Raw genomic sequence first — 261,924 nt, forward strand, 5'->3', positions numbered from 1 at the left:
TTGTAGTGTAAGGAGCCTGAGACTATAGGGTAATAGATTTAAGTGCCATTTGTGTACCTAGTGGAAATGGAAAAACTGTGAAAAATTAAATTGGGATGGGCCTATTTTGCAACAGCACAGGCCAAGATTAAATATATTTGTTCTCAACAACTTGCTGACAGTAAATAATAACAATCCCATCCCTGCTGCCCCCCCCCCCCCGACACTTTCTAAATATTTATTTTTAAACCGCACAACAGGTAACAAGTGTGGAAAACATCTTATTTCTCTGTCGGGAACTGAATCCCAGCCTTGCCCTGACTGGCAAAGGGGGTTGGACGAGCCCGGTGGTATCCAGGTACGGGCCGGGTGCTGCAGGCAGGGGGCGCTTAACATTTTAGGATAATTTGAAGGAGCTAAATTGATAATTCCCTCTCCCCACTGGTCCTCCTTGACCTGGTAAGGAAATTGAGTATCTTATCTTACATACAGAAGGGCGAGTAGCCACTTGGGCAGAGCAGCTTTCTGAGCACCACAGGCTGGATCAGGGCAGTGCCAGGAAGAACGCGAAGGACATTATGGCCATTAAGGCCCTTTCGTTCATACTGTTAAACACACCCTTGAACACACAGATCCAGGAGACTCCCTGATTTCCAGTGCACTGGGACTGTTCAGCACTGCAGTAGTGATGCCCCATGGATGCTGCACTGGAAAGATGCTTGACAGCCCTGAGGAACATGAGGAACATGAGATTTGTCAGCATCATTAGGAAGGATCTGGAGTAGAAGACAGGTTTTTACCAGTCTTCCTTTAACTACACGATCAGCTTTCTTCTTCTTGTAGGACACTGCTTTGTAACTCCTTTGAATTACATTGCTGAATGAGCAAATCTTCCTATGGTAAACAGCCTCCTTCCCTACAGAATGCTGAGACATGTTCTCAGCCCACCCCACACTTCCATAGTGGGTGAGGTAATTGCTTGTGGAAAACAAGCAATAGTAATTAGAGGCCAGCTCATGATGCATTATGTCTACACAGATGATCTGCCTGGTTATACTTTCTGACCTCCAAGTGCATGACTTGATGAGTCAAATACTAATCTTTCTGTGCTCAGGGAAACATACACTGAAAACAGGCCAAAATACACCAATGTTTGGTAATCAAAGTAACCCTGGGGAGCAAATGTGCCTGTCTTTTCCTGAGGAATGGGGAAAGGTCAATTGTCAACAAAAGTATACTCTGCTTTCCTCTTCCCTCTGCACATTCCTTAAAAATAAACTGTGATTTGGATACATGGACAGCAAGACTTGGACTCCTGTCGACTGTGAATACAACTCTACTGAACCATGATAAAGGTGATTAAGAGCTGTGAAAGTAGGTCACTACCTGTGTTTTCATTTATCTGGTAGTCATCTTCAATAGCTTGCTAATTATCTCCTCCTTTAGCCTTTTCATGCAACCTGTCTTTGCCAATAGCAGATGCTCCCTTTTCTAGAGCTGGCACTGGCACCCAGCAGCCTGGGCAGCTGCACTAATGGCTCCAATACTCTAGGCATCAACATGGCTTTGGTGTAAGAAGAGGCCAGCTGTAGGCTGGCCGTGCATGGATTTGACAGGCTCAGCTCCTTGTGCCTAACATCAGTTTTCTTAAATCTTCAAGAGTTGCATCAGCAACTTCAGCCTTGAATCACAGAGAACAGATCCAGAGTGTGCATGTCTGAATGGAAGTCAGCAGGTTAAGAGTAAATGTGTTCCTGAGTCAAGCTTGTTCTCATCTTCAGGGAGTTGTAATTTGGGAGAATATAAAAAGCCAATGAATAGAAGTGGTTTGCAATTTCATCCTGGTAAAAAATTTGATTAGGAAAGATTTGCTGGACAACAGTGTTTGGTTGAGAAAGTTTTGGTTTCTTCTCTAGTTCTAGAGGATTTTTTTCCCTGATGTCATAAGTCACGGAAAGAAATGCGTCCTGTAAGTACCAAAAGCACTGCTCCTTGTTTACAGAGTTAAGGCACAAATGTAAGAATGCTGCAGTCCTCAGATTACCTAGGCCTGATACACCCCGTGTGTGCGACAGTGGTAGAGTGCTACCTGGTCGTTTTTTCTGCAGGTAAGTCTCTGGGACATGAAGGTTTTGCTCAAAATTTGTAATATGTGGTTGAATGATCAGCTGAAATTAACCCTCTTATAAATATCTACTTCTATGTTTGTTTTGGTCTGCTGCGTATTTGGTAAATGATGAATGTCCATGAAAATGTCCAGGAGATTCCATTGGCTCCACATTCTGGATGTGGAGGTAGCTTTCACTGACACACAGACAAGATTTGGTGCTAGGTCAGGGGCAGTAGTGGTGCCTACTTAGTGAGTATCCTGATGTGATACACACATAGGATGTAGGGATAGCAGATCTAGAATATGCTTGAAAAATTAAAAAAGTAGAGCAGTTCTACAGCAAATACTTTTAGCATAACTCCATTGTTACTGTAAGTGGAACAGTGTGAACATCAATGGAGTATTGTAATTATCTCAGAACCAACTGTTGCAAGGGGTAAGTAGCTCAGGGTGAGAACTACCCTTAAAAAAATCCAATCCTATTAGGATAAGAAAGGCAGAAATAAGGCACAGTTTTAACTTTGCCCTGTAGGGAAACCGAGAAGAGAAACGTGGAACAGCACAACCTTTATGTGACTTTTAAAATCAGTTTAATCAAGTACCATAAGCCCTAGAATGCCTTAATTACACTTATTTGGTTATTGCACAGACTATCTTGCTTCCTTGTTCAGCAACAGAAGTCTTATAAATGTTACAGTGAGCATTAAGTGGTGTCTGATCTGTGGCATTCTCCTGGCTAGTAAACGCTAGTGAAGCTATATTTGCAGAGCTGCCTGTGCACTGCAGGGCCTTTGCATCCTCATAAAAAAGAATTTAAAGATTTTTTGAGAAATCTGTGCAAAGCAATCTGTAATTCCCACTGGAAAATTTTCCCTGTGATTCTCACCATGTGCTACTGTTACCAAGTCCTTTTTATACAGTATTCTCAAAATTTATTACAAGAGGATATTGGTAAGAAGATCATGTCATTCATGATTGCCTATGCCTGTCACAAGGGAAGTTACTTGAGAGCCATATAAGCTAAAATAATTTGCAGGAATATGCTCCCTTCTGCATGAAAATGCAACCTATTGTGCTTTTCTCTCATCTTTCAGGAGGGACATCCCAAGGAAGTTGAAAAAGAAGCCCAGGAAAGCTCTGGATCTGATCTCAGCTCTCTTGTCTCCTACTTGGTACTAAGCATCTCCAAGCCAGGTAGCTGAAGTGATTTATTTCCTTATGGTCACACATATCACTCTGGGATCAGTTGTTGCATTGCTGGTGTCACTGTTCAGACATGTGCATGGCAGTTACTGTCATTGAAGTCATCCAGGCTGATGGGGGAGTGTGGGAGAGTACAGGGCTGGTGGAGGACTGCCAACCCTCCCTATACTTTTTGCCTTATAGACATGTTGTCATCAGAGCTCTTCCCCAGTGTCAGGATGCTCATGCAAATTCACCACTTGAAGTTTTTGGAGGGGCTTACTGTCATTGCCTGCACTAGAGTTGAGTGTCTTATGGTTAAATGTCTTAAATGTCTGGTAACCAGAACCAGGCAGCCTTCAGCAGTACGTCAGAATATTAGTGACCATGAATAATACTTGCTGTAATGAATACTGAGTAAATGTAGTCCTCCTGATGGGGACAGCAGTGCCTCTGTTCAGTGATCACTCAATGTGTTTCATAATCAAGTGTTGTAGCCCCATGCATGTGGAGGCTGTTGGTGCAGGGCAGTCACTGGGGGAGCAGTGGTGAGTGTGCTGGCTGAGTGGCTGGAGCTGAGGATGTCAGGTGAGTCCAGTGGTGGAAAGAACATTGTGAGATCTTACTGATGGGGGAGAAGTTGTCCCTGGGGATGACTGCAACAACAGCATAGGAACTTGCCCTATTGTCTCCTTGTTCAGTTTGGACAGGAGGCTCTCAGGACTTTGCTTCTCCCTTGTACATCTGTTCCCTGGCCAGGAGGGACAACAAAAACTCATGCTCCCATATCTAATCCAGTTTTGGTGGGATGCTCACTCTTCTATGGAGAGTATGTGGATTAAGCCACAGGAATGAACGCTGAGAATGCTCTTTGGCCACTCCTGTGTTCAGTCCATTCCCTACCATCTCCTGGCTGTGCCAGTCTCCAGTGGAGAAGTGGTAGCAAGTTACATCTCCTCTGCCAGTGTCTGTGTCTTTATACTCCTTATTTTACTGTCTCTGCTGGACTAACCAAAATAAAATGCAGTTAAGGTGCAGTCATTTAAGTTCCCACCTTTGACTGTCACAGTTGCAGATAACAGATCTGGTAAGCAAGCAAAAAGGCATATATTTATGTGACAGTGGGACCATGAATGTTGTAAATAAGGGATTCCAGTAGTGTTATTGAAATAAGTAGAGTTCCTGACAGACTATGAGATTACTTGTTTGGGAAGGTGAAATCCTGATTTCCTTCAAAGCCTTCGTCTGCCTGGCAGGCTGGCTTCTGCCTACAGCTTGGCATTTGTTGATTTTAGTTGTGTAAGGACTCATTTGCCACCTTGCTGGGTGTAGCAGCCTGTGGCGTTCTGCCTGTGGGCAGCTCTTGGCTCTTCAGAGCCTGATTATGAGCTGAATATATACTCCATATCTGGGCTGTATATTTACAGGCCCTTCCCTGTGGCAGTGCTGGGCCTGTGATAAGTGGGAGGAGGCCCACTGGAAATCTACTGAAGCAGATCTAATTGTACCAAATAGAGCAGCTCAGTAGAGTAGAAAATAGTCCTTATATATTTACCCGAAGAAGATAATGACCTTTTAAATAACAGAAGCAATTTTATTTCAATGCCCCAATTATTCTGAACTCTCAAATGTCAAAGTGCCAAGCACTTTCAAAATAACTTAATTTAGACATTTATAGCACTTAGACACTGCTAGTTTCTTATCTAAACTAATTATGGGTTGTACCGGAAATTGCAAAGCATCCCAATTAATGTTATTTTTTATAGTGATACATAGGAGTGGCCTTTGCCATTTGCCATCATCATGTGCACAGTGATTTACTAATTTTGGCTTTTGAATTAGTTCCCTGATAGAGCTCTTCTATCCTCTGGCTGCTCTTTGAGAGCAAGCAAGGAGGAAGTAGAGGTAGAAGTGAGAATAGCCATGTTTGCCTGAGGGAGCTGAAGGGCATATTTTCCTGTGAGAGCAGAGTTCAGTTGCAAAGCAGGACCATTTAAGATGAAGAGGTGCCATGTAGAATAATAGTGGCTGGCTGGGAAAATTGTTGATCTTCCTCTGATCTGGATACCTAGACCAGGATTCTTGTTGTGTTTCCCATGGGACTAGTTCAGGGGAAAGAGATGTGTAAAGCTGCTTAATTGGATGCCTGAAAAATCATAAACAGTGCTGAACAGTTTCCCTTCTAATTCCTATGCACAGCAGTCAGAATCAGAGGTGGAGGAAATGTTGCAGCACCACTGAGGAATATCCAGTGACTTCTTGTTTGCTTTCATGGTAAAGGGAGGACATGCGTCCAGTTACTGTGTTTGAAAGTGATAGCTGTTGCCCATCCCCGTGTGCTTTTTGCTCTGTATATTTTATGTGAAGTCTTTGTTCTGTGCTGTTCTCCCCCACCCTCCCCAGTGTCAGGAGAGACACTCTTAGCAGTCAGAGAAGTTCCTGTAGTCCTTTTCTGAGGATGACGTGGGGTTGTGGGTAGCTGTGTACTGAAGCTGCTGTCAACTGTGCCCAAGACAATGCCAGCCTGGAACAGGAAGGCAAAAGTCCCCGAAGGTGGTCTTGTCTTGTGCTGCTCTATGTACAGAGCCCTAATGCACTGTTGTGTTCTCATTCACTTCCTTATGGTAAAATATTGCTGCAGAAAAATAGGTAGGATTTTAACATGGCTTAACTCAAATGAAATCCATGAGGGAAAGTTTGTATTCGACTCAACAGCTTACATTGGAGAGGGGCACAGGGAACAGGCGTGTAGGGAGGTGAGAATGTTTTTCCCTCATGTTCCCCAATGTTTTTCCCTAGCCAGGACCACAACCCAAGTGAGATTGCATGGATACTGTGCATGTGACCTCCTGCTTCCTTGGTGTGAGATACAGGAGAGTCTCGGATCCTCACAACAAGAAGAAATGCAATTGCAGTGACTAGCTCTGTTATGTACTAAAATGAAAACCTGAGCGGGTCTCAGCTGGGGCCTCAAAAAGGGTTGGCAAAACATTTCTGACCAGAGTGGTTGAAGACTGAAAAGCCTCTTGTGGGGTTTGCAAACAGCCCAGCAACTCTGGTAAGGAACAAGAGAGACAAAATATGGTGCCAAGACAAGCAGGATTCCTGCCCTACCTAGTGCTATGCAGTCAGTGTAAGTTGCTTCACCACGTAGCTTCTGAGAGGAAATGCTGGAATATGAAACTGCTACAAAGTTTGCTGTAAGAGCTGGGGCAGCCAGGGAAAGGAGTTGTTTGAGATTGACATGTTGGAACAATGGTGGTTTTTGTGCAGGTGTTTCAGCCTGGGCTGTGCTCAGAATGGTATCTGGGAAGCCAGCTCAGAACCCAACCTAATGATTCCCTAAATTTTCAGGGCTGTTTTCTCTGGAATAACTTGTTAGTCTTTTCCAGAGAAGAATGCTGGGAATAATTTGTTCTTTACAGAACTGAGGTAGTTAATTCCTTTTTCAACCTTCCCTTCAATACTCTTAAACTATGGATAAGGCTGTTAAGACAAAAGGGAGATGTTCTGTATGTCTACTGGGTAAAAGACAAAAAGATAAAGTCTACGTACTAGGAAACATTTTGAATGATTAGGGCTGTGGAAATGGATGGTGATGAGAATATGAAATCTTATCACTGTTAATTTCTAAGAAGAGGTTAGAGCAGCTTCTACCAAGGTAAGCTGGGCTGAGTTGGTCCAAGATCAAGTAATAGGTTAGCTGACATCTCAAAATCTGTCCTATCTTCACTTTCTCTTTTTGTTCTGAGAGGAATAACACAAGCTCAAGTATCTTCTATTGACATCCAGTCTTTCAATCTACCTTGCCTCCCAGCCGAGGTAGTAAAGTGGAATCAAACCAGCTCATGGAAGAAAGCACATGGAATGAGTATATTGCAGATTAGTGCAGAAAACCCAGAAGAGAAATTGTTATGCAGCAGAATTTAGGAATCTTCTGTTTTACCCTGCCAGGTTAGACTGAAGCCCAAAAGGATCTTTGCACCTTGATGTCACTCACCAGAAGTGTTTTGGAGAAGCCCCCAAAAAGCAGAATTTAGCCTACAAATTAAACATCAAATGCAACCTTATCTGGATTGAGTCCTGCTATGCCAGCAGAACCTGACCAAACCCTGGCTAAGGACACAAGTTTACTGAACTTCTTAATGAAGAGAACCCCCAATTATGTTACAGTTATACTAAAACAAATAATTTGCTTGTAATTACAGAGATAATGGCATGCTGACCACACCTACCAATTAGAAAGTTGTAATAAAGGGTAATAAAATACCTTTTCCTTGGGCTGCAGAATCAACCCCCACACAGCCTGTGACACTAATATGATTTACTCCTATTTGCTGATGGAGGATTCTAGTAATAAAATTTAATGTGGAGGAACAAGGTGCATTTAACCAAAGTTGTAAACATACCTAATTCTATTTAAAGCTATAGGGTGCAGTACATTAGCATTTAACAATCTAATACTAAATTGATGTGAAGCTAATAGAGCTGTATTTGTTAAAATTACAGCACTAGACCATGTTTTACCAATGACAACAGAAGGAGTAACCAAAATAGTATGACTCAGCAGACTCCAGCTGCTGCTTAATAAGGTATTAAGAGTCTTCATGGGAGCTCCTGTCATAAAAGGACAGTGGACTGCATTCAGCTCCACTGCTGTTCTCCTGAAGCCAGAGGAAGTTAGGCCAGGGATTAATTTGCCCTTGCAGTTCCTTTTAGAAGGAGCTAAATCCATTCATTCTACAATTCTCACACTAAAGCATATTATACTCAGTGAAATTTTCTTCTCTGTAGTCTTTCAAGTAAACTGCTTTGATACTTAAAGATGGGCAATTAATTGCAAGGTAAATGATGATTTTTTCTTTCTCCAATGATATGATCTGACATTATTAAATCTAGGTGAACATTGAATAAGAAAGGCATAGGAAATGTCTGCTCAGGAAGATAAATGTTCTCCCAAGTAATATTTCTGGCCTTGTTTCACTCAGCTGGTCTTTTGCCTTTCAGGATCTTGCTGTCATCAAGTTGTTTACAAATGGAAAACATTTGAAAAACCTGGAGTTTTCTGAAGAATGAAGAATTTAATTCCAAATACTGGGATTTTCTAAATGCTGAGTAAGAGATAAACACATATCCTTGAATCATTCTCTAGGAAACAACAAATCCTACACAGACTAAAAGAACATATCTTACAAAAAAGGGTAATTTATTCAGCTCAATTAACTATTACTTTTGGGAATTAGATATCAAACATAAACAAGAATATATAGGATATTAATACATAACGAATGGTATTCATTAACATACTGGGCATCAATATACAGTAGAGAATTCTTCTGAACAATGGGCACAATGGCCAGTTGTATGTAAAAGGAATGTTTATAGCCAAACTTGAAAGTTTTCACAACTAAATGGTTAAATCACTTATGTGTTAGCATTTTATTTTTAATTCCAAAGGAACAACTAATAAATTCTATACCTTTTAAAGGCCTTTTGAACAGCTGTATGCATAAGAGATGTCCTCTCTGAATAGTTAGTCAAACTCTGGCTGTTCCAAAACTGATCCCTGATTGTTGGATCACTCTTTAGCACCAGTTTGGTTTTGGTCAATGAGTTGATTGCTGTTGTCACTGAAAGTCCAGCACCCAATCAGAGAACAAGGAAAGATGCCATGCCCTTTTGGTGGATGATTAACTCCTGGGATAATGAAAAGGTGAAACAATAATTTTCTTGACAGCTCACAAATGGAAACATTAAAAATGCAAATAAGTATTAGCAAACCTATTGATAAAAGCTGGCCTTAGTTTGGAAAGAACTGTTTCGATGAAGGACTAGAACTGGAGTTAGTACTGTACATAATGATCAGCCTAAAAGCTTTTCTTAATTCTTTTTCATAGAAGAGATTTTTATCTAATGCAGAAGCAGGGGACTGCATTTTATGTTTACAGATCCTGGCTAGGCAGTAACAGATTACGTGTGCTGCCTAATCTCTTCCTCTGTTCGTAACAGTTAAAAAGCAGTTTACATAAACTCACTTATTTTGGTGAAACCCTACAAAAGGCAGTGATGTGCTTTCTCCCTTGGTTGCATGTCCCCATCCTTGCATTGTTGCCCCTGCCCTCCTCTCCTGCACTCCCATGCAGTAACAGGGACAAGGGAATGAGTGTTCCTGTGATGATTCCCAGCTGTGTTCTGAGCCCTGGTGCGAAGTTGTGCTATCACTAAAAATGCATGACCTATAAGGGAGGAAGCAGCCTGGACAGCCTTAGTTAGGATTCCAAAACCCAAGGCCTGAAAGTGCTACTCCAAATTCCACATAAAATACTGCTGAATGAGTGGCCTGTCACAGGGCTCCACCCCAGACCTGGAGAAGACCTGGTACATACCAAGTATCAGATCTCCGTGACCTGATGGTGAGCTAAAGAATCCATGCTTTAACCTCTCCATGAACTCCACAGTTACTTGAGGGCTAAAGCTTCCCAAGGGCTGAAAGGTGTTGGGTATCAGACTTTCCCTGAGCTTTGGTGAAATTTGGACACTGGAGATACATGAACTTGAAAACATCAGACCAACTATGCTTCGTGACTGAAATGCCCAAGAAGCTCATTTTTCCATGAATGTGTATGAAAGGAAAAGGAAGAATGCCTCCTCAGTTATCAAGAGGTAAAGAAAGAGAAAGGTAACTTTGTGTCCTCACATTGGGCTCATTTCCCTATCTCATGAGCTCTGGTCTTTCCAAAGAAATAGCTCCAAAGTCAGCAGGGTGTTATAGAATCTGCTCCATACTAAAGGAAAAACTGTGTGATTTTTCCTCGAAATCAGCAGCTCAGTAATGCAGGCCACAGGAGGAACCTTTTGCAGGTTTGGTAGCACCAAACTAAACCAAGACCAAAAGCAATGTCCTGGTTCTGCCAGTCTTTTACTCACTATCATGTTTTTCCTATTCCCAATCAGAATTAAAAAAGATCAACTCCTGGAAAATGTTCCCAAGCTATAAATATTCTTCCTTAAATCACTGCAGTTTAAGTAATTCCTTTGGATTATTTTTGAATATTTTATTTCAAGCACCTTACCAAAAGTAACATAAGTTTTTTAAAGACAATGTCATTTAGGAATGGAATTTGAAAACATAGAAGACAAACCTTTTTAACTATTTCTGGAGGGGGGGGGAAAGCTGAAAAAGTAATTTAAGCTTTTCCTTTGCTGTAGAAAAAAGTCTCAGCTTTACTGAGTTAATACTTTCTGATGGGATAAAATGCATTAAAGTGGCCATTTTCCTAGCCAGTGGTCTTTGCCTTCAGCAGCAGGCTGATGGGCATGGATCCTGCCACTAGTCCTTCTGAGGCTTGTTAAGATGTTGATGTTTGCAGCTGGACTCTTCCCATTAACATTAAAGAAGGAATAATGTTTAGTGTGAAAAATGCCCCAAGTGGAACTTAGTTCATTTACAACAGGGATATAGAACTCTACAAAGGGTATCACTTGTAGACCAGCTGCTTTTTCTATGATTACTTTCAACTACATGGTGTTTAGAAGTCTCACAGAAAAATAGAAGTGCATGAATGGAAATAAAAAAATAAGGACATCTGTATGATTTTTATAAATAAACAGTACAGCAAGAATTAAATAGAACACAGACATAAGACATTTATACAGGCATGAACTATTACAGCTTGTTCTCCTCAAAGAGTATCTGTGCGTAGACTGTCGTACTGGGAATGCCTTTGGCTTCCTGAATCGGCTTCATAAGTTCAAGTTCAGCATATGTTAAATTCTCCTCTGCAATTTTTGGCTAGAAAACAGAACCAACAAATTAATTATAATGTCATTACCACTGAATGTAGATATTCTCTACAATGGGCTATATTTCTTCTTGCACCCATGCTAATTCTACTATGCTGTTAAATTCTATCTATGCTGTTAATCAGTTTACTCTGCATTGCAGTTAGTTCATAGAAGATGAAATAAAAGCAAATAACATTAAAAAGAAGAAACAAGAATAAGTAGGCTTTTCAGGTTCGTTTCTAATTTCTCCTTGTTTCAAAAACACTGAACATTTTGACAATTCAAATATTGCATATTTGAAAGATGTATGTTAGCAAAATGTTCAGCCTCCTTAATACTAAATTTCCTGATTTTATTTATGGCAGATTTCACAGTTTGAAAGATATATGCCAGATTTACTTCCCAGCTGTAAACCTTGAACCAGTTACATCTCTAATCACAGTCACTCACAGTGCCTCTCAGTATGTTTCTTAAGAGAACAAAAGACGTTAAAAATACACAGAAGGCAGAAAAAAAATTGACAGAATTACTGCCATTCCAATGGAATTTCACCCCTTTTGCCAAGCTATAGATGAGTTCAGAGTTTAGCATAAAGGCCATACCACCGAAGCTGTCTGCTGTGTTACAGTGGTTGAATTTTAGACTTGGAACTATAAAATTTAGCTAAGAGAGATGTCTATAAAAATGTACCAAACAAATTTCACATGCATGGCAGAAGCTGCCTATTGCTATTGCGGACTTCATCCAGACTCAGGTGGCTTAGAGGAGGAAAATCTTTTCTTGTGCTCCTCTGCTTGACAGCTGCTCACACTCAGCGTTTCAGGTTGTTTCCCAGAGCTTGGAAAAGTTTATGCTTTTCCAGCATTAATTTGACCTTATTCCTTCTCTGCAGGTCAGATCCTCAAATACTTTATCTGGTTTGCAGGGCTGACCTTCTGCAGGACTGGCATCTCTGCACTTCATTATTCTCATGGTCTTCCCTCCCTCCCCCACTTGCATAGGTAGTGCTATTTGATCTCAGCTTCTGGTCCTCATTCACGATGAAATGCTTCACTGTTGACAACACAGAAAATTTCCTGCTTTCATTGAATTCTCTGATGTAACGACATAAAAGGAATTCCTGTGGATTGCAGATAGATCTTGACTGTAACAGAAATAAAATCACACATATCTTTTCGTTGTTAGTGTATTAGGGCTGAACTGAACTGCAGTGTTTAGAAAGACATCTGCCCTACCCTGGCCTTGGCTTAAAGAGTTAGAAAAAAACTCTTGGTCAGCTGCTGTGATGCTTAATTAATTTTTATATTCCCTCTTCTTTCTATCCTGAAAGTATTAGCCTGTGTTTCCAGGCACTTAAGTTGTTTTTTGCTTTTTTATATATTAAAGATTCCTTTTGAGATTTCAAAACTATATATGCTCATCTATTCAGTAGGTAGTACAGAGGCTAAATGCAGGAGTTGATTTTATTCTCAGTGTATGATAGCATATCTAGTTTCTGTTTGAAGGTATTGGGAGTTTTGCTGCCAGCTTCGCTGGGTGTCACATCAGACCCTCAATACATAATGATACACTGCATGTGAAAAGCCACCTAAAAATGAATGTGATAAAACTTTACAAACAAACTTTTGGTCACTGCCAGAGTAAAACTCTACATTTCTAAGACTGACAAAGAGCATCTGTTGAGGTAGAAATGTTTTCATTGTTCTGTAGGAATCAGTTGCTCAGGGCAAGCCAAATCTGTATATGCTTTCCCCTTTGCTGTTTAATCATATTTCTTACATTTCCATTTAGAAAATGCTGCTTGTCCTAAAATAGCCACCCCAACACCCAGCTCATGTAAATTTTAGAAGTAAGATTTATGAAATCATATTGTCCAGGTGTTTTATTATATTATCTCAAAATTGCATTGTTTTCCAGTGTAGATTATCTTTTTATTCTTACTTTATTCTATTATGTTTGGATATGAAAAATAACACTAGGTTCCCCAAAACAAGTCATTGGGCAGTAGTGGCTGATGTGTTGCTTTCATACATTTTTATGATGTTCCTATAGTAAACATAATTTAATAAAGCCAAAACACACTAAATAAATAATTGCATCTAGAAAAGCAATAAAACCAAATAAAATTAGTACTTTCATAAGTGGAAAAGGTACTTCAATTACTGCTACAAGCAACAGCACACCATAAAATGTGTAGAATAATTTCCCTTATGCATATTTCTAGTATGTAATAATTTGATTGAAAATATGAGGAAACACACAGGAGGTTCAAAATTGTGAAAGGTATACAGTTTTCAGCAAAGGATGTGTAATAACAGTGCATGGAAGCCAACACTACTCTAAGTACCTATGGTAGCCAGGGTTTTATTCCATACACTCTTCTGCACTTCATTTATCAACCACGTGTTTAATTTAATTTCGCTGGTTTGTTTGTCCAAAACCAATTTTTTTTTGAGTAGAGAGGGAAAGAAAACTAATTCTACCATTTCATCTCTCATTTGGACTGGATCATGTTTTGGCAGTGTAAACCTGGAACCATGCCACCAGCTCCTTTTTGGAACAATCGTGTGACTTCAATAACTGATGTTACAGGTGGGACGGATGGTAGGGCAGAAGAGGAAGAGGCAGTGAATGTCTGGCCATACAGTGTTTATCTTGTATGTCTGTTTTCTCATCTTGGGATCACACACTTTGCCACAATTAGGAAGAGTCATGATTTTCCAGTGTATCTTCTGGCAAATGCAAAATGATTCCTCTTCCAGATTTCTTCCATTTTAATTTTAGTTTATTCCAGTCACAGGGCTTCTCATGGGCAACTACTCAAAAGAGTTCACTTATAGGAACACTTTTCTTATTGAACTATCTGCAAGGTTTATCATGTGAATATTTAAAAGAAACTAAAGCATGTGTATATCTAGTTTTGGGTTTTATTGAGTTTGTCTATTTTGTATTAGAAATTAATTAGAAGAGTTGGGGTTTGAATCAAAATTATTCTGATTTTTATGTCATAATTACCAGGAATGTCAATTTTGCTCTTCCTAGGCTTAGCTAGTTTGTTTCTTGGTAGCCTCAAGGATGTTTACTGATTTAACTAAGAGTACTTTTATCCAGATTTGTAATCAGGTATGAAGAAAACAAGCAAATAAAAACCTCATATATTTAACTTGTCTGGAAAAACAACTGATGCCAACTTGCACTTACAGATTACTCTAACCTCACTGTTCCATGACTACCCTAGTTACATGAAGATGACAAAAAAAATGTGAATTTCTAATTATAAAAGAAAAAATCCTTGATTCTATTTTACTATTAAAAACAAGCAGAAAAGACCTGACTTCCCAGTTCCTTTCAATCTTAAATATTTTAGAGACTAGTGCTGCAGACATTTGCCTTCAAATTCAGTGTCTGTATGCAACGCAGTTTTTATTTGGGATATGATACAGAATGACTTTTACAAAGGACCAGGGGAAAAAAACCAAAAACAAACTATTGATGATACTGAATTTTCAGCTCTTAGTTTTCTGGATTTGACAAGCATCTGTCCCAAACTGTGTCCCTGCCCATGGAAGGGAGGTTGGAACTAAAGATGATCTATAAGGTCCCTTCCAACCCAAGCCATTCTGTGATTCTATGAAATTCCAGTTAGAGTTTCACAGTATTTTTAGTAACTCCGATTTCCTGCAGGAACACTTGAAAATGAAACTTCACCCTCACTGGCGTGCCCTGCACTCATGGGTGAACGGGTTAGGTCAGCAAGGACAAACCTTGACAATTCTGCATATGTTTGCTGGTGTGATTGCCAGTACATGGCAAATTGCCACCTCTGGCCTGGCCATGCTGTCCTGTTGGGTGCACACTGCGGTGCTGGGGGATGCTGTAGGAAGTGCAGATGGGAAAGGCACAGAGTCAAGAGGTGGTGCTAAGGCTTGTTTGATAAATTTTTCTAGAAACTGCACTTCTCTCTAGGTTACTCCACAGCACAAAGAAAGCAGCCTTGCACCAGTACCATTAACTAGCTCTTTCTTAGCAAGCACATCCTGGAACTATGATTTTTCTCTCTCCCTTTCTATTGCAAAATCCAAACTTGAATCTTTGGCCTTCTTCCTTTCATGTTTGAGAAACATCCTGTTTTGTAGTCAGTCAGTAAAGAGCTTCACAGAAAAAATGCAGATACTGTCCAGATGGCACAGCTCAGGAGCATCCTGTGTCACAGCCTGAGCACACTGCATCAGAAAGTGTCTAGACAGGACTCTCCAGGCCAACTGCATGGGCTTTGACCACAGGAACAGATTGTTGGTTCTCTCTGCCTGAGAACCAACCAGTAAAGAGCTTCAACTCTTTACTGATGTCAGTGACTTAATTGCAGCCAGAAAGCCAGAGATTCCCTAGAAACAGAGGAGCTTCAAAAATTACTTCTGCAGAAGTTCTGAAGCTAGATCTGCAAAATGAGTTATTCTCTAGAAATGCAACTACTGGCCAGTAAAAGTGCTGAAATATCAAGAGAGGCATTCAGTGCCAAAATTAAGAAATACGACATTGGAAAATATGGAGATTAGGAAGTATGACTTCTAGTGGCACTATCAAGTTAAAAAGGACATTTTTTTTCCATTGAGATGCCTACTTTTTACTCCCTAAAGTATAAAATATTTCCCATACTACCTGGGAACAATATCTACAACAGTTTGTGAAGGCTCTTTCAGCATTGCTTCTAAATTTTGCTATTGAATCCCACAGAAGTTACGATAACAAAGTCGGGGACAAAGATGATTTAATAAGTCCCATTGAATGAGTTTTGAGGGAAGAGCATCCTCACCTTTGCTAAAACTCTATTCCTTTTACAGTTACAGTTATTCCTAGATTCTAAGCCAACACAGCTGGAAATCAGGCTGATTTCTTCCTATCTTTCAAAAAAAAGCCAAGGAAGTAATTAAAAGTTTTCACTTCACTGGTGACACTTTTATCACACAAACAACTTCTGAAGTAGGATTTTGTAAATACACAAGTCTCTGCCCAATTCCAAGAAAAAATTTTATGTATTTATACAAATTATTCCTACTTGGATGTGAAGATAGCAACCTCTGATCAGAATGGGAAAGCAGGCATAACTCAGTAGTTTTGAATATGTGGTGTTCTGAGTGTCAACCTGAATGTGCAAATGATATTCATGTCCTGTGGACATCTCACATCCTAAGGAGAGCCTGTAAAAAAAAAAGGATTATTCATCTTGCAGAGAGAGGAATTATGAGGACTGGATGGAAATTTTAAAGGATCCCAGGGAGTCAGGGGGAAAACTGTTCATCACTCCTTTGTATATCATATGTACGGTGTCTTTGGAGATCAGTGCCTTAAGAAACTGGGAGCTTAAATCATCACCTATTGTTACATGTGGAGGAAAGAGGGTGGCACAGCTTTTAATTTAAAATCATCCAGAAGAAAGGAAGACCTGATTAATCTGAGATCCAGAATCACAAATTACTGAGCAGATGTATTTCACTTCCTTTTTCTTTCTCAAACAAAGGGCCAATTAAGTTAAGACTACTGCGGAATCCTACTAGTTGTGCAAAATACTGACAAGCCTACCTTTCCTAACTAGCTTGATGCGTATAGTATGACTGGCTAGAATGATGTAGTGCTTAAATGTAAGATGAAAAAGAAGACAAGGAAAAAATCAACTCCTTCATCAAGTACAACCTTGCAATGTGTAAATTTGCTCCCAGGTTGCTATGAGGGTGAAGCTGCAGGACAGCAAGCTGGAGCACTGCTTAGGCACAAATTTCCCAGCAATGAGAAACTTAAAGCAGTTCTTTACATTTCACAGCTCTGACGTGGTAATCAGACTGCAGATTATTCACTTTCACATCTAAACCCCTTTCACAAAAGAACTCTAGGCTCACTGGTTCTAATATACAGTGGATCTGGTTGGTTTGTTTTTCAATGGGAAGTGCACTCCTGAAACCTCATAGTCAAAGGTTTTTCTTCAGGTGAAGGAAACCTAAGCTTCTGGGCAGCTTTAGGGGCACCTGTCTTCATTGCTTGATCCAGGAGTACACACTGATGTAGAGCTTGATTTTGCTGAGTACAAACAGATGAGACCGAGTCACAGCCTTCTCAGTTCCACAGGTATCAAACCTGTGTCAAGTTCCTGCTCAAAACAACACCCTTCTGCTTTGTGGACATGGCAGGAGCAGGACATGGCATTTCCTTTGAATGAATACTTATAAATTCCAGACTTTCAAACATATTGCTCACTACAGAGTAAGCACTTTCAGTGCAGGGACTGTCCTGACTTGGACTGGCTGGCACTCAGCACATTCTCAGCACTTAGCCTGTAATGATAAATAAAGATGGGGTTTTCAAAGCTGCAGAAAGAAATGTAAGCTTACCATTCCTGTTACATCTGTAAAAACATGAGAATTCAGATCTCTGAGCTGGCTTTGCAAATGTCACCATAAAATTTATAAGTGGTGCCTGAAAAAGGCAAGTGGGTAGAATGGGTGCCAAAGATTACGCTTTCACTCTAAGTTAACAAAATTACTTCTAGAAATTTCCCTCAGTCTTAGATAACCATAATCCCTTCCTATTTCTCAAGTAGCTTTAACATCATCAAAGGAGATCTCAGTAATGGTGTAGCACTGAGCCATTGGTGATCCAATCCATGCTGAAATAAACCATGCTGTCTATGCTGTATGAGCTGAAGGCAGCAGGATGCTTCTCTTAAATATCTCAGCTATGGTGAAAGCACTCTGCTTCAGAAGTCACATAGGAACAATATGTATTCCGTGGCAGGGAATAAGAGAAGCCAGATACACTCCAATAAAGAGGTTATTCAAGAACTTAGTCAGTGTAGGAACAGCAGAAACCAACTCTTTTGTACGTTTGAAGAACTAAGACCAAGGGGATCATTTGTAATGCAGGATATATTTACCTGATTTCAAAGTCTTATGATTATATGATTTAGGAGAGTGCACTTAAGTCAGCAGCAGAATCAGGAAGATTCCCTACAACCTGTCTTATCTATGCAGGTATTCCTACCCTTAAAATTTAGTGTGAAAATGAAGTCAACAGTAATTTTGCATAAGTAAAGATTTCAGGGTTTGGTCACATCCTTTGCATTGGTTGTAGTGAATCACATAGGAGCTCCTCAGCTTGGTGGTTCAAACCTTCATGTAAAGACACTAAAGCCTTTTCATTTAGATGGTATTCTATAACTGACACTCTTGGGCTATGACAGCTAATCTCTAGGAGGCAATAAAGGCTTACCAGAAAATTTGGTTGAGGAAGTATAAGATTTATCTCTACCAACTCAAAGGGCTAAGTACTTAAGGCTATAGCAGAACAGCCCTTAGAGAGGAGTTTGTGGGTCCCTAGAATTTTCTTCTTTTTAATGACTCTCTGTGCTTCTTGCATGCTATAAAAAACATCCCTTTTTGCATTGCAGCATCTCTATTTCCTTTGATCTGTAGACATTTCTCATTGATGCTAATAGAGAATGACACTGATGGGGAATATTTTTGCAACAGAGGGAGCATAGAATTGTTATTCTGGCTCAAGCAAAAGCAATATGACTTAAGCAGAGTATTTAAAAGGCTTTACTCAAGGCTGTGCAATTGAACATGATATTAGGCTTTCTCTCTCTTTTTTTTTAATTTTCATTGAGATTATGTCCATATTTTATCCAGATTATTGTGTTCTTGTAAAATTATACTGCAACCCACTCTAGCACGTTAACAACAAAAGAAATTCTCTAGCTTATTATAAACATCTTTCAAGAAACCAGAAGCACATGTCCTCTGGAAATAATTTTGCTGGTATTTAGGTTATTACAAAAAAATTTCCCAAAACACTGGAATTATTTCGTAATGTTCCTTTATACTCTAGCTTGTTATCTTAGGTTTTCTAGAGTATTCTCCTGGTGCCCCAGTACGGTACCTTCCTTGGGTTGCACAAGGAAGCTGCAGAAGTAGTCCAGAAACTCAGCAATTTGTGTCTGCCTCTGCAGTGATGATTACCTAGTAACTATGTGCCATCAGTGAAAAAAAGACCTAGCGTAGACATCAGCTGTGCAATAATTATAGTTTGAGAAAAAAGTTATTTTATCCTGCTGAGATTTGGCAGAATGATGATAATACTTTTTTGCCTCAAAGCAGACAAAAAATTTAAAATCTGAGAGATTTTTGACAATTAAAAAAATGGAGTGACAAGTTTGCTGAAAATAAATAAAATGTTTCATTTAGATAAATTTGATATGTCTTTTTCTCTGTATTTAATAACATTTTTTATCTTTCTTGAAACTTCTTTTACTTCAATTAATTTTCTCACTGAAAAGATACTTTAAAAGCCGAAAAAATGGATGTTTTTCTTTTGTTGTTTTTTTTTTTTTGTCCTGAGAATACTAAAACATAGAGAACTGTGTAGTAAAGGGAGGCAAGAAGAACAGAAATGGGAAACTGCTCTGAGGAGTATCCTGCTCAACTTCTGAATGTGCCTTATAGACTGACTTGTGTTTACTTTACTTTGTTCTTTATTGCACTTTATTGCTAGGTTACTTTTTGACTTTAACTCATATCCATAGATTGTGTGTTTTCTGAGGGCTGCTATGTCTCTCCAGGTGCACTGTGAGGTGAAATATGAAAGGGAAAAGAGCAACATATGGAAACAACTGCCAGAGTAAAGTCCAACAGCAAGGCATTGAAACAGAGTCTGCTGTGTGCATGCGACAGGGAAGACAAAGCTGATTTCATTGTTTGGAAAGGCCTTATTCCTGCTCACCTTCAAAGTGTTTGAACCTTGACTGGGGTTGCACAGCAAGACGGGAAGAGCCAACAGCTATTTGAGGCCTATCCTTGGAATTATTCCAGAAAGAAAAAGCATCTGGAAACAGATTTACTTCAAGTTCAGCATGTGTTGATGTGCTTTATTGACCTGCAGAAAGAGTCTGAGTGCTTTAACTGGTGAGAGCTTTTCCTAAGAGGGCTGAAGACTAACTGATGTGCCTGGGCACAGGGATTAATGCAGCATGCACAGCAAAGGGTGGCTGTCACCCCCGGTGCCAAGTGCTCTCATCTGTGTCTTTGTCCTCTTAGCACAGTTTTGGCCTGCCACTATTACCTACCTGGACATAAGGCTTTTGTCATGGACTTTTAAAACTCTACCTTTTCCTCTGCTGAAACCTGACCTGTATTAGCAGAGTCTGGCCAAGGGGCAATCCCTGCAGGACCAGCAGAGGAGAGATGAGCTCCATACCCAAGCAGAAGAATTGCCTAGGATAGCTGAGCTATTCTGAAGCCACCTGGCATTACAACCAGGTATCCAGGGTTGTACCCTGACCATACTTTGGAGGTTATTTACTGACAATTGGTGGGAAGGTTCCCAATTCTAACCCTTACCAGAAAGGCATTTGGGTTATTCCAGTGGCTTAATTTTAGGCACCCACCTTCACCTAAGTTAGAGAGTTAGTCTCTCTGGGCTCTCTATTAAGGGAGAAAGGAATCCCAAAAGGCAATTCAGAGCAGTAGTCTGAATTACTGAGAGCATCAGACTCCTACTCTAACTCGTGTCTCTTTCTATTGACTATACAGGGAGCCGAAGTTAGTTGGAGTAAAACTGTCTCTCTCTGCTACTGCTGGATGTCTTGTCCAGGTACTGCTTTGTTATAAAAGCAGAGAAACATCTCACCATCTATCTGGTTTGTCTGGCATGTATCTGCAGGGGTATTTTTCAAACAGAAACTCATATCCAAGAGAAACTGTCATATAAGGGTTTTTTTCCTTAGTATGAGCTATACAAATACATCATATTCCTGCAATTCAAGTTATTCCTGACTTACACCAGTGTAGTGCAGAATCAGGCTTGCTGTTTCTGACTTGAAAAGTCTCAAAAGCAGTTTGTATAATCATAACCAGTAGAGTTATGATTCTGTCATTAACTAGTACTTTTTCCAAAGCACCAGCTGCCAGGAGCATGTGAGACTCAATAGCAGGTTTCATTTAAGAACAGGCTAAATATGTAGACACGACAACTGCTAGAAAGCTGGAAAACATAATTCAGTGTAACGTAATGCTCAAAATGAAAAGAGCCAAGATAATTCCTAACTTGAAAAAATATTACTTAAAAAAAATAGAACCTATATGATTTTTAAGCCAATTTATAGTTTCTGCATCTAGAGTTCTGGCAACATTACAGCATTTGTGTTGAGAGAGAAGAATATGCAGAAAATGATGTCATAGAAAATTACTTACCAGGATCAGTTTTCTTTGAGGTTTCAAGAGCTTGGGCTTAGGGAAATTATTGGCAATTGGAGCTATAAAAATAAATGTTAAGGGATCATTTCATATTATTATCATTCCCTGTAATTTTTAGTATATATATTAGCAATCTGTAAATTACAGATTAATAGCAAATAAGAAGCAAATACATGTATTTATACCAGAGATAAACTGTATTTCAGGTAACATATTTTACAATGAAGCATAATGCTCATGAATTAGAAAAATTATAAGATTAAAGAATCTGATAAGCTAGACATGCTGTTTGCGTGCAAATGATACAGCAAATATACCCACTGAGAACTGATCACTTCTGATCTAACCCACAGTAAACCTTCAGGTCCTTTCCCTCCTGTCTCCCACTGGCTTAGCATTGGCAGTGGTGCTCTGAAAGTACACCCAAGAGTTTGCAAGACTGGCCCCAGAGTCACAAATCCTCTTTGAAAGCAAGGTCCCCAAAGGGGCTGGTCTTTATCTGCCCAGCTTGCTTGACTTTCCAAGTGCACCTGCAATTTTAAGTGTGCAATTTGCTGCCTTCCCTCAGAATACCCCCAACACGTAATTTCAATTTGCCTAATTTTAATCTTCTCTTTGAGCAGGGTGAATATTGCTACAGAGGTTTCTCTCTCTCCTCTGGTTAGTGGGAGCTGAGATCTCTTGCTTGGACTCAGTGAGTAGCTTCTCATGATGGCTAAAGCTGAAGGGAGATGAGAGCCTGGTCCCTGCAGCAGGCACAGGCCATTTTTTTCCCACTGATGGGAGCAAGCACATTTCACCTCACAGGCAAAGTCAGTGGCAGAGTACAGGAGTCCTGACATCCCATACTTTCCTGTTCCTCCATGGTTGTGCCCAGGACTTGAAATACCTTTGTGTCTCTGTTTTCATACCTTTTGCTGGAATGGCTGGTGGCTGCTCCAGTTTCTCTTTCTCTTTCTTTTTCTTTACCTTCTTAGGCTGTAGAGGAGACAGGCTTGTCACACTGGTAACTGTTTCCCCGGAACTGCAAAGCACAGGCTCATAAGTGGGGGGAAAATGAAGGCAATGGAGGCAAAGATGGTTTGTCCTAGTGAGTTCATGCAAACACACCACCTTCCACTTGTGAGAATCCCTGCCCAATAACCTGGATTGTGATCTGGGGATATAATGAAAAACCTCTTAGGAGGGTTTGAAATGCCCTGGGTCTTACATTTTTTCAGCTATACAGTGTGGCTGAGAAACTCATCGAGTTTGATTCATCCTGGCACAGAAAATGCAAACTGTGAGGTTCAAGCAACATTCATTTCATAGCACCTATTCCTTAAAAAGATGTATGACCCCACTGCTGCACTCAGGATGAACTTTTGCCTTCCTGCCCTTGAGGACCAGAGGCACAGACAGGTTAGGTGACTTGCATAAGCTCTCATGGAGAGTGTACAGCAAAGCAAAATCTTCAGTGCAGATTCTGGGCTAAGACTGGCTGACGGGCCAGCAGGCCAGGAGAGCATGCAGCATGTCTTCAGGCAGCTCACAAACCCACATTTGCAAACAGTAGCTTCTTCAAAGGGGCCAGCATCTCAGGAAACACAAAATGGGGAAACTGTGCCCCAGTCTATAACTCGGGCATTCTCCAATACATCTATGCTGAAAAAGTGCTAGTTGCTATGAGGGAAGAGTACAAGTTATATTTCAACAGATTCCTATCCAAGAGAGCTTCTGTGTTTGGACTATTACAGTCTAAAACCCTCTAGGTCTGGATTTTTTACCCTTATCATCTCCCAAAGCCTGAGGTCGTAAATCCTGCTTTGAATATTTAGGGCTTGGATATGCAGTCGGGTTGCAGCGATTGTGTCACCGCGTGTCAGCTGAGCTCTGGTAACTGACTGTGCAGGGGCTGCCAGCTTGCAGCTAAAGGGAGATAAAATTGTATTGGCTTAATTGGTAATGAAAGAAATTCTAACTTACAGCTGGGGTGGGAAGAGAATGTAAACCAGTTAGTTATGATGACTACAGTGATGGAGGTGACTTGGTAAGCAGTTGTTGCTCAGCTGCATCTGACCCGGGGCTCACTCTGGGAAAGATTAATGCAGTAGGGTTGTGGGGACCTTTCTATTCTGTGCTGGTGAGTTCCACCACACAATGACGTCCAACCAAAGTCTCCATAGTCATAACACTGACAACACTGATTTCACTGAATTTTAAATAATTTGTCCCAAGTTGCTGTTCCTCTCCAGGTTCTTTTGCATAATGAAACATTCTCTCTATATTAATAGAATACAATATTCAAATTGGGCCAAAGACTTAATGAAAATTTAGATGTCTCAACTATTGCCCACACAAGAACACCAAAATAACAGATATTACCATTTTACACAGTTGTAAATCCAAATGAATGTCACTTCCATTGGTAAAATCACTCTGATTACATTTGTGTAGATTACAAAAAGACTCTGGTTTGCTGATTTTCCTGAGTTTTGTCTCATCCATTCAGTGAAAAACATAGGTTTGCTGCCAAACTTTCTAAAGTGTGTTTAAAAAGTAAAATATGTTCACAATTTATAAACAAATCACACCAGTTATGTAAACTAAGGACTGCACTGAACCAATTTCAAAGTCTGTCTGCACTATTATGAACTTACCCCACAACAACTGTTTTCTGTATTAAAATCAAGATATAAAATGGTTTAAAACCAGCAGGAAATTAAACTGTCCTGCCTGGCTCCTTTGCCCAAACAGCAAGCTGCAAAAAAAGAACACCAAAAAGGGGTGAGAATGATTTTTTTTAAATGTTTTGGGGTTTAATAATCCAAGGTAATTCAGGCAGATGCGTAGCTTAAAGATACTATTGTTCTGATACAGCTACTTTAAGCACAATAGATGAAAAGGTGTAGTGTCAATTCATTGCATTAGTTATTATTTGTGTGTTGCCAATAAAAAAGTGAAGCTACAGAGAAATTTATTTGTGACTTGCGTGTTTCTTTTAAATGCCAGGGCCATACAGGGTTAACTAATTCTGGGAGATACAATAACTATACTTGCCATCTTAGAACTGAGCTCCTCAAACCAAACAAGGAGGCTCAGAAAAGACTCCTTGGCTCTGAAACACTGCCTCTTTGTGAGCTTGTCTTGTTCTGTGTCTAAAAGGAAATTTAGTTTTTTATCTTCAGCTCCTCCTCCAGCCTCCTGGTTTCCATTTCAACAGTGTCACGTTGTGCATTTCTTGAAGGATCTAATGAGTATTTAGAGAGCAAGAAAAATACAAGAGTTTGTGAGAATAACCTATGAAAGGTATCTAATAATCATGGAACCAGGACAGCATTTTCCCTGGAGGTCATGGCTGTTCCAAGAGCTGGGAAACTACTAGAATTTTGGCTATACTATCCTTATTAGAGTATAGGATTTGGAACTTTTCTTGTTGTCATCAATATTGGCTATTTTCCTGTGTCAGAAGTCTGCAGGGGGATGACAAAAAACTCACTTGAGTGAACTAGAAGCTGCATAGATATTTTCCAGATAGGGGAGGTGTGTGAAAAGGTGCCAGGGATGGATTGGGTACTTGGTTCTAGTTTGTTCTGGCAAATTTGTTCTCAAGATGTCAGACTGGCACTGTGGAACCAAGGTGTCAAGGTGGACAGCTTTCTGAGGTGAGCACTTTATTCACTTCAACTTATAAATTATTTGTCTCCAGAAGAGCAGTCACTGAAGGACTAGAGAGTTCAGGCCAAAACAAATATAAAGGAAAGAAAAAAAAAATACTGTTTTCAAAGCTACACCTCCTGGTGGTTTCTGGAGTTGAAAACTGACAAAATGATCCAATAGCAAGAAAAATAATAATAAGGAGGATATTTAAAGAAAAGAAAACACCAGAAAATGGAATTAGGTGGTTTGGAAAACCAAAAATAACTTTACTTTTTTATTTAGATAGTTATTTTTAAAATGTGGTAAAGAAATGGGTTTTGGTTAACTCATTTTTTCCCCTTAATTTGTTATTGGTCAAGTAGCAAACCGAAACCTAACATTTGCTTTGTTCTACTCAGGAAATCTGGATTTAATTTTCTTTTCTGCCACTGCCATTTTGTGAGACCTGGCACAAATCGCTTAGCCTGTTGTGCTTCAGATTCCAATTAAAAGTAAAAATACCATTCTGATGTCAAGACATGAAATATTTTAAGATGCTTAGGTATTACTACAGTGGGATTACAGACATTTCTTAGACACCAGACTATTAATGTAATTTTGAAACTGGATTCTGCTCTGTGTTTGAAATATCACTAAGGGAGTTTGAGCTGAGCCTCTCTAATCAAGGCTGAATTTTGCACAGTGAAGTAATTTTAAACTGCAAGAATCTCATGCAAATTAGTTAATCAGTTTGGCCTAGTGGGTATTTAGACACTGTGTTTTGGGTCTAAATATGTTGGAGTAAGTTCCAAGACAAGGAACGTACCGGTGAAGAGCAATGAGTTCAAAGGAATTAATGGTTTGCGTTTTGAGCAAAGGGTAGAAAATAAATGGTACCATGTGTGAAACATAATAAAAAATATGATATTGGTATAACTTTCATAGCTATTTAATTTTAATAAGTCAATGCATTTTATCCATGCATTTGTGTGATCAAGGATTTCATTAGCGTATCTTGTCACACTGAAATACATGAAACTGTATTTTTATCCATACAGAGTTGTGCATTTCTTTCACTTCTGGAGATTCTGTTTTACAGTGAAGAAATCACATTGGCTTGTTTTCTCCCTGCTATTCAGTCTCCTAATTGTAGTGTTTGCAGTAGTATCACTGCTGCATCTTCTATTCCCAGATAGGCAGATTTTGTAGTACGAGTCTTTTTATCTGACTGCCATGCTCCATTTTTTTCAACCAGGTCTTATTTTTCTTCTCTTTTTGTGTTCTCTATCAATTTACTTTGATTTCCTCCCCCTCGCCATTCTTTTTTTGTTTGTTTGTTTTTATAACTCCAACTTTGTCCCAGAAGCTAATAAAGAAGGGGGAAAGAGAAAACATCCAGGGGAAAACGAAAACTGCTGAGCTGTCTCTGTAAATTTTTGGTGTGTTGCAATGGCTGGTCAGGGTCACAGAACAAAGATCTTTCCATGAATAACATGAAAGTTTCAGTTTGTACTGGCCTCTCCTGAACTCTGTGTAGCTTTTTTGTGACTTCACTTCCATCTGAGTGTCAGTTAGATTGAATTCAGTGATAATCTCATGAGAATGCACTAAAAATCACACTCTTGGAGGATCTACTGTGTGTTATACTTGGCATCGAATCCTGTAGTATCTAGAGATACTATGAGAAACAGTACGTGATACCAAGATGTATTGGATTTAAACTACAAGGCTAGAAACACATGGTTTATGTCACTGAAAACTGGGAAACAGCTGTGCTTCTGTGTTGTTATGAGGCACCCCTCTTCCATCTTTTTTGTTTGTAAAATACTTGTCATATTTTTTTACTGCAGTTCCAGCACAATGTATATCTCAGGAAAATCATGCAATAGAAACCAGTTTTATAGCACCACACCATCAAAAACTTTTGGCAGCTGGTGGTATTTAAAGGGACAGTGATTAATGACTGCAGCAGAAGTAGAATTTTTCCTCTCACTTGGAGTCTTCATCTGGGAATAAGACTATGAGCCTTGAAAATCAGCTTTAGCCCCACTCCGTGTTCCTGGGTGTGGGAATCACTGGGTGACATTGAGGTTTGTTCTATTTATGTGGATGGTGTAAGTCATTACCATCCGGTGAGGTGTTGGGAAACCCTAGAAAGCCACACAAGATGAAAGTTGGCTTCTTCAATAAGCAAATCAGAGTGTCAAGGAGAGGCTTGTCACTAAAGCACCTTCAGGACCTACAGCTAGCCCAGTAGATCTCTCTTTTCATACATAGCAGGCACATTCATGAGTCATGGACCTGGGACTCTATCTTTCTGTAAACATTTTGGAAAACACTTGTTCAGCATACTTAGTAAAACAAAACCAGAACTGGTGCCTTTGGTTACAGTAAAGAGATGTACAATCTCCTACCTGTTCTGGGGGCATTTCACGAGGTAATGCTTCACTGTTAAAGAAAAGAAAAACAGAGAGAAGATGTGGCTTCATATCAACACAGTTTATGAGTTACAAATGGGCACTGAAGATAGACCTGTGTTGCTGAGACTGTGAAGTTGCCAGATGGTTACACTGGGAGAGCTACTGATCGTCACCATACATTACATTGTGCATTAAAATGTAATCTGACTCAAAGACAATAGCTAGGCTTGGGAGAGGGGAATGTATCAAACAACAACAAAAATCTGCTGTGGAAGTCCTGGGCAACACACATTCCAGTGGTCAGTCCAGCTAAAAGACAGCTTGCTAAGGAAAAGCACAGCAGACCAGTAATTTTACTTTGAAGACTTTGATTTCCCTTGTGGTGCCTGTATTTATTTCCAGAAGCCTGAAATAAACCATTCACCCACAGGAGCCACTGCTATTCCTAATGCAAGTTAGATTGTGGCCACAAGCATAAAGGGATTGCCTCCTGGGATCAGATCAGAGGTCCAGTCCAGTCCAGCCACTATCCTGTCTCTGACAGCTGTGTGTGTGAGCAGTGTAAATCCTCCTACTTCATATTCCTTTGAGTCAGTAGTCCTGAGCAAGGGCAGCTGCCCCCACTGCAGCCTTTTAGGAGCCAGGGTTATTAAAATGCTCTTTTGTGGCTTTGTGACTTCTATGCTTCTCCCAGAGGACAGACTCTGGCTCTTCTGGTCGACCTACTGCCAACTTATTTCTCAGAAGGATGAGAGGGTGCACCCCTGGGCCATGATGTGAAGTTGAATACAACATAGACAGGCCCCTCCCTTCTTGTTCTCTGTCCTTTCAAGGACCATGAAAACCAGACAGCAGTACACTTACATGACTATCCTCCTCTCTACGGGAAAGTTTTCATATTTGGTCTTACCTAAATGCTCCCATTCTAAGGGAGCTATACAGCTCCTAGGAGGTGCATTTTGGTCCTAAGGAAAGGGGAGCTGAGAACACTAGGAACTGGGGCTAACACAGGAGCCATGCCTAAGCCAAGCAAGGCAATGCTTCCATCTACTTGTCAGGCCTTTTTTAAATGTACAGGAGAACAGTAGGCCTGATCCTTTGGGAGTAAGGGAAAGCTCACGTACAGTGTTGACACGCTTTTGAGCATCACTAGGTATATGTTATTTTTTTTGCCCTGCAGTAAATACTCTGGTCCTTTGAACCAGGAATTAAGAAGAACAATCACTCCTGTAACAAATGGGCAAAGGCTTCTACCAGAACCACAGAGGGACTGCCAGCTGCAACCGTTGCTGCTTCCCACAGCATCCCATAGCTCCCTGTGCTACGGGCCAGCCTCAGATGCAGTGCCAACCTAGTCAAACTGAGAGCTCCCTTGGTGAGGAACTGGGTTCAGTGTCACCCCTCTCCTGTCAGAACCCTGATATGAGCCAGGATCTTCTCAGGTTTCATTCCAGAGGGATCACATAATCATTTAGGTTTAAATGATATTATGTTAGAGGTAAAAGACCTCTAAGATCATTGAGTTCAGCCCTTAACCCTGACTATGTTCCAGATCAGGCCAGGTTGTTCTTGTAGAGGGTTGGGCAGTTTTCCCTCTTCTCCCTGTGCTTGGGTATCTGCCTCCACTCCGTCTGTGTGGGGCTGGGGTGGGGCAGGGCACGTTATCCTCCTTGTTCTGTTTGGGCTGAGGAACTGGGGAGGGGAAGCTGGAATGGTGGGAGAGGGAAGGGAAGCTGTTGGTGTCTCTGTGGCAGGAATGGGGGAACTATAGAGGTTCAGGGAGAAGCTCTGATGGAAATTTGCCCCGTGAGGTGAAGAAAGGAGACAGTTTTGATTGTCCTGACTTGGTCTCAAATGGAAGAGCAAAGTGAGGCTTGTCTTTTAGGGCTACTGAGGAAGTTGATGTGGCAACGCCTCATTACAGGTGGAAGAAGGCTGTGCCTGGAGCCTGCTGAGAGGCTTAGGTTATGCAGAGGGAGGACTGCTTTGCTGACCCTGTCTTTTCTCCTTTTCTCAGAGAAGGATAGACTTCATGATTTCACTGCAGACTCTTTTCACATGAATACTTGCACCTCTCTAGCCCTGCCTAGATTGGAGGTACAGAGTACTGACAGTGGAGAGGAGGTAAGTAATGGTTTTTAAGGAATAATGCCTTATGCTAACAGACAATGAGAGCACTGTTATTGTCTGTTGTGGTCAAACTGTAACCCCTGGAAGGTGCTTCTGGAGGTGGTAGAGCACTTGTGAAGGAAGAGGGGGCTCCCTGTGCCCCATGCCCATGTGCTGAGTGAAAACAGCACCTCTCAGGGAAGTGCTGCTCTGCGGGTCAGAGGCTCAGGGCTGAGCTTGCTGCCATGTCCCAGAAGCTGTGGGGAGAAAAAGCAGTGTGGGCTGGTGGAAACTATGTCCATCACTGGCATTCTTTTAATGCTGCTTCAGAAATTTTAATACCTTGACTAGGTGCTGAGCCAATTATTGTGGCTCTAGAAAATACTCTGATCAGGTGGTCCCAGCTGAACAACTTGCCTGAAAATCTTCTAATTGTGTATGACTGGCTAAGCTTTCTTCTGCAATATTTTCATTGAATCAGTAAATTTAATGCTGTCAGTGTTTACCGAATAATATTCAACACCTAAATAAAAATTTGGTGAAGCCTGCAATTATTCAGATATTAGTGTAATGAAGAAAAGTTTTAGTAGTTCAGAATAAATTACTTTTTATCTGTTGTACACGCTTATTCTACAATCTATATTATTTCTATATTTAACTGGTGTTGGTTCAATGTAAAGAGGCATTTTCTCCAAGCTGCTTGTATGCTTACACCGATGTCAGCCGACAGAAACAGAAGCAAGAATTCTAACCCAAGAATTGGGTCTGCTAAAGAAAAATTAGGATACATCAGTCTAGTGCTTGTGGCTTCAGAGTGACTCACCATGACCAACATACTTAAGTGTGGGTACTCCCCTGGCACAAAACCTTTGTCATCACTTAACAGGGTAGGAAGAATAACATCGATCTTGCTCCTTCCTCTTGGCAAGCAGAGTTGTTGGGTTCAGTTAGAATCAGAGTTACTCTACTAAGCGCATTACCAGGAAGATGTAGCCACAGGCTGAAATGTGTTTGTGGTCAGGCAAAGGCTTCTCTATATATCTATTTTTGGTTTACATGTCTTCTCATTTGTTTATCTGAGTCACTCATTCCTTTGTGGTATGTGTGTAGTGCTGCAGAGGCACCAAAGTCATGATTCTCTCCTGTCATTAACAAGACAAATCACTAACCAAGCTCCTTCTGAAACCTGTTCAGAGGTGGTCCTTATGCTCTCCTCTAACATGGTGGCTGCTAAGCATGCTGGTGTCTCATCCTTGAAGCTTGTGTGAGGTCTCCAAACAAACCACTTTTGAACCAAAATGAAGGTAAAGCCTGCACAGACTACTCCACAGATCAGAAACAGCACTTTTGTTTACAACAGGACTGCTTGGATGTAGATGCAGCCTCTTTGAGAAACCCTCTCTGAGGAAGAGAAGAATGAGACAATAATCCTTGACCTTGAAAGATTATTATGAAAAGGCAGACTTGAATATTGAAATGATACCTTAGTTTCAAAAAAGGCTACAAATGAGGGTGTACTGATAAAAACCCTCATATTCCCAAGAATATTGACAGCTACTCAGGAAGAGAGAATAAAACAGAATAGAGCAAGACTGCTTTGAAGCCCCTCTACACATGTGCAGAAATGTGACTCATGGAAAATGTTAGATTCTGGTCAGAATGCAACTTAATGATACAGCACTTGGTCTGCTTTGAAGGAAGTTCCAACAACCTTCAATTTACATTTGTGCAAAGGTGAAAGATTTTTGAAAAAAATTAAAGTGAAATAGCTATTCAAAGGGAGGAAAATTACTTTGTTCTAGTTTGGTTGGCAGAATTTTTTCCTACCATTGTGTTTTTTTAAATTACAATCAAGCCAAGGAAATATTTATTTTTCCTGCTTTTTCTGCATTCTCTTCTCCCCCACCCCCTGCCCCACTTTTTGATAAGGGCTTTGCAGTCATCAAGAATGACATCTCACTCACCTGTGGATCTCCTCTTGTTCAGAAGTGACTGACAGAGAATGACAAGTGTAAAAAGGAGGACGCTGATGATTCCTATGGAACACACAAACACTGCATACACATATAGGTCTGAAAACCAAGCACAGATGACAGTCAGTGTTACAGCTGTATTCTTCATGATGACAGGATAGAAAAAATTTACATTTACAAGATCTAAATAGGCTCTGGCCCTAAAGATGTGGGATTAGAGTTCAGAAATAGTTTAACTGACTTGAAACTTTCCTACAATATCCTGCTTAGTTTAAAATTTGTTTGAAATCTCCATAAATGCAAATAGGTGTAACTACACCTATAAGATCTGACTTTCAGGAGCAAGCAATGAACTGGTTTGGGTTGTTCCTTTTCTTTTTTTTTTTTTTTTTTTTGAATGGCAACACAAAAACCAAAAGGACTTCAGTTGGATTATTTCCCAGTTCAAACAGCTGTACCTTTTTTTTTTTAAACAAAAAAAGAAAAAAACCAAACACCCAAACAATAAAACATGAAAAGTGGCAGTGGGGGAATGCTGAGTGGCTGGGGAAGAAGCAAGAAGGTCTGCAGTTGCTTTTTTCTGCTGGCAACACTGGCTTGAATTTTTGTATTTTTTTTTTCCCTTTTTAAAACTACAGCCTCAGTCTCCCTTTATGGCTTTCATTCAGGTGCTGTATCACATTCCCAGTGGAGCTGACAGGAGTTGTACTATGGCAGATCAAGATGAAGTATTTTGTTCAGAAGGAGAAGAAATCTTTAATTACTTATTTCTGCTTTTACTAGAACTCTTTTTAGAGTACTTTAAGGATGCTCTACCCATTAATGTCTTGAAACGTCCTTAGGGGGGAATACTGGCTTCTTTCCTGCTTCACAGAGAGGAAACTAAGCCTCAGAGGTCAAGTGTTCTTGCAGAAAATAGCATTGCTGGAACTGTACCCCTGACCTGGAGTTCTGTGTTTCATTCCCCTTATGCAGTGCAACACTATAGTTTATAAATTATGGTTTAAAAAGCAAGGCTCTCCACAGAATCAGGGCCATCCTGCAAGTGAGCACTCCTGCCTGGCAGGAAGCACAGCAGTTGTAAGAGCTGTGCTGGCACTTCACTAGTGCTCTGGATTGTGGGGGGGAGGAGGAGGAAATCCTAACTGCATGCAAATTCTGGATTACAGACTCTTGGAACAGTTGTCCACTAGTCTAAACAGAAAATATATTGCTTGCCTGGAAACTCAAGGGAACTTCAAGCTGCTCTTGCAGTGTAAAGTATGCTTACTCAGCAGTTTCTAAGGCTAGTAGAAGTGTAGAGTACATGGTACCTCTGCAGACATGCTGAACACCTTCCTGAATAAGGGTCTGCATTTGCATTGTGTGATTAGCCAGGCATAGGCTGCTGACCCTGAGATGAGCTCAGCTGGTTAGAGCGTGGTGCTGATAACACCAAGGTTAGGTTGTAGGTTTGATCCCTGTATAGGCCATTCATTTAAGTTGGACTCAATGATCCTTGTGGCTTCCTTCCAGCTTGGAATATTCTGTGAAATTCCCATTGACCATAACAGATACATGAGAAACTGAAGCTGGACTCTTCCATTCTCTTTTGTCCAGCACACCTGTACTCTGGGGGATGGATTCTCAGGCAAGGCTCGGGTTTGCACAGAAACTAGCAAAATTGGTCCTGATTTGGAGCACTTCAGTTGTCCTGTAGCATTGGACAAAACTAGCACTGGTATAGAAGCAGTAGCAGTTAGATGCATCTTTACCTTCAAAAAATTTCCAAGCTTCATGATTTGTCTTGAAAATGGGATGATCAGAAGATTTTGATGAAATCACTGAAAATAAAAAGCAACAAGAGTTGAAAAATTGTGTGGCATAAAAAGTTTGGACTTCTTGAAGTAAATGTATTCAGCTTTAGACTTCAGCACCAAGATCTCAAGATTGCTTTATCTCACAGGATAATTACCTTTCAACGAAACAATTTACACAACAGCATTATAGACGTGTTCCAGCAAATCTTATATGGCTTGACACACTCCACAAGAGCCATATGGCTTGAGACTGCCTCCCTGTTGTCCTCTTATTCTGGGAAAGATGCAGTGTGTGACTCTTCAATCAAAAGTTAATTGCAGTGAAGAATAGAAGAGAATTGAAATATGCATTAGAAGAGCCTAGGCCTTGGAATAGAGTGGTAATGTGCTTGTAAGGTCTGTAATGGCTTTGCAGGGTTGATCTGAGTACTCCAGGGGAAAAGCTGCCATTAATGCCGTATGTAGCTGGTTTTATTCTGCCTCTATGTTTCTGCTACTCAGAACTCATACCTCTAGGGTTGCAGTTCGTGTTTCTGGACCGAACCACACTAATTCTGAGAGAGGAGATGAACAACTTAAGAGAATAAGAATTTATTTCCCCTTACAATTACAAAAAAGAAGTTTTAACACTGTAGTGTATTTCTAAGTCTTAGAAGTTAAGTTAAAAAAATAATGGGAAGAACAGCAACTTTACTGAAGGACATAGATCTGAAGACTTCCTGAGAACTGACTGGGAGTCAGCCACATCAGGCACAGCTCTTTCGGAAAAACATGGAAGTTGTTCTAGGAATGTTTGGCACTGAAGTAAACTCTACCAACATGCTGATGACACAAAGCTGAGAGAAGTGGCTGATACCCCCGAGTGCTGCACAGGACCTTGACAGGTCTCCAACCGTCTTAAATTCAAGAAAGGCAAATTCAGGGTCCTGCACCCAGGGAAGAAAAACACCGTGTGGCAATGCAGTGCTGTGTTCAGTTCTGGGCTCCTCAGTGCATAAGACATGGAGCTCATGGAGCGGGTTTGTTGCCCCAGCAGAGGGCAACAAAGATGGTTGAAGGACTGGAGCATCTCTCTCACAAGGAAAGGCTGAGGGACCTGGGCCTGTTCAGCCTCAAGAAGAGATCTGAGAGGGGACCTTGTCAATGTCTGTAAGTATCTGAAGGGAGGGTGCCAAAAGGATAGAGCCAGGCTCTAATCAGTGGCACCAGGCAACAGGCAGAAACTGATGCACAGGATGTTCCACCTGAATATGAGGAAGAACTTCACTGTGCAGGTGACTGAGCACTGGAACAGATTGCAGAGAGAGGTTGTGGAGTCTCCCTCACAGGAGATATTAAAGAACTGGCTGGACAAAATCCTGTGCGATGTGTTCTAGGATGACGCTGCTTGAGCAGTGAAGTCGGACCACGTGGCCCATTGTGATACCTTCCAACTAAACCCTATGATTCTGTGATTCTGCGATAGCATTTCCCCAGCTTCAGGACTGACTCTGTAGGCTCTGATCTTGCCCAACTTGCCTTCCCTCCAAAGCTCTTGTGGATGTCCCTTAGCAGGTCGAACTGCTCTGCAATTCCTACAACAGCACCCAAATAACACAGTGAGAGACCCAAAGTAAGAGCACTGCTCAAAAGTTCTTTTTCTTTTTACTTTCCTCAAAAGTCAGCGTCCATGCTGTGCCTTTTAAAGATACATGGCTATGATACCTGCCTATCTGAAAAAATGCACCCATGCATGCATGGGCTTTTTGAAACTGTCCAAATGCTTCAGAAATTGCATACCTGAGCTGTAAAGTAGAACACATCTACTTACACTCAGTGTTGTTGGCTCAGATGTAGGAACAGAGTAGGCTGAACATCTTTAATATAAAATGCTCTGTCATAGCTGTATCAATGGCCATTCACCATTGAGTGCAGAACAGCTCAAGTTCTCAGCCAGCATAATTCCTCTGCCTATATGTGGCAGTTTTTTCCTGAGAATAAAGATTGCATGCCCACAAGTTGTACCAGCTCACCTTTATAGCCTAGAAAAAGGGCTGACTGAATGACAATGTTCTAGCTCAATTAAGAAGGAAAATAGCTGTCAAGTTTGCACAGAATTGTCCTCTTTCTTTCAGGAAGATGGATGACTATCAATATCAAAACAGTTGTACAGCCTAGCACTAGAATACAAATGTTCTGAATGCTGGATCAGTGTTCAAAACCCTCTCTGCTCTCCTCAGCCAGATTGTTTATGCATGCTGATATTTTTTATGACATCAGATTAGATGATGTCACTTATGTTAATCCATGGTTTTTCTTCTGCTAGCAATCGCTGTAATACAATAGGAGTCTGGTGATGTCCTCCAGCTTGCCAGTGAGGTCTGAACTTCTCAAAAGAGTTTCATGTGGCGAGTCATTAAAGATCAAGTATCTTACTGGAAAAGGAATTCATTAAGGAGCGCCCTGCAGGGATGTGAGGTGTAGGGCTAACTCAGTGGATATAAAACTTTTAGGACTAATGAAATCTGCTCAGTTGTGATGGGAAGCTCATCCTGAATATTTTAACAAATCTATTAATTTGTTTCATGGAAGCATCACATGTGTAGATTTTTGGCAAGTATTTCAGAATAACTTCCCTGGGAAAAAAGGGGGTTTGTTCATTTTGAGGAAAAAAATTTTGCATTCCTACATTTTACCACATTTTTACTGTTAGAAAATGTCACATGAAACTAATATTTAACAGAACTCAGACTTTCTTCTGTGGCAAATTCTGACACATAAACTTCCCAACAAGACAGATTGTTGTGATCATCTCTACTTGTTTCTGTTGTCCATGACAATAAGATTATAGTTGGACTGTCTAATTTTCTATGTTTTTCTCCCCAACAGGAGTAGTCTCTTCTCTTGGATTGTAAACCATTTGGAATATGTATTGCTCTTCCTACGAGATGTGCAGTACCTTGAGGAATTACCTGATTATAAATGATGGTTTGGAGGTGCTGTATATTGTTCTGAGAAGGCTACTGACTATTTTGAATTTTCCGATAGGAAGGGAGTGAGAGAACATTTTTCTGATGCCTCCTTTTTCATTATTATTTTTCGTCTCAGATAAACTGTTTTCTGGTGCATTCTGTACTATAATGAAGACCACTAACTTGTTGTTAGGCTAACATTGACCACACAAGCCCAGGAAAGGAAACGACGCCTTTGATAAGAGGATGAGGGGAGGGGGAAAGGTTTGCCTCAGCTTAGATAGATGTTGCTGAGGCTGAAGAGATTGAAGTAGGAAACACTTCTTGGCAACATCAGCACATGGATTTCTCCTGGGTTTACTAACAAGATTTAACAATAGCCTTTTTATAAATCCTATTCGATGTCTTGTATTCCCCACATCTAAAGGGGCAAACTGCAACAGTTCAAATTTCAGCTGGACCTACTGAAAACACAGCAAAGTCACTGTAGTTGACTGCATCTCCATCAGTGAGGCTTCTTTTCTGAAGAAATGTATTCTTCCCCTAAAGTAGAAGTCAGATACGTAGCTAAACTTTTAACTGCTATCATTAGACATTAAGGAACTATAGCCTGTAACTCAGTTATTTTTCCACAACTCCAGTATGTGTATTTGTATAAATTTATGTGTTTCAACAAAATACTTTTGCAACTTCTTAATGGCCTACACAAATTTATGCCTGCAAACTTGCTAGCAAATAACAAAACCTCAATATAAATTAATAGCAGTAGATACAACAGATCCAGCTATCAGCTTGCTTCCAGAGCAAGTTATATTTTGAAGAAGTAGAATGACTCTTTTCTTTTCTCTCTGGAAATTTCTGTCTTGCACAGTGACCTCCTCTTCCTGTGTGAACTAAAAAGAAAAGGGATTATGCTATTTCTACATCCACTTGATGTGCAAAGTCTCGAGAAATTTGCCTGGTGCTTTAGCATAAAGATACTATTTTGAATTTGGGGGTAACTGCAGACATATTAACTGGAACACAATGTTAGGCAGCACAGTAACTGTGATGTGTTGGAACACTGTTACCTTATTTGATAAAGCACAAGCAGTACAATTTAAGTATCCAAATGCTTCAGGCAATTTGTATTGCTCCTTTTGTTGCATCCTGGATCTAACTGTAATATAAGTAAATCCCTTTGCAATAAAAAGTATAACTGATCATAATATAAAATACAAAATGTGTTTGGAATAAAATTTCCTTGAAAAGCCTTTTCCCTGTTGGGAAAATTGGAAACTTTATCACTACTCGGAAAAGAGTTGCCTTCCCTCCCAAGTGTAGCAAGTTCTGTACACTGAGAGTGCATTAGCACAGTGCTAGTAAAGACAGTCCTTTGTTTCCAGTAAAGTGGCTTTAAGCAGTGAAACAGTTGCTATGGCATTTAAAGATATGTCATTTTTCCAATAGCATTTGGTATCTTTAATTTGTATTTAGAATTAGAATTAGAATAAATGCCTCACAGGGCATACTGTCAGTGTAGTTTACAGGTTGGCCAGCCTTCTCCCTTGACTCAGGCTTCCTGCTCTGCTTTGGGTCACATTTGAAGCAGAGAGAAGTACTACAGCTGAGAAGACAATGTGAAAATGATGAAGTCATGAGTCTCAAATCCCTACCCTGATTATGTATTCATAACTCATACTAGAAATTGGAGGCAAAATAATATTTAAGGACTGGACTGAAAAGTTACAAATTCCCTTCTTTGCAATGACTAAATCGATCCAAACCCCACACTTTAGCTATGAAGGGCAATGAGATGTTTCTACATTAGCAATGGCCTGAGAAGCTATGAAAGATGCAGAGTAGCTTTTTGTGATAAGAGGTATGACAGGGGGTGTAACAACATTTTATATTGTTTTTTCTTCTGCTGCCACTTAATTGGAACATGCCATTCCCTTTCCAAGCACTCCTGACAAATCCATATGTTTCACTATAGGCACTTAAGAACTTATTCAGCGAATGAGAAAACACTCTTAACTGCTTTCTGGCATTATCTCTAGAGCTGATCCTTTGGGAAATCAACTTTTCTGTTTATAAAGCCACAAGTGAGGGGTAGTTTGCCAGCTAACACTAATGGCCTGGAGTCTGTTCTCTAAATCCAGTTTCACCCATCTCTAAAAGTGTGGGTGTGGTGACATAAGATTTGAGCTGACCCATCCCAAAGAGATGGATCATTTTCAACTTGGTTCACATCCATCACTCATTGCTGGTCATTTTATCCAAAGTTCAATATCAGTAGGCTGGTCAACGCTTTTCTAGCTCTGCTTTCTGGCTACAAGTGGTACAAACAATAGTACAGAAGTGATACTAGAAGTGCTACTTACCAACTGCTGCTAGACTAGAACTAAGAGCAAGGGAAACAGCAAGAGAGGGAGGCAAAACATATATCTAAAATATAATGCTTCTATTTCTGATAGACCCACTGCATATTCTTCAGAAAACAAGTTAATTTCTCTCCTAATTCTGTCTCTTTGTATTTAAATAACAATGGCCAGGACAGCTGACCCAAACTGATCAAAGGGATATTCCCTACCATGTGATGTCTGCTCAGCAATAAAAGCTAAGAAGGGGTGGGGAGGAGGGCAGTCATTATTGTGGCATTTGTCTTCTGGAGCAACCACTATGTATGCTGAAGCCCTGCTTCCCGGGAAGTTGCTGGACATCACCTGCTGATGGGAAATTCTTTTGTTTTCCTGTGCTTCTGTGCATGGCCTTTGCTTTTGCTTTATTAAACTGCTTTTCTCTCGACCTGTGAACGGTTTTTTTCCATCTTATTTTCTCCCCTTCCTGTCCTGCTGAGGAGGGGAGTGATAGAGCGGCTTGGTGGGCACCTGGTGTCCAGCCAAGGTCAACCCACCAGAGACCTGTAGCTGAATGGAAAGGAGCTTTAATTACTGCTATTCTGATAAAAGGCAATGGAAATAGACTATCTTCTACCAACCTTCTCACTTCTTTACATTTTATTATGGGCTGAATAATGTTTAAATTGTAATGAGTAAGTAAAGAGGTTGAGTATTAGGTTTTCTTCTCATACCCACAGATTACACTTAAAAATAACATAAGTTCAAATGTCTTATGGATGAACTTGCAAGAAAAAAAAGGGATCACAGGACAAGAAAAAATGATAGACTTGAAATCCATAGTCTCTCACCTCTTATTTCAGTAGCTGCTGTGCCATTTGACCATGCTGTCCACTTATTCCTGTGTTTGCCGATTTCCTGGACTTTACATATATAACGTCCTTGATCTGTTTGCTGGAGACTTAAAATAAGAAATTTGTACATAGTTCCATGTTTCTCCTTAAGAAGATGAAGTCTTTGCTTGTGGAAATGATGAGTATAATTTCCATAATACTGGACAGATCCAAACTTGGTCATTTTGATCATCAGATGCTCCTGGGTAGGTGATGCAGCGAAGACCCACCGCACAGCCAACAAATTGTCTGTCTTTCTCTTTTGAGAAATGTGGCAGTAAAGAGTAGCATTATCTCCCTCGAAGTATCGCACTGTTGGTCCAGGAGAGACTGTCACATTTAAAGCCTCACAAACATCTGTAAAGAAAAGAAAAGATGATGAGAATCCTCCATACTGGCACAACAGCACCATAATCTGCCCCAGTGTGCAAGCCCACAGCAGACAAACTGATCAAATCTGTTTAGTGTGCAGCAATTTAATGAGTTTGTATAACTTGAAATCATCTGCTCCTCTGTGAATATTAAAGGTGGTATGAGGCCCTCCTTCAGAGAGTCTGCTCTAGTATTCTTGCTGTTGCTAGTCAGTAATGCAGGGCTCATGTGGAGACCTTGCTGCCGTCATAGGATCAACTCCATGCAATCTTTCATCAGCCTGAACAAATGTTGATCTAAAACTCGCTTGGAGAAAGAGCCAAGAATGGCTTTTGGAAAGCTGTTCCATGACCAGCTCTTCTGACAACTTGCATCCTTCTTAGGGCTTCCAGGCTAAATCACAGAATCACAAAATATGCTGAGTTGGAAGGGACCCACAAGAATGGCTTCAATAGCCAGTTTGTGCCCATTTGTTCCTGTGCCAACTTTAAGTTGAAACAGTGTTTTCTTCTCTCAGCTTGCTTCCTGACTCTATATAGAAAGCAATTATCTGGTGTCTCAGCCTTCCTTCACTTTGTTGAGCTGAAGAAGCCAAGCTCTGTTAGTCTCTTCTAGTAAGCAGTGTCTTCATTTCCCTATTCACCTTAGCAGCCCTTCTCTGCATTGGTTACAGTTTAAATTTTGGGGTTGATTGTAATAATTTTAAATTTTTTAATGTAATTGACTGCAATTATAGTCAGTGTCTGGGAAGAAGTTTTCCAATGTCCTGTGGAATACTCACAGTATTTCTCAGATTTGACTGGGATATACCTTGCCTGCTACATCCTAGAATTATGTTGTACTTTTTCATGACACTTCTGCATGTGATTATATATCAGTTCATAAATAAATAGCATACTTGCATGTTTTCTCTTCTTTGTCATTTGCGGTTCAGTCTCTAATGTATCAAAGAAATTCTTACTAATCCTCAAGTACGTGACTTTGCTTTACTAACTTCTGCTCCATTCCTGTGTACTCCGTCCTCAGTTTTTCCTACGTGCTATCTTTGTCTTTTGCTGATTTGACAAGGTCACAGTTTCAACGTGCATGCTTCCATCTACTTCTTTTAGACATCATTTGTGCAAAACTTACATCATACTGTTCCACAGATGGTCACTGAAAGACCACTGAACCCCCTATATGCTACAGTTCCCCACGTCCTCTGTTTTAAGTAATATTCTCCTTGTCATAATTAAATGGTCATTTGAAACCTGGGCTAAATCTGTCAGATTAGTCCTTCTGACTACAGTTCAAGTTAATCTGACATTATTTGCATGATAAAATATGACATGAGATCATATTTGGACAAATGATTATTTCATTGTTCCATTAATTTCTGATTCTTGTCTTTAATGTTCTCCATCATGAACCTCACTTAGACCAATTGTTTGCTCTTGTTTTACTTCTAGCAACAGGTGAAGGTTGAAAGAAGTGTCCATAGCTGTTCATTAGAGGAAGATTTTCCTTTCCTGACCTAACCGATTTATACTGGACTGCTTTTCTGAGCCATGGGAATCAACACTCATTTTATTTCCTTCCTAATGTACAGCAAGAATGTCCTTATTAGTCATATCAGAGACTGATCTATTTTTGACCAATGGTGTATTGTGGCAATGTGTTCCCTACATGATTTGTAATGTGTAATCTACCAGTCTGAGCGCATCCACTAGAGAGAGAACCACATTTCAGCAGTGAGCAAGCACTCCCTGCAATGCACTCTGCAAAGCATGAAATGTCCTCCAAACTGTGAACATTAAGCTTCCTGTTATGTGAATACTGTACTGTACTCAAATACTGATGAGAATTTCAACTCTGAGAGAATGATATTTTCATTTTTGGACACTTTTCTAGCACATCAGCAAGCAACATTTTAACAAAGGGGATGTGCGTTTTGGCAGAAACTCTTGTCTGACATCAGCTCCTGAAACACAAACACATATTTATCTTCAAAATAAGCAAGTAAAGTATTTCCATTCTATTTCTGAAGGAGTGCTGGAGGCAGAGATACTGGTTTTATGGCCCCAGTGAAGCTGTGAAATGAAGCAGTGAATTGTATCACCTTACTTAAAGTAAATCCACTAAATTAAAGAAGTTATATTGCAACCGTTTGAGAACTCTCTGAAAATGAATAGTATAATAATTATTTTTGTGTCATTTCAATAGAAAGCTCTACTGAAGAGTGTGCATTTTCTAAGCAGACATTATTTTTTTATTTATGAAGGAGAAAACAAGTTGTATAAAGAATGGTTTAGGTTTTTTTTTAAAAATCTCTTTAGGAAACTACAGCTAAGCATGGCTGAGATTATTGACAAAATTATCTCTCCTTGATGTTTCTGTCTGCAGTTCATGCAAATGTCAAAGAAAGAGGTAATTTTGGATTGTAGAAAGCACACAAGTAGAACACAATGCTGAAATTTAAAATTAAGGTTGAATCCCACCAAAAACTTTCTAGGCATGAAACTTCCATTACTTCTCGCTGGAGTTACCTGACCTTAGTTCTTCACTGGTAGATGTGAAGCCCATAAATGGCTGCCTTTGCCATAAAAATAAGATTAAATTTTGAAGGTTGTACTGCTTAGTAAATAAGGAGTAAGTTTAGAATTTCAACACTTTTTGGAGTCCTTAGGCAATAAATGTTTAATAAATCATTTATAAAATTATGGTTTGGGGAAATGAAAAACACAGACTTTTTTCCACTGAAATTATGAACATGTCATGAAAACTGTAAAGAAAAACAATTATGTCATTTTCCTGACATGTGAACTTCTGGTTTGAAAAAGCTGGCTAGGAGTAATTGTGAAGTAGAGTCCCAAAATAAAAGGCAAAAGAATCACTGTTTAATTTGAAACTAGGTGGAACATAGTGCCAAAAAGTACCCAAGAGAAAATACAGAGGAAGTCAGATATAGTGATGATGGAAGCCTCTGCAAGAAGATAAAGCAGCATTGTATGTGGAGTCTCTGACCCCCTTCTAGCTGTTTACACTCATACAAACATCGGTATTTTATATCTAAGGCTTCTACTTTTCCTCTGGGGACATGCCTTTTTATAAGCACATATCAAATTTTGCATCCTTCATGTTGTCTGATCAGTGGGACCCCGTCTCCTTATCTTCCTTCTGTGGCTGCTATTGGTGCAGTTGCACAAGTGCAGCAATGGGGAGAGTTTTGGAAATCCCCTGATGCTTTTACCATGATATCAGCTCATGTTGAACAGGGTCAGGTGATGCTTTATATAAAACAGAAAAACAGTATCCATTTGACTTAATCCTCCCACTGCCACTGAAGCAGGAACAGTGGTGGATTTAGGAGGAAAGAGTTCATATACCTCTTATGTGGAAAGGAAAACCCTCTTCAGGACTCCCAGACACTAGTGGATATATTTCTCCTGTCTTTAGCAGGCACTAGATCAGTTTCAACATGAGGATTACCCTTGTAATGGGCTCCTTGCCAAAAACAGGAGACTTCTCCACAACTTGAGAGCAGGCTTGTGTGCCAACAGAGCACTGAATTTCTAGATTTCGGATTGCTGTTTCAAATGAGGAATTGCTGTTTTCCTTCTCCTGCCTTCCCAATATAGCATGATGTAGCTGCTCAGGTGGAGCTCACCACAAGAGTTTTAGTTTTGTTTCTGCTTGGAAAGGGAAACTATTTATAGAAAGGGGGAGGAGAGTGAGTCAAAGATTTGAGGATTCCTTTGCAGTGTGCTTAATCATCAAACATGTCTCTGCTTTTCTCAAGCAACTCACTTAGCTGCCCCCATCCCAACCTTTTAGCTGTTTGCTTCTTTGATACCCTCCACCTGCATGTCTCACTAGCCTGTGGGGAGTCAGGAAAGGTGACTGCTGACTAAGCTCTGTTTTAAAAAATCCTACTTCTGCTTAGACCGGTTCAATTCCAAGAATCAGCTAGGTCTGGACTTTGCTGTCTGCCATATCACATAGCAAAACATTTTCACAGCACTGTCAGGAGTACCAAACTATACTTCTAGCAGCCAGAAACTTGTTTATTCCAGGGCTATCCCCTCTGTCTGTGCTAGAACAGTGGCAAAGGCCTTACAGTCACTGCTCGGTCCTTACATGTGGTGAGGAGTTTCAGCACGGCTGTGTTTCTGTGGGACAACCCCAGTTACTTCAAGTAGAGATACGGGTGGAGTTGCTCCTGTGCACAGCTGTTCACAGTCCGGGTTTAGTGTTGTATATAGGCCACTCTTCCTTCCTCCATGGAGACCAACAGGCAGAATCTACAACCAACCCTTCAGGACTGGGAGGACTGATAGGTAGCTGGGGGACTAGAGAAGCATGCCACTGGGATGGTTACCTTCTGATCTCAAACTTGCATGACCACAAGCATATGGGATGGGTTTTATCTGTGTTGTAGTTTGTTCTAGGAAACTATGCTACTGTCAAAGCCTGCTTTATTTTGATTTCTCTACAATTAAAAAGAGCAGATGAGCCAGGAAGAAGTAAAGCTCTTTGTTTAAATAAAAATAATTAGGAGCTGGCTAGCAACAGCATCAAAAAGCAACCAGCTGTTTTCAGTTAACAGATCTGTCTTCAAGTTTCACAAGTCAGAGACTCCCCCTCTCAGAAAGCTTCTGCATTGACTAAAGATGGACTTGAACCAAACATCTGCCTCTACCATCTCCTGCCCTTTTGTGGTGAAGATTTACATTCAACTCTTTCATTAACCTTGAAGGACTAGGGCTTCCCCACCCCTCTAACCTCACTGCATCTAGAAGTTCAGATACAGACTGTGTCTGTTTTGCAGCTTCAGGACACACAAGCTGTCCAACGCACGTTTGGTTTTGGAGGCATAAAGGTCTTAAATGGAGGAGGCTTTTTACAAGTGGCCTACGGGTTGCATTTCCACCTGATGCCTATGGGATCAAGGCACCTGTGGAAAAAAACAACCTCAAACCTCCCTTTGTCTCGGCTTTGCCTGACACAGAAGACCGATGGCCGAGAACCCATCTCCATGAACGTCTGCATGGAAAAGGTTTTCTTTTCTAAAAAGGATCGGGTCGCTGTGCAGAAGCGCTGCTGCCGGGAGCCCGGGAAAGCAGCGACGGAGCGGGGTCGGGACCGGCGGAGGGCCACCCCTCCCGGCCGTGCTGCCGGGCTCCCCCGGTCCCGCTAAGCCCTTGTCCCGCCGCCCGAGCCCCAGCGCTGCCCCAGCGCCTCCCCGGTGCGGGCGGCGGGGGGATCTGGACCCGGACCCCGACCCGGAGCCGGACCGCGCTCCGCGGCGCGCAGGGGCGGCGGCGGCCCGAGGGGAGCCCCGGGGGCTCTCCGGGGGCCCAGGGGAGGCTGCCCCGTCCCGGGCCGGGGTTGCCGGGGCTGAGCGCCCGCCGATGAGCACCCGCGGTGCCGCTTACCTGGGGCCGGGGCCGTGGCCAGCAGGGCGGCCAGCGCCGTGGCCAGGAGGCGCATGGCCCGCGGGGCGCTGGGTCCGGTCCCGTCCCGTCCTGTCCCGTCCCGTCCCGTCCTGTCCCGTCCCGTCCCTCTCTGACAAGCTGCCTCCCTCTTCTCCTCCCGGGCCTCTCGCCTCTCCCCCGCCCGGTCCTCCCTTCTCCCCTTGCTTTTCATCTCCTCCCCTTTCTCCTCCTTTTTTTTTTTTTTTCCGCTTTCTTCCTTCTCTCTGTACTCCTTTATGCTTCCCACTGTCCTGCCCCCCATTCAACTCCCCCTCTTTTTCTCGCCTCCTTTCCCTGTCGTTTCTCTCCACCCCATGCCTGTGGGGTGGCACTAGGGCTAGACAGGGATGCTCCATCTCTAGCCTCCACGATCCCCCCCATGCAAAAGCACATTTTGCCCAAAAGACACGGATCTGCGTCGATGGGAAGCAGCAACTCCCTCCCTCCCGGAGCACAGAAAGCTTCTCTACGAGCAGGTGAGGCAGCCCAGTAGCTGGAGGCTGTGGGATACAGTGCTGGGACGGGAAGGCTGTTTTGGGCATCCTCTCAGCTTTCCTCGAGGTGTTGAAAATTTTGCAAGCCCTCATGTCGGTTCCACTCATCCCAGTCCTTAACTGGAATAGGACCACCATTCCCTCACTGTTTTAATTAATGCTGTCTCCCTGTCCGTAAGCTCTGTTGGTGGGAGCATGACCAGCAGGCATGAAGAAGAGTGCTGTAGAGCATTTAAGACACCTATGCCTGGACGTTGTGCTCAGGGCTCTGGTGTTTGCCCTGTGCTGTGACATCACATCTACTGACCACTGGTCTTTACTCTCTCTCTAAAGAAGTCTAAACAATTTGATATAGCACCTTAAGGTGCATCACCTCAAGGTTATTGTCCTTGTCTTGCCAAATGGTCCCACACTGCTAGGCCAGAAAGGACAAGGGAAGTTGTCACCTTGCAGCATTTCCCCTGTGATGCTTTTGAAGCGTTTATCACTTGACAGCCTACATGCCCAGAGACATGGATTTAATACTTTTACCAGCATGTATGATGGGTTAAGACTGATTATATATTAGGGTTGCATCAAGTGTGGATGATACAAACACTTTGGCATTCCTGCTTCCCTGGATAGGGCAATTAGTACGGATTTAGCTACTCCACCCCTCTTCTAGTAATCACTTAGGCAGGATAATACATGTCTGCTTTTAAGCATCACAGATAATTTAGCATGTGCTAAATCTGATCCTCATGAGACTGAACACTGCCTTTAAAATGTTACAATTTGTTTCCTCCAGGGACAGACTTTTGTGTCCACGCAGCAAAGACTCCTCACAAGAGAATGACAGGTCTGGATTATGCACAGAGCAACCAGTAGCTTTGAGGAAGCAGAAGGAGTTGTTAAAAGTTATACTGCCTGAGGAGCTAATTAAAAGTTATCGGTTTGAATCTACTCCTTTAATACAGCAAAGGGAAATCCTATCAAAGAAATCCTATTCGAAAACAGACATATTCACCAAAAAAAGTCTACCAGCAATTATTTAGTTTGATAGTCCTGATGGAAACTCCCTTTCAGGAAGTCTTGGACTGCTGATTGAGAGGAAACAGGGGATGACATTTTGCATACTCTTTTCCAAAGTATCTGCTACTTGCCATTGTTTGAGAAAAGATATTAGGCTGGATGGATGTTTTATTCCTTCTCATGTAATTCTGCTAGGCTCAGTCATGCCTCGCTCCATGTCTCTCATAAATGCCTTCAGTCTGCTAACCTCTTAATGGGGTGTACAAAATTCTGGTGTAAAGGTATCAGTAAGGGCTGCCTAAGCTCTCATGTGAGTGCCTAGACCCTACAGAGCTGAAAGATGCACTATGAGAATCAGTGTCAATGTTTGTTGTTTGTCAGTTACTGTTTGCACTAACAGTTCCTTTAATTGCATCAAGAACCCTAATGAGCTTCGGGACAGAGCTAGATCAATTAAATGGTGAGAAGGTTTCATATAATCTATTTGTCTATGATAGAAGATAAGAGTCAGAGGCATACCTGGACTTCTGAAATCTCTTATGCCTGACAGTTTACTGAAAACATATTCTTTCTGTTTTGCAGCTTGTGATCTCTGTACTTTTGACAGTTCCCTGTGTGTTCAGGGGTTTTGTGTAGAATTATTTTGTTTATTTCTCCCATTCTGAAAGTTCTTCAATAACATAAGAACATAAAAAGTCATTCTTATTCTCAAAGGGATATTTATTCTAAAGTTTCAAATGTACCTTTAAAAGTGGCTTGGGCTGAAAATCTTTTTGACTTTTCATTTCATAAATAAGCTCAGGTGAAGCTGCCCTTTTAGATTTTTCACCAAGGGAGAGATTTTCTTCGCACAGCTTGGAACAGGACTGTAAGCTGCTGTGCATAGGTCTTTGTTTTGTCACTAAAATGAACTGCTAGCAGCATTCATTAGGCAACCCAGTACCTAACATACCTAATAAATCTACATTTTGCCAATCTCTTGGAATATACTCATGAGCCAAACAGCACTAGGCGAGTGAGTTGTGGAGAAACATAGACTTTTGACCTCTCATCTTCCCAGATTCAATGCCGACTTGTTGGATGATTTTATGCAACAAGTGATTTTATGCAGAGGTTGTAACCTCTGTGCTGCAGATGGGTGATCTGTAACCTTCCTTTGTGCCTGGATTGGAAGGGTTTGCTAACGGAACTGGGGCAGCCAGCATCAAGGGTTGCAACTGCATGATTTGCATTACTTCACTATTAAAATCTTCCATCCCTTCCACCCACTTGTTGCAGCTGAGATATTTCTGCTTTTGTAAAATGTTTATTCAAGATTTTTCGTGCCTCTTACCTGACATCCTGACAGTTTTACCCATGTACCAAAAATCCCAAAGGCCAAATGAACATGCCTTTTTCTCCCACAGGCTGGGCGCACAGCTCTCTCTGTACACCAGTGCACCTCCCTTAGCTGCTCTGGAAGTACGCTGACGCACGCGAGCGGAGCCTCTGACCCGCAGGATATGGCTTTCTCAGCTCTGGTAGCACGTATGTGGCCTCATTTCCTGCTGAATGGGTCTGCTCTGACGAGGAAAGTGCCTAATCAGCACTCTGGTGCAGCTGACACAGCTCAGACTGACTGTTCGCTAGAGCCTGGAGCCCCTCGCTCCCCGGGGCAGTGTTATTGAAACCATCAGCCTCAGTCGCTCTGGGTGAGACCTGCTGTGCAAATCCCCTTTGCCTCTCTGCAAAGTCACATCTGTCAGGAGAGGTAACCACAGCCTCTTGGCTTTTGCTTCCTGTCCTCCCTCCCTGGCTATTCTTAACCTGCCTTCTTTCTTTGAAAGGCCTTACTTGCACCCTCAAATCTGCCTCCAGAATCTGCTGCAGGATTCCTGTGAGTGGAATTGTGTCTTTCCCTTACAGCAGCATTGCAGTGTGGCAGAGAGACACAGTGGCATCCACTGCAACTCACACAGGGCTGCTTTGGCTGCGCTCTAGCACTGGGAAAAAGGTCTTTGCAAGGCTGCAACTCTCGCCATGTGTTGATGGGCTGGGGTGGACCTGCTTTCATACCTGGGATGCTGTTAAGAAGAGTTATGCTTGTTCTGAGTGATGTATGGGAGTTTGCTACCCACCTGCAGCAGTAGACTGTGTCTCTGAACTTTTCATCTTTACTTGGACGGATCAGGGCAACTACAGCTTATCACCTTCCCACACCTCATCCAGGCAGCATGCAAAGATGCTACCTTGCCTGCCTGAAACTTGTAATTGGAGACATGAGTTATGACTGGGTCTTCTTCAGAATCCAGCAGCTGGTAGCTACCATGGCCCAAGGAATCCTAACTAAAAATTAATGTTTGCGATTAGAGATGAATAAGATCCAAACTGATTCATGTTGCCAAGCATGGAGGGTGTTTGGATCTGTATCCAAACTTTCCCATTCATTTAATGGGCCAAGTTACCTTTCAACTGTAACAGTCCAGAGCTTCTGAACAATATGGTTTAGGATTAAAAATTCTGTCCCTGTATTTTTCCATGGCTATTTTGTGGACTGACATGTCAGAAATACTGTTTTGTGGATCCAGCTCCATGTCAACAGGAAAAACACATGAGATCTGTCAAAATGTAAGCATCATGCTTTTTAGGTCTCTGAATGTCATGCAATGTTCACACCGTGTTTGGGGCTATGGTGCTATTGCCATTTGTTTCTGACTCACTGGCAAATTGCTGGATAGGGTGATGTTGTTAACTGCAGATTTCCTTTCCCCCAGTGTAAGGTGTCCTTCTTCCATTCTCTTTTTCTTTAAGGGTTATGAATGAATGATATATCTGTGTAGGACCTGAGGTTTTGTGGCTGTGGTGCAGCCATACTTTCATGAATAAGTGAAATCCTTATTATTGATGCTATATTCTATTTTTTGTTTTCTCTTTCTTCAAATGAGAGCACTTTTTTTTGTTCAGAAAACTTGCTTTTGTTACTACTTTTATGATTATGTTTGGGACTGCACAAAAGCATAGGGGATTTAGTGTGTTTTTCTTAGCTTTTGCTTCAAGTTTGGTTGTTCCAATTTTCAGGGTGCTGCTAATCCTGAAAAAATTGAGATTTGTAGATGTTTTGCAAGAGTATTTGGAGACTAACTTGCATAATTAGGTGTGTGTAAGAGTTGAAACCTTATTAAGTCTTGCTGCACATTATCATGTACAAAGACATAGCTTCAGCTTCATCTAGGGGTATATAGCAGTGTCATTTGAGGACCACTAAAAAGTCCATTGCTGTTCCAGTTCTCCAAAAATATTAAAATGTCACTTTTAGCTGGCCTTATTTCTGGCAGTAGGTGAGCAAATGTTATGCTAAGATGGATTTCTAAGGCCTTTCAGTGCATTAGTATGTTCTGGCTATGCATTCTCATTAGGCACCTGTCCCAGTTAAAACATTAATGACAGTATTTTGCTCAGCTACCCACTGTGAGCCTGCTGATCCCACTGTGCCCAGCTCAGAGAGGGCATGGACTGCAGAACCTCATGGTCAGTGAGAGTTGCCCTGACAATGCACGGTGCCATCACCTGTTTTGGCTTGCCTCCCTCCCCAGATAAGTATTGCAGCCAGGTTTGGGGAAGAACAAGTCTCTCCTGAAGACCACAGGGTTGTGGTTTGTCTGTGAAGTCTCCTGTTTCATGGAATTTGGTCTGTGCTTTCCACACAGCCTGTGCCAGCATCATATTTAAAACTTTGTATCCATAATTTGTCTCTGGATCTTCAGTCTAAGAGACTGACTAAGAATTACTCTGCTGAGACAAGGCAATGATCCCTCTAGCTCAGTGTCCTCTTTCTGACTGTGGTAGTTGGCAAATACTTAAGGACAGGGCAAACACTGTGTTCCCAGGAGACTTTTCCAGCTTCATATGGTTTGCAGCCTGCGCTGCCTCAGCAAGATGTATTTCAGAGCCTCACTGATCAGACCCACGTTATGTGCTCCTTTGTCACCTTGTTCTGGGCTAAAGAGACAGATGTTTGCCTGTGCATTCCTCCTTCGTGGACAGGGTGACTGCATGGCTCCCATGGTACTGGATGTGGCCCTTATAGGAATGAAGCTTGGTGGTTACAGAAGGAGAACCTTTTAAGGTGAAGCTTCTCATGAAACAGTCACTGCACCCACAGAGGGACACTCAGCTGCTGCTGTCAGCTGGTGGTACATGGCTCTTGGAAAGTCACACTACAAAAAGCAGTGAACTAAAATCAGAAGGTATAGTGTACTTGTCTCACATTTGTCGGGTTATGTTTGGATTTATTGTCTTAAGTTTTCAAACATCTCTTCAACAAATTTTCCAAATTAGCAAATTTAGTGTTGCTGTATCTTAAGAATAAAGGCTTCCACATAAATTCCTTTGACCTATGTGCTTCTGTTCAAACCAGAGATATTACAAGAAATGCACCCCTTGCCTGCACCTTGTATTCCTGATCTGCTCTTACCCAGTCACCTGGACTGAGAAAGACAGAGATAGTTTCTAAGCAGAGAAATTAATGATTCTGGAATGCAGGATTTCCATGAAGGTGAATTAAGGGGAGGATGTGGATGAGATATGAACCAAAACTTCTCAGGTATTGCTCCTAACTGATATTACATGCTTTATTCCCATGCATTAGTTATCCCTACATGTACAACTTGCCTTCTCCAAGAAGTCTGTTTGAAAAATTTACTGTGAAGCTTGTACTAACTCTGTTACTTAACAAGCAGAACCAAATTACTCTCTGCACTTTAAAAACTAAATTGCTAGCTCACCTTTGGAAAGAGCTGAAGTACACATCTGGAACACAACTACAAACTTGTAAAAACATATGCACCAACAGTGGGGATACATTGAAAAACTGGGCTTACTCAGTAAGGCCTGGGAAGTGTAATAAATCTCCAGATATTGTACGACTCTTGCAAAGAAAGGGAATAAACCATCTATGTCCACTGACATTAGAATGGGAAACTGCAGATCTGTACTGCAGGAAGCAAGATTAGATATTAAAAAGTGCTTTCTAATCATGAGGTTCGTTAAGAGCTGGAATAGGGAGGTGAGGGGCCCTCCTTATGAGGAGTTTAAAAATATAGATTAGACAAATATTTGTCAGAAATGGTCTAAGTGTACCAGGTCAGATTTTCAGCGGATGTTAGGCTAAATGAGATCTGAAGAGCTCTTCTAGCCTTGTTTTCTTTGAGACTGTTTTATGCTCTCTGTATATTGTCTCCCTTAGTAGAAATACTAAATCCTTGAACATGACACAGAAAAGACATTTAAGCTCTTCATATCCCAAGGAATAAGACATTTTATATCTGACCTATTTTGTCCTTCTCAGACATAGATAGCATCTTGCCCTCTTATCTCCATTTTCTACCATGTCTCCCAGGACTTTTTTCTGTTTCTGCTTTTCTTAAGCTTGGATAATAAATCCTATGACTCTGTACTTTGCATTTTTTAAAAAGTTCCATGCTGAAAACAAAGTACCCACACACATACAGCACAGAGTTTGTTGTCAGAAAAGCAGGGAATCCTTCCCTAACCTCAGGAATGTCCCTGGAAGATGTGCTTGCCTTTTGCTCTGTTGTCAGGAATGGTGTTGTTATACTTTGGCAGCTGCTAACTTTTAAATGGATTCTTTAAACTTAAAAATAGAAGTAAAAACCTACTGTTTCTTAAGGAATTCTTTCAGTAAAGATCTTTACCAGAGACAGTTTAATCAGGAAACTTTGGTTAACTTTTGTATGCTGTATGCGTTTGAGTAGTGGCTGAACTTTGACCTCTGAGCTTCAGGAGGAGTTATGGATAAGACAAGTTCTTATGTTTCCTGCAGAGCGGTGAAATAATGAACAAATATATATCCAGCAGGTCTGTGAACTGCTTAAAAAGTTACCTCACTTGTGTTTCTAAGATGATCTCTCTGACGAATTTTTGTCCCAACTTTGAATAACAAACTATATGACTTTCATGTTCTTCAAATATTGAGTATTTTAGAAAAGATTATCTTTCATGTTGTAGATGACGACATGTGTGCCTCAGTAATGCACTTAAGTGAAAAATAGGCTGATACTATAGCAACTTAAAGGCACCTCTTTCATGCAGCTGTCAGGTACTGCATATTGTGTTCTTCATCTTCTTTCCTTTAAAGGTAAAAATAAGGAGTGAAAGAAGTGCTTTATCTGTTCTTTTTTGAAGTACAGAAGTTCAGGTACCATTTATTAAATGATTATTTGCAAAGAATATGAAAGAAGCCACATCTCACATGCTGTACATACCATATGCTTGGGTGGATCCCTTAACCAAACACAGACATTTTTCTTAGCAGTGTTGTGGCCATGTGGATAAGATGTAGGGTTGCCGTATCACCAAATCAGCTGGAATTTCTTCTGTCTGAAAATTTGCCTTGTATAAACTCTCAAATATGCACTACTTGTTAAAAAGAAAAAAAAAAGGATCTAATCTTTTTTTTCCCCTTCATTCTTCTCCTTAAATGAGAAGGTAATAGACAAAATTCCTTGTTTATCTCCTAAAGCAGGGAGAAGACAACTGCTTCAACAGCAGGCCTTAGAGAGGCACCAAATTATTTGCATTGTTTGATGAAAGAGGAGAGGTCCTGACCCATTAAAAATTAGTGATTTTGATGTGGTGAAGTAGCAGCCAGATCCCTTTTGACTGTGTCCTGTCTGATTTATTGGCTCCATGGCTACGTGGAACAATAGTCTGTGCAGGGCAGCAGGGACGTGGGCAGAATTACAAGTGAGCATCCATCAAATTCCTCTGTGCAACACTAAAAGGGTTTTTTCCTCTGCACTTTCTAAATGACAGAAAACCTGTGTAAATTATTCTCTATGGCTTGGGCTAGGCAGCTTTGAACTTACGATTGTACCCTGGAAACATGAAAAAATATTTTTCTCAGCAATGAAGGTATTAAAAGTTTACTGCGTTGATATTGTCAGATGTTGGCAAAGCTACATGGCCTAGTTTGTTTGTTTGTTTGTTTGTTTTAAACTCTTTGTGAAGAGCCCATGCATAGAATATTTCTACTCTGATGGTTAAAGTCTGTCAAAAGTTATTAACAGTAGGAGGGGGGTTTCTGATGGGGATTGCTGATGAACACTGCCAATAAGCAGTGGCTGAGTGCAATGGCAGATGGGCTACAGCAACATGAACATTATAATGGAACATTTTAAAAAAGGTCAGATATTAAAAACTGAGGAAATTGCCAGCAAAGGTTACAGGAGCAATGCTGGGAGCAGCATCAGAGGTGACACAAGACAGCTTATACCAACAGGCCAAGTATCCTTCATGTCTCTGCTGAATCTCAGTAGCTGCAGCAGGTTGAGGGCTTTTCCTGTGACTTAGGGATGTGTTGCAAGCAGATAGGAAAGATGGGTGTCATATACTTATTTTCCACCATGGTGATATACATCCTTGAGAAGGTGGTCCATGACTGCTTCATCCACTTCTTATTTTTGGGATCTGGTAGGAGAAAATGGAAAAGGGGGATGGGGTTGTCAGAAGCTGAAACACACAAGACTAAGATGTATCACTTTTAGGTGAAGCACTTCAGGTTCTCAAAAAAATCATTTCTTGGTCAGGGCTAGGATCACTCCAGAGGCATAGTCAGTAGCTCTGTGTTGCATTTTATGGTTCTGCAGGATAATATATAGAAAAACAACACAATTTTATAAAATGTGTGTTGTCCAGAGCAGACACTGCCAAAAGCCTTCCAGTTGGGAGTTACTGTTGAAGGGTGTCCCATGCTTGAGGTTGACTTCACCAGGCTAATGATGGGCTCAAAGGTTTGTGTGTGCTTGAGTGGCTGTGGAGAGACAGAAATGGAAAGGAGGAGGATTCAGCTCCTTCTCTAGGACTCACAATAGATACTGTGCTGATCTTTTAGGGAAATCTGTATCTGAACCTAAGTAACCTCCAAAGTTTAATAAGATGGGTGAGTGAAGCATCAAAATTCTGCTTGAATTGCACATAAGGTGTATTAGTATATTGTTAGATGCCTGCTGCTGATTCTGTTCTTGAAGTCTGATTTTTTTTTGTTATACAGACTTCTCAATGCAAAGGCAGTCAACGATTTGAGTGAAAAGAAAAGCTAGCCATAAAGTAAATTACCACAGTGTTAAATAACCATAATATGAACCATAATATGCATGGCATATGCAAGTAATTTTTTAAAAAAGGAGTACTAGAACATTACTCCAAAGAAAAAAAGATTGTAAAGAAAAAAAGGAAGCAGGATACTATCTTTTAAAAGTAATAGCACACAATGCAGGCTCCAAAATGTTCCATAATTGTTTGTGGTATAGCCTCAGGGTACGGAAATATTATCATTAAAAAGAAGTAATTTGAGTGAAGCTGAAGATCATAACATTCCACTTACCCATTGGAAATTCATACCATCAAAACACAGGTTTCCGATAATACCCAGAGACTTTCTCTGCTTCTTTTGATCTGTTTGCATGTAACAAATATACTTTCCTTCTCTGACACTGAACTTAGGAAACTAAATAAAATCCAAACTATACTTAAAGCACTGACTCACAGAAAACATTATGATTACATGAATGTCAAAGACATATGTTATATTAGTCATTATAATTAAAATAATACACACATCTGTTTTACAATGAAATGTGAGTAATGTGTCACTAATTACTACCATCTGTAGTTCTTTCTAGCTATGATATTTCCATTTTTAAATGCTGTACATTCTGTGGATTAATAAAATGTGCAAAAGCAGATTTATAGTTTAAATTTAAGAATTATAGTACTCTGAGCCATACTTTGATTTTACTTATATCAGTATTTGTCATCAGGGACTTCCTGGCTTTCCATGAATTGTCTTTTTTTGTACTCTACAGCAATCAGAGTAGATGCTAAACAACTAGACTGATATTTCTTCCCTGCCTTCCCAGAGAAATGTGTCTAAGTTTGCCCCCTCTTTACAAGGGTAGCTTTCCTGGGGGCCTGTGTTTTGGAGTAATCATGTCCTTTCAGTGCCATTCAGCACTCTTTGAGAACTTCCCAATTTCCCAAAAGTGTCCCTAAAGCCTTCTTTAGTTGTTTTGGTCACTCCTTCTCTGATGAGTTTACTGTCTTGATCAGACTTACAATGTTAAGATCAGCTATAAGATTTTTCTTCTTCGCTAAGTCTTAGAAAATTGTCTCGTTTCCAGTTTGTTAACTGTCCATACATCTAATTCTTATAGTTCTTTAATGAGCTTTGCCTTTGACCTATTTTATCCACAGTGTAGTTCCAATATGACTGTTCCAGGCATTGCATTGACTTGCGCATCAGAAGCAAAATTATTAAGCAGCCCACAGCAGCCAAATCATGTTTTTCAGCCGTGCTGTCCAGACATCTCCAGAAGCAGCAGTGTTGGTATTATCATCATTGAACTTGCCAGGCCTTCTTTGCCATCTTGCCAAGAATCGTGGCTCCAGCATAGTCTTAAACTCTGGGCATGGTTTTGGCTTGTCTGCCGAGTCATGTTGGTTTAGACTCTGAACACCATGGGCGGGTCCTGTCTGTATTTCTTTACTTATGGTGGTTTTTCATGCTATCATGGCCACAGTATCAGAGCAGCCTGCATACTCTAAGCTTCAGTTAAGTCTGGGTGACTTCCTTTGCTTGTCAGATTCCAGATGTTTTGCCAGAGTTTATTTCTAGGTCTTTCACGAGCCTGTCTCTGACTTCTCTGTGTGTGTGTGTCTTCATGCCAATGAAGAACTATCAAGGGTAGTCAACCACCATCCTCCCCAACCCCTTTTCTCTCCAGAAAAAAGTGTTCATCTCTCAAGTCCTAGATCTGTTACAAACTCTTTTAAGACTTTCCATTGCCCCTGCATTAAAAAATCTTGTTCCATTTTTGCACAGAATGCAGTCCTCCTTAAGTTTCTGCAATCCATTTTCATAGTGAGCCTCTTGGCTGTCTTAATTAAAAACTAATAAAAACTTCAAGCAATTGTGAACTTTTATCAGAAATAAATTGACTTTCTGCCCAATATCCTTCTAATAGCATTCATTGTTTGTAACTGCAGAAACTGTGCAGGTCTTCTCTAAAATTTTTTTTCACTAGTAGGGAGTTTACCCCCTCCTTTATTCATTCCTTCAGAATAGTTTGATTTTCCCTGATACTGTACTTTGTCCTGAGATAACGCCAAGTCTGTGAGCCTGACAGACTGTAAATGTGATATCTGAATGTGTCAGCATTGTTCTGCGTGGAACTCCATCAAACTGAACATTTCCTTCTACATGTCTTATACCAGTAGTTTTTAAAGGCACAGCTCCACACATGCTGTGAACACTCTTTTTTCCCCAGCACATTTACCTTTCCACCCCTCATTTTTATGCCCTGCAATGGCATTGTGGAGGAGGAAAATTAAAAGAGCTTAATGTACCCTACAGCCCAGGACTATGAATTCATCCCAATTGCTTGCAGAGTGTTAATGGACACTGTGCAGACCAAAAAGGGACAGGGGGAATCTGTCCCAATAGTTTTTAAAGCTTCACCTCTGTTGCTAATATCACCTCTGAGAGCTAATGAAATAGTTTTCAGACGTGGGTCTGGTCTCTGCTAATGCTCATGCTTGCGGGCATACAAGTAGTATTGCATGCTCCGATGGGAAGTTTACTTGGGCAAAATTCCCACTGAGGTCAGTTGGGCTTTGTCCAGAGCAATCCTTGCCTAATAAATCCCTTAATGGTAGTAATCACTGAGTTTGGGGATGTAGTTAAACATAGGAATATTTTAAATTAAAAAATACACGGGCTGAACTCTTCTCCTGTCTGCACTGCTCTTTCCTGCAGTAATTCTATCAAGTTACTCCCAGTCTTTGTTGATGCACAGCTGAGTGCAGAATCAAGCCTCCTGTTACCACTTGAAATAACTTATGAAAAAACCTCAATTATATACAATTTCTTTCAAATATGAATTTATGGCTTTAAACTAGTGAACGGCATGGCAACTAATGAGACCTGAAGTGTCTGAACCATAAAATAAAATTAAAGAAAGTTCTTATTTTTCCCTAAAAATGATGGCAGAGTGGTTACAACATCTGGCTTTTTGACAGAGGTATAAGCTCCCTTGTCATGCTAGCTATGACTCTTTTCAAGACAGGTAGAGAATCAGATTGTGCTGGTTTGAGGCTTTTCTTGTTCAACTCACCTCTAAGTGGGCACCAGTCATTCCAGCTGATAGTCAAAAGGGCTGAGATAAAAGGCTGGTGACAACAACCTTTATGTTTTTTAAATATGATTTACCACAGAGTTGGCATATATTGGCTGTGCCAGTCTGATGGGCTGAGCTGCCTTGTAAGTTGTGACCATTTTCCTACTACTTCTGCTGAGAGATGTGTATTTCAAGTGTAAGCAGATATGTCTTGTGAGAAGCAGAACTAATGAAGTCAGCTTCCCAACAGAGTTGGTTATATGCTTGTTTGATATTAGCTAAATAAGGCTATGGCTATTATAAGGTGTCAGGTAATCTCTAAAGAGAGATCTAGAAAAGTTCTCAGTCTTGGGAAAAGCTTCAAATGTCAGGTAATCTCTAAAGAGAGATCTAGAAAAGTTCTCAGTCTTGGGAAAAGCTTCAAATGGGGTATGGTGTCCTCTTAAGCACAGGGATCCACACTTTAGAAAGCACTAGTAAGGTCTTTTTCTAGCTGCTTGCCTTCATGAAGCAAACTGGAATGTAAATGTCTTGAAGACTCTTGCCATTCTGTCAAGTTCTGGTACAAACTGGCAAATCTATCGAAATGGTGGGAGGAGGCTGCCCTGGCCTGAGCTCCAAAATTCTCTGAAAGAAAAGATTTTCCAAATCATAGCACTTTTTGGTGGATGCATGCTCTCAGACATGAACTCCAAAAGGATTTGCCATGAGCAGGTTACTACTTGGTATACGAGCACATACCCTGAGTTCAGTTGTTCCAGCAACCAGTTGTGATGCTCTGAGTCCATGCTACAGCCAGGCTGCAGCCAGCAGTGTGCAGGGATTAGTCTGCTTTAACTGACTCTTCACTTTCAGCTTAGGCAAAGTCTGTATAACCCTGCTATGGTAAAGCAATTAACTTTGCTTTAAAATTGGGTCTGCTTCTTTTCTTATGCCTTTTGGCATCCATACAATTCATTTGCTTTGATTTTCTCTTAATTTTTCCCCAGCACAAAAGAGGTTGATTTTTACCCTTGATATGAAGTTGCATTGACTTCTTTAATGCCACTACATTAGTATCATTTGGCAATGTCCAAAAGGACTAAAAGGCCTGTTTCCAGAATGAAATAAAGAAGAAATTCTCATCAGAGAGATCACAGTCAGGTACTACTGTTAGATACTGTGATTTTCACAGAAAGTTGCAGTATAGAAAACAGGAACTTTGAGAACAGTGAGGAGACTTAAATCCATATATTTCTGTAGTGTGTAGAAATTCTGCACATAAATATGTAAATATTTATCTTTCTCACTGCATTCTTGGAGTTCTTACCCAAGTCAGAGAAAGCCTCCTATTCTTCAGAGTCCTTAAGCATGTGCTTAATTCATAGAAGAAGGAATTTTAAGGAGAATTTCTGTGGAGCTCTGTGTACTTCCTATCAGCTGCTTCCATGTGGGAATCAACCATTTATGTATACAGTTCTTGACTCTGGGGCAATTAAAATCTCAGCCATAATGTTATATTAACACAGAATTTGGTGTGCCTAATGACATATTAAATCTTCCTAAATTATAGCTAAATTACAAAAAGGACTAATTTACCAAAACCAGTTAATAAATGTTTAGAAAAGGAAGATAATTGAATTATCCCTTGTTTGTCAGAGACAGATAATCTCCTTGTGAGAAATCTCATTTTTTCTGAAGCATGATTAATTGGCCTGACGAGTCAGAGATTATGACAAATTATGCAGGAGAAGATAATACATAAGTCAGAAGGAAGACTTGGGAGCAGAGAACTAGCAGCTGTTATTTGGTTTGGGGCTTGGTACCACTTCTGGATTCCACCTGACCCTTGTGTGGTTTCTTTGCTGCTGCTGCTGCTGGAGATGAGCCATGCTGCTGTCACAGACACCCTTTGCTTCTTTCCCCAGCATGCTCAAAGCCTCAGCCCGACTCAGGTCAATAATATCACCTCCCCAAGGAAGATGCCTGAAAAACCACGTGCTTCTAGGTCAATGACTGGTTTCTACTGAATAATCAAGGGCATGAGATGAATTTTTTATTTTTCCTTAGTCATGATAGAAAGGCATTTATGACTCACACAGAAGGTCCAGTCACAGCTTCATCTTGTTACCATTAAACTCAATGGAGAAACTAAACTCTGTTGTGCTTGTGCTTGACTCCGAATGCAGTTTGTCTAAGCCCCTCAACGTGGTGCACATAAAGGGCTACATTGCACAGATCTGCGCTCCTTGCCCTAAAGGGAAGTGCATGTTTCTGGGCCATAGTGCTGTTGGTGCTCCAGCTTCAAGCTCCAACAATAAGCAGAGACGAGCCAAGGGTGGGATGCATGGTGGTGCACCCAGTGCAGACTACGTCAGGGCACAGACTGGGGATGAGGCTGGTACTGAGGTGCCAAATAAGGTCTTTTTCTCTTTGAAAAATTTGATCCTAATGATTGAATTCTTTGTACAATGTTGACTGCTTTCATCATCTATTTTGAAAAGCCTGTCAGGTGTTAGAACTGAATCAAAAGTTTATTGGTCATATTAATGTTACATCATGTGGGTTTGAGAAAAAATTTCCATTTGCACCCTCTTGTATGTGTGTATCATGCTGTAATAGGAACTAGATTTGACTTATTGTCTCAAGAACATTATTTGGAAAATCTTATTAATTATATCTGAATTATTTATTAATGTGCTGCATTGGTATATGGGTGATAGTGTTCAGGGATTGTAGGAATGATTGTGGGAATCATTTCTATGCAGAGGATACGGGACTGAGGCAGCGATCATATTGGGTCAGTGTAAGAGAGGTCTCAATATCGTGGGGGGAAGGGAACAGAGATGGGTAAACTCGTTGGTATTGACACTGCCTAGTAGTGGGATATACACAATCTTTACATTTATATGCCAATGCATGCTTTTCATTTACACCTATAACTCACCTCTGCCAGTCTCTAGTGGAATTCATTTGCACACATGAGTTCCCAGCAATATTTAGGGGGCTTTTCCTGCATTTCATTTTGGGGTAATTTTGAGAGGAAATGCAGGGCTAGGCTTTTGTCCTTTGTAAGCCAGGAAAGGAACTTCTTGGATTTGGTGTGTGTCACAGGGAAGGAACTGCCACTCCAGTAACAAGTAGGTATGGGCCTGTTGTTTTACTGAGCTTGTATTTGTAACTCAGAGAATTCAAAAATCCATAAGCATATATTCTTGACAGTTAAGAGAGTTTGGGGGGGGTTATTAGTACTATTGATTTCCCACTTTCTGAGCCTTTATGATGTTGCAGAGATCAGAACTTCTAACTGTTCTCTACAGCCTCAAAAGCAAGGTATATTTTAAATTAAAGTGGGAGTTGCCACAGCTGCATGACTTGAAGACTTTAGGTCTCAAGTAGAGTATCATAGTGCAAAACTCCAAGTTAAGCAATAATCTGCTTTTTCTGTTGTTACTGACTGCTAAAATAGTGATTTGAGGCAAGTGTAAGTTCACATATCCCGCCTTTTCCTCTGCAATCACTTTTTACCCCTTCCCAACATCAGTTAGTTCTCTCTTATATTTAGTTCTCTATATCACCTGTTCGCTTATCAGAAAAAACAATTTCCCAGGCATTCCTCTCCAGGTCACTGTGAACCTACCACTGTCCCCAGTCCCATACCAAACATATCCAGTCAGCTTCTCACACCAGGACCCCCGGATGTACAGCAGAGCCATTCTAGCTCTACTTTGGGCACTGCATCCCTTTGGCAGGAAGTAGGAGAAGCCTCCAGTATGGAGAGGCATAAAGGAAACAGTCGGGTGCCTACAGCCTTTGAGATGTGAGGTCAGGGACCTTCCCTCAGGACAGAAAGGTGTTGGAAGCCCCTAAAAGAGGAACCTGGGTTGGAATAGCAAGGTCCAGACCTGTCAGAGATACCCAGTGTATGAGGGGCAGATTCACCTACCAGCCTGCCCAGACTTCACAGTTGCTTTGCCAGTTGTTGTTAGAACATTCTGTGAACACACAGCAGTCTTTTCTTCTAAGTAGCTGGTTTGTGTTTTGCATGCATTTCAAGGTGGCAGCTCCTATGAATGGGTCTCTGTAGGAGCTCTTGGGCACTCAGCACATGTTTCTGTTGCTTCCCTAGGGCCCCTCTAATGAGTTTAAATATCAATCAGCTTAAAACGTACAGAGGTCATTCCCAAAAGGGGTGAATAGTCAGTGTTTTATATTCACTGGAGCATTTCAGTCAGTTTTAATCACAACAGAATATGTTTGCATCTGGTCCCAGCCCTCCAAGTCCTCCTTCAGTACTGTGGAGTAATTGAAGAATATGATTAAAGTTAATTATTTTAATTGCCCATTGACTCAGAAAGATTTCTGATAGCACTGAGTAGGATCTGATCTGCAAAGGAAAGGCCTTGTGGATTGTCTGCATTAGCACAGATCACCACCAGAAGTGGTGTGAGGGATGCAAATGAAACACCATTAGCATCCTGCAAGCACTGTGTGGGCAACAGCAGAGGGGAGGGTGAAGCAGGGTGGGAAACATGAGACATATTTTTATCTGAATGCAGAAGAAAGAATGTGTGCATTGTGCCACTTTGTGATGCATTTGGCCTTGTTATCAGTCCACACGGTGTTCAGCCCCAGTGTAATGTCACTGACTTTGGTGAGGCTCCCATTAGATGCTATGAGCTATGAGCGAAAGCACAGGGTTTTTCTAGGGCTTGAAGCCTGAAATATGAGAATTGAAACCAAATATATATGCAATAAGGTGAAATACTTAACAACTAACCATTCCAAAAGTAGCATTTTTGTTGGAGGCAGCAGTAAAGAATGATGGTCTACTAGTTAGCTCACTCACATTGAACTTGGAAAACTTTGTCTATATTCTCTGCCCTGCTGATCCTGCACCGGCCTTTGGCACAGCATTTGGTCTGCTCCATGTCTCATTTCCCCTCTCTGTAAAGAGCGAACATGACTTCTTAGGACTATGTGAATTGCTTTCATGATGTGTGAGCATGAAAATTCATAAAAATCCAGTCATGTAGTGACAAAAAGGGCAAAGGCCTTTGTGTTTGTTTTTTTTTTTATGTATAACAGTATGGAATCAATCTATGGAATCAACCACTTCTGACAACGGAAGAAAAATAAACTAGAAAACAGTAAATTCAACAGGACCACTTTTAGCTTAGTGACACTAAGCAGAAGTTTCCTGTAGGGTGGTAGGGTCTTCTAGAAGAGCATTGGGACATGCTTGCAATGCTCTTAGGCTTCATCTAGATGTTTGTTACTAGCCCCTGAGGCAGAGAGGCTATTGGAGAAGATGGACTTCTGTCAGATCTAGGCTGGCTATATTGTAATATTCCTTGTGTGTAATGAGAGAAATTTTCAGAAGTTTGAAGCCTCTGTAAGTCCTATTTGTATAGTATAATCATCCTTTTTCTATTAGGTCTCATAGGTAAGCACTTTCTTGTGTTTTCCCATATTTGGTTCGTGAGTGAAAGTGTTTTGATTAAGTGCAGATATAAGAAACAGAAAAAATACTCCTGACTAAAATAATCTGATTTTTCATTTACAAGCATGAGAGAAGCCAAGAAAGATTCAGGTTGCAACTATTTTGGCTATTGACATTTGCCATCCTTTCTGTTTGAGAGGAGCTGAATCTGACTCCTCTTCCTCATGCTGCTCAGAGCAGATTTATATCAGTGGGGTCTGATTTACAGTACTCCTCCCACAGGCACTTCTTCTCTACCCATGCAGCTGTACTGAGTCCAGTGGATTTTTGCCTGATTTATTACCATGTGAACAAGGGCTGCACCAAGCTGTGTGACTCCTGCAGTTAGTTTCAATTTGCACTGATGCAGCTGACAGCAGGATTTGACTTGAATGATCTCACTGTTGCTGTGGCACTTGCATTGTAATTAAAGCCAATGCTGCATCGTTATCTCTTTAGAAATGCATGCTGTGCGTGCACCTCTTAGCTCACTTCTTGTGTCTACAACTGTCTCCTCTTCTGAATAACTCTATTCACAAGCATCATTATGTCACTGAGCATCTGCTGTGAGGAGACTGAGGTCCAGGCATGGCATGCTGGGGCATGTGTCCAAATCCTGACTCCAAAGTCCTTCCCACTGTTATCCATTCAGGAGAATGGCAGTGAGCTCAGGGAGAGTGTCGGGTGCTTAGCATGGGAAGGCATAACCTGTGCTAGACATGCAAACAAGCGAGTGCAGATGCCTGTTGTGGGGGTTGTGGACTGCCTGAGCCATATCCTTGACCAAGAATTCGTGGAGCTAACAGTGTATTTTGTCTTCTGACTGAGTGCCTCCAAAATGCTCCCCTTGCATCTAGTTTTCCTTCACTGACTATTTCCAAGCACTGCTGTGCAGCTTGGCCCAAATTCAGGAGCTGTTGATGCTGCAAGTGGTGTTAGTAAAGCTGGTTGTAGGAATGGACAAAACCAGCAACTCTCTGAGGGAGCAAAAGACTGTCAGGGCAGCCCCATGTAACAGTGACTAAGTGTGCCCAAACCTCCCAGTGACAGCAGAAGCAGCAGCTCTGGAGGTGCCTTGTCCCCAGCTGTCTGTCTCAGCACTGCCTATCCTTTTCCCATATCCAGGGAACCAAGACACACACCTAAAGATTTTGAGAAATCATCTAATCACCACCCCTGCACATTTGCCTGATAAAGATTACTAATCTTAATTCTCCAGGCCTTTCTCCTCTACTGCTTGTTATTTACCATTTTTTATTTTCACCTTTATTTCCCGTACTGTACCAAAATGATGTATACTGAAACATTTGTTCACACAAATAAGGGAAGGTAATCACTTTCCTCCCTGACCACATGCTCTCTTCTGTTCCAAGTCTTAATTAAACTGATACTAAAGGAAGCAAATCAATTAACAGATACCTTACAAGATGCTTTATTCACTTACACATGTACACACAATTACTTACAAGTATCACATTACTGCTTTAGTTTATCTCTTAGTAAATGGTGCTAATGAACTACAGTGTTACTGAAATGAGTAACACACATGTAGGAATCTAGAGAAAGTGCACCAATATACCATTTTCCTCTAAAAATAAACCTTACATTTTGTTATTCAAAATGTGTGGAAAAATTACTATCCAATTTCCTTTGCACATTTGAAAAATTATCTGCTTTGTGAAGGTCAGAAAAAAACCATATTCAAATCTCTTCAGTTACAGTTCAAGTAGTAAAGTAGCTTATTATTTATAAAACCAAAATTCTGATATATCTGTTTGTATGCTCTAACAGTATGTTGACTCTAAGTCCCTGATACAGCACATCAGCTCTGCCTTTAATGTGTAAGGTTAATTGCAGCTCTTTATGATCTGAAAGTTGATTACTGGATAGGAGGCTCTGGTTTCCATGATTTTTTTGAGTGATATTTCTTAGTAACACACAGAACTTCTAGGTTAGACTTCAGTCTTACAATTGCTTTTTTTTTTTTTTTAAGTTGGATTACATCTCTTGTATTAGTGAAGAACTGGAAAGAACTTTATTGTTAGGATCTGGCTCATGGCATAACTGAGAGCAGATGGAGGTATAAAAGCTTATTTTAAGAATATATGTTAGATGAGAGATTAAAAAAATCCATGTCTATAGACATTAGCCTGAGCTAAAAGTTTATGAAGATCCAATTTATTTACAGTTTGTGGTCTTTGGACCTGGATAATGGTTATTTGTAAGTTGCAATAAAATAGTGTAACATCCTGTTTGGAGTCATCCTGTAATGCTACAATATAATGCTGTAATGCTCTGCCTGTGAAATATTGGGACATTACTTAATGTTGTGCATGCCATCTACCTGAGGCTCCCAGGCCTTTAAGTCCTGCTGGGTTTCCTGAGAGGAGCTGTAGGAATAGCAGAGGATGCCCAGCGTGGCACTGCTGCTGGCCAAGTGCTCCCCAAGCTCCCACAGCTGGGATTTGCTGCCCTGTCTTCAGAAGCGGAAAGGAAAGCCTGGCTTGGAATACAAAAATCTTCCTGCTTTTCTCGCACCTTGTAATGACAATATGTTACATACAGCATTCTTCAAAGAAGAGGATTAAATAGAATGGAATCTACAGCATTGTTTTCCAAAGCCACAGGCTCACAAATATAGTAGAAGTTTGGAAATGTTTACAAAGTAACTTGGGTTTGCACTATTTAAAATTATTTAAACTATTCTAAATGTTCTGAGACAAAGCTCTAAATTTTCTTTTCGTCACTCCCGCTGTAAGAAGCTTGTAACTGGCAAGCAATTTTGATGCAATCAAGTACACTGGAATATACAAAGCTAGAACAAGAATGAAGGTTCTGTGAGAGTGAAATTATTCACAAATTCTAATTGAACTTAGTGTATTTTGTTATACTAAAAAAATAGGGATGGGTTAATTCTGGAAATGTCAGATTAGCTTGTTTGCACAGTGTTGACATGAAATGTCAACAAAACATGAAAAACATTATTTCAAAAGGAATTTTTCACTTTAAATGGCCATAATTCATTCAAAATGGCTGAAATCAGCACTACCACCTACAGACAAAAGACATCATTACTAAATCTAAAAAAATAAAACTTTAAAATGGCTGAATGTTTTTCTATTAACACAAAACATATATTTCCTGAAAAATTTGAGAAGCCTTGTGTTGCTTCAAATTCAAATGAATGATTTTCCAACTTGGTGCAGTCATTATTAACCTATCTTGAAATATGGGCATGATCATGAATTCTGCTCCTGAATTATATTGCTACCTTTTTTATTACCTTGTATTTAACTGATTTTAGAAATCAATCATATACTTATCACAGACTAAATAGGATCTATTAATGAACAGAACTCATCTATTTTATTTTCTTCATACATTTTTTTCATATACATGCTGCTGGGCATTGCAGGCTTTTTGGGTGCAAGTGACTGAAGTTAGCATGCACTATAAGCTCTTCCTGTAATCAATCAATCAACCTTTCAACTAAAGAACAAAGAAAGGAATTGGTATTGGTAAGATTCCTGCCTGTGCACAAGAGACTTCTATTGAACCTCAGACCAGGTAACTGTTGATTGCAAAAGGGTTATTGATCTTTTGTACTTAGGTTTTCCAGTACATGGATGTCATCTCTGAAAAGAAAGAAAAATCACAGGTTAACGGTTACTCTCTGGCTTTGGTTTTACATAACATCATTGTAAAAACTCAGCTGGGAGATGCTCAGATAAAAATCACAGGAATTTTAGAAAATTATTAATGGAGCTGCTGGAATTACATTCATGAAATTCCTTTCACTTAGCTTTTTTTTGCTAGGTGTTTCTTTGTACCTTTCGAAGTATCTGTTTTTTCCTGAGTGAATTAACAGAACAAATGCATGATTGTGGCTGTTGTGGTGACTTCCAGATGCCCTCATCACTGCCAGTTAGGAATCCACTAGCAGCAAGCAATGCATTTTAGGGTAGCATCCTACTGTAAGAACTGCTCCCTGTACTGCAGGCACTGGACTATTGTCATTTGGGTACTTCCCAGTATTGCCTTGACACAGGAGTGGGGAGCAGATGAGCAGCTCCTGGATCGTGGCTGCATCTTTCTGGGAACTTACTACTTCAAGTACCTCCTAATGTGGGGGCAGCTGCATTGCAGCTGCATAGGGCAGGCAGCTTTGCAACATGTCTGGGCCTTATGTCAGAGTATTCCAGGTATGCAGCTGGGAAGCTGGAGGATGGGGCAGTTAAATTACCTGCCTAAAGCCACACAGAGTGTCTGGCAGATCCAGGCTGCCAGTAGGAGCTCAGGGTAACCCCACAGCCTTTACTGCTGTGCAACCTTTACCTATGTGAATGTGACTCTACAGCTTCTGTGTGTCTGCCTAGTCACTCCACCCCCCTGTGCCACCAGCATTCCCCTTCCCCCAGAATATACCTGTTTTGGCTTGATCCCATGTTTGACCTGCAAAGTATAGAGAGTGAGATATTAATTGTGACCTTCAGAGCAGTAATCAAAGCTGAGAATTCAAATGAGCAATGCATTAGGAGTTGGGGAAATGTAGGAACTTTTTTCTCTTTTCTTCACTGCTCTTAATCTTTTATTCAGTTTTACTCCATCTAGTGTCAGCGCTTGGGAATAAGATCTTGTCTTACAGCCCTTGACTTGTTTATATTAGACCTCACTACTCTAAGCCCATAAACTTCTGTGAACTGCTGAGAAATACCCCATGGATCCCCAAGCACTTCCAGCCTACAAGGCAGAAGTCAGCATCACTTTGTGATACTCATTTCTTTCAGCATGCTATTTGTTCTCTGACACCAGGTTGTAAAATGCACATGGAATATGGAGACTAGATGATTATAAGCAACCATCAGAAGAAAAACAAACAGCTGTGATCATACTTAGTACAGATTGTTCAAGGCAGAACTCTTGGAAAGTTGAAGATAAATGAAGATAAAATGATCTGACAGACTGTACACATGATCTTAAAAAAAGAATTTATAAATAATCTTATTTTATGAGATGTCACTGAAAAAGGCTCCTAGGAGTCCACCTGAAATCAGTGATTCCTTTTTCATAAGTTTAGAGTGAATTTGTGTGCAGAAATTGCATATGATACAGGCAAATCTGTGAGCTGGAATACACAGGAGCTCTGATTTGATCCTGTTCTTTTCTAAGACCCGTGGCACTCCGAGTCTCTTGCATCAAGAGGCCTTGTTTTGATTTGGTTTTAAGCTGTTGTTTAGTTATCATAGCAGCTTTCATTCCTAGCTAATCCCATGTTGTCACCTCTCTGACAAGCTCTAGTCAATACAAAGCTACTCAGTCTGGTTGGCAGACAGGTGCTGCCAGGGAGCAGGAGGCTCTGTGCTTGGTGGCATCTAGTATTTGAGTTATCCTGGGTGCCTGTTGACAGGAGTGAAGAGGGTACTCTTCCAGAAATATTTCTGAATTTTTTTTATCCAGACTTGCAGAGCTCCAGAGAGAGGTAGAATTACTCGCTTATTGCTGGAATCAGTTGCACCAGCAAGTTTGCCAGCAGAGGCCATGATGGCTGTGGAAGGAATTGCCTCTGACAGGTGTCCGAATATTACCAGGAAAGCATTCTCCTGACTCAGCAGGTTGGGCACCAACTCTTACAATCAAATTATTTAGAGCTATTCAAGACTGGCCTCAAACAGTTGTGCAGAAGAGTAGGAAGGAGTAAGGATTCCTCCCTGTTTGGCAGCTGTGAAAAGGTCAACCACAAAGGCAGCCCCTAGATCCGAAGGGAGCGCAGGCATCCTGGGCCAGATACCCTCCCCGGGAATGTGGAGGGTGGCCAAGGAGTAGCAAAAAATAGCCAGAAGTGTGGCTCTGCCCATCAGGCTGGTAGCTGGCATCAGTGAAGTATGCTGTATCCTGGAAACGGGTTTAATGAATTAATCTCACCCTAACAGTTTGGGCCATACTTATGTATATATATATAACTGTCTCTCAGTGTGTGTCTGTATACAAAGTATTCCCTCAATTCAGGAATGGTGCTAGGAGGAGCTGAGAACGTGAAAGCGCCTACAGAGTGTCTTAGTGCTGCCTCTTGAAGCCTGCTGTCCCCAGCATAGTGCAAAGCTTAGTGTCCTTGATTTTGAAATGTGTGATATAAAGATTAATTTTATTTTATGGAAAAGGTAACCTGAGCCAGTGACTTGTCCAAGGTTACTGAGAAGAACAAGTTCAGCTAAACAGGACAGTGGCAGAACTAGGTAGAAAAACCAGTTTATTGGTCTAGTCACTGGTGACTATTGCCTCAACACAGAATGGGTATTTACATTTTATTTATGCAAACGTATATGTGCAAGGAGTTGAGACAGCCATTTCTGCTGAGATCATTTGCCCATTTTTTAACATTTACACACACATGGAGTTGTTTAGGCCATCTCTGCTCATAGTTAAGTTATTTGCAATAGCATGCATTATTTGTGCAGCTTTTATATATTTTCCATTAAACTCAGTTCCCAGGATGCACGCTGAGAAAACTTAAGGCAGTGAAAACAGCCTTCAGTCTATCACCCATCCAATAATCCCTACTGGATCTGTTGAGAAAGGAGTTGGGCCTGCTCCAGTGTATCACCAGGGCCAGACTCATCTTGTGCAGGTGGGATCTACTCAGTGAAGTGCAAATGCACTTTTGCTTAAGGGGACTGTAGCTCTCCAAGTTGTCTTTCACTCCCATTCTCCTCATAGGTGTTCACTGCTGGTATTTGGCCATGGTGGCAATGTGAAGGGAGGCTCTGCAGTCAAAATAGACTACACAGGAATAATTTTTGATTGATTTTGCAAGGCTTATTTCGATCATGAAAGAGGCTAAGTGTCTTTGTTCGCTCTGTTATTTGTAAACCACTAACAACTTATGAAAACTTTGTTGACCTGATGATTGACTTGTTTGTAGAATATATTACTTGGCAGAATGAAAGACCTTCTGAAGGTCTACTTGGAAAAACAAGACTGGCAAGTGAAAGTATAGAGTATAGCTGAGGGAAGTTAAGAGAATCCATTCAAGTCTTTGACCTCAGAGGTGTCAAAGATTCTGCTGAATCTACATGGCTCATCTGTTACAGAACCAAGAAGATGAAACTGACTTCATAATTTTAAAGGAATATTCCTGGAAGAGGAAAAGAAAAAAAGAGACTTGTTTTAGGAGAGTAAAGATGAAGGATAGATGCAGGCAACTCAGTGGCTCTAAGGAATTTGACGATTACTTAGAAATCCAGGAAGCTATCTGGCTTACTGGGAATTTAGAGAGAACAGGGGTGCACGTAAGGTACAGCTAATTTTTTTCTCTTTGATGCTTCACATCTGTTGTTGCAAGATGCTTTATGTCCATGCATGAGAAAGTTAGTTCAAACTGGTCACAGCTCCTGTAAGGAGGAACTGAGCACTGAAACTTAGTTTTGCTTCCTCCACAAGTCCAGAAGACATTTGAGGCACACATGAATGGAACTTTGAAAGATGAAGACTCAGGGCCAAAGGGTGCACTCAGACACCCCTAAACAAGAACAGTGACACAGTCAGTCTGTCCAAGAGCAGTGGCTGCAAGGTATGGAGGAAGGTGTGACATACTTTGTATTGTGTAAGCACCACCATTCCTAGTCCTCCACGTGGGAAGAAGCAGACACCTTCAGGCTAGAAGATGAGGGGTGAATAAAACCCAAGGGGCAGTGGGAAGGAGAGTCAGGATGGAGATGGGACAAAAGATGGACCAGGATGCAACAGAGCTCAGTCATTTCTATTAGCTGCAGTGATCGGTAGGCAGGAGAAATCTGGATAGAGTTTGGAGCTCTTTGGTATGTTACCTGGTGCTTTTTCTTCTCTGCTTTCCCATATCCCTCTGCTGAACCTTACTCTTTTTAGACATGACAATGTTTTCTTTCTATGGTAGAAATGCCGTGGCTGCTACAGCAAGGGGAAAACTAAGCTGAGTGGGGAAAGGGAGGTAACTGGTGGCGTGAGGAAGATCCACTGGAGTCTGGTTTTGTGGAACTATATAAAGCAATTCTTGTGTCAGGGAGGTCCATCTGCACTGCAGTGTGAGCCACCTTCTGTCAGGTGTTTTTCTGGCAGGTCTGGTTCCTGACAGCTGAAGCTCTTGTTTATGTTTGCTGTTGAAAAACATCTTGGAGGATCTGATCATTTCCAGACACTGTTCTGCTAATGCAGAAATATGAGACACCTCGGAAAGAAAAAAGTGTGCTGTTCATCTTCAGTTGATAATGTTTGTTAGTGCTTTGTAGTGATAGACAATTCAGTGGTCACATGTTTTGCATAATGAGTTATTGATTTTGTCTCCCTCTGCAAAGATGTCCAAACAAATTCTATGTCAACTTTTTAATGGGGGTCTTAGCAGGAAGACCACAGCTTGGATGAAGTTTAGAGAATGAACTAGTATAATTCCAGGTGTCTCCAGGCTAAAAAGTGAGATACTTTACTGCTGGGAAAAATGTCCTCCTAAAGTCAGATAAGTGCAAAGAAAACATCTGTCTCCAAGTCTGACATATTTCCACAGAAGGGAATTACTTCATTGAAAAGTAATCAAAAATCACAAAAGTTGCCATAGTAGGGCTTAAACCACAAATACTACTCCCTGTTTTCTGCTTTCTTTGTATAAAAATCTTCTTTGGAGATGATATCTTAGTTCCTTGGATTAGGAACTGGATAAAGATAATTCCTTTCCAGATTTATTTTTTGCATTGTGCTGTTTCAAGTACTTTTGCCATTGAATTTGTCTACAGTAGAGCAGCAGTATGTGCTTCTATCTTAAGCAGATATGATTTCAATGGATAGTAGAGCAGCTGAGACAGTATTACTGCCTGGCTGCAGGATGAATGTATAGTGTTTCGTGTGAATAGCTGACACAGTATGTGAGTCCCAGCAATGCATTTCAATACCCAGCATCCTGTGCAACCTGTGTTCTCCATCTTGACCCTTTTTCCTTGTGCACCACTCTTCCAGTGACACCTTCAGACAAGGACAAGGTCTTTTTTTTTTTTTTTCAATTTGTATTTATTTATGGACTTTGATTTGTAAATTTTGGGACCATTTTCCAAAGGGGTCCCACTTGTAGCTTTCTCAAGTACCCACCTTAGCATCGAAACTAGATCTCCAGGTAAATTTGTTTGTGAGCTCAGATTCTGGTGACTAGACAGGTTGTGTCTCTCATTTGCAGGTGACAGTATCAGTGCTATGACTCATGCCTATGTTTTTTGCTTCCTGCTTGTTAAACGATTGTCATGGTTTGAGATAGCCCCAACATCCAATTCCCTAGCTCCATTCCCCCTCCCACATCTCAACCTAATGTGAGATGGGTTTTTCCAGACAAAACACACCAGACTCAAAGTGGGGAAAAGGGAATATATTACAATGACTGTACAAATAAATACCATATCACATTATACACATGATCACAAACTATCTCTACCATGACATACAGTATTTACAATGGATCAGATCTCTTCTCCCCTCCAAATAAAAGTCCAGGAGGGAAAGAAGGACAGATCCCTTCCAGTCTCTGAACAGCAGCATCTTCTGAGGCAGCAGGTTTCTTCTCATCTCATGCAGCAGCTGATAGCTGGCTTTCTGCCAGCATCCACGAGGGAGGTATTCAAGCTCCCCCGGCCCCATCGCCTCACAACCGAGGGGTCTTCCGTGGTCTTCGTAACCCCAGACAAGGTCGTTTCACCACGTCATATCATGAAGACACCGGGGGGGTCTTCGTGACGGTCTGGTATCTCCAGGAGATTCAAGCTCCTTGCAGGGCCTCTGTGCCCTGTCTCTCAGGCTGCCACTGTGGCAGCAGTGCAAGGGGGGGAAGCCAAGGTCAACTCCCCCTGCATTCCATCTGGCCGTCCCGATCCAGCTGCGGGACGCTCCGAGCTTCTCAGCTCCTCTCTCTCCGGTGCTGCATGTCTAAAACTGCTCTCCAAAATAGGAGTCCATGTCCCTCTTCTCCAAGAGGGATCTCAAGGGAGTTTTGGGGGAGTGTGGTACAGTCTTACCCCCAAGACCTCTGTAGCTCTCAGTTGCTGGCTCTCCTTTCCTCGGCTCTCCTTCCAGGAGTCTTTTCTCTGGTGCTGCATGTTGCTTCTCTGCTCCTCCAGTTCAGGTCTTATCTCTGGCTCTCTGCCACCGTTTCTCTGGTCAGCGTCGGCTGCTGCTCTGTGCCCATGGAGAAAACATCTCCCGGCATACTACAGGTGCCTAGCCCAGCTTTATGCTGTTCCAGGTCCCTGCAGCCCCCAGCCAGGGGCTGGGAGGGGGCCAGAGGCCCCAAGGGGCTCAGAGCCCCTACCTCGTGGCTCACAACATGGCCACCTCTCCTACAACCACCAAACTACAACTCTTCTTTTCCGGTCTGGTTGTGATATGTTTACATTTCTGCAGGAGCGTCCATTGGGCAGAATTTCAAAACTTCCAGGGGTTTCCACCCCTTGGGGTCTACCACTTCTCTTAGCTTCTGGGGAGAACAAGGTTCAAAACACTACAACGATGCATTCTGCAATTCACAGTGTTCCACACCAAGCTGGACTATTTGGATCGGAAAGAACTGCTCTCAACTGCTTTAAAACAAGACATTTGTCTTTCTATCTGACTTCAAATCAGTTTGAAATATATGAAATTTTAAGATCAGATCTTGTTCACTATCTCTGTCTGTCAGGCTACTGACCTGAACATGACAAATATTAGGAAAGAGACTCTGTGACAGTTCTGCTACTTGGAAGAAACTGCTGCTCAATATTCAAGTCTGTTTATGATTGCCCAAACCTAATCTTTGCCCTGCCATCCATCTGAGATGTTAATATTTTCAAAGTAGAGGATTTCGCCTCCAATGCAATTCATGGCACTGTTTTAGAGTTTTTCAGAGCAGACTGGAGGCTTTCAAGGTGTGTTAACATTCCGAGACCTTCTCCATTCACCTAAAGTACGCTACAATTCTCAAAAATATCTTGTGTTTCTCAAGCACGGCCTAGAAAAGGACAGGGAAGTCTGTCTCTTAGAAGTCAAGACGGAAAACACAAGAGAATATCTAGATGAAGCTTTGGGTAGGGAAAGAAAATCACCAAAACACTTGGCAAGCAGCTCCCAAGTTCCTCCTCTCTTCCATCAAACATCAGAATAATTTGTGTATTGCATTTAAAACCTCATCTCCTGCTGGGTCCTGTAGAATCCAGTAAGTAGCAGGGGAAATTTTGTTGTGCGCTGTTGCCCAGGATGTGTTGACAACAAATTCATTTGTAGCAGATTTAAAATATGTACCTTTTCCCTTTTAGTAAACATTCTCTATCTCACCACCCTTCTTGTCTCTGTATGTCTCTTTCTTTGTCTCCTGTCAAAATAAATCTGGCTGCCATGCACTGTAGTTAACTCAAAATATTGCTAGCATTAAATGTGCTCAGACATTTTTATGAATACATTAAACTTGCATGAAATTTTTAGGCATTATAATTTACCAAGCTTACACCAAGATGGCATTTGATACTGACATGAGCTATTAATTAAAAAAGAGGACGTTAAATAATTGTCAGTTGACATCTAAATTACTGTTCTGTTGGCTGACAGAAGCTTGCCTCAAGCCTTTCTCTTCTCAAGTGTTAGTAAATATCCCATTGAGTTTAAGGGTATCCCATCGTGCATTGATTGTTTAAATCTTAATGTTATATACCTGACTAAATAAAGCAGTAAATGCTGTTAATTGTTTCACAATGAGCTGTCAGTATCATGTGGGTGTAAAAACAGTTGTGTTTGAAGTATTTGGGAAACTATCAAGGGAGACACATTGGAATGCTTCCTGACTTTACTGGAAATCTGTTCTTGCAATGTGTTGGTTAGGGTCAGTACCAGCTAAACGGGGTTCTAACACAGACGATGATTATCTGTGTCGAGGCCTTCAACTGGTGGGAGGCTGAGCAACTCCATCGACTATGAAAGTACTGTGCTGGATAATACCCACTCAGAGTATTTCCCAGCAGGGAAATTATCGAGTGGCTTAAGGCACTTGTGGGAAAAATGATGTGAAATTTTGAACAAAATTTGGCTGAAGGTGAATTTGGTGAGTGTTCTAACAGCTGGGTTAAGGGCTTTTTCCCTGAACGAACATTAATAATCATAACTAGTCAAGCAGAAAATGAAGCTGTCTGCAAAAGATATGCCAGTTCTCCTCTCCTATCCTAAAAGGGTGGTGTTTTGATTAACACTGAGGGTTTCAGGTTGCCTGTAACCCTGAGGGATTCAGGATTGCTATATGGTTGGTTGGAGTAAATCTAGAACCAAGTGATTTCAGATAATGGACTTTACTTTATCAAAGGGTTTTCTAGGACTAGCCACTGGTCTAAAAATTCCATGAATTAGAATTCCCTTCAGAACTGAAGGAGGTAGCTAAAATCAACTTAGACCTAATTACCACATGTGTCTCTGGTGACCTGACTAAATGGGTAACTATGACATATGGGGAAAAATAACCATGATAAAAATGAGCAGCTTGAATTTTCTTGAGGAATCTCCTCCTGTAGCACTTACACTGCAGGTACTCAGCACAAGTAATATTTCAATGCTCTTTTCAGGAAATAAACTGAGAGGAATTGTGGTGGTTTTGTGTCTGTGATGGTTTGGGGATTTTCTTTTCTCCATGGCCATACTGGTTCTGGGTAAGGGTGAGGAAAGTGAAGGGCAAAGATGTATCCCTTCCAGCAGGAATGATCATTGCATGACCTTGACCTGTAAGAGCTTGGAGTGAAGGGAATTCTCCGAAGTGAGATCCAGAAACAGTAATAACCTTTGATGAAGCCATTTACCCAGAGTTTGCTATTATTATATATAGTATAAATTTTAAAAAAAGAAGCTCAATCACAAGTGTTTGAAGGATTTTCTTTATAAAAAGGATCTCAGTCTCATGGGATTTCTTGTGTGGTTCTGAAATGTTAAAAACCCCATTACAAGGAATTTCCTTTTTTCCACATAGATCCACAAGATATCCCAATCCTCTAGAGGCTTACATGTGTGTCATGTGCAATCATTCAAATGGCAGTCATGGGAAAGCATCATGCATAAAGAGAGAGAGGAGTTAAACATGGTTTGTGTATCACACTGCCCCAGAAAACACAATGACTCTTACCTTCTATCCATTTTGCCATCTGACTCTAAAGAGAGAACAAGACAATGTGGTTAATTACGAAACCAGGAACGGGGTGGTGATAGGCCTGTGCAGAAGTTGTAAGGAGGGAACCAGGAGAATATAGTTACAGCTGGTAAAGATACAGCCATCCTTTCTGAGGCAAAACTCTTTTGATATTTGTGTCATGCAACTCTCCTAAAGCCCACCCTGATTCTTCCAGCTGGAATATCTCATGTTCATTTCCTCAGAGCTGTATCTTTGCTAATATTCTGGCTGGTTTGGGTTTGGCTGTAGCACATACCCAGAATATCATGAGAAACAACTTTGAGGTTAAAGAGTTGATGATACTGAAATGTGAATCTACAGTTCTAGGCAGCCCATCACTTCAGACATGTTTAAAATAGTCCTTCATAGGAAAACCAGGGCTCTTGTACATACACAATTGCTAACACTGAAGCTCAGATCTGCTGTATCAGAAGATAAGGAGAACTAGATCTCTAGATAAGGGATCAGGAGTGTTTTTTCTTACCTCCAGAGACATGGTCCAACATCTGGGTTTTGATCATGCAGATTATTACTGCTACAAAACCAATTGACAGAAGTGCTCCCAGAGTAGTTCCTATAATAACATATGTGTAATCTGCAAATATGGAAAACAAGTCAGCGAGTATACACCATTAAGTAATAAATGCAGTCTTTTGTTTCATATCTGACACAAAGTTTCCAAAGTTTAAATGCATCCTTAAAAAATGATAACACTGAACCAGACTAGGTAGCTGAGAAGAGTCTGAGTCTACTCTTTCAAACCCCTGCATATCATGAATCCATGTGAACTCATTGCTAAGGGGCTCAAGGGTGTTTTATGGTAATGAACAACTTCAGCCTTTGGTGCGTGCAGGTCTCAGATGAGTTTTAGAGCTAGGGTTACACTTTCCCCCTGAAGCAAAATACCCCATCCCCACTCCTTTGCCGCTCTGCATCCTGCCAAACTCTTACTGCACATATCCACCTCCTAGTCCCTAGCCTCCTGTTCTGCCTCTAAGTTTTTACTGGGGGGAAGCAGGGGAATTTTTGAGTGTAAACTATGCACCATGTTGTGATTTTGCATCACTGTGTGTACGTGAGGGTCCGCCTCCATATGTCAAGCAGGAAGGTGCATGTGCTCAGGATCTGTGTTCCAGGCTCTGTACTCCCTATGCTCATTATGATTACCTAAAAGTAATTTAAAGCATCAGTCACATGACAGGACTCTGCTGTGCTAGGCAAATAAAAACATGCAATCAGATGCTTATCTTTTACACATAATAAGTACATAAAGTCTTCTAAAGACATTCAGTTTTGTTACTTTGCCTCTAACTTCCTGTCTGGAAGCAAAAATCTCACCATGAACTCACCTATTTCCTCTTCTGGATTTCCAGAAGCATATGTCTTTGCTCTCCAAAAATCTAGAATGGAAACATTTTAGCCTGTTAGGACATTGAGCAGAATGCCATATCTGGCTATTTCCAAGGGTATCGTTTATTCTAATAAAGCTTAAGATAGTATCTGAGGCTTCCCGAAGTAGTCAGGTTAATGGGGGCATCCTAGAAATGTGGCCATTATGTTCCACTTTTTGAACAGAATAGAAAATACAGTTTCAAAATTTTATGTTTATTCCACAGTTTCCTCACTGCAGGCCTGAGAGGTCTATGCAAGATAAGCTGCTATAAATCAAGAAAAAGATTACAGATGCACTAAAGCTAACAAGACATGCTAACAAGTAAGGATATGGTACACCACAGCACCCTTTCCAGAAAATATGAATCCCAATCCTGCTTGTAGTTCCAGTCTTCTAAATATGTTTTATTGCTGTCAGAGAAGAGAGTCTTTTCCCCTTGCAAGAAAACTTCATGAGCTGGGAGAAAACCTTTACAGAGACTCCTTTGCCAAGTTCCCTGTTCATGAGAAGGACACCTCCTGGCCCTTCCCTTCTCCATAAAGCCACGGAGTTGTGTTGCCTGATGGTCAGTGTGTGCAGGCCCTCAGAGTGGAGTGGCCTTGAAGAAAATAATTCATTCCCACATACTTAATGAAGAAAACATATTCAATATTTAAAAAAAAGAGAAAAAGGAGAAGTCTTATTTCATTTTAAGATTGCTTGGTTATTATAGAAAATGGATAAAAATGTACAGTCAAATGTTTTTTCAGTAATAGGCATGCAAGGATATTTCCAGCAGTCTTTTCAAGTAGCTCCAAATGATATGACTGACATGCCTGAGGTGCCTGGACCATGAGAAGGTTTTAAAGACAGATATGACTCCTGCCTTTCAAAACAGCATGCTGCTAAATTTCTGCACATGCCTCAGGCAGAACATGAAGTCCTCACCTACAGCTATTGCTCTTTGGCAATCCACTGCTGGGGTGACAGTACATATGGCAGCTGCTGGGAATACAGCTGCTTTGCACACAACATCATCTTTTCACTGGCATTCCACCATAGTAGGGAATTGTGAGGGAGTATCATTTCACTGAAACTCAAGTAGAATTTTAATGTCTTATATGCATCCAGTTTTCCTACCGCTAAGGTGTCCAGCATTGTAAGTCCCAGCTCCTCTCCTCCACTTCTTGTGGAGAATATTTATTGTGGAGAAGTATTTCTTATTTTACATAAGCAGAAATGTTTTCTCTCCAAAAGCCCCATGACACTTAGAGAGGGAGTTAGAAGGGGTGGAGAATCTATGGTTATACTGGCTATATTAAATGACCAAAATCAAAGTTATAAAGATAAGGCAATTTAAAGAGAAAAAAAAGGTCTAAGACTACACAATGGGTGTAAAAAGCATAGCTTCTGTTTTTCCAGATTAAAAACCAGTCTCTTTGCTCTCGCCTGTGATTTTATTTCATTATAAATTTTAAAAAACCCACCTTTCTCCCATCCCCTTAATTATTCTTTGTGCTCATATGAAGAATGTTTTAAATTCAAACATAATAAAAGTGATATTGTATTACTTTTATTATCCTAATGATCATAATACATGGACCTTAATGTATGCTTTCTAATGGAATTAAACCAGTGACAGATTATGTGTTTTATGACAGAAATAATATTTTACATGGAATATTTTACGTAGGTCAGTTTAATATATTGAGATTAAATTACTAGTTTCTTTTTTTTAAAGGGAGGGAAATCTCTGAAAACCCACAAGACTAAAGAGAATATTTTCAATTCATACTTCCAATATGGTTTTAATTAAGGTTTAATATCATTTACTGGGTGCTGCTTAAGTACCATTTGCTTTTGAAGACTGTGTTAGTTGTCTTCCGTTTGTTTCATTTTCTTTTTGGGTGGATAGAGATGGATTAACTAATTCAAATACATGTTTTTCTGTTTGACCTCTATCTCATCTTCAGTTTAGGTTTTCTGGGGACGCACACAACCCTCCTGGTTCAGAGCAGTTAGAAACGATGCCTTAAACTCTGCCGTGTTCTAGTCCTAGTGCTAGCTTTCTAACTCCCTATCTCTGTGTATGAGGTTTAGACTAACTCCCACATCATGAATATACCCTCTGGACTTGGAGAATATAGGCTTCTGGGTGGAAGAGCCTTGCAGATGAATTTGAGATCTGTACTTGAGTGACTTGTGGATCATTTCTCAAAGACTCTCGAAGCAACTGATGGTTGACGCTCTTTCCCCTCTCCTGAGTGCCTGGCTCAGACACAGCGTGGAATTGGCACCGGAGCAGAGATGTGCCCCGCGGGGCTCTGGCAGCACCAGGACGCTGGTGAGAGGTGCGGGCTGCATTTCCAGCTGATGGGGGGACATCTTCATGAGCGTCTTGTCGGCAGAGAGTCTGGAGATGAGACTGCAGACTGGGTGGGTTCTGCACTGGAGGTGGGGGGAACAGAGAAAGAGTAACCGTGAATGCACTGTGGGAGCCTGTGGGAGGAGCCAGGATTGGTGAGGTGTGCTGGAGCCAGGCGTGCCGCTGGGGAGGCTCTTACTGCTGTCAGCAAAGGCAGTCCTCTGCCAGAGTGGTTACGCCCTCCAAGGTAGAGCTGCTGAGCAAGTGATGGACCTGCAAATAAATCCGCTGGGCTGGGAGCCCCTTGTCTGTGGTGTAACCCTGGGCAGACTTAGCCCTCCTCAGACCTGCTGCACACAGAGCTGAGCTAAGCAGAAGACAGCTTTTGAGCCGCACTGAGGGACATCCTGTTCTCCCCATTCTCCTTTCGACATAAGTCTGCTCACGCGGTGCTTTGCCCAGAGGGCAGTGCGGTGAAGAAAATGATGCAGAATGCAATTTGGGCATAAGATCAGGGAGCAAGAATAGCTCCGTTTCCCCACATGATTAGATATTGTAAACAACTCCCAGCCATAACCTGCAGTGGTAAACAGCAATGTGTGCCTCTTCTTTCTCGGTACACAGCAGTTGCCTTAATTCCTTTGCTTGTAGCCTCGTGTTTCCATGTGACTTTCTTCTCCCTTCCTCCCCCGACTCAAGATTTCTTATTGTAGCAGATAATGGCTGGTCTTGTGGCACTGCAGCAGCCGGGGGCTTAGTGCCATTTATCTTTGGGGCAGCAAATGGAAAAGGAAGCAAATATCTAGGGAAACTCAGAGCAGAAAAAAGGGATGGCTCACAGGGAGTGTCTGAGCAACTCCAGAGTCAAGTAAGAAATGACCATGACAACAAAGGAATGACAGGCAATTATCCTGCTGGAAACCATTACTGAAAATCAAAATATAAAAAATAAAAGTATTTTGGCTGGTATTTAGTTTAGCAAAATTTCCAGCTATATGTAAATTTAGTAATAGAGGCACTGTTGGCATCCAAGCAAACGAGTTCTTTCATTAGAACTCAAATTAGAGGCAAAATCCTTCACTTTAGTAATAGATGAGGGCATGAGTCACTCTTACATGGAGACAGAAATTTGTTGAGTTGCAGTCTGTGCTAGGCACTCCTCCTTCCAAGGCATATAGCCTGCCTATACTTTTCCATGTGAGCACTTGGAGGCATTTTCCTTATATCTATTACCTTTACTCTAAGTAAATGCTACTGTATTAATGGGACTTGTGCCATTTGATTGCTGAGCCAGAACTAGTCAGTCACTATGGAGCAGGCATGGCTGATTTCACATCTCTAAGAACAGTTGGTTACCCATATTCTGTGTGGTGGACAGTGTTCATTCCTCTGGAGTCTTCGAAGTGTCAGTGGAAGGGTGCAGAGGGCTTGAAGGGCCAACAAAACCAGACAGAGCAACAAATTCCTGTGTGTATCCTGAGGATGGGTAGAGCACTGCTGTAGATCTATGGATAGGTTTGCTTGCAGAAGGTGAGGCAGGAGTGGATATCCAGTGGACAAAAGCTGGAATAGCTGGTCTACATGCCTCGGGGGCGGAAACTGCCCTTGTGGGATTCCCCAAACGTAGGTGGTGATTTACTGTGAATGCCTGCATGAAGCAGGGTAGTGTGGGAGGTGCGCATTATGTAAAAATGAGGCTTTTGCCACCAGAGGGTGCCTGCCCCCTTACCAAAGGTCGGCAATAGCCCATGTAACTGCTGCCAGCTCTCTCCTCCCCATTAGTTCACGTTGTCCCAGTGTTAATAGCACCCCTGCTGAGCCCTACTTCTTCCCCGCACGAAGTGGAGATGAGTAACCATGAAGTCAGAGACAGGTCGTGAGAAAACCCTGCTTTGGGCTGGCAGGGAGCATTAGAAGCAGCGTGAGTCAGGAGCATCAAAGTCCTGTAAGGGAGAGTTGCAGAGTCCAGAAGTGGCTTGAAGTTAACATGCACACAAATCAATTTTTTCCCTCGTACTCTATTAAAAGTAATGTTTTCTATACAGTGCCAAACAGCAGCTCTGTCATCTCATCTACAAAGCTGCAGGTATTTAACTTCATGGTGTCTTCTGACCCCTTAGCACTCAGAATACAAAATGTTAGCTAGAAAATTCAGCAAAATATCCATCTGTCTCAATGAATGTTCTTTCTCCAAGGAACAAAGTTTTAAACAACATACATACAATTAGACTGCGGAATAAATAAGCCCACCAAGCTCAGGAAAAAAAGCTCTCAAAAGGAATGGAAAAGAAATACATTAGATCACTTACGTAAAAGAAGAAGAAATGCTGTTAGGACTGATATCCAACTTGTCAGTAAGGTCATGATGAAGTTTGGACAATAGAGTGGTTTCACCAAGTTTTCTGAATTATGTTCTTCAGCAGTGTCTTAAAAAAAAAAAAAGGCAAACCAAAAAAACCTAAAGCGGGTCATATGACTCTTGAGAAACTGTGGTCACATCCTGAGTAGTTACATTTGCAAAAGGAAGTTTCCTTTTTTGGTTTTAAGTGCAACATATAAACAAACTCCCCACTTTAAAATATTTTGTGGAGAAGGTGGACAGCCAACAGTCACAGCCTGGTTCAGCTCTTTCGCTCTCTGAGGAGCCTTTAAACACTAATAGTTATTTTTACAGAATTGAAACTGTTAACTCCTACTACAGTGAATTTGTCTGTGCTGAAGTCTTCTAAATCCATGGACCAGTGAGTGGATTTTCTGTCTTAGAAGAATTTTCTGAGGCATTCTCTCTCAGTATTGCTAGCTTTTTCTTGAACTCAACATGAATGCTATCATAGTGTTCTGAGAAAAGGACTTGTTTGAATATTTCCCTTTGATAATCATCTTTTGCAGGAACAGAGGAGAAGCAGCTCACCATGGTTGCTAAACCACTGCAAGCCAGTTCCTGGAAAATACCTTCTACCTAAGAAAAATGTCTCAATATAGTAGGAACTAAAAAGCAGGGGCTTACTATCAGATGATGTTTCTGATACAAGTCAAGCTTATTCTTTGAATCAGAGTAAAAAACACTGCTCTTCGTGAAAATTTATCTCCTTAAATGAATTAATCTGTTCCACAACTGAATGACAGCAAAACAAACAAATAAATATTAATGCATTTTGCTAAGTGAACACATTCCTTCAAACTCATTTCAGGCCTGTCCTTCAGAGGGGAAAAGCACAAGAACACAGGCCTTATTTCTTTGCAGCACAGATCTCTGGAAGGTCTCCATATTGCTTTTATCTCTTGCTTATTGATGTGCCTTTCTGCTTTAGAATTGTCCTTTACTGTCTGTCTTCAGCTCATGTGGATGTTTATATGCTCCAGTCAAAATAATCTGAAACACATCTTGTGTGAGAAGTTTTAAGAGAGAAAACTCCTGAATATTTCTTTTTCCTACTGTTGGTGAAGGAATGTCTGAGCAATCTGGTCTCAGTAGAATCTCACTTCTTAAGGCTGGATGAAATATCTGTCTTGCTGAGTAAATTACAGTTCTGAGGCCTTCCTTCCAGACATGTGTTTTTTATGGGACCATTGTAGTCCGTAAGGAATGATGGTGACTGGCACATGTGTATGGCCAATGACTGCTTGATGTTGACAAATGTTAAGTTGCTTTGACAGACTCAGTGAAAAATTGTATTCATGACTTCCAAGTTGTTTGTGAAGGGATAAGCAAAATACAGTGTTAGCCAGCAAATAAGACTCTTGAGACACTAAAAATATAAAATATAAAGATGATCCATGTACTCTCTGAGGTGGCCTTAGTTCCTGGCCTGTTTTGCCATGTGAAGTGTAAGTACAACTGACTGTGATAGGTACCATAGAAAGTATTTGTTAATGTTTTGACAAGTAGTGAGTGTTGGTGTGTACATATGCATGGGTGTGTAGTTCATTTTTGCTTTTCACTACTCCTGGTTCTCTATGGAATCAGAGTTGAAAACACCAAAACCAAGCAGACAAAAATCTCTGTACCAGCTGGGTGGAAGAGATCAGGATCCTTGTAAGAAACCTCCAGTGTTTTTGTACCTCACGTGTTTCATCTGCAAATGATCCCATGCTCCAAGGTTCCTGAAAACCTCTTACAGAAGGACTAACATGAATGTCAACTCTCTTGTTTTGTTTTGGGGTTTGGTTTTTTTGTTTGTTTCTCCTGGCCCAAGTCAGTTGTCTCAAGTGGGTTTTGTATTTCAGAGAAGGAACAAAACATCTGAGTATTTGGCTGAACTCTGTCAAACTGTTCAGTTTATTCCATTGCTACTTCTCCACAAATGCTTCAGAGAGCTTGGCTAGCTGACTGCCCACTGCTGACTGTGTACACTTCACTATTCTCATTCACAGCATATTTCCAGTGAGGAAAAGCACTGATCAGAATAAGCCAGGCTTAATATAATCCTGCTTTGTAGTAGCTTTATTCTGATTCTTGACCGGACTGGGAACTGGGGTTTCAAGCACAGTCATCATTATCAGCCCTCCCTCTATTCTTCACCATCCAGCCACTGGGCAGGATATATATGTTTAATTAATTCTGCTTTTACCTTCGACCTGTAAATAGTGGCAGTAATGTCAGATTTATACGTTATATGAGTAACAAGGATTTCTCAGGAGACCCTATCCTGGTGAAAGAGGCTAACTGTAATTTTCAGCTGTGAGTAATTGTATATAATATAATCCTAAATGATTTTTCTTCTGTAATTTCATTAGAGTTTAGAAATTTAATTAGATTTTGAATCACTCTGAAATAAAGTAGCAAAACACCCAGAGACTAAGTGCAGTGGTTATTTTGTCCTCCGAGGCCAGAATTCTTGGTCTCAAATTGGCATGTGTTCATTAGGAGGAAGTTTGCAGAAGTTCTTGATATATTATTGTCTTTCAGAATGGACTCTGAATAGGTCTTTGGAGAGCATTAGAAGAGCACACGATTATTATACAGACTCTTTTTGAGGTTTAAGATCATCTGCCTTTCATATACTTAATAAAAATATGCCTCTAAAGTTGTTTAAGAAACTGTGGAGATAGGAAAGATGCTCCTCCAGTGCCTCAGTGCTCTTCCTGGTTTATTAGCAACTCCAGTACCTGTGCATGATGATACAGAGAGGAGTTGTTTGCTTTACTTTAATGATTAGGTAGGTTTATGGTTATTTTTATCGCTACACATATGAACTGTCATGGTGGCTGTAATTAGAGACACACTAAAATGCTGTTCCTTCTCTTCCATCTGAGGTTCAAAAGAAATCTGTCCTGGCCAACTTTGATTCTCTGTGGAATTCATCCTATGAGCAAAAAATGGACTCAGATGGCACTAAATAGCTCAAAGCAAAGATTAATGCAGCAGCTTTTCATAGCACAGGGTACCAGGATAGTTGTGGGTTCATAAAGGACATCCTCTTAAAAGATTCTGAGGGATCTAGGTATGCAAGTGCTTGTTCCCTTTTTGTTTTGACTCATGTAACACAGTTTGTTTTTGTGGATGTGCCCAGAATTATGCTGTTTAACTAGAAAAGGGATCTGGGCATTTAGGAGCAAATTCTCCAAAGCCTTTACCCACAGTAGGGCCTCTTTTCTCATTGGAGTTAGCTGATGGATCAGGACTGCCTGCATGATTTTGTGGGAGTAGGTCCTTAAAAGGCAAAGGATGCAGCACATTGGGGGATTAAGTAGCGAGGAGGAAATTCAGATTACTTTCAGCGTGGCCACAATATAAGGAATCATAACAGAGCTATAGACAGCATGAATTAAAGAATCCAACAAAAATTAGCATGGGGAGAGACAGCAAATGTTGTAAAATGAAGAATTCCAGCAGGACAAATGAGACAGACAAACGTCAAAAATGTCTTTAAATAACAGCAGTCCAACTTATTTGAAAAGAAAGAGGTAACTCCAGTGCAATGGGATGTATGTCAGTCCCAAAGTGAGGAGTCAAAAAGAAACGTGTCAGATGAGCAGAATGTTCCGTTATGGACTGACCCATGCAAACATTGCATCCTCTGTGTTGGCCACTGCAGGCAGACATGAAGTGAAACAGTTCCTTGATCAAAGGTGTCATATCCTTTGTTCCATTAGCAGCTCTTGATGAGAGCTCATCACCACAAAAATGAAGCCCTTGGGCTCAAATATATGCCTTCAGAATGTGGCTAAGAACACCTTGATTCCAATTGAAAAAGATTCTTGGAAAAAGATTGGAAGTTTTTGTGCACTTTGCTTGGTGGATATCAATGGAAATTAGACAACCTCTGGCAGTCTGGTGCGTGTGGTTGTTCTGCCTTCCATTAACATGTCATGTCACATCGTAGAACAAATTGAAGAAAACGTGTTTGGGCTGGTTACTGATAAAAAAATCAAGGTGCTTTTGCTATGGGCATCCGGAACAAATTGCAACTATGTTTGAAAACTCACAGCTGCTCTTCCTTTGCTATTTTCTCCATCTCCTCCTCTGTCAGGACTCTGAGCTGCTGGGACAACTGGAAGGGATTGCACATCTCGGCAAGCAGGAGGATCACAGATGTCGGGTGTGTTAACAAAGGGAAACACGCCTGCACCAGTTATTTAATGCTTTCCTCCCTTGACATTAAATAATACTGTGGGAAAACATTCAGCATTTCAGTCTTTCTCCTTTTTTATTCCCCTCTATCTCCCTTTCCTTTTCAGTGTGAAAGAATGTGTTATGTTACAGAAGTGTTGCTACATTTTAAAAACACCTTTCCTGGATTTTACTTGGAGGACGCTATAACTTGGTCCTGTTACCAACTCAGAGAGGTGCAAGGAGACAAAGTAAAAAGCCTTGGGACATGTGTACTTGAGTCTCTTGTGTACATTGGGAAAGAAACTGCTGAAGTAGTCCATGTCTCAGCTAGCAATCTATTCATTTGCAGATGTCCTGCCCCAGATCTTGCTCTGTTCTTAGGTTTATAAAACTGTGTGGTGTCCCTCATGGAACTTACGACTTTTACTGAGCCGCATTTCTTCCATACCAGATGTATTTGGATTATTCATTCAGGTGTTCTGCATCTGTGTGTCATTATTGCTTGCTTCCCAGTAAAGCACATTGGTTTTTGTACTTCTGTTGACTCTGTGTTATGCTGCAGCAGGAAAAAAGGATATTACAACAGAAGGCAATGTCTTCCATGGTGAAGGATGCCCAGAATTTTGAGAAGCTGTATATCTTTTGGCTTAACACATAACAGTGAGCATATTATGTGCTGGGATGAAACATGGGTAGGCAGACATAAATTTGAGTTGAAAAGTAAACCTTTTTTGGGGAAACATGGCTAATTTGTGTTTGAAATTTGTGTGTATCTAATATTTGCATGAAAACTGTCAAATTCATTCTAGGCTGAGCATTGGGCTCCTGCCACTCTGCCACAGGCATGGTCTGGCATCCTGGGGAACCTACTGATGCTGCTTCATGATGGAAAAATCTGTAGCTCAGACTGGAGTACAGACAACAGGAGTGTTTGTGGTTCCTTGTCTCCAGTGTGCTTTCCCGTACTGACACCCCTCAGATGGAGAGCTTTGGCACTTACATACAGTGTAGCAGGGCTTTCAGGGAAGTGATCTTGTGGTCAAGGTGATATGTTTTTTCACCATGCTATGTGTTTGGTGACAGAACAGACATCTGCTTAGAGCTAGCCAGGTTGCAAGCTATTTCCTGTCTGAGTCTTGGGCTGCTGCATGGCCATTGCAGCAGGTGTGTCTCTAGCATTTTCCTTCAGTCTCCTAATTTCCCACAGGCTAGGATTCAAGATAGCATATAGAGAGCATCAGCAATGCAGTATTTTTTTCTCATCTCATCTCATCTCACTCTGCTTAAGATGTGTGGATTTAAATTCCTTTCTAGTTTCAGCTAAAAAGTTTCAAGGAGAGGTATCAATCTCCAGCTAGTTCATGTAGGACTATAAGTATGTTCTTAGGATAATCTTTGCTGACTCTTAAACATTGTAAACAGCCTCATATGTATTTGTGAACCACAGCTCACAGGAATGGTTTCACAGGAACTTTCCTGTTACAGTATGGAAAATTCAATAGCCTAGCTCTGCTGCTGATGCCCGAACTGATGCTCTTACAAAATCAGAGAACCACATCTGCCTTTTTCTTTATTTATTGAAAACACAAACACGTATGTAGGTAACACTACCAAAAAAAAAAAAAATCAATAGAACAACTGTATTGCATTGAGGCAAGCATTTTGGAAATGCTACTTTGTTCTACCATGTAAAATTTCAGATATAGAGTATGTTAATTCAACCTGTTGCATATTTCCATGATAGTCTGGACTTGAATAGCATGGTCCCATGGTAAGCAGTCCTGCCTGTCCCATCTCCACCTGACTTCAAGGACAGATTCTCACCTCATCTGAAATGGATAATGAATGAGGCAGAGTGAAGAAGACAGTTATTCAAGATATCTCTTTATGTCCATCATTCACTGGGACTAACAGGTCTTATTTATTACTTACCACCTGTTCAAACACAGAACAAACTTGTATTAATCCCAGAAAGCTGCTCCCATGCATCAGCAGGTGCCTTTCACCACTTGTCCAACTCCGTCAGAAAGCCAGGTTTGGCTGGGGAGGAAAGTGTCTGCTTGTTTTCCTTGGCTCGCTTTGGCTAACAGCTCCTCTTTGTACAAGTCAGCTCCAGGCTGGAGTTAAGAGTCTGCTAAAGGAGAGAAGTGACAGAGTGTGTGGGTTTTAGTACATTCAGCCTCCTGTGGGAAAATCTCTCTGCATTTTGTTTGTCTCATTGCTCAAATCTATCTGAGTGAGCTACTGGAGGAGGAGATTCTTCCACATATTGTATATTCTCTGAAGCACTAAGTCACAGTGGAGATACTGTAGCATTTGTAAAAGTGCCAGAGGAGCTGGGATGCTATGGGAGGAAGAAACAATCCCACAAAACTGATCAAAGTCCTTGGGGGAGACTTTGGCTCTCTGAGCAGTGAGTTTAGGGCTGTGTGACCCTAAATTATGGCTCCAGTACTCACTGGATGATGTTGTCTGCTCCTTTGGTTATCAAGCATCTCAGTCACTGGAGGACTTTGTGTTGATAAAATTCCTTTACTGAGGCAGCACTGCTGGAATTTTTCCTATGTCGGTTTTCATACGGCATGAACAAAACATGCCAGGCAGCCCAGCTTTGTCATTGTTGCACATTCTGATACACTCAGCTGTATCTTAAAATACCTTTGACGTGTGTGATGATAACTTAGAAAGCAGCCTCTGAAAATGGCTGGCTGTTTACTCTTTGAAGGTGGCATGTGTGGTGGCAGAGCAAAATGCAGTGGCCAGGAAATTTCAGAGCAAGAAAAAGAAATGGTAAAGTATGTCCAGTTTCCATCCAATATTCTTGCATCTCCTGTCCATCTCTATTCTGTATAAGCATGTTGGACTTTGTTAAAGTGAAACCACTGTAATTTATATCAGTAAAATACGGTAAACATTTCCAAGGGCATTGTGGTCATTGAAAAAAAACCCAAACCTAAACAGCAGAGAAAATCTCTAGCTACAGTTATACTTTAGAGGTATTTAAGCCATCAGAAATTTTGAAGTAACTACAAAGGCACAGTATTTTGTTTAGCCCTCTTCAGATAGTATGTCATTCTAAGAAAACTTGAGTTTGCCTTTTGCAGATGATGTTGACAGTTCTGCAGTTCAGGGTTCAGGACTGAGAGGCAGATCCTTGCCACTCTCAGATTGTATCCTGTTCACTTTAAATTCCTGCTGCTGCTGCTGCATCATTTTCTGCTCTTCATCTCTGAAAATAAACCTGTTTCACCTGATGCTAACTCAGGAGATGGAGCATAATCTTTTGCCAGTGTTTGCAAGAATATGAATGCAAAAAGCTGCAACAGTAAACCTAAGGATTCCCAGGAAGTCAAATGATATGAAAGTAATGGCACCATAACCAAAACACAGCCTTTCTATAGTCGTTTTCCTAAAACACTTCAGGTTTTATGTATTAGCACTTACCTAATTGAAAGTAGGACATGAATTGAGCAAGACAGAACACCTAGTGTAATCACAGTTCCTGTCTTTTAGCTTTGACTTTTCTTGTGTTTGCCTTGTAATTGTACCATGTCTTCAGTTATTTGGGATATTAACAGTTTTTGGGAGTACTAAGTAACCTTTTGTTTTAAGGGTGACCAATAAGAACATGGCAAAAATAAATTGCTCACATATAATAATACTTATTTTTAATGTATCAATTAGGCTTTGAAGGGAAGAGTCAAGGAGGGAGGGTGGGAGAAGAAGATGGCAGAGTTGACCTTTTTTTTTTCCTTGCTTTCAGTTGCTGTGGAGGTGATCTTGTGCTGTACTCTTGTCTATGTGTGTGTGTTGTCTTGTTTTAATTATGCTTGTGTCAGGAAAGTGAAATAGGTCCTTTGAGTCATGCATAGGACAGGATGCAGTTTTGAAAGTAGTAGGAGAACCGGGAAACTTACTTTAACCATTTTTGCTAATACAGTCACAGAGACCATTTCTTTCCATGCAACAACTTCAGTGTAGGGAGGTGCTTGAATGAACAGCCTCACTGTTTCACAGAGGAAGGGCAGGACACCAGGATTACCTCTCTGGCTTCTCCCTTCATTGGTCTAGGAGAATCTACACTTGCTGGCCTCTGTGAGTAGCAAAAAGGTCACTTACTGTGCTGAGTGCTGAATGTGCAGGAAGCTTTTCACTATGCGGTGGTTTAAGTGGTTTATTAGAATTTCAAGAATAGTGGTGTCAAAGGCATGGTATCTGGCTCTGAGGATAGAGCATTTAAGGAGAGAATTTATCTTTCTATGATTCTGTTGTTGATTTCTCTTGTAGAAGTTTTTCTGACTGCAGTTCCCCTTAGTCCCTAGGTACCTCCAAAGTGCACAAATGTCCTTACGTCTTTCTGATATAGTAGAAAGAAATTTGTCCATTGTTTGTCTGCTTATCTCAAATCCCCAACTTTATAAAGGTGAGAATAAGTTTAAGTGGGCACGACCACTTGGCAGATTAAAACCAGTGATGTAGCAAATTCTGGGCCATATCTAAAGATAAAAGTAACATATGCATTCAGTAATAACATATTTTCAGGAAATAATGGGTATCATAACACACTGCTCATAGCAGCTGCTAGAGGTACAGAGGACTATAAATATATGATGCTCTTCTGAAGTCACTTTGCAGCTTTAGTGGCTAGGCAATTTATGGAAGGCTTAGGGTCCATTGCTGCTTTCACCCTGAGCAGGATAAATTAGTTTCCTCATGGCAGAAAAAAAGAAACTTGTTTGCAAGTTGTTTCCTCCAAATGACCCACTAAAGAACATGGGTGTTAGAGTGGAAGAAACTTTTTTGTCTCTTCTGTTCCCAGGTGTGAAATAGGATTTTAGAAATATTAACTCTTTGAAGAAACTCTGCCATAAATGTGAAAAGGTTGGACTTCTCTACCAGGAATGAAACCCTGAGAAACATCAGTTGTTCCTTTTTGAGAATATAGATGCAGTGCCCTATAAGGACGGTAATTCAGGTGGTTCATGTCCCTGTTATCCTCTCTTGGCTGGGTCACCTGATGAATTGCATTCCTACGATGTGCTGTAGCCAGAAGACAGAATGATCCATTGCACTAGCATAGCCAAAATTTGGTGCATTCAAGGATTATTTTTTTTTTACTAGTCAATTCAACCATCAAAAGAGGGGACATGAAATGCCAGATATGTAACTTCCACAAGAAAGTCTGTTAAGTTTCTGGATAGAAATGTTCGGCTTGTATGTTTGGGGATGTGTTTGTTTGTTTTAGTGAATAGGAAGCATTTGATGCCAGACAGCTGGTCAAGAACAGCTGTGACTAGTCAACAGTGGACAAAGAGGCTCCTACAGTGTATTTGTATTATTCCTTGCGTATACAAACATGTTGTACTTTACTCTTGAAATCTGTTGCTGGAAGCAAATTTTGAATGCACAGAAAGCAGAGCTACTTGAACAAACTATGCAGTTCCGATTAAAAGTAATTGCCACTTATTTTCTTTATAATATGAGCAATGCTGGTGACATGACATTAGACCTAACTGCATTCCATTTTGATGCTGACTAATATTTATGCTTACACAAGGCATGAAAGAAGCTGGGACTTCTCTTGAGATAAAGCAGATGTTGCATCTTTAATGGAATATAATAGGCATAAACCAACCAATCCTCTATTTTGGGGTAGAATGGTGTAGTTTTTCTCTTTTTTCATCTAACAAACACTAAAAAGCATTAGAAGCCATCTTCATAAACACCAAGTTAAAATAAAACAACCATTCAGCATTAATTTCCATGCAGATTCCCCCAGATACATTACCTGCCTATGAGGACAGCCCTTTTGCTCTTGTGCATGGTGCTGTGGAAAGCTGAAAGCTTTTGGCTTCTAACACAGGCTTTTCAAAAATCTCAGTCTCTGCACAGTGGGACTATGCCTGCCTAGCTCTGGCATGCCAAGCAGAGAGAGTGGAGAGATGTTTATGAACAAACAAGGAAGAAGGGCACCAAAATTCAAATTTAGATGCCTGAAACTGGAGAATTAAATATGTTTCTAGTTACCTCGCTGCTTTCTTTAAGCTCTTATATATAGATTTAGGGAGGTAAACATCTGTTATAACTCCTTCAACAGGAATTTAAGCACCTACCTTATGGTTTAAGATACTTACATTAGGTTATAGAATTTACCTGATGTTGTCTTTCTGACGGATGAGTCCTGAAGTCTTTCCTATGGAAGCAGTGTTAATGATAGGCAATTAGCAGAAACATCATCTCAGTGCATAGGCACTTTGCTAGTAAAATCATCACTATGTGGGATCAAATGACAGCCAAGGCATTCAACTTTTACTACATTAGTAACATCTGCCTACATCACGACCCAGATTAATCTTATGGGAGGGATCTGAAACAAGACTCCCTTTTCCACTAAATCCTTGAAGTTCAGGTAGGTGCCTCACAAGTTCAGGTAGATGCCATTCCCCTGCATTGTCCATCTACTGAGCTTGTGGTCTCCTGCACTCCTGATTCCTCTCTCACAGAGAACTTTGTGAATGAGATTCATTTGAAGATGTCCTTAAAAGCCTTATGTGGTGGACAATAAATGTGAGGTGGCCACTGATGGCAGCTTATGTGAAGGTAATGTATTCTTTGGTCTTCACCACTCTGTAGAAATCAAGCACTTGGCCATAACATGTTTCTTGATTTTCTTCCCCATTGTCACTCTCCTTGTTTGTCAATCAAAAATATATCAGATGGAAGGGTTGCTTAAAGGTGTTGATGCTGTGGGGAAAAGGAGCAGAACCAGCATTTGAAGTATTCGAGGGCTGTCTTTGAGCTATGTGAATTTGTGATATGCAAGCTGCACCAGGAAAGGGAATGTGAGGTTACTGCAGTCACTCAAGCCTAAGCAGATATTTGTCATTCCAAAACTATGCCGTTGAGGACTTTGGTTGAGGAGGAACATCAGGGAGGGGAAAACAGAAAGTGGAATGTAGGTTCTCAGGATTGCTATTAAGAGGCACAAGTACCATCATGACAAAGTCATCTGTTTCTCCCTGAGGGAAAAGGTGGAAACAGTACACATAACATTACCTCAGGACTCTTGGTGTGAATTTTGCAGGGTTTGTATAAGTCTGTTCAGTGTACATATATGCATCTAAACTTAGGACTTCTGTGTTCCAGGGCAATCTGAAGTACACTTTTGCCTCACTTCAGCTCTTGTTCTCTCTCTGGGCTTGTTGTAACCCGAGCCTGCTCATGTACACCAAATCTCTTCATGGGTTCAGCAAAGAAAGGGTTTGCAGGATGAGGAGTGAGGAAGAGATCACATATACATATCCATGTTTTGGCCACAGAAAATCAAAATCATCCCCTTTTGGTGATGAGTATCCTTAAATGCCACCATCAACTACTGGGATGTCAGGGAGAGTGGTCTTTGCAGAGGTGCCACTCCTCCAGCCTGCGAGGCTGTTTCTTCCTCTAGCACACAGCTTTAGGTTCTGACTGGCAGCCTTTCTGTAAAGCATTTCAGTTGGTTTTATTACACAGTGCTGAACAGACAGGAGCCATCTGTCATCTCTTCAGTGTCTGCACAGAAGTCCCTGTGCCCCGTGGCTGCTGGGTTTGACTCTGCAGGGTGTTCAGTGTTCTTCATTTTCCAACAGCCTCTCTGTGCTCTGTGCCTCCCACTATGAAATACCAGAGCAGAGGTATTTCTGAGGGTCTTCACTCTCCTGAGGCATAGATTGAGTAGATTCATACCTAGATGTCATATTCAAGAATAATTTTTCATCTCCAGTAACTTACTTTTACAGCACTTTTCCATGCTTTTCTTCTTGATTACCTAAGGAAGTCCATTCCTTGATAACACCTGCCTGGAAATGCAGGCTGGGCTGGAACTGCTGTATTGTTGTCTTACTTGGATCCATTCTCATCTCTTGGGATCTTCAGTATTAATTGTCCATTTTCTCCTTTTCTGAGCTTCTGTCTTCTCCTTTCAACTCCTTTGGCTGTACTATCACCTAGCAGTGAATGCAGCAGAGAGTTTTGTTCAAGATTTATTTCCCTGATGCCCAAAATGAATAAAACCCTGAATCAGTACCTCCTAGTGGTGGGAAATTTCTGACTTGAGAATGGGAGATTTCTCAGTCATCCACATGTTCAGGTGATCTGACACTGTAATTAAGGGAGGCAAGGGTTCATTTCACAGAATCATAGAATCATGGAACGGTTAGGGCTGAAAAGAATCTTACAGATCATTCTAGTCTGTTACATGTGTACAGTTCTGTTTTCTCCATGACTAAAGGATTTTTACATTTCCCAGGTCATTGGTAGGATCCCAATCCAGCAACATTTAGGCAACATTAGTAAAATTACAAGATATCTTTTGTCTGTAAGGACTCTCCCCCACAGAATCCTTTTTGATCAGCATTAAGAGGTCATTCCATCACCCTGTCAGCCTTTCTTGGGATGAAATGTAAGCACTGTTACCATCACTTATTGATAATTAACAGCTTAATTGGGGCTGTGGTATTTACTTGAGTTTGCAAGGATGCAAGACTTAGGGAAGCCCAATCTGATCATTATTCACTTCTGAGACAAATGTCTATGGAAGAGGTTAATATAGTCCCTGGCTTCTCTGTGAAGCTGCGAGCAGGGTTTGGTGGAGGTTGGGATGTGGGGAGGCCATGGGGGAGGGAATGACAGTATCAGAAGTGAGAAGAGTTAAATAGCTGTTAGAAAAATGCTGATGGTCATGGAACAGGGGCAGGGACACCTTCTTTGGCTACAGCAAAAGTGTCATGGCATGGTAAAGAAAAAAGGAAGTGCAAAACTGAGGGTCACACTTAAACTACAGACTATGAAGTGCCATGACTGGAGTTGGGCATATAGGGACTAATGCTATACAAGTAGATAGATATATTTTGTAAAGCTTATTTGGGGGTTCTCGAGCTAAGGAAATTTTAGGCAAAGTTTCAAATGTCAGGTCAGACAAGGGAAAGATTTGTAATGTAGCAGTGATGTTAGTCTGAGCAGAGATCCAGTAAAAGGGCTTGGCTCATTCTACAGAGCTCATGAAGGGTTTTCCAAAGAAGCTCTGTATCAGTCAGGTACCTCTTGCAGTTGCATCCCCTGGACTGGGCATCCGTATCCACTTGTCTCTTCAGACTACCCTCTGTTTGTTCAGTGAACTCTTGCTATCCCACTTGGTGTGATAAAAGAAACTGCTAAAACTGGAGGCTGCTGAGTATTATGCTGCCTCTATTCAAATCTCTAATGAGCTCCTCCTTGTAGCTCTAGGTTTAATTAGTTTTCATTGCAATATTAATGATCCAAACAAACCATTTTAACTTTCCTGTTGCACAGCTGGAATCTTCTTATTTAGTATTGTGCTCTATAAGGGAATCGCACCAACTTCCTTTCCCCTCCCCCATTTATCCCATTAATATGCATTAAAATCACAGTCTCACCGGTGTAGAGTTTCAGACCTGCTATAAAACTCTAATAATCTCTAAAAATGGCAAGGCTGAACTAATAACAGAATCTTATCCTAATAATACAAAGATGTATTTCTCCCAGAGTTTGATGGCAGTGATGATTAATACTTCATTTATTTATTTACAGTCTATCAGCATTTACAAAGATTTGCTCATTCCTTTGAGTGTACATAAAACCTCTCTTGAACTCTATTGTACTACAGCAGAAATGTCTAATCTGTTAGTCTTCACAAAACTGCCTTATTTCTCTCCATTTTTTTATCTCAGGAGAAGGGCAAGACCTGCCCTTTCCAATGTAGATATGAAGACTGCACATCTCAAAGTCTTCTCCTATCACAATGAACTAGGTGCATCTCACATCTCCCTCTGAAATCCCTGATAGGGAAGATTTAGGGGAGAGTCTTTTTGTCACCCTGTGGTGTGTTTCAGTGCCTGAGTGGAGACTGAAATAAATTGGGTTGTAGATAATCTGGGTATCTTCCTGTTGAAAGATACTAGAAAAGACTAGACCCTACCATGCTGTAAGACTGACGTGGAATCTTGCCAGCACCTTCTCCTTCCTAAGGCATAAAAATCGTGGAAGCATTGGTAGCAAGAAAGCTCCAGAGTTTCTTGCCCAAACTCTTCCTCAGAGCTTGTCTATTGCTGACACTGGATCCAGTCAGTTTGGTCTTTGTCTTGTTTAGAAATGGACGTTTTCTAGTAGCCTGAAGAGCTGTGCTCTGCAGATAGGCTGTCAGCAGCTGGATGAAAGGAATTGCCAGCCATACTGCACAAGAGAGGTCAAGATACAACTGTGAAAGTTCAAAAGAGATTTAATGCCACTTACAAAAAGGAATTTTCATTGAGACTTACTCTCATAAGTTCTCACATTGTTTTTGAAAAAAAAGGAGTTTGGAGTGTGACCGTGAAGATAAAGGGATGATGTGGGATTGCTTGCTTCATCATTGCCTGCAGGGTCTAAGTTCAAGAGAACAATGAGTGACTTGATTGCAGAGCACCAGCCCCGTGGCCCAGGCAGTGGAGAGTTGGAAATGCCTTACGTGGAGCCCCTGCTCTGGGGACCTGATATAGGCAGTATTTCCTCATGCACAACCCACAACTCACCTCTTCTCCAAGAGACAGGTCCTCACAGAGCTTTTTCCTTTATGAAGTCATCAAGCCAGATGGGAGCTAAACTCATACTGCTATACCTAAATCAAGCAGTTTTGGTAATGTAGACCTACTTGAAAACCAAAGCAATTCAGTAAATGCTAGAAGGAAGTTGCATCATCAAAGTCTCTTCTCGCTGCAGTTGGTGCTGGGAGAATCATCCAGGAGACAGATTGGGTACTGAGGGTCAGGACTTCACTCAGTGGTCCCAGGACTCTCTCCAGCTGTGTAGTATTGTAAAAATAAAACTCTCCACCTCCACTATGTTTAAATATCTCTATTTTTTCCTGCCTACCTAGCTGCGTGAATAGAGACCTTTAGTGGATGGGTGTCTTGACTGATGGGAATTATGACCATTTTCTTAACTTTTGTGATCTCACACAATGTGTAGAATTTTTTGTGAGAACATTTCTCTGCAGCAGAATTTTCTTGAAGATTAATATCATTGAGCTGATTTCAGTAATGCTCTTGTGCTGGTTTCCTTCATGTTTGTGATTCATTTGTTGCATGGGAGTGTAATTGTGAATGGTAACCTCCAAAACACATGGCCAACAGCTGAAATGTATTTGTCCAAAGTGCTCCTGCTGGGAAGTTGTAGCTAACTAACTTGTTTTCTCCCAAGTGGAAAAAAAACAAGAAGAGTTTTATTCTTTCATGAATGTAGATGGGGTGGAGGACAAGAGAGGGAAATGAGGGATGCTATCTCCTTGCTTGTCTGCAAAAAGTGGAGATAAGCCTCACATGAACTGAAAGCAATATCAGACTCATATCCTGACAGTGTGCCAGGGTTATACAGCCTCTACCCACAGGCATGTGTGGCATGATGGAGGACCCTTTCTTTGATCTGGAAGCACAGCTCCTGGCTGGGCTGTGCCCCTGTTGGGAAGGGCACCATCAAGAAACAAACATAACAGCAACAGGGACATAATTACCTTGAGGCTTCATGTCACCAGAGTTCCCTGTAGTGTCTTGCTGCAGTTGACAATACCACAGCATGAAAATGAGCAGTTTAGATGCATTTCTTACTCCACATGCAACTGTTATTTAAGATTAAAATCAGTAAGCTCTCTTATCGCTTTCAGCTAGTCACACCTTCCCACACAAATCTCTCTCTCTTACTTGGTTTCCTTTCCCTATGAGTACGTATCTTTCTTCACCTCTGGGAACATACTGGTGCCTCCCAAAAGCTCAAATTAAATGGTTTGCTGAAACCAACATATTGGGTGGATGTGTCTGTTAGATAAAATTGAATGCAGAGCATTCTGCCTTCCACTGGTATTTACAGTTAAACATGCCAGCAAAGTTTCAAACAGTAAAACTGTGTCCATACAGGCTGGCATGGCTTAACTTAAGTGGGTCTAACATCACTTGTTTCGCTGGAATTTAAGCTAACACATTTTACATGTTATTTGCTGTACGCTGCAGCAGTGAATCTGTGGCTAGTTAGCATGGTTCAGTTGATATGGGGTGGTTGTGATAGACTTGTAACCTGGTTTGCCACAGGAACACATCTGACTGCAGGTTTAGTGTATTACACAAAAGTTTGTCATTAACTGTTGAACCAAGTCAAACAAGATGCCAAGTTCTGTATAAGCAGTATAACTTAGTGCTCAGACCAAGGTCTGTGTTCCTGTAGCATATGGGTTACCACATATCACTACTTACCATGGGTCTTATCCTCCTCCCTTGGCTGCCAACATAATTATGTGTGATTTCTTCATAGGCCAGTTCCACCAGAAAGATAAAGTTTAGTTTAAGTTCTTACTGGGAGGACTTTCAGTCCGTGCTGCTTCTGCAGAGTCAGACTTGGGGCATCTGAAGAGGGAAGCAAGATCCAGAGAGGGAAGATGGGCCAGTAACGTTGAGCCAGAAAACTGCTGGGCACTAATGCCCTCAATGGCCTGGCAGCAGTCGGCACAGCACATGTAATTGCAGCTTCAGTGACCTGCTGTGCTCTTTCTTCAGTCAGTAGTCTCTTAGTCAAAATACTGCTGTAAAGCTAGAATCAAAGAGATTATACCAAGGGACGGATCTGTTTTAACAGAATCATTTTCTAAATTGAATTAAATTGCTGTTCAAAGTGTGCTTCCTTCAGTGACAGAAATATGATTTTACCTCTTTCTATTCCTGGTAGCTCCACAGAATTGAACCACCTGAGAGGACACAAGCTTCATGTACCTCTACAGCTTGGCATTTCCACTAAAACTGAGCCAACTTTTGATAACGAAACTGTAATTGTCAGTGATGTTTAAATTAAGAGCCTTGGTTGACTTTCTGCTCCCAGACTAAATCACATAGCTCTTAGAGAAACATCATTTTATCTCATACCAGTGCATATCTTTCATTGCTGGTAGGGCTGACAGCATCTCTTAAAGACACAAGACTTCAGGAGAGCAGATGCTTCGTATTACTTCTGCTTGCTTGGCACTTTGAACCTTTGCAACACTAACCAGCTTCAGATCTTTCTTCTGAGCTGTGAGTGTGAACTCGTGGTTTTGGGGGGACTGAGGTTTGATAGCCTTGTGTAGAAACCGTTTAATGACACTTTCCTCCCTTTAAATGAAAGAATCATTTCTTGTGCTAAAAGAAATGTAAAAATTTATATATTTGGCAGATAAGTTGGTGTCTCTGAACTAAATGCTGAATCTTTTGTCTCTCAGTAGAAGCATGAGGGGCAGCAAACCTTGTCTTAGGTACAGGTGCACTGAAAGAGAAAAACCCAGACACTTACCTGCAATTTCAGCAAGGCATTCTGGAAGACAAATGGTACTGCATGAACTAGGTGCATTTATGGTTGTTTATGAATAACTAATAATTACATTAAAGGTGTAAGGTTGACTGGGCAGGCTTCCTATTCTGGAATTGAAATCTCATCTTAAAATCTTTAGCCATTTGGCTTGTGACTGAAAGCTGTCTGACTTTTCCACATTTCACAGATTTCACAGAATTTCCTAACTTGGAAGGGACTCACAAGGATCATCGAGTCCAACTCTCAAGTGAATGGTCCATAGAGGGCCAACCCACAACCTTGATGTTATTAGCACCATGCTCCAACCAACTGAGATTGGAGCTCAGTGCAGGGAAAAACTTGAAGCTGTCAGTTGTTCCAAGAGCTAATGGAGACATTAAAAATATAGCAGCCTACTGGGGAGAAAACAGGGTGTGTGGGGAACACGTGTTACTAGCATATGCTGCAACTGGACTGTAAGTGGTCTCCACATATTCATGAATGATGGCTGACCTCCACTCTCCTAGGGCACATGTGTGCATGTCCATCATGACAACGCACTCTGAACTTACTCCATCAGAGGCTCTTAGGAATTTAACCCCGGTATCTGTTTCCAAATATAACTCTGCTGGTCTGCAATATAAGGCAGTGGGGAGAGCTGCTGCATCAAGGAGCCATTTGGAAACTGCTGCAGTGATATCCACCGAGATTTCCATGCCTAGTTGATGACCTTCTTTGCTAAGAGGCAAATGTCTGCAGCTTGTAAAAGAAAAAGATGCCTCTGAATACCTTTCCAGTTTTAAAAGCTCCTCAGTGCCGGCTCAGCAGAGCAAGTGAAACCCACAAGTGTCAGTGCTTACTGTACTTATACTGTATGGATTCGTGAAGGCATACCTCTGGACAAGGAGGCATGTACCAAGCAGGGGTCTGGGAATAACTCCTGGAGCTACCTCTGACTTAGAGCTAGAGCTTTGACCTGAGCCAAACCACTAACTAGGAACTGTTTCAAAGTCAGTTCCTGTGTAAACAACCCCTCTCTGCCTCAGTGTCCTCATTTTTAATCTGTTTGTAAAACAAGACTGCAGAACAGTTCACAAGGGATTAGGGAAGACTCATTCGTTTGTATTTAAAGTACATCAGGATCCTTGGAGAAAAGTTCCTTATTAGAGCAATAATGAATACAAAAAATAATAACAACTCTATTATCACTGGGAAATTGCAGGGATTTGGTCAGCATCACTTGACTACAACTTTGTTTGTCCTGTAGATTACAACAAAAGAACAAATCATCCTCTCTAAGTGTTTTTGAATATGGAGGATGAAAATGATATATTGTGATCTTTTAAAAGAAAATTAAAACTTTAACTCTGAGGTGTGTGTAATAAAATGGCACTTTAATTCTCTAGTGTGCCATGCCGCCTTCTTCTGTTAATTTATTCACTTCTTTTCTTTTTGTGCTTCATGTAATATTCTGAAGTTATTAATGTGGTAATATATTTGACCACAAAAACCTGCCTTCTAGTGTTGTTAAGATTGTGAATTAACTCCACAATGGAAGGCATTTCTGACTTCAAGGCAAAGAGCTCATGCTTGGGATAAAATGATTAGCAACATGACAGATATGCAAGAACTTCTAGGAGAAGGTTTTCCCAGGTGTCTTGCCACGATACGTGTGCGTGCTTAGGTGTCATGACCCCGAGGGACCCCAGCTCTCAGTGTTGTGTGTCTCTGGTGCAGAGTGTGGTGCAGACACCTAGGAGCACCACCACCTGAGCTGCTGCAACCCCTGGGACACACGTGATTCCCCCTGAATGGCTCTGCCAGCACTGGTGTGCTGGTATACCTTCCAATGCCAGAGTGAGCGTGATAAGTGCCAGGCTGAGGTCCCTCCTTCACACCACCCAGTGCAGCACACACTGGTAAAAATCACTTGGTAAGGAGGCACTCAAAACCCATAGCAGCCAACAGAAAGGCATCTGGTGGCATTGAATTCAGTTCAGTGCAATCTAAACCAGATCCTTTTAACTCTACAAACATTCCCAGAACTAAGATGTGGACCTAGAAATGCCCAATCATTTTCATTTGTACCATTGACAGAATGCACCTTGTACTGATTATTGCATAAAACCCTGAAATTACCAGTGCCAGCCGAGATTATAGGTACTTGCAAATGTCTTTTATCTGACTCCTTCCTTTATCCCTGTGTGTAGGCACTTGTAGGACTCATCTGCGTTAATGGTACAATTTACACAGACTGCACAGTGTAAGTAATGGGCACAAGTTCAGCACTCCCTATCTGTGGGGCTTTGGCAATGAATGGCAAAAATTGGGGTAAAACAGGTTTTTGTTAGGGGTGGTTGCTAGGATTAATATAAAGCAGTGGTATATTCTACACGCAGCATCCGGAGTTACTGAAGCCTCAGCTCTGCTGTGGATGTAGCAGGCACTCGTGGGGCAGCCTGGAGAGGCTGTCTTGGCAGAGAGCTAAAAGGAGCAGGGTTTTCCAAAATGCTTTTCTCAAGCGTATTGCTGTGTTGGCTTTGGTATGTGTGTCTCCGTGCTGGTAGGCTACACTCATGCCTCCAAAATCTCTGCTTCATGCTCAGTGGTTAGAAAGGCAAATAGAAGACTGGGAAAGGGACCAAGGATAGTATTGTGTCCCCACATAAATCCATTCTGAATAATGTCTATGGTAATTACCGTCACCTCAAAACAGTCATAAGAGTAGATTAAAGAAGATACAGAGAATAGAAGTGTGGAGAAACACAGAATATTTTCTTCCATGAGAAGAGATTAAATAAAAAGGATTTTTCAGACTAGGAGACTGTGATAGGGTTTGGTTTGGGTTTTTTTTTTTACCTTTTCCACAATCTAGGAACTACAGGCCATAAAGTGAAAGCCAGCAGAAAGATAATCCTGGCCACAGTCTCTGACTCTTTTATTTTTTTTATGCTCTTGCAAGACACTGAAAAATAGGGTTTGTGTGGGAGAGGATTAGAGTTTACACTGATTACCTGGAGCAAAGACAAGTGAAATTGGTGCGCAAAGGACCTCCTTAAATCTTTTTCTTTGTCTGACCTGCTGAGGCACATCCTAACAAATGCCAGACAGCGTTTGAGGAAGGCTGGGCTGAATCATGGTACCTGCATCAGCTTGGATTTGGTGGTCTGTCCCATTGTGTGGACAGTGCAGTCCCTACATTGATAGAGGCTGCATAAATAGTTTCCATCCTGGCATTTTTACTAGGCAACAGATATCTGGCTCTGGGTGGGCAGGGATTTATGTCTTTAGTAGTATTAATCAAAGATCTTCTAACTAGCAGCATTTCTCAGAAGACAAATGGCTAATGTCCACTTCTCATGGCTACTGCTTTTCCATCCTCTTTTTGGGCCTTGCTGGTCAGACCATCAGCTCCAGTGCTGTTGTGTGACCTTTCACTCCATACCTGAGCTCCCTGACCCAAGCAAGAGAGAGTTTGTTTGGTGTTGTCTTTGGCCAGCAGGTTACATCACCTTAGCCCTTTGTTGGACTTCTGGAGAAGAATGAGGTAGAGGTGAATTTTTCACTTGGTGAAAGAGAGTTGAACTGTAACTACTCATTCCCCTTGCTGCTTCCAGGCAGAGAGCTGCTGTAGTGGGGCCAAGCCATGGCCACCCTCTCCTCCATCCCCCAATCCTTGTGCTCAGCACACCAAGAGCTGAGGACATGCACTTTTTCCCGGGCTGTCAAATGACCAGGGAAAGGAAACAGACTTCAATGCTCATTTAGTTGGAAAACAGCACCTGTCTTTTTAGGTGAAGGCGGTGTTTGCTTGTCACTCCTGTCAGCAGCATGGGCTCTGCCTGAAAAGCCCTTTAGGCACCTGATGGTGTTAGGGGGAGCTGTGAGGACGTGCTGCAGCACCCGCAGCTCTGGCAGGCCCTGGGGCAAGCAGAGGGGGGTTCGGTGTCAGCCCTGGGGCATCGTTGCCAGCACCACTCAGCACCCTCTGCTCCCTCCAGACACTCTGGCCTGGCCGTCTCACAGTCTCCTGCCCACGGCAGGGGAAGGAGGGCATCGGTTCGGGCAGATTTTCCCTATGGAGACAACTGGGTATGTATCTCTTTAGTTCAGCTTTCTGGGTGAAACGCTGTTTCCTCACTGATTTTGAAATGAAATATAACACCTTTTGCTTATATGAGCTTGTTGCTGGTGAGGTATGGCACCCTGTCTTGCTCGAATTTGCCAGAGGTTTAAGAGTCCACCGTCTCTCTCTCTCTTTCCAACCTAGCTCTGAAATTCTACTGTGTTGCAGCAGTCAGGAATGACACTGAGGTCTGAAATCTTAGGTCAAAGGCATGTCAGGTTGTAGTGTGTACCCAGCACTGGACAACGCTCTGCACAGGGTTTCTGCAGCTGGGTGACAGCTCAGCGTGGCTTGCTTTGGAAGGTTGGAATGAAGTGACTTAGAGGAGATTGCTTGATAGGTTTAACTGCCTTTGATCTGATCCTATGAAATCCTAATCTGTTCATATTTCCTGCTGGAAAATTAACAAGGAGAATACAGGAACAGACCTGCAAATTTTAAAAGAAAAATTATTACTTTGGTTGTTGTACTGCTCCTAGTTTTCCCTTTATTCTTTTCTTGACTTTTTAGTACTTTCTCAGTATCTCTACTCCCTTTAAATTTCCTGTTTTGTGCATTGTATTTGTATTTCCTTGCTCTTGCGATCTCTGCCATTGCTGGGTTTCTGTCCCCTTTCTGAGACCAGAGTCCTGCCACCTCTCTTCAGCTGTCTCAGCTCTCTGTGCCCAGGCTAAGCTGCTCAGGAAGACTTCCTCTCTTGTCTGCCAGAAGGACTGTGTCCTGAGACTGTGACTCTTCCTTGCAGGAAGAAGGGCATTTCAGACCTCCCAGAGTTGTCTGCTAACCTCCATGGATGAGAAAGGGAGCTGAGATGGCCAGTTTAAACTTGTAAAAGGCCAGCACTGGGTGTGATGGATTTTGTCCACTGGATCTCACTTTCTTGCTCATACAGAATATTTTGTACTAGAGCATTTCTCTCTCTCACATCACTGATTATGAACTATTCATGCATCCAATACTGAAGCAAGCATTCTTAAGTGTCTCTGTCCCTTGATGGTGAATTGTTGCGTTCCTGTGCCCCCCCAATAGTAATAAATATCTTCTATTTATAGAGCATCAAAGTTTCCCAAAGAGCCACCTTTGGGATGGAACATACCAACAGTTAGTGCATAGAAACCCTAGACAACAACTTAAGACATATGAATGTATCCACTTGAAGCTGAAAATGAGATTTCATTTGGCAGGAGATAATTGCAAAAGTTATTAATTATTATTGTTTTGTTTATGCAGCTCTAGACTAAAGAGCAATAGGCACTTTTAAAATACTACCAACAGTTAGACGAAAGCACAAAAGCATTATGATCATACCACAGTAATTTGCAGAAGGCAGAATGTGCTACTAAAAATCCTACCTTGGAGGTTTTCCCATCTAGGACTCAGCATAAGCTGATGAATAGTCCGTAATGCCAGAAGAGGAGAAAGCTAGCTTTTCTGTAGGTTCCCAGTGTAACTTGAGCATACAGTTCAGTTGCTCTAAAGCTAACAACGTGTCTACAAAGCGTGTTGTAGGTGTTTAAAGGTGACATCTGGAAAGAATTCCGATAGAAGTATTTGATATTAATCTCTATGTGTTTTACAGGGTGATTTTATTCAAATGGGCAGTGGTTGGGTTTTTTTGTCTTAAGCAAAAGGACCATGTGTACATGGGCCTGGATTTACAAATCATCATCTCTAACTGCAAGAGTAGGTATTTGCTCATTTTAGTACTGGACACAGTGGAAACCCCTAATATACTGAATGACTTTTAGTAATATCTCATGGACTTCACGAACTAATGTAGCTCAAATAGTAAATATAAGGACTGTGTGATTATATCTGAAGTATTTTGTGGAAGCTATGAGTCTGCAAATGATTTTTTAAGGAACTATGAAATTTGCTGACTATAATTTTTTACATTAATGCTAAAATAAATGGTAAAGCTGGGAAAGGTACAAAGGAAAATGTGAATAGGATACTGGAATCAACCATTCATTAACATATCTAATGTTGAACAGTGCAAAAATATTCTTGTTTAAATGTTTGAATTTTATGCATTTCTATTTACACCACCTGTTCCAAGGTCTCATTAGCATCCCTCCTGTGAGGACATCACAGATTCTGTCTTTGAAACAATAAGCAAGCAGAGAATGTTCCAGCTCCCAGTCGTGTCTGTGGAAGGGCTCCTGTTGACTGGAGCTAGCACAGCTGCATCAGCCAGGCTGCTTCTACACAAAACATCGATTTCCAAAATATCCAGCTCTCATGTGCCACTTTGAAATATCTGAGAGGCTACTGTCCTTCAACAGAGTTGAAATACTTAAATCAGTGGGACTTGTGATCCCAAATGACATGGATGCTGTTGAAAGTGTTGCCAGTCTATACATCAAACCTTGCCTCTTAGTTTGAGCCTGCCTGCATACACAGTCATTTTCTTAATGGATTTCAGATACACTTTGGAAGTGGGAATTACTGCTGTGTTTGGAAACAGCAATACTTTCTGACACTGACTAAAAGATTGCAATGAAATGCACTTTGAGCTTACAGTGCTTAAATGCTTCACCCTGTGCTCTGTATTGTGTGTAAACACTTCTGAAATCAAGCAGGATATCTGTATGACTGCCATTATGGATCTGCTTAAATTCTTGATTTTGCAAATTTGTTTAGTTTTATTCCTAAGAGAAGAGTCCCTAATCTCTGCAGGAAGATAATTAATCTCGTACATGTTTGGAACATTAGAATTTTCATCAGTAATAATTTTATTATTGGTTTGTGTTTGGGGTTTTTTCCCTAAAATGCCTTTGTAAAGTTTAAAGGAAGTCGGTTGTGGCTTTTTTGAAAAGACAATAGTTATCTCTTTATTCCCATTATATTTTTCTTCAAATATTTGACAGCATGAATTTTCTAATGAGTTTAGCAGACTACAAACCTTCAAAAAGTGCCTGAAGGCAGTGGTTTAAATGATCATAATTCAAACCACATGCCTTTTCCTTAAAGGAATGAGATTAAATAATTCCTTTGTTTGCATTTGTCAGTTTATTGATACCAGCCACTTTAGTACATTTGGTACCATGACCTTCAGTCCCAGGAATCACTTTACTGCTAAGAGTAATCTCTGATTACTTGGGACTCATCTGGTTAATCCTCATTAAGGGGATGTGACATAGTTTTTAGGCCTACGGGATTCCTAGGGGGCTCTCTGATGCTGTCTTCCTATCTACCTCACATACCTCACTGACCCTACTTTCTAAGTGCAGCTACAGGGAAAGTATGAAAATCCATCCCTAGTTGCCCAGTCCACCAATTCCCTAGCCAGATTTTGCCAAGGACGTTTTGCCCAGGTCTGTGTGTGTCAGCCAGCCTGGGTGTACTGCACGTGGGGGAGCTGGGACTAATTCCTGCAGCGAAGCAGCACAAACGAGTTCTGTTTCTGATTGCCCTATTTCTGTTTCCTCACTTTTCTGCAGCAGTTGCTTTCTGTTCCTCATTTGGCTCCTTTCTTCACAGTCATTATTTAGCACTGTTCTGCAGAGAAGCACATTTGCTATCTTTCAGACCAGGTTTTTAGCTGCTCTTGGCCTTCCTGTGTTTGCGCGAATTCCTCCCGCTAACATTGATAATCTCACTGCTTGTTAATCTTCCATTCCTGACATTCAGCAAAACCTTGAACAATTACACATTGGCTTTTTCTGAAAGGCTGGGTATAAACTCTAGTTCCCTCTCTAGTGCTTTCTGGTTTACTGAATGCCAGTTTTAGATTGCTTACTTTTCTTAAATATGACAAAGTCATATCTCTTTAGAAAGACGGTATTATAATTACTTGGATTACTGGAATGCGAAAAAGGCAAATAGCTATGTTGCTTCTTGCAGCTAATGGGTGTGCTCTGATCTGCTGGTGGACTGGAAGCAGGTTAGGCAATTGTGTTTGCTGTGGCTTGAATACTCATGGTAGCTGTTTTTCTGCCAAGACACGCAAAACTGAAATATTTTTCAAAACCTTCATGGTTTCCAGCAATCCTTTCCTGAGAAGGCTTCTGAGCTAGAAATAAAGTTGGTTTGAGAAGGAGGAAATGCAAATTTAAATTTCTTCCCTGTCTGATTCACATCTGGGCTGAAATCTTCCTCTGAAACCAAACTGGCCTCCCCTCACTGCCCACTGGTGCTCCAGTACAAAACCATGCAGGAAAACATTTTGCACCCCAGTATCTTCTGAACACATTTGCAGGACTCTGAGTTTTTGAGATAATGCAGGTATGTTTTGAAACTTCATCGACTGCCGAGGAATAAAATTATCATATTTTCTTCTGCTGTGCTTCACTCTTTCCTCTTCTTGGCCCACAGCAAGTGTATTCTACAAACCACAAAATGAAAACTCATGTAATTCAGGTAAACCCATTGGCTTATAACAAGTTTTAATGTTTTATTTCTCTCTTTACCTCTCCTCACCCAGAGATAAGCACACGTTTGAACCGCAGCTACCTCTGCAGTACCAGCTGTACTGCAGCATAACACAACTTCCTCTTGTAATGCAGCATACCACAACTTCCTCTTGTAAAACACTGGCATTTTCCAGCATCTGGAGGGAGTCAGTCCTGCACAGACTGCTCAAACCCCATCTCTCAGTTGTGAAGGAACCTGGCACATGATAAGGACAGTGGTTCTGTGGAAACTTCCATGGAAAATCATCCAGTGTGTTGTGTGAAATGTAAAATACTGTATGAAATCTGAATGGGGATGTGGGGGGCAGGAACAAAAATCATACTGTCTGGTTCATCTTGTCTGTAGTGGGGTGATAGAGTGCAAAGGACTCTGAGAACAGCCATGTGACACCTCTGGATTGACTAGACTTCTGGCTGCCTGTGCTCTCATACGATCCCCCTAAAAATAGCACCTTATGCTTCCCATCGTGGTTTTCCAGCTATTTTAATTAGCCTGTGGTCTCCAGTTTTCGCTTTGTGATTCGTAAATTGGAAATATTTACGCTAGGCTAGTAACTCCACATTCTTCCAACCTCTCCTTAAACTAGATGGATTACAGCTATGTTTATAAATTACCTAATGCATCTGTCCTAATCTCTCTAAATGCTGCTGGCTTCAACATAATAATGCGAACTAATTTTTAGATCACTCAGACTACTTACAGGTTTTTTTGCCTCATCTGATATGTCACAAATGGGCCCATTTCTTAACCTTTAGTTGAAAGAGTTGTTCTTGAGTGTCCTGGGACAGGCTGAACCTTTTCTGCAAATGGCAAAGTGCTGTCAGTTTCTGCTGACAATTCCTGATGAGAAGGGAAAGATTTCCAAGGTAAATCAGGTCTCAGATGGTAGAGGTACCTAACATGTTTTTGTCTATCTTAGTGCAATCTCTTTGAAAAATGGGCTCAGGTAGGACATTGCTTTGCAGGATTAATCTCTTACTTGTAGAATAATTTAGTCCTCTTCTGGCGTTTTGCATCTCCTGTAGTAAGTTTCTTTTCTGCCGCATCTGTCTTCCACTCTTTGTAGAGTGTTTAATAGTGAAGCAGTTATACAAAAGCATATTTTTGGGGTTCTGCAGATGTGATCACAGTATGTGGGATAGCTGTGTTACTGGCAAAAGCATAACTGCTCCTGACTGAAGAGTCAGTTTAATTATGGTGGAAATAAGTAGGATGAGTTTGTGACTGACATCCTTGCCAAAACTGTCACTGAGGCTGTGTTTTTAGGGTCCTTCTAATCTATATTCTGTTCTGGTGCAATGGCCAGGCACCTCCCACAGTTTCAGGATGAGTGTTCAGAGCTGGAATCCAGACAAGTCATTTCTGAGTCAGCTGAGTCTGGGTGCTATTGATGGCACAGCAGCAGGGAGAGGAGATCAGGAGATTAGAAATTCTTTTAAAATTGATTTTAATGTCTTATTCACAAATGGACAAAAAGTTGGTGGAACCAATGTCTGCCAGTGATCATAATGCAAACAAAGCTGAAATGTAGCAAAGTTGGTTGGTTTCATAAGAAATCTGATTTCAGAGAAGAAACATAGCAATTCTTTTTAAGAAATAATATCTTTTACTCTTTCTGAGGGCAGGATGAAAATAATTTTGTTATTGTATTATATTAAACACCATATTATAAAATTATTATGAAAGATTAAATTAAGGAAATATTTCTTTTTCTTGAACTATTCTGAAATTTATTCCAGAGCTTCCTTTTACAGAGACTTTTTACTTTGCTAGGCTTCATTCAAAGCTTCAGTAAGGACAAATAGAAAAAACTCTAAGGGCTTAAAAAATTTCTCTCCTTGTCAGAGCTTTAGGAGTCCCTGGAGCTGGGACTGACAAACTCCGGCTACTGATGAAGTTTGAACCCTAAGGAGTAGCCCTGGAGAGAGGCTGTGGATGAGTCCTGCCCTGGTCTCATTGCACATATTCTGCACAAGGGGTGGATAAGTAGCCCTTCCAGTAAGGTGGAGAAATGGCCCCAAGGGAAGAGGTTGTAGGACTGCTAATTGTTCTCAGGTACTGGGGACCTTTCTTTCTTCACCTACATCTCGGCTGGGTTTGTCAGGACAGAAGTTGGTTCAAACCAGGATGTGTAAGGGGCTGGGCCCAGAAGAGGACACAGAGAGAGAGGAGAAATATGGCAGAGATCTACCTGACATTTCCTCTAATATCAGGTGCAAAACAGCCTGTGTTGGCTAACAGGAGGTGCTGAGCAGAAAATGCAGCCTTGATCTTGTTCCCCTTTGTGAGAGAAAATACCTATAAGCAATACTTCCTTGCTTCACTGCCTTTGTTTGGTTAATATGACCCTGACGCTGCTCTGTCCAGCCAATGTTCTACACTCATCTGTCCAGTGCCCAGAGATCAAGTTATTCCACTCACTGTGATAATAATCAACAAAACATTCAATCTGTAGCTGCCAGGTAAGAATTGAACCTGCATTCCTCGGCTGGACAAAAAGTGCTGTAAGCAAACAACTGAGAACTCAATATAGTCCTATTGCTCTCATGGGTTTCTAAATAGACCCCTTGCTTGTTAGTACCATGAGAATTATAAACATTTACTTTCTACAACCAAAACAGTTTGATGTTTGCATTTTCCTAATCCAGGGTGATGTTTTCATTTCTGTTTATAATCAGTTCCACTTTTTGCTTTCCATATACCAGCAACTTTTCACATGTGACTCGTGCATTGACCCCTCGGGGTCTGCATACTGCTACTCTGGGATTTGCAGCTAAGGTAACAAAGGAAAAAAAACTGTCTCTTTCAGTAGGGCAGAGCTCCATTTATTTCCCTGGAGAAAGTGTTCAGGGATGGGAGACAAGTCAGAAAAAGCTGAAAGCTACTCCTCTTGCATAAGGCTTACATGTCTGTATTCTCAGCATTGCCAAGCATACAAAGTTTCAAGTGTGTGTGTATGTGTGAAAGATACATTCATTATACATACATACATTTTCCATTGACGTGTTTGTGGAATTTGCATACTCTTTTCATATAGATTTAAAATTTCAGTCTAAGTTACTCTCTACGAAAGTTCAGTGTGATCTCTTGTTGCTCTACACTCACTGAATGGAAGCAGCAGGAATTTTTGCTTTGTAAATTTTCTGGGAGCAGGATAACAACATCTAAGTTCCGCTGGATCATGTTTGCTGTGCATTATTCAGTAATTTTCCCCAGAAGTGGTTTTATTTTAATGACAGGCCATCTGATCCCAGAGTCTCATCTGAGCACTGAATTTGCAAGTATATATCTTTATTATCACCATATTTGAGTAAGGTTATCCCAAGGTTTGAGTCCTTTCAAAGCTGCAGTCTGTGAAGCACATTCATCATGATGAATTGTGTTAACCCCAACTGCTTTCATGTGAGAGGCCTGTTTTAGATTTACCAAACAATCAACCACCCTTCCTGCACTAGCAGTTACAATTTCCATAGGGGTCTTTCTAGTTGTGATTCAGCCTCTAATCAGTTCACAAGTTCACGAGCTTATAGAAAGCAGGGCTATACCTGCCTCACTTCATAGACAGCAAGGATGGGTTTATTTTTAGCACAAGTATTCCAGAAATACATTCCACTCCTCTTTAGAAATGTGTGGGAGAGACAGGCACATATACAGACAGTTTTGCCTACATCAGTGGCAGTGGGGGCCTGAAAACTACTTTTCCACTGTCTGTTTTAATCCCAAACTTGTTTTTTTTCAGTATGCACCTGTTCTCTCCAACGTCAGAGTTCATAGGTACCATGATTCATGATACACCAGACCTTTGTGCATAAGTACTCTTACAGGTGGAGGACATGGGAAACTGTTGGAACTGTGTAGTTCCAGGCCAGAACTTAGTAGAAGTTCCCTGATGTTTGGTAAGACCAGCATTCAGCTTGGACAGTGTCAGAAGAAACACTTGAACACCAAAAGCCCAGACCAGGAGTTTAGGAGAACGGTCTTCGTAAAATCTTCCTGCTGGTAGCTAAAGTGAACAATACACTTCTCTCAGGTGGGGAATTCAAAGCTGAAGATTGCTTTGGAGAAGGCAGGTCGTTGTCCCTCCAAGGAGGGATAGGCCTGGGCTGCTCTTGGATCTCAGGGACAATTAGTTCATCACAAGCGTCCTGGTGCTTGGAGATTCTCAGGCAGCAGCTACTGTGTGGTTGTTACCTTGTTCATGCTGTAGCAATGTAATTAGCAGCCCTTTTTAAAATGCAAATGACACTGGGCTCATGTGGAGTCCTGCTCTGTCATGGAAGCAGGAGTTGAGCTGTAATCACAGGAGGTCCTGCTTCTTATTTTGCTGCAGGCTGTGGTTCAAGTCCAATGTGATGCTGAGCCTCAGTAGAGTCCCATGACTTCAGTAAGGAGCTGTATGCACCAGTGTGGCCCAGGGTGCAATCCATTGTTTAGATGTGCAGTACAAAAACTTAGCTTGTTGACTTCATGGCATATTTCCCCTATTATTCAACATCCTATTGCAGTGTGCCAAATGAAACCCAATGCCAGCATGTATCTCCCAGGAGGATGGCTGATCTTGTTTGCTTTGGAAGGACTGTGGAATGGGGTCCTTACTCCAAGAACACTGGCTACATTTGTCCAGCCTTGATGATGAAATGAGCTATTTATGAAAAAGCACCCATAAGACAGTAATGTGTTGCTTGTGTGCAGACTTACACAGTATTTTTAGTGGTGACCTTAATAAACACTTTGACTCACACCTGTAGGCACAAAAATGCAGTGCTCTGAGGTTTGATTCATTGGCAGTAGTGAGCCAATTGCACAGCACTGTTTTCTGTATTAGTTATCTCTGAAGCACTACCAGTGGCGAATCTGAGTGTAAAAATAGCTGATGACTGTTTGTTTCATCTGTCTGTTACTTGACACCGCATGGTTATTCCAATACGTATGTTTGCCTCTTCCCCACCATGATCTCCGTTTGGTTTCCCCTTGCCTGATAACTATTTAAATACATTTTACTAACTTCGGATTCCTTGCTCATTTCACTTCACCTGGCTGGGCAGGTCTGCGAGGGCTCAAGGGTTAGCTCCTCCACTTTTGCTGTTTTATTTATTTTTCAGTCATCATTTTTATTAAGATAACCATGTTCAGAAGAAGAGTCTGCCACACATAAATAATGGGAAGTGCTAGTAGTAAGCAGGTTGCTGTAAAACTTGCTGGGGCTTTGACTTAAGGGAAGAAAGTGCAGCCTTGTGCTATCCCTATCAGGAAGCTGGAGCACAGAAGGTAAGAGAGAAGCATATGGATGTTTTTAAAACAAGGAAATTGTTAAGGAATGGTGGTTTCTGAGCATGTGAATGCGTGTGCACTCAAGGATCAGTTGTGTGATTGATCAGGTAAGAGAAATCAAACAGCATTTAAATATTTTCTTTAGTGATTAGAGTTGGAAAGTCCTTTTGTTTTGTCTGGCTTTTTTCTGCTCTGAGAAATGCAAAATTGTCTCTGAAAGTTTGTGTGTGGAAAGATTTGTATGCAGTGATTACTGTTTATGATATATAATTATTTTATAAAGGGGCATGATCTTCTTAAAAGACCACTATTGCTATGAAGCTCCATTTAATTGTCTGGTGCACTGTTCTGTAAGTAACTTTAAGCAAATACATTGATTGTATTTTCCAGATGATTACTGCCTACAGATAAACTACTTTTAAAAACTTTTGTGATTTGTATAGGGGTCTGAGGCATTTTTGTTTTCTTTTTTGGAATAAATAGGAATAAAATAATTTAAATATTTTATAGAAAGCAGTTAGTATACTACAGAATCTGAAAAAGTAAAATAATTCAAATACTTAGTCAGTGCTAAGAGGCCACTATAAATGACTGTGACTATGACTTGTATCCAATTTTAATCGCTGGAAAATTTCTTAAATGGCATAAGCTTTTCTGCCTCCAGTTGTTGCAGAACTTAATCTGCTATCCCAAGGAACTGGATTTTATTAGCCTAGCTGCAGAACTGAGAAGCAAAATAAAACCAGAAATAATTAAAATTGAGCTCGAGAAGACAAACTGGTTATGCTTTTTTAAATGGCCTGTGAACAGGCAATGTGATTAAATCTGAGTAAGGAAAAGTTTTGCAGCAAAAGACCAAAGTGATTGGTTCACACTGACTTCGTACAGTATCAGCTATAGGGCTCCTCAGTGGTCCTCTGACATTGCTGGGACAGAGGCTGGGGAGAAGGAAAAGTGAGAAGAGATAAGGACAAATAAGCTTTCTGGACAGGATCAAAGGCTATGGCTCTCTACCTTCACTTCTTCGAGGAACTGTCTGTGTGAAAACAAATGCCCTCAGTTAAATGCTTGAAGGATGAGGTCTGTGACAAATCCTAACAAGTAAAAGATTCCCAGTACATTGGAGCCCCAAACCAACTACGTTTCTCCATCCTTCCACGCTTGTCACTAGAAAGGTATTTATATACATATTATCAACTTAGTTACCAAAACAGTTGTAACAGGGCCTCTCTGGTGAACTCGAAACCGCAGTTGGGTGGAGGTATGCAGGTGTAATTGCACCCCAGCACTGCAAACCAAAAGCACACAGAAATTTTGCTCTGTAGCCCCTTATTCCTACCTGCTTCTCTGAAATGCTTGTCTTGCTTGTACTTGCATTACTAGACCTGTGCAAAATGTCCATATCCCTCCAAGACCAGGGAAAAAGCCAACTAACCCTGTGAACCATGTTGGGAGAAAATACCACTCATCCATATCAGTCTTTCTGTTCTTTAGTCCAGCTGAGTTTACAGACAGGGAAAGTTGCTGGCAGAGGCAAAATCTGCAAATGGTTTTTAGCTGCAGGCTTCACTGTGCTGACTTGCCTGCAGCCAGGGTGCCAGGTCACACAGAGCTTTGTCTACTATAAGCAAGTGGGTGAGTTCATTGCTTTTAGAGGTAGTGTGCATTGCTTGAGGTAGTGTCACATTTTGGGATCATGTGTCTGTGAGCCAGCTGACAGGTGTGTGGGGAAAACGACCAAAGTGGGAGCTGCATGTATGCACTGGTAGGGAAACTTTACCCTTGAGAAAAGGTTGATCCTCTTCAATCAAACCTGCATATGTTTTTGGACGGGTCAGTGATTGCTTACACATATATATCTAAAGTTGTGTGTGTGTATATATATATATGTATATATGTATGTATGTATGTATATTTGTGTGTGCATGTCAAGCTTGCTGTTTTGTGACTGTCTTGGTGCTTGCCAGGTTTTTATGGCTCTCAAGTGTGTGTGGTGGAAGAGACTGCCACCAAGACCCCTGTCCTTTACCAGCCTCAGAGAAACTGAGGAGCATTGAAGCCGTAAGAGGACAACCCTTACACAGAAGTAAGGTTTTCTCTTCCTTGGGTTTCCCTGCCAAATGATCCTCTTTGGACAGGAATAAAAATCAGATATTTAATTACAGTCCTAGGTTTCTTTATCATCCATCTCCTGTGCTTGCAAATAACAATATACAAGAAGGCAGTAGCTAGTAATGATTAATCTAAATCATCTGGTAACAGTCAGACCAATCTTTTTATGAGCCAAGCAGGTCAAATAGGGATGCATCTTTATTTTCAGCCTCTCACATAGCTACATCCCATTAATTTCAAGGATGCTTTCCCTGTTACTTATACGCTTATATGCCACTTATATACTTGTATGCCAAAGGGTGTTTTGGGGACTATCATAGGACTATGACAGTCAGGTACACAAAGGCTACCTAATTCATACTTTCCACTTGGAAAAGATAGATATGAAAATCTCTGCAATTTTTTGAAGAATCTCTAAAATACATGTATGTGGTAAATATTTGGCTACATCTTAACATGCAAAGTCAGCAAAGAGTAGTGTCCAGCAGTTTGCAGCTTCTACAGGTCCACAGTCTCAGATGGACCTATATCATCTTTACTTGGATCAGACATAAGCTCTCATACCTTAAGGCCAGCTTGGCCTACCTGTCAGCTTCATTATAGACCCATGTACAATTTTGCATGCTTCTGATGGCTTTTGTTCTGTGTTCTGTTGATACTTAGTTCATATGTGTCCCTCTCCCCATCCTTTGCATGTTTTCAAAGCACAGGGCTCTGTTGTGCAGAAACTGGATGCTGGCACAGAAGAAAAAACATACTCAGAGGGAACTGACCCCTGCAAGCTGCATCCAGGGTTTGTGCTGAGGCAGTGGGGCAGCATTACTTATCATGATGTTGTTGTTCACTGAGACTCTTTGTTTTGACTGATCTACTTTGAAGTAATGACATTAGGACTCGGTCTGTTTCTCCAAAACTGAGAAATTATTCTTTGCCCATGCTTGTGAACTGAATGAAACCATAGACAAGTAGCTAGAATTGCCACTTTGGTTATGTGGGAGAACTGAGGAGAAGGGCTGGGGAAGAAGTAGCTGGTGATAGCCTGATGGTGATGCTATTGTCTGCCTGCAAACTTCTTCAGAGGGTCTGGGTGGTCTGGAGAAGCACTGTGATGACAGCATCATTGAAGTTGCTGAGGGAATGACTCAGCCAAAGTCATCAGCGTATCTCTTTGGGAAAAAGTGTGGATTCTGATTAAAACTCCTGATGTTTTCCTTTCAGTCTTTTGCATATATCCTTTACAGAATCATTGCAAGAAACACCATAGCATGCTCATTAACTGTGAAAGAATGAGGAATTGCCTTGGGGACACACTATTTAATCATAACAATTAATCAATCTCTGAATAGGAAGAGGGAGTCTGCATTACCCAGGGCAAAATCAAAACAACTCCTGTGCACAGTGAAGAGGGAACTGGAAGGAGCTTCCATCTTGCTCAGGGTGAGATTTTTCTCCTGGCTTTGCTCCACAAAAAGAGGGAAGTAGTATGGCCTCCAGAGATACCTGGGGGCAAGGGTGAGTGGGCTCTCCCCTGCTGTCCCTCTCAGAGTCCTCCCATAGGTGTGTAGCTGTCTCATGGCCATCTTCCACACAGCAAGCAAAAGGCAAGCCACAGCTTTTGTCCTTCAACCTGAATGGCTCTGCTATAATCACAAATGGGAAACGCTTTGTCATCAGAAGAGAAATGTTATGTGAAAGGATGGTTATGTGCTTGAGTCATATGCTCTGGCACGTATGTGTGTATTACCCTCCTACCCACACTCCCAAGAACAAAGTTCTTTGGACTGCATTTGAAAGCTGTAGCAAGATGTAAGCAAGAAATAGCTCCATTCCTGCAGCCTGAGCCAGAAAATTTTGAAAACCAAAGCCTCCACCTTCTCCCTTACTTCTGGTACACATACCTATTTGTCTTTGGTAACATAATACAGGTATTTCAGGATATTGCCTGTCCCTAAATTCTGTGGAATTCAGTGGGTGAGAAGACTACTTAGAACTTGGAACAATTATGAACCTAGCATGTAAAAGTGGCTTGAATTTTTTTCTTTATAGAAAACAGATCTACAAAATCTTTGTCCAAACCTTGAAGGTATCCAGAAGTTATAAAGGAAAGGAGTGAGATTACCGGTAAAAGAGTAATACTTGTTTTCTGCAAGCCTGTTATTTCCTGAGACTCTATCCTGTATGAGTGGGTGTGGGTCAGACTCTCCTTGTCAAGAAGCTTAAATGTAAGCTTGAGTGTAAACTTGACAGTGCAGATGGTATTGGTGTGCTGGGGCGGACGAGGAGAGGGCAGTGTAAGTGGGGGATGGTTTCAGATTCCCAAGTCTGGAAAGAAAAGTGAGGCATGGCTGGTTGCTAGCTGCAAATTTCCTTGGGTAGGTCACAGAGGAGAATACACCTGCTTCCCTCTTGTGTCTTACATACTTGCTGGTATCATTACAATTTTCCCGTGACAGGGGCTGGGACTGTGTGGCGTGCTCCTGATTACAAGGCACCCAAACCATTACATTTGTTTTCTTGTCCATGTATTTTATTTCCCTTCCCCCTCTGTCATCTCCCATCTCAAGGCATTACAATCCCGTGGTACTCTACAACTTTCCCTCTCCTGTGGGAAAGTCTCTCTCCCATTCAGGAAGTGAAAACTCAGATTTCATCATCTAAGCTTTTCTTGAGACTGAATGGAAGGAGATGAATACTTGTCTCATCAGCCAAAATCCTGCCAGTGCTCAGCGAGGGGGCTGTACCACTGCAAAGTCAGTTGTCACCATGAACTAGTGAGGAAGGTTTGAGTTTTAATGATCTCAACAAGATATAGCACCTGAGGCAAAGCAGATATCTTTGCAGTTAGTCACCTGCAAATCTGGACAGATTTCACTTTACAATATAATGTCGAGCTACAGCACTATACTCAGTTGAAGGTGGGGGTTTTTTTGCAGAGACTAAAGTACTATCACTTATGAAAGGTAGTGGGAAGGAATATTTTTACCTTAACTGACAAAAGTTAAGCTCTTCTTGTGCGATTCAGAAAACTTAGATTTGGTTCCATGCCCTGCCACAGATGTCCTGTTTGGTCTTGAGCAAATCAGTCAGTTGAAGCTGGGCCTTAGCTGCTGATCTGTAAATGAGACAGAAATCCTCCTTGCAGTAGGAGAGTTTATAAAGATAAATAGCCACGAGGTGTTCATGTACCATATTGCTGGGGAGCTGTATAAATATCTTGGTGTATAGTGACTGACCTAGTTACAGACAGTGGCCTTTTCCAGGCAGACATTTAATGCCAAGAAGTGCACTGTTTGGGTTCAGTTGCTTAAATGTCACTTGTCTGTGCTGACTTTGGGTCGTGGGAGGAGCACTGTCCCTTTGACTTGTGTTTCTCATGGACTTGTGCTGTTTGTCAAGTGCTGCACCTGCCCTTTGCCTGTGTTAGTCATGTGCTCTGTGCCTTTGGCTTCCCCTGTCACGTCTGCATGTTACTGGCTCTTCAAAGGCAGTGAACAGGGCTCATGTGATGGAAGGGGTGAACAGGAGTTACAAGAAAGCCTCAGTCCAGGTACAACTCTTTCTGAGAGACATCTCCTTCTTCCAGACTTAACAGGCCTGTTTGCAGGATGGGGCATTTGGAGGACATTGGGAAAGGCAGTCCGGAGACCGGCTGGAAATAACTGTTGGGTCCTTGCCATTGAACCAGAAAGGGAAAGGTAGAGACACTTGCCATGATTCTCCATAGCTGTCGCAAGCAATCTCTGTTCCTCCCATTTTTCTTCACGTGAGGTCTTCATCTCCCAGTGCTTGAAGCTTTGTGGTCTGAGCTGAAGAGGTAAGCGTTTCAGCTGGGGCTGGAAGACATTCACATCCTTTGGGGAAAGGACACAGAGCAGGACACATAACACATGGTCGTTAGCTAGGTACACTCCCTCCTTGCATTCATACTTCCACCAGGTTGCACTGACCTTCCTTGAACTGATGAGTCCCTGGTTCCAACTCCCATGGCAACAGATACTGTAGCTTCAGTAGAGCTCACTGGAAGAAAAAGACTTCAGCTCTTTTCTTCGGGAAAAAAAAGTGGTTTGATTAAACAAATAAAATCACAATCATATTCATTTTAATGACATTTCCCCTAGAGAGATAATTGGAAATTTATGGGGTTTATAATTTGAAATATTTACTTAGGGAAATTTCAAAACAAGATCACACTGTTGCATTATCATCAGAGTATTGTTTGACATAGAAAATAAAATGAAAAGTTTCAGTTAAAGTTAATTAGCATACACCCTTTCTGATTTAAGGACAGTAATAACATAGTATTTTAACTATTATAGTATATTTACATGTTATTTCTCATGGTCCATAGTGTAAAAATAATCTAAATAATCTAAAATTAAAAGATTTTTTTAGTTTTAAATGAAATTTTGAAATTTATAATTTAATTTCTCTTCAGAATCTTTATTCCATGTAAAATTTCAGAAACTATCTAAATGAGAACAACATCCCCTAACACATACACAAACACATTTCCAAAGGATGATATTGTCCACAGGATGGCAATACAGATTGGCAGCCAGCTCTGTTCGTCCAGTCTGGGACTATTGCATGTCTGGGACCATACCATGTTTGGGACCACACCACTCTTAGGTCTAGGTATTCCAGTAAATATTGCAGAAAAGAGGAAAATTACTTTATCTCAAATGCACTGCTATTGTCAGCAATGAGCGACACAGGTTAGAAAAGCAGAATTATCTAGAGGACACGATTTGGTGGCCCAGCAACGTGGTATTAGTTCCACATACCTTTCCTTTGTATGTTGGTCTGAATTCCTCATGGGGGTGAGGTTTGGCTCTTCACAGCTGTTGAATTTCACTTTCCTGTGGTTACAGTTGCATATGCAGCTTCTGGATAGTGCATCAGTGTTGGCTTAGGAAGTAGATGTATTCAGAGTCACCAATTCTGTTCTGTTATTCTGCTGACGTCAGTAAAATGACTCTAGATTTATACCAGTGTAACTGAGAACAGAAGCTGGCCCAAAGTCAAGAACAGTCTCTCCTCTTCTCTGGCCCAGAACAAGCTGTTCGAGACACAATTGCCAGACCAAATCCTCAAGAGGAATGGACCCAGTCTACCATACTGGTTTGATAAAGACAAATGGTTCCTTCATCTTGCTTTCCAGTGCAATGATCAAAAATCTGATGCTGGAATAGCTGAGGTCAATAGCAGGAGAATTCACTTTGGCTTCCCCTTATGACTGCAAAGCATAGGTGCAAGTGATCTTGGATGAGGGAAATGGAGGCTTGTGCTAATAGCTTTAATTTTATGGCCATGGCAATCCAGATGTTGCCTTTCTTGATAGTTCAGGGAAATGTGGCTTGAACACCACTGACTCTCTTGGCAGGCAGCTCCCCTCCTCATTGAGGGTGTTGTGATCCTCCCTCAGGTCCATATGCCCCAAGGGCTGCTCAGAGAAGTCGTGTACCTGGAGCAGCCCAGGCATCAGGACAGATCAGAGAGCATTTTTCTCTGATACAGCCCAATATGACCAGCCCACACACCCTGGCAGTCCAAGCAGCCTCACACGAGGGATGTTCAAGTATTCTACACCAGACCACAAGGGTTTTTCGTTAGTTCTCCTGGACATCCTTCTGGCTCCTTGTCTCTGGTAGGGACTCACATCCTGACACCTGACACTTAATTCCCTGACACCTTCTTATCTGTTTTCCTTCTTATCTGCGCAATGAAGACATCAGTGCTGTGATCATTGACCAACAGCAGCATCCTCCATAGCCATTCATGTGCTGATCACTGCAGCCATGCAGGATTTTTTGGCAATATCCAAGAGAGCTCACTGAGCCAGCCCCACTCAGGCTAAGGAGGAGCTGCCATCGACTGGGAGCCTTGTCTCAGCCTGCTGACCAGGCCTGTTTCCATCCAGCCCTCTCATCTGATTAGGAACTCCTGTGTGTGCCATGAACAAATGTGCACCTATGCAAAAAAGTCACCAATTCATTAGGGATTCTCCTATTTCCCATGGTAAGAAGCACTAACTATTCATTGTCATGATGAGCCCCTGGAAACCCAAAGCAGCAGCATGTGTGGAAGTAGAGCACACTGCTGAATAAACCTCAGCCAGCAGTCACCATAGGGCTCTAAGTTTTGGGCTGGAAGTGTGGATGGATGCTATATAGAGAGCACCACATAAAAAAAAATCAGCTCACAAAGATTAAAAGACATCTTTCCTCCCTTTCCCTTCTCTTCCCATTCTCATGGGTAGTGCAGTGCTACTGACTTTAAACTGCTATGCAACTCCCAAGGGTGCTGCCAAAATACCACTGTAGTGTCTCATGGCACAACACTTAAGCCAAATACCACCCCAAGGGGGTGGGGGAACCAACTGGCCCTTTATATATTGCAGCAGCAGTGATGTCATACACTCCAGCCAAGTTTGCTGGTTTGCCCAGCTCCTGTCTAGTGAAAAAAAAGGTTGACATTCAGTCTGTGCCAGGCCAGGAATAGTCTGTAATTTAACCTCCTCATCACAACTTGCTATGTACTTAAGAGAGACACTGAAAAAAGCCTCCTATTTAAAAGAGAGGGGAGGTTGGTTTCTGATTAGGCTGCTTGAAATGTGTGTGTTCCTGTGAGCTTTTTCAGTCGCTCATATCAGATGATGCCTATTGTTAACCCCTCACACATTCCTCAGCATTTCCAAGCAGTTCCAAATGCCCAGTATTGCTTTCCTCTGTCTTTAAAATAGACTAAATTCAGACATCCTTAAATATTTGAACTAGCTGAATCCTGACCTGACCTGAGCTCAAACACTGCACCTTGCTTGCTGGCTGCCATGTTTGTCCAGAAAGGTAAAGAAATGGGGCTTTACCAGGTTATTAAACCTGGCATGAACAGCTTCTTTGCCTAGTTCAGAAGTTGCTGTCATACCTATACAAGGGATAGCTAGATCAGTACAGTGCTGCTTTTTCCATCCAGTCCCAGTAATGATCTACACCTTGAACACTTGGTGCAGATACAGATTTTCTAGCTTGAAACATTACGCTGCCCAAGTACAAGTATTGTGTCCAGGCAAGACAAGGATCATCACAAGGGTTTCAGAGTCAGTGACAGTCACTATTCTTTTCTTGATCAGTGGCGCCTAGTTGTTTTTGTAACAGTGACTCCATCTAGGAAAACAATTTCCATCTAGGAAAATGTTCATAGTTACTCTACTCACTTTTCAGCAAAAGTTCTCAGTTTACAAGGGACAGTATGTTTCTCCAGACCTCTATCCAGGAGATCTGAAAGGCAAGCTTCCTCCTAGTTCAGGCACCACCTAAATACCAATAAACATTGTGCTGCTGTAATTTAGTCAGCGGCTTGTTGATGAGTGAGCAGAACATAATCACCATCTCCCGCAGCTGTGTTGGTTTTGCACAGTTAAGAGTACCACAGAAGCAGTAAAATTGAAATTTAACCTCTGAGCAAAGAACTGAGCACACATCTCTGAAGAGACGATGCCCTTTTACGTCTGTCTGCAGTCAGATGTAGCATTGTTTTTTGAGGTTTTTTCCTTTAGTTTTACATTTTTTTACCCAGACTTCTTAAGCAGACCACAGAAAGCTCTGATTGGTACAAGCTTATCCCTTAACACACTGATAACTGTCATTCCTCAGGTAAGGTCCAGCAGACCATCACAGTGGGTGGGCCCTTGTTGCCACTTTTGCCAGTAGGTTTTTAATATCGTGAGCTGACTCAAAAGTTTCCTTAGAGAAGACTGTGCTATTTGCATTACCTCAGGACCAGGCAGGAAATCAATATATTCTTGCAAAGATTAAGCAAACTAGCCTGAACCTTGGGAGTTTCCACAGCAAAAGAACGGCAGCAATGTATGTTCACCATAGCTGAGCTTTCCTTTAGCATCTCCTGACTCTGATTCACTCATGGAAGCAAAAAGATGTTTTGTTTACTGCCCCTTACCATCCCAGCTGTCCACCTTTCCTCTTCTTTACCACAGTGACTGTGAAAACCATGGACTTTCAAACATCAGCTACATTAGTTCCCAGTCCACCAGATTGACGTCTGTATTTATTGACAGTAGAAAGTCATATACAGGTGGAGTGGAGGCACATATTTTCTTCTGAGTCCCTCTGAAAGGGTAGCACATCAGGGATGTAGAGAGCAGCAGGGAAAAAAATCTTCTGGCACAACCCTTCTTTTTAGCCAGGAGTTGTCACACAGCCTTTGCAATGGGCAGCATGCCAGGAAACCACTGCTCACTCAACTGTTAGTCTCTGCTGGGGCTACCAGAGTGTACTGGAGGTTGTGACAGTTGTTTGCTAGTAACCTGACTGCACTCCACAAGCTATCAAACCCTCCAGGTATTTGACTATTGTGGCTCTGGGATGGATAGCTGCCTGTCTTTTTGTAAGAAATCCTGTAAATCACTCCTTAAATGGTTGCAAAATGTGAACGAACAAATTAATGAACAAATAGGAGACAATCTTCAGATCATTCAAACAAATGTCTTTGTTTTCAAATTGTAGAGTTCACTTAAGACCAAAAAAATGCTGAAGCTCAGAAACATCCCGGGACACTACTTCTATCAAATTTACATCACTGGACTATTTCTACCTTCTCAGTAAAGATGGTTAGAAAAGAAGCCAAATACAAATATGAGAGTGAGTTCTAAAGAGAAGAAGCAAATTACGTGGCAAGTATGTACCTGTATTTTCCATTTTTATAATAGTTAAGGATCAAAACCAGGAGCAGGATGGTCTTTAATTTGTCTTGTCTTTTATCTTACTGCATTATACACAAAAATTGGGGGGGGGGAGGTAAAACTCACTTTTGAAAAATCTTTGTACAAAGTAAGATGGAGAAGCTCTGTTAAGCTTATTTTATTTCTGGTATAAATCTATTGTAGTTATGCATAAGTCATTGGAATTGCATGGCTGGAAAAACAGGATATAGATTCACTATGACACTTGGAGTCTAAAAATAGGTTGGCTGAGATTTTTTGAAATAGAAAAGGAAGGTGAGGAGTGTGTTCTTTTGAAAAAACAACTGAGCCCAAGTAATTCAGCTGATAAGCTGATTAAGCTCAGCTCTGACTTTTCATATTTTGACCAGCACCAATAGGGAAAAACAGACCCTTTCCAAGAGTCTCACTGAGATGGGCAAAGGTAGAATCATAGATTTGGACAGCTGGAGAGGCTGAAATCCAGATCCAAATTTCATTGCTCAATTCTACAGAGGATCCAAACTTGAGATGGAGATATCTTCCGCTTGCATAGAAGCTGCTACAGATGTGAACTGTGTTGTTTCAGCCCATCACAGGTTTGTAATGCCATTGTTTGAGAAAACGGAGATACAGATCAGACTCTCCTTAAAGAAAGAGTTTTAGACAGCTCTTGAGTATGCTTTTACACTGAGTCTCCTAGTAGTTTACTCAATACCCTGCTCAAGTCCTTAAACATGAGAATAAGCATCTGAAGAGTTTACAGAGAAAAATTGTAAGGAGTTTTAATGTATAGATTTCAAGTACAGCTGAAGAGTCTATTTTGCTTTTCTTGTTCCATCCAAAGATTCCCCCATCCTGTACTCAGACTGACATGGAGATAGACAAAAACCCCAGGCTGTGGGCCCTGACTATGCCTCATAATCAGGGATTAATGGAAGACTGTGATATTTTATAGTTGTGTTGAATGGATTGCCTTTAGCTCTCAGCCATTCTGGATCTGAAAACAAATGTTCCCTCTGCTACTTCAGTGGGTCTGCTAGAGTCCCCTAGACACTCCTGCCTTCTGCTGGCTAAGCTGATGTTAGCAGCCACTTCATCTTCAACACACCAACCCAACCCAACCCTATTCTGCTGTGGGTGGCTAAAGGATTGTACATGAGCAATATTTGCCTGGAACATGCACAGTAAACCCTCTTTACCTGTGGGGCCATTTGGCTTTCTCAAACAAGGGTTGTGTTCACAGCAGTTGTCACGACAAAGCTGTGACAATTGAGTTTTGTCAGCTTTTCTTTCATTTTGGACATAGTCTGCAATGATGTACGCAGTGACATCTTTTTTTAAGTGATTTTCATTACTAATTCTTCCTGGCCAAAAATGGCTAACCTTCTTTGCTGAATGCATGTGCAGCACTTGAAATCGTTTATGGTTGGAGATATGGAAAGAGAAATATTTGAAATTTGTGTCTCATGTCCTTGTTTAAGAGCAGAAGTAAAAAATATGAGTTAAACCTTTTTTTTTTTAATGGCTCTTTCCAGAAATTAAATTATCTACCATGAGCTATTTGAATTGACCAAAGTAACAATGATTTTTAATGTTGTTTATTGTGTTGCTAGCATTTTGTTTAGAATACATGTAGGAGCAAATTAGTCAATGACTGATATATCTGGAAAATGTTCTCTATCTGGTAGTGTTAATATAGAAAAATGATAATTTATTATTTTTGGCTTTGCAGAGAAGAAAATTTCCTTCAGCTATTCTGTAAGATGAGTCAATGTGCAGCCCCACTGTCCAGAGGAATGGTTTTGTGCTTGTGAATTGCAAACAGCTGGAACTGCCTCACACAGCCACCTGCCTGTTCAACATCTGAAGTTAATCCTCTGGATAATTCATTAATGACTCTCATGAACAATGCAGGGAAATAAGAAACACACAGAAGGACATAGTGATTCCTCAAGTATTGGGAGTCTCCTGGATGACGCAGACAGAGAGGTGAGCAGCCTCACAGACCGGGCCTTCAAAAGTTTGTGTGTAGCAGAACTCGAAGACTCTTACAATGAACCAGAACTTGCCATTTCACCAGACTTTGCCCTCCAGTTGTCTGCTAAAATTCACTCAGGGACATTAAACCATGACATCAGGAAAAGCAACGTCTGTGACAAGCTAACAGCAAGAAACAATGAACATACAATATGGGCTTCAACATTCCAACAGTTACCAAAGTGTACGCCGGAGGAGAAGAGGATTGCTAAAAATAACACCTCTGCCATGGAAAGGAAAACACTGAATTTGCCAGTCCCTGGTCCAACAAACAATAAGCATGTTTCAAAAGTGTCCTCATTGATTAAGACATTTGATAAGACTGCAGACCAAGGGTCAGGAAGTTCTCTGACAGCAAATAAGCAGCCCATTAAGAATAGCTTTCAAAAACATAAAATAAATCATGGAAATGATATTGCTTGCTGGGATGATACAGACATTTTAAGCATCCATCAGGAACTTTCTGAATTTTCTGAAGCTAGTCCAGGTAGTCACTGTCTCAGTGGCAAACATGAGCCACAGGAAAGACCTAATAAAGTGGACATGGGTTATGGTGGCTCTGATGGTTATTATCCTGTGCTGATTGAGATGTCAAAAGTAGCCAAGTCAAATTTTTCCCGTTCTTCTAAAAAGGCCTTAAAAAACAGAAACGTAAAAGTTAATGAACCAGCAAAAAAAGGTAATTTTCTTCACAGTGAGAATAGTGCCTTTGAATCATGGAATGTTCATCATAAAAAATTGACTGAAAAGGAGAAATTTGTTGATATAAAAATGAAAAAGGAAGGTCTTTCATACCTGGAAGAAGCACCATTTATTAAAGGATCCCACACAGGTGAACATAAATTGTCACCTGTCACAACCACTGTTGCTAAGAAGCAAGAGAAAGATTTTCAGATGAAGCCAATTCCACCAGAAACTGCTTTTCCTCTCCCAGCTATATATGTACCTCAGGGTCCCCTCCCTTCAGAAAACAAATTTCCTGCTGCTTTTCCTCCCACACCTCCCCCTAGGAACCATGCACACCAAGGTCCCCCTCGGCCACCCCCGGCCACACAGGCACTTCCTCTTCCACCCCCAACCCAGGAGGGCCATCCTCCAACACCCCCTACCTCTGACGCCCCTCCCGTGCCACCACCCCCAGTGCCAGCTCGACTTTCCCCCACTGCCATGTCCCAAGCCTCTGTCTCACCCCAGTCTATGTCCTATAGGATGGTTTCACCCTCACTAACGTTCCAGGCACCCAGCCCACCTCCACCAAGACCCCAACCCATCTTAACTGAAGAGGAATCCCCCACCCCCCAACTGGGCAATACCTGTCCACCCTGGAGAAGACAGAGGGTTGCAGAAGGGGCAGCAGAGAGGAGACAGGCTGCAAAGGAGAAGTTCACAGACAGACACAAGGCATGCTCTTTGTCTGAAAAGCCGACTGGTGCCAAAACTGGTCTGGATGTGACTCCTCTGGCTAAACAGGTAAACTCCCCTAGATCAATCAGTCCCTCTTTCAACATCACCGAACTCCTAACACCTGTCATACCACCAAAACAGGAGGTGGACACTGTTGAAAGTGAACTGATCCCACTGACACCTCCTCCCACTGAGAGCACATCATCGAGAGACCATGAGGAGAGCAGCTTGGACGATTATAGGTCTTGGGATAATTACAAATTGACAGCATCAAGTCTGTTATTCAACTTGAAGGATGTGCGTAAACGTGTTAAAAGCATCTATACCCCTTCTCCCCTGTTAAGGGCCTTGGAGGAGAAAAATAAAACTAGGGAAAATATACAGGAGAGTACAAAAATGAATGCCTCACTCTCGACTTTGCATGAAAAAAGTGAGAAAAATATTACAGAGAAAGATGAATTGAGTGATATAGCTTCTGTACTGCCTAGCACTGTTCAGGAAAAGGATGATAAAACTGACCCAACCGGACACTTTGCAGACAATTACCTGACTTTGACATCACCCCAGACAACAGCAGACCTTTCCTTTCACCAAACTGGAGACAGCTTGCAGCAAGATGATTCAAAACATGAAGAACTGGTTAAAAGCACAAGGGATAATGAAAACTTCTCCTCGTTCAGACATGAATCACATGAACCTGATTTAGGAAAACATCTGCAGTATCCAGCACAGAGACCGTTCAGTAGAAACAATGTGGACAAAACACCTGGGCAGCCCATGCAAAATCACAGTACCCAGAGTGAGGAAAATGAGAGACAAGCTGCTATTCAGAATGAAAATTTTGCCTTCAAAACACTCCTAAGCCAACTCTCACCAGTAGAAGATGTACCTTACAGTGACACCCAAACCAACATTGTGGTATCTGGCCATGAAGCACAACGCAAAAGAAGCACTAGTTCTTCGGAGCAATCTTATGTCTCCACAGTAGAGCAGCCACTTCAGGGGGAGCCATTTCTACAAGTGCCCGGAATGCAGACAGCATGCCTTCAAGAAAGCCAGAGGACTGAGAGTGAAATGGATGCAGATAGTAAGAAAAGAGACACGGAGAGAGGGAAAGAGGTTGGTGAAGATGAACTGCAATATTGTGCTTGTATCAGTCCTGATATTAATGAAGCAGAGAAGAGGGAGGGAAAGGTTACTGGGAATGAACAGAGGAGCTTAATGAAAGAGAAAGTAGGGAGAGAGAAAAGGGAAGAGGCCAATTGCACAAATTCTGCTTCTGACAGTATAACGGACACGTCAATCCCCAGGTGTGAGGAACCGCAAACACCATCATCTTCAAGCTCAACCAAACCCAGCCTGTTTATGATTAAAGATAACACATTCAGATCACCTCAAGTAATAAAGGCTGTCAAGCTGCCCCTATTCAGGTCCTTTTCCCTGGATGATACAGTTAGCAGCGGTTATAAGGAAATGGAACGTAGGTATATGCCCCCAGCAGTTTACAACAATCAGCACCGAAACTTGTTGCATGCCCAGGAGATAGGCTGGTTGGCGTCAAGACACAGAGGTCAGCAGAATGTGAAGGATGGAGCAACTGACAGAGAGAAAGAAGCCAGTGAGCCTGACTCTACTTCAGCAACGCTGGATCCCCATCTTCTGGAAGGTACGGAGACGTTTTCATTAGGGAAACTGATGAAAGAAGATAGAAAGACTTTTGTTTTGTTAACTAAAGGTGGGAAAAGGAATGAGGAAAGTATCTGCAGAAATAAGGAGAAGCCTCAGAATACAAAGGCAAGACACAGCTTAACACAGCCAATTATAGGTCTGGAAAATGACCAAGCACAAAACAACCCCAGCTATCCTGCAGAAATTAAAACAAACTACTTTAAGAATCATCATTTATCTAACCGCAAAGGTGGCTCTTGTGCAAAAAAAATAATCACTAGGGAGACAATTTCCCCTGTGACTGGCTCCATATCAGAGGACCACACATATTCTTCTGTATCCCATGATGCTTTAGAGGACAGCCTACATACAGAAGGTGCACCGATTTTGTTAGACAATCTTATATGCTCTGCTGTTCCAAGCCCCAGGTCAGGCAGCACAATACCCTCTCTTGCTGCCAGTTCATTGTCAGATAAACCAACTATTTCTGGCCTTAGAGACACAGAGGATGTTATAAACCCTGCCTTGCTGAGTATGGCACTAAAGAGGCAAGCTTATATGCCTGCAGAAGAGACACCTGATTCAGCACAGAAGAACCTGCTTTCTGATGTTGCAGGGGAAGTTGTGAGGCTGGAGCCCGAGGGACTTGGTGAGAGACCAACAGGCAAGCCACCCACTGTACCACCAAAAACAGAAAAGGCTCTGCGTCGGGCTAAAAAGCTGGCAAGCAGGAGAAAGAAAATGCAAGAGCAGCAGAAAAAACATCAGACTGAGCATACAGATGCTGTAGGGAGAAATCCTTCTCATTCTGGACAGACAATAGCATCTGCTTCACCCTTGGGATATTCTCCCTTCCATCCTCACCTTCACTCAAGTTTTACTCCCACAGAAACTAGTACTGAAAGACCTAGTGTTGCACCAGCAGTAGGCCCTTCACCCTCTTCAACCCAGCGTAAACTCCTCCAAGACCCTGACTCTGGTCAATACTATGTGGTTGATTTACCAGCTGAAGTTAATTTAAAGACATTTTATGACCCAGAAACTGGCAAATATGTTCAAGTCTCAATCCCTTCCTTGGAACAGAATTTATACCAGTCCACCTCTTCAGAAATTAAGAATTCTCCCTATGCCTCCTACCCTAGAGTGTTGCCTTTACCGGCTTCCTCAGTAGCAGTGCTGAAGTCACCTTCTCAGCTCTCTAAACCTACCTGGTCAATATCTGCTGTACCAGGACCAGCCGAACTACTTGAAGACGTCCAGCAGGACTACAGATACACTGAATCTGTGGACACTCAGCCCTATATTGAACCAGCCTCTTACTCCTACAGTCAAGATGCTGAAGAAATTCAGGTTCACTTAGGAAAGGACATGAGCCCAACCCCAAATACTGGCATAGTGACCCTCACTGATTTAGACGATTTTGCTGCTGAAGGAGTATCTTGAAAACTGAATAACAAAATATACCAGCTAGTGTTTTTAAGAACTGTTTGGACAGACACATGCACACAAAAGCACATGCAGATTTGATGTTTGTACACTTTGTCTGAATCTCATTGTGGTTTGGGTGGGAAGGAAAGTGAAAGCTGACCATGTTGAAAGATGCAAGGTGATGAGCACTCTGAAGAAGAGTGAGATTTAGGAAGCACCAAATTATCAGTGAGATGAAGGGGCAATGCCAGCTAGACAAATGCATATGAAAGTATGAAGCCACTGCTTGCTGCTGCTTCTGTTTTGCCATTAAGGAGGCTGGGATAGCCAAAGCAAGTGTCCTTTTACCCAGATATGTTGCATGACACATGAGACAAAATAAAACTGTGAGACCATCCTATCCATCCTATGATACCTAGGACAGATGCTGCATCTACTGAACTTTCCTCACTCACTGCCTTTGAACTATATTGACAAGTAGAAAGTATGTGGCTACAAATATGCCATATTAGCAAGATTCATTTTTTGCACACATCGATTGCCCCAATGTTATTGACAAGAAGATTGTATACTGGATGCACAATACAGCAGCCATGTCAAAAACCCTCAAATTTTAAACAACCAAAATACACTTGCAGCTGCTCTAGACTTCTCATATACTTTTGCAGTGACCACTAACATACTGCTGAATTCTTTATATTTCTGATAATATCCAAATAGGTTCCCCCAGGGTCAGAGTTTATTTATAATGCAACTTAAAACTTCAAGTTATCTTGATACTTGGCCTGAAATATTTTGGTGAGTAACAAGGTTGAATGAAATCCCATAACAGTATTTAATTGTTTGTTAGGACAAGAAGTTCTTTGCTTATTGTAATTGAAATGTGTTTTATTTTGTTTTCAGATTCCCATTGAAACATGGCACTAACTTTTAAAACCTGAAAAATGTACCTAATTTTGATCTTGTGAATTCTGTGATTTAAAACAAACAAAAGATGCAAAACATCCAAAGTATTAATTTCTAGAAAAATGTTTCTTGAAATTATCAGTTTTCTTTAAAAGATCTGTATCAAAATATCACTCATCCTTGTGTAAGCTCTTTTTTATCATCGTAGATAATGAGGGAACCTAGGTGAAAAGATGAAAGAAATGAATGTAATGTGCCTGCTTATAAATATCTGTATTTGGAGTATTGGTTTAGGTTTTTTCTGTCTCATTTTCATACTGTTTTCCCAGTTAAAACTGAAGTACAGAAGCTTTAAGGAAGAATTAAGCCAGTGACTTTCAGCCTGATTCACATCTTAGGCTGTTTTTACAGGATTGCTTTCAGTGAAGCAGCTCTTGACTTCCTGAAAAGAAAGGGAAGAATCAGGCCTTTTGACAATAAATACAGGCACTTCTCCACTCTCAGTGCTAATATTTATGGCAGAGGTTTTCAGTAAATTTGCCAGGATTGAAGCTGCTCTCAGAACACAGAGCAACACTTGGTGCTTTGACTCCTTCCTTAACCTGAATTCAGCTCTCAGCCTTCCTCCATCCCTGACAAGAGCCATGTATTCACAACCTGCCCTGATCCCACCAGACACTTCCTTTCATCAGTGTCATTTGCTAAAACGTTTCCCTTAGAGGTGCTAGACAAATACTAAGGGCATTACTTCATTGATTTCAGTGGGGCTTGAATTTAGCCTTTAATGATTTTCTGAGGTTCATTTCACCTGTTATACATTTTGTGATTTGGTAGGTTTGGTTGCAGCAGGGGTGTGGGGTGGAAACGGAGAAGTTTGTACTGGTATGGTTTGGGTTTTGAGCATATTCAACCAAATGCCCATATTTGAATAAACATTTATTGTTCAGTCTCTGCCCTTGGAAGTTTTCAACATCTGACTGGATAAAGCCCTGAACAACCTGGGCTGGCCTCCAAACTGACCCTACTTGAGCAGGAGGTTCATGCAGAGACCTCCTGAGATCTTTTGCAGCCTGAATTAACCTATGATCCTGTTCTGCAAACATTAAAATTTTTAAATCAACTTTGACTTGGAACTCAGAAAATACAGTCTCCCCTGGGAAAGGGATCTTTTTGAAAGACATAAAAAAAATGAAAATCAATATTGTTTCAGGAACAAAGACTAATTTTCAAGTTGTTAAATTAAGGGAAATGGCTCTTATTATAAAAATTTTTCTTTTTTTTGTCACAAATATTTTGCTAAACTGATGGTGCTATTCATGTTGCCCTTCTTTGTCACTCTATAGAGCATAACATCTATCCAGGATAGAGCACAATCTAATCCATGTTAAAATATAGACAAATAGATCTATTAGGTTTCCATGGTACATTTAGACAAAACCTATGTAATCTGAAAGCCTAGCAGAGTGTACAAGCAATTTTTTTGTGTGACATTACAAATTTAAATGCCCTTAACAGGCGCAAGTCAAGGAGTAGGCTCTCAGAGGACACGATAAACACTTGCTTTCCAAGGGAAGACTATGGATACAAAGTATCTGTGCACAGATAAAAAATAAATGGTAATATGATAACAAAAATGTATGACTGTATTAAAAAAAAAATCCCTTTTACTTTGTTAACTGTCATTTGTTTTGTAGATATGCACATTTCTGCACCCTTTTATGAAGGGTCTTCTTAAACTCTTCTTGTGGAGAATGGGATGCTCCATTATACTACTTCTAGGTATGTGAGGAAAGCAGGGTGTACTTTTCCCTCTGCTGTGAAGGTAAACTGAAACATGGGCATCTAAAAAGGAGTCCTAACTTGAATAACACATACATTTCAAGCAGGACTTCTTCATTTTGGTCTATCCTTTCTGCTCGCTTCAGGGAGCTGCGTTCGCAGTGGACTGTGTCTCTGAACTTGTCCCAGAGGGAGTTTCAACATAGAGAATTTGTAGCTAAACTTTTGTAGCAAGGTGGGGGGTCTTCTCCAAGGTAATAAGTGACAATACCTGAGGAAATGACCTCAAGTTGCTCCATGGGAGGTTTAGATTAGCTACTGGGAAAAATTTCTTCTCTGAAAGGGTGTTCAGTCATAGGAATAAGCTACCCGGGCAAGTGGTGGAATTACCATCCTTGGAAGTGTTCATAAGGTGTGGTGAACACTTGGTGCTAGGTTAACTGCTGGACTCAATTATTTTAGAGGTCTTTTACAACCTTAATGATTCTATGAAAAGAAACAAACAGAACAGATGAGAAAGTGGTTCTTTTCATGTATCCAGAGCTTTCCCTAGAGCACTTTACCACAGAGATTGAATGACAAATATTATAAACACAAAATGTTTATGTGTTAAAAGGAAGACAAAGTACACCTTCGAAATAACAAATATTTTTCTTTCCTTGCCCTTTTTTGTTTGTGCTTGTTGGGGGGATATTTTCCATTGCTGCTGTGGGAAACAAGGTTGGAAGAGGTCAACACCAGGCAAAATGACAGCTGTGAATTGACCCCTTTCTTTGGGGAAGGGGTGCTATGGGAAATGTGCAATAATAGTCATGAAAGCAGTTGTAGGAAAGCACTGTTTCATGACAGTGACATTAAATCATAGGTTAAAGAGATGCTGAGACAAACTAAGCTAAATTCTGCCTCGCTAGCAGACGGGAATTAGGACTAAAGAACACAGCAGGTTTTTTACACGTGTGGGAGCACGGTAGGCTGAAGGTAACAGAGGCCATTGTTTTCACTGTTTCCCTTCTCCTGCATGTGGCCTTTTTGCATGTTGCATTTCTTGGTGCCCTGAGGCTTGTTTACAGTGGTGATTCTTCCTTAGCAGATGTGGCTGAGGTCGAACCTGACTTACACCTAGTCTTTGGTTCTAGGGCCAGAACTTCCTCCTTTTGGATCTCCTCCTCCTGAGGCAACTGCAATGCCTCCAGTCAAGCTGTCACATGGCAGACTTGGACTGCAATCCCACAGCCATGGCTTTGTCCCAAGGGCTTGAATTTCCTCGTGCAAAATGCTGGATTTGTTTTAGAGAATTCAGTTTAATTAAAATGGCCTACAGGCACGGATTTTTGTCAACTCCTCCTTGGGTGTTCAGTGCCTTCCTAAGTAATTTGTTCAAGAAGATGTGTGTCATTGGCACGTTCCATCAATACAACTGTATTTGCAAATAGGTAATTATTTATTAATTAATAAACAAAATAAATGGGACTTGTTTTGCAATACTTGAATGCCTTTTAGCCAGCTTTTTCATTGCAATTATAAGTCTTTGTAATTTTGTCTCCAGTTATGCTGGCAGAAAAAGTTGACAAGAGGGAATTGTGCGTGTGCATGTGTGTGGTACATAGTTAAAAGATCTAGGAGATGACAGGATGCAGGGCTCCATCCCCCTTCCTCCTGTTCTTAAAGAGAGGGAACAGAAAGCTGGGCAGAAACACCTTTGGTCCAGGACTCCTGTGGTCATTCTCACCCCTCCTTGCTGTGCAAGGACAGTGGTCTGGCCAGAGGACCTTGGGAATGTGGTGCCATCACCCAGTTGAAAAGCACTGGAAGAGGATCACCTTCTTACCATCACCCCGAGGACATCAGGGCTTTTGTATTCCCTATGCCCCATCCATCTGGGGGAAGCTACTAGGAGTGTAACTTGGTGTAAGTTGCTTTTTTTCACATTTCTCCTCAGTTTCTCTTACTGTATGTTGCATTATTAAACACAGCAGGGACTCTTCTCAAAGTCATTTTGGCTCAGTCCTTGTCCAGACTGTCAATTTTATTTAGGTCTGCTCTACTTTGGTCCCTGACTAGCCAAGCAGTCCTTGCTGACAGCGAAAGTGTTACTGTGATTTGAATATAACAGACCATATGGAGAATAGTTGGCTAGTTATGGTTTTTACCAGGAATACACTGAGAGATTTGCGTATGTGTATTTGGGGGATACACTCTGTTTCCTTTCTGAGTAAATAAAGAACTTTAAGTTTGATCCCCTCTCTCACTGAAAAGCAGCATCAGAAGCTAGTGATATTGTACATGATGAGTTACATGGGCTCTAGTGAATACATATAAATGTGTAATTTGGAGGAACTGGTGTGCATCAGTCATTTTTATTAAAGAAACTCTGCTTCAGAACCTTATAGGAGATAGAAAGAACGTGGAACACTCACATAAATTGAACTTGAATGTGGGGGGTTTTGTTTTTTTGTAAAATGCTCATTATAACAGCAGAGGTCAATGATTGATTTATTTTTGTCTTTAGGATGATTACTCGGGTCTTATGATGATCTCACATTTACCACTGTCCCCTGATATTAAACATAACATTGTAATTATGGGGTTTAAATGGATAGGGAATGGCTGAAAATGACCTGTGGTCTTCCCTTGCTTCTTTTGATATTCTCAAAGTTTTCATGATGTTGCTTTTTCACATTAGATAGTCAGGTCTTTGGTACCCTATGGCCAATTAGAGACTTCTTTTAATATGTTATTGAACATACTTAGAAAGCAGCATTTCAATAGCACAGAAGAGAAATCATTTATGTCCCAACTGACTAAAGCTCTGTGTTTTTATTAAAGCAGATTTAACTCAAGCCTTGAGGAAGCAGCTTTCAGTCCTAAAACATAAGCATTTTCCCCTGTTGAAGTCCATTGAACAAATTGAGACCTGGGTACTTTGAAAGAAGGAGAGTGGGAAGACTCTGTGAGAAGCAGGGACAATCTTTGAAATCCTTCTAGCAATGGAAAGAAGTTGATTTCCAGCAAAAAGTAAAAATATGTTCAAAGCTGGAAGTGCACTTTGAAAAGTCAGGCCTTGTCAAAGGCAAAGCTGCCTGACAGGCTGACTCTTCCCTGTGCTGGCTTGGACTCCCTTATCCTGGAGCTCCCCAGTGTGTTCACACTCCTGCCCACTGGCAGTCAGTGTCAGAGCTTTGTCTCATCACAACTGTGCCTTTGGTTGGTTAAAACTGGCACAGGAAGTGGTAGCATTCAGAGCACATAAAAGTGGAATTACTGCTATGCCAGAGTTGTCAGTGTTGTCACCAAAAACATGGAGCATTTCAGATGAGCTAAGGTGGCCTTCTTCAGGATCTTCCTTATATTGACAGACCACAGATGGCAGACAGACTCTGAGATAAAAATTGATCTTTCTTTCTGTTCCTAGCACTGATAAGCTGTGGGAGATGAGTACTGGATATGGCCCAAGAGAGAGTCTTTCCTTGATTGCACAGAGATTGCTCAAAGTCTATTGGCAGAATCAGTTTCTGCTGGTGAGCACTGACTGCCTGAACAAGTCCCCTGAGACTGCATCCCATGAAAGTGGGTGAAAACATTCCAGCATTATTCTATGCCAAAGCTGTGCTATTTGAAGTTTTCAAAAGGAACAGTCAGGAAAAAAATGAAAGGAGAATGTGATATCACTTTATAATGACAATGTTATTGTTGATCAATATGGATGTTTACCTATATAGAGGTGTATCTAAGTATGTCTACAAGTCTATATAAAATGAGATACAGTATTCATGTTCTTCTGAAGTGTCTGGACATAGTCTAAAAAGTGCCCTTGAACTATTCTTTGCATCTCCCACCTGTCAGTCCACATGTTCTATTACTTGTCAGGTCTGTCCCAGGAGAGCTCCATTTTCCTCTGGAATTCCAATGTTCCACTACCCCAGGGAGATGAATGTTTGCATCTTTCCATACTCTTGCCAGGGCTAGGGTTGTACCTGGGATGCCCCCATACCTGCATTTCTGCTGGAGGAGTGAGTGGTTGCCCACATAAAGTCTCCTCTTGCTGAAGGTGGTGTAGTTGGTGAGTCCTGAGCCAGGCAGGTGGACTGGGCCGGGCAGAACTGTGAAGGGAGATGGAGATGCCCTTTTGCTTAAGACTCCCACTTTGTGAAACACCTGCACTATCAATCTGAGACAGCAAACACATCTCCTGGCAACAGAATCAGCCCCAAGAGTTCAACCCAGCAGCAGAACTGGCCTTAGCACTGATCCTGCTCACAGTAAACTCCTTACCTTAGCAACCAGATGAGCCCTAACATAAACCAAGCAGGATCAAATACCAGCTGGAGTACTGGACCAAAAACCTACTGACACAGCCAAGTCACATGCCTGCACCTTAGCAAGAATTTTCCAATAAAACATCTTCCTGGCTGAAAAGGAGATTGCTTTGACAACACTGAAATTGCTGGTTAAAAAAAATTGTACATTTGGAGTGTTGTTTTTTTCCAATTGCTGTCTTCTGAGCTGGGAAATTTGATCAAAAGTTATTGAGAAGTCCTCATTTGCTTACATGGACATCTGTGTAAACAGTCCTGGACATTTTCTTTTGGACTGAAACAATTTTTTAAAGAAATCATTAATTTAAAAACAGATATTAAAAATTTGAAACTAATGCAAAAGTTTTCAAATACCTCAAAGTGTTTCCAATAGTCCATATTTGTTTATTACTTTGTAGTTTGTTGGGCTGAATATTGTTTTGACTTTCGTTCTCCCCGTGTTTGTTTTTTGTTTTGTTTTTGTTTGGGGTTTTTGTTTTGTTTTGGGGGTTTTTGTTGTTGTTATGGTGGGGGTGGTTGGTTGGGGTTTTTTTAATCCATTTTGGAATGAGGAAGAGATGTCACCATCATCAAAATCTCTGTGAGGAGAAACCAGCTTCTGGGTCACAGACAAGTGCTCCTAGCACTGGCTGTCACAGATGAGCCACGCTGGAGCTCCCTCTTTTACTGGACTGTCCGTGGCTCTGGATACAGCTGCCATGGTACTAGCTCTGTGCTGACAATCTTCTTATTGACACTGCAGGGGAAAGGGGGGGGGGGGGGGATGTTCCTGCTGATGGCTCACTGTGTCTTCAAGTGGCAGAGGAACCTGGCTGTAGTTTTATATCCTTGTGGGCATCTAAGACATGTTTAGTGGTGTGCAATATCTGCATCCCTGGGGTATACTAAGAGAGGTTATCTGATCAGGCTCAGCAGGACACTAACTGCATGGTTTGCACTTGTCAATTTTTACACTTCTCATCTGAGAAACCCAAACAACAGCCTGGTCCTTGGAAAGCTTCCAGTCACACTCACGCTGTGGGAGTGGCACTAACGTAAGGGCAATGGTACATCCACACTGTGCTTGAAGTGCTCCTTCAGCATGTGCAGCTTTGTCAGTAAAATGAACAAAGGACAGTGGCAGTAAGGCCACCCTGTAAATAAAGCTGACCCAGTGTAAAACTAAGGTTTTATAAATGTGACCGTGTCTATACTGTGGGCATTTGCTGGAACAGCAGCATCAGCCACGATCGCGTTTGCCTGATAGGGCTGAGCAGGAGAAAGCCTGTGATGCTCAGAGGCCATAGATAAAACCACACAGATCCCAACATGTGCTTTTTATTACAGCTAATCCTAAATCCAGCCTGAATCAAACCAAACCCTCGCTCATTCCTAATTCCCCCAGATTAGTGCTCACATTGCTGTGTGTATGCTGTCAACTGATGCAGCACAGAGTAGACATCATCTTCCATACCGTGCTGGGCTGTTTTAAGACTTTTTCTTTTCCTCACCACTTATTGCCATCTCTGCTGGCAGAAGCACTGGCAGAGAGCAGGGGGGAAGGATGAAGTAAGAGCAATGTGCTTCAAAGGTGTAATCATTTACAAAAGTGATTTCTAGCCAATGCAATTCTTCCTTCCAGCAGGTACTAAAGTTTGCTTTCCTATGGGCCTTGTTAATTTGTGGCCCAAATATACCCATCCTGACATGCAGGAGCTATTTTGTTTAGGCATATATAAGTCCCAGAGACAGAGACTATGAAATCTAAGCTAAATCACCTGCCCATGCAGTTGCAGCAGGAGCAAGATGTCTCCAGTACATCGACTCCTCTTTTCCTGTCTCATTAATGTAATTCTAAAATCTCGTTAATAACGATGACTCTCATTCATTCACTCCTCTCCTGTTTTCACAGTGTCTGGTTAACAGTGTGTTGCAGAACAGAAGAGTCCCAGTGTCACTAATTTTAATATGTATCTGATTCATCAGACTGGTGCAAAGGCATAGCTCTTAACTCAGTGGATTATATTTTTAAAAGTCTGATTTGATCAGAACTGGATAGAAACACAGAGTTTCCTTCCTTCACAAGAGGTGGCTTCCCAGCCTCAGCAACTCTCTAGACACTTGAGATTTTTACAGAGCAGCAGACCTACAATATTTTAACCCCAAAAAATGTAATCCCACCAACCAGCTACTTCAATTTCAGCTAAAATCGAGTAATCCCTTTGTGAGGAACAAAGAGTATCACTTTTATCTTCAGCTGTACTGCTACTCATCTCTGGTGATGATGTGATGCAGACAAGGCAGTGTGGCATTGAGCAGCAGAGTCACTGGGGGTCCCAGAGAAGGGACAAGTCATCTCCCAAGCTATGGAGGCTGGTTCAGTTACTGAAAAGAGGGACCCCTTAGCAAAAAATACCTCCCTTTGGTGTGTCTGTACTGCATAAAAAAAAGTAGGGGTCACGTTGGCTTGTCGTGGTGCAAGCAGATCACTAGGAAAAAAACACTGAATAAAAAACACTCCTCCTCCCTTTCCTTCCAGCTTGGACCCATGTTGTGACTCCACCCCACAGCCTCATAGTGGAGGTAGGGATAAAACTGTGCAGTGAGTCCTGGGCTTTGCTGACAAAGTGCTCTGTGGGGTGCATGAAGCTGACTCACCTAAATGCTGCTCCTCCCCTGCGGAGGGAAACCCCACCAAAAAAAAAGATGAAGCTGCAATTTGTGTGTGCATACACACACACACACACACACACACGCACACACACACACAGACACACACACACACAAATGACTGGGTGCTTGTTGTATGTGTCATTTGTCTGAACAACAAGCTGCAACATTGGTCTGGTTTACTCCCGGGTTCAGAGCCACAGGAGAAGTATTCAAGTATTTGGCTTTCTGAGAGGGACTTTGATTTTCTTCTGACCCCTGTTGGATGGTGTTTGTCAAATCCTCCCTGGAGGAGCTCAGGTTCAGTCCCAGCTAGGTTTAGCTCTAAAGTAATGGTTCAGAGGAGAAATAGGATCAGCACTTTTCTCCTGTACATCTCCCTTGCTTGCCAGCAGCCAATTTCTTGCGCACTGCTACAGAAATATTTCTAATAAAAACTAACAACTCCCAGGGATCCTCCTACCCGTGTTGTGCCAAGGACTGGTGATCACATCAGCATCTTGGTTCTCAAGCATCTGCCAAAACCTGATGGCTTCAGCCAGCACGACGGAGCAAGGGTGAGCCAGCTGTGATATAACAGGCAGAGTTTAGGTTCCTGGGGAGTCTTCTTTGCAGAGACGGGCTTCTTCATTTAATGGGCTTTGGATCTTATTTAACACATTGCCTCATGTACAATGCGGGTATAAAGAAGTTGTGTGCACATAATAAAAACCTCAGCCTATTTGTACCTAGGGGAGTCCTAATAAATTTGCCACTGTAGCAAGTGTTAGTCTCTAGGGCCAACATTGAGTGCTGGAGTTTAATAAAAAAGAATTCTGAAACAGGAGAACTGAAAGGTAAACCAGTTTAGCTGACAAAGCAAACACAATTTAATTAGAAATTAAAAGTTTTCTTCTGGCCTTGACCAGTCCCAAGGACCAGTTCTCAGGCTGGCTTTGTCTGGCCTGCCTTCTTAAGGCTGCTCTCATGGTGCATTTTCTGACCATACTATCAGAGGTCTCCCAGCCTGGGCTGAAGGCACTGCTCTGAAAGCACAGGTACTTGCATACCAGAATTGACCTTGGCAGCTGATGAGCCATGTATGTTCAGGCCACTGGTGGGGCAGAAGATGGGTGTGTAAGTCGTGAAGGATGACATACTCCCAGGTGTCCACCTGTACACAGCATTAATGCTGTGTCCCAGCTTGTGCTGGGACTTAGAAAGCAGCCACCCTGACATTAGACCAGCCCAGAGGAGTGGGTATTTTCTCTTTACAAACAGCTGCCACAGTCTCAGGTGCTCCAGGAGACTGTAAGATGATTTAGCTGAACCGTCCAAGACCAGAAACATCTTCAATAACTTCCAGACCATCAGAACAGGACTGGGGTGGCCGTTAGATCTAGAAGTAACTCAGCCTGCATAAAAGAGCTGCCTTTTGTCGCTCTGCATGTAAGAACTCTGCTTGGCTAAAATGACACAAGTAGTGGTGTTTTTTTCCTTCTCTGTTTCATATTATGGATGTTACAATAAAAAACACTGACTATGGAAGAAGCCATCGAAGTTAAATACTAGAAGAGTTATGTGGGCCAATACTTTAAATCCTGGTGAGTTTTAACTATTATGAGTTTAGCACAGGAAACTTCTCACAGCTCCAAAATATGACACTCAGATTTCTGAAACAGCAGACCAACATCTACTTGTGGCAGAGAGCTTAGGGCAGAAAACAAAGGCATTGTGGTTGGATTATTAAAATACTTTCAATACCTCACTCTCAACTAAAGCTTTATATACTCTATGCCAGTGAAATTCAGTGTTAGTAAATGACAATAAAATTCACATTCTCACAGGCCATATCTATGTAAATGCTTCTTTGGTTGTTATCAGGAAAAGGTCTTGTTTTGTGGTAATATGGTCACCTAAAGTCAATATTTTACTACATTGCAAAGGAAGTTTTTAACTGGAAAGAGTAAAGCATTGTTTATTGTACTCTACCGCTCTTTTATTTATGGCATTGTGGCAGGCAACTCCCCCCTCTCAGGCCACACTATGATCTCAGAGAGGGGTGTCAAACTCTTCAGTGGAGAGGTCTGAATTATGTACTCAGAGCTCAGGTGTCAGTTCAGGGCTTCTCACTTCCCCTGCTTCACACTCTGTTTCCACCACACCGCCAGCCAGGCACAACAGGATCTTTATCGAGTAGCAGCTCTTTTAGAGGGAGAATGTGCCACAGCAGCACACCACAAGCATTTCATCTCCATCCCTTTTTCCCTCGTGGTCCACTCAGCAACAAATGACTTCCTCCCACACTGTGCTGGCTTCTTTCTGCTGCAGGGAAGCAGAAAGCTTGAGCACACAGCAGAAGGGCAGACTTCCCAGAGACAGCAAGCTTTTATCCCTGGCCATGACCTGGGATGAGGGACTCCTCTGGGAGGTGGAGAGAAGGTCAGCCCAAACTCCCCAAGGCCAGCAATCTGTGGGGATCAGAGGGGAGGGCACTGACTGCAAGAGGGAAGAGTTTAATGGTAAACCAAGATCTTTATCTGCATGCACATGGCCTTCAGCATTGTTGTAAATAATACTCCTAATAAAGAGCCAATTAGACCAACAATCTCATTACTATCCAGCATGCAGTGTAAGAAGGATTAGCCTGCGGCATAACTGAGCAAAGGTACATTTCACAGCTCCACATTTTCTGCTATAATGTAAGTAGGCATAAGGAGACTTAAATAGACATGTAAGAGATAACAAGCATGGAGAGTTGAGAAAAAGGCATGCAACCTTATAAAGAGGTTCCATGGTCTGGCACTGTACATCAACCCCCATTAACAAAACCTGGTCCAACATGCTGCAATCATGCTCTGAGCATGCCCTGAGCATGGACTCCCTCCCAGATGGCTCTGCTGTAGCCTCCCTATTGCCAGGCTCAGCACTGGATCAGGAGGAACTGCAGCATGGGGACAGCACAGGACAAAAGTCAGCACCAGAGCTGGAGGCAGGACCATAGGCTTTCTGCAGAGTCGTGAATGAGGATGCTGGGAGATGGCCAAGAGGGGAAGGTGAGGGATGAGGGGAAATCCGAGTGTTGTGGATGCCTGTAATTTCTTGAGAAAGGAGCCCAGGACTGGAGATGTTTTGCCAAACCTGAACAACTGACATTTGCACAGCGACCACTGACGCTATGCATGGATCATGCTAGTACGGAAATTCAGAGAAAATTACTGCATAGGATCTGGTGACAATGCAGTTAGCTGTCAAACAAAACATCTTTGTCTTACATCCATCCCTCACACCTTGGGTTTCCATTTTTCCCTCATATAACTGAAAAAATATCATGCAGGTTAATTTTGGAGTAGCTTGCATGTAAATCATCCCCTTGGGCTTGGGCGTCTCATGCTGGGGTTCAGCCTGAGTGACTTTTTATAGCTGAGTTATAAACTTTTAAATGCCAGGCTTAATCAGAGCTACTGAAATGGCCATTACAAAGTGGTTTAAGTGGCATAGCCCTGATATATGACAGCACAGAAAGTAGGTAGGTGGTTGATCTGCAGTGGAAAGCCTATCTGGAAGGGAGCAGGGTCTGGTGGCTAGAAACAAGCATGACAGAGACACAGATCTCTTGAGTTTTGCTCTTGCCCTTGTGCTACTGCTGAGTGACCTCAAGCAAGTTCCCTTGGGTTGCACTGCCCTGAGGCAGACAGGTCTTGGATCAAAACTTGAGAGGAAAAGGTGGCTCACCATGTTCTGCTTTCCCCGACATGCTAAAGAGAACACAAATGTCTATCTGCCTTCCCTAGGCAAGTTGCAAGAATTGTTGGCAAATTGACCTAGGGTTTAACACAGCATATTGTAGACTCAAAACACAAATCTAAGAGCTTAATTTGTGGCTGACTTAGAGCAACCACCTACAACATCTTACTGCATAATTATAATCACAGACACATCAGATACTAAAGAGTCTAAAAAGACTTTGTGCTCAGTCTTAAGGGGGACTGATGGTGCTTTGCCCCTTTAACAGGAGGCTCTGTAAAGTTTGAGTTCCCTAATTTTGCTAGTTATGAGACATCCTGCAGGTTTCAGTTGTGCAGGGGAGAGCCTCCCCCACTCTGCAACAGCTCTTTGATCTAAGCAGAACTGGACAGCTGTCAATGTGAAAACAGATGCTTGAACAGATAAATTGATCTGAACGAAAAGAGTACAGGAACTTCTCAGGGTCTTCTTTCTAAATTTATTCAAATATTAAACAAACAGAAACTACAGCATGCATCAGATACTTTTCTTTATTGTACAACAAAACTGTGGACTTGTTTGCATTTGCAGCATTTCCAGCAACATCAGGCAGACTTGTCAATGTTATCCAGTTTTGCACAGTCACTAGAGTGTCGCATCATGAATTATTAAATCAGTGCTTCGTGGTAATACATAATTTCTTATCAATTATTCATGCTAATGTGCGTGTAGTTTACTTAATTGTGTTATTGACGATCAAAAGTAATTTCCTGAAAATCCTCAAGGACAGAAAATTTAATCAGCATAACTACTTTTCAGATGCAATGCTGTTAAGTATTCTTAATTTGCTCAACAATTCACTTATTTATGTACCTTTCTGGAGGAAATACGAGTTTAATCAAACAATTAGATTGAAGAGTTAGTGTACAGAAGGGCTGAAGTTCAACTGAATGCAAGGTAATTATGTTGAAATGAAGTTGGGCCTGCCTCTTTGGACTGGAATATATTTTTAGTCTTTTTTTAGGAGGGGGAGGGCACAAAAATTACAATTGGGAAGATCACTGACAAAACAGTGATTTTTCTCTCCTCCAACCACTCCCCACAACAAAGCACACAGAGATCTCTTTTATTTTGGTGGAAGAAAAAGGTTGTTGCTGTTGTTTAAACTAAGCCATAACTTGCAGCCAGAGAAGACACCTCCCCCACAGTTCAGCAGAGCAGCTCCTGAAGCTGGAACACAAAGGCAGATGTCAGAGTACTGCAATTAGGACAGTTAAGGATCCCCAAAAGAAACACACTGTGGCAGAAGTAAAGCAAAATGACTCCAGGTGATAAATGTTGGCCCTGTCTGACTTTTGTTCGTATTCAGATCAAAGGACAGAGCCAGCAATGCCCTCTCTGCTGGTTTGTGTCCAGAAGGCACAAACTGCACTCTGGAGTTGCCTGGTACCCTTCACTCCTGGAGCAATGAAAGTGCTTGGTGCTGCCAAGACCAGGGCTTCCACCCTTTGAGTGGGTGTTGACATCAAACCCTGCCTCATGGAAAGGAAGGCATGCACCAGGGCGTATGGGAGGGTCCTGAGAACCCCAGAGAAGTCCCAGGTTCTCTGAAATTCATGGGCTGAGATCACTTATGTGGAGGAGACAAAATATTGCTGCCAGCGTTACTCAGGATTGCTTTCCAAGCACATTCCCAAACTTAGATCCTATAAACAGCTGAACAAAACCCCATGTAAAAACATGCGCTCAGCACGTTAAAGGAGGTCCTTGGGAAAACATGCAGGATCAGAGGTGACAGGAATCCTTCCACTAGCCTCCACATTACTTGGTCAAGTCTCAGAACAGTTTGTTACACCAGGTTCTCCAGGGACATCTGTGGACAAGCCTAAGGAGCCTGCAAGTGGCACCTGAAAAATGCAAGTCCATGTTACTAAGTTTAAATCTACATGTGCATTTCCCATGGAAAAAATATGAGGCACAACAGATTAAAATGACTGCTCTTTAGATCTTAGTCCTCTTTGCTTTGGGGGGGTTTGGGTGTGAGATAATACTATATTTGGTAAAGTATCAATTTCTCCTGTGTACTGTGTCCACTCTGTAATAATTAATACATTTTCATACCTAGATTCATTACAAGTTTTCAGTAAATGAAATAGTCTGATTTTGGATGGCATAAAGGAATACCCTTCCAAGCTTAATTTCCTCTTTACTAAACACAAAACATGGAAAGATATATTTCCAGTTTTGCAATGCAGAATTCTTTTGTCTTCCATTCTCTTTTTCTAAGACAGGGATGCTAAAATACCCCCAGCCTTGTGCAGATCTAGAGACAACCACACTCTCTATTAAATACCAGCATTACAGTTTGAAGCTATGAATGCCATTTTCAAGTCATGTGTCTTTTACATCTAACCCAGGGAATGGCAAGAGCAACAGACTGATGTTCACATAGAAGCTAGTGCAAGGATTTTAGTCACAGGTAAACTGATCTTGTCAACTTCCCAGTAATCTACTCCATGGGAAGTTTCACTTTCAGAGAAAAGAAGACAGAAGGAAAAAATTACTAAGGGTTTTGTTCCATTTTCTGTTCCTCTTACACCTGGATTGCCTGGGATAAATTTGGTTGAAGCCAAATGCCTTCAGAAAACAGCAGGCCAAATTGGGCTATACCTGGATATTCCTTCACCCCCGTTGTGCGTGGTGGGGTAACTGGTACCTGGATGCCTCTCCTGCCCCAGAACTCACATCTGGAAGTGATGTGCTGCTGTCAGCCATCCGTCTCACACAGAATGGGAAGTCAAGATGTGCAGGAGTAAGCCAGGATCCCAGGCCTTTTGGTGTCCCTGGGATGTGGTAGCAGGGATAAAAACAGTTTCACGAACGTTTCCAAACACAGATAGTGCTGATAAATCAGGGAAATGAACGTACAGTGACACAAGAAAAGCAAGGGTGTGTGAAAGGCAGCCAAAGAGGCCACTTGGACGTGCCAGGTCCCTGGTGGCCCTGTGACATCACACTGGGAATGGTCACACTGCAGTTCACCCCCCAGCAGAACACCAGCGGGTCACTGCCCTAAGCCAAGGGGCCAGCACCAGTCCGGTCTCATACGCTCTTCTCCCCTTCCATGTGCTCCTTGGCTGGAGAGGGCTGCTTGTCCTGGCTGCCCTCAGGGCAGGAGGGTTTGGCAGAAGGAGTGGGGCTGCTGCTGGCGGTGGGCAAGAGGTTGGCAGACTGGAGCACAGCCTCCGAGTGCTCCCGCGCCTTCATGCGCAGCGCGGCCACGCTGGCGGTGCGGTTGCTTTGGCAGCCATAGGTGGGCAGGAAGGAGAGGCCCATGGGGTCTGGAACGCAGCACGAGCACAGCGGGCTCCCTGGGGAGGAAGGAAAGAAGGCACCGTCACTCATGGGGAAGGTTGTGGAGACTGACTGTTCCCTCCATGGTCAGTCTGAAGAGGACAGAGATGGGGTTGACCTTAAGTGGGTACCTTGACCTTTAGTGGGTACATAGATGTTCTCTGTATCAGGGCTAGAAAACTTGTATCCTGTTCTACTGATACTGTGAAGGATCTTACACTATTAGTCACTCAGGGTGACAAACAGAATGAGCAAGGAAAACAGACAAAGGCGAGCAGTGAAGTTCAGATCACATCTGAGATTTCCCAACAAGCAAGGCTCAGCTCACTCCCTCCTCTCATATGAGGCTGCTGCTCTGTGGCTGCCATCAGTCTATGCTGAGATGTACCCTGCCCTCCACCTGCACACTGAGCTTGATCAGTGTGGGCAGCAGCATTTGATGGGTGAGTGTAAAGGTTCCATCACTTATCTTTGCCTGAAAGATTACAGCAGAGAGAAAGGTAAAAATATTCCAGTTATTATGACGACCTTCTCCTATCTCCCTGTAAGACAAAATAGACTTTTCCTTGGCCAGGCCCCTGTCAACTACTGGCATCATGACTACCTGTAAGAGTCTGTTCTATCCTTACACAGTCAATGTCTGTGCTGCTTAAGGAAGACACCTTGAAGAGAACGGCCTCCAGAAGTGAGCCAAGGCTACCAAGCACTGTTGCTGCCGACATGGCATGAGTCCCATCAGGAGAGATGGGTCAGAGCATCTCTACCCTCTCATCCGAGACATGTGGATGCTCCAAGCAGTCAATAAAACACTGGAAAATGGATGAAGTGGGTATATCTCTCCCTTCAACTAAAAGGCTCCCCTGAAACCCCCTAACAGAGGCAGTCCTCTCTCCACCAGCTACCTTCCTGAGCTGCAACATTCCAGACTCTTCCTCTGGATTATTTTTGATAATGCTGGGGGTTGGAACAGTTCCCAAACAAGCATACCTGGAAGGTTGACCATTGGGCAGGAAATGCAGTCCATTCAAAAAGCCATCTTGTTACCTAGCTTATATGCATCTATTGAATGAAGAAGAATATGTCAGAGGAGTAGGAAGGGGAGGCAGGGTGGGATGGCTGAGCTACTTTAATTTGCTCTCTGGTTAGAAAAGTTGGGTAACATCATTTTTCCGGGGGTCTCAGAGGCCACACAAACCCTACATCCTCTTGTACACCCCTGGCAAAAGTCTGTTTTTTGCTGATATGCTACGTCCCAACAAGAAACAGCCAGGCCGCACACATCCTGGCACACTGCACTATCTTCCCCTGATCTTTGCAAGCCAAGGACTTGCTTTAATTTCTGCAGTTAATATTTGAGTTAAATGGCTCATGACTAAGTGATGGAACTAATAACCTGCAGAGAGCAGGTAGTCTTTTTTTACACTTCTGTTCTTGGTAGCAACGGGTCAGCACTCATCTGCTAAGGAATGAATGCAGTCAGTTGCTTGTTTTTAGGATGTCTGCAAGACTTCTCCACAGCAATTGTCAGAGATTTGCAATTGCAAGTAACATTCAGGAAAAATTACTCTTTGCATTTGAAAAAATAGGATCTACAAAGCACAAGTTATTAATATAAATTGAAAGAACTCTTTTCTCTTGTAATGCTTCTCTGATAAAGCATATGATCAGACCAACATTTCTGTGGGTCCAGGCATTCAAGTAAATTGCACAAACAAGTTTCAGCACTTGACTAAAATCCTCCATTTCTTTTGCTTTTAACACTAGGAGGCTCAGTCTTGAATTCTGTGGCTGTTTCAAGCAAGTCAGAAGGAGGTTTTAGAATAAATTCACTCGGTAACACAACTTACAATTTTTGCCACCACCAACCATACCCATAAAGTAATTTTTTGCCCTGTTGAATCACAGCCACTTCAGGGGTTCTGGGCAGCCACTGTTTTAACAAGAGGGAGGAGAGGCCCTTCAGAGTCCTTGCAGTTTGCAGCAGGTGGAAAGCCACACAGAAGTCTGTTTATTCACTACTATCTGTTAAGCCTCACTGTCTTAAGGTTCTGCCCTGAGATGGGGGAGCATAAAGGCCTGCCTGTGCACCAGCTGCCTTTGCACTACTGCTTTCTAGCACAAACTGAGTGAGACTTTCAAACACAGCTGTTCAGTTCCCAGGCTGAGGGGAGGGCTGGGCTACCGGCAGTACCTAATACAGGACTAGGCACAGACACTGTCTGCTTAGTGGGAGGTGGGGAGAAGCAGTAAAGAGTCTTCCTGTTTCCAAAAATGGAGGAATCAGCTCCATCCCCTAAGAATAATTTTCATTCCATTGTTAGAGGGATAAAGTATTTATCAATATTCAGTACCAATCTAAGCTCTTTGTTTAATAATTAGACCTGATATTAGCTAGTACCTCTGCAACCTGAGGATGCAGTTACCTGTGGTGGAAACTAAACTATTTCTAGCAATAGTTCACCCATAACCATTCCTTTCATTTTCACTGAGGCTAAAACACTTGCAAAGAACAGCTCACACATAAAAAAGAAAACAAAAAACAACATTTGCTCCAGGGTCCAGCTAGAATAGAGGAGGGTAGGATTTAGCCCTGTTTCCTTTTAATGTATGTTGTAAAGAATGTTGAATCTACCTTACAATTGCCTGCATCTGCAGGTGATAAGTCCAGTGAAATCTATCGGACTTTGCTGGCACAAAAGCCGAGACAAACTACGGGAGACTCAGGAGCCCAAGGTCTCCACCTGCCTGTCAGTCAGCCCACGATGTACAGGATGCGATGCTGACCAAGAAAGAAGTGTCCTTATCTAGCAGGCAGGAGAGGTTTTTAACATCTTGTCACAGTAACCTTGAGTCCACAGTGGGGAAGGAGTGAATTGCTCCTACTTATTTCGAATCTTCAGGACATCAGGCATCCAGCACCCATCAAAATGGGTGAGGGTTAAGCCCTAGATCTTGATTCAGCTTCCACTAACATCTGTGACAATCTGGTATTAGTTTAATGGGATTTCTATCAAATTGCTACAATACGGACAGGGTGATGTTTGCTTTCTTTCAGGAACTTACTGCCTCCTGTACACAAAATTAAAATACACAATTAGATTTCCATTAACTTACAGCAAATTCTGCTTAATTGATCTAAACCTCCTTGTGTTCCTATATGAGATCATACTTTAAATGCTCAGCCTGAACATAAATACTTAATGTAATAAATACAGTCTGAAATATTTGATCTACTTGGCAGTTTAATTGATCTACTACAGAGACTGACAGGAGAAATTAAATTAGTTTTGTCTTGTCTGTGCCAACATCACATTTTAATTGTAGTGATATTTGATCTACAAGTTTGGTTGTGGGACCTTTTGTGCAGTTCTGCAGTTCCACAGTTCAGTTTCAGCTGAGAAGAGTGGGGTGGGAGCAGGGTCCATATTGATACATAAATATTTTAAAGATTTTAATAGATAGTGTTTCCAAAAGGCAAACCCTGCATTCCTTTCCCCTTTCAATAGGAATCCCTGCGTGCCTGAAGTCCACTAACCTAATCAGGATTGGTCCAGGAAGAAACAAGACAGCATCAATTTCCTACTCATGGCTCTTAGGGTGCCTAGTACTTGCATATTCCCTAGTAGGTGTGATAAAAATAAGCAAAATATACCTGTGAGGTAGGACAGTGCTAGAGCTGGGGATCTGTGATACAGGAGTCAAAGTAATTTTCTCAAGGTATGTGCATCTGCAGCAAACTACAGAAATGTTTTAAATTCTCCAAAGTGAGAGTGGCAGATAAACTATGGAAAATGTCAAGCAGAACCCACTCAATATATTTGCTGTATTACATTAAAAAAGTCAGTAAGTCCATAATCAAGAATGACAGAGAAAATAAAGGACCCCAAGAGATTTTATCCCCATTCCCCAGTCTTATGGGAAACAGCGGTGCTTCAATTCAGTAAACACTAGTTCAAGGATGAGTTAGGTCCTTGAACACTTCTTTCACAGCCTTGGCAATGGGAATTGCCCAATGGAATTATGCAAATTCTCTTCATCTTTCCATGATAGAAATTGAAATGTAATGGATGGGCAGTTCTAGTTGTGTTCTGTTTTTTTTTCCTGGATACTGCAATTAAACCTCCCTAATATGAACAGCAACCACAGCAGCAACAAACCATAAAAGAGCCTAATCAATGGTGCCCTGGAATATGCATTTTGATGTGCATAATGCGATCCTGCTTCTCTACCGGTGGTGTGGAGGTGCCGTGAAAACCAACCAAGCTATAACTTGCACAGAGCTGTGAGTGAATTATGAAAGTAATTCCCTGGCAAGTGTAATTATTTCTCTCCTCATACACTTCACTCATCATGGGGTCTGGGGAAATTTCAGTGGAACGTAACAGACACACTCTTGGCCTCAGCCACCAGAACGGTAGAACACATCCGGCTAAAAAGCGGAGATTCTTGTTTACACCCATTAATAACATCTTCTACATTAATGAATTGCATTCATGCTGTCATCCATTAAGAAGGTACTTTGAGGTCTCTCTGCACAGAACACTAGCTTCTCCTGATGACTCTATTGTTATACAGCCCATAAATAAAACAAGTATTTTCCCTTCATCTTTGAGGTCTGCAATTAAATCTACTAAATGGACTGCAGATGCATGGCTTACAGTAAGTGTTTCATCTTGGAAGATCATGGAACTGTTGAAGTCACCACAATGAAGTAGCATAGTTGTCAAATCAGGACAATTCCGGAGAGTAATGAACATCAGAAATTTCCTCTATGCATATCAACCTTCTTCCTGAGTATGGCCAGTGGTGAATTACAAAACCCTAAAGTAGGAAACACTGTATACACCAGAAATTATGATCTTATACAAATTTTTCAAACAAGGAATTGTATTTCCTGAAAGAATAGTACACAGAAAAGTGATATAGTAGTAGACAGATGCTTGCTATTAAGTACAGCCTCCAATGTGCTAAACTCCTGAGAGGGAGAAGACCCCCCAAAGAAAAGGAAAAGGTATGTTGTATTACTGAATACAGAATATTTGATAGAAATGGAGAAAAACTGGCCAGTGATATTTGTACTCTTCTCTGGAACAGTCTATGCTCTGAATAACAGTTTCAATTGCTATTGTATAGGCGGCTTCTTTTCTTCACAGAACATTCCGTGGTGCTAATATCCTCACTTTGGGGGGTGAAATCTGTGTTGCAGAGACAGCAAAATTCATGGGGCATAGGTGCTTAGGGAAAATAGCTTTCTTCTCATTCATCAGAGCACACCTAGTCTCATGCTCCAACAATATCCCCCATTTACCCAGAAGTGGCATATGTGGGGTCCAGAGCCACTGAAAGCATGAGGCAAGCCTACAGTGCACTTCACAGTCTTTCCAAAGGGAAAGTTGCAGGCTTAGTCCTTGCCCCATACTAGGCTGTCTTGAGATTTTTTTCTCTTCTAGACCAACTTCATCATCAACTACTACATCCTTATACTATAAATTAGATCCAAGAACCCTGTTCCCTAGACACTTTATGTAGCTTTGGAAATCTGGGTCTGGAGCCAAGCAAAGTCAGAGAAGGAAGGAGAGGTATTAGTTTCTTTACAAAAGACAGAACCCTCAGATGGCAGAATGAAAATGGTCTCTGAGAGCATAAAATAATTATTAATTAGTTACATCACCATCATCACTTGTTATTCACTGTATTGATTTTAATTGTCTCCTTTTAAAGCATCAGTCAAATATTACTCACTGACACCACTGAAGTGTTGGCTCACAAGACCAACAAAGCACATCTTGTATCCTCAAAAGAATAAGAGAACAACCAACACTTTGCAGTGGAATCTGATGTGCTCAGAGTGCCCATTTGTTTGCAGGCAGGTCTTATGGTCTTACTTAAGAAGATGATTCCCTTTACTGACTGGGATTATTCTCCCAGTGGTAGGAATACATATCCATTTACAGGATCCACATAAAGGACCTGCATTTAATTTGACACTGGCATAGAAGAAAGCGGGATCATGCATCCTTTGGTAGTGACATGGTGCTTTGATTCTGGAGCAACTACTTTGCTTTCAAAAGCACAAAGAAAGCATAGTTGGTACAAGACAGATACTGGGAAGAACTTCTGATCACTTCACTCTTCAATAAAACTTGCAAAATTTTGGAATACCTTACTACTTGCTGAATTCCCCCTTATTGAAGCAATCCAAAGAAACAAGGAGCTCAGAACTCTATGCCTGTGCTGAGTTTGATGGGATTTTGTGTTACAGAAAGTCCTATGCCCTCAGATTCACTGTGGCAGAGTCAAATCATTTCTGCAGCAAAATCCAACTAGATTCTCAAGGGAGAGGTTTAGGTCACTTCATTAAGACAACATGTAAGGACATAGACTATTGCCCGGATAAATTTAGGGTTAGTACTCCTTTGGCAAACCTAAGTGCACAAATCAGCTCCTAGCTCAAAAGGAAATGAGGAGGGAGAGTCAAACAAACCGAACTGAGCATATGTCGAAGATAATCATATTAGAGTTTTGTGAACACTGTGTCTCTCCCTGTTCTTTATTTCCTTCCCACAACCATTATCTCCTCCTCCGGACTGACATGTGAGCTTGGTTGTGCTCTCAAATACACTGGTTTAGATGAACCATCATTCATCTGCAGTTTCCATACCAAAGAAAAACAAAATGCGGATCAGACCTGTGATACCCTTGGTCCAGTCAGAAGGTCTAGAGATTGTCCTGTTCACCAGTTTACAAGACTGAAGGCTCAATGTCTGCTGTGCACAGCCCTACCCCAGCACAAGTGAATTATGCTTGGAAAAAGGGGGAAAGAGGAAACTGTGGAGATGAGCCAAGGAAGGAGGAGACAATACTCCATATATCAGTACCACAGGAAAGATGCTACAATTATTCTCTGCTTGTATAAGTCAACTTCGTCCTCTCATAGAACTATAAATTCTTGCTCCCTAAGCTCAAAGCCAAAATTTGACATTACTGAGATCTAGCAGCAGAACCAGCAGCAGAAGAAAAAGAGTTCCCCTCTAAACAAGCAGCTCAGACTACAAGTTCCTTGCAAGGATAACAATTTGCTGACAGGCATAGGCAGCTCCACAAAGCTCCTGGTAGGTGGATATGCAGATGTGTGAGTCTGTAACTGGATCTATTAAAATCAAAATATACTACTTTATCACGGTCTCCTTGCATGCATCTGGAGATTTCTAGTGGCAGGCAGGAAATATAAACCAGGCCATTTCAGGAATGAACTGCATGTATAGCTGACAACATTCACCAAGACAGTATCCAGGCATCTGACAATCATTCCTACAAAAATTACAAAAAAAAAAAATCTGTATTTTGGGACCAGCTTTTCAAGGACACTGTCTCTTAGCCTGGGTAACTGACTATCAAATATCTACAAGAGATTCAGGAATAAAACTTTTTTTGCCCCTAGGTTGTAAAGCAGAGCAAAGCAAAAAGGACCAAATTATTAATTTCTCAGTTTAGTGGCTGAGCTGTAATATCACAGAAAAGAATATCAGGAAGTCTTCCAAATAAATAAAATTAAAAACAACCAACCAACCAACCAAAAATAGACAAAGAAAACAACAAAACAAAAAATACCAACCCTTCATGCCATTTTTTTTATTCCTTTTTTTTATTATTATTTTGATTGGCTTTTGGTTTTTTAGGTTATTTTTTCTTAAAATTTTGCTACATTTAGACATGAAGCAAGTGAAAACAACTAACTGATGCATTTAATTTTGAAAACACTTAAATGTAAATTTTAAGAAAAAAAAAATCCCTTACTTCCATCTGAAATTATTCGCTAAAAACAACTCTATTTCCACACATTTCAACCCGTCTGGGACTACATTTATCAATGAACAATCTTTTTCCCTGAAGAATTTCACGTATGTCTACTCCAGGGAAGCTGTTCCTACCTAATCGAGGAAACCAAAATTCCCAGCCCCAACACTTCACAGGGCAGAGATCAAGAGGACTCATGCACTCCAACAGCTGCTGCCCACTTATGGGTGATAATCAGCCTTTAAGTTTTAGGGTTCAGGTCACACCCGTGTGTCCTTTTTTGATTCAAGATCCCAGATCCCACACCTATCAAAAGAGCAGTAACAGTTGTGTCTGGCTTCAGTTTTTCTGAAAGACAGGAGGAAGGAAGTACAGGGGGCAGGACACTGGACTTAATACAAAACTCAGCAGTTCCAAATATTTGCTTCAGGAATACACCTTGGCAATACTGATTTAACTGGAAATACTCACAAGGAGCATGAGGTACACCAGAGAATACAGTGAGAGGTATTAGAGGACGTTTTTGTTCATAGTGGAGGGTCTTTAACTTTCCTCGCAAGTTATTGCACATCGGGACATAGAGTAAATGTATGTGCCTCTTTGAGCTTGGCACTGCTATGAGGCTTTACATCCTATAAATCTATAAATTGAATTCATCCTGCTTACACCCTTAGTCTTAGAAATTGTTAGGCTAGGAACAGCTAATGGATCAGCAGGTGATTTATTTTTAAAAGATGCATAGTGCTGCTTTTTGGAAACTGAAAGTACAAAGACATGGGATGTACCCTTCCTGAAGCCTGGGTCCCAGGTAATGAGGAAATACTTTGTATCCTCCCCTGTCCCCAGGAACACATTTTATTCAAGTTCTACTGTCCAAGAAGAGAAAGGTCTGGATTGTGCAGAGATGCACTGCAAAGGAAACTGCATGCAGAGCGGATGAGGCATCGGTAATGGTGCCAGGTAATACATAATGCAAAAGGACGTGTATAACTAATTTATTAGAATAAATTTGACTCTTAAAAAAAAAAAAAGCATATGCAACAAAAACTCTAAAGGAGCAACCCTACCTGCCTCACTCCATGAGACAAACCCTGACCTCACAAAAAGTAACTGAGTAAAATGAAGGAGTTTTGCCACAAATGATGCTACGAGATACAGGAGGCTCAATTCTGTATGTGCAGCATTGGTCAATGCAATTACTGCCATCTAAACAGAAAGAGAGATCCACCATTTCCCAAAGGCTTCCCCACACGTGGGACTATGCCACTTAGCTTGAAAGAGATGCTCTTTAAGCTTACCCCTGAAGTTAAACAAAGTAATTTACCTTTTAGAGAGGCAACATGGGATAAAGCTTGTGCGTAGGTGGCTGTGTTGAGGAGAGTCCCCGGCAGGCAGGAAGGGAAGAAAGGTCCTGTAGGACCCACTGCTCGACTCAGGCTGATGGAGAAGAGAAAACAACTTCCTTGCAAAACCAGAACCAGCTGATTCCATTTCTGCATGCACACAAACATGTTGGTATCTCAGTGTCCAACTAGATGTGACCAAGCCTGGATAACATTAGCCTCCCACAGCCACCAGCTTCTCAGCATTCCCACAGGGAACAGTGAGCTGCACAAGAAACAGCTCATTTTCTAAAGATGATTCTATGTAGGTCAAAGCATGGCAGCATGCAAATCTGTATGCACATACATATATATGAGGTGTGCTTGCCCCACAGACAGGCAGCTGATAGCACACTCTTACCTCTGCTGGATCTCCAGACCCTCTTTTTTATTCCTGGTTTGATCTGCTGGAGAAGGGGAATTTAAATTCCTTGCAGGAGGTGCCACCTCAGCCATGGTTTCCTTAGATCCCTCTTGGTCAGAAGCACCCCTCTCTGTTTTTCTCCATTTAGCTCTTCGATTTTGGAACCACACCTGGAGTGGGAGAGCAATCCTGGCTGAAAACTGTGTTTAGCCGAATGTGAAGCAAGGAAATTGAAAATTGTTATGCTAGTGAAATCAGTCATTTAAAAGCTTGGCTAAAACTTCCTCTTATTTTGTATCTCCATTGCTATTCTAGTTGAGTCTTAGGATTATATTTGTATCTGTAATGTTTCTGGGTCTGGAAAACAAGCCAGAAATGTCTAAAGACATTCCAAAGGCATGTTACAAGCAAAAACTTAAAAAAAATAGTTTTGACATTACCATGCCAGCTAGCAAAACATTTAATCATGTGTTTGCCTTAATGCACACATTTAATTCTCACTGATTTCTATGTTTTAACACAACTGAAAGCCATTTTACAGGGATTGTATTAAATACATATCTAAGCACTCTGATGAAACCATATATGTCTTTAAATGAGCTGCTGCTAGAATCAGAGAGCTGAGAAATGAAAAGGTGTGTATTAGGCCATATTATCCAGTCCATTTTCTGGAGAGAACTGATACTGGCTGTCATTCTTCTCGTGTCCAGTCTGCATTCAAAGGACTCAAAAGTTGATAGATACTAATTTTGGAAGATCATTCTACAGTTTAATACTTAGGTGGTGCAACTGCCCCCCGCCTCAGGCCACACTACGGTCTCAGAACACCAGTTTCCAAACCTTATTTTTTTCCCCATATGCAAAACAAACATTCATGTTCTTGATTTTATCACCTGATTTTTAGTCCAAAACCTTCTTTTTTTCCATTAACCTTGGAGCTGATTCTCTGAAAGGATCGTATCTGAGCTGGAAAATGCCAAGCTGCTCTTGAGATCAGGAAACCCACATTTTAATACACAAATTCAAGTATAGGCGAGATTGGTGTTATTATTCTCCGCTTCCAACTCCATTTTGGTTAGCTGCCTTTTAATTGCATGTATCAGCAAACATTGAATAATGATTTTATCTATATTCTAAATTTAGAGCAGTTAAATGCAAAGCAAAATGCAGACACTTTCTTGTGTCTTAATTGAATGAAGGTCACAGCTATAACAACATTTAATTGAGCTATTTTTCATTATCATATTTTAATGACTTTGCACTGACAGTTCGCCTGCTTCTGAGGAAAGAGCATGATGAAGTCGTTTATTTCCCTATTTAGTTATTGTTTGACAACATCATCTTCGATTAAGACTCTGCTTTATAGCACATTAATCATATTTGAATGAGCAAGGGGTATAAATGTAAACATATCTCCCATCCTCTGTGTTTCCCCGTGCCCCTGTATGAAAGCAGGCTAAACAAATGCTTGCATCTATTGTCTGTTTGCATAATAGCCAACAACAAGGCTAAACACCAGTCCTCAGCAATCTAATTGTCACCACCCCTATCTCACCCTTGCACCTTTCAGGAAGAAGTTATGATCTTCCACTTCTGAATGCTCAATAATTGTCCCATTTATCTCAATTTGCAGTTCAGTCTTTAGGCACCAATAGCCAAAATGGCATTTTTTATTATTTTTTTTAAGCCAGTACCTACAACGCAGTGGCAAAAGGAGATTTTCATTTTCAAATAATAATCAGTTTAATTTGCCCGCATATGACCAATGATTCATGTTGAGATTTAATAATCAGGATCACATAATCTGATTATAGGAGAAATAATTTGTTTACAATCCCCAATTTACTGTGGTGAATTCCATTATCTCTCTTCAGCCATTGGGTTTTAAGAGATACTAACATGACCCTAGGGAACAAAAGGCAAGCTATTATATTTCCTACAATTAGATCTTTGCATAGTCTTAACCCCGAGCGCCTAAATAAATAAATAAAAAAAAATAGAAGAACAGCACGCGGAAAAGCCCCACAAACAAAAATTAATGCATAATTGTGTTCAAAAAATGGTTTGCAACTTTGCAGTGAATGCCTGCAGAGTTATAGGGAACCATGTCTGACAACTGCAGGACTGCTGCTCTTGGCAGAGCTTGTAGACACACAAAGTTAATCCCTGGAGATGGAAAAACAAACGCATGGATAAAAGGGGGGAAAAAAGAGGGAAAAAAAGAGGGGAAAAAAGAGGAAAAAGGTGAGGAGAAGGAAGAAAAGAAGGAGTGGAAAAGAGTGGTGGTGGAAAGAGTAATCATGGCCAATGGTATTTACTGGATCATATTAAAGGTGTGGAAATTGCTCTGCAGGCTCTTTAGCTGTCTAAATCAAGTGTTTAGAAAGAAGGCAAAGGGAGAAAAGTTGAAGAGGTGCATGAGATTTCTTCCTGGCAGCTGGGCTCCCTGCAGTTGACTAACCCCACTGCTCGACAGTGGTCATAGTTGCTTTGGAGAATCACGTCTCAGCTCTTTTCTCCGCACCACGCCCCCCCTCCAAAAGCAAGGAAATGGATGTGCATTGATGTAATTTAGTACCTTGGAGACGCGGACAAATTAGTGTAGAACATTATCACTAGTTAATTATGAATGACCGATTAATCAACCTAATCTAATATTCCACATTATGTTGATGTTATTAAAGTGCATCATGAAAATGACAGATCGTCTTCATTTGCGTTCTTTGGCCAAATGTGCACTCTGCAGTCATGATGTCAAATAAAAAAAAAAATTTAAAAAAAAAAAGTTTGCCAGTTTGAATACCCGAATTAAATAATTCCCCAGGATGTTTACCTGCACCCTGGCCTCTGTGAGGTTGATTTTCATAGCCAGCTCTTCCCGAGTGAACACATCCGGGTAGTGGGTTTGAGCAAAAACGGCTTCCAGGGCCTCGAGCTGGTGGAGGGGAGAGCAGAGATCCGTGAGAAATCTGTCCGGCCGCCCCAGGGGGTGTCTGCCAGGCATGGCTGAGGAAAGCGGGACCGCCCGAGGCAGTGGGGCAGGCGGGGCACCGGGCTGGCACGGCATGGGGCGTGCGGGAAGCAGGTGGGAAGCAGGAAGGGAGCAGTATGGAGGAGGCAGGGAGCAAGTATGGGGCAAGCATGGGGCAGTGGGTGCGCAGGGCAGGGGCAGAGAGAAGCAGGCTCCTACCTGCTGCAAGGTGAAGGTGGTGCGGTTGCGGCGCTGCTTCCTGCGCAGGAACCCGTCGTCGAAGTCGCCAGCGGAGTGGCCTCCGAAGGGCGCCGCGCCTGCAGGCCGAGAGCCGAGTTAGGGGCCGCTGTGCCCCGTGGGGGCAAAGGGCCGGGGCCACATCGGCTGGGTGGGGAATGCGGCTCCATCTCCGCGGGGCCGGAGCCCCAAGCATCCCGGTCGGCCCCGGGAGCACGGCGGGAGCTGGGCGGGGGGCTCCTGCAGGCACCGGGGGGTTCTTCCGACCGAAGCTCACCCCGCCCCGGTAAAGAGTATTTTTTCGGGCCATTTGTGTTTTAAAAGGAAGACAAGATGAAGCTTTGACATTGGCGTGGGGACAGCAGCTCGTAAAGGCCCTGCCCATCTGCCGGGAGAGCCCGGGAAAGCCCCTGCCTGGACGGAGCAGCACCGGGGCCTCTGTGGTTCCCCACGCACATCCTGCGAGCAGCGGCCGAGCCGCCCCCGTCTGCTCGCCCTCATTCCTGGAGGAGAACATGGGCGTGGGGCTCCGTACAGCTGAGCACCGGGGGCAGCTCAGCCACGGCTAAGCCGCCAGGACTCTGCAGCGGGGCTGGAGGAGGCCGCCCCTGTCCTTTCCCGACGAGGGGTTCGAGGGGCCGATTGGGGAACTGGGGTTTTGTCCCTGGGCAGAGGTCGGCAGAGGGCAAATGGGCCGGTGGGATGCAAGTGGAATGGACCCTGGCCTTCGCGGCTCCCCCAGTCACACATCCTCTGTGCCCGGGATGAAATGTGTCACTCCCTTTCTGTCCGCTGACAAAACAGGATAAAGAAAAACAAACAACCAAACCAAACAAACCAGACCAAAATACCACCCAAAACTTAAACCAAACTCAGAAACAGCAAACAAACAAAAATCCACCACCTCCAAACTCACAAACAAAAACAAAACAAAAAAACCCTCACGGAAAAGAAAAGTACCCAAACCCTCAGAAGAGTTGCTGAATGTCCCTGTGGCCCCACTCGCAGACCTGCCCATGGCGTGCTCTGACCCAGCCCGGCCCCGCCGCGGGCACGGGGACTGGAGGTCGCGGCTCATCTTGCAGTATAGTTTGGAAGATAAACACGGACTCCAGCCCCCTCCTCACAAAGACGGACGACTCTCTGCTAGCCTGGGAGAGGCTCATCAGAGAATAAAATACTGTCCTGGGGACCCCTAGAGTCCGGTCTCTTCCCTGTGGTACTGGGCCTCCCTGACTGCCCAAACGCTGGCCGAAGAGAGCTTTTCTGTTGCCACCTCTGTTTTGGTGATCGGTGGGTGGGGGGTTTTGAACAGTGGTGTATTTTTATTTATTTATATATTTATTCTTTTTACCCTTTAGCAGGAGAGTCCGCCCCTTCCCCCCCTCCCCGATGCTGCCCACGGCGGGAGAATGAAGGGCCGGTCCCGAACGCCACCGGGAGAGGCTGCAGACTGCGGGGGCAGCTCCCTGTCTCTGGTACCGGCCCCACGCTGCCACCGGAGAAACAAACACACATCAAACAAACAAGCAAACAAGCGAGCAAACAAACAAACAAAAACAAGAGCACGCTTCCAAAGCTGTTGCCAAAAACTAACGAACAAAGCCGTCCCAGCGCTTGGCGACAGGTGCGGGAGAGATCCTCGCACTATCCTGCCCGGTCCACCTCCCTTGTCCCGCCCGGAGAAAACTTTGGGGAGAGCTGGACCGTCTCTTCCTGGCAGGGCTGCCGCAGGGAAATCCCCTTGCTCTCCCTGCGATGCCCGTGCAAGGAACGGGGTGGGCAGGCAGGGGTATTTTCCGGGGCCGGGTCGCTTTCTCCGCCGTGCAGCCGCGGGCGCGCTCGGGCACGGCGGGACAGCCCTCCCGGGGTTGGGGCTGCGCGGCCGCGGCTCCGAGGATGCTCCGCGCGCTACGAACACTGGCCAGAGGGAGCGGATGCAGAGGGCCCTGGGACAAGAGGAAATCCCGACGGCTGCCATATTTTTTTTAAAGGAAACAAATAATAATAATAATAATAAATAGACAAAAACCTCTGACCAATAACACAAAGAAAAACATCCTCCCAAATATTTATTTCCTTTTTTTTCTTCAGTCGTGCCTCGTTTTCCCCCATCCTCCCGCAGAATGTTTGTAAAATAGCATTAAAGATTTATGCGGTCCCTTTGGCTGGAGGGAGGAGGCGTGACCACGTCCTGAAAGTGTCCCGATTACAGCCATGACACCAACATCTGTGCTGGGAGGGGAGAAAAGCATCTCTGCCGTAGCCTGAGGCTCAACTGCGGGATCACTATCCACAGAGGGGAGGCAGGTGGCAAAATGACAGGGGTGGGGGTGTAAAAACAAGGCCTTTCCAGCAGGCATCAAATTAAAAAAAAAAAAAAAAAAAAGTAATTCTTTCCGTCCTGTGACAAGAGGGGAAAGCTGGGAGCGGGGAGGGGGATAGGATTGTGTTTTCTTAAGGAAAAGGATAATATTTAGAGGTCTTTATAAATCTACATCTTATCCCAGCACGTATCTGTACCCGACCGTCGTGGAGCAAGTCAGACCACAGTTTCTCCCTCCGTCCCCTGCACACCACCCCCTACACCCCTCGAAGTTCAGCTCTGGTACTTACACGTCTCTGTGCGACAACACTCACCCTCTAGCTGCGGGGGGCAGTGGAAGTAGAACATGGCCCTGCGGCTGGGTGGGCGCCCGTTGCCCGCAGCTGCGAGCCCGCCGGCGGCCGGGGCCGGGGCCAGCCCGTGGGGCGCGGGGCTCCCGCCCTCCCCTCGCACCGACGGACCGGCACCAGCTCCCCAGTCGGGCACCGCCACGCACCGCCGAGGTGTCTCCTGCAGACCTGCAGACAGAGAAGGAAAGAACAGAATAGGTGAATAGCCAGAAGAAAACACCTGGAGAAACTCACTGACAACCCTAAAGCCCATCCCAGAGGAAGCAGAGAAAGTAATGCCTAACCCTCTGCAACGAACTGAAAAAGCCAAAGATAGAAGACTCCGTGGTAGACACACAGTAATCACAATCAGTAAAACTTTGTTTTCTCCCCCGAATAGCAGATTCTCTCTCTCTTGTTCTTCTATCTATCCAGCAATAGTGATCTCTCTCACTATCTGTCTATCTATCTATTTATCTATCTATCTACCTCCCTGTCTCCCTATCTATCTAATTATCTCAAATACTCTTCTCCGGAGCAAATAATTACATAAAGAAAAAGATGTTTGTAGAACCGCTTAAAAAAAAAATCTAAATTATTCTGCCTAAATGAAACAGCAATAAAACCTAAAAGCTGTCTTCTTTTTAAAGCATCCAACACACGGAAGAGCCATATTCGGGTTGGAAACCAATGTCCTCGGAGAAAAAAAAAAAAAAAAAAAAAAAAAAAGCCAAACCACCAAACAACTATTCAAATTTATATGCAGTCATAAAAAAAAAAAAATATCCAGAAGTCAAATGAATATAGTAATCCATACCTAAACCGAACAGACGTAAAAATCACCGGTAAGGTTTGGGGGTATTTTGCTTTAGAATAAGGCGCTGTGAGTTGTTGGCTTCAGAGACAGAAGGGCTCTGTGGAGTTCTGGAAGTGGCCAGATGTCTTTATATCTGTCTACAGCATGCTCTGCCTCTCAGCACTTGCCTTTATAATCTCACGCATAATTGGCCTTAATCTGATTATTTCCAGCGCTGTCTACAGTGAGTAACTTGGATAGGTCTATTGGGCCCTACAAATGGCCCACGTGGTGTGCAGAGCAGAGGGGGGGGTGGAAAGGATGAAAAGAAAAAAACGTCATTTCTCAGCAAACGCCAGGAATGTGAACGGCAGCAACACAATCCCATTATTTTCTGAGCGCTGGGCGCTCCGGGGCTCGCGGCCCCCGGCGTGTCCCCCCTCCGCCCCGGGGTGCCCCGGGGTGCGGGGCCGGGGGGGTCCCTCCGCGCCGAGCGCTGCGCGCCGCCCGCACCCCGGGCTGCCGGAGCGCCGGGTAATTGCCGCCGGATGGGTTTTGGGGGGTCGCTCTGCACACGCCTCGCCTTTCCAAGCGATCGTACCACGGCAAAGTTTGATTTTGTTCGCAGCGAGGGGTCTCTGGATTTATGCTCGCTTCCCGTCTGCAAATGATATGCGGCGGGACCCTGCGCAATTACTTTTAAAATGCATCCGAGACATAGGCTCAGCGGAGAGAGATGGCCCTTGCCTCAGCCCGGGTGAAAATTAGACTTTAAAGTACCCAGATGAAATTTTCAAGTCAGGGACGCGGGATTGGATCAAATCACATAAACTGCAAAAAAAGCAAGTATAATGGCGCATAATTGGTTCTGTAATAGCATTACACAAGGATAATAGCCTGTTATGGCCCCCTGCACATTAAGTGCTTCCCTGGCGTAAAGCCTTTATGATATTAAAGGGGGAATATAATGATATTTTGGTTATTAAATGCGTGTAATTAATTTATGCACCACTGAAAATAAAGTTGGTATTATGACCCACTCAAGATGCATCAGAAGATGTAAGTCAGACAACTGTTGATAAGTTCTGGTGTCTATGTTTCGTCTAGACTGCTGATTTTATTTTGGAACAATTGCTTCTCCGGCAGACTACACAAATTTAATATTTTATAAACATTGTAATGTTCTGTGCAGGAAGGGCGAGCAAATCTACACAGGCTCTCTTAGATCTGATGGGAGTTTAAAGACATAGCACGTTCATACCAGAGCAAAGGAGATGGATACAGACAATACAGGTGCAGAAATAGAGATTTTGAATAGATGATGTCTTTGGAAAGTTATTTTGCACGTATGATCTCATTATATAAACACAAATAAGCCTTAGAAATATCACCTGCTCTATCTGCCTTGACACTTGGCATAGATGTGGAAATTCCCCTAATATATATTCAAGTTGAAGTTATGTTTCAGCCCTGCAAAGCATTATTTTAGCAAAACAAGGCAAAAATTAATTGTACTCGAGATCCAAATTGATTTGATCTGATCTTGTCCGCCGACTTACAATTTTATCATACTAGTAACAGATTTAGAAAGCTGCATTCATGTGTTTATATATTTATATATACACATATATATTTACATGTCTACACATTAACATAAACACTTTTATGAATATCTTTGTTTGACAACAGATATTGACTCACCATCCAGGAAAGTCTCTGAGCAGCAAAGTATAGTACCAATCGAGACGGCTTCTACAGCACCGTGCAAGATCAAAGACCACTGTTCTGAAGCCAGCTGACCTCCTTAAAATAGCAGCATAAGCTTTAGGTCAAGGAACCTTAAAAAGAACATAACCCAGAGGTGCTGCCTGGGTCTCCCCTGCCAGCCTCTCCATCCTGAGCTTTAAAATGCACACAGGGCCAGCACTGTAGGATCCCTTTGCACAGAGACAGAAGTGACTTTTGTCTGACATCGGGAAGAGAGGAGTGAGACTGTTTTATCATAAGAACCCCTAATAAAATAATAATAACTTCATTATGGCACTCTCAGGCCTTGCTCTAGTCAGGGGCTGCATTGCTGTTTTGGTTCCAAGACTCACTTTCCCCAGCAGTTTGAAACCTGCAAGTTCAGCGTATTGCAGGAGGCGGAGAGGGCGGAATGCAGCACGGGGAAGTGCTCCAAGTCGCTGCTTTTTAAATAGAAACAGAAGGACTCGGAGACGGTCGAGGCTCAACTTTCTCCCAAGGAGCAGCAGCTGCAAAACAAGGAGATAACTAAGCAATATATAATCCCCCACCCCTCGCCAGCTCGATGTCTGTTTAATTTTAATGCTCGAAACGTGGTGCTGACATAATTAAAAGTTAGCGCAGGGGAGTCCTGGGCGCTGCTCTCGGGTGGCCGGAGCCCAGGGGCGGCGGCGGCGCTTCAGCACCGCGGAGAGCGCTCGCCGCTCCTCCCGCACCACCGGCCCGCACCGCCCGCCGGGGCGGACCGGGGCTAGTCCCTGCTCCGGGGGAAGGATGCTGGCAGGGCTGCTTCTGGGTCTCTCCGTGCGGTAGACGCTTTCCTGCGAAGCTGGGACCACAGTGGAAAACATACCCACTAAATTGCTTGGGACCATGTTTCTCTGGTGGGTCCTCTCATCCAACTGCCAAAGGCAAGCACTAAAAATAAGCTGTAGAATGAAATAACGTACAGAGCTACAATATTTCAGAAGAAAATTCCCTTGTTATGTAAAGTCCTTAAAGTCTCTCTCATAAACTTAATTTTTATTACTGTCATTATTACTGTTATTGTTACTGTGACTATTTAGAGTGACATCAATATTAGTTACTAGGTCTGCAAGAAAAAGCCCAACTAAACATAATTCTGGATGGACATTCTGCTGATTGTGTCTGTCTGACAGCAGAACTGTTCTCGTGCTGCACACACAAACACACCTCTTATTTTTCACCCACAACAACAAAACCTAGGGCTGAACTGATGAGCAAAATCACTGAACGGACCTTTTCCTTCAGAGCACTGAGCTTTGAGGGGCTCATTCGTAGAACTCAAGGAAGTCTGAATGGCTTAGTTTGATGAAATGAGTCTTTTGCCTTTCCATGTCCAAACACCATTTCCCATGATTCTCAATACCTGATTACAGAAAAAAGCTAGCAGCTAAAAGGTTATTTTACCCTAATTCATGTGCAGTAAAATGTATTTTCCAATTAACCAAATTTGCCGATTTGTCCCGCTTGGACACTCTTATAATTTATAATGTAAAAGTGTTCTTTCTTTATCTAAAGACCAAGGTGACTGCTTTTAATTTTCTGTAACCTCTTTACACTTGATGTTCACCAGACTCATAATGTTAATTGGCTTCATATACGGATCATCAGTTTAATGAAGGAATAAATCCTATGTTGCTTTATGTCCCTCTGTTTTAACAATGATTGCTTTAATGAAGAATGTGACGTGTTTGAAATCAAAGCTGCAGGAGACATTAGAGGGTTTTTTTATGATGACTGAAATGCTTATTTAAAGCTAAAACCATGAGGATTCCATATTTCAAAAGCTTTCCTTTAAATCATTTTCCATGAAAATTACTGACACATTCTTCACCGAAAAACTTTATCTTTGCAATTATGGGCAGAGACTGAGAATAACATAGTCTTGTAATATAAACACCCCAATTAGGTTATGAAAATATCTCTAAGCTGATTTTATATCACTGTAGTTTTCATTCAGAGTTTAAGTAAAACTCCCAGAGAATTAAAAGGACTTATGCCTGCCTAAATAAGGAGTATTTGGGGGTAACTAATAAATCTCTCTGTCAACCCATTGTATTTTCATTGTTCATGAAATACATGAACAAAAATTACAGGGGAGAAAGAATTGTCAGTTCACATACAAAAGCTATGGATCGCTGTAGTCTATTTTTCCCCATGGGAATTTTAGGATTTCAGGAACAAGGGTAAAATGTAATGAAACATGGGCTCATAGAGGTAGGTGACTGCAAATCAGAGCATCAATTAGGTCAAGCTGGAAAGCAGCAATTAGACCCAACTTCATGTGCTGATTACACTAGCTACAGCAGGTTTAAAATGTACAAAGCAAATGAATTCTGGTTATTGAAGTTTTACGTTCATGTTCTCACTTGCAATGAAAGCAAGCCTTGTCCCTCTCTCTCCCTTTCAATTTCTGTCTCTCTCTCTCCCTCCCTGTCTTTCCCACCCCCTTTTAATGGGGACTGCATAGACTGGTATGCATAAACTGGTATATATTTTCTTCTCATTTGAGAGCTGCTGTCTGGACTGCAATTAAATGACCCTTAGATATAGGAACCTACAACATCAGAGAGGAAAGTCTCTTATGAAAGCCTGGACAAGGGTTGAGCAACTGATGGACTTGGACAGAAATTTCATGACATGGTAAAGGAACTGCATGAGACTGGAAGGGTATTACCTTAAATTACATAGCACCGAGAAGTCATTCCATATGCCAGCCCTGATCCCAGGACCTCTTGGGTTTATGTCCCTGCAAGTGTTATACTCACTCAACCCAGATCACAAAAAGCTTCATATAGGTACACACAGACCTTCACTCCCATCCTCTATACAAGACTGTGTCTAAGACAACTATATGTTTTCTTTCAGAGCTGGCCAGAATGGTGTGAACACCCAGAAGACAGCACATAAACCACACTTGCCTTCCCTTTCCACGGAAAACTAGAAGGTACCTTGTGGCACCTCTAGTGGCACAGAAGATTAATCTACCAGGAGCCTTATTGAGTGTCATCAGTCCTCTGCCTGGAGCTGTGCCTTTACCAAACCTATGTTTGCTATTTGAAGTGACTCAAAGCACAGGCTGGGACTATGCCAGGATTTGATGAGGCAAAACAATCCTTGTTTTCAGGGGATTGCCTGGGGCTTGTATGAAGATATCATACAAAGGTATTTCTTCCCAGGTGTGTTCTTTCCCAATAAAACAAGTCTTCTAACCAAGATTTGTGAAGAAAAGATTTCCAAGAGAGCAGTTATAAGAGTGAGAAAAGCAGTAGCTTTATTTGAAGGAAGGAAAATGAGATACAGAAAGATTAATTGATATATTTGAGTTGTCTATAGTGGACAACTACTCCAGAAGAGAGCTGTACACTCAGACTGTGTAAGTTAACATCTTAAATATTTAACCATCCCTTTGGAGAAAAGTTTGTTTGTTTTGTTTTTGGTTGTGTTTTTTTTTTTTTTTTTTCCCCAGAAACAGCTGCTCTGGCTTACCAGAATACAATGTTTTTGAAAATTGAATAGATATCACATAAAGTGTTTGATGTGATTATGGATTTATTCAACCTGGTCAAAGGCAGAAATTTCCTTTTGCCTAATCAGTACCCAGAGTTAACAGAAGATTGAGAACTGCACAGGTCACACTTAAAATTTGAAAAAGATGATATTTCAGATTTAGGTTTGCACTTTCTTTGGGTGGTTCTTATTCTCCCATCAACGAACCAGTTTATTTGGAATTTTTCAGATGCTTGGAAGTCTCTAGGAACTGGCCTTTGAAATATGCATCAGTTGTATTATTATTTCTCTCTTGTTCTGATGAAAAAATATTTGTGAGCAATATAATAGTCTCAAAAATAGCTGTCCAGTTTCAGGATACTCATCCATGAAGAGCCACTAAAACAATGACCTGCTTTTCAAAGATGTTGACTGTTGTCTCAGCTTTAAGAAATCCTGAAAACAGCTCACATTTTCCAGAGACATGTTCTCTTGATTTCTCTGCAACTCCTTGTGTTAACAAGACAGGGTAATTGGCTTTTTTTGTAGAATAAACTTATCTCAGATCTCTAGATGAGCACAGAGATGGTTCAACACCATGTTTATGTTATCTGGATAGGCATTTTGATGCTGTCATGGTCACCCTGCTATGACTTTGAAGTCAACACTGCTTTGACCAGAAGGTTGGACACAGGCGACAAGCAGAGGCCCTTTCCAGGCTATTTTTTTTATGTGATTCAATTCTTAAGTAGCGTTTGTAAATCAAGCACAGGAGTATTTTACAAATGGCAAACCAAATAATTTCTTCCATTCCCCCAACATGGTGCATATCTTTTGGTGATACAAAAAGCATAAATTTTAGAAAATAAACTGAAACAATTCTTAGAAGGTATAGGTTGATCTAGTTAAGTTAGATATGAGTGGGTTAACTAACATGTTTACATTTGCTTATTTTTTCTAAACAGAGGTGATGCCTTAACTCCAACAGCAAATGTCTGTCTCTCAAGAAATCAGAGCTTCAGTTTCTATCTCTCAGTCCTCTTTCTTGCATCACCATCTGTTCTAAATCTGATTTTGAGCCACTAAAACCTTGACACCTTCCACTTACAGCCTGGACTGCAGCAGTAAAATGGGAATCCCAGGACCAGCAGTGGAGACTCAGAATTTACTGTTTATTCTGAAAATTGTGGTAAGTTATTCACAGCAGCACTTCAGCCCTAGGGTTTTTATTGTCAGGAAAGCTGGCCCAATGCTTAGCCTGATTTAACCCCAGGGAATTTTACAAGTGTTTTGGGGAAATTATACTTTTTTTCCTTATAGTCTGTGGGTTTTGAAGACACAGTTGCTTGGCCATCAACTCTGGCTCAGCACATTCCGCAGAAAATTTGAAAGAGACAAACAGTTGCTTACGATGTGGATCACACTACAGTCTATACTGATTTTTATCACCGGTTTTGTGCTGCCTGACAATTCAATTTAACCTGATACTTAACCAAGCAAGATTTCTGTGAGCAGATCTGAACCAGCGTGCTGGGGTTTAATGCTGCTTTGTGTCACAAGGCCTAGATTTATACATCACCAAATCGTGGTTTTAGTTAAAGGTCAGTCACCTCTCAATATTAGGTTATTTTCCCAGGCAAAACCTGCAGGTTTGGTTTTCCAGAACAAGACAGGCTGTGATCTCAGCCTGAATTAGGGCTGTTAGTATCTGCATGAATCTAAAGCTGTACACATTCTGTGACAACAGAAAGTTAGCAGTCCCCCTTATTCTGTGAATGGCTTCTAGCAATAAACCTAGTGGGAAGAAAGAAAACATTTTATTAGCTGCTTTAACGCACAATTGTCTCATTCACCGAAGGTAAGGCAAATTCACACCTGTTAACTACTCTCCTTAGCGGTGAGCTGCACTTCAGGCCAGAAGGGGAGAAGTGGCTTAGGTGTGACATTCTTTTGCACAAAGCCATTGAAACGCACCTTTTGGATGTGGCAACGTTCTCAAATTAGCCCGAGCACTCCACCTTGTTTATGGAAAAGTTGCATCATCATTTGGAGAAGCCAGGAGTGAGGCTACCTCTGAAGACGTGGGCACATGGGTGCATACATAAGAAAGAAGGCGCATGTATACGTTTGTATTTGCATATGTGATCTGAAAGGGACCGGTGAAAGTCCACAGGGTTTGGTATCTGTGGGAAAGCCCTGGAACTTATCATAGGCATCCAGCCACCCCTCTCTTTCCAGGAGACAAAGTCCAGGACTATGAATAAGTACTACCCTTCACGAGTCTTTCAGGAAATTGCCTCATTTCCTACACCGAGGACAAGAAACTATAGTGACTACCCCAGGCAGTCTGGAAACAACATCGAGCGTTTCAAACAGAATGCCTCATATCGAGCAGCATTTTCAAGCCTGCAGAGAGGATAGAGTAGAGCAGAGGTTTTTCAGTTGCTTACAACACTGCTGTGCTCCAGTTTCCTCAGGGCAGGCACATTTATCTTGTCCCACCAAAGGAAATCGTCCCAGACCAATTTCCCCAAGCCCATCCCTTCTGCCCATCCGAAGACATCCACAGTGTATCTATCCCTCCTCCTGCTTCAGTACCAACAAGTACTTTCTGTCATCTATGCTTTGTGAAAGCTGTGCCACACAAATCCCTTAAAACAAACATTTCTACAAACAGGAGACCACTCTCTTGAATTCGTACTCCCCGCTGTTAGTTCTCTCCCACAATATACTGACACCCCACTGCCATCTCACTGCGGTGTTGTCAGGGCCAGGCTTAATGGTCTACTCACCTTAAGCAGTACAGTGTGACTGCACATACCTCACATGCATGGACCACTTTAGTTCCAAAATTGGACAAAATGCTTTGTCGTGTGGCTGAACACAACCCTGGGGTTGGATTCTCTTTCTAAGGTTGTCTGAGTCATTCTCCCTTTGAAATACTGCTTTCCATATACCTGTGGGTACAAAACATGAGCTGCGTTGCTAGAGGAGCATCACACTGATCCCATGCTATGGAAAGGATGCAGAGATCCTTGAGCTGTTAGAGATCTGAGCCAGCAGTCCTCAAGCTGCAGAGCTGAGCACTGTCCAGATGCTCCACAAGGAATGGCTGAGGGCACCCTGCTTCCAGCCCAGGCAGGCCCTTGCTGTGGCTGTGCCCTCTGAGGTTTGGAGCTGGAGGCAGGACAGACATGATGCAATGCTCTTGGTCCTTTAATGTGTAGCTCTTCATCTATATATCTCCAAATTTCAGTTCCTGGGGTGTGATGTTCTTGGTGGCAGCCTGAATATAAAATCTGCACTCATTCCTTTTTGTTTCTGCTCTTTACAGGGACAGCTCTTCAGGGCCAGGTGGTCTCCTTGTTGGTCTTGGTACAGCACATCACAACAGGGTTTGCTACAAGCCTTGCTTTCTCCTGCTGCTGAGGTGGTGCAACATGGTATAACAATGCTCACTTTGAGTTACCAATCCTTTTTCAGACTGGCCATGCTGAAGACAACTCCTATTCCCTCTAAAACCCTGGCTGTTGCTGTTTGGTGTGTCACCCAACATATCATATTCTGATTTAACCAAGACTCCAATGTATAGAATTTCTTATTTTGGAATTCTTACATATTTCAGTTAATGAATAAGAAGAAAATTCACCTTTATTCTAAACCAACCCAAAACAAAAAAGGCAACAAAAAAGGAGCCTACTTGTGCTTAATTGTTATTCTAATTACAAGTTGTGGTGTAGTGTAAATTTTTTCCCTTGGCATTATTATGAACCTCATTTCCTTACAAAGTCCAGGATAAACAATTCCAATATATTTTGTTTTAATTATCAGGGTTTAATGGGGCATAATGAGACTATGTTGAGTGGCGCAGAAAAAAAATAATTTAATGTGTGCAAAACTACTGAGTGCTCCTAGCTTGCCTGTGCATATTTCACCTATTGTAGGGCAGCACTATGTTAGCTAATATTCAGTGTGCCCATCATTTATTTATTAATCATACTTGCTTTTCAACAGAAAATTTTCCTTTTTTTTTTTTTTTCCTGGATTCTGAAACAAAAAGAAACACATTAAGATATCCCAGAAAAAAATTGAACAATTCTCTAGGTTGAGTAGTGAAGGATGAAGCTGATACACAGCTGATGGTGCTGGAAGCATTTGTCATGCATGGACAGAAGATGAGTATGTTGGACACAAAAACTGCCTCTGCCAGTCTGCTCCAAATGCTGTCCTTCTTCCAGTGTTACTTGGCTGTGAAAACTTATGACTTCAGTTCTTAGGGCCTCTACCAAAAGAAGCACAGCTGATATCAGCTGAAGTCACCATTCAGAAGTGACCTTGTCTGGACTCTCACTGTAGATACATTTTCCCACTCCCAAGGTGTGGTTCCTACAGACTTAAAACACCACAGGTACTTCTGCAGTGAAAAGTGCAAAAGAGCAGCCTGGGAAATAAACCAGTAAAATGTGATCCTTTATGACCCTTTAAGCTTTCCAAGGTCCCTTTGCCAATGCCAATTGCCCAGCCATGGCTGGGTGTGGCTGATGCAGCAGTTAGAACCACCCCGCTACCAGATTTGCATTCCACTTCACCAGGGTGACCATACACCAAGATCAAGATGCTTTCATTTCAGGAACAATCCCTGGATCCTTCCTGAAGAGAAACTTTTATTCTGCTTATCCATTATACTTCTTGACACAGAATCAGAGGACTAGATACAGTACTCACCATAGCCATTGGGAATGTCCTGTCTTCTGCATAAGTATTTGATTCAGGTCTCTTGGGAGGAGGTTCAAATACAACATACAAAACAGACCAATGTCACATTACATTTATTTAAAAAATCAACATTTTATATTACAGATTAAGTTAATATACCCAAAGTGTTTGGGTTTTAAATAAAATAAATTTATTATAAGACATCAGTATTTACAGAAAGAAAAACATCACATAAATATATATACATATTTCTTTTTTAAATCTCATTGGAGTAAAAAAATTCCCTATGAAGTTTCTACCCATGGGAGATGTCACATTCTGTGAGAAATCAGCCTCCTTCAAGGATTAATAGAGACAAGAAACCTAACCCGGATAAAGGTACAACTCAGTGAATTGACTGAGGAACTGTACTGGGCTAGTTACTTGCATGAAACTGTAGCAAGACTGAAAGACCCCAGGGGGCCCCTTACAAGTCTATGTCCTATTCTTCAAGGAAGAATGGAAGGGAATCACTGAGTACATTCCACCAAACTTGCCTCAGACACAGGACCAGGCCAGCATCCAGCATGTTCCCATGGACCTCCAAAGCTTAATGGTTTTCTTCCTGCTAAACTATGAGTATTCTGACCCAAGCTTAGGATCCCATTGTACAAGAACTGTGCAAACACACAAAGAAAATCTCTGGTGCCACACAGCTGAATAGCTACAGCAGACCATGGTGGAAGAGAATAATTTTACAGAGGAACTGGATGACCCTTCATTATACAGAGTTGCAGCCCTGAGTTAGAAGCCAAATGTGCTGATTCCTAGACAAATACTGACTTTTGTATTCCCTCAGACTGGCAAGCAAGTACCATGGGGACTTACAAGGAGGTTTCTGCATTTGGTAGAGCTGCATAAAGCACAGGGAAGAAGTGCTTTTCCCAATAATGCATCATCAGCAGGCGGTAGAGGCCTCCAAGATGAGCTGTGGGCAAAACCCCTGAAAGCTCAATGTAGGAGTGTACATCCCTACTGGATCATGCAGCCAAAACTGAATAAGGTTGTGCTACTAAGACACCTGCACCCCATCCTGGATTGAGGCAGGATACCACACCTGTTAAATCACAGAAAATTCTGAGCATTAGTATACAGAACAAGACCTTAATTTGAACAGTCAACTTGATCTGTTTAAACTCCTTCACATAGGAAGTCCTGATTTTAATAGTTTCCTCTGGTGTACAGGCACTCAAAGAGCTCTCCATGGAGGTGTTGAAGTTCACAACTTTTTAAAAGTCAGCCACCTTTCCACAGAGCCATGGTAAGAGGAAAAGGATTTAATGTACAGATAAGTTTCTGGTTCTCCTGCCCTATAAACTGAAATACCATCTCCTCTGGTATCTTCAGTGACAAATGGGGAACTGAATCCAGGTGCACATCAAATGCAGACAAAAAAAGGTCCTGCTAATGACAACCACACCTTGTTGCCACCATGTCTTTATAATTTTTAAGGACCACATTCTCTTTGTCATCAAAGTAGAGAAGGTTGAGGGACTTCAACTGATCTGGCACACAGCAGGGCATGCTGACATCTTGAGACAGTTTCAGTGTATGGACGATGGACTGAACCGTAGCATGGTTTGTTGCATTCAGACTTTCCCCCAAAGGGAAGAGACAGGACCCTCTGCAATAAAACGCGTTGTATCCACTCGGATGAATAATCCATCCTGACCAGCCAATAGCATGGAAGTCTACATAGAGTTCCCTTCGATGACATGCTGTTACCTGGCTTTTGGCAGAAGGGACTGGGGCAGCTCGAGGTCTCCTGCCCGTGCTTGCACTGCTGCTTTTGATGGCATCAGTTTCATGAAGCACATGTGAAGTATCAATTTCGTCAGGGTTTATTTCTGATTCTGAAAGGAAGTTGTGTGTTAATATTTCACAGGTGAAATTCATTTACTAAGTACAGTATTCTGCATGAAAATACATTCCATAAATCTACATCAAAGCCTTCAGAGTAGATTTTGAAATGGCAGTTGACCTGTGAAAGTACCAGAATGGGTGTGTATTCAATTGCCATTTCAGCCATATTTCCAAACCTGCCAAATCTTGCATTTAACTTTGTGTGAAAAAAGCGTCCCAATTCAGTAGAAATAGAAAGAAAAAACTCAGTTATCTGCAAATACATTTTGTGAACTCCACAGTCCCTCTTCAGGGCTGAATCTGGTCAGAATGGTATTAACAGTCTTCATACAGCCACTCCTACAACAGACATTATGCTGAGCAGTGTTAACTGAGGGTGGAGATCACAACCTCTTTCTCTCCAGTATTCTCCCACAAACTCTACTGGTACACTTGCAAAACAGAGTGTGCAGTAACCTGATAATGTGTAAAGTAACATTTTAAAAAATATATTTTTCAATTTTTTGATCTGAAAAAATCACCACCAGGTTTACGGAACTCTGCTAAGGAATAAAGCTTACTGATAATAGGGTGCTTTCTGAAGTATCTTCTGAGAAGCCTTGAGATCCACGGAGACCTCAAGATCCATCTACAGAGGCTGAAACTCACTGATATGCAGAAGAACAATCTGTGTAGTCACTGACCACAAACAACAGGCAGGTCTAGGGAGTTTCTTCATTGAGAAATTTCTCAATCTTGGCACAGTATCCCATGCAGAGCTTGATTCTCATTAAATTGGGATCTAGGATTTCATTATTAATTTTTCTTTGGAAAACAAAAATAAACAGGCCAACCTCATTTTTATTTTTAATCAATTTCACTATCTACTTCTTAATTTTGATCCAAGTCCTACCTAGCTTCTTTCTGATATTCAAATACGACTGTTTACCAGAAAAGCCTGCAAAGCCAGAACTACATTATTTTTGCCCCTCCTCCCAACTTTTGCTCTTTGCATTTATCAGGCCCTAAAAATCCAGTCTGTGTTCCTTTTACAGGAAGAGTAGTGGGAGAGGTAAGACACTGTTTTGTAATTTAAGGCATAAGGGCGTTGTCTTTGATGAAAGCAGCCTTTTGTCACAATGCTAATTAGTCACTGAAGTTAAATAGGTGCTTAAAAACCAAGCCAAGGACAGAGAGGTTCAAATTGCTTATTTAACAACCTCTTTCACTCTTGAAAATTACACTTAATAACTCTACTTACAGATACTTTACCAGCATTTTCACGGAAGTTTTCCAAGTTTTTTCAGTCTAAACCTAATATACAATTTTCACCACCACAAAAATAGTATAAATAGTACTTAAAAAAATAGAACGCCCATCCCTTTACAAAAAATAAACCAGGTTCCCCGTAGGCATTATGAATATTTCCTGCAAGCTCAGTTTTTCTCAGGGGAGAGGCAATTTAAGATGCTGGGTGATCTACTATCAAGAACTACCAAATTAAACTCTGATCAGTGACAAAGCTGAACTTCAAACGTGTTCAACACTGCAAGTAAATAGCTGAAGTTAGGTATACATGAGGTAGCAGGAGGTATCAGAAGCTGAACAGACAGTTCATACTCTAAAACCCGAGTGAACTTACTTGTGGAGGACAGTACAAAGCTGGGAGACCTCTGTTTGTTACTGTTAGTGAAGAGAACAAGGAGAGCATTTCTACTCTCCTGCAAAGTGTCCTGGCTCTTGGCAAACTTAATCAGGTTGTGTTCAATTCTATTGTTGAATGCGTGTGTCGTTGTTAACAATAAGCCATGGTTGGAGCTGCTGTTTCCAACCCACTTGGAAACCTGGTAGTGACAGGGAAGTGAAATAATATTGTTTCAATATTCCTATTACAGCATTATGATTAAACAATGTTTATATTAGAAAAAGGGAACAGGCAACAAGCTATGAGAGTATAAGGACATATATTATGACAGAATTGAGATAACTGTATAGCTGAAGCCATTGAGTTTAATATTTAAATCAGTAATTCAGCACTTAAAAATACAAAATGTAAAAATACAAAATATGCATACCCCAAACCTATATTTACGGCAAGATAATTAATGTCACAGAATTTACCAGCGAATAAATGACTGTAAGTATTAATATTAAAATAAACACTTTTTGACCTTCACCCGATATATATTTTTTGTAGCAATCTCAACAGAGTATTATGAACCCTCCAGACTTTCCATATCGTTAAGACTCATTTAAATTTAACAAACGTGGCATTTGAAGAAATTAACTTGCAATCAAGCAAGTTAATTTTCTTATCTAATTGTTATAATTACACACTAATAGATAAGGCCAGGTCATTCTCAAGCAGGAATATCATGACTTAAGATGCAATTTGACCAACCATCCAAGCACACTGTTTAGTCGGATCATAGAGCTTAGGCAACAAAAACTACTGTCACAGAGTACAGTTTTAAACCCCCAAAAATGTCTGTCTTAAACCATGTGTGGCTTTTTTTTGCCATGGAAAGGCATTCACCTACTACCGTTACAGTTTATGGATATCTACCAAACAAATCTTGAAGCTAACAAATAAAGAAGTGTACAGAGAAAGTTAAATGAAAAGCAATCCAAGTAGTATAATAAATTCCAGAAACACAACGTTGAAGCATACTGCTCTACAGAAATGTCGCCAGGATAAGAAGGAGAAATGAAAACTTACTTTTGGTACACAATCAATGCCAGATCCTTTGGCAGTCTAAGGACTAACACATTATTGTTTTTATCACAACAACATACTTGGCCTGATGTCCCTCCATCGATTAGGTTTGGGTTACTCAATTCTCACCATGCCCGTGCTGCTAGCAGCATATAAACATTTCTTTAATTCAGGTAGCACCAGATGTACTTCTAAGTGTAGGGAGAAAGCTTCTCCCTCTTCAGTTTGAATTGACCACAAACCTCAGCATAATGGCATTGCTGGTGTTATGAGCTGTCACCTTAAGAGATTTGAAATAAAGTGAAGTCAGACTTCTCTGCTTACTGTCTGCGTGACATTGAAGACTTCCCAGTCTTCTGTATACAGGGACAATAATCTTGATGCAATTAGATGTTTTTTCTGTGGCTTACTTCCACTCTCCAAGAGCTCATACACTTCCACCTTGATAACAGCAATACAACAAAACCAATAAGAAATTAATCCAGTTGTTCTTCCAGCAAAACAAGAAATATGAAATTATGCACATTTCTGCTACATCATAATTGTAATTCTTTACCATCATTCTAAATAAGGCAAAAAGTAGGTTTTGGACTGGACAGTTTAACAGAGAAAACAATTATCACTACATACATGTACTTCCAGATGAGTTCAGAGGCAGGATGCCAAACTGTTTGATACTACAGGAAAATAACCTGACCATTCCTATTCTATTTTGAACACCTAATACCTTCAAAGTATTCTGTTTCTCCACATCTTTGCCTTCAGGTTTGTAAAAAGTCCCATCCTGCTCTTCGCCAGAGAAATACACACTCAATATCAGAATCCTTATCCTCCCTGTTTTCTTATGAATCCCTGGTTGCTATTATTATTTTTCAAAACAGCTCAAGCAGATAAAGTTCTATTCGAATTTGGAAACATCTAAAATCCCAGAAAAGTATGGTATGATAGGTCTGACATTGGTATAGCACAATTAAGTGTTTACCTATTTTACCACTTACTTTGCAGAAGTGTTTCACGTCGGACCTTCTGGACACACGTGCCATCTTGAGCTTGAAGACCCTGAACTCTGCTTTCAGCATCTGCTCGCCCTTCTCCATCGCGCTGATGTCGAAGTAGAAGTGGTGCTGGTCCACGCGAACTGGAAAAGACCCTCCTTTAGGAACACCGCCAGCCCCGGCAGCACCAGCCGCGTACCCCGCCGGGTCTGAGCCCGTGTGCCGTCGGCCGGGCGGTGCGGGGGCCCCGCAGCGGGCACGGCGGCCGCTCTGCCGTGGGGATTTACCCCCGCCCCACCTCTGTCCTCGAAGCTCCGCACCACGTCTCCCTGCAGCAGCCCCGGGGCGCGGGTGATGCCGTTGGCGTCGGCCACCTTGTTGAAGAGATCCACCATGAACTGCGGCGGCTTCTTGCGGGGCAGCACGTCGGGCGGCAGCTCCTCGATGTCGAACACCTCCCGCAGCCGCTGCAAAGCCGCCGCTTGCACCTCGCCCCGCGGGCCGGGGGCCAGGGGCAGGGCGCTGGCCGCCCGCAGGCTCAGCAGCGCGGCCAGGCACAGGCACAGGCGCAGCGCCGGGCAGGGCGGACGGGCCGCCATGGACGGCACCGCGGGCTCGGCGAGGCCGCCTCGGGTGCCCCGCGCAGCGCTGAGGGGGCAGCGGCCCTTGCGCGGGCCCGGCCCGGCCCGGCTGAGCGCGGCCAGGGGAGTGCGCGGAGCGCCGGGCAGGGCGCGCAGCCCTCAGGGACAGGGGCCCCGGGCATGGGCGGCCGCGCCTCGCCCCGGCCATCAAGGGCTCTTAAAGGCTCGATGGGGCATCGCTCGTTGACATCAGAGGGGCCGCCGGCCGGGCGCGGGTGGCTCTGGCTGCCGGGGGCATGGATGGCCAGGGATGTGCGAGGAACACCGCACTCGTTAAAATACTCTCCTTTAAATCCACCCTCCTCTCGCCTCGAAAAAGGCTTTGATTTGGGCATTGCTGAGCCCAAGTGCTGTTTCCCGTCGTGGCCGCAGCAATGTAAAGTACAGTGGGCCATGGGCGTGAGCCTCGGCACCTCCCAGCCTGTGGAATCCCCGAGCCTCGGCACCTCCCAGCCTGTGGAATCCCCGAGCCTCGGGACATCCCAGCCTCGGGCAGCCCCGCCGGTGCGGGCCCCGCTACCAGGGCGGGCTGGGCCGGGCTGCGGGACAGAACCTGCTGCAGTCACCTGAGTCTCCAGCTCCGGCCCTACAGCTGCCCAGGGGGAGGGCTTAGGGACAGAGTCTGGGGTTCTGCTATTGCAGTGCAGCAAGAGCAGCCAAGGGTCGAAGTAATTAAGGATGGGGAGAGGCATACAGATTCTGGAGAGCAATTTTAGGGCTTAAATAAATGCAGAGTCAACCAGCTTTGAACAATTTGCTTTTTTCCCCCACCCACTGATTGATGAAGAGGATTCCACCCTCCCCCGTCCTGAAAAAAGCCCCAAAACAAATCCCCACAAAACCCCAAATCCCCAAAACACACCCACTCAAACCTTAAGCATCCTGCATACAAGTCCTTTTGAAGGCGGTCTGGCAACTCAGAGAGCAGCAATTATACATTCCTGATGGTTCATACAGTAGTGCCTGTTCTGCTTGTGACACATTGCACTGTGCTCCCTTTCCAGGCAAAAAAGCAGTGGGAGGCAGGTTGTGGGGCAGGTAGAAATGTCTACTGGCTCCTCTGCTCAGGTGCACTGTGTTAGGAATATTTGCACTGAGCAAGCATGGGGATCCATAGGAGAATAAGGTGGAGACAAAGACGCTAAAGCTCCACGCAGTCCCAAATTAGCCATTTGAAAACAAAGTTTCATCTGGAGTGTTCAAACAGCTCTGACAGAGGAAGCACTCACCTTGCGTCGTCCTAATGCTGAAGTTCCTTGGCCCTTGGCCACTTGGTTCTCCAGACTCCCTCCTACTGTTGTTCATTCCGGCCTTCAGCTCTTGTAGCCATGTTTAAAAAAATATGGATAGTTATAAATGCTATGTTTTTGCCTTTTCCCCCCTTTTTTTTGTTTGTTTGTTTTGTTTGTTTGTTTTTTCCACCAGGATACAAGGCTGCTGATCCAGTTTGCCACATGAGGTGCAGAAGACTAATGGAGGAAAATGAGAAGCAGTGGTAGGTTAATCAGACCAGTGTAAAAAGAAAACTGTTGCTGTACATAAAGCTTCATCCAACCTTGATCCTCAAAACTCTCTAGTTGTCTTCTAAGGGCTGTAGGCATCTGAATTCATGGCTAACAAATGATGGATGAAGTAATACCCATTCAGCTACCTGCCTGAAAGCACAGGAAGAGACTAGTAAGATATGAGAGATCATCTATGAGAGACTGTTTCTCAGTCATCCTAAAAGCTTTGCTTCCGCTTCATTGCTTCTTCACATGCTTATCCTCACAAACCCTACCCTGCCCTTGGGTTTCTTAATTTACTCCCAGTACCCTCCCTAGGCATATACCTTCAGTTTTACTCTCATGGTGCTGCTTCTAGACATTAATGTCTGGAAACACATAGCTAGGGTTCCCAAACAACCTTAACTCTGCCCTAGAGGCAAAGATTTATGAAAAAAATCCTCTCTGTTTAATATAAGCTGGGACCACAAACAATGAAATGCCTCAATCGTAGTGCAACTGCAGAAATTCCAGTGTACAGTTAGCCAAACGTAACCCACTGAGTGCTGTGTTCTTTTATTTTCATACTTCTGATTAGGCAAACAACATAATGAAAGCCTCTCTCTCTATTCTTTCCTAAGACTGCATGACTCACCACTTATGTAAGCCTTATGCAGGAGTTGGTCATAGCTCCTCTGATGATACTACGTACTGGTTTGTAATTAGTGCGAGGCTTCAACCTCCCAGTTCTGTACAATAAAAATAGGTTCTCTCAACTTACATGTTGTGAGCAGTGTGGCTTTGGGAGCCCAGGAAAAGCTGGGAATCTCTCAGGAACTATGATAGACAGTTAACAACTTAAAATGTTGGGTGGATTCTCTAGAGTTCAGCATTGGCATTGCTTTCCCTTCTTTCTCTCTCAAATGACTGGATAAAGAGTCTGTAGCCTGAAGAGTTCACAATCATCTGGTTTTCAGGTATAGCTTATGGGTAAGAATGGTGGGATTTATTATATAGCCTGCCACATCCTCTTTGATGCCATTAATTACTGCAGGATGGCAATATTGAAAAAGCATGGTTATTTCATGGTATTAGCAGTGGGCAGAACAAAATTTACTTAGGAGCTTTCACTGTACATTTTAGAACCTTAGCAAGTTTGGACTTAAAGGCAAGTCCAACCCTGCCATTCAGAAATTAAGAGCTCAGCATATACCCTCCCTTCCCCCATTAGTTTTGTGTTGGCACAAACAATAAGAGCTAGTGGGTAGAGAAGGTTGGAAGTTGCTTCTTAACACAGCTGCCTAACACTTCATATGTTTTCTGTGCAGGTTCTGTAGTTCCTAGTTTAGTGACTCACAACAGAGTTATTCTTTTTGAGGAAAAAAAAAAAAGATTAGTTTTCTGCTCCCTGAATGCAGCAGTGATACACTGCAGTTGTCCCTGGGTTTTTCAGGCAGGGAGTAAGAACACAAGGTGTTTCACTCACTTCATAATAGCTGTCTTAGGCCCATTTAAAAAAGAAAAGTGGAATGGCCCTTGTGTGAAAGACGTCAGTCTTCTCTTAAAGACAGTAGAGGCGGCAGAAACAGGGCTACCTGTTAACAAAAGTTAAGAATTACTAAGGAAAGCTTCATCTTCTATGTCTCAGCTGAAGGCACAGGACTGTACCACATCAGCGAAACTGTGTGAAGTAGGAGTGGTGACATCACCCCAGAGCCCAGAATAGCAATCCCTTGAGGGCTGGGTAGATGGAGAGCCACTGAGTCAGTAAGCGTATATTCAGCATTTAGCTTGAATGTTTGAACAGGGAAATTATAAATGGCCCTAAGTAGCAGAGAGTGTTTTTACCATGTATCTAATATATAAATACCTCTCCCAGAGGAGATAAACTCCCAAGTGCAGACTTGCCAGTATATCCTGACTCCTAGACATGTGCCCTATGCAAGCCCTTCAAAGACTGGACTCTCAGCAGTTTTGTATGATAGTTTTGTAAATTAGAGTTGCTGAATTAATAATCTAGACAATAAGATGCCATATTGCCTGTGTTTTTCCAATCAGGACTTCTTCATACTGTGCTATAATTTCCTGAAGCATTTTTGAAGAAAGATGTATTGCTTCCCCCAGATGACTGTATCCATCAGATGGAGAAACCAATGCAGCATGCATTATAGTGCTGCATCCAAAGTCACCCAGAGGTTTATAGCAGGAGAATCCAGAGATCCCTGCTTCTAAAAGACCAAACAGGTAGATTATTCCATACTTTAAATCATCTCAGCAACTATGTTACCTTATTTAAAACATGAGGAAAAATTAGGAAGGAAATAAATAATTTCTTGGCCCATACATCAAGAGTAAGCCAAATTTTGATGTTGTTGTTACAGGGCCTCTTCACATTTAATTTTTTTCACCATCTTTATATATCATTTGAGAAAGCACAGCCACCACCTGCACAAGACACACTGCACCATCCTTTCTTGTTGAATCACTGGGATATGGCTGTTCTTCAACACCTTCTCCATCAAAGAGAGAAAATTGCCTAAACCGTAATGATTAGATTTTACATAGGAGTCACACCAATATGCAAAAAGAATCCAAGTCGGATACTATTCCACCAGTTTAATTATCCATCTACTCAGATCCTTCTTTTAAAATTATCTTATGTTGGAGAAAAAGAAAAGAACAAACATTAATCAAGTTACTGTTTTCTCTAAGATTGTTTTGTCAAATTAGTTGCTTAAGCTACTGTTTCCTGTGACAGTATCCCCTGAAGGATACATCCTATAGTAATAACTTTCACACTGCTCTTTCTAGTAATCTGATGCCTGCCTGGATATCTCCCTCACTGAAAAAGTATGATAATACCATTATATGTGTATAGGTTTTGATAGATCTTAATGTGTAACATTTAAAAATCTATCAGAAAATTCCCTCCCTCCCCACCAATGCTCTTATTTTCCAAGTTACACAGTATATAATTTACTTAACAGATTTTGAGTATCTGCTCTGTCTTCACAAACGTAAAACTTTTTATGAAGAACAAAAGTGAAGAACAAAAATCCCATCAAATAATTCTGAAAATCTTCTCCCTTCTATTGTAGCTTCTTGAAAGACAGAGAACTGCACTACTAGACGACAGTAAAAATTAGGCAATCTTGGAATCAAAAGAAAAGTTGACCTTATGATTTGAATACAACTGTCTATAGGTAACTGTCATCTGAAGCCAAAACTTGTAGATTTAAAAGCCCACTTCTCTATCCTCTATTTGGGAGGATAACGTTTGTTATCTGCAGTAGACTCAATTCTCCACATGGTGCAGCCCTTTCAGAAGAGGCTGAGCCACAGACTGAAGCTGGGAATTTAAAAATACTCCTCTCAATTTTTAACCACCATTTCTACCTATCTATCCATTCATCATCTTACATTTCTTTTGTAGTGAGTCATTATAGTCCAGAAGAGTCAAAGGGCTACAGCCTTTAGGAGAGTCTCTTTTCTCTAGATCAGAATTCAGTTTTTATACCAGAGATGTGTGGGTTGGCTATACATTGTCAGCAAAAGGATGAACAGAGGAGAATAAACATCTGGAATAATGTAAAAGGAGGGTAGCATGGGGTGAGAAAAAAATCTTAAACTTTTTTTTTCACCTCTCCCTTTCTAAATATGGTTTGAAACCAGAAGGAACAATTATGATAAGTTTTAACTTCTGCTGTTAAAATATCAGTGCAGCATGTTTTATCCAAAAAGTGCACACAGTCCCCCATAACTGCCTACAGAACAAAGTTTTTGCTATTTAGCTTTCTAGAATTTTGTTCAACTACATTTGTGTGGATGGTAGGTCACACCATCTACACTTGCAAGACATTTTTGGAGTAAGTATGGTGCTCAGCTTTTAGCATCTTTACAGGAAAGAAATTTTCAGTAGGTCCTTGTGGTATTTTTTTTTTTTAATTTAAGATTATACTCACTGTTCCATGCTGAAACATCTTCCCTTACTAAGATTTAATGTTTTTGTCCAACTTGATTCCTAAATTAACCTTTGATTGTTCTTTATCTCCTTTTTACTGAGATAAGAAAACAAAATATAAAATCACAAGCATTCCACATGGATGATTTTTGGAATCATGCACAAATAAAGTAGCAACTATCAACTATAGTACTGAGTATTTGGAAACTGAGACATTTAAAATACAAGGTTTGTTTGACTATGCAATATCATTAGTCAGGAATTGTTTTAGACGTTCTGTGAAGATGTGAAAGGAATTCACTTTACACAGGTAAAGCTAAACAAACAAAAATCAAATAATGTTTTATGGAATAAAAGTAGAAAAAAACCCCTCTTCTACTTCAAAATGCATAGCAGCTATATTATGTTTCAGAAAAACTTTTACCTATAAATCAGACTGTAGATGTTTAATCACACATGCTTTTAACTACTTAAAAATATTTTTTGAGCATTATACTAATTTAGTCAATTAAACATTTTAAACAAATGTTAGTACTGGAAAAAAACTAGTTGCTAGGAAGCATTATTTGAAATTGTATGAAAAATGGAAATATAATTAAAGATAATATAAATGATTTGGCCAGTGCCACACTATACAGGAAAAGATGCCCCCCCCCCCACTCTTCCCCTGTGCCCAAACACTTGTACAAGACACTTTTGTTTTTCCTTTTTTAATAAGTCCATAAAAGCCAAGGATTTATAAAAAGTACATGCAAGTCTATTTACATTAATGGATCATCGAGAAGCTGCAAACTCTCCTTAGTAAAGGAACTATGTCTTTAAGATTGGGAGTAGTAAATAAAACAGGACACCAAAACTAACAGATTAAGGTGACAACAGTAGCTTTGCTGACTGCTGAATTTCTGGTTCGTTCTTCAGGCAAGTAGAGATGCATGGGGACATGACAACCAAAACAATTCAAATTCCCTACAGCTTTGAAGAGAAGAGCAAAATAATTTCAATTTTACTCTTTTTCTGATCAGTTTAAAGTCATATCAACAGATCTACACCCTAAATTATTACTTTCATCTTTCTCTTGAAAGAGGGAATGTAGGTGAATATAAACAGGATCAGAAAAAGAGATGTTAAGAAAAGATGCAGTAGTCTCACCTTCAAATACCACGAGGAAAACAGATTCTTGAATTGTGTGCCCTGTTCAACTCTAGTCTCTGAAAAGCCAGTTGATCAGTTATTGAAACAGTGAAGAACCACTTCTTGCACATTTCTACAGATCCTTTATCACTGAGCAAAAACAAGAGGAAAAGCCACTGGAAGTCTCCTAAAGGCTTTTTTTATCAGAAAGTAATAGTTTGTATTCTTGCTTCACCATTCATCTTTCAATATTTGTACTTTCACTCAAAGTAAACAAGATAATTTCACAGTAAGCAAAAACTAAAAGTAGCTTAGCTTTCCCTTCTCTTAATAGCTTAGGAATAGGAAAGACATCAGGCATATTTAACTGTTCCTAGTTTGAGCCATACAGTAATTTAATGTTGCTCCAACAATGTGATTTTCTTCACAAAATCTATCTGTATTTTCCCCCTTAAGATTTCCTTGTGTAGCACACAAGGAAGACAGACCAAATGTCATACTTGGATTTGCTACAAATGACCCGGTTCTTCCTTCCTTGGAAAAAAAATGGGTATTGGAACTTATCCAACTGTCAAGAAGTTTGATATTTTCCCTACCTACAGAAGAGGTATAACCTGTAACTTCTGCATATGTTCCAACTATGTCTCCATCCAAAAGTGATTATGTTTAGTAAAATCCAGTAACACCATCAACCCTCTGACCAACTAACACCCCAGCCTATGTCAAGGCATAAAATCTTAAGTGCTAGGAGGGAACTGGAACATTTTGGATATAAATCACAGTGAAACACATGAACATTTAATGATATTTCAATTATCAGTCCACACCTGTGACAAACATAACAGTTACTATCACCTCGGTGGCAAGAAACACTGCACCAAACACCTGCCAGTGGTGTTTGGGACTGTAACTGAACTGCTGATTATGGTGCAAGTGGGTGTTCTGGAATTTAATAAGTTTTCCTTAATTATCAATTGGCAGTTAACTCAATATTCTGCCAGGCTTCCTATTTTTTATGATTAAACCTTCATGGCAGTAGAATTAATTTTCCAAGTTAGTTAGTGATATAAGTTATACTGTATATGCTAGATACTGGCAACAACTGAAGCACCAACATTAAACCAAAATTTTCACTACTGACGAAAGTTTCATACAGTGATTCTGATGCACTTGGCAGTACAAGTGAATCTCTCACGTTAACTACTATCATCTCCCCCCCTTGTTTTTTTAATGGTACACTGTGTGCCCCGTGACCATTCAAGTAACAAACAGGAAATGAAGGAAGAAGTTTTCCGGAATTTCACAGAAATCAAAGTCTTACAACTCATGGCAACATCCATGGTTCTTATTGTAATAAAAAGTCAGCATATGTTCTTAATCCTATTTATATTAAGATTTCTTTTAAAGAAAAGGTGCTATTTTGTATTGTTTCATCTATGAGGTAGATGGCACTTTCATATAAATAGTGTAAATCAGAAATTAAGGTAGCTCTAAGCCTGCAACAAGTCCTGCTCTACTGACTGTTCATAGTAATTATTTATGAATACAAAATACTTGTAAATTTTAAAAGTCAAACAGTAAGTCTTTGAGAGGAGAATGGTGGCCAAGTGGACAGAGAGATGCCTTTGCTTGTCAAAGGTCATCGGAATTCTGGCTTTAGCCTCCAGACCCCTTCACCGTTCGGGGTCCTGTGGAAGGTGCAGATGTTGCGGAGAAGTTCTCTGAAGACACAGGAGTGCGCCGCAGGCAGTTTGGACTCAAATTCCTGCAGTAATTCCTGAGTGCTGGCCTCGCCGTCCCCGCGCGCCTGGAATGCTATGAAGTTACGTAAATCCACAAGCAGTTCATCGTATTCTGTTGAACCCTCAACTGGGGTGGGTGCTGGTTGATGATTCTCATCTCCTTCATTCCTTGTCTGTTGTGGTAAAATAAAGTGGTTTCTTGCCCTCATATTAGCTAATAAAGATGAAGAGTCTAGAGCACTGGACGATTCTCCAGATTTTCCATCGAAGTGCTCACTGGAACTACACTTCTTTATATTTTGTTTCTTTATTGGATCTGCATCCTGCAAATAAACATACAGACTATGGAGGAAGTTGTATTTTGAGACCCACAGAATCTGTTAAACAAAATCTGCCTGTTGTTTAGACTTAAACCATAAACATGACCACTCAAAACTTAGTCAACTTAAATACACAATAAAGAGGTAATATATTCTGGTCTCAACTTTAGAACTTAGGAAGTGAAAGAAAAGCATTGCTGGTCTTGAGACAGATAACTACACCACAGTGCAATTTGTGACTGCTGTATCCAATCAGACCTCATTAAAACATGAAAAACCAAAAATTCACAGGTGACTAAAAATTCTAGAATTCTACATAATCATACAACAAATGTGTATGAGACATCTACAGTATAAAACAGATTTATTGCATAAATCATAACATTTCACATATATCACCTCTTAAGACAGAAATGTCTCTTACCTTCTGCTTCTTTGCAGGTGATGCACAAGTGGCATGTGGAGACAGCAGCATGGAGTTTCTTTTTTGACCAAACCGTCTCCTAAAAACCCACAAACATCCATCAAACATCCTTCTCAAAATGACTAGTACAGTTTTTCCAAAGACAGACTGGGTTTGTGTTTTAGGGTTCTCAAGAGCCTTCTGCTAAGTTTTCTGTTCTACTGTGCAACAATAATGCTTTCTTTGTGCTTCAGAATAGACTACCTTGGCTTGTAATGTGCCTTCATCTCTATATTAAATATAAAACATGAACACCACTTTGATACATGTTACTGCAAATAACAAGTGCAAAGAAAGATAAATCCATAACATCCTAACTCACTCTTCTGTTTTTGAAAAAGCAGCGTGAGGACAGAACTTACTTTATTCCTGATGGTGCACCAGAAAGACCACTCATGCCTGTCCAGGTTGGCACACCAGAAGCAGCTCCTAAACATTGCTGACGAGAGATTTTTAAGGCTCTCAAGGCATTCTGGGCCACTCTGCTTGCTTCTGCTTCCTCCAGCACATGATCTACACTGGAAGCTTCCATAATGGCATCATGCTTCAGAACACTGTGTACCCCTAAAAACCACAAGACTCAAGAGGTGAAGGAGGACATCTGCTAATTTACATGAAAATCAAATACTCACTTTTTAAGTGAATGCCACAGTAACATTTTCCCTTTCTCATGTTGATTATATTAAGCACATCAGTACAGTCATTCCTAACGAGAACCCCTTTCTATATGAGTTAAGTAATCAATTTGACAGTAAATCACTTCTGGTGTGCTGATGAGGTCATTATTCACAACAGATCTGGCAATTATGTGGGTAAATTGATCATTTCCATTGTTATGGACAGGACAGACAGAAGTGAAACCCTTGTGTAAATGAAGGTTGATTACATCCTTATTTCCAGGAGAAACACTGCATTACTTCTATATATCCAGAAGTGCAGGTCTATCTGAACTGCTGGGGCCAAGGTAATTAGCACATTCATAAATGTTGCATTTAAATTATGAACATCTTAAGGTCTCACCACAGTAACATAATAAACAAGTTTTGTATTGTAGCTCTAACTATCAGAGTAACAGAACTGCTCTTTTCCTCATTTGCATAGGTTAAACCTCTGTTTAAAAACAAGAACTGTTACCTGATTTTTTGAAAAGTTTCTGCAAGACATAATCATCATTTTTCTTTGAGTCTTCCTCCTTCTCTTCACTGTTCTCCCTTCTGTACTGTTTTTGTTTCACTAGATGAGGAATGCGTTTTCCTTCAAATTTGGCATCTTTGTGATGTTTCTTCTTAAACTCATCTTTGTGGCTCTCATGTGACAGCACAGCCACCTTGTGCTTTGTTTTTGAGATACATTTATAATGATTATTATCTATCTGCCCATCTTCAGTTTTAGCATCCTGCTTTTCCGAGGAGCCAGCTGCATCACAAGTAAGGCTAAAATCTGCCTTGGCATTTGCATTAGCTGCTCCATGTACTTCATCAGCCACCACAGCAGTCAGACTTTTGGCATCCTCTGAAGACCCTGCATCGCATGGCAACGACTGGGACACAGATTTGTTGCCACTGTCCAAGTGTTCCTCCTTGCATTTATTCAGTGAATTTGTATCAGTAGTATCTTGTGCATTATCTTTTGCATAGCTGTTTTGGTCAAAGGATTCCAAATTTCCTTTGGTTTCCTCACTTGTCTCTATTGCTTTAGAAGAAGAATCTTTCATGTGTGTGGTTGAGCAGGAATTGGAGGACTTGCTCTTCTTGTGTGAGCTGCTTTCTGCAAGATGGAGATCACGTTTAGAAGTACCATTATGAGATGGCTTTGGGACTTGAACATCTGAACCAGTACCTGAGGGATAAATGAAATAAGCATCCATTTAACAACCACTTAAAACATTTTCTCTTCTAAACAAATAGAAAAAAACATGTACCTGCAAAAATCGCACTTGTTTCTGTCCCCTGAGACACATCTGGGCTGTTCAGAGTAAAGAGTTCATAAAGGTCATTGGATTTGAAGAAGCGATTCTGCTTAGGGTCTTTCAGCACTCTGTTTGTTAAAAACTGTTTGAAGATTTGTCTAAAATAAGAAAAAAAAAAGTACTTTGTGCATAAAACAATGTCTAGCTATGTTTAAGTACTGAATACAGTACTTAAACAGAAAACTGTATAAGCACAAATATTACCCTGCAGAACAATTAAGCAGTGGGAAGATTATGTTAGTTTCCAAAACAATCTTGAGTTAGTAACTTTCAAAACAACCAAGGAAGTTGTTAAACGCAGAGATTTATTATTTTGCAACAGCCCCATAACACAACAGGTAACCACCATCCTGAGATGTCCTACAAGGCATCCCTTAACTAAGCAATAAATAATTTCACAGCTAGTATTTTTTTTTGTCCATTAAAATTGAAAAGCTTGCATGTTACAATAAAACTATCAGAAACCTCCTGAAAGAAAAACAAGAGCTTGTTAAAATGACAACATTTTATATGTTCAATTGATTGGAGGGATCAAAAGCAACAGAGTAGCTCGGTCTGATTGTGATGACTGGATGACAGCCACTGAAAAGGGAAATCAGACTTGTGGTTAAGAGGAAGGGAAAAAGAGAGCCCACCTGCAGAGGACTAACAGGAATAAATCTGGGGGAGAACTGAGATGCAAAAAATCTTCTAGTATTGGTAAAACTACTTCTATGCTCTATTTGTACTACACAGTGGCTAGAGTAAAAGCTATTTTTTCTCTACAAAAAATACATCCCTAAATAAAACTGGAAATCAGTTCTTTAGAACTGTTTTTATCATGTTTTTGGCTCTGTGTACATTACACAGTGAAACTATTTTTAAATCTAGTTGTTGAAAACTAAGTTTAAACATAAGCACCAGCTACTGCAAGTATCCACCAAAAGACTTCATAAAGTTTTTAAAGATTATCTGAGCTTCATAGCTTCCTGCAATGATGATCACATATTTGCAGGGAAGAACACACAGGAAAAGAGAAAAGACAGTTGCTTTAAGTTCACAGTCCATTGCACGGTTCTGGAAAGAAATGAATTTCTGATGGCTGTGCTGACCCTTAGAGTCCAACTCCTTGATGTGGTCAGTGTTGTTTAAACACAAGTATGCCAGAGGGACGGAAGCCAACCAACAGCGGATGCTTTGTGTCCATGTGGCAAAACAGATTAAAAAAGGCATTCAATAAGTGCTGGCATTTCATCATCTAGAGCTTTTCGTTCATCTGAGTTTTCCAAAAGGATATTTCAGTTCTGAAGAGTAATGCCTAGACAGAGGATTCCCATGTACATTCATTTGGAATTCATGTGAGTGAAGCTAACTACTGAGAATAATGAATTGGAAAGCAAAATAAAAAGATTTCATTGATTTCAAAATGCAAGCAACTTTAAAGGCTTTAGCTACATTTTGGAATAAATAACACAAATATGACTGGTGGTTATTTGGATTTAATTCTTTCACTTTGGAATGATTTGGGAATAAAATCAAATTGGGTTTGCACAGTAGTAAATGGATGTATGTACCATATACATCTTGATATATCCCAAGGAGAATATAAAGAACTCGTTGATTTCAATTTGCATTTCAAACTTGTTGAGTCTCACATTCTGAGTAAGGTGCTGACTATTTTCTCTTTATGCCTCATACTCTCTTTTCCAGTGTGTGCTGGACACAGATGTTGGAACAGACTGATAAGGTACATTTAGCAGGTGGGTCTTGGAGCTGACAGGGAGCAGCACAGCCCTGAAGCTGGGAGTCTAATACTAGAAGAAGGTCCATTTTTCAGGAGAAATTTTAGAAAGTTTTGTGCAATGTGCCCACCATGACCAAGGTTGGGAGTTACAAGCCATGTGAGCACATGCACACTGGGTATGTCAGTGTTGCACCACCTTGAGTCGCTACAAGCATTTTCCTGAGCATGCAGCTGTATCCAAGAAAACATTCTGACTGACCTGTGGTATATCTTCTCTTCAATAGTACCTGCAGTGAGAAGCCTATACACAGTCACCTCTTTCTTTTGGCCTATTCTCCAAGCACGTTCCCGAGCCTGGAACACAAGAGGTTTGGTTATCAGACATTAGCCTCTTAAACATGTGTCTGACAGAGAGCTAATGATAATACTGTTTCAAACTTAGTTTGGACACTTAACATAGTTCAAGAAGCGGTATTTCTACAGCATTATGACAACTAACTCAGCAGGAGAAGAACAAGATTTAGAGAGTTTACATATGTAGAAAGACAGGTCTCCAACTGTACCAAGAAATCTATGTAAAAATTATCAATAAAATTATATTAAAATTGGAACTTGTATCTAGAATAAGTAGTTTATACAGACTTATTCCAGTAGGGATCTATTTTACAACAGAGCTTTAATTTTTATTCTTTTTCTTAACTGAAAGCTTTCCTACGAACATCTTGAACCAACCACTAATACATACCACTCTAAGTCAGAGACACGTAGATCTCAGAGCTACATAGGATTCTATCAAAAAGTTTTTTTCTCTCAAACACATAAGCACTAGAGTCCCATCACACCCTGAGATAAAGCATGACTTTTAACAATATTGGCTTAGAGCAGCATTCAAAGGACATAGCTACATATCGTTATCTAGTGACAAAGCCAATTTGAGCAACACTTGTTCTCCTTTTCTTACCCTGCATTGTCACCACGAACAGTTATATCGGTTAAACAGCTTGCACAGCTGTACTCTCCCTTCAAAAACATCTGGTTTATTCATTTTAAAAACACAGGCCATTTGAACTGTTTGTTTGACTACAAGAATTGACAATATTGAAGAGTGGTAAGATGTAACAACATAAAGGGGATGTGGTGGGAACCACTTAAATTGGTTTTGCCACAAGAGTATATCATAATGTGGAACTGCACCCTAAGCGACCACTGCTGGGAACAGCAACCTTGGAAAGAGCTACACAGTGCTTTAACACTACTTGAGGAGATAAATGTAATTTCATCTTCAGTTTTGTTTCAGCTTAGCTGGTAAATGGAATGTAATAAAACAAACTCACCTGTGTGTCTACACTGGGATTCCAGTCAGGATCATAAATAATAACCCGGTCAGCACCAACCAAGTTAACACCAATGCCACCAACACGAGTTGTTAAGAGAAAAAGAAATATGGATTTGTCCTATAACACAAGAGAGAATTAACTAAAGCAAGAATTACCAAAGTGTAACATTAAAAAAAATAAATTAATTCCTGAAATCTTTTATTTTCAGCATTATTTACAAAGATGCAAAGAGGGCCAAGAGAAGGAATAAATTTCCTTGTTCATCTAGTATCTATTTTGACAAAAAAAAGTAGTCTAATCTAAATCTCATTTACTGTTGTCCAATAAAATTTCTTTTCCCCCTTCTCAACTGTGTTTTTTTTTTCTTAGCAGAAAATCCAATTTAAGTGTGAAAGAAGTGATGACTTTTTTCTGCTCTCTCACTAAGTAAGATGTTTCATTTGACATAACTCCCCAGTTTTGTGTCTCAAACCTGACGCAGTATATTTAAAAACACACCAAAGAGGAATGCAAGAACTTAGCCATACTCACTAATAGCCATTCATGTATGGGATGTAACACCTCACCTCATTATATTTTGTTACAAGAGGCTGTCTGGAAGCTACTGCTGTGGTGCCATCCATCCTGAGGTAGGAATAGTTTCTCTGTCTCACAAAGACTTCAAGTATCTGCATCATCTGTTGTGATGGAAAAAATTCAATGAAATCCAGATGCAAAGACAGCAACTACTTGATCAATCCATAAGAATTTGTGGTATGAACTGCAGTGTTAATCAAACGACCAAGATGACAAACAAAAACTCGTGAATCTTAAATGAACAGAAAATTTACTTATGTAATTGGGGAAGAAAATTACTTATTTCACTGCTGAACGCATAAGTGGAATGTTTGTGCTTGGTTTGGAAAGCCCAGGGCCATAGTCTCAAAACTTAAACAGATAAATGGTGCAGCATTCCAAGGGAATCCTCAGAAGCAAGACAAAATCGTGACTACACAGGGAAAACAAATGAAGGTCACTGAGTTACCGGCCCAACACACACAGTTCTCAGGATTAGACATGCACATGCATTACACAAGCTGAGTACCAATTCTATCCTGAAGCTACACAGCAGGGACAGCTTGCTATGATACGGGTACAACTGATACGAGCTTTGACCCAGTATACTGAAATTGGGCAACACTGCCACAACACTCTGTCACTCCAGTAAAGCTTACTGAGCTTGGGAACTGGTCTCCAATTATTCCAGATATTAGTAATTTTCATCATTTTTTTTCATTAAGATTGTAATTTTCTGAGAAGGACACTACAAAAGGTGGTTCTAATTACAAATCTTGTTGGAACACACACACTGTTTTTAGTTTTAGTGATAACTAAAACTAAAACCCAGTAGCTCATCTTACCTGTCTTGACTGAGTAAAAAATAACACTCTGTGACCTTGTTTGTGCCATATTTTCAGCAAGGATTCTACCACTATCATTTTTCCAGAACGTTTCCAATATCCAAACTGATTTGATTCCTCCACTTCAGCATCTGGTACACTCTTTGAAAAGCTGGTACTATCAGCGACAAAGTCAGGGTGGTTGCAAATCTTTCTCAAAGTTGATAGTCCTAAGAGAATCTAAAGAACACACGATAAAAGTATTTTTATTTTTATGACAAATACTTGTATCTATAAAGGTTGTTGTTGAGAAAAATAAACAGTAATGGATTAATCCAGTCATCATAAAGAAGTTTGTTTTTAATAATGCTCTTTTGGGAAGTCAGTGGATGATAATACTTGTTTCATGGAAAGTTTTAGGAAATTTCAGTATAAGAGAAGGTCAATGAAACTTTATTTTCTTATGAGTCTATTCTGGTGACAAGAGAATTCTGCAACAATTTCCACATCAGCAAAAGCAGTCCTCAGCTGTAACTCACAGTCGAATTTTTCCTACTCAAAAGGAAAACTTCCACCAACTTTGTTTCTTGAAGTTATTGTGTCCTTCCTTCCAGCTGCTGCCATATTAGCAGGTAACTTAAGATAGACCTTGAGTATAGTAAGTATACCCACTAGAGCGCAGGGAAACAAAGAACATATGAGTAAAAATATTTGAACAAACATAAAAAGCTGAAATTACCACTCTTGATGCCATTTAGAAGGGTTCTGTTCAGTTATTTATTCAATAATATTACAAGTGTTACTTATTCTTCTGATATAATGAGCACTCATTAAAAAGAGCTAGCTTGAAACAGCAAATCCCTGTCTTCTAGCACTACAAGTTGGATGAGCCTGCTCATAATTTATGGTTTGTTTGGACAATGGGGTTTTTGTTTTTCAGCTGGGATTTGCTGCTGTCACACAAAACATCTAATAAAAGCACTGGGATTTACTATCCAAAATTTTCAAAACCCTAGCAAATATGATAGCCCATTCTGTAACATCTTTGGGAAATTTCTGCAGATAGTCTTGTACAAGCCACCTCGAAGATCAAGCTCCTTAAAATAATTTTCACTGGAATAACTAAAATGGCTAGGCACTTGAAAAAACTTGGCCACTACACCTTTTGCAAGACCTGGAAAAATATAAAAACATTCAAAACAGGAATAAGGACAACATGTGCTTTGTATGGAACTGCAGTATGTATTGCATTTGGCTGTATTGACCAAACAACCGACTGGAACCACTGTGTATGAGGGGAGAAAGGATTTCACAGTTCACAAGATAAGAAAATGTGGTAAACTACACATTATAGCCAAGGCATACTATCTCTCCTCTTATAAACAACAGATCTGTATCCTGCAGCTAAAATGGAAGGGAGAAACATCCACTGCATGCATAAAAATGCCAAAGGGATCAGATGTGTGCAATGTAGGAGTCAAAGGGAAGAACAGACATTTTACACAGGCAACAGCTAGCATTTGCAACTGTATTTCAATTACTCCTGTCACCTTGGCCACAGCAATTTCAACACTTACACTGTGAGGATGGAGGCAGATGTTGAGAAGTGACTAATAAGACAATAACAAGGATGCTTGCTATTTACTCTGCTATATGTTAAGATTCTGCAATCATCAACTGTTGCATCACAAAGTTATCACACCTGAACTGTACTCTCACAACAAATTATGCTTTTCCTTTGCTTCACTTCTGCAACTAATTAAAAGCACGTATGCAGTTACCTACAACAGGTCATCCAATAGCCATGATTTGTTTCCAAGACCCCCATTCCAATCCTACTTTTATCTGGTCATGTCACTACATATGGATCACTAACTCTACATATTTCATATAACATTTATTGAGAACAAAAAAGCAGACATTTACAAAGCAGAACTAAGATCAGTGTGCTTCCCTTTCTCCTCAGAAGCCAACTAGAAGAATGCAAAGGCCAGTCCCTGACTTTATCCACCAAACTCTACCTGTCATTATCCTTATTAATGCCCACCTGCATGTCTCCATTGAGAATCTGGTAAACTTCTTTAGAGTTGATGTAATCTTGATAGATTTGACGTTGCTCCTCTGTCAAACGGCAAAAGAGGACCTACAAAACAAAATGACCACTCAAGCCCAACCTGTGTGAATTTTAAAACTTTACAATGTGCTACAGTGAAGCTTCACAGATGTCTGACATATTGAAATACTAAGTTAAAAGATACTGCATAGAAATAATCAGAAATAAAAAAAATATAATTTTTAGAGAATGAACACAATCAGTAAAATGAGTTTCATGAGGTTTTATGTGCTCTTTCCCATTTATGCTTTCCCCTTAAATTGCTTTAGTTTTGAAAGTGCTGCCATTTTCCAGTTTTAATGAGGTAACTGTGCAGCGTTAGTGTTCTCTCGAAGCTATGTTTATAGGAACTGCTTTCCATTGTGGGTCTGTTATGTCCCTTACAACTTGCAAATTCTTACTACCTCATGGGAAGTTTAGCACATGTGATCTGTCATTAGACTTTGAGTGTGAGTATATAATGATTTTTCAGATGCTTTGATGGGCTAAAATGGAACAAAACACTTCCTTGCATCCTGCAAGGCACCCAACATTTTGGTGTAAGTCAAACTGAGGTAGTGCCTTCTGACTGACCAGAACAAAAATCAAATTTGTTTCATCTGTTTATGACTGCATTCTTTAGATTAAGTAGCCCAGTACACTTTAAAGTACGTAGAAATTAAAATTGATTAAAAAAGATCATTAGACTGACCAGCAGAAACCGAGTATGGCCTACTCGTTTATTATGTACCCTTCAGCACTGTCTTACAAAGGCTAGCACATCTACTTCTCTTATAGAGGGAGAAGACAGGAAGAGAATGAGAAGAAAACATGAAAGCCTGAAGCACTGAAACCTGAGTGGCAGAAGAGCCTAATAATTACCACATGTGAGTATTTGTAGGAATTTTAGTTAACTAATACTTTCAACCTCCTCTACTTTGAGTCAAAATGTTTCCTAAAAAAACATTCCCCCTCATGGTAAAGCAAACAAGTTTTACATCAGAAGGTATAATATTTTGGAAATTTATTAAAATGTACAGGTCAGCTAGCTTGCGAGATGAACAACTGCCATCAAGTATTTCTCTATTACTTCCTGCCCAAATTAATATTTTTACAGCAGGAAATAATGCTAAAGTGTTTCCTGCTGTGAAAAGGGAAACAGACAGGCAACTCATTTCTATGCACAGTATTAAGCAGACCTGACTACACTTCATCTATCCTTTGTTTTTTAGACGAGTGCACTCGCAGAGACCCTGCAAGACTGTGACCATTTAATACTCAGAACACTGGTGAAGAGAATATGAATCTTGAAAGCTCTACATCTTCTCTTTAGTTAAAACAGCATTTCAACTGCTATTAGCAAAAATTATTTCCAAATGACCAAGAAAGATTGAGTTTTGGGAAGGGAAAGGACTCAGATCTAGTAGTGAAGATAAACAAACCTGTTCATTTTTATCTGGAAGTGAAAGGCTCATTTTTACATCAGCCTTCATTCTTCGCAGCAAGTAGGGGTTTATGGTGTCCCGTAACACACAGGCACATTTGTATGCAGTTTTTACCTGAAAATAGGAAGAAAAAAAGCAAAAGTTATATTTTGATTCTTGATATTAATTTTAGCAACAAGCAAAATTCCATCACTAGTGATAGGAAAATTCTAATAAAATTAGATATTTTATATTTTACATGGATCTAAAGTTACATATTCAACACAATAATAATTGCAATACAATTCATGTTAGCGACAATAAAATTGAATAAGTGTTCCTGAGATACCACAGATTTGTCTTTAAAAGAGACTAGAAATATTTCTTTAGAAACCAAAGATAGAAGTGAGTATAAATCTACACAAAACTAAAATCCTCATGAAAAAGTGCTAATACATATAACTGAAGATCAAAAAAGAAGCCTGCAGCAATGGTGGTTACTAGACAATAAGTGAAGATTAGTGCTCACTTGAGACTATTAAAAAAAAAAAAAATCAGTACAAGAAAATCCCCATGATCACAGAAACTAAAGGTCACTCTGGCTTTAAATGGAGCATATGGTTCTGTAATGGGTAATGGATGTGTGAGATGGGTAATAACTGTACATAACAGCTAAAACCAACTTAATTTCTCTTAAAGCAAAACAAATAATAATATAAATTATTGATATGTAAAAAACCAAGTTGAAAGTCCAATTTAGTAAATTACTAAGATTTAGAAAAGGGAAGTACTTACACTCAAAAATAAAATAAAACTTTAGAAATGCATGTGTGCATTACAAAGAGGATTTAAAAGGATACAACTTTCTTAGCATTTATACAAAAATTAGTCTGCAGATTATGATGCAGACAATTAATTTATCATCTAATTTGAAAAATGTTCTCAGGCAATACTGAGAACCACAACTACAAAGATTAATAGACATACTTACTAAAAATCATTTTCCAAATAATTTTTGCTTTCAAAATTTGTTTCTCTACTTTCAGACTTCCAACACCTACTTTACCTTTTAAAATAAAAATAGTTTTCAGTTTGGATTTAAGGATTCCTCTTACTGCATAATTTGACAAAGCTTCATATCAAACAGGAAAGTTCTATTTAAGTACATCAAAATATAAGACAGTCATTTTCCACCCCATTTTGTTTATCTTTACTTCACATCAAAGAATACTTCTAATGACACAAACTTCAGGGCTTTTGACAAGAAAACCCTTTGTATAAGCTGCACCCCCCATATAAATGAAATGGCCTCATTTAGTTGAACAGTTCTTTTTGTACATGCAGCAGTAAAACACACATGCAGCTCTTTTTTGGTTAGTGTAGTGTCTAGAACATACAGCATGAAGTACATTTAGATGTCAGTTTAGAAACAACATAACAGTTTCCTTCAAGCAAAGTGCTATTTTTGGTGCATTTACCTGGACAGGAGAGGCATTGCAATATCCTCCCATGGTTATCGGGACAGAAAACTGCTCCATGAACACAGGTAGTGTTCCCAGTTTTCCTGGGAATATAAAGTCAAAGAGGGACCAGAGCTCCTTCAGGTTATTTTGCATAGGGGAGCCAGACAAGATGATTCGATGGGGTGTGCGGAACTATTAATAAAAACCACAAAACCAAAAGAAAGTTATTTTCATGGTTCATGATGTAACCCATCTCCTGCCTCAGAGGATATTCAATTCTACCATCAATGAATTCTCATGTTAAAATACATGGCCTTATATTTGTGAATAAAACAGCTTTCTGCAATATACTGTCCATAAACTACTGGCAGAAAATTGACACCAGCAATCTGACATTTATACCCAATGGTAAATTACTATGCAACTTAAAATTTCTGATTTTTTTCTTTACCACACTGCTGTAAATTTACTCATGTAAATTCATTAAAAATGTTAAGTAAATTAAATAGTCAAATACCAACCATTGTGATTTATGCTTTTATTCTTTATTAATGATCAAACGTATATTTTTATGATAGGCTTTTAGATCTTGGAACCTCCTCCCAGAGCACAAATTTATTTTTTATAAAGTACCTGCTTGCATGCAAGCGTGACTGCAGCATTTGGATTTCGGATTTTGTGACCCTCATCCAGAATCACATAATGCCAATCATACGTGTGGATGTTGTCCTGCATCAGTCGAATGTATGAATAAGATGTAATGAGAATTCCATGGCATGAAGCAATTTCATGAATTAGCTTCACCTAAAAGCAAAAGGTGCACGTTGTCAGCAACAGTGAGACAGAAATCTCAAACCTACTGAACTACACACATACAAGTCTGCTATCCAAGGTATGTATAAAAAGTTTTGTAAAAGCAGATATATAATTCACATTGCAAAAAAAAAAAAAAGCATAGGCAAGATTTTGATTACATGGTTCTAAGCTCACCTGTAAAAGAATTTTCAAGCACTTGAATACTATGTTATAACAGATCAGAATTTGACCTGAAGTCTGGTCAAAAGGAAACAGTGGTTTTTATGTTTAATTTTTTAAAGACAATACCTAAAAAAGCAAACACTGGATTTGATTAACGCAACCGGTTTCTTCAAGTTCTCCAATATGCATGTCACAAACCCAGCTTTGTGTGCTGCAAGCAAGATCTAGCACATCAGAGGAAAATTAAACAAGTGAAAAACTGAAAAACAATCACAAAAAAAGAATCTATTTGGTTAATTCTAAATTCTGTCTAACCTTTCTCATTAATAGGATTTATATATTTGTTATCAATCTTCAAATTTTGTGCTTCTCTTTTAAGCTATAACCTTTCCCCAAGTTTTTACTAGCCTTTATAGTTGCAAATTATGTAGGGCAGAGACAGTCTGTGCCACTTTTCACAGCACTCAAAACTCATCTCTATTGCATTTATCCTCCACATACAAATCTAGAAGACTTAAACAGAAGATGATGGGCTGAGAAGCAATTCTAGATGAAAGAAACACATCCAATATAAAAGAAAAAAAGAAAGTAGAACCACCACTGAATTTGTTACAGGAAAGACAAAATCCTTATTACTTGAAATGCCTTTAAGAAAATAAAATAAAAAAAACCCAACAAAACCCCCCAAACAAACCCAACAAAAAAAAAAAAAAAAGGAAAAATCCATCTCAAAAAGTGAGATAAGTTAAAAAGTCCATGATCTTTTATTGTAAAATTAGTTGCTTACACATACTCCAAGATTTAAAGCTCTTATGACTTGAACTTTTCAAGAATTTCTACTTTCTGATTATCATCTCCTGATAAAACCACAGCACATTATTTAATGTTGATATCACGATTCTCAAGAGAATATGCAATCTTCAAAACAATTTGCATTACAGGGAGAGTATGATTTCTAGGCAGGTGTGGACACCCGAAGCTTAATTCTACGATGCATATTATCCACAGTCTGCAACATTTCTCGAGTGTCAGCAAGGGCCTATCCTAGAATATTGTAGACATCTCTACCCAAACACTTACGACAAATCATCTCGGGCGATTTAAAATTAAAAGCTTGTAAAATATGTAACCTCTCCTAATTTTTGCAATTAATAGGGTATGTCTGCAATTAGCCTGACTTACAGAATGCTACACTCTTGTCATTAAAAGATGTTTTGTGAAAGTGCTGCTGTTATTATGGAGGCTCAAGAGACCAATCCCTCCTAGAGGGCAAACAGTGGACCAGTAGAAAACAACAGCCATAAATCACGCTGTCAGGTAGCAGAGAGAACAGAAGTGAAACACAGGCACATGAAGGCCATTCACTGTAAACACACCACAGCAGAATCCTAGTCAGGATTTACCGAACCTGTAATTAATTAAAGTTTCCTTCAAGCTAAATTTTTAATAAACAAGGATTTGTGCTGACAATGAAGAAATACAACACAATTTTATCAACTCACACTATAACACCAACTCTCATTTTACTGCATTAGGTACTTTCTCAGAGGTTGCCTTCACTCTAGGTGCAGCTCTTGGAGTAATTTTAAATATTTTAAAATATGGTAACAGATTTAATATTGGATACACACTCTTTTGAGGGTGTGGCATTTCAGAATTTATGCTATTTTATAATGTATTACTTAATTCACAATTCTTGTTTGGTTAGATTAAAGCACGTTTAATTTAATTTTATTTTTTCTTGAGCAATACATTTCACTGAAATATTTCAGGATATGTACTGTTAAACTAAAAAAAAAAAAAAAAAAATTTGCTTAAGAGAGACAAATCCTACTAATGCCAAAAGATAACACAGTCATTAGCTAGTTTTGAAATTCTCAACTCTGGCCTTTTTATGATGCTAATGAATAGAGGAACATGTGAGTAGATTGAGTAATTATGAACTTACATTTATGTTCAGCACAGTACTTCAGACCTTTAAAATTCAAGGACAGTATTTTCTCCTAACTTATCACCCAAAGTTGATTGTGTTGCCTTATCTACACCGGGACACAAGCAATGTACTGGATGATTTTTGGCAAACAATACTTCCTAAAGCCAAAATATTTATGATTTATTCTAAGGACACACCTTTAAGCAAATTCTTTTTTCCTGTTGGTACCTCAATGTAGCTACAAGTTTGTTTCTGAGTGTACAAAAACAGGACAATTTTTCTGACTTACAGAAATAATGTTTATCTTTTTTTGGATAAAGCAGTCTTTGAAAAAAAGGTTTAAGAGGACCCGAATTCTGAATTATTATGTATTACGTATTAAAATTGTAATTTTCTTAGACAGAAATGTATATACTAAGACTCAAATTAAAGAAATAGACTAGTGATAACTACAAAATTCTCTAAACATTCAGATACCTTTGAGCAAGTGTGAATATAGAGATAATATCTAGTCACACAACCATATTTCACTTGTGAATCAAAAACACACTCTTCAGCAGACTTATCACATCTCATAACCAACCATTAAGCCCGGAGATCTATAAATGCAACATATAAAACCTCTTTATTATTTCCCTGCCCCCAATAAAACAATCTAAATGGCACCACGAAGAGGCTTCAGAAGAACACATTACAATGTTTAATAATGTAAAAGTTGCAATAAAAAGAGCTAAAGCACTTAGCACGTATTTATCAAGAATGCTGCTTCTTGGGGCATGATACTAAGTTTATCTGAGTTTGGTCCTCAACTCAGAAATAGATCCTTTGGCTAAAGTATGGTTCCATATACAGTCATGTGGAGTGAGCTGATAACCATAACCCCTGAGGCTTATTTTGTTTACATGTAAATTATGTACTCTACTGTGAGAGTAGAAGGTCTAAAGTTTTCAGTGTGTAGGTATCTTCAAGTAGATGGTTTCACAGCATGAACTGACAATGCTTTTGAGGGTTGTGTTGTGTGTCCTGCATTTGACCCGAACAAGGGAATGCAAAGTTGCAGCTTTACAAACGCTATGTGATTACCATTAAAGAACTGTTAAACTCAGTGTTACCTGTTCTAAAGATCAAGAAATTAGAAGTTCAGCCTCGAACTTAAAAAACACAGTCTCCTTCCATATGTGCTATGTTAAACAAGATAACTAAAGTTCATGTTCCCTTTTACATTCTACAACTTACAAATGTTCATGTGCCAACAGAAGTTTTGAAACAACAGGACAAGCTCTTTGTATAGAAGGCTGTTTTTCCAACACTTGCAGAGCTTTCTTCTCCTTACCTTGTGTTCTATATCATAAATAAAACAGTATTTGTGATACACTACATTAGATTTACTTCTTTGTTTTCTCTCATCCTTAGAGGTCTCAGAGCACTCAATGTTTACAGATCAGATTTAACCATAAACCATAGTAGGAGCTTAATAGCATAAGACAGCACCACAGGAAATATTTAGCCATGAATGCTATACCTTGTTCAAACTGAAAGCTGACTTCAAAAAGGAAGACTATTACTTAAATCTGGTTTTTCCTACCGCTTCCAATTTAAGCACATTTTTCATCACAGAAGAACCAAATGATCTTCTGTGATCACAAATGCTACTAATAAAAAAAAGGGCAAGTTTTACATTTCATCCAAAGTAGCTCAAAAGCTTTGGAAACCCCTTCAACTTTCTATTTCACTTTCACTATCTAAAATACCAATCTGCCTTCCCTTGAGGATAGTTGAAGGTCATTAAATTATTAAGCATATTTCAGGGGGTGAAACTGGAACTTCACACTTCTCCACTGCCAAAATTTTCTACCTTTGTTATTTTAGGAAAGGAATAACATAATCTCCCTTTTGAAGCTTCACATATGCTAAAAACCTACACAAATATTATAGACCCAGAGGTATCTTAGTGAGATGTCTCAATGACTGATCTGAAATTGGCTGGTAAGATTGGCGGCCAATCTGGTGCTCACAATTCAGACTGTTATTCCATACTATTATTCCGAAAATCCTGTAATTGCTTGCAAAGAAAACCAAAATGGGAAGAGAGGATATGCCAAGGTAAAACAAAAAACCAAAAAAAACCCCAAAACCAAACAACAACAACAAAATTGGTGAGCCTTTCACTTACCACATTGCTCAGAAGTCCTACTGTAACACTAAAGAAGTGTCACTAACTGAACAGATGTGCAAGGTATTGCCTGGTATCAATTTATGATAAAACAATCAGAACAGATGTCTTCCCCACTCTTCACTGTCAAGTGAAATACTTCCATAGGCAAGCCTAAAGAAGTGGGAGACAGGCTCTTGCACTGATGTTTTTGTATCTTAGAAGGTGCAACACAAACTGCCTATTCATAAAAGCACATAATTTCACCAATGTTAAAAGATTTACTATTTGCTAATATTTCAGGATTCCTGACAATGTTATGGTAAAAATTACATACACCAATCACACCTAAAACATCAACTTAAATTTTATCAAATGAAACTTCAGCTGTTGTCTCTTTCTGCTATGAAATACTGTCTTGCCTTACGAGACATCTGTCATTGCTTACCTCCTTTTTTCCAAAAATCTCATTCAATAGTTTTACAATTAATCTTTCTCTGTTTCTTGGAAATTATCTGTCCCTCTTTCACAGGCCTGCAGAGAACAAGCTGTAATACTCTGTTTTATCACAAACAACCTGCTGGCCAACCACTACAGGATAATGTAGTCCTCAAAATCCACTGTCTGATGTCCTTGAAAACCTGACTATACCTGCAGATGGAAAAATTTGAGCCACTCTGTCAAGTCCATTAATTAACAAATAGCCCAAAATAAGCACACATGATTTAATTTAGGAAGACATGCAAGCATGTTATTGAGGTCAACAGATTTTTAGGGCTTGAAAACACACCAAGTTAATTGAACAACAGGAAGCTATTAGCACATTAGAGTGTGCTATTCCTTTTTTGCCATGTACTGTAACTGCATCAATTACCTCAGAATATGTTTAATCAAGTGCAATTAAGCACCATATCATTTTAATGTTATTACAATAAACTCAATAAATATTTAAAGAGAAATTTAAAAATGTTCTGCTGAATCCTGAAAATCCATTTAAGCACCTAAGGGAAAGTAAAAATTTAAGTTTTCCTTGTTTTGTTCCTACAAGGTACCAAAGTTTGAAACTTCAGACAAGTCAGGCTGTCCAACTTCAGAAACAGATTAAGAACATGCATATGAAGAGAGTGGCAAAGAAAGTTAAAAAGACAGAAAATGCACTGTTTGCAACAATGAAAACTAAGAAAGTAACACTGCCATGAAAGAAAAGGAGATTAAGTCATGTCAACTGACAGTGACCAACTGAAGAGAAATTGCACATGCATGCAAAACATATCAGATCAATAACATACTGATACACAGAAATGCAAGAAGAGAATTCCTAGGTGCTAGAAGCATATATCTGGTGTACAAGCAGTCTAGTCATAAACTCCTTTTTGTCCAGTTTACTAATAAATCTATACAAGACAGTGAACTTTTTGTTCTTTTAAAACATTCAGAGAAAGGGCATACAAAAAAAAAAAAGTCTCTGGAATTACAAAATGGATGTCAACCATTACCTTACTCTTGGTATAAGAACCAGTTTCATGGAGAACAGCAACTCTAAATGGAGGCCACCAAGTGTGGAATTCTTTAACCCACTGATGCAACACAGTAGCTGGACAAACAATCACTGTTGGACCCAATCCCTGGTACCTAAAATAGAGTATTTGAGGAAAAAAAAGAAACCTTTAACATGAAATAAATACTTTGTATTAAGTGGTTCATTAAAATACACACATATTAAAATGACACAGTTTATAGTTTAGACTGGAATATGAGAGCTATGGAAATTAATTGGCACTTTGTTTTCCTGGAAGTCTGTTTTTTAAAGGAAGATGAAGAAGGTACTGCTAAAAGAATCTATCCATTGAACAGTTTATGGATGCATCTATCAAGATAAACAGAAATAGAAAAGCTCCAAACAACAAGGCATAAGGGAACTTCCTCCTGTGATATTACAAATCAGGTTTTAGTGACTGCTGTTTCTGTAAGAGAAAAGAAATCATTAACAAGCAATTATTTTATTACTTCTATTATACAGAATGTGTAGCTAGAGTCTCACAAATGGATTTACACACAGGTGTTCTGCTTCATGTTTGTAATATAATGTACTATCATCATCATAATTTACAGAAAAGACATGGACTCTAAAGCAGCAGACTATATCATCATGGAAGTTGAGGACTGAGCTCAGCTCAAACTGTCTCACAAGTTTCTTATTCATAATCACACGATTGTTTCTGAGAATTACTAAGGCAGTTTGAAAAAAAGTCTTTCTGTATATTAAGTTTAGAGCTACTCTTAAGGTTAAAAAGGGAAAAATCTCTCACACAACAGCCAAACAAGAAATATTACCACCACATATAAATACCAACAATTACATAGGAAATATACTAAGTAATGGTTACTAGCAGTTATTTTTCAAATATATTTGGTCTTTAAAAACTAGAACAAAATGACTTTGCAAACAAAGGTAAAAGCTACAGTTGTCACATACTGATCTGTGTCTGGCTGACTATGTACATTCAAGGGGTAATAAATAAACAATGCAAAAGATCACAGTATACATTCAAGATCACACACTGATAGCAATAAAGAAGGATTTCTCAGACTCCATCAATACCTGGCTTTAAAAGAACCAAATGTCTTAATGCCTTCAGAAACTGCTGACATGAAGAAATAATATTCTTTATTAAAAGCTTATACATATGCAGAATAACAGCCTGGATGTTGCTTATGAACAAATACTATCACACAACCTTACACAGTCTAATTAAAAAACTCCCAGCAATCCAAGGGGAAGTAAGAACTCAGAGATGCAAAAAATAGCTTCAAATTACGATATGAATCCAAATAACCACTGCTACTGCTCTTAAAAATATCCATAGCAAAAAAGCCAACTTTCCCAGAACATACTAGTTTCTCATTCTTCATGGGTTGTAACAAAATACCTCTGTTTATTCCCCTGGTCTGTATCACACAAGCTCACATGCTGGGTTTATCCAGTTTTTTTCCCCCTTCATCTTACATAAAGAGTTCACACCTCTTTGATCAATTTTCAGAAAATCCACTCCCCCTCCACTCGATTGTGTGAAAACTCTTCTGTGTCTAGTCTGGCTCTAACCACTTTCCACTAGCCAACATTTTATTATTCTCTTGAGAGCTTTTATTTATTTATATAAAAGAGTCATCTAACTTCTTCCAGTCTGAGCTGTTTCACAAAACTAAACAAATCACATACTTCTGCTTGCTACACTTAGGAAGCATCCTTCATTCACCTAATCACTGCAACATATTTGATCTGCTGTCCATTCAACTTATATTTGTTTTCCTTGAACAAAGGTAACACTAAAAACATTAAAAATAAAAATCTTACTGGTGCCTTGTACCAAGGTAACAGTACTGCCCTGTTCCTACTGCAAATATATTGTCATAATGTATTTTGTCCCTTTTTCACAGCTGCACTGTAGTAATAGCTTATGGTCAATATAATATATGATCAATATACCCAAATCTCTTTCTTCCATTGCTCCTGGTTTATAAAACCCAAATTCACAACAAGTATCCTTTATTTGTTGTTATTTAATTGGAAGCAAATTGGAATTGCAAATAAGATCTATTCCTGCAACTTAATATCATGAAAAAAGAAGCTGTAGTCATAGTATATTTACAATCTTTAAGTACTCAAAAAATTAGCAGAGGAAAACATTGCATTATAACCAACTCTGTTGCCAAGGGCTGGTAAATCATGCCTTCAAGCTGAAACAGTAACTAAACCCTAGTGAAAATAAAAGAACAAGGCAGGAAGAGCAACTTTCTGAGGCAATGGAGTTTTATTTAGCCAAGCACCATGGAAATTAATCTCTGCCACTCACTGTAGAGATTGAGCTGTTTATAATTATATCTCAGTATCTTGAAGAGCACAGATGGGTAAATAATCAGTGTATAAACTTTCTGTCAGTATCTCATCTGATCTCTCAAATAAATATGTCTGTAGTCAAACTTAACATATTTGTTAAATAAAATAACGTATTTGGGAAACAAGGAAACTTACGGACTCCCAAGTCTTCAACAGGTTTCAACAAGATTTCAGCCTAGATACGGGCTAGAAATGGGTCACTTAAGTTTGCTGATGCTTTCTTTTTTTTCTTATGAAAGGACAGTTGGTTTGAAAGCTGTTGCTTGTTCCTACTATCTCAAATGGTCTAACTAAAGATCTTTTCCCCTCCAAAAATCTTGCTTCCCTTGTATCTTTACACCGCAGTGTCACCACCTCTACAGCTGCATCACAATATTTGGCTTTCCCCACCCGTATGTCTCAATAACTATTAGAAGTGAGATGCCATTTTAATTTTTGTAATAGTTCTACTCCATGTAACAAGTAGTTCCTTACTTCAGCTAGTCTTCAGGCTCCTTCAAAATCAAAAAAATACAATTAGGCACGCTGACAACACAACTGCGTTCACCCCAATGCCAACTTTGCAGGCAGGCTGACCAGAAGGTCTCCTGCTTGCCAGAGTATGTCTTTCAGACAGAAACTAGTCAACCAGTATTACTGCCCTCTTACTCCAGATGAGGAAAATACTGGACTATGAAAGATCAAGTTGTTTAGACCCTCTGCCTTACAGCATACAAGCAAAATCAGAGCAAGTTTCACCAATAAATTAAACCTTGTTTCCTCCCACGGAATTACTATCATGATGAACTTAGTAACATGCACCAGCCGAAAAATGAGACTCAACACATTATCTTACATGGAGAAAGAACACTGCAACTTAGGTGTGCAAATGGATTTTGGCCTTTTCAAAGTTTTGCTGTAGTTTCACACTATGTAACAGTGTCAAGAGGCATCCTAAACGATTTCCATCAGCTCAGTGTTCCCCAAGTGGGGTAGGTAATATAACCCCACAAAACGATCTGTATAGTAGCATCCTTAACCAGGCAGCCATATAGAAGTAAATCAACTGGCCTGAGTGATGAAGAACCTCTTTTTAAGCTTTTTTTACATAAAGGCTACAGTAAGAAGCAACTGGAGAAAAGAGAGGAATATTTTCTCTTTAAAGCATTATTTTACAATTCATGTGCATGCTGTACATAATTTAAACGTACCTCTATGTAAAGATAATTATTTTTGTTTAGTACAGTCCTATGATAGTTGCTAAATTGCATGTAGCTATTTACATCACGTAAACAGGCCAACAGAAGTAGAAAAATCAAGTATTATTCATGCGTGCATTTGCAAATCCAAGGACACAAGCAAGTATCTTGCCGGTAATTTCACCTATGAAGAAGAAATTTTAAAGCATTGTTCAGTAACAAAAAACCATAAATTATCTTGTAAGAAAGGCCAGTCACAGTAACATATATTTTGAAAAGCAACAACAACAATTAAAAAAAAAAAAGTAGATGGAAATTCCTCTGTATAAGTTACTGGTTTTACTGTTACTACTACTTTTTGACATGGATAATTCCCTGCCCATCAGAAACTCTAACTTTCATTGCAGATCAGCTTGTTACTTCCTGTAAAGCATTTACCTGGTGGTTTGCCAGAACAAATATTTTAATGTAAAATTTAATAAATGGAACTAAAGGTATTACATCTAATTTAAAATTCCATATTGTGTAAACTATTGATATTAATGTAATTGAGTTTGTAAACAATCCATTTGTGGAAGGTAACCTTAGATACTGTATTGACCCAAAATATCTAGTGCGGCTCATCTGCAAAATGAAGCATCAATGCCTGGAATTCATTAAAAGTGTTACATGTTTAATTTTTCCTGCCCTACAGCTCCATTGTCTCGTAAAATTTTTCCTTTGATGTCCCCCACTAAAAGAATTAAAGGAATATTGTAATTGAAATGTCATTAATAATTCACAGGACCCTCCTCCACCAGCAATACATCTGATGAAATATTAATTGAGCTCTACAGACTGACAGTCTGCAGAGGAGCACTTGCCTGTAATTTGAACCACGAGTCCTCATATTGCTGTAGCTCAGACCTGCCAAGAAGGCAATTATCTGGATGGTCTTGCCCAATCCCATCTCATCTCCCAGAATTCCTCCTGCCTGCTGGCAGTGCAATTCCCAGAGCCACCTAACACCTGTCTGTTGGTACCTAAAACAAGGAAAAAGAAAATGGCAAATGTCTGATAATACAGATCATAACAGAAAGTACTCATTAATTAATCATTTGGCAAGGTTCTTATACTAGTTACAGTAACATGCTGGATGTGTGTTTTACATGAGTGCTGTATTTACTAGGTCATACATTTTTGATGGCTCAGACATTACATGTGACTTTCATTCTTTATGCAACACTAAAACATTTCTAATTAAACTGATAGTCATGGTAATTAGAGGGTATTTTATTTCATATATATTTTAAGTGCTAAAAGCAACTTGGAAAGTTACTCTTACAAAGCATTATCTTCTCAGAAAAGACGACATGCAAGAGTCTAGTAAATTATATTATCTGGAACATATACCTTGAACTCAATGAAAAGGTTGACTTCTCTGTGGTACAGACTTCATATTCAACTGCAAAAACTGATCACATCTGACAAAGCCTCTTTTCTTTCTAAATAAGTTTATTTAATAATATTTAGTCTCTTTCAGTGAAGAAAAAACCCATGGCAAAACAACAGAAACTATTGCAGTGAATGGGATGCAGTAGAACATTAGGAGAGCATCAGAGCAGTTTCTACTTCCAGTCCTTCACTGGAAATTGTACAAGCAACAAGGTAAAACATATTCCAGTTAAAATAAGAAGACTGGAAAGCAAGATGTACAATAGCAAGCTGAAAAGGTGGAAATAAGATGCTGGACTGAGAATCACTGGAGAACATGCTTTTTTATAATTATATGAAACAGTGAGACCAGTAGGAATAACATACCATGTGTGTGGGTTAAATTAAAACAACAGAAAGAAATGAAAAACAGTACCTTTAAATCACACTAAAAAAAAAAAAGAAATCAAGCATGTTTTAGCACTTCTCTGTCTCCTAACTCACTAGAAGAAAAAGGTTACTGATATAATTTTCTTGATAGCATGCATTCCTGGAGTGCAGAGCAAAGCAAAGAACAAAATACCTTTTTTTTTTTTTTAATAGGGGTTGTTCATTCTAGGGGATTTCTTGTGTGCATTTCAAAATCCTGTTTCCTTCCTTGAACAAATAATATTTAGGACTACTAACAGCTCATGACACTAGTGTCTACAAAGTACTATTAAAAATCAATTTATGATGAGTTCTGTATGGATTTAGAGAAAGCTAAATGGAGACAAACAAATGGCGTGAGCAGTAAAAAAAAAGATGATCAAAGAACACATCTAATGGTTCAAACATCACACTATTCACTGCTGTCTCAAAAGCATTATGCCAAGAAGCCCTTAAAAAACCCCTCTTATTAGAAATTAATTCACCTTAAAATGCAGCAATCTATAAAACAACTATGAAATGGCTTGCAGGATTAGATATAATTGGGCTAAGATGCTATCATTACTACATTTTATGAAGACAAAACATTTCCTGACAAATAGTAAAGAATTGAAGGGAATCCTCATTCCAGTCAGAAGCTGCTCCCCCAGACTAATGTGAAACATGTCTCTTCAGAAGACAAGCATCCAAGAACTTCCTGATATCATTTTGTATTATTTCTTAGGATTACATACAGAGCTTAAAGTAGTTGCATTTATAAGCGTATTTCTCTTTCTCACCTTCCTTCTCCCGAGAAAGTTTCACAGTAGAGAATTAGGTTTGTGAAAAATCCTGCTCCAAATTATCTAAAAATGTAAAAGATGCAGGTCCTTTCTTTGTATAATCATGCATAATCATCTTTTATATAAACATGCACTTATGCAAAAATTAAAGGAAACCTCTCCTTCAATTTTTTGTACTTATATGGAGAGATAATCAATTCTCTTCAAATCTTATACTTTTGTTCCCCCCTTTTTTTAATACCAAAAATACTGTGGAAGTAAAATAAAAATGCTGGTCTTCCAATATAGTTATATTTGGACTGTTTTTCACATGAGCAATCATGTTGTGATGCATCCCTTAAAATTCATCACAGTAGCTACCATAGTTTAGCTGCATTGTTGTGGAGACAAAATTGCATTTCAGATATATCAGGGAAATCATATACTGAAGGCAAATAATGATGAAATCTGTCTTCTTTTTAATACAGACAGCATTCTCTCAGGCTAAGTGCAGACAGTATGTAAGGCAATGTTTGCAAGTCTGTTTGGTTTTGCTCCACAGCAGTACCATTGTTATTCCTGCTGAATGTTCATCAAAGCAGACAAGCATAGAGGGAAGAAACAGATCATCCACTTTAACAGATTTGCCAAAGGACAAACTTGAGGTTCTTCTATTTCTAGCATGAGCTAACTTCTGTGTAATTTAACTATGCAAGAAGATCACTCACAGTACATGCTATGTATATCCTCAGGTCAATATAATTACATGTTTTGCATGAAACTTGCTCAGAACTCAACAGTTTAATGCCTATTGACCATGGGCTTTCCTACACTGGAGATATCAGCATTTAAGTTACAAGTCAGACGAATCATTCAACTCCATTGATCTTTCTAACCACTTAAGAGGTTTTGCCAACTGACTCATGCTTGCAGGGATACCCTTCATTAGTGAGGCTTGCATCTTTATGATTAATTTTTAGTGTCTGCTTTATTTTATTTCCCTTCGGGTTGCTTAGACCACACATCCATCCTCAAGATGAATACTTCTGCAGTACCTTTGCATAAACAACTGGAGACCACATATTGGCTCTGGATGGTCCCAGCAATCAAGCCATTAATTCAATTCCATTTCAGAGCTAGTGCTTTCCTTCCAAGGACTACAGAACAACAGTAATAATTTCTTTGAGGTCAAGACTAAGTGGCTCTGCTGGAAGGGATACCACACATGCCCATTATAAACCAGGGCTTTCTACCACAACAATAAGATTTTAGAGAGTTTGCTTTTGAAAGAGATGTTTTTCCTGCTGTGTGAAACGTCAACAAAATTGAATTCAAGTCCATCATGCATGAAACGTAAGGGAGAGATTATGAACGAAGATAACTGGTCAGCTGCTAGCTTGTTTAGGCTGCCTTTTGTAAATAGCTTTTTGAGATGAACTTGGAAGCATCACTGGGCACCACGTCTCAAAAAACTGAAACAGAAAGGAGTTATGTCCAAATCTGTAATCCAGCATTAAATAAGTAAAGAATGAGTTGCAGAGTGTTTTCCATCTACTAAAGGAATTAAGAGTCACTCTATATTTTAAAACTTTACTTCATTCAATATTATTTCATAATATGAATTACAAGTAGTTACTTAGAGTAGACTTTGAGTAGTTATTTAAAGAAAAAGTTGTATGTATTTTTTACCGGCATAAAATTTCACACACTCCACACAATCACAGAAACACCATATTTCTTGTTTTCATTTATCACTTCTTGCCAACATATTATGTTTGGAGTAATTCTACAACTCCACACCTGAATTAAGAGCAAGTATGTATTAGAAAAGCATAAAAGAAAGCATTTAAAAAATAGACAAGGAGAGCTTCTTCATTCATAGTTTAGGTAATACCCATCCACAACATTCACATCAGCCAGTTATCATCTGTAATTTTTTTTAACTGCATTTTGTGCTCTCAATAAATTAATTTCTTTGAAGTTCAATCCTGGAACCTTTTTTAAAAGAAAGAATCTCACTGAAACAACTGAAGTTAAAGTCGAGGAATCGTTGACTGAAGTAAAAGTTACAGTAAAGGGCATCTGGAATTCACCATGACTATTAATTAGTACCAATATTATTAACAGCATACACCAGCATAATATTAACATAAAGTATGCAATACATACTTAAATAGCTTTTTGAAGAGAAATCCTGGTACTCTGAAACCCTCTTCAAATTCCACATCACTTTCTTCAGAAAGTTCCTCAGCTGTTTGATGTTCTTTGTCCTTCAAACGTTCTTTTTGCCACTTCCTGGAATGGCATGAAAAGTCAACACTCAATTATAACATGGAAAAGAAAGTCTATGAAAATGACACAGAATTTTCAATCAGGTAAAAACCCAAAAAGAACACATTTTCTGATGTAATGATTTAAAACAGTAATCTTTTAGAGGATCGAATTATGCAAGTAAATCCCCTATCCCCCTTCCTCAAAACACACTCCATATTCTGGGAAGAAGGATTTCTGAACTATTTAAAACCGTGACAAAAATAAAATTTACCTTTTTTTTTTCATTTTTAAAGTTATTTATCCTGATTTTTCTGTAAAGCTCTGCATTGCTTTTAAGCATTTGAAGATAAACTGCATCTAGAGGTTGATACGTAAACAGTATTTTATTTCCAGCCTTGGTACACATAATCCAGTGTACTTTAAGCTTATGTGTTGATTGCTGTATGTTTTCAAAGCTACTATACCAATTCTATCCATGTCAGGAAAAAGAAGCATAATCATAAAAATACTGGTTAATTTCTGTCCCAAAGTTGAAAATACCATCAGCCATGGAAACTTGTATGTTTTAACTATGTAAGCAGTTCTTGAGGACAACTTCACCAATTATGTCTGTCTTCCTAAGGACATTACACTGCATTCTCTGGTATGAAATCAGGTGAAAACACTAAAAACGAGTCTCTTCTTGCTGTTAAGTTATTCAAAATCATCTTCCCCAGGACTGGCAAACTCATTACAAGACAAGCTCAGGCTGTGTTTTTTCCAGTGGCAGCATTAATAGATTTTCTCATGTCTTCCCAACCACTTACTTCAGTTAAACTTGTTGAAACTTCCACATAAAGGTTTCTGCATATCTAGCAAATTTGTTTAAAGAAACTTGGATTAGAAACAAGAAAGCAGGGAAGAAGTTCAATGCTTCATATACAAGCAACACAATCACACACCCTTTCTCATAAAAGAAAGCTAATTACGGGAGGTTCCAGACTGGCTTTTCAGCAGGATATTTTGAAAAAATACTTAAAAGTTCGCCTTTGTAGAACCAGTCACAAACTTGGTACTGTTTTATCAACTGAAAATAAACACCACCATGTCCAAACAGACAAAAGTTACAATAAACTGCCAAGATAGATAGCACTGAAAAACTAAGACAACGCAATGCTGAACAGGCTTAAAGGGTCAGTTTCACTTAAGTATGTTTTGATCTCAAGTCAGGAAGTCTTCAGATGCAAAAATAATGATGGAGAGGAAAAAAACAGCAAACACTGGGTAAAAAATAAGATGGACAAAGATAGTCTTCAGTTTGCTGATTAAAACTGATGAACTGCTAATGTTTATTACTGGATTGTTCTTATTTCATTATATGAAATCATATATCCAGTTAAGTAGTAAAAAAGAACTTACTAATAATATATAAAGCATCAATGCTTTCCCCTTCAATTTACCTATCCTAAAACAAGAATGGAAATCTCTGTCTTAGACTAGCAGTCTGTTAAATGTCTGACTTAGAAAAATAGCATTCATGCTCTGGAGTCTAACAGGCAGATATGACACATTCTAGAGGCACAGCATAAAAATGCTTCTATTTTTCTTCAGATCTACAGTGTTATGCTATCAGGTACAGAGAGTCAATTATTCTTCTGAGTTCCAGAAAAAGATCAACAATTCAAATTGACAAATGTTGATAGTCATTGCTTCAGACTGTGTCACTACTAGAACTGAGACATGTTAGAAGTTGATTATTTTATCTGAGTGGGTTATGACAGGACTTAAACCAAGGAAGGAAACTGCTACTTATCACACTAAAATCAAAACAACTACAGATTACAAAGCTTCCAAAGAGACATCTAGGTAAACAATCCATGCTAAACCCAAGCAGAGCAATAATTTGTACAAGGGTTTGCTTCTAATTCTATACTCCAACGTGAATCACCACTAGCCAGCACTGGGGTGTCAGCATCCCCTGGGAAGAAGTAGATTGCCCTCTAGTGTGCATTAGAAAAAGTGACCCCGAAACAACCAAGAGGAAGCGGCCTGAGATCAGCTCGAAGCTGTCCAGAAATTTAGACACTCAATGTAACTACTATATTTTCTGTAAGAAGTGTGATCGATGTTGGGATTTCTCCTAAAATTATTAGATACCTAGAAAATACATACATCTACAACTTGAACTAATAAAACCTGTACTTAATTTTACTAAAGTTTACTTTTCACACACTGTCTCTGTTATTTCATTGAAGTGTGTAATTACTCCAGCTGTAGTATTGAAGGCTCTCGTACTACACCTCCTCCAAATGTCAGGAGGTTTTTTTGCATTTGATTACCATTTCAAAGAAAAATCAGCAACTTGTCATTACTACAAACTTTCACAGTTTGAAGAAGCTATTCTGTTTCTGAAAGGCTATGAACTTCATGTAACACATAGCATTAAGATATTCTACACTAAAACTTGATTATTGTCTTTAAAAAAGTGTGAATATCTAAATGGCTGAAGCAATGGGAGGACAAAAACTATTTGCTAGACCAGATCAGTCACGGTTGGTCAATCTGGTCTTGTACCTTTTCCCTGGAAGTCAAACATCGGAGGGAGAAACAGCAGTAGCTCATCTTCAACGTAACTACACAGTAACTTAGTGAGCATTTGGTTGATATATTCCTTATACATCTCAGTTAAACAGCATTAGTATGTTTAAACAATCAGAAAATACAGGTTTTACTATATCACCAAGGTCCCTTGAAAATAGAAGCATGACCTTTAAGAAATCTTATGTTGTCCATGGTCGATGCCATAAATACAATTTTATCCTGAAAGTATGAAAGCCATATATCATACAATTAAAGTTTTCTTAATATAAGACTGTATTCAGATACTAAGCCCATTTCCTACTTACTGCAATACCCTAGAAAGAAATTCTGCACCCAAAACAGTAATGAGCACATTTAAAAAAATACAGTCAGGAACCAAGCTGAGTATTTAATATAGTTTACATTTGTGAAGCATAATATGTTTTATATTTTATACAGTTAAGAATCCCTTACAGATTATTCTAATTTGCTAAATTGAAGCATTCAGTATTACTTTTTTGATCTAACTTTTTATGGTCTATATGGGTGGATTTAATTGGTACGTCCTAACAGATGAAATACATGCAGTTAGTACCACGATTCTCCATAAGTAAATTAAGACTGATGTACACAATTACACACTTGAGTTTAGAATGAAAGGTGTACTCAGCAAGTGAGATAAAATATATCTTCATTTATGTCTTGGCTTTGTCATTCTAAAGAGCAGTTGGGATGCTCTAAGAAAGTATCTTTCAGGAAAGGTAATATTTAAACCTTTTTTAATTTATAACTCTGAAACATCAAGAGATTCAGTGACTCAGATACATCAAAGAAAGCTGGCACACGAAAACCGATCTTTGAAACCCAACTTTAAAACAAATCTTGATTTTTTTGTTTGATTCCTTGGATCAACTGCTTTGTATACTGATAGCCACAATTTCCATCTACTCAGCTGCTTGGACATCACTTGGTGAACATGAAAAGAAGTAGCTTTCCTAGTCTTGCCTTTGAGCACTTGACAGCAATAGAAGTCAAACAGCTCTACTCCACAAACTATACAGAATGCACAGGAAAACATAGATATGGCACTTATCTCCCTTAAGATGACATGTAATTGCTTGCTCGAAGCAGCAGTCTTGAAGCAACATACTGACAATTATGGGAACAGTGTCCATAATACCGCTAATTTTTGTTTTGACCCCAAGCTGTTACCTTACGCAGATACTGTATTACTGATGCCAATAATTTAACATAGTAACTACATATAAGCAGCAAAAATTACTTTTTTATACTTTTGCTTGGCATTTTAAGACATGCAAAGGAAAACTGTAATATTAAAAAAGAAATTTCTTGATAATTTGCAATTTCTACATCTGGTAAGCTTGGGAATAATGCAAGAAAACCATACAGCAGTTTTCTTATTGAGAAAAAAAAAAAAAAAAACAGAAAAAAGAAGGTTTATTTCCTATGCATTTAATATGCATATAAGGTTACTTTTCTTCTGGGATTCTAGGCAAAAAGCTGAAAACAGGCTCATTTTCACTGTTTTCCATAGTCTTCAAAGAAACTGGCTCTGTCACGACCTGATGTGCTGGTCTTTGATGGACTAATTTTCTTCACAGTTGTTAGTATGTGGCTGTGTTTTGGATTTGTGCTGAAAACAGGGCTGATAATATCGAGATGTTTCTCTTATTGCTGAGCAGGACTTGCACAGAGCCAAGGCCTTTGCTCTTTGTACTGACACACTGGTGAGGAGGCGAGGGGTGTGTGAGAGGCTGGGAGGAGACACAGCTGAGACAGGAGACCCAAACTGACCTAGGGGATATTCCTGACCATACAGCATCATGCTCAGTATATAAAATGGGGGGGAAGGAGGAAGGGGGAGATGTTTGGAGTGACAGCATTTGTCTTCCCAAGAAACTGCTACGTGATGGGGCTCTGCTCTCCTGGAGATGGTTGAACACCTGCCTGCCCATGGGAAGCACTGAATTAATTCCTCATGATGCTTTGCTTGTGTGTGCAGCCTCTGCTTTCCCTATTAAATTGTCTTTATCTCAATCCACAAGTTTTCTTGCTTTTACCCTAAGGATTCTCCCCTGATCCCATTGCTGGGTGGGTGGGGCGGGCTTGGTTGCTGGCAGGGGTTAAACCATGACACCTGACCATTCTACCTGACCAGACAGGAGGCTACAGGTTTAGATCCCACAGCTCCAATTTTGAACACTTCTAGACCAAGATGGTCACTGTCATGTATGACAAAAGACACATTGGTAACATACCTGCTGATAGGGATAAGCCTCTGAGACATTCAGCAGCAACCCAGAGAATGCTTACCTAAGCCTCTGGGTTCAGCTGGTAATGTATGAAGGACAGCTGGCAATGACAATTTCACTGAATCTTAAACTTATTTTATAGGTGCTTGACAGTATCCTGCTTATTTATCTTACTCTCCATAACCCTGATGTTATAGCAAATTATAGTTACAGCAAGATTCACCTTAGACATTGACCTTTCAGAACAGAAGATTTTTTTTCACCTGCATCTCTGCACAGCAACATGGCTCTAGTAACAGTAACTAAGAGAAAAGCAAGACCCACACAAGGAAAAAAAATGAAATTACTGAGAGCCTGAGCTGAATTCTATATAACTAACTTTTAGTTTTTCATGTTCCACTGATCACATCTTGCTTTAAATGACTAGGCCAACCACTGCAAGTAGCCTTTAGAAGGAAAGAGTTGGGTACTCTCCTGCCTGATGTTTACTGCAGATAACAGCTCCTGTTCTGACAGCAGTCTCTTTTTTCAGAGATGCTCTGCAGTTGCACAGTTAGTTCATTATCATGCTTCAACAACATCAATGTAGTTTCCCCTTGACACAGACCAATCTCTTGAAGTCCCATCTCTGAAAAGTTTTAATGTTAAGGAAACTCATTTTCAATCTCTAAGAGTATAGGACTGCATTCATCACCAAGCACAAGACTAGATGTTCAGAAGAATAAAGTAATCCTAAAGGGTTTTCCTCTGCCTCTCTCACGGGTAAAATACACCATAATCTCACCCATTCATTTGCATTCAAAAGTAAAACTGACATGAAACAAGATATAAACATAAGAAAATGACAGCATTTCTATAGCATTCTTAATATGTTTCTTAATTCACTACATTTTATTTTCTTGTGGCATTTCCCATAATGAAGATTACCTGGGGATGTCAGCATAAAAACATCAATGTGGACAGCTGCAGCTTAACAGCCACAATAACTGTAGCTATGAAATTTTTAAGAGATGTAGTGTTTTGGTAGCAATTACAGTTATTGATATTTCTAAAATTCATTTAGGCTTTTATTGTAACTTCAGTAACCAAAAGAAATGTAGTCTATGATATGACTTTGCTAAGGATAAATTGTCACAATCTTAACGTTATTAAAAAACGTTTTTGAATGAATTTAAACTGTGAGTCATATTAAAACTTTCAATCAAAATAAATTACTCTTGATGAAAACACTGAATTAAAAATGATTTAATATTGGTCTAATTTAAATGTGAAGAATACAGTTTTATTCAGTAAAACAGTAAATATTTTACCGATAAGAACAATTAATTTTTGTTAATGCATCCAACAGAAAACATATTTCTTTTTGACCCTCTGGATATTGTTCAGATTAGCCTCTTTCTGAAATTTCTATTCAAGACCAATAAACCATGTTTAAACTTTGAAGGGTAACATCCTGGGATTGCAAACCTATTGCCTTATATCAGGTGCTGATCTGCCTTGATAACCTGGGATGTCAAAGTGAAGTTGGGCCCTTTCTTTGGGAGGTTTTCTACAACCTCAGTATCTCTGCGACCAGAAGATACTTCTTCCTCCACAGCAACCCAGGCTCTCACTCCAGAAGAGATGGTGATTATACCTCTACTTCTTGATTCCTTCTCTGACACAGCTTTATTTAAATACATGAGATTTTATATTTCCATAGAAATGTAAAATTGGAGCCTCCGAAGCATTAATCAAGTTTTTATGCTAGGCTTTATCTCTACATCAATCACCCTTCACTGACAGACCTAATATATATTCTTCCTTCTGCTCTGGAACATCTGTTTTCAAGTTCCATGGTTTTCTAGAGGACTATATAACTACTTGAAGGGCATTCATGAAAGGTAATTAATTGAAAGTAAACATGCTATCAACAAGCCGAAGTTTACTATATGAAGCTCAACCTTATACTAGAAAAGAAACATGCCAGTCGTTAGAGAACAATTAAAGCAACCATTTTAGTGATCTTGATCTTTTGACTCCCAGTGTGTCCAGAAGAGTCTCATAACTTCACTGGCATGTCTAGTCAGCATTTTAACAGCTTAACAAATTACATGTCATTTCATTGCCGCTTCAAAATGTTTTCCATTGAGTTGTGAAAAATGGAAACATTGCAGTCTTATTGTAAGGAGCTCAACTGCTATGCTATCAGCAGAGAAAACATCTCAACCACACCCTGTAGCTTCCCAGAGAACACCAACACATAAGTTATACAAATTTCATAAGTCACAGCTTAGTACAAGGTGTTTCAGCTGCCGTTTTTGAAAAGAACCTGTTCTTAGCTTAGAACAAGTATTTTCCCACCTGGCACACTAGATTCTCCTTACAAATGTTATTTAGTTTACAACCTTAGGTCATTGTAGCAACAGAAAACATCACTATTAACACCACTGTCACCATCTCTATAGATGAGGAAGCTTTTACCCTCACTGTCATCAAGAACAGAGAGGAAAAAATCACTGTCAACCAGAGCAGCTTGTTTTAGACTTGACTAAGAGCAGTACAAATGTCCAGTGTCAATTACTTATGACTTCTAACATAAGTTATACAAGCAATATCATGTGATATTGATTAAATAATATATTGTCATTTCCAGTATAAATGTTTTTACAAGTTTAAATTCAAAAGATTCTTTTAATACTGATTTTCAAATAAACTTGTTAGCCATATAAACTATAAATAAATGCCTCGGATTTAAATAAAGTAACAGATTCTACAGAAATAGTATGTAACTGTAATTTATTCAAATTATTTCTTCTGGACTAGTAGTTAATTATATAAAACTGAAAACTAAGCATTCCACCCCATCCCAAACCAAAGATTTCTCTCTCAGTGGAAAAGTGACACCCCTCTGAAGAGGGAGGGCACTGTCTGCACAGTAATTTCACCTATCAAGCAGAAGACGTTAATTTTTTTTCTTTTTGGAAAGGTGAGCATATGATCTACAGACAAAGGCAGCACTTAAGTACAAAGCTGCCAAGTAATACCTTTTTTAATATATACTTAATTTTTGGTATATTCGCAGTTCTCCAAACAAACACACCAATACTCAAATAGCTTATTACCGAAGGACCTATAACAATCAGCAAAATCTAACAGCAAAGTTCTTATATTAATAAGAACTTAATAAGTAATTAATAAGTATGTCTGATTCCTTCTGGAAGTCTATGTTCCCTTACACTGCCAGATTTCCCTTACACTGTTAGGAAGTGCACTGAAGTATTACAGACATTGCCCTTTGCATGTTCAACACAGTTTATTAATATTACTAATAAAAATGTCTAGGACTAACCTTAGTCTCTGTTTATAATAGTCCACATCTCCATCATCTCTCCACCTTCTTACTCTGTGCTTCCCCGGTGTATGCTCTTCTTCCTCAGAGCTTGGAACAAAGTCAGCATCATGTTCAGCTTCTTTTAAAACCTTCTTCACCAAACGTTTTCTTTTTCTTGATAAATTCTTAAGTTCATAATCAGAATCATTCTCAGCAAGAGAAGACGCCTGCTCTTCCTCCTCTTCTGCTGCTTCTGGATCGAAAAGTTCCTCATCAGGTACATACTCGGACTCCCCACTATCATCTTCCTGGTCATGCCTGAACTTCTTGGTCTCAGGATACTTCTTTTCCTTTGGAATCCTGGCCTTTGACTGAATCTGAAGGGCACGCTTCTGAAGTTCTCTCATGTGTTTTTTTAAGCGCTTATCTGTTTTTGACAGGGCTTTACCACTTTTTTCCTTTGTAGTAGTTGTGGGAGCTATACATGGAACACTTTTGGCTTGTGCTTTCTTCTTTGCTCCTTTGCGACGGGATAACTTCTTTCTTTCAGATGACAACTTAGCTTGGTCAGCTAAGTACTTCTCAAAATCAGATGTTTCATTCAGTCGTAATTGTCGTGTCTTCCTCTCTGGCTTCTGAGGTATTTTAGTTCCAAATGGAGTCATCTGACCAGTACGAATAAGTTCTTCCCACTCTGTTTCCTGGGCAGGCATAAGCATACTACCAAGACATGAGGGACCAGGTTCTACAACAAAAATCAGAACATACGGCATGCCTTTAACACCTTCTGTATAACTAAAACATAGGAACAAGGGTAGTTAGCTCAGTTTTTATATACAACTTAAATTCCAAATTATCATCACACATAATACTTGAAGTTCAAAAATGGCAAAACCCAACAGAACGATGGCCAAAAAAGCCAAGACTTTTACTTCAACCTACTTCTCAAACTTCACATAGGAAATACTATACTTACTATCAAAATGCAAATACTTCTGAAACAATACACAGCAGCAAGAACTATGATAAAATTACAGTCCCCGATGGCACATGAACTCTAATGTGCCACCTATGCTGTCAATACCACCCATGTCACCATGTTCAGTGCAAGAAACCAGTGTTCCCATATGCAGCAACATTGCCCATGTCCATTTTATTACTGATTTTTCAGTCCTACTCATAAGCTTGAGATCTGACATTTCGATTACCACACCAGAATAGACACAAATCTTACAAAACACATAGACTGTCCTAACACATGCTTCAGAAAAATCCCTAAACCCAAATCAATAAATCAAAAAACCCAAAGTCTGTCTTCTTATCCTAAAATAGTAATATTAGCATGATAACTTTAAAAGTCAGATTGGCTGCACAGCATTTTGTCATAAAAGAGCACTTCAGTTACACTGCGCATACAGCTACTATACACAAACTATAACTAGTGTCTGAAACCTAAGAGGAAGAAAAGCTCTTGAATTCAGGAAACTGAAGGGGAATCCTGGCCTGAAATCTATTATTGGGGTCCAAAACTTCAAAATAACTGTATCAGAATTGCCAGCCCAGCATGCTACTGATTATGGTCCCATTTAAAGCACTGTATCTATTGTATGTTTAACGAGCAATGATGACGCATGAAACCTCTCCACCTCCACCCCCTCCTACTGGAACTGCTCTATTCCATTTCTTCTGTTGGGCTCCACTCATTTCCTAGTTGCATTTCAACATATTGGGTGCCTGAGTTTTGCTGCATGAACCCACTCAAAGAAAAAAGATTAAAGATGCTTTTCCACTGAGAAAAGTTTACTAAGGTTTTGACAACTGTAAGTTTTGTTGAATCAGGAGAGAAGCATGAGGTCTGTGAGATCTGGAATCCACTCCAGCCACATTTGCATGGGACAAATAGCACAAAATTTTCTCCTCTGAAAACAATAATATAACCCAAAGGTTATGCACTGATGTCAGTGGGATCCAAACTTGCCCTACAGAATATTGCAGATTAGTGACTGTGGCCAAGACGCAGATAAACTGGAGTTACAAAATCCAAGCTCAGTCTGCAGACAGCAGTGAGAAAGAACAGCTACAAAAACACAGAGAACATATGTCCTGCTCTGGAAGAAATTTTATTTTTAATTTAAAAAAAATCACATTGCAGCCTGCAAAAGAGATGTACGTCCCCCTTCCATTTCTAGTGATACTTCCCAACAGTAAGAAAAAACAATTTTGTTAATGCTGATTGATAGCATCCAGCATCTAAAATGTAATTCAATCATGATGTTAGTCATCTTTATCAAATTAGCTGTGAAAAAAATGTTAGGATTTCCAATTTATTAAGCCCAATACTCTAATGTGCCTCAGTCATCCCTACTCAGCTGAAGGCAGATTAACATTTATTTTTTAAAACTTCCCAGATGAATATGCCAAGATCTGCAAGTCTGCAGGTGCAGAGAATAAGTGTTCTAACTCCCTCTTTGAAAGCCAGGCACTGAAATTTACCTCAGTACTGGCAAAAGTCTTACAAACTAGCTTCAAACAAAAAAAAGGCAGCCGTCTCCCATACATACCTTCATCTTCCTCCAATTCAATCTCATTTGCTTCATCAACAAACTCTGTTAAACCAAGAATTCCTTGGAGACGCTTTTGTTTTGCTTTTATCTTCTTCAGCTGTTGCTCCTTCAATGAGAATTAGATATGTAATTCAATTTTTAATCTGGTTCATAAACTTGCTATCCTTTTAAGCATGACTTAAATTACTACATTTGTAGTATTCTCAACCAGAATCTCACATTCAAATGTTTACAGTATTGCACTTGAAACAAAAAAAAGTGCAAAAACGTGTCACAATACCTGTAGGGCTCCAACCCACAGAAGACACACAATTTTGTGGGTATGATCATCTTACCATATGTGTACAGTAAGATCAGACTGTTTGCACACAGTGGACATTACGCATTTTTATGTGCATCTCTTAAGGTCTTTTTATGAATGTGTTGATTCTAGTGAAGGAAGCCCATCAAGCAGATTGCTGAGATTAAGAGAGAACACTGAAAGTTTTGTTCAGGATTGCAAGATTGGGTTAATGGTTACTATGATTACTAAGCCACAAAAAGTCCAGCTGTAAGATTTCCTTATCAGGAGTGGTCACAGCTAATTTAACAGCAAAAACTAAAAAGTCAAATGACTTCAAAAATATCAATGTTACAGATGCTATAAGAAGTATAGTTTATTACTTCTATGAAAATAATTCATAGGTAGCTCTTCTGTTACATCTTTTATCCAATTGTAATATCCTCAACTGTATATTTACTGGAGATGTTATGATTCCTAGTGTTATGAAACATTCCAACCACTAAGACAAAGACATGGGCAATGTAACCTTCCACATTAGTAATTCCATTCTCTGGAAATACTTCCTTACCCAGGGAGGCATATGCTTCAGCAAAAATAAAGTTCAAGACAAAATGAGCAATTTTTCTTTTCTTTTTGATGAAGAACTGTTCACTAGCCCGCTCCTGTCTTCATGTAGCACTTTTCAAACCACAAAGGGTAAGTGTATTCATGTGTGGTACAATGTATTACCTCCTGTGTATGCACTATTATCCTTGCTACCAGAGTACTTTGTATCATACAACATGTCCTGTATGTCTGCTCTGAGGAAACAGCTGTCTTGTACCAGACCAGTCCTTAATTTCCCATTTGTCTCAATAACAGAAGTCTTCTCTAGCAATTTTTTAAAAATACTACAAAAGGAAGAGTACTAAAAAGCACTTCTCCATGCAAAAGTAGCTCAAGACCAGCTTTAAATACAGTGCCTGCCTCCAAGCAGCCTCCAAAAACACTCCTCAGGTTATTAGGAGCACTTTTATGGATTATAGCTTTCAGATGGAAATTTTTTCTTACACTTCAAAGATGGTTAACAATGAACTTGAAACGAGGTCTGAACTTCCCCTGAAACTAACACTTGTGTAAATCACTTCAAGCAATATGAAAACAAGCAAAATACAGTGCCCAATTACATGCTCAGTCTTTATTTGTAAGTCTGGTTTAATACATTTCTTCCTACTACTTCTAACTACTTGTTCCTAGTCCTGTGCCACAGTTCAGTACTGCCCCCATCACCATCTTAATTGGCTGAATTATGAGCACGGTGTTATCCAAGTTGCTGACATTATAAAGGCTAAAAAAACAAACAAGCAAATGAGTCAGTGGCATATAGCCTGAGACTGTCCTGTCTGAGGGCAAAGGACAGCAAATTTCACTATTAGGTTTATCATTAGAGAAAGCTGAAGGTGAATTTCCAGCAGACAGTGAGCTGATCAAAGTGCTACATCCCTGATCAGCAGAAGTTTCCCTTTTCTCAAATCTCCTTCCTACTCACAGCTAGAGGTCTATTGCTTACATTGTCCTGATGCCTGCTACATTGCTCTACAGCTCCTTTCACCTACTACTCCGGCAGGAAAAAGCTGGAGCACCTTCTGACAAATGGATGAGCTAAAGAGGCTCACAGAAAAGAATGATGTGTACTGATACAAGACACAGACAACGAAAGAAGATTAAGGAAAAGAACACAGGGAATGAAACCACGAGAGCTGAGATTTAGGTCAACTACTGAATCACACCCTAACAATGCTCTGCTAATTCTCCAAACACTGCTGGGAGGTTTTTTTTTTTAAATTAATGCAAATTCGTCTTCTGAGCAGGTCCTGGAACTTTGGGTTTAGAGTTTGTTCCAAAACTGAGAATAAAAAAAAAAAATTCAGCTCTCACTTGCACATCTTTAAATACAGTTATTTGTATGTTTGGTAGAAAATGAAACCATTTCAAAGGGAAGGAACAGCAACTGTAGATTAACTCTGAACTATATAATTCAGAATTATATCACAAAATCCAAACCTTAAGACAAAGTACAAACTAAGTATTGTTAGCAGGAAATTAATGTAATCCAATTACCTTGTTATATTTTTGCCGTTTTACAGAATCTAGTTTTCTGCTAATATTTTTGTTGTCGGCAGCTTGAGGTGAAATTTCCTCAATTATTTTATTTATTTGTCTCAGAGATGTTGTACATGATCTGAAAAAACAATAAGATTGCAATGTACCAGTAACCTCTAGAAAGAAAACTAGCACAATCTTGATTCAGACAATTCAGAAATTCCAGGAGATTTAAGGTAAGGTGTAAAAAGGTCTACAGGTAAGTTTCTGAACAAGCATATTATATTTAAACAACACTAGAAATACTAAACACTTTAAAAACTTGTACACCATAGAATATTTTTAAACTACATTTTGCTAATAGTAAAATTCCAAAGGAAAGGAAACTGAACAACCACTGTAATGTTTAGCACTCAAAAGTTACAAGTCCGATGATGATGATAAGCAAACGAGAGTGGTTGTTTTTATTACTCAAGGTAAACAAAACACAAACAAATCTAAATGGGAAACCTCATGTTTTCATTTTCTAAAATGGTTTTAATCGTTTGATGCCAGTATATAAGGAAGCTTATATTTTTTACCTTTACAGTTTCTTTTACACCAAAAGTAGATTACAAGATAGAAATGCAATTTCAGGAAGGCAGACTAGCTCAAAGAATTAGCAGCACATCAACATTAAACTTCCCTTATGCGGAACATTTTTCATGTTTCCATATACAATATGAAATTCAAGTTGAACCACATGCTATAACCTAATATCATGTTTCATTTGCTGAATTCATTTGCAAGAAAGAAGGCACTGCCATCAGAAGCAAGAAATCTAGGCTCGTTGATTCAAATAGCAGAATATTTCATAAGGATACACAAATTAGTATATCAAATCATTATTAAAAAGTCAAAGAAAACTCTTCACAACACCTGCAGAACAGCCATTATTCTCCTCATGCAACTGCTCCTGAGTTGTCAGGGAGGAAATTGTTGGGCCACAATTATCTCCAGCTCTAATGTGGATTCTACCAACTGTTATCCTTCCTATGAGATATATTTTACCAGCTCTCCAGCTATCACTGCCACTTTCAACACTTCTGAACCACCTCATCCCCTTTAGTTTTGCTGCTTTGAAGTACACCATCCTCTTGCATACCTCCTAACTTCTGGCTATAGAGTCTCTTGACACATACCACTAACTGTCCTCTACCACAAAGCTTTAATTAATAGGACTCTGGAATCTGGGATTTAAACAGGATTTAACTTCAAACAGTTTTGCTTAAATTTGTGTGTATATTACAGAATCATGCAGCTTCTACCATGAACTTTGTGCCAACTACTCAAAAAAGAGCCACCTCTTGCCTGATCTTTCCTCTAGTCATGGATTCACTGTGCTACAAGATTTTAACCAACTCTACCATGCTCTACTCATATGTCTTTGGTTTTGTTAGTCCCCTCTGTTCAAAAAGTCAGCTATACCTGTTAATTTTCTCAGATATCAACTTTCAGACTATCAGCTTTCAGATTCTCACATTACGTCTTACACAGACAAGGTTCTACAAGTCTGCATAAACCATTTGTATTCCCTCACATAAATCTCATTTTATGAATTTCAGTGAAAGACAAAACCAGAGGGATAACAAAAATCAAGGATGCTTCTTAAAAGAAAAATGGGAAAACATAAACTAATTGACACTGCCGTGCACAACTCTTTAAACAACCACACAATCTAATTGTAATGGTTACGCTGCTCCATTCTTCCTCTCAATACCATCTTACCCATTATTTTCTTCTGCTCCATAACATCTGAAATTAGATTTCAGTTTTGCAAACTTATTTAATTTCACACTCCACGCCCAAACTGGAAAATTAATGAGGTGTATAATATTAGGCATAAGAGAGCTACGTGAGTTCACACAGGTAATTGAGGCCTACAGCACTCCTGAGCACTAAAATCCACCATTAATGCAAACAGCAAAAGATACACAGGTAGAATTATTTACCTGCAATAGTTCACATACTAACTCTACAATGAAATTAGAAAGGGAGATCAAAACTCTAAAGGTTAGTGCCTCCTATTTCTCAAAGTCTTCTACTATCAATACACCATGTTACTTAAGCATTTGATTCTTTTGAGGTGTCATTCGGTACTTCTTGCAAGCTTACGAGCACTTGTGAGGAGGTTGTTTTGGTTGTAGAACATTCATGAGACGGAGTTATCCAAATTACAGAAAGTACCTGTCTGAGTAAGAGTATAATGCAGTTCTCCCCTGCCCAGAAAACAGATATGAATCTTGGTAAGGTAGCAGACAAAACAGAAAAAGGAGATGTACTGTACTCTGCTGCCTTGATGCATGACTAGATTAGTCAAATAAGAGCAATGAAGCACTGTCTGACGTGAAAAATATTTTCGCCTTTTTTAAGAGTGACTCCAAAGAGTATAAGTGATCTAGAGCTTTCAAAACATCTCTTCTCTTCCAGATTATAAAAACTTGAGATACTGGGTCTCATCAGATGGTCAGTAACAGGAAAGAACAATAAAAAAGAACACCATTTACCTTAAGTCCTCCAGTACTGACTCATATTCTTTTGATGCATTAGCTATTTTTGCTGCTTTATTAGCTTCATTAATTGCATTATCTACTTGCTGAAGAACTCCTTGCTCCAGTACATCCTGGTCATAGACATCAACTCCTAAATCTTTGAGCTCAGCAGCATGTGCACTACAGGAGACAGACTGAATCTGCTGCCTGTTGATCTGTAAAAGGGGATGTCCTCTTCTGGGCATCTCCAAAGGAACAGCCATAGAAGTGGAAGGCTGGCTGTCAGAGTTGGGAACTCTGGCACTATTACCCACGTCATTGTCACAAATGCCATTTTCTTGTTCAATTCCCAATTCCTCATCTTTAAGCAGGCAATTATTGCTTGAAGTAGTAGCAGAGTCTTGTTCTTGGATACTGTCTGGCAGGGGGCTGTTGTCTGTTGGCATCCTCTCCTCAAAGGCAACAAAGAAAAAACACATGGTCACAAGAACATTCACACATACAAAGCTCCTCATCAAGACTGTGCCCAAATCAAAGTAAGCAAACCAATAAGCACATTTATGAGAAACTGGTGCCTCTAAACACTTGGTAGTTTACTCCTCCATAAGTCCTCCCCACCAACTTCCACAATCAAAAGAAAAGAGTGGCCTAAACCTCTTAAACTGTGCCTAACTCTCCTGGAAGATGTCGATATGAAAACAAATAAGACAACCTCTAAAAATTACTCTGCTTGCCAGACAGTAAACTCAGTCTTGTGTGTAAATGGTCATGCTCTAGGTGATTATGACATAACAAAAACATGCACAACTTAACATAACCAAACCCCAAAAATACAAGTTTCCGAAACAGGTTAAGACTTGCCAGTGAAAGCACTGATGAGAACAGCTGACTGTAAGCTTTAGTTTGACAATTCAGCTTTAAAGTGAAATATAAAGCACCTTAGTTCTTGGGAAATTAACGCTGGACAGACAAACTCAGGCAAGCCTGAAGCTGGTATGGTTCGGCACCTTCAGAACAAAACTGTCACCTGAAAGGATGTATTTGTTGTCAAATTCGTGGAGAAACAAGTCCTATTAACTTGCAGGAAGGCACTAATAACTTTGTTGGGCTCCATCAGCAGCCTCTCCCGGGAGGGCAGCCCGTGTCCGTCAGTCCCCACCCCACGGTTCTCTTCCCTCCGCTCCGAACGCGCTCGCACCGCGCTCGGTACGGATACAACCGCACGCACCGGCCATGAGCTCCGAGAGACCCCGGGCCCCGTTACCGCCCACGCCGCGGGGCCTCAGGCACTGTTTCACCCACCTCTCCCTGCGGGCGAGCCCCCGGCTCGGGATAGGAACGCGAGGGGCTGCGGAGGCCGCCGCCTCCCCCCGGGCTGTGCAGGGGTAGGGCCGGGGACAGGACCGGGAGCGGCCGGGCCGGGCCCGCAGGAGCTCCGCACCGGGACAGCTCCGCGCCGGGACGGCTCCGCGGCCGCGCGCGCGTCACTTCCGCAGCGGCGGGGGCGTGGCGCTGCGCGTGCGCGGGAGGGCGCGCGGTGGCCGCGTCAGCCCCGGCAGCGGCAGGCCCGGCGGGGTGTGATGGGCCAGTGGGAAGTTTAAGGGTGTAGGTTAGGGTATACAGGGAGAGAAGATAACTTCTGTTAGGTTTTGGGCTTTGTCTTCTTTTCACCCTATCTGTACATATTGATGATCTTCCTTATTCTTTAGGTTATGCAGACCCAGCTCTTTCCAGCCTTTCCTCCTAGGGGAGAGGGTCATGATCCAGTCCCTGCTCATCTCAGTGGCCCTTTGCCGCACGCTCTCTGGTAGCCCCATGTCTCTTGCACCGGGAAAGTCTCTCTAGACACTGGTTGTCTGACATTTCCTTGACTGTGTTCCTCCAGTACACTGATGGAGCCCACATTGCTGTGGTAAAAAAGACATTTCAAACATCAACATAGTTTTTTTTCAAAATTTGTGGCATACTTAACAGACCCATGGAGTACTTACACGCTTGCTCCAAGAGCAAGAGTTCTGTTACTTTTTCTCATAAGTGACCACCACTGACAGTTCTTATAAAATGCTGTGTCCTACCAAGTTCTCCATGTTGCCACCTCTGTGTCAGATTATACAATTTCTTTTAATATCCACTGATGTGAGTATTAATGGATAATTCTCAAAATCACTGGTGGCTTTATTCTGAACTACAATTTCAGGTCCTTGACTGAAGATGTTCCTTTTCTTCTTTCACTGAGACTTCTCACAGTGTCTGAAGTCTCAGGAAAACACAGAATGGGTTCTCTATAAGACCAAGACCTGAAAGGTCATCAGGCAAATAAAGCAGTACTACACTGATAAACTCTTGTTTGTTTCCTCAGCCCAGAAATATCCTATTACTGCAAATATCCTTTACTTAATATTTAGTGACTACAGTGAGGAGGCTTTTTTCATCTTCATTGCCATGTTCTCAGTAGAAGGAATGATGTTTTGTAATTGCTGAAACAATTTAAAATTTGTAGTGCAAAGTCTTTCAGCAGAGTGAGAAAGGCAGCAACCAGGAGTCACTTAAGGACAGAGCAACATCAAGCTGTTGTCAAAACTAAACCATGGTATGGAGGGGTAGGCTCAGTTTTCGAGGAACTGATTAATGAGGGTCAAAAGATAAGTTGTCCTGGAAGCAGAAAAGAAGAGCTTTGGGTTGTTTGCTAGGAGAGTTTTCAAACGAAAGGCTGACTCTTTCCTAAGCTCAGGAGGAAATTTTCCTATACGTTAAGAGACTTCCATGGGTTAAGAGATTACTAGTGCGAGTGAGAGTCACTACTAAGACAGAAGAAGATTTCTAATCCAACACTGATCTCAGAGGTCTTTCCCAACCTAGTTGATTCTGTGATTAAATACTATTGCATCAAAGCAGGTACTCACTAAATAAAACAGTTACACTGAGATCCTGATTGTGACTCCAAAGATCCCTAGTAGAGCTTGCTCATAAAGGTCCCTATTGTGCTCTGTATATAAGGGCATTTCTGGGACTGAAGATGGTCTTTCTGGGAGTGTTCTGAAACCATGATATAAAAATGTGGGAGTGCTTTCAGAGACTGATCAATGGCATCTCTCCATGAAACACCATCGAGACTGGCAATGATGTATCAACAACAAGCAGATCTTGCACAAACTCGGTCGAGCTCCCATGTGCTGTTCGACTGAAGTCTGCTGAAGCCAGATCTTCCAGCAGATTAAAATCAATACGGCTGCATTAAAGTCATAGCAGGGATAGATTCTATAGGCCTTTAAAACTTATTCTGTGATGGTCTGTCCTTGATGCATTTGCAACACTATGCCTTTCTTTAACTTTTCTATCTCAAAAAATAGTTTTGCCTAAGCAGGTGAGATCTGTCATTTACTCTGTTCTCAGCCTTATCTGTTACCTGGAATGGTTTATTACAAAGGCTGTAAAAGTACAAAATCGGTACTATAAACCAGAATGAAGTTATATTTTCAATGCAGTTATTGTCACACAGAAAATTAACTTCTGATGAACCAAAAGTTCAGTTCTGGTCTTGACTACATACATCTGTGGCTTCAGATATTTTCACATAGCCTGCATGCATGCATGTTTATCTTTTACGAAAGTACTTAATTGCATTTACCTTCATTTTATTTTCCTTTTTTTCCCCCCCTACATATAGATAACTGCTAGCTGCAGTGCAGGTACTCTGCTAAACCATTGGCAGTGTGGTTTCCCGGGTAGGACAAGTCCTACTTGTTTGGTTAGTTTTTTAAAATGTTGTTAACATATCCACTATCTTCACCCCCCTTGTATGCAAGCATTAATGATGACAATTCTTGCTGGAGCTGCTTCTGGCAACTTTTGATATGCAGATATTATACTTTTTAACCTGAACTAGGAAGACTGGGTAATTAAACTGTATGGACATCTTTCCTTTCTATCAGCCTTGAGGGGTTACTGGGAAGGATCCTGACAGATCATGTGAAGCAGCAGCTCAGAGCTCAGCTGTTGGATCTGGAGGGCTGTGAGGAAATGCAAACAGACTTCCAAAGAAGCTCAAATACAACAACTTGGAAAGGAAGCAGTTTGTTTCTGTTACTCAGAATTGGCTAATGAAAAGTCAGGTTCTCTAAATTATGGTCAGTGATGAGGGGGAAAAGGACAGTGGTTTAATTCTTAGACCATCATTTTTGTTCAGTTTCCTGCTCTAAGAAGCTATCCCAAGAGTCATGGCCTGGGATTTCTGTGAGAAATACATCCCAGTGATGTACCCAGTATAACCAGTAATAACCTGCTACGTCTAAGTCTCTGTTTCTTAGCAGGAGATGATCCTCTTAAGCCCTTTGTGCTTGAGAGTCTGGTTGTGCTATTAAGGGTGTGCCCTGCTGGAAGTTGGCCAAATCTTCATTCTTGCTTTTTCAATTAGGCATTTCCTCCACAGATTTTAGTATGTACTTTGCCAAACTGAAGGCTAAGGATGACTTTGTTCTGAGGAAATTCTGTATGTGAACTATGACTGATTGCAATGGAGCAACTGCACAGAAAGGCTTGAACTGACTGTCTAAGAAAAAAGTAATCTGAACCACTACATTTTAAGAGTTAAGTGACCCCAGGATTTGAACATCATCTTCGAGCTCTCATCACACCAGTGTTTACATGCATTCAGACGACCTGAGATGCCTGAGCCTCAGGCATGTGACTGCTACTTTCATTTATGGAGCAGTCCCAGTGGACGTAGTGCTTTGCTAAATATTTAAAGATGTTCTTTGTCCCAAAGTGCTTAGGCCTAAGATTTTCATTTATTCATAGATTCATAGAGCTTAAGGCCAGACAGGACCATTAGATCATTTTTTCTGACCTCCTGTGTGACATAGTAAAAATACTCAGTAACTTCTATATTAGGCCTGAGTCTTGGAGCTGAGGTAATACAGATGGCTTAGCAGGACATCACATTCTGATTTAAATACACTGAACAGTAGAAAATCCACTAAATGACTTGGTAGATTGTTCCAGGAGCTAGTTCCCCTGCTATCTTTCGAGTAGCCTGAAACACACTAGCTTTGAAAAAAACTAAGTTAAACACTAAGTGAATGTTTAACACTCACTATGTTTAAGTGAGTATTAAACATAGGGGAAGGAAAGACTTCAATGGAATTTTGGAATAAGGCTCAAACACAACTTTGTAAAATCTTGAGGCAATATTTCAGGACAAAAAACTTTCCCTTACCTGCTTAGAAGTCTGCAATGGGATGGGCACCACAGGTTTCACCTAAAACTTACCAAAGCAGTTATGTGCTTCCCTGTGCTATGGCTGTTCCTAGAAATGCTGCTTTTATGGCTGAGCTGATCAGCTGGGTACACTTGTCCTGCCTGAGGCCAGCTTAGAAGCTGAAAATCCCAACACTGTGCTAAAGGGGTCAGTTAGTCAGGTATGGAGTGTCCTAGTGCCCACAGGCAGTACTGTTGTGCTAAAAAACAGATGGCAGTGGCATATTTTAGTGCATATCAGTTTAGCTCCTCTATTTTTCAATCCTTTCTCCATGAAAGAGCAGCTGTGGGTCTGAGCCAACACCCTAGGAGATTTCTGTACTGGTAGTGAAAATGCTATACACTGAGGCATCCTGATACTTACTTTTAAAGCAAAATGCCAAAACTGTGATGAGAATAGATAATAAATGATTTAGGGTCTGCATTACTTCTCGGGAGGGCACAGAATTGCCAGGAGCATTGGCAGAAATGGGAATTCCATCCACACTAATAAAGCATCTGTATCTCTTTGTACCAACGAGTTGAATGGCAAGTATCTCTCAGAGCCATGCCAGTGTAATAAAGCTAATATATCAACCTAAGAGAGATGGTAAGCTCTTTGAAAATAATTGTGTAGTTGGCAAGCAATAACTGTTACTCTTTATATTGCAGAGAAATAAAACTGTTTTTTCCCCTCCCTCACTCTCCCTGCTGTGGTGCGCTTAAGAAATTAAATGCAGAAATCTACTCCTAATGCACTATTAGGTTGAAAAAATCATGACTGCAAATGGGAACAGATTGCAGAAGTGAAGGTTTCTCCCACCACTTTTCCATGGTCACCTTTTGTATTTCCAACAGATATTGCTGGACTACGGCTCACATGTAAGGGCGTTCTTGATAGTATCACATTTTTAAGAAAGCTCTGAATTTGTGATTATTTGGGCTGTACGTTTCTCCAGAGGAATTAAAAAGTTACTTTCTAGATGAATCTGCCGCTGCTTGTAGAGGCCTGATCCTGAGCTTGCAGCCAGATCAGTGCTTCATGTGTGTCTTTGTCATAATCTTCTATAGCTGTGTGTGCACAAGACTTTTTAAGGCCCTGAGTAAGCATATAATAGGATGTTGGCAGAGCCATTGTGTCAATCTCCTGCAGGAAAAGAGGGAAATTGAACCTGGAAGTTTATTGAGTCTTTTCAAATCAGCCTTGCACATTTTGTGAACTTCATAGCTGTTCATTTTAAAGCTTATGACAGGGCTCTAACACTTGTATCTTCTACTGCCATCTTATCCAGGCAGCCATCGGCTGCTGCTTTCTCACCTGCTGACGACCTGTGCTAGATCTCCTTCCAAGGAGTAGCACCTGGGATGATTCCTAAAGCTCGCTGGCACAGTCCTGCTAAAACTGTGTTTGAACTGTCGGATGGTGCCAGGACGAGAAGCATAATAAGTAGCGAGTACTCGAAAATCTTTCACCTCCTCAAAAACTGGGCTGGCAGAGACCCGGTGGCGGCCACCTGCGGACTAACACTAGAGGGAGGCATCGCCTAAAAGAAATTGCTAATGCTTCTAAAATAGCGCAATTTAAAAGGATTTATATGTCTTGGAAGGGAACAAAACACTGATTTCTTTTTAAAGCCTCTGTTTTTATTGGAATACATTATGGGAGGCCTCATTTGTTGCTGGGAACGCTCTTGGCCAGAGTGAAATCCAACCCTCCTGATGAGGCGGGCAGATTCAGCCTGAGCTGCTCTGCTTTGTCTTAGCTGGGCTCTCCTGGGACAACCTTTTGCTCCGGGTCTGGAGGTAGTGCAGCCTCTATAAATAGCCCACTGCTTAATTCTTGTGTGAACAGATTTTGATCGTTGTGCCAAAGGATAAAGTCTTGTGTTGGTTTAGTTTGCTTTAGACTGACACACGCAAACATATTTCACTGTCTGGCCTCAGTTTGTACTCAGAGCAGAGCCCAGGAAGATGAAATGTCTGTGCCTCACTCTGTATTTATTTCTCCCTAATTGCAAGCCTATAAGCAAAATCATAGGGATTCACATAATGATGATTGCTATGTAGGAATGGTTGTGGTCCCTGAGGAGGCTTTCCCTCTCCCACTTTACCCCATTAGCTTGTCCTGTTGCAGTGTGTACCATAAAAAGGGGAGGTAATGCACAGCTCTCTTGTTTGTATTAGGACTTCTATGTCTGTAGACTGCATTTTGCTAGGTTGCACAAAAAGACAATAGAAGAATGTGAGTAGTTATTTGAGGGCTCCACAGGAGTTGACAGTAACTCAGAGTTGTATAAAGCATATATTGTACTGAGCAGAGAGCTGGAAGTTACTTTTCTGAAGTAGGGACAGGGTAGCTGCAAGGTAATTCCAGCAGAAGGGGAGAGGGAGTATGATTGTTACTTCCCTCACTCCTTATTTTTGGGAGTAAATGTGTTCATGGAGAAGGGAAGTGAGGTAAGAGAAAGGGCCCAGGAACTCTGGTTATCCTCTTCAAATCTTTCAATGAGTTCTGTTCAATGGAGATACTTATTTCTTCTCCTAGACTTTTATCTGCCTTGCCTCAGCTGGTGAGCACAGCTACACCTAGCAGGGAAAGGTGGAAAAAGTGGTCTGAGGCAGTCTTTTCCAGTCACGTAGGAGAGAATAAAACAGTGTTGAGAGAGCAGGAGAGGCAGACCTGAGATGTTCAGGTGGGGACAGAAACAGATGTGAGAAGGAAATGTGTAGAGGGGGACCAGAGAGGAAAGAACAGATGTGAAGAGTGAGAGAAGGGCTGTTATGAATTCTGGGGACCAGAATGAATTGCTGAGCAGGGCACTGCAGAGGTATATGGGTGGCTGTTTTGAGTGAACTTAAATCTTTGCATTTGTGAGGTATAGCACACGTGCTGATGAACTCAGGTGCTCTAAGATCACTGTGATGAAGGTCTTTAGAGATAGAAGATCTGTTGTCAGAAGGTGCAAGTTACAGACACTTCAAATGGATGACAGGAATTTAGAAGAATAATAAAATGTGTAAATTGCAGCTATAAAGACTCTGGAGTTACTTAAGATGTTCCAGCTTTAACAAGTTTCAGGGATTGCCTTTCATCCTTTTGGCAACACCTAAAGTGTCCTGAGTGTCTGCTGAAGTGGGACATGGTCCACAATTCCAATTGCATCATGCTGCTCCATCTCAGCCCTAGACTGCTTCTAATAAAGGACCTTTCACAGTGTCTGTCTGCAGTTTCATTCTGTTGAATCCCTTGGACACCTCATCATCTGTGTTTCTCACCGAAGGCTGGGAGATATATTTTGTTAAACAGCTAAAAGAAAATTGCTTTGGGAAAGCTGCTGATGTAGTTCCTCTTGGCTTTCAGAACATAATCCAGCAGATTTGTAGTTATTATAGCAGACCTCTGTTTAGAGCAAGGAAGATTTCTCAAGGTGCTGTTTAAAACTTCCTGGTTTGTGCTGCAAATTGTTAATCAGTCCATGACAGCATAAATAAAATTAGAGGGTTTAATTAAAACTAATGAATGAGTGAATGGAGAATACACAGCATGTTTCACTTGTAGCGCACTAGTGCTGTGAATAATTAAAATGTCACAAAGTAGGAGATGTCTTAGTAAAATTGTTGGAGCTGCAAAAATAGAGGCCCCTGGACCTTGGTAGTTTGGGAAGGTTTTGCTCTTTAAAATGGTTGAAATATTTTTATATAAGTTGGAGGAAAGATACAAAAATATATACAACTCTGATTTTTATTAATATGGAGTCAAAGCTGGAAGCTTGGTGCCAAACAAACCCTACTGCATTTTAGATTGGTTTGCATGTCTCTGAGGATCTGTGTTCATACCATATTAATCCTAAAACCATATCACTCAGAGGGTTGGTTTCTTCCTTTGACTCATCTGTGACTCTATTCTTGCAAAGTGAGCTTATTATTACAGTTATTATACATTGTTGATACTTGTTAATGTTCTGTCTACTCAAATCACAAGCATTCTTTTGATTTAAACCCAAACCTGAACCACAGTCTGAACTGGATTTGCCTTTGGCTCAGATTTGGTTTATGTGACATGGTCAAATAATAGGCCAAGAAAATAATTTTTTCTGGACTGTTTTAAATAGATCCAGGGGGCATGAGGTGGAAATTAGAAAGATGAGGTGAAGAGGCTGATCAGACTGTTGTAAAGCTTGGGATTACATACTAGACCCAGAGTATAAATTCTCAGAATAATATGAAAACATCTTCCATCTTGCTGCTGTACAGTGGCTTGCTGTTGCCTGTGGTACGATGTGCTTCATACTAACGCTCTGTGCCTTATTCTGAGGTTGATGTTCTCCTTCTCATCTCTGGACTTTTCCTCCTGACCATATGACATCTTCTGAGGCAACGGTCCTGTTGGAACATGAAATAGGATCTGGATGAATGTTCTGGCTACTGACATCACTGATGAAATAATAATGCCCACGCAGCTTGCTTTCTGTGTCAGAATGACCCAAGGTGAGCATCAGTGAGGGACCTTACTCAGGGTAGGGGTTTAACTACACATATTGAGAGGTTTAAAAGGTACCATACCTCCATCAAATGCCTCTAGAGGCCATGATCTAATGATAGACTGTACTGGAGGCAAGTTGGAGTGGGGTGAGAAGGTGAAGATCATCAATGAGGTAAATGTCTATGCTGTTGTATAATCCTAGCTGAGTATCATGAAATTCCTTAAGATCGCTGAATAAATAAATTTGCATTGAGAATTCTCAACAGTTTGGCCTGGTAGGTCAAAATGAGAACAGTAGTTCAACTTCAAAGTGGCACCTTGGTGTCTTCCATGTCCAGACTGGGTATACAAAGCCTCACTACTAACAATATCCATAATATATTCCCTCTCAATGCTTAACTGTCTGTTTAGCAGAAGATCAGACTAGATTATGATAGTGTTCCCTCTTTACCTCAAACATTTAGAAAGGAATAAGTAGACTTTGTCAGGAACTCAAATGATTTCTTAATGTTACATGAAATACCATTTAAAAGTAGGGCATAACTCTAACCTGTTCACTATTGACTCTTTGACATTAAGAACAGTATGAAAAAAGGTGTCTCAAGAATGCATTTCTCTCAGAAGAGGAGACTTTTGAAGCATATGGAGGTTTTTACCATCTATGGTAAAAAGTTTTTTCCATATATGTTTTTAGTTTATTTTGGTCCAAAATTCAAATATTTTGGAAACAGAACATTGAGAAACTACCTAAGAATAAACTTAATTCTCCCTGTGTCTCACTTTGGATGTGTTTGAGTTGTGGAAAGTTATAGTAAAGAAAATGTGGGCCTTTCAATGTGCTCCAAATCCCAAATATCTATACACTGTCAAAGCAAACTAGATTTTCTGGCTCACCCTAGAGCATTAGGAACCTTGCTTGCCCAGAAAAAAACAATAATTAATAACCAACAATTTGAGTTGATCAGGTATGCTCAATTCCTCACATTTATGTGAATTCTTTGACTTTAAGGGTTAAATTAATAATTCACTAGAAATTAACATTAATCACAAGTGCAATTGAAAAAATATCTTCCCACTGGTAGCTTTAAGATTCAGTTTCAATTAAAGGGTTCAGTACTCATTTTCAATCAACCAGGGCTTATATGCTGCTCCTGGTGACATCACTGTGAATCTTATGAAGTCAATGGCATTACTCCAGATTTACATAGATCTTGCCAAAAGCAAAATAGAGTCCATCAACTAAAGCATTCCCTTATCTTCAAAGGGAATTGGTTTCATCTCTAATAAAGTATCTCAGAACAGCCTAGGCTAAGCCTAGTTAATTGGCTTCACTGAGCTGTTTTTTGTGAACGAATCTTTTTAGATTTGAGCCTAAAAGGTTGAGATCCATAAGCAACCTTCCACAGACTACACTGGAGTAGATCCAGGCTCTATAGAGCCTCTGCTAAGACGCTTTTCATTAAGGCAAGATGAAGTTAAGGTTGCAAAAGTTTGTTGGGCTTTTCATAGGAACACATGTAAAAACTTGTCTTTCCTAAATTGTAGAGGCTGCCAAATATGATTACAATGTATCTAGAAAGAGGCAGGCATGAGGTATTTGGGACCCTGTCCATGCTGGTCTGTTTTTGCAAGGGATAGTCCTAGTTAGCTGTATTTTCTTGCTCTATATATCACACATATATATCTCTCTCTATATATTTTTCCAAACATGGATAAATCAGTTACCCTGTTGTTTTATATTCTTAGTTAATTGAGAAGTGCTCAAAAAGCAAAATTTCAGATCAAAATTCCTTGGTAAATAATCCCATGTTTTTAACTTAGGTTTACTGAGTTCAATGCTTGCTACAGGGTAGGGTATACGGTGTATACTTTTAGAATGTAGGAGCTCTGTCTTGTATTTTGCCATGTGGTTGGGTAGCAATACCTTTGTTTAGATATCTACAAAAAGTATTGCTATGCTTTCCTTTGGGACACACTATAGGAACTGTGAGCCAGTAGGTTCTGCATCAAAATATATGTCCTTGCTCAGTCCATTCCACATGTTGGCACACTTCTTCCCCATTTCTATATCTTTCTGCAAGAATAATACAAAGTGGATCTAGAATTGGTTCACAGAGCCCAAGATTTTTTTCTGATGGAAGTTTTGCATCCTTTCTGTGTATGGGAATGTTGGCATGATGCTGCTTTTCCCCCTCAGTCAGGCAGGATGTTTGATACTCCTGGAAATATCTATCTTACTGTAGCAATGTCTCTGCTGTTTGGCAGCTGTAGGAAACTACTCACAGAACTGCTGGGTGAGAGTAGATGGTGCCCCATGCAATGCACTGTCTGGAAGGGCTGGAGAAAAGATGTCTGAGGGCAGGCTGCTGACACAAATACAACTTTGCCAGCATTCAGTATGCTTCCAAGATGAGCAGGCTGAGGTAGAAGATCTAGGAGCTCAGAGCTCCTGCATCAGAAGGAAGCTTGTAAGACTTTTTTTGACATATACCTGAACAACCATCTAGCAAAGAAGGGATTTTTCCTTTGATTGAGTGGGATCCACCTCTCACTGTCAGGGAAACCTTTGTGTTCTCTGAATGTTTTGGACACATATACTCTGGTTTACAGTCTTCTCCATAGAGTAGCTGGGAACAGCATTCCTTTATAATCAGAATTATTATGACAACACTAAAACCCAAAAGTTAGACTGAATATCGAAAAACTTTACAACAGATAAATTTATTACAGTGAAGTCAGCCTAAAGAAACATCAGAAGGTTTGTAACACGAGTTACATGCAATCATAATATACCCAAACCTAGGAGAATAATGTGTAATGAATAATCTTAGATTTTTGTATCTGAAAGATGAAGAAAAAGAACAGTAAGGAAAGTAAAACACTGAGGCAGAGGTCCAGAGGAGCTCATAAATTTCCATCCTTATTATGTAATTGGAATTGCCCTTGTTGCATCATGTGTATTGCTGCTCATAGTATTCATCTGATTTTCAAGTGTTTATGCCAGCAGGCCATGGAGTAATGCAGCTGTGAATCAACTCCAATAACTAGGGTAGGATCAATACCTAATTCTATAAAGAAATCCTCTTAAAAAGGTAGGGGACCAAAACTGGGATTAATAGAGTCTTTCAGTGTACACCTCCAACTGCACGTCAGAGAGTTGCCAGTATCCCCGATACAATTTACACTGCCTCAAAACCACAAACCTCAGCAAGTATAGAAATTGAAAGCAGTTTCAGAATTATCTGTGCTACAGTGATTCCCTTCACAATAGGTCTAAGCTAACTCAAACTGTTGCTTTTTACACAAATGATTATAAATAGAAGCCAAAATTTTGTCAGACCAATAGTGCAAATTTAACATATTGGCCTCTTGGTGTCATTTGAAGAAAATTAATGCAGAGGGCCAAAGAGACAGAATCTGCAATATGTAATGCTCCGGAGACATAGCTGAGATTTTGTTCCTAGTGTAGCAGAAATAAATGCTCTTGGCAAGTCATAGGGGAGAAAGAAGACATGTGCATAAGTAAGATTAATCAGTAAAGCCAGCTTCTATCTCATGAGTCATATCTGACATCAGAAATGCCAAGGTTGTTTGCATGTTAAATTTGCGCTACTGTAGAAAGGAAAAATAACAAAGAATCTCTTGTGCAAATTGTGCTGTAGATTTGAGTAACTGGCAAGCACTGGTGAGAATGGGGGAAGGGGAGGGAGGAGCAGGGGCTTCTCTTTCCTCTCTCAATAGAAAACTAAGTGTGAAATCATGGCCCAAATAAAACCAGTGACAATGTTCCTGTGGCTCTTGGTTTGTACATTCTGGGTTACAGTGGAAGGGCAAAATTTCTCAATCTTTACTCAGGTAAACTCTCAGAGAACTAAGTGAGAATGATAACTGGCCAAAGAGCCTGATTCTCTCTGCAGAAAATGCTAGATCTGTTAAATCAGATTCTCAGTGAGAATCAAATAGGTTTTTGTGAGCCAATCATTGTGTGATTGAATAATGAGGGGGCTGGAGATAACGAAGCAGCCACCAGAGTGCACAGTTGTGGCCCCCAGGCTGCAGGTCCCCTGCTCGCCTCCCCTTCCACGCAGTATGTGCCGAAGTGACCTGATACAGTAGTGCCTCTTCTTGTGTGCACTGAGCAGTGATGACTCAGTGTGTGCCATTTTGCCTCCCTTTGCAGCAAACCACTATACTGGCTGTCTGCTTTTTCTGCAAGGACAGGGAGGTGTGAAGGAGAGATACTGGATTTCTGCAGCATAGTTCTCTGTTTCACTCCCAGATTTCCTGGCACAGTCAAACTTTGTGATGCACTGGACTTGTTTTTTCTCTACATCAGATAGCTCTCCGCAGGGTCTAGGAGAAAGCACATCAGTAGAAACAAAAGGTGTTCTTTCAGGACGTGAGGCAGAGATAACCAGTATTGCTTTTTTAAAAGAGTATGTTGAATAAGACAGATACAAGGACTCTTTATCTGTTTACTCCTCTTTTCCTGCTGGTCCCTTTCCCCATCAGTTTACTGGGTCTTACTTTCAGAGCTGAGTGTACTTGTCAGGCACAAGCCACCCTCACTGTTAGTAGGGAAGGGGGCAGTGCTTTCAGTATAGCAGAGATGACTGTCAGTTGATGAAGGACTGCACTTCCTCCTGGAGAATCATATTTCAAGCTTCTGCCCAGGTCATGCACCTCAGTGATGCTCCCACATAAGCCCAAGCCATCAAGGCACAATCTGGCTCTATTAGTTTTGTGCCAGCAGATGTCTAGGCAGGTTCCCCCAGGATTGAAATGAGAGACCTCCTGTGCTGAAAACACTTGGATCTGTGCAGACTGAGCTAAAGTGGGTGCAATTAAGGTTTGTAATGGGCTTATATCCTTGGGGAGATGACCACAGGGCTTGGGACTAGGGTGAACAAAGACTGGCCAAAGAGTAGAAACAACCACACAGGTGTCAAGTGTTGGGAACACTGGGAACTAGGGCAGGAAGGTGGGTAGATAGGGGTTCCCATTTAATTTTCATGACAGGACTTGGTATGGAAAACACTGTGGAAGAACATTCATTGCTGCAGTATCAAAACCAAGCTGTTAAGCTGAAGTTTTGTCTTGCTGTCTGTGATAAAAGTGCTGTCCTGGAAGGCTAACACTTCAGGACAACTTTCCCCCTCTCTGTTCAAATCCATTTTTCACTTACCAGTTTTCTCAGAACAGGAAAACGAAGTGGTACCCTAATATAGTTTAGGAGATCAACCATGCACAGGCAAAATGGGACTCAGTGAAAGAACATCAGAAGGAGAAAACATGACCTGCTTATGACACAAGCTTGTGTCGTGTGAGGCATTTCCAAAGGGTTTTGGATGCTGATGCCATTAAGGAAGAAACCAGCACCCATAGGGCCCTACTTGGTGGGGAAGATGGGGAAGGTGCCACAGGGCTGTCTGATGATCCAATGACAGTGCCAGCAGGCTGAGCAGCCTTGCCCAGCTGTCCGGCTTGAGCCTGGGGGCCTGCTCATGTTTTGGCTGTGTCCAGAGTGCCAGGCTCACTCCCCACATGTGCATCTACAAGGCATCAGTGTCCATTTTATTTGGATACAAGGGAGTGCTTTGTGAGCACTGTGCCCAAAATGGCATCCAAGTAGAGAGCTTTTTAAAAGCAGCAAGCCTTAAGGTGAGCTCTTGTGTGTGGGTTAGCTGTTAGCGTAGGAATGTGCTAGCAGTCCTGCTGCTCGCTCATTTCTGAATAGAAGATTCAGATGAGAGGAAATGGCTGCCAAATGCATTGCTAGATAAAAGATGTAAAGGTGGAGTTAAAGGTGAGGTTGTGTATCAGTCATTTAAAAGTTAAAATCATGATGTAATTAGCTATGCAGTTCCAGGAACTTCTGAATACAGATTATTTTGGCAAGACAACCTGTCATGTTAAGAACATACAATTAAAGCTTTTTTGTCTTCAAGTAATGAAGATGAAAACATGATAAAGTTGGTAGATCTAGACTGAAAAATCACTGTCCCCCAGTCCTGCCCTGCAAGTTGTGAGAAGAAAGCCCCATTCATATGGTTATCACATGAATTTGTACAGCAAATGTACCTGTTAGATACCCTGAAGTTTATTTCTTTGGCTGCATAGAGCCACTCTGTGCTCCTTGGAGGGAATGAATGGATGAATGTAAGTGCTGATAAACTTACCTGCTTCTGAAGTCCCTGCATAGAGCAAGTGCCTTGGGACAGAGTACTTACCCTGTGTTAGAAAGTTCGGTGACTCGTGCCTCCCTGCTTTCTGGTCTAGCTCTGTATTGTCTCATAGCAGAGACATCCTCTGTTCTGCAGCTGTCATAACACTTGCAAACCACCCACTCTTCACAGGAGCAATTACATGTAACCCAACCCCTTGCTGTATGTGCAAGCCGATCTCTCCGACTGCCCTAACTCAGGCTCCAGAATCCCTTTGTTTTGCAGCGCTGTCACCTCTATAGCAATCGCAGCAGACCAGCTTCATTATTTTCCAATTTGTGCTCTGGGCTCTGAGACCTCAGACCTGCTGGCCTTCTCCCAGTGGAATTCCACTTAAGCAGATCAGACAGGGTGCTCTTTGCTGGACATTCTCTTGCCTGCCTCTTTTGGAGTAATTTACAGGCTGATTTATCTTTCTCTAATTGTGTCAAGTTATTTGTCAGCCATAAATTTTGCTTCTGATTTAATTGTGTCCTCTCTACTGTGCAGCAGAATTTCGCCCTAGTATTTAGCTTATTGGCGGTGATTTATCTGAGCACTTGTTGCAGTTTGCCATGGCCTGCCTTTCCATCCCTTCACTGCCACATTCCTTACTGTGCCCTGAACCAGTTTGAATGGGGATCATGGGGAAGAGCTCTGACAAAAGAAGACCCCTCTTTCTCCCATGAAATCCAGTTGGATTTGTATTGTTTCATTCTATGCTTTTAGATCAGGAAATTTGCTAAGGTGGGCAGACCTTTGGGGCTGCAGCTATTGCCAGTGTTAGATTTACTTTCTCATCCAGTGCTTGATTTGAACTGAGATGTTCCAATTGGGGTCCAGATTTTTATTACTCTGAAGTTTGATGTTTGTATCCACTTTGAATTTAGCTCCACGCACCTCCAAAAAAAAAAAAAATCGAAACACAACCATTAATAGATTTCTTTTTAGAAAAAATATGTATTAAATATTCATGTTTGACCAGAACAGCTTTTCTATTTCTCAGGAAGCCTCTATTTTAGTTCAAACCAAAACACAGTCTGTACTGGCTATTTGATTCATTGATATCACAGATAGTTAGTTCACAATTATCACTGATAACTTATATTTATCCAACTTAACTCTGTATAGCTTCTGCAAAAGGTCTTTGGAAAAGTACTGGAGCTGGAAATGCTCTAAAGACCACATAGGCTGGAGACAGTCCTCCTGTGACTCACTGCTTAGGCAGCTCAGAGCCTTCCTCATGTTCAGTCAGGATCTGAATCGCTGGTGTTGCTTTAGAAACTGAACTCATGTTACCTGCAGCAGGGTCTTTGCTGTGGGGCTTTGTGCCTCTCTTATGTATGTACCACAGCCAGGTCCCTCTGATGTTGCTGGAGGTGGTCACTGAGTGGGACCTTTCAACCTATTTAACTTCCAATGAACTTTTCCAGGAGAACACCAGTGCCATGGAGAGTGGTGACCTGGGTCAGCCACCCTGGGTGCAAGGACAGCATTAATTTAGTTTTTATGCCTTCATGGTATTTCTAATAAACACAATTGGCAATTAGGCAAAAAGTAGTGAAAAGCTACTTAAGATTTCTTTCCTGTTTCTCTGGCCAGAAGTGTTAGCCAGCTCTAATAAAAGCGTTCCCCAGGGAGTTGTGTTTCACAGTTAAAAGTAGGATTCATAGGGCAACCCTTGAATTTTAAACTTAGGCATCTAAATAGAGATAGTCTAAAGATAAGACCAGCTCAGAGTAGGAATCCTCATAAACATAATTCTGCAGTCAAAAATACATTTTCTGGCTAAGCCAACCATCTATGGAGCTGTTGACAGTGTCACAGCAATAGATGCTGGTGTAGGCTAGCCCTCTCCTGCCCCTTCTGTATTGAGACACACAGGAAAATGCTGTTGTGTGCGGGGGGGGGTGGGGGGTGGGGGGGAAAGAAGGGAGAGGCCAGAGGGCTGATGAATTCGCTCAGTGCCATGCAGAGACAACTGCCAGGTGCTAATTTCATACTGGTCTGGGATGCTGCTCATTTGTGGGGTAGGCATCAGTGGTTGTCTGAAGCCAGAATCAGAAAACTCTTGGTAGCTTGGTTGTGCCATGAAGTTACCAAACGTAGAGGTCATTGGTGGGGAGGAAAATGACATTGAAATGAAGCACTGAGACTGCCTGTACTGTCCTGCCCTCAGCAGCCAGCCCTTGGGTTGCATTCGGTCAAAGCCAGAGTTTTGCCCGACAGGTAAAAGAGCTGCCCACGCACGGGTCTGTGGGTATGCATTGGGTCAGAGCGTCCTCCCGCTCCCACTGCTGGGCATGTCCTGTGGAGCCGAGCTGGGGAACTGCCGTGCTGGAGCTGCTTTCGGTTTGAGTTCTAAAAAGCGAAAAGAAAGCAATCCAGCCATTTCTTCCGGCCAATAGATGGTGCTCTCCAGCTGATTTTCTGTCCTGAGTGGGAGTTTGGCAACAGTTTCGAGCAAACCCTTTCCTATTGTTAACTCCAGTAAATCTTTTCTGAACTGGGTTGAACTTCCCAATTATGAAACTTTTGGAAACTCTCTTCAGAGCAGGCCTGATTGATTAGGCAGATTTTTTTTCACATTTGCAATTAAGATTTTATTTAAAATTAAACGATGGTGAAACAACAAAAAACATCGTGCTGCATGTACAGTGTGCTGTTGGCAGCCTGACAGCTTATGGCTCTCATATTATACAATGATGATCTAGTACCAAATAGGAATAGAGCACGTTCATAAATATGCTATCAACTAGGAACACAGCATGCTTTTAAACTCCCTGAAGCCTTGATTAATCACATTGTAACAAACTAATACACTCGGGTGTAGGTATATCAGAGTAGAATAGCTTCTTCCTGGCGCTTGGGCCCCGTGTATTGAAGATAGAGTTTCACAGCTGATTTAAGCTAACTGGCATCTGTGCTGCTGTGCACCTCTCTGCAGCCCGCTGGGTGTTTGCACCCTCCATGGGTGGGCAGTTCTTATCACAGAATCACAGAATCTTCTGAGTTGGAAGGGACCCATGCTAATCTCATGCAACTGCTTCTAGCTTTTACCTTATTTTAGGAAGTTTTCTCTGGCATTATTTTGTTTAGTACACTTTGGCTGAGAGGTAGCATGTGTGCCTCCTGCTCTTGTTCCTGGCTGTGTCACCCCATCTCCTTTCTTCCGCCAACTCTGCTGTTTGTTACATCCATCTGTAACCTGATTCAGTTCACTAATGTAGGTGAAAATTATCAGTGGAGAGTGTCAGCAAGACCCTTTCACTCTTTCAGCAACAGTGAGCCTGGGAATCAGTTTAGTTTACTGAGAGAACTGCAGTCAGAGCCTTCAGGAACCTGATCTTGCTCACATTGAGGTTGACAGCAGAATTCCATCTGACATGGATGCCATAGGAGCAGTCCCTGGGCACCAGTTTTGCACATGGATATGGTGAACAGTCCAGGCAGGGGTTTTGTCCTCCTTGGAGTTAAACATACCAATATGTTCTTCTAATAGCTACCTATTGTCTGTGTATGTCACCCTTAGGAAAGCAATATTTTAAAAGACTCACAGCTGCTTAATGGAAGGCAGTGTATCACAAGAGGGAGATGTGTTCCATTAAGTACAATACTCTGCAAATGCTACACCTGAGATTAACTTCCCAGTGGTCTCTTGATTTACTTATAATCAAGGGCATGTGAGCTGCAACTTCCTTCCTTTGCTCTTCCTTGTCAAAAGGACCTGTTTAATGTAAACCTAGGAAGTATGACAGGATATTTCTTTATGCATTGCTGGTGGTTTATCTGGAGAGCACTCACTTGGGTCCCTCTGTTGGAGGTGTGGAGCACATCCTCCCATGTTAGCTTAAGAGAAAGTATTCAATGCGTTCAAGGTGGCAGGAGTTTCATATTAACTCCCCTTCCCCCAAAAGTGTTATCACAATGGTCTGATGCATTTTTATGGATATAAAATCTTCCCCTGATTACCAAGCTGAAGGGAACATGACAGCAATTTGTTCCAGTTAGTAACCAGAAGGCTTAACTTGAAATAAGTTGGAATGAAAGCAAGCGTAAACCAGATGCATAGAGAACAGAGTTGCAAACTATTGAAGAAGTGCTTGAGGTTTTTTGTGCCCATTTTTCCTCAAAACAAATGTAAGTTGAGAGTGCTTATCAAATCTGTGGTGCTTTGTTCTTCCACTGTGAAAGCACAGTTATGTGCTGCTGAGAACAGGGAAAAACCTTGCTTTGAACAGCATTTATGGGACCAAATGGAGATGGTTGGATTGCACCAGTGTAATTTTGGAATGGGCTTTTCTAGTGGCTGTTCTGAGACAGATAAGCAGACAGGGTTTTTTTGGTTGTTGTTTGGGTTTTTTCCCCTTAACTCAATAGTCAATAAGGAAAATTCTTACCAAGGCTATCTTGGGTTTTGCAAGACTGTTTTTGATTCTCATAGCCTATATTAACTGATAAACTCAGTTGAGGCGCATAGATTTATACTTTAGTTTCCATCCGTCTGCAAAACTATTATTCATGATGAAATAAAATTATTTCTCTTTATTTTTTTTTTCTCCAGGATGTCATACTACTGTTTTCATATCCAGAAGGTTTGCATCCACCTGATTACTTAGTGATGTCCTAGAAGTAAACTGAATGACTCAAGGACCAAGAATATAAGTGTGTTGAGGGGAAGAGGGGAAGGGAAATTCTCTACGCTGTCAAATTTTGCTGGTATTATGATTTCCATGTTAGGAAGCATCAGTAACATATTCTGGAAGAACCTAAAGCATGGAGTCTTGCTGATGGCAAACCCTGCTCCTAGCACAATTGCACATTAGAGTTTCCACTAACTGCAGCTGTGGATTGGTCTGAGACATGAGGTTGGTCACTATCTCGAATGGAGGTTTAGGGAGGCTCAGATCATCTGTCCAGAGGCAGATGTTAGCAGCGATGTGTAGGCCCAGAAGCTAGAGGGTGTTGACAGCTGACTTGGAGTTGCATCTAACAGCAGAATTTCTCTAAAGTATTGGATTGATGCCGGAAAGCGAACCCCAGCTCTGGCTGTCTTAGCAGGACATGCGACCAGTGCTTAGCTCTGTGTATTTTTGCTGTTACCTTACAAGTTCACTGGTGCTGCTGTTCTGTGTCAGAGAGTTTAATACATCCCAGAGCACCCCATCAGTGTCTGGGTACTGGAGGCTGTGTGTCCACTTTGCAGTGCTTATTTCTCTGAAGCTGAGTGGGTGGTAGCCATAAAAAAGAGACTTCACTAAAATCAGGGCGGTTTTATTTTTCTCTGACATACATATTTCTCATGTGTAATTCAACAGAGTCTTAAAGCTCCTCTCACTGGAATATAGTTTGGAGGCATGGGGGCACATCCATCTTTTCATGAACCTCAGTCTTGACAGAAATTCACATGATGGTTGACACAGTCAGTTCAAGCAGGCTACAGAACTCTGCCTTCCAGAAAGCTGTATATAAGCAACAGCAGCAGATACTTTAAGAACAGCAATTTTATTTTCTGCCACCTCATTTTCATCCAGGGTAATGTAGCTACTGGTCTTGCCAACCCAACCACAGTTTGCCCTAGTGGGATCTAGCCAGCACAGAGTGTTCCTGGTCTCCATGGACTCTGCTAGGTCAGATCCGGTGTCAACACACTAGGTTTTATTGCTGCCAGAAGATTCAGACATTTTGTTTAATCATCAAAATTTTTTACTAGCCAGGTGGGAATGGCCAGGATTACTTGGCTGCTATAGATCTTCCATCTGCCAATTATTTGGATGAATTATAGATATCAGCAGGCCTGCAAAAATAGTGTTTAAGCAGAGTTTGCTTTCTTCCAGCTCATTAAACCATTTAGAGTTGCTTTACTCTCCAGTTCACGTCATACATATATAATAATCTGACCATCTCTATTTGTCAAGAGCTAAACCCTTACTGAAACACAAAACAACCATGGCTTATTCACCATTAGAGGTGCAGGCTATTATATTTATTTAACAGAAGGAACATAAATCTAGGCAGAGAAGCTTTAGTAGTGCTGTGCGAAAGGAACTTTTACAGTAAGGTAAAAGTACATTTCTATTACTTCTATAGTAGATTTGAAGCAGTTGCTCAAGAAATAGGTATCAAACAAAAGGAATTGACTGTTCCCCAGATCCTGAAAAGTCTCAGCTGCTCCAAGCAAGGCCATGAGTTGAAGTGTGATCCTTTCACTCACGTAGTGGCCATTTCTGCTGCTCCCTGTGCAACACAGTGCAGATGCAAAGACAGGGAGGGAATGAAGGAGGCATGGCATTTATCCATGGGCATTCTGCATGGTGGGGGAGATGTTTTCTGCAGTGTGTGTAATGGCTATTGAACGATGCATGCTGTGAAAGTGGTTCATTTTAGAAAGCTTAATGTATCACAGATTCAGCAGTGGTCCTGAGGATTTGTTTCCTAAAATTATATTTTCCCCACTTTGTCCACCCACTCTTTGGGAAGAAAACTGAAAGATTTCTAATATTGTTAGGAAGCTGCCCATGGACATAGGAAATTAAATCTCTTAATGGGACTTGCCTGTTCTGATAAAGGTGGCCTCACTCGAAGAGGTGTGGTAATTGTGTGGCTTATTTGATGAAATTGCTATTCTCTTTTCCTTTTGTCTGCCTCAGCTGGGGCACTTGGAACATCTAAACAACCAAGCTCATTCCCTCAGTTGCCTTTGCTGCAGTTGTGCTTCACAGTTGCTTGGAAATAATTTTGAATGAGAGTTCATATATATGAGTTGAGAGCAGAAATAAAATATGAGTGACCTGCAGTTGAGAGCAGGCTGGGATGAGAGGGATTGGTTGTTTCCAGGGAAGGGTCTCCAGTACTGACATCTGTGATACAGGCATAGAGACTGTGCAGTGTCCTGAATTGTTGAGGGAATCTGTGCTCTCCTTCAGTACAGTGACTCAGATTAGTGCTAGGCACATAAACCGCCAGGGAAGCATAAAGAAATAGTCAGTCATATGTCCTATCTTTGCCTTAAAGTGGTAATTTCAATAGGGAAGAATAATGGAAGGTGCAGGTTACAGTGCCTCTGATTGCAAGTAAATTAAGAGACAGCTGGGAGGTTAGTGTGCTCCGTTGGAGAAAATGGGGGTATGAGGAACTGAGTGGATGCAAGGGATTATTTCTTCTTGATTGACTCCATGCTTCCCTCCTCTTCTCCAGGGTCAATTCTGCTGACATTGTTTTCCAACAGAAAATCTAAAGTTCAACAACACTACATTTTCCAACAGTAGAATAATGAATAGGTACCACAGTGGCCCTACTGACCCTGCTACTTGACCCAAAGCCAGAGTCAGAGTTGTATCACGGTGAAATTTTTGTCTCAAGCTCAGCTTTTTTCTTTGTTTACCAAAAGGGGGACAAGTCATTGTTCAGGAGGCAGCATCTAAGACACCAGACTTGACTTTTTATAGTTAGTCCAGCAGCCATGGAAAGCATTGTCTGGTCTAGTCCCATGGTGGCTGAGAAAATACAGAGGCCCTTTTAAATACAGAATGTGGTGTCTCCTATATTTCAAACTGCTATTTTTCTGGTACAACAGAAATCCTCTGTAGGGACAAGTAAGGCATGTAATTTTTAAGTAAGATTAATCAACATCCTCTGCTCCTACTCACTGAGCCATTCTTCACCTTCAGAAACACCATGCGGTTGCAATCTACTCCTCAATTCGTCCTACAGTTGGTTCATGACAAGTCCCCAAACCTGCAGTACATCGTTAGCTCTGGCAGCGTGTGGGTAAACATCCTCTGAGAAACTGAGCATGGGGCTGAAGGAAATGCCCTGAGTTTTTGTTGCTGGGGGAACCAGAGTGCTGTTTAATCTTTCATTTCCTACATGGAGAAGCGGTCAGCTGTGACTCAAGGCTGATGTCATCTGGAAGATCTGAGACTGTTTGCTAAGTCTGGTGTCTGAACTGGAAGTGAAAGAGATACTATGCAAACTGGATCTTCTTAGGTTTAAGCAAGAGCAGAGTTATGACAGCTGAACTGGAGATCCTAGGTCAGAGGATCCCAGATGGGAATGTAGCTCTTCTCTGCAACTGCCTTGATGATATCTACAGTTTGACCTCTGGGAGAGGACCTTGGCTAACGTGTACGAGGTCTCTGTGAACACAGCCTGGCTGAAATGTTTCAGTGTGTTGGCTGCTTCTGTTTCAATCACTGGGACAGGTATCCTGCATGGTTTAACTTCACACCACGATCTTGTCGTAGCTGATCTGTATGTGATGTTTGGAAAAAAAGATATGGTTTTGAGTGAGGGAACAAGACCCACTCTAGGCCTACATCTATTAGACCAGTAGTTGTTTGTATTGCCACATGTTTGTAGCTGCCTGGCACTGAGCAACCACTCAAGGCTTAATAGAGGTTGCAGAGGTCAGAAGATGTTGGGAAAGCTCTGGGGCTGCCCTGGGCGTTGGTGTGAGACCCAGGCATGCACACGCTCACGCACACATGCTGGCCAGCATGCTGGAGAGGTTCCCAAAGGGCTGGGCAAAAAATAACTTGAAAAAGGAAACGGTGTTGTTAAGAATATTTTCAGAATGCAAAATAAACTCTGGTCCAAGAGAAGGTATTACTTTGGAAGGAAGCCAGAAAGAAAATACAGCCATGACCTGCAATGACCACAGTTTTTCTCTTCTGATCCTGGCTGGCTTCTGGCCTCCTCAGGGAGTGCAGTATAGATTAAAGAGAAAACCAGCAGCTTTTGTTCTCTACGGTGAAAAGATCAGACAGTCGGGGTACTGGGACTAAGCAGTGCCTTGGCTTGGTGAATAAAAAGCCTGGCAGAAAAGTTCCACCCTGCACTTAGAAGCTTCCTTGTGAAGGGGAAGAGGAGGAACACTGCACAAAAATATGCTCACTGAGCAAGAGCAAAACATGTAAGATCTGCCTCTTCTCCAAATACAAATTCACTGTACTCATTCAAGGATATGGTTATTTTAGTAGGGAAGAGCCATTTTTAATTAATTATGACAAAGAAGTTATCTTTAAGGTTCGCAAAAAGGGGAAGTGTTACAGAATTCATTCAGGATTTTTTTCCAAGGAGTAAACCAGTCTTTAAATATTATGCAAGCATCTTCAATCTGCTCATGTTACTGGAGTAAAATCAACAATGTGTCCTTGCAAACAGATCGATGCACCATTCTTTGTGGTCAATTCTCCCTCTTGATTTAACAAGTCTTAGACAAAATCCTAGTTCTTTTAATGTATGGGGGAAAAAAGGCAAAGTAAGAAAGATTCCAGCAAAAATAGTCAACTTGGTGTGAAACAACCACCAACAGTATCCTCATCTTAGCCACTTGAATTGCTTGAAGAGACTCCATCTGAAGTCACAAGCAGTGTTCTATTTAGAGCAGCAGTATTCCAAGTATGATGCTGCATATTCTGTCTGTCTAAGCTGCTTTTCTACTGCTCGTCTGGGTGGCCTTCACTGGAGAATATCAAACTTGCATGGAAGTTAATGCTCCCTTGCCTTCAGTTGTGCCAGTAGTGGGTGCTCCATCTTCCAAGGCTTTTAGACTTGACTCTCCAGTGCTCCATCACTGGAAGAGGTGGAGGTGGCTTTTCAGAAACCTGGATTCAGGCTTGCATATCTGAGGTTTGACTGGACTTTGCAAACCCAGACATTTTGCAGCAGCAGGACACAACTGTACCTAGTGATCAGAGAGGGACTGAGGTAGTTAGAAAGGCTCGTGGAAATAGTTCTAATGAGTATGAAATAGTTGTTTTGGTAAGACACCTTTAAAAAAATAATCATGAGCTTTTTTTTCTGGATGATAGCACAGGTGGGTCAGGCAGAGAGTTTTTTTTATCTATGTTCTGGGAATGAATGACTTCAGAGCCCTGACAAACAATGCACACCCCATTTTAGTGGAACTAATTAGCCACCAATGGAGGAGTGTGTTCAAAATGATGAATTCCTCTCACTGAGCCCTAAGAGCTGCCCTTGTTTCACATCTGTGTCTGATTATGCCTCTTGAACTTTAAGGCAGCTGTCTTACAGGTTCATTTTCTGTAGGAACACAGGAAATTACTCAGGAAAGCCACTGACACTACCTACCACTTACTGCCAGATCTCTTTCACTCCTCTTGTGAAGAAACCTATTACCGGGAACTGCTGGCACGCAGCACGGTCCATGGCAGCAATTAGAGTGGAATTTATAAAGGATGATTGCAATAGGCCCTAAATGTTACCAATTGATGCATATTCTTTTGGCTTATGGAGGACTTCCCAAAAACTACGACCCTTCCCTCCCACTGACAAATAATAAGGGATTCTACAAATCACACTGAGATCATGATGGGATTGATTAGGTGTAAGGGAGATAATATATGAAGGAGGATGTAAAGTGATACTTACTTGCAGATCATTAGTATAGTGAGGGACTTGGTTGTTGTCATATTGACTCAAAATGTTCGCATTGGATTTTCCGCATGGAGCAGCCCTCGAAGTACTGCAAAAATGACTGCTTCACTTCTTATTACATTTTAATGTAGAAAAAGATAAGTGACTTGGAACAACTGAAACTCATTCCTTGTCTGGTTATTTTCCTGATAAAAATGAATTGAAGGACGCAAGGTGATTTCTTAAGTGCCTTGTAACAACTATATAGTGATTTCTTCCAAAGGGCATGTAGCCCACCAGTGTTGAATTGAAGAAGAATTTAGGGCTTCTGATGATGTTGGTTAACTCATCCCTTCAGTTCTCAACATACTGCTTTAGGCTATGATTTCATCAGATCTCCATGCTAAGCAAGAGTTGACCATGCCAAAACTTGTATAGGAAGCATACAAGAGCAGGTGTTTCATGAAATGGTGTTGGTTTATTGAGATATTTTTATTTATTAAGTCAATGTCCCAGCAAAGCTCTGCAGTCACTGTGCTACTGAAGTTTATCTGGTGGTTGTTTGAACACCAAAGTCCTGTTTTTCTGGTAAAAGGAAACCCTATTTTTTTTTAAGCATAGCATTGTTTGTTTGGACATCCTTGCCAAATAAGCTTTGGTAACTTTTCTTATGAGTTTTTTTCCTGATTTTTGCACTCTGTAGCTATGAAAATACTCTGTGAATCTGAAGAGAAACAGATAAGAGGCTGAAATATGTTTATATGAAACACTGACTGAATAAGTTAGAAAGGTAAAATTGTAAGGATCAGGGGATGGTGAGAATCCTTGGAACTACCACTGAGTTCGTGCTGGCCACAAACTGGCCACACACAGGGGCTGGGTCTGTTATTTAAAGGGTAGTTATTTGTAGAAATCACGTGCCTGTGCCAGCATGTGAGCAGCAAGTCTTCTGAGTACTGCCAAGGTGTCTGGAAGGTGGGAGGAGTGTGTGCTTGACAAAAGAGACAGCCAACAGCATTATTTTTTTCTTTTTTTTTGAACTGTGGCTTTGTTGTTGTTTCATCATGTAAAAACTCAGTGTTAAGTGAAGGGAAGTGACAAGAATATAAAGAAGAGAAAAATCTCAGAGGAAAAAATGTGACTCTAAAATTAAGGTTTTCAGAAGCAAGTTCCTGAAGGCACAATCGATACAAAGAATAGAGACAAAGGCGGGCAGGGGAAAGAATGTGGTTAGCAGGAAGAGGTAAGGAAAATAGGAAAGATATATTCCAGCATAAAATGAAGACTCATTTAAATACCACTATTTTTCTAGAAAGTCACACAGGTAATTTTTGCTTCTTCAGGACATGGTAAATCAATCAGGGTTTTCATGTCTTAAATTTTCTTCCACAGATAATTGCACTGGATGTCCCTTCTCTCAAACTAATAGTACAAGTACCCTTTGACAATCCTTTTAAAACTGATCAGCAATTTTTTGTATTTGGTGGACAATAGCGTACCAACAGATGTTTCAAAAGCTAAAGGAGAAGGATCCAGCTCTGCGTGATGGTTATTGCCTGTAAAATACAGCTGGGAGGAGGAAGAAAGTGAGTGTGCAATTTGCTCCGTGGAAATTTAAAGCTAGTGCTGTGGTGCTGGGGTCTGGCCCTGTGCCTGCTAATCTTTCTGTTGACTTCAGAGAGGGTAGGATGAGTCTTTGACTATAACCTGTCTAGAAGGAAGCACCTGAGAAGAAAATTCAGTAACTCAATAGCTTTATGTAATGTTGACTGAAAGGTGTCATTCAGCTCATGGATCTCATCTGTGAGTAAGTACAGGCCAGCACACCCTGTGCTGCTGAAGGAGCTCTGGCAGTGTAAGGCTCCAGGCTGAGAACATGTCTGGAGATGTGTCATTTCATACTGCAACATGCCATGTTTAGCTGCAGAGAGTTGTGTATATGTCAGAATGGGATCTGCTTTCCTGTCTCTTTCTATCTTTTTGACTTTGATTTCCCTTCAGCAGCTTTGAGTGCATATCTCTATGTTAAAATTGCTGCAGACTTGGGCTGGAAAAAGGTGAGTTAGGGCTGTACCCTGAAGGGCAGCAGAGGAAAGCTGGGGTTTGCACTGCTGGAGTTGCAAATTGTGACCAGAACCAAAGAAAGAAAGATGTCAGGGAAAAGGGCAGATGACACACACACCTCTGCGGAGAAGGGAGGTGAAGGTTTCAGGCTACAAAAGGCAGGGAAAAAAGAAAGAGGTATGTCATCTGAACCCCCTGATGATATGCCTGATTAGAGGGTGTATAGAACAGAGCAAGGCAAGCCCAAGTGCCCAGAGAAGAGGTCCTGAAGAAAAGTGTTGTTAGTCGACCTGTGTGTAACAGGTGCTAAAGGCAATAATGGCTGTACTGTTTGGTTTGAAAATGTGTGTTTAAATCCTCCTCTTACTTCTTTAGTGTTGTGGGGGCAGGACTGGGAATAGCTCCTCCTGCCCTACCTGTATGGAGCCCTGTGTACCTACAACTTGGCTGTGTGCATGGCTGTGGTCAGGTTCTGCAGAGACAGGGGAATCCCATCTCCCTGAGTGACTGTGGCTGGAAGTGCTGAGCCCTGTTGAGGTGAAGTAAAGGGAGAAACATAACAAAAAAGAAGAATTTGTTGATCCAGTAACAGTCATCTGGCTTTTAAAGCTTTCCAAGATTTCCTGGAAGCTAGAGAGATGTAATCAACCAAGTCTGAGCACTGGACAAATGCACTGCAGTGTTTGGGTTGGGATTTTTTTATTTTATTCTCTTTTAATTTAAAAATTATTTGTTGGAGGAACAGACTAAATTAAATCAAATTGCCAAAAGACCACAGGGGAGCTCTACTAGGTCTTTCTTAAACTGAGTACATAAACTTTAGCTCCCATTGGTTGGGCAGCTTTGGAGTCTTTAATCTTTGTTGCTGTTTATTTTTCATAGCTGTCAGTCTCTGTAATTCTAATTATTGGTTTTGTTAGTGGAGTCATGAAGTGTCCTGTTGGCTTAGAGGCTGATGCATGGGAACCTTAATTTGACTGGCTGAGTCGTGACAAGTGCATATCACTCCAGTTTCCACAAACTCCTCTGCAGGACTTGAAACAGCCTTGACAATTATTTGGCCAGCTGAAAAAGAGACAGTACCAAAATTAATAAAATGTGTTCCAGTAAAGCAATTTCCTTTGCCTTTCCCTGTCCTACTTGCCTATTTTATTTCACCCTTTGTCCCCTCAAAAGTTAATTTTAAAATTAAAGAATGTGTGCTACATGATACAGCTTTGGGTTTTTAAGTGAGCCTAGAGTCGAAATCAGAGAGGCAATGGGAATTCAGTTTGACCTCAACACTTGCCAAGCATGTAACAAGCATGCAGACACTGTACAGTCACCAAGGTGAGCTGAGGAGGTGGTGTGACATCACAAATGGAGCAAAGTTTGATGAGTGGACCTGCCATTCCTCTGCGGGCTGTGCACCACGCAGTGCACACTGAGACTGTCCAGAGGGTGCTGCTTTTTTTGTAGTTTTTTAAGCTCCATGCAAATGAAAGTATTTCAGATTTATTTCAGAGTTCATTTCAAGGAAACAAGCTTATCTAAAATAGCCTTTTACCCATCCTTGCAGATTTGCTGCTACTTACAGGGAGGTTGAAGACTAAGTGGGGTGCAAGGGGAGTGGGAGTGAGGTGGGGGATCTTCTTGTGCTGATTGCCTGCATTGCTGACCAGTGGAGAGGGTGAAGGCAGGATGGTGTTGACTTCATGTGTGGGGATTCAGCAAAACTGCATTGGATGATGATGAGAATGAGAAAAGGGGTTTGCAACAGATGATCTCTGGGTCACGGCTTAACTGTGACCTTGATGTTGATCTCAGTAATCAATGTGGAGGTGCTGTTGGATTTAGGAGCCCAGCCTTTGCTTTCAGCTATGGTAGGGGTTGGTATGTAAACGCATGTGTGTTGACTTTTACAAACGCTAACAAGTCCCACAGTCTTACACTGTTCGCTGCCCTTATTGATGGTGTGCTGCTTAGTTGAGGA

The 261,924-nt window shown here is 40.9% G+C and overlaps 6 protein-coding genes and 1 long non-coding RNA gene across 13 annotated transcripts; 2 read left to right on the forward strand and 5 right to left on the reverse strand.

Annotated features, from left to right (window-relative positions):
- Positions 1-10,311: 10,311 nt before the first annotated feature.
- On the reverse strand, positions 10,312-45,299 carry VSTM4 (V-set and transmembrane domain containing 4). 2 transcript variants are annotated; one of them, XM_027718347.2, is made up of 8 exons: positions 45,186-45,299; positions 39,358-39,756; positions 33,172-33,240; positions 31,409-31,516; positions 27,330-27,363; positions 22,209-22,321; positions 21,295-21,356; positions 10,312-11,063 (listed from the first exon to the last, which is right to left on the reverse strand). In XM_027718347.2, exons 1-8 carry the CDS (start codon positions 45,238-45,240, stop codon positions 10,938-10,940), a joined length of 966 nt encoding a protein of 321 aa, XP_027574148.1. In that variant the 5' UTR covers positions 45,241-45,299; the 3' UTR covers positions 10,312-10,937. The 2 variants fall into 2 exon arrangements, with proteins under 2 accessions (XP_027574148.1, XP_039236166.1); XM_039380232.1 differs by having other exon boundaries at positions 22,209-22,453.
- A 229-nt stretch (positions 45,300-45,528) lies between these two features.
- CUNH10orf71 (chromosome unknown C10orf71 homolog) lies at positions 45,529-132,644 on the forward strand. Of its 3 annotated transcripts, none has more exons than XM_039380249.1 (3): positions 45,529-45,700; positions 124,626-124,796; positions 126,555-132,644. In XM_039380249.1, exon 3 carries the CDS (start codon positions 126,731-126,733, stop codon positions 131,372-131,374), a length of 4,644 nt encoding a protein of 1,547 aa, XP_039236183.1. In that variant the 5' UTR covers positions 45,529-45,700; positions 124,626-124,796; positions 126,555-126,730; the 3' UTR covers positions 131,375-132,644. The 3 variants fall into 3 exon arrangements, with proteins under 3 accessions (XP_039236183.1, XP_039236184.1, XP_027574127.2); XM_039380250.1 differs by lacking the exon at positions 45,529-45,700 and adding an exon at positions 48,425-48,479; XM_027718326.2 differs by lacking the exons at positions 45,529-45,700; positions 124,626-124,796 and adding an exon at positions 125,370-125,418.
- Positions 64,781-82,700, reverse strand: TMEM273 (transmembrane protein 273). Its single transcript, XM_027720747.2, has 6 exons — positions 82,591-82,700; positions 77,894-77,944; positions 77,029-77,139; positions 76,500-76,524; positions 67,790-67,816; positions 64,781-66,999 (listed from the first exon to the last, which is right to left on the reverse strand). The coding sequence occupies exons 1-6, from the start codon at positions 82,643-82,645 to the stop codon at positions 66,954-66,956; spliced, it is 315 nt and encodes a 104-aa protein (XP_027576548.1). The 5' UTR covers positions 82,646-82,700; the 3' UTR covers positions 64,781-66,953.
- Positions 132,645-147,510: 14,866 nt separating the features above from the next.
- DRGX (dorsal root ganglia homeobox) lies at positions 147,511-163,493 on the reverse strand. The gene is made up of 7 exons (XM_027718860.2): positions 163,460-163,493; positions 160,802-160,899; positions 160,445-160,546; positions 157,609-157,781; positions 157,190-157,302; positions 147,643-148,085; positions 147,511-147,557 (listed from the first exon to the last, which is right to left on the reverse strand). The coding sequence occupies exons 1-6, from the start codon at positions 163,491-163,493 to the stop codon at positions 147,817-147,819; spliced, it is 789 nt and encodes a 262-aa protein (XP_027574661.1). The 3' UTR covers positions 147,511-147,557; positions 147,643-147,816.
- On the forward strand, positions 147,837-148,874 carry LOC120323066. The gene is made up of 3 exons (XR_005563159.1): positions 147,837-147,936; positions 148,279-148,511; positions 148,702-148,874. It is a non-coding gene; the product is annotated as an uncharacterized LOC120323066 (long non-coding RNA).
- Positions 163,494-175,277: 11,784 nt separating the features above from the next.
- LOC113986183 (bone morphogenetic protein 2-like) lies at positions 175,278-181,783 on the reverse strand. Its single transcript, XM_039380235.1, has 6 exons — positions 181,708-181,783; positions 180,136-180,576; positions 179,841-179,980; positions 179,167-179,283; positions 177,769-177,970; positions 175,278-176,137 (listed from the first exon to the last, which is right to left on the reverse strand). Exons 1-6 carry the CDS (start codon positions 181,781-181,783, stop codon positions 175,689-175,691), a joined length of 1,425 nt encoding a protein of 474 aa, XP_039236169.1. The 3' UTR covers positions 175,278-175,688.
- A 4,834-nt stretch (positions 181,784-186,617) lies between these two features.
- ERCC6 (ERCC excision repair 6, chromatin remodeling factor) lies at positions 186,618-233,019 on the reverse strand. Of its 4 annotated transcripts, none has more exons than XM_027718309.2 (21): positions 232,890-233,019; positions 231,603-232,036; positions 229,075-229,195; positions 226,689-226,797; positions 224,146-224,872; positions 215,878-216,003; positions 211,969-212,127; positions 207,526-207,661; positions 201,600-201,770; positions 200,982-201,158; positions 199,522-199,638; positions 198,035-198,130; positions 196,009-196,227; positions 195,175-195,285; positions 194,606-194,725; positions 193,531-193,625; positions 191,501-191,646; positions 190,714-191,418; positions 189,942-190,143; positions 189,541-189,619; positions 186,618-189,119 (listed from the first exon to the last, which is right to left on the reverse strand). In XM_027718309.2, exons 2-21 carry the CDS (start codon positions 232,031-232,033, stop codon positions 188,694-188,696), a joined length of 4,473 nt encoding a protein of 1,490 aa, XP_027574110.1. In that variant the 5' UTR covers positions 232,034-232,036; positions 232,890-233,019; the 3' UTR covers positions 186,618-188,693. The 4 variants fall into 4 exon arrangements, with proteins under 4 accessions (XP_027574110.1, XP_027574119.1, XP_027574102.1 ...); XM_027718318.2 differs by having other exon boundaries at positions 231,603-232,039; XM_027718301.2 differs by having other exon boundaries at positions 231,603-232,614.
- Positions 233,020-261,924: the final 28,905 nt, after the last annotated feature.

The sequence above is a fragment of the Pipra filicauda genome, unplaced genomic scaffold (genome assembly GCF_003945595.2).
Source record: "Pipra filicauda isolate LSUMZ 115617 unplaced genomic scaffold, ASM394559v2 scaffold190_size1978887_pilon, whole genome shotgun sequence".
NCBI classification, from domain to species: Eukaryota; Metazoa; Chordata; class Aves; order Passeriformes; family Pipridae; genus Pipra; species Pipra filicauda.

Coding starts and splice junctions, on each gene's coding strand:
- VSTM4 (XM_039380232.1), bottom strand. CDS start 45,240: ATGCGCCTCCTGGCCACGGCGCTGGCCGCCCTGCTGGCCACGGCCCCG. Junction 31,517..33,171: donor AGCTTGGAAATTTTTTGAAG/GTAAAGATGCAT, acceptor CTTGGTTTTCAG/ACCTATATGTGTATGCAGTG. Junction 21,357..22,208: donor ACCAGCCATTCCAGCAAAAG/GTATGAAAACAG, acceptor TTATTTTTATAG/CTCCAATTGCCAATAATTTC.
- TMEM273 (XM_027720747.2), bottom strand. CDS start 82,645: ATGACCTTACTGACAAGTTGGATATCAGTCCTAACAGCATTTCTTCTT. Junction 77,945..82,590: donor AGCATTTCTTCTTCTTTTAC/GTAAGTGATCTA, acceptor TTTCCATTCTAG/ATTTTTGGAGAGCAAAGACA. Junction 76,525..77,028: donor GTTGGACCATGTCTCTGGAG/GTAAGAAAAAAC, acceptor TTCTCTCTTTAG/AGTCAGATGGCAAAATGGAT.
- CUNH10orf71 (XM_039380249.1), top strand. CDS start 126,731: ATGCAGGGAAATAAGAAACACACAGAAGGACATAGTGATTCCTCAAGT.
- DRGX (XM_027718860.2), bottom strand. CDS start 163,493: ATGTTCTACTTCCACTGCCCCCCGCAGCTAGAGG. Junction 160,900..163,459: donor CTGCCCCCCGCAGCTAGAGG/GTGAGTGTTGTC, acceptor CTCGGCCTGCAG/GCGCGGCGCCCTTCGGAGGC. Junction 160,547..160,801: donor CCACCTTCACCTTGCAGCAG/GTAGGAGCCTGC, acceptor CCCCTCCACCAG/CTCGAGGCCCTGGAAGCCGT.
- LOC113986183 (XM_039380235.1), bottom strand. CDS start 181,783: ATGAACAACAGTAGGAGGGAGTCTGGAGAACCAAGTGGCCAAGGGCCA. Junction 180,577..181,707: donor CAGCATTAGGACGACGCAAG/GTGAGTGCTTCC, acceptor CCTGTCCCTGAG/GGCTGCGCGCCCTGCCCGGC. Junction 179,284..179,840: donor ACGTGAAACACTTCTGCAAA/GTAAGTGGTAAA, acceptor GCTGTTATCAAG/GTGGAAGTGTATGAGCTCTT.
- ERCC6 (XM_027718301.2), bottom strand. CDS start 232,102: ATGAGGAGCTTTGTATGTGTGAATGTTCTTGTGACCATGTGTTTTTTC. Junction 226,798..229,074: donor AACGGCAAAAATATAACAAG/GTAATTGGATTA, acceptor TTCTCATTGAAG/GAGCAACAGCTGAAGAAGAT. Junction 216,004..224,145: donor TATTATAAACAGAGACTAAG/GTTAGTCCTAGA, acceptor ATGCCATTCCAG/GAAGTGGCAAAAAGAACGTT.